At 41.4% G+C, this 288,358-nt stretch overlaps 1 long non-coding RNA gene and 1 pseudogene across 1 annotated transcript; both read left to right on the forward strand.

Annotated features, from left to right (window-relative positions):
- Positions 1 to 100,608: 100,608 nt before the first annotated feature.
- On the forward strand, positions 100,609 to 216,252 carry LOC115032763 (uncharacterized). Its single transcript, XR_003838383.1, has 3 exons — positions 100,609 to 100,698; positions 105,887 to 105,976; positions 215,870 to 216,252. It is a non-coding gene; the product is annotated as an uncharacterized LOC115032763 (long non-coding RNA).
- A 9,837-nt stretch (positions 216,253 to 226,089) lies between these two features.
- Positions 226,090 to 228,579, forward strand: LOC110307041 (zinc finger CCCH domain-containing protein 14-like; annotated as a pseudogene).
- Positions 228,580 to 288,358: the final 59,779 nt, after the last annotated feature.

Raw genomic sequence — 288,358 nt, forward strand, 5'->3', positions numbered from 1 at the left:
TGTTATAGCTGTCTCATATGAGGCTATGCCAGTGCCTGTCAAATACAGAAGTGGATGCTCACAGTCATCTATAGAATGGAACACAGGGCCCCCAATGGAGAAGCTAGAGAAAGTACTCAAGGAGTTGAAGGGGTCTGCAACCCTACAGGTGGAGCAACAATATGAACTAACCAGTACCCTCAGATCTTGTGTCTGTAGCTGCACATGTAGCAGAAGATAGCCTAGTCGGCCATCACTGGGAAGAGAGAGACCACTTGGTTTTGCAAACTTTATATGCCCCAGTACAGGGGAATGCCAGGGCCGAGAATTAGGAGTGGGTGCATAGGGGAGCAGGGTGGGGGGATGGTATAGGGAACTTTCGGGATGGCATTTGAAACGTATATAAAGAAAATATCTAATAAAAAAAATCCAAAAAAAAAAGAAAGAAAGAAAAGTGTGTGTGTGGAAGTGGGGGACAGCGATAACTGGAGTTGGGATCTGACATTTGACAGATTTTTATAAGAGTCAGGAATAGCCCTTAAGAAATATAAACCCTCAGGCTAGACTTTATGTGGGTCTTAATGAAGTGAGACATGGCTTGGCTATTAGGATGAAAGAGCTGGTATAGATAGAACAGAATTTATCAGGTGTCAAGGAATAATAATGGAGATGTGGGTTGTAATGCAAGGATGTCTTGAGATGAGACAGGTCTAGACCTTCAAGGACCACAGCTGTAGCTATTAGAGATGGAATTGTTGGTTTGGTGGGACTGGCAGTGAACAATTCCTATAACTGTGGGAAGATGGGAGACTTTTTACCATGGCAATAATTTGGTCTTAGTTGGTTATTGGACCTCCTTTTGTTGTAAGTAGCCTATGCTCTGTGTAGATGGCAGTGTGGGACCAGAGGATATGAAAGTCGTATTTGAAGTCTTTGTAGATGTGTAGGGATTGTCCTTGTGCCAATTAGAAGGCTTGGGTGAAAGCTATTAGTTTATCCTGTTGATTAGTGGTCAGGAGTGCATGTGCCTCAACCACCTCAGTATCTGACTCTATGGCATAACCAGCTTCTCAGGCTCCCTTATGTACAAAGGAGCTGGCATCTGCATACCAGGTACAGATGGCCTGAGACAATGTGCCCTCATGCATGTGTGAGGGATGGTGCAGTAGTTCCTCTAAGGTTTCAATGCAGGAATGAGATGGGGACTGGTCTGCATTTCATTTTATTTTAAATATCCAGAGTTGGGCTTGGTTGGGAAGTCAGTATAGAGACTTCTACTAGTGCTACCTGGAGAGAAAGAACCCTGGAGGAAGGTAGTGTTTGTACGTCTTTATTAATTAAGAAATGGGATGGGCTGTAGGAGAGAGTGGTAGGTGACCCAAAAGTTGGTATTTTGGATTCCCAAGTGAGGAGCTCGGTGGCTGCTAAAGCTCATATGAAGAGTGTCCATCCCTGGGTGGTGAGATCTAAATTTTTGACAAGTATGTATGCCATGTGTGCAAAGGAAGGCTCCAATTGGTAGCCTAGGACCCCAGGGGCATATCCTTATTTTTTATGTTACATAAAGAAAGAAGGGATGGTTAGGTCTAGGAGGCACTGGGCAGGATATGAAGAAGAGTCTGGTGGAGCTTCTGAAAGGGCTTGGTAATGAATATGAGAAAGGAGTCATGTAAGGAGACAAGAGCTGCATCATATAGAGGGTAGGCAAGAAGGGAAAAGGAGGGTATCCAGGAGCATTAGAAGCCAGCTACTCTTAGGAATAATGAAATCTCCTCTTAGGTAGAGAGATCAGCAAGGAACTGGACTAGCTGTTTTCTATCAAAGCTAAGTTTTGTGGGTTGAGGTCATGGTTAATTCCATGTAGGTGACCTGACTTGAAGGGTGGACAGTTGAGCCTTAGGTGGTGAGACTCTGCAGTCCCAGCTGGACAAGAAATTTAGAAGAGCAAAAGTGTCCATTTGACTAATTTGTAGGAACATACTGCAGAAGAAAAGTCATCTACATACTGTTTAAGTTTAGATTGTGGAGAGACAAAGGAAGCCTGGCCAAATGGGTATGGTCTATCCTAGAATAATACCTGGGGTAGGACAGTCAAGATGAGTTGGGTAGAAAGTGGGTTGTCAGGGTCAATTCAGGTGAAAGTAAAGATGTTTTGTGACTGTGTGTCAAGGGGGATAGAGAAGAAGACATCCTTGAGGTCCAGGACTGAGAAATGAAAGGTCACTGAGGGGACAGTGGAAAGGAATGTGTATGAGTTAGACACAACAGGGTAGTGGAGGACCACTGCAAAATTGAAGAGTTGGAGATCTTGAACTAGGCAGGAGGCCCCATGGGCTTTTTAACTGCAAATATAGGTTGTTAAAGAGGAAAGATGTGGGTGAAGTAGTGTTTTCTTAGGAGGTTAGAGATGATATGCTTAAATCCCCAGAGGCTCTGGAGTGAGAATGGTACTAGGCTTGGGTGATGCATTAGATAGGGTCCTGTAACTGGATGATGATGGAGGAATGGTGTTTAGCAACAGAGATATTTTGGATGTCCCAGATTTGGGAATCCATCTTGGAGGCTGACAAAAGAAATGATGTATTGGAACCAGTAGGTTTGGAGGCTAGGTTAAGGAGGAGAGGGGCTGCTGGTGATCTTAGGTTCCCAATTTAGCTAGAAGATTCCTTCCCAATAAGGGGGCAGGACAAGTTGACACCACCAGAAATGAGTGAGTAGAAGGAATGCCCCTCAAAATGTAACTGAGTAGTGAGGTCTGGTGTGATAGTTTGTATATCCTTGGATCAGGGAGTGGCACCATCTGAAGGTGTGGCCTTGTTGGAATAGGTGTGACCTGGTTGGAATGGGTGTGTCACTGTGGGTGTGGGTATAAGATCCTCACCCTAGTTGCCTGGAAGTCAGTCTTCCACTAGCAACCTTTGGATGAAGACATAGAACTCTCAGCTCCTCCTGTGCCATGCCTGCCTGGATACTGCCATGTTTCCACCTTGATGATAATGGACTGAACCTCTGAACCTGTAAGCCAGCTCCAATTAAATGTTGTTTTTTATAAGACTTGCCTTGGTCATGGTGTCTGTTCACAGCAGTAAAACCCTAACTAAGACAGTTGGTAAGGCTGTTCCCTACCCAAACAATAGGAAACTGAGGAGAGATGGGTCTCTAAAACTCTGTCAGGACTGAGTAAGTAGCCCCAGTGTCCAGGAGGAAGTAGGTGAGTAACTCTGATACCATAATGACTACCCAGGGTTCCCTATTGGAGATGGCAGTGGTTGGACGGAGCCCCTCAGTTGTCCATGTCCAGACTTAAGAGGGGTTAGGGAAAGCCTGGGTCCAGTGACCAGCCTGACCACCTTTGAAACAGGGACTCAGTGGTCCTCCAGGTTCTTAGGAGGCAATGGATCCCAGGCAGTTGCCAGCCAAAACAGGTTGAATGGCCTTGGCCAGCATTTGGTATTTCTATTTCCTGGCTTTTTCATCTCTCTCATAGTACACCTTAATGGCTGGCACCAATTCTTCTGCTGGTGGGGTTAGAGGTCCTCTCCCCAAGTAGTTAAAGTTGGTCATAATGTCAAGGAAACTCTGGGAAAAATATGTCCCGAGGAGTTGTTTACTCTCTGGGTTTTCAGGGTCTGGGTTAGTATTCTGTAAAAGGGCCTTGGTGAGGCAGTCTAGGGACTGAGATGAGTTTCCATGTTTCTCCTGGATGACCTCTTGGAGTTTCTCAAAGTTTGCTGGTCTGAAGGCAAGCCTTAAGGAGAAGAGCCAGGAGCCAAGTTGTAAACTGATCTCTAGCTATAATGCCCCCTGGGGTGGTGTAGTCTCATTGGGAAACCTTGTTGGGATGCCTCAGCCCCAGCCAGATGTGCAGCAGGTGTGCTCTGTCTGCATGTGCTCTAGCTTGCACCCAAATCTCTCCTGTGCTCTTTGGGAAGTAGGCTGATAATTAAAATCATATATATGTTGGGGAAGGTAAGACTATAGGGTTGGGTAATATACTGGAATTTTTAAATGAGATTCAAGGATTTAGAGGTGTAGGGCTCCAGTTTTGTTTTGTTTTTCTTTTTTTTTTTTTCTATTTTCTTTTTCTACTATTTGAAAGAGTTCACTTAAATAAAAAGGGGGATATACATTGACCAGGCCATCCACTCTGGCAACTGCCCACGAAGGGAGAATTTGAGCTGGACTAGATCCAGTGGGAAGACATAGAGGGGGGACCCACTGTGGATTTGGAGTGAGTAGTGGGGGTGGGGGGTACTGAAGGCTGTTGGTGTGGTAAAGTGGGATTGCCTGCTGCCTGAAAGGGAGAAGGAGAGGCAGAAGGTGCTAGAAGAGGAGAGTGAGTCTGTTGCAAGTGGACCAGAGATAAGGGATAGGGGGCCAGCATGGCTTAGACCCCCAAGGGGAAAGCACAGAGGCACTAGGATATCATATTGAGTCTCAGTACCAATGTTAGGATTTCGATGCAGAAGGAAGGGTACCTTGGAGGGTTGGAGCCAAGGAACACCAGAAACATCATGTAACATGCTTCATATGAAAGGTTTATACTACAGACACATATTTAGTATAAAATATATGTATACATATGTATATGTATACATGAATATATGTAAAAATTAAAGATCTTTCTCTAAATTTTAAAAACACTGCCATGTTTTCTCCTAGGAATGTATATTTGGGTTTAGAGTTAAAGTTTTTCCATCTAGAAGGAATTTAATTTGGGATAAATAGTAAAGAACAAAGTGAAAAAGTCCTGCAGCCAACTTGGTTGAGGCTGACAAACGCAAGTTGATTGGATCTAGGAATCACCTGGTTTGCTGTGAGCCTCAGCAGAAACAGCTCGTTGCTGGTGGCATATATTTTTCTGGTTGTTGTTGTTGTTTCCGGGGGAAGGTCCTGTTGAGTATACACAATTACCCCACCAGGTTGCAAACCACTCTTTTTTTTTTTTTTAAGTCAATTTTGACCTATTAATGGCAAGCTATTATTTAAAAAAGTGCACTTGTGTTTTATTTATGTAAACAAGTATGTAGAAATGCAAACAAAATATAAACTCTATTACGATTAAGAAAAATTCTTACTTTTTTATATTTTATTTTTTATTAGATATTTTCTTTATATACATTTCAAATTTCAAATGTTATCCCAAAAGTTCTCCATAGCCCCCCCCCCCCCCCGCCACTCCCCTACCCACCCCCACTTCTTGGCCCTGGCGTTCTCCTGTACTGAGGCATATAAAGTTTGCAAGATCAATGGGCCTCTCTTCCCAGTGATGGCCGACTAGGCCATCTTCTGATACATATGCAGCTAGAGACACGAGCTCCGGGGGGTACTGGTTAGTTCATATTGTTGTTTCTCCTATAGGGTTGTAGATCCCTTTAGCTCCTTGGGTACTTTCTCTAGCTCCTCCATTGGGGACCGTGTGATCCATCCAATAGCTGACTGTGAGCATCCACTTCTGTGTTTGCCAGGCACCGGCATAGCCTCACAAGAGACAGCTATATCTGGGTCCTTTCAGCAAAATCTTGCTGGTGTATGCAATGGTGTCAGCGTTTGGAGGTTGATTATGGAATGCTCCACTATGTTCATAGCAGCCTTATTTATAATAGCAAGAAGCTGGAAAGAACTCAGATGCCCCTCAACAGAGGAATGGATACAGAAAATGTGGTACATTTACACAATGGTGTACTATTCAGCTATTAAAAAGAATGAGTTTATGAAATTCCTAGGCAAATGGATGGACCTGGAGGGCATCATCCTGAGTGAGGTAACCCAATCACAAAAGAACTCACACAATATGTATTCACTGATAAGTGGATATTAGCCCAGAAACTTAGAATACTCAAGATATAAGATACAATTTGCAAAACACATGAAACTCAAGAAGAACCAAGACCAAAGTGTGGATACTGTGCCCCTTCTTAGAATTGGGAACAAAACACCCATGGAAGGAGTTACAGAGACAAAGTTTGGAGCTGAGACAAAAGGATGGACCATCTAGAAACTGCAAACCACTCTTAAGTAGTACTGATCTCCAGGAAGTGAACACAATTTCTTCCTTTGTTACTAGAACCATCTTGCTCTCTGTACCCAGGTTAGATACCCATGCCATGGAATTCCATTCTAGGTTAAGGATGTCCCAATCAGACACGGACCATAGATTATGGCCCATGTGCTATGTCCAAGAAAGGCTGCAGCCCAGCAAGCTGATGTAGCCCCATGTCTTTTGGCCCAGGAGCTTATCTGATGCTTCAGCAGGTGGCTTGCAATAAAGGCTGAGAATAGATGCCCCAGAGCAGGACTCCCTGGCTTGCTCTCCCATGCCTCCACTGTGGAGCAGCAGGGCCCAACTTTAACTTTTTCTGCTTTGGCTTCTCATCTGGAAGGGAGTATATAATACAACGTGGGATTACCTGAATAAATATATACAAAGTTATTTTTTTAAAAATCACTTGGCAGCAGTGCTTAACAAATGCTAATAAAAAGACCTTTGTCCACTTTATATCTTTAATATCAAATTATTCCTCTGTGTCTTCTCCTGAGACTCAACAAGATCATTTATACAAAAATATAAAATGCGATAAAAATTCTAACAGAAGAATTCTGCAAGAACAAAATTCACATTTTAAAGAAGAAACCATAATTGCATGAGCGGTATCACTATTACTTGAATAAGACAGTTGGTTTGAAATGTCACCTTTGTCTCAGACTAAATTTGCATTTAGTCTGGATTCTCTATCATGACTCATGCATATAACTTAATCACATTAACTTTACCATGTTCTTTATTAGCTGGCAGAACTTGCCTAATTGATTAATTCATTATGTTTCATTTGCAAATTTTTTCTGGCCAAAAATTTATATTTATACAAAAATCTTGAACCATTTGTTCCAATTTTTTAAAATTAATATTTTCTTGAGGTTGCAGCAAATTTTCATACTCATCTAGAGAAACTTGACAGTCTTATAAACGTTTTCCTATTCCAGTAAAAGGAAAAGGTCTCTGCTTCCACTTATGCCATTTCTTTCTCTCCTTCCTTCCTTCCTTCCTTCCTTCCTTCCTTCCTTCCTTCCTTCCTTCCTTCCTTCCTTCCTTCCTTCCTTGTCTCAGAAGAGTTCTTGGTATTTTTCTTACTGGTTGTATCTTGGTTTCATTTGTTTGATTTAAGACTGACTCAGGCCAGTCTCCAGCTGTTTATATAACCCAGCTTGGCCCAGAACTTGTATTGAATGTATTCAACCTCCTGGATGTTCTCCTGGATGCTAGAATTCCAGATGTGTATTGCCTGGTTAAAGTTTTCTGAAAGTCTTCCTTATGTAGTTCCTACACAACTCTTAAGTTTACGTCAGCTATTGCCTTTATTTAGTTCTTGTATCTCCTCTCTTTATTCTCCCCTCCTCCTCTTCCTTCTCCTCTTCCTCCTCCTCCTCTCCCTCCTCCTCCTTGTGCTTCTTTGATGAGTGTGGGAAGACTACCAGTTGTCTCATTCGAAGTCTAGCTCCTGTTACTAGATCAGAAAACCACCTCATCTCCTCACCATTGTTGCACTAATACACAGACATTCCATGGTAAAAGGAGATATACTAAATCAAGAGAATATCTGTTTCAAAACAGAGATTCCAGGTAACCAGATAGCTTGTGGAGGTTTAAATGGGAAATGTGCCCCATAGGTTCATATATTTGAACACTTGGTCCCTGGTTGGTGGTGCTGCTTGGGGAAGTCATAGAACCTTTGGGTGGTAGAGCTTTGCTCTGTGTAGGCTTTGAGAGTTGGCAGACTTCCCTCACATCAGTTCTGTCTCTCTACTTTGTATTTGTGCTCTTAGCTTCCTGCCCTGAAGGCTTGTTGCCATTCCTCCTGCCCTTGTGTTCTCTCCCTCTGGATCCACAAGCCAAAATAACCTCTTCTGTAAGTCCCTATCAGTCATGATGTTTAATCACAACAGAAGAGTAATAGTATGGTGGCCTAGGAGGGCAAAAAGAGGTGGGGTGGGAAATTGTAACTTAGAATGTGAGTGTGGTGATTGAGGTAATTCCTCCAAATCAGATTAGGCACAACACCAATGAAAGCAACAGCACATGGTCAAGCTATGCCCAGAATTCAGTGTTGGGCTCCTTCCATGATTCCAAACAATTGAGTTAAAACTAGATAAATGAAGTATTCTGTTCAAGATGTACATGAGAAACCAGACATTATTTGTGAAATTAGACATTAACAGTTTACAGAAATTAATACAAAAACTAGTTTATTGGGGTGGGGGTTTCCAAAACAAGATCTCTAAAATTAAGCTAGTATTTTGTAAAAGGAAAATTAAGCAAAATTGGACAACTAAGATCAATAGAGTATACATAGTTTATGATTATAAAATCCACAGTCTGTGCTAATAAAATAGAAAATAAATTATAAGAAAATGTAAATGAATACAATTGAAGAAAAACATAAAGCTAGTTTATAAACAACAATTGGAGAAATTTACTTGAAGTAATTAAACATTTTTTTCCAATAGGTGTCTAAACTCAGCAATTATGAAAGATTGCTCAAGCCACTAAAGCACAAAGGGCTAGACAGAATAACCTTGATAATAAAGGCAAGAATAAGAGCCAGGAGCCAGACTGCTTGGCTGGGCTCTGTTAGCACTTATTTCGCTGTTGCTGAACGCCAGGAAAGGTCTTGCAGTTTCACAAATATTAATCCACACAATCTTCCCAACACACCACTAAGGAAGGATAACAACTATTCTTATGTTATAGATGAGAATGTGAAAAAGGGAGGGCTGAGAATTTGTTACCTAATGACATACAAGAGGCACCTGGCAGAATAAAGAATTAAATAGAGCCCTAAAGCATGTGCTCAGCTGCAAAGATACTCAAGTTTAAAGTTCTCCTCCAAGTTCCAGTGGTAAGGTCTTGGCAAGATATTTAATCCTCTTATGAGCCAATTTCATTCCTTATTTTTTTTTCATTTGTTTGGTTTTATCGGTTTTTTGAGACAGGGTTTCTCTTCATAATACCACTGGCTGACCTGGGCTTGCTTTGTAGACCAGATTGGCTTTGAACTCACATAGATCTGCCTGCCTCTGCCTCCCATGTGCCAGGATTAAAGGCACACGCCACCAAACCTGGATGACTCAATTTCTTAAATCAGGACAGAGACTACATAAAAAGACATTAGATCAGTGGCTCTCAAGCTTCCTAATTCTGTGAACCTTTCATACACGTCCACATGATGTGGTGATCCCCAACCGTAAAATTATGTTCATTGCTACTTCATAACTATAGTGTTGCTATTATTATGAATCATAATCTAAATATCTGATATGCAGAATACCTGATATGTGACCCTGTGAGAAGGTTGTTTAACTCTCTGAAGGAGTGACAACTCACACACAGGTTGAGAACCACTGTTTTAAATGCTAAACAAAAGTGAAAACTAAGCAGAATAACGTGACAAGGGAATTACTTCCATTGTCCATTGACTCAAACAGGAGAACAATAGGGTTTTAAAATATGTATCACCTTTATATATTTAATACCTACTACGGAAAGTATGCAGTGATCATGACAACATGATTTCTAAGCCCAAACCAGACAAATCTTAGATAGTCAAGAATAGAATATTCATCCTAAACAAGAGAACTATTGTCGTGCTGCTTCCTGCCTCTCCATTGAGGTGCCTGGGTGCTGCCGGCAGGAGGCAGGGCAAGTTCCAAATGTGGAGTGGGGGTGCATCCACAGTCCATGTTCTTCGCTAGACAGGAAGGGGAAACAGCAGAGTCTGGGACGAATGCTGTGGGTCTCTAGGTCTCCTCTCTGGGTACCAGGGTGCCACCAGTGTACCGCTGGGAGTCAGGAACAGGGAGTGGTCTACCTTTCTCTTGGGCATCTCCGTGCTAGGCAGAGAGCAGAGGCAGAGCCCAGGATGAGCTATACTGGAAGGACTAGAGGAGAGAAGGCATTTCTTTGGGGTCTTAGGTATGGCTCTTTAAGACTAAGGCCTTCCCTGAGTTGATCCTTAATAAAACAGCTTTCTAATATCCACTTATCAGTGAGTACATATCATTTGAGTTCTTTTGTGATTGTGTTACCTCACTCAGGATGATGCCCTCCAGGTCCAACCATTTGCCTAGGAATTTCATAAATTCATTCCTTTTAATAGCTGAGTAGTACTCCATTGTGTAAATGTACCACATTTTTGATATGTACTCACTGATAAGTGGATATTAGCCCAGAAACTTAGTATACCCGAGATATAAGATACAATTTGCAAAACACATGAAACTGAAGAAGAATGAAGACCAAAGTGTGGACACTTTGCCCCTTCTTAGAATTGGGAACAAAACACCCATGGAAGGAGTTACAGAGTCAAAGTTTGCAGCTGAGACAAAAGGATGGACCATCTAGAGACTGCCATATCCAGGGATCCATCCCATAATTAGCCTCCAAACGATGACACCATTGCATACACTAGCAAGCTTTTGCTGAAAGGACCCTGATATAGCTATCTCTTGTGAGACTAGGCCAGGGCCTAGCAAACACATAAGTGGATGCTCACAGTCAGCTATTGGATGGATCACAGGGCCCCCAATGGAGGAGCTAGAGAAAGTATCCAAGGAGCTAAAGATATCTGCAACCCTGTAGGTGCAACAACATTGTGAACTAACCAGTACCCTGGAGCTCTTGACTCTAGCTGCATATGTATCAAAAGATGGCCTAGTCGGCCATCACTGGAAAGAGAGGCCCATTGGACTTGCAAACTTTATATGCCCCAGTACAGGGGAACGCCAGGGCCAAAAAAAATGGGAATGGGTGGGTAGGGGAGTTGCGGGGAGGGTATAGGGGACTTTTGGGATAGCATTGGAAATGTAATTGAGGAAAATACGTAATAAAAAATACTAAAAAAAATAAAACAGTTTTCTGAGACGATCCTTGCTTGTTCATACAGGTTTATTTGATGGTGGATGTGAATGCATACACTTTATTTGGGGTGAACCAGGAATTAAATACCTTTTTCAGGAAGGAATACCCAGGAAGGGAAGCACACTGGCAGAAGGCTTGGGGCTATCTAGAAACCTCATTAGCATGGAGAACTCCAGGTGTTTCTGCTACCCTCAGAGTTCCAGAGCAGGTAGAAGCAGGTAGGGGAAGGAAGGCTCTGCTCCTGCTTTCTCAATTCTGAGATTCCTGGGATGTGAGCTCATTCAACATGACCATTTTTTATGCCTGTCTAGTAAAACGGTCTTACATGCCCTATAGATTATGTCTATTAAATAGGCAGTCAAACTAGTATTTCATGGTAAATTACTTGGGTTGGAGTCTTGCTCTGTCTTCTGAGCATGAAAACCACCCCGGGGAAAATGTAAAACTATAAGTGCTTGAGATATACTCCAGCGCAATAAACCAGAGGTGGGGGTGTGGGGTTGAGACTCTAGAGACAAAGTAAGATTATATAGTCTAGACAATCACTGATTAAATTCAAGAACTAACAGGCATCGGGGCGTTTTTTAAAATTACTGTTATTTTGGAAATTCTTGCACACACACCAAAACAGGAAGAGCTAAAAATAGGAGGCCATAAGCTGTCTCTTGGAACCAATGTTAGTGTATACTTGAAAAACACTAGGAGAATAAGCTGAACAAAACTCGGAGGGCTTTTCCAAAAATGTATTCACCATCAAAATTCTTCCAAGGTATCATCAATAGTACAAGTTAGAAAATGAAATAATAAGGATCTTATTTGAATTATTGGTAAACAAAGAAGGTAGAGCTAAGAAAAATGTGTAGAACATAGATAAAGAATATCTTATTTTTGATTAATAGCCCAGGTCTGTAATTTTTCAAACTTTGTTCTCAAGTTCAAATCAAGGGGGACTGGCATGAAGAGACAAATGGGGCAGAATAGGGGGTCACAGGTCTCCTCATGCCTTGCTTTAGCTGAAGCAGGTCTGTTTTTCTTCTTTTCAGTGTTGACTTCTGCACAAGGTTAGCCTTTAAGAAAGGCCTGGGCCACGGCGGTGGTGGCGCACACCTTTAATCCCAGCACTTGGGAGGCAGAGGCAGGTGGATTTTTGAGTTTGAGACTAGCCTGGTCTACAAAGTGAGTTACAGGACAGTCAGGTAAAACATGTCTGTCACCTATGATAATTGTATTCGTTCTTCTAAGTGATATTCAAGCATCCTCACTTTGGCCATTCAAGATTCCTCTAATGAGGCGTCTCTGTTTAGCTCTGTACCCCATTTTAAAAATGGGTTATTTGCTTTGTTAGTGCCTAACTTCTTGTGTTCCTTATATATTTTGGATACTAACCTTCTCTCAGATGTAGGGTTGGTAAAGATCTTTTTCCAATCTGTAGGCTGTAATTTTGTGCTATTGGCAGTGTCCTTTGACTTACAGAAGCTTTTCAGTTTCATGAGGTCCCATTTAATAGTAATTGATCTTAGTGCCTGAGTTATTGCTGCTCTGTTCAGGAAGTTGTCTCCTGTATCCATGCATTCCAGGCTACTTTCTGTTCTATTAGAGTCAGTGTATCTGGCTCTATGTTGAGGTCTTTGATCCACTTGGACTTGAATTTTGCGCAGGATGATAAATATGGATTCATTTTCATTTTTCTACATGCAAACATCAGTTAGACCAGCACCATTTGTTGAAGATACTCTCCCTTTTCCATTGTACGGGTTTAGTTTCTTTGTCAAAAATCAAGCCCTCATAGGTATATGTATTTATTTCTGGGTGATCAATTCAATTCCGTTTATCTATCTGTCTGTTTCTATGCCAATATAGTTTTTTTTTTAATTCCTATTGCTCTGTAGTATAGCTTGAATTCAGAGATGGCGATTCTTCCAGAAGTTCTTTTATTGTTCAGGAGTGTTTTAGCTATCCTGAGTTTTTTGGTTTTTGAGGTTTTTATCTTCCATATGAAGTTGAGAATTTCCCATTCAAGAACTGTAAATAATTGTATTGGAATTTTGATCAGACTTGCATTGAATCTGTAAATTGCTTTTGGTAGAATGGCCATTTTCATCATGTTAGTACTACTGGTCTACGAGCATGGGAAACCTTTCCATCATCTAATATCTTCATCAATTTCTTTCTTCAGGGAATTAAAGTTCTTGTCATATAGGTCTTTCACTTGCTTGATTAGAGCTACACCAAGATATTTTACATTAAATGTGGCTATTGTGAAGGGTGTTGTTTCCCTAGTATCTTTCTCACCTCACCCCATTTATCATTTGTTTAAAGGAAAGTTACTGATTTCTTTGAGTTAATTTTGTGTCTAGTCACTTAGCTCAAGGTGTTTATCAGCTGTAGAATTCTCTGGTAGAATTTTTGGAGTCACTTATGTATACTGCCATAACATCCACAAAAAGCTATACTTTGACTTCTTCCTTTCCAAGGTATGTCCCCTAGATCTTTGTCTTACTTCTCTACCTAGAACTTTAAGTACTATATTGCATAGACAGGGAGATAGTGGGCAGCCTTGTTCCTGATTTTAGTGGAATTGTTTTAAGTTTCTCTCCATTTAATTTGATGTTAGCTATTGAATTATGGTATACTGCCTTTATTATGTTTAGGTATGTGCCTTGTATCGAATATCTCTCCAAGACTTATAATATAAAGGGGTGTTGGATTTGTCAAAGGCTTTTTCAAGAAGTATCTAATGAGATGATCATGTAGCATTTTTCAGTTTGTTTATATGGTGGATTAGATTGATAGATTTTCATGTGTATCCCTGGGATAAAGCCTACTTGATCACAGTGGATGATGTATTTGATGTGTTTTTGGTTTTTTGTTGTTTGGTTTTTTTGTGTGTTTTGTTTTTGTCTTTGTTTTTTGATCCAGTTTGGAAGTATTCTATTGTGTATTTTTGTGTCAATGTTTATGAGGGAGATTGGTCTGAAATCCTCTTTCTTTGTTGAGTCTTTGTGTGGTTTAAGCATCAGGGTGACTGTGGCCTCATAGAATGAGTTTGGCAAAATTCCTTCTATTTCTATTTTGTGGAATAGTTTGAGGAGTATTGGCATTAGCTCTTCTTTGAAAGTCTGGTAGAATTCTGCTCTAAAACCAACTGGTCCTGGGCCTTTTTGGTTGGGAGACGTTCGATGACTGCTTCTATTTCCTTAGAGGTTATAGGACTATTTAGATAGTTTACCTTTTTTGATTTTACTTTGGTAAGTGGTATCTGTCTATAAAATGGTCCGTTTCATTTAGATTTTTCAATTTTGTGAACTACAGGCTTTTGAAAGTAAAACCTAATGATGTTGTCTCCCATTTCATTTTGTTATTTTGGATACTGTTTCTCTGCCTTTTAGTTAGTTTGTCTATATTGTTGATTTTCTCGAAAGAAAGAAAGAAAGAAAGAAAGAAAGAAAGAAAGAAAGAAAGAAAGAAAGAAAGAAAAAGAAAGAAAGAAAGAAACAAAGAAAGAAAGAAAGCAAGCTCTTAGTTTTCTTAATTCTTTGTATTCTTTCTGGTTGATTATTTTCAGCCCTGAGATTGATTATTTCCTGCCTTCCTCCTCTTTGATGCATTTGCTTTTTTTTCTCCAGAGCTTTCAGGTGTACATTTAATTTGTTAGTTGAGAATTCTCCAATTTCTTTATGAAAGCACTTGGTGCTATATACTTTCCTCTTAGCACTGCTTTCATTGTGTCCTGTAGTGTGTGTATGTTATGCCCTCATTTTCATTAGATTCTAGAATGTCTTCCTTTTTTTTTCCTTCTTCCCTGACCCAGTGGTCATTGAATAGTGAGTTGTTCAGTGTTCATAAATTTTTAGGATTTCTATTGTTTCTATTATTGTTGAAATCCAGCTTTAATCCATCATGATCTAATAGGATGCATGGGGTTATTTCAATCTTCTTGTATGTGTTGAGGCTTGCTTTGTGACTTTATGGTCAATTTTGGAGACGGTTTCATGAGGTAATGAGAAGAAAGTATGTTATTTTGTGTCTGGGTAAAATGTTCTATAGATATCTTTTAGGTCTATTTGAGTGATAACCTCTGTAAGTCTCATTAATTCTGTTTAGTTTCTGTGTCAATGACCTATCTACTGGTAAGAGTGGGGTATTGAAGTTTACCACTATTAATGTGTTTGGTTTGATTTGTAATGTTTCTTTTATGAATATGAATATCTTTGTATTTAGGGCATAGATGTTCAGAATTGAGGCATCCTCTTGGTGGATTTTTTCTGTCAATGAGTATGAAGTGTCATTTCCCATCTCTTTTGGTTACTTTTAGTAGAAAGTCTATTTTATTGATATTTATTATTAATGACTATTGCTGTTTGCTTCTTGGGTATGTTTGCTTGGAAAACCTTTGTCCAGCCCTTTATTCTGAGGTAATGTCTAACTTTGCTGCTGAGATGTTCTTCTTGTATACAGCAAAATGATGGATTCTGTTTAGTCATCCATTCTGTTAGCCCATGTTTTTTATTGAGGAATTGAGTCTATTGATGTTGAATGATATTAATGACAAGTGATTGTTAATTTCTGCTATTTTGATGTTGGTGTTGATAGTGGTTATATATGTGGGTGTGCTCATGTTCACACATGTGCAAATTTCTCTTCTATTGGTCTTAATTGTGGGAAATCATTTCTTGTGTTTTCTTAAGTATAGTTAGCCTCATTGGATTGGAGTTTTCCCTTTAGTATCCTCTGTAGGTCCTGGTTCATGGAAAGATAATGTTTAAATTTGGTTTTCTCATGAAATATATTGTTTTCTCCATTTATGATGAATGAAAGTTTTGCTGGGTATAATAGTCTGAGCTGATATTTGTGGTCTCTTAATATCTGCAAGAAATCTGCCCAAGCACTTTTAGGTTTTATAGTATCTGTTGAGAAGTCAGGTGTAACTCTGAGAGGTCTGCTTGTATATGTTACTTGGCCTTTTCCCCTTGTATCTTTTAATATTCCTTCTGTGCTTTGTACATTTAGTGTTTTGATTATTATGTGGTGGAAGGATTTTCTTTTCTGGTCCAATGGTGTTCTATTAACTTCTAGTACATTTATGGCCATTTCTGGGCCTTTGGAGTTAGGAATCATCTTCTATTCCTATTATTCTTTTTTTATCATTTCATTTTTTATTAGATATTTTCTTTATTTATATTTCAAATGCTATCCCAAAAGTCCCCTATACCCTCTTCCTGTCCTGCTCCCCAACCCACCCACTCCTGCTTCCTGGCCCTGGCATTCCCCTGTACTGAGGCATATGATCTTCCCAAGACCAAGGGCCTCTCCTCCCATGGCCGACTAGGCCATCCTCTGCTACATATGCAACTAGAGGCACAGTTCTGGGAGGTACTGGTTAGTTCATATTGTTGATCCTCCTATAGGGTTGCTGAGACCTTTAGATCCTTGTGTATTTTCTCTAGCTCCTTCTTTAGGGGCCCTGTTTTTCCATCCAATAGATGACTGTGAGCATCCACTCCTGTATTTGCCAGGCACTGGCATAGCCTCACAAGAGACAGCTATATCAGGGTCCTGTCAGCAAAATTTTGGGGTGTATGCAATAGTGTCTGGGTTTGGTGGTTGTATATGGGAAAAATCCCTGGGTGGGGCAATCTTTGGATGGTCCTTTCTTCCATCTCAGCTCCAAACTTTGTCTCTATAAGTCCTTCCATGGGTATTTTGTTCCCCCTTCTAAGAAGGATCGAATTATCCACACTTTGGTCTTCCTTCTTCTTGAGTTTCATGTGTTTTGCAAATTATATCTTGGATATTCTAAGTTTCTGAGCTAATATCCACTTATCAGTGAGTGCATATCTAATGGCTCCTTTTGTGATTGGGTTACCTGACTCAGGATGATATCCTCCAGATCCATCCATTTGCCTAAGAATTTCATGAATTCATTGTTTTTAATAGCTGAGTAGTACTCCATTGTGTAAATGTACCACATTTTCTGTATTCATTCCTCTGTTGAGGGACATCTGGGTTCTTTCCAGCTTCTGGCTATTATAAATAAGGCTGCTATGAACATAGTGGAGCAAGTGTCCTTATTACAAGCTGGAAAGTCTTCTGGGTATATGCCCAGGAGAGGTATTGCTGGGTCCTCAGGTAATGCTATGTCTAATTTTCTGAGGAGCCGCCAGACTGATTTCCAGAGTGGTTGTACCAGCTTGCAATCCCACCAACAATGGAGGAGTGTTCCTCTTTCTCCACATCCTCGCCAGCATCTGCTGTCACCTGAATTTTTGATCTTAGCTATTCTGACTGGTGTGAGGTTGTTTTGTGGTTTCATAGTGTTCTAAACTTCCTGGACATTTTGTGTCATGAACTTTTTATATTTTGCATTTTCTTTGACTGCTGTATTGATTTCTTCTATCATATCCTCTATGCCTGAGATTCTTTCTCCCATCTCTTGCATTCTGTTTGTGATGCTTATATATGGAGTTTCTGTTCTCTTTCCTAGGCTTTCCATCTCCAGGATTGCCTCAGTTTGTGTTCTTTATTGCTTCTATATCCATTTTTCAGGTCTTAGACCATTTTATTCATATCCTTCACCTGTATGAATGTATTTTCCAGAATTTCTTTAAGGGATTCATTCATTTTCTCTGTAAAGGCCTCTATCAACTTTATAAGACTGGATTTAAGATCTTTCTTGTGCTTCAGTTTCCTTAGTATATCTAGTGCTTGCTATAGAAGGTTAGCTGGACTCTGGTGATGCCATAGTGCCTTGGTTCTTGTTGATTTTGTTTTTATGCTGTCCTTTAGGCATCTGGTTTTCCTTGGTGTTAGCTGGGTGGTCCCAATGATGGACTTCTCAAGAAGGCAGGGAGAGTCATAGGCCAGACAAAGAAGGTCAGTGAACCGAACTCTGCTGGCTGTGCCTCAGGTGGACCTTACTCTGCCTGCTTTGCTCCACCAGACCAGACTGCTAGAGGAGTGGTGTGGTGGGCTTCCAAGCTGGGTATTTTGGGGGCCCTGAAGATCTCCAGGGGAAAGCAGGACACTTTTGATGTCCTGTAAGTTTCCTTAGAACTGAAGGATGGGCCCAATACTAGCTAATGAAGCTCAGGGAGCCCCGTGTACCTCATCTTTGCCTGCTGAGCTCTAGCAGACCAAACTGCAAGGGGGTTGGTAGGGTGGCTTTTCAAGCTGGGTATTCTTGGACCCTGTAGACCTCTAGGAGGAAGCAGGATGCTCTTGAGTTCCCACAAGACTCCTCTGCAGATTCTTGAATTTCTCTATTAATGACACTAAGAACCCTACAATGGAACCCCAGTTTCTATGGTAACAAGTAGCAACTCTGCCATGATGCCTCCTAATTTCTAGTGACAATAAGCTATAAAATAACTATTATCTTAATAACAAGTCTTCCTATTTTAGACATGTATGAAGTTGACTATACAAAACTGTAAGAACTTATAACTTGAGTGTGAAAAATCAAAGGTGGTCAAATGATTTAGTGTGTTCCAAGCAAAATGACCTAATTTTGAAATTACACATGCCATCAAAGTAGCAGGATCAATCATTTTTCTGTTTAAGATATTGGTTCTTTCTACTCATGAAAAAATACAGCACATACATTTATAAGTTTTGGACTGATAATAGAAGATTATTAGCATTATAATTTATGCAAATGCAAGCCCTATTCATGTGAAAGTAATTTGTATCTCTTAGTCTTGTGCTAATTATCATATAAATAGATTATAAGTAATTCTGAGAGAATTTCATTTTCTAGTTAAAGCTGTACTTGTTTAAAGAACCAGAGGATATTGATAATATGTACATTTCAGTGTTTTAAAATAAAAGACTTTGGTGTTCTAAAATTTTCACTTTTTGGGACTAGAGAGATGGCCTAGTAGTTAAGAGCACTTGATACTTTCCAGAGGCCCTGAGTTCCCTTCCCATTGTCCACACTGAGCAGCTCATAAGTGCCTTACAAAAGGTTTGGTGAACATAAGATAAAGTACAATCTTCAGCTTACCAGAGAAGAATTTTCTGATGTTTAAATGCCAATACAAGTCACCTGCAGAGCTTAACTCCCTTTCTGGGGGTGTCATTGCAGAGTTCCTGAGTTGGTGGTTTCTGGGGGTCTCTCGGGTGATGTTTCTTGGTTGATTCCACCACCATGATTTGAGGAGGAGTACTCCAAGGGATGGCTGTGGAGCTTGCTGTGAGCACAGGAATGACTGACCGCCACTATCTGTGCTCATCTTGTGACAGTGAGTGGGCGTAGATCCACGTAGCATGTGTCCATTGTCCAAAGCTTTGTCATGTGCTCCAAGTATCTTTCCAAGCTGGGGCTTTGTGTTTCTTAGTTCTCTTGTTAGCTTGAATATGATTAGGAGGAGACCTGTGTTTATAAAGCCCAGGGGCATCTCTTGTCCTCAACCCAGAATTTGGTCAAAACAGGTCAGTTTCTTTGCAGACTCCCTTAGCAAGGACACATTTTTTCCCCTAGCTTTCTCTTTTCACTGAAACTGTGTGTCTTCAAAGTCTGCTGCTCTACAAGGCATGCTCATGTTTGTTGGCCTATTCTTTATTGCTTTTCTTCAACTCTCCTTGGATTTCATTGGTTGTTCCTTGTCTCATTTCTCAACATGATCACTCAGCTTGTGGAATTTTTAGTGTCATTTCCTATATAATATACTGAAGTTGGAATTGAAGCTTCACATTTTTACCAAAAAAGAGAGCCTAATGGCTTAGATTTTTTTCTAAGTGGCTATTAATTTCCAAATGCCTTGGTTAGAAAGATCTGAGAACAGGTTCTGGTAGCCAAAGCCACTAGCACTGGACACTGTGGATTTCAGCTTTGCCATAGTGGCTTTTACTCCCTAGCCATTCTTTCTTCTTCTCATCAGCTCAGATTTGCATTTAAAAGCGACTTGCTTTTCTAAATCACTGCTAGTTGCATCATGACAAGATGCTTTTCAGGGTGTTTTCTCATATTATAAGAACTAAATGTCTCCAGACAATATTGTCAGACTATGAGAGAAGAACATGTTAAAGGCTAGAAAGCTCATAGATTAGTGCCTGCCAGAGAGAAGGTTCTACATAAATATTACTGCCATGATAATTTTTGTCATTACATTTATAGTTCCAGGTCCCAATGACTCATTAGGGGCAGTGGCAAGAAATGAAAGACTATAAGAAATACATCCTGCCAGGAAGAGCAGGGATTTAAAAGAAGGATCAGGGCTGCAGAAATGGCTTCGCAGTTACAAATACTTGCCACTCTTGAAGGGGACATGAGTTCATTTCCCAGCACCCACAAGCACCAGATCCAGAGAATCTGATGACCTTCTCTGTCTTTCTCAGGCTCCTGAACACATGTTTTAAAGAGCTTATGCATATACATACCTATAATTAATTTTTAAAAGAGGATGGATTATGAGAATACTAATTGAATATTTTAAAAATATGAGCAGATCCAGAAAAGTAACCCAATTTAGAATGATCATTAGAAGGAGAAACCCTGGGATCAAATTCAGGGCTACCAAAATAGCTGCTGAGTCTTGGCTAGCAGAATTCTGGAGTCCCCCTTCAGCAGAGCAACCTGTCACAGTGGCTGAGACCAGACCCAGAAACAGACCCCAGCAATACATGCTGGAGAGTTCACCCTGGCAGAGTTAGGGAGGGCCAGGCTATGGAAACCAAGCCAGATCCATTGGGAGGCAGTCATCTGGAGCGTCCTGCTGCCTCACAGGTGTGGTGCCTTACACTAAAAATAAAACTGAGAAAGAATGCTTAGTCTAGCTCACTGCTTATTTCCGGCTGCTGTTGCTGAAGCACAAAGCCTTTGGTTTCCTCCAATGAGGCAGGGGAGTAAGATTTCATTAGAGCAACTCCATCTGAACAATCTGATGCCACATATCTAAGTAAGTACTGAGTTGCCAGCAGCAGTGTCTCATGGTTCTTCCTGTTCTGTTTTTCTGGGAATTCTTTTCTACTCTTCCTTCACTTGTACGTTTTCTCTTCTGTCTCATGCTTGACCCCCCTTTTCCACCATCACATTTTCTTCTTCTATCAGATAATATGGGCGCCTTTCTGTACTATCATATCATGCAGCAGATTGCTCCTGGGGTAACCTATGTCTTCAGTTCTGGTTAGACTCAATAATGGAGGATGTACTCAATGGGAGCTAGGCAGGCATCTACCTTTAGAACTGTCAATCATGTTATCAAGACAGTGCCACTGGCAGGTTAGGCCTGTTCTCATCACCATGTGGAAGCTAGTGACATCACAACAAAAAGAAGGACATAACAGCAAAAGAGTCAAGAATGAGGATGCTGAGTTACCTAAGCTACTACATGGACTTGATGGTATCACCTGCTCACAGAAGAGGTCAGGAACCTCCTGGGTTAGGCATGCAGAGCTGGATGCTACCACCCCAGGAGATTCTGAATAGAGCATTATGATTATTTTCTATATCTTGTTCCAGATTAATCAGGAAAAGAGGCCTTGGTCTTCCCTTTCAATGAGAGTCAGAGAAGGCTCAAGAGGAAGCCTGCATGCTCTTTCATGAAGCTTGTACATGGGCTTTGAATCACTTGGGGAAATATGAGTTTTCCTCTTCTCAAAGTAAAGCCTTTTAGAAAGATAACAGATACTCATCAAAACACATCCCCAGACCCTTCATTGTAAGAAATATTCCAAATCCAATGGGATCTTTCTCAGGGCCAGGAAAGAGGTGACAACAGAGATGCATAAAAATGCTTTGGGAGTTCAGGGCCAATTCCAAACAAATACTACTTGAGCATGACAACCTGTCTGTAATTCCAGTCTCAGACAGTAAAAATAAGGGATCCCCAGAGAAATCTGGGTAGAGCTATTCATCATATTGTCAGGCTCTGGGTTTGATTTAGAAACCCAGACAAGGTGGAAATATAGTTAAAGGTGATTCGTTTTATCTATCCATATATCTATCTCATCCAAATCACTATCCCCCCCTACTCACCCCCAACAGAATCCCTACCCTTACACTCCCTCCACTTCTCCTCTGAGAGGGTATGGCATCCCCTGGGTATTTTTCCATTCTAGCATCAAGCCTCTGGCAGGGTTAGGCACATCCTCTCCTATTGAGGTCAGCCAAAGCAGAGCTGCTGGGGAGTGGATACCACAGCCAGACTAGAGCTTTAGGGAGAGTCTCTGCTCTAGTTGTTGGAGGACCCACATGGAGACTGAGCTGCACATCTGCTACATATGTGCTGGGGGCTTCAATCTAACCCGTGTATGCTCTTTGGTTGGTGGCTTAGGCTCTGAGAGCTCCTGAAAGTTCAGATTAATGGACTGTGTTGATCTTCCTGTGGAATTCCTATCTCCTTCAGGGCCTTAAATCCTGTCCCCAGCTCTTCTGTAAGAGTCCCCAACATCTGTCTGATGTTTGTGGGTTTCTGCATCTGTTTCAGTCAGCTGCTGAGTGGAGTCTCTCAGAGGACAGTTATGCTAGGGTCCTGCCTGCAAACATAGCAGAGTATCATTAATAGTGTCAGGGATTTTTGCTTGCCCTTGAGATAGATCTCAAGTTGGTCCAGTTATTGGTTGGCCATGCCTTCATCTTCTGTTCCATCTTTGTCTCTGAATTTCTTTTAGACATGAAAATTTTTCAGTTGGAAGTTTTGTGTGTGGGTTGCTGTCCTTATTGCTTCATTGGAAAACCTGCCTGGCTACAGGAGGTGGCCTTTTTAGGTTCCATATTCCCATTGTTATGAGTCTCAGCTAAGGTCACCCAAACTGAATCTAGGGAGCCTCCCCCATCCAGGTCTCTAGCACTTCCTAGAGATCTTCTCATAATCTCTGCAGCAGCTACAAATTTTCATCCACTCTCCTGGCCCTTTGGCCCTCTCAGCTGTTTCTCCCAACACCTGATCCTGACTCCCATATTCCCTCTTCATCCCTCTCCAACTCAGTTCCCTCCCTCAATCTGACTCCTATGACTACTTTATTCCCAAATCTAAGTGAGATTCAAACTTCCTCACTTGTTTAGCTTCCTTGGTTCTGTGGGGTGTATCATGGGTATCCTGTACTTTATGGCGAAAGTATGTACTCCACTTTTCAGTGAGTACATACTATGCATGTACTTTAGGTCTGGATTCTCTCACTCAGAATGGTATTTTCTAGTTCCATCCATTTGCTTGCAAAATTCATGATGCCTTTGTTTTTAAGATCTGAATAGAACTCCAAAATGAAGCACATTTTCTGGATCTTCAGGTAAAACTATTTCCAATTTTCTGAGAAACCATCAGATTGATTTCCAGAGTGGTTGTACAAGTTTGCACATTGGTGGGAGCCAACAATGGTGGAGCATTCCCCTTGCTTCACAGCCTGGTCATCAAGTACTATCACTTGAGTTTTTGATCTTAGCGATTCTGATGGGGGCAAGGTAGAATCTCAAAGGTTTGATTTGCATTTTCCTAATGATCATGGACGTTGATCATTTCTTTAAGTGCGTCTCAGCCCTTCAAGATTCCTCTGATGAAAATTCTCTGTTTAGCTCTGTACCCCATTTTTTAATTGGGTTATTTGCTTTGTTGGAGTCTATCTTCTTAAGTTCTTTATATATTTTGGAGATTAGCCCTCTGTCAGATATACGGCTGATGAAGATATTTTCTCAATCTGTAGGCTATATTTTTGTCCTATTAATGGTGTCCTTTGCCTTACAGAACTTTTCTCTTTCATAAGGTCCCGTTATTAACTGTTGATTATAGAGTCTGAGCCATTGGTATTCTGTTCATGAATGTATTGTACCTATATTTTTAAGGTCATTTCCCAATTTGATTTCTATGAGATTTAGTGTATCTGGTTTTATGTTGAGGTCTTTGATCCACTTGGACTTGAGTTCTGTACAGGGTGATAAATATAGATCTATTTGCATCCTTCTACATGCAGACATTCAGTTATACCAGCACTATTTGTTGAAGGTGCTCTCCATTTTCCATTGTATGGTTTTGGCTTCTTTGTAAAAAAATCAAATGTCCATAGGTATGTGGGTTTATTCCTAGATCATTGATTTAATTCAATAACCACCATATCTGTTTCTATACCAATACCATGCCGTTTTTATTACTAATGCTCTGTATTACAGTTTGAGATCAGGGTTGGTGATTCCTCCAGAAGTTCTTTTATTATTGAGAATTGTTTTAGCTATCCTGGAATTTGTTTTTGTCTTTCCATATGAAGTTGAGGATTGTTAAGGTCTGTAAAAAAAATTGTGTTGGAATTTTGATGGGAATTGCTTTGAATCTGTAGGTTGCTTTTGGTTAGATGGCCATTTTCACTATGTTAATCCTTCTGATCCATGATCATGAAAGTCATTTCTATCTTCTGATATCTTCTTCAATTTCTTTCTTCAGGGACTTGAAGTCCTTGCCATACAGGTCTTTCACTTGCTTGGTTAGAGTTACACCAACATATTTTATATCATTGGTGGCTATTGTAAAGGGTGTTGTTTCCCTAATTTTTTTCTCGGCCTGTTTATTCTTTATATAAAGGAGAATTAATGATTTCTTTGAGTTAAGTTTGTATCGAGTCACTTTGCTGAAGATGTTTATCAGCTGTAGGAGTTGTCTGGTATAATAATTGGGGTCACTTATGTATAGTATCATATCATCCACAAATAGTTACACATTGACTTCTTCTTTTCTAATTTGTATCCCATTGATCTCCTTTAGTTTTCTTACTGCTCTAGCTAGAACTTCAAGTACTATATTAAATAGAGTGGGTAGCCTTGTCTTGTCTCTGTTTTTAGTGGAATTCCTTTAATTTTCTCTCTAATTAATTTGATATTAGCTTGCTCTATATTGCTTTTATTATATTTAGGTATGCACCTTGTATCCCTTATCTCCCAAGACCTTTAGCATAAAGGTATGTTGGATTTTGTCAAAGGCTTATCAACATCAAATGAGATGATCATGTGATTTTTTTTCTTTCAATTTGTTTATATGGGGGACTGTGTTGATGGATTTTCATATATTGATCCATCCCTGCATCCCTGGGGTGAAGCCTACTTGATCATGGTGAATGAGGTTTTTCATGTGTTCTTGGATTCAGTTTGCAACTATTTTATTGAGTATTTTTATAACAATGTTCATAAGGGAAATTGGTCTGAATTTCTCTTTCTTTGTTGAGTCTTTGTGTAGTTTAGGTATCAGAGTGACAGTGGCTTCATAAAATGAATTGGGCAGTGTTCCTTCTGTTTCTATTTTGTGGAATAGTTGGAGTATTGATATTAGCACTTCTTTGAAAGTCCCGTAGAATTCTGTGCTAAAACCATCTGCCCCCCCCACACACACACACTTTTTTGTTGTGAGACTTCTATTTACTTAAGGGTTATGAGACTGTTTAGAAAATTTACCTGATCTTGATTTAACTTTGGTAAGTGGTATCTGTCTAGAAAATCATCCATTTCATTTAGATTTTTCAGTTTTGAGGAGTACAGGCTTTTGAAGTAAGACCTAATGCTTTCCTGAATTTCTTCAGTTTCTGTTGTTATATCTCCCTTTCCATTTCTGATTTTGTTAATTTGGATACTGTCCCTCTGCGTTTTAGTTAGTTTGGCTTAAGGGTTTGTGTATCTTGTTGATTTTCTCAAAGAAAACACTCTTGTTTTTGGTGATTCTTTATATTGTTCTCATTGTTTTTAACTGGTTTATTTCAGCCCTGAGTTTGACTACTTCTTACCAACTATTCTTCTTGGGTTATTTTGCTTCTTTTTGTTCTAGAGCATTCAGGTGTGTTGTTAATTTGCTAGTATGAGATCTCTCCAATTTCTTTATGAAGACAGTGCTACAAACTTTCCTCTGAACACTGCTTTCATTGTGTCCCATAAGTTTAGGTATGTGGTGCCTTCATTTTCATTGAATTCTAGAAAATCTTTAATTTCCTTCTGTCTTTCTTCCCTGATCAAATGATTGTTGAGTAGTGAGTTGTTCAGTTTCCACAAGTTGTTATTTCTTTTGTTCCTCAAGTCCAGCATTAATCTGTGGTGTTTTGATAGGATGCATGCAGCTATTTCAGTCTTCTTGTATCTGTTGAGGCTTGCTTTATGACTGATTATATGGTCAGTTTTGAAGAAGGTTCTGTGAGGTGTTGTAAAGGAGGTATATTGGTTTGTGGTGAAAAGTTCTATAGATATCTGTTAGATCCATTTGCTTCATAGCATCTGTTAGTTTTATTGTTTTTCCATTTAGTTTCTGTTTTGATGGCCTATCCATTGGGTTTTGATGTGTGATTTGAGCTTTAGTAACTTTTCTTTTATGAATGTGGGTACCCTTGCATTTGGAGCATAGATTGTTAGTATTAAGACTTCCTCTTGGTGGATTTTTCCTTTGATGAATATGAAGTGTCCTTTCCCATCTTGTTTGATAACTTTTGGTTGAAAGCCTATTTTATTACATATTAGAATGACTACTCTAGCTTGCTTGGGTCTTTTTGCTTGGAAAATATTTTTTCAGCCCTTTATTCTGAAGTAGTGTCTATTTTTGTGGCTGAAGTGTGTTTCCTTTATGCAGCAAAATGATGGATCTTGTTTATGTATCTAGTCTGTTAGTTGTTTATGTATCTAGTCTTGCTATGTGTCTAGTCTGGGTTTCTTTTTATTGGTGAATTAAATCCATTGATTTTGAATATTAATGACCAATGATTGTTAGTTCCTGTTCTTTTGATGTTGATAGTGGCACTATGCACGTGCACGTGCACATGCGTGTGTGTGTGTGTGTGTGTGTGTGTGTGTGTGTGTGTGTATCTTGTTTTGGTTTTGCTATGAGATGGCTAATTTCTTGTGTTTTCTTAGGTATAGTTACCTCCTTGTGCTGGAGTTTTCCTTCTAGTATCCTCTGTAGGGCTGGATCACTAGAAAGATAGTGTTGAAATTTGCTTTTGTCATGGAATGTCTTTATTTCTCCATCTGTGGTGATTGAAAGTTTTGCTGGGTATTGTAGATTTTGCTGACATTTGTGGTCTCTTAGGATCTGCAAGACACCTATCCAGGACCTTCTGGCTTTTAGAGTCTCTGTTGAGAAGTTGCTTGTAATTCTGATAGGTCAGTCTTTACACGTTACTTGGTCTTTTTCGTTTACAGCTTTTCCTATTCTCTTTTGGTTCTGTACATTTAATGTTTTGATTATTATGTGGTGAGAGAGTTTTCTTTTCTTGTCCAGTCTGTTTGGTGTTTTGTATGCTTCTTGAATGTTTATAGCCATCTCTTTCTTTAGATTAGGGAAGTTTTTTTCTACAATTTTTAAAAAATATATATTTTCTGGCCCTTTGAACTAGGAATCTTCGCCCTCTTCTATTCCCATTATTCTTAGATTTGGTGTTTTCATAGTATCCCTAATATTCTTGATGTTTTGAGTTAGAAAGTTTTTAGATTTGGCATTTTCTTTGACTTATGTATCAGTTTCTTCTATACCTGAGATTCTCTCTTCCATTTTTTTTTATTCAGTTTATGATGCTATGTCTGTAGTTTCTGTTCATATGTCTGTATAGATGCTATGTCTGTAGGTTTTCTATTTCCACGGTTGTCTCCATTTGTGTTTTTTTTTTTTTAATTGCTTCTATTTCCATTTTTAGGTCTTGAATAGTTTTATTCACTTCCTTCACCTGTTTGATTGTATTTTCCTGTATTTCCTTAAGGATTTTGTTTCCTCTTAAGGGCTTCTACCTGTTTGATTGTATTTTCCTGTACTTCTTTAAGGGATTTATTCATTACCTCTTTAAAGACCTCTCTCATCTTTATAAGATGAAGTTTAAGGTTATAGTCTTGCTCTACAAGTGTGTTAGGATATGCAGGGCTTCTTGCAGTAGGAAAGCTGGGTTCTGATGGTGCCATATTGCACTGGCTTCTGTTGATTTTGTTTTTGTACTTTTTTAGCCATCTGATTGTCTCGGGTGTTGGCTGGCCTGGTAGTCCCTGGGACTGGTTGTCCTGGATGGCAGCAGGTCTCCCAAAAGGCAGGGAGAACTGTAGGCTGGTGTAGAGTGCAGATACTCAATTGCAGGTATAGATGTGTACCAGAAGTTTTAGCTGTTTGTCCTGGGTGGAAGCAGACCTTCTGGGAGTCAGGCAGAGCTGTGGGCTGGGGAGTGGGATGTCAATCTGTGATTGCAGATAGAGCTGTGGACCTGAACAAAAATGGAGCTCCAACAGGATGTGGTAGAGCTCACGGCTGCTGGGCTTGTTAAAGATGATCCTTGAAATCAATATTTGGCCTCTACATTCACAAATATTTGTGCCATTCATATGATATATGTGTGTGTGTGTGTGTGTGTGCAAATCATAAATATACATGTGTAAAATGTAAGAAAAAAAAAGAAAATTCTTTAAGATGCTAGATCTAGCTATGGAGGAGCATTGGTTAGATGTCTTAGTTAGGGTTTTATTGCTGTAAAGAGACACCATGACCTAGGAAAGTTTTATATAGGAGAAAATTTAATTGGGGCTGGCTTACAGTTTCAGATACTTAGTTATCATTATCATCATGCCAGGAAGTATGGCAGCATCCAGGCCAACATGGTACTAGAGAAAAATCTGAGTGTTCTATATCTTGATCTGAAGGCAGCCAGCAGGAGGGTGGATGTGTTTCATATTGGTCATAGCTTGAGGATTTAAGACCTCAAAGCCCACCTCCATGATGACAATGACATACTTCATCTAACAAGGCCAAACTTCCTCCAGTAAGGCCACATCTCCTAATAGTGCCACTTCCTATGGCTAAGGACTCAAGAACATGAGTCTATGGGGACCATACCTATTCAAACCACCACAGTTAGGTGACTTAGGCTTATGGTCCATGTGACTTTAAACATGGAGGCTAAGCCAAGAGATACATTCCTGTGGAATATGGCTGCCTTGTGATGACTTTGTAACCAGCATAGTGTTGCTTTACTCTGACAAGTAAAATAGCTAAGAACTTACCAGGACAAGCACAGCTTCTTGAATACCCCTTTGGGTTTTGGGGGGATTTTTAGGAGTCTGTGATAAGGCATGGGGGAGGTGTTAGTGTCTGGTAATTCTGTTTCAATCTTTTGAGGTCATAGTGGTAGCACATGGGCTTTGTAGCAAGGAAGGAAACAACTAGATGCATCTTATCCAGGATTCTGATCAATGTTGGAAGCAAATAGGAGCTTTCAGATGGAGAGACGTGAACCTTCAAAACATATATAGCCTCCAAAAATGCTGTTCATTAACAGAGCAATAATATTGCAAATTATCTGGATTGTTAAACTATATAGAAGGAAATTAAATTTCCTTTCTGTGAACATTTCACAAGGTGAACCACATATATCACATTTGGTATGTATTGTGACTGCCTCTCACTTGCAAAGTGTTTATTTACTGTGAGATCAGTTCTTCCTGCAAATGACCTCATCTAATTCTTATAAGAAAATGTTATTGCATTGGCTTCAGCTCTCTACATGAGGAAGAAACCAAGAAAAAAAAAGCCAAATAACTTATGCAAATTCACACATGGGTAGTAGATCTGGAATCCTAATCCAGTTATGAACTTACCACCCAAGTTTTAATCTTAATTCTGAAGCACCCTACAGCAGACCTGGCAAGTGGACACTAACATCCACATCTCATAGTGCAGGATGTCTGCGTGTGTCCTGACATAATCTATGTAAAATTGTTGATATCCTACAAAAATGACAGGGTTGAATGCTGTGGTGTGGGTCAGAGGATTCTTGTAAAAAAAAAAAAAGTGCAGGGTACCTTTATAAAGAGAAATGCAAGAGAAGCCTTCAGTTCTTGAGGCAAGATCCCATGATGTTGGAGAAGACTGGGCAGGAAAGGCTTCCAGACTTAAAGGGCAGCGTGAGGAAGATGTTTTAGTTAGGGTTGTACTGCTGTGAACATACACCATGGCCAAGGCAACTCTTATAAGGACAACATTTAATAGGGGCTGGCTTACTGGTTCAGAAGTTTAGTCCATTATCATCAAGGCAGGAGCAGGGCAGGGTCTAGGCAGGCACAGTACAGCAGTACAGGCAGAGCTGAGAGGTCCACATCTTCTTCTGAAGGCTGCTAGCAGAATACTGATTTCTAGGAAGCTGGGAGTGAGGTCTTATAACCCACACCCACAGTGACACACCTACTCCAACAAGACCACACCTCCAAATAGTGCCACTCCCTAGGCAAACCATCACAGAAGGTGCCTTTGGTGGATCTTTGCATAGTTAGGCTTGGCTGGAATACAGACCTTTGAAAGGGGAGTAGGCAAGTTTGCCAGAGTACATAGCAATGTCTGCAAACATTACAGGTGTTTTTGCCTGTTCCATAGCAGTTTTAGTCAAGTACTGCTAGAATGGCAGTCATCCCTGTAACTAGAGGACCCCCCTCCCTTGTTTGCATGCAGAGTGGGCAAAAGGAGGGAGCCTGCCTAGAAGCAGGCAGTGGGACCAGTTAGAATTTCATGCAAGATAGGATTGCAGAGAAGACAGAAAATAAGGATGATTATTATGCTATCACCAGACAGCATTGGGTGAGGCTTGGAAGAGGACTTGTCCAAATCTGAGCTTATACACAGATTCTCAGCCTCCCCAAAGGGTTCTTGATTCAGCAAGGCTCTCCTCCTCCCTGCTACAGCTTGGATCTAGACTGTCTCTCAAAGGCCTATGTGATAGGCTTGGAGCCAGACCATGGCAGAACTGGAAGGAAGTAGAAGATTTAGGAAGCAAGACCTAGTGGATTGAGAAATTCAGTTACTGGGGACATGTCCCTGAAGCCGATATTGAATCTCTGGTCCTTTCCTCTCTCAGTTTCCTTTCTGACCCCCATAAACTAAACAGTTCTTTCCTACCACCATGATGTTTGCATATTGTTTTTGTCTTTTTAGACATAGTCTTATGTAGCCCAGACTGACCTTAAACTCCCCATCCTCCTGCCTCTATCTTTCAGTAAGGAGATTACAGGCATGCTCCACCATTGCATGGTTTATGTGGTGCTGAGAACAGAACCTGGGGCTAGGCAAATACTCTACCAACTGAGCTACATCTCCAACCCTGCCCAGATCTAATGTATTCCCATATGGCTAAACAGTGGGATGGAACACTGTGGATTGAAACTGCAGATACCATGAACAAAAGAAAACACTAAGCCCATGTGATGGCTAGCATGAATATTTATTAATGATTTTTAAAAATTAAAAAACATATATTTTTAAGGTTAATAAAACCTGGTTTTACTAATTTTCTTATTTTTTCCATTGTTACCACCCCCTGGCTCAGGCTGCTATAAACATACAGGTCTTCACAAAAAGTTAACTGACTTGTTAGGTATGTCTGGGGAAGCTTAAGTAATTACTTCTAGATTCTGGATCTCGTTGCTTATTTTCTTTTTTTTTAATATATTTTTTATTAGATATTTTCTTCATTTACATTTCAATGCTATCCCTTTTCCTAGTTTCCTCTCCAAAAATCCCCTATCCCACTCCTCCCCCTGCTCCCCAACCCACCCACTCCTGCTTCCTGGCCCTAGCATTCCCATATACTGGGGCATAGAATCTTTGAAAGACCAAGGGCCTCTCCTCCCATTGATGGCCAACTAGGCCATCCTCTGTTACATATGCAGCCAGAGACATGAGTCCAACCATGTGTTTTCTTTGATTGGTTGTTTAGTTCCAGGGAACTCTGGGGGTACTGGTTAGTTCATATTGTTGCTCCTCCTATAGGGCTGCAGACCCCTTCAGCTCCTTGGGTACTTTCTTATCTCCTTCATTGAGGAGTCCTTATTACCAGTTGGAATATCTTCTGGGTATATGCTCAGGAGTGATATTGCTGGATCTTCCGGTGGTAGTACATCCAATTTTCTGAGGAACCACCAAACTGATTTCCAGAGTGGTTGTACCAGCTTGCAATCCCACCAGCAAAAAAAAAAAAAAAAAAAAAAAGATTTTTAAAAGTTTTTTATATAAACCCAGCCCTTCTGGTTAAGGGGACAAAACCAAATAACAAATTTTGTTAACATTAGCTAGATGGATATATTTAGAATTTTAAAGGGCTTAATGAGAAACATAGCTTTGAATAGCCCTAAATTCTTGGGCAGAGAGGAGGGTTAGGCATCAGAATATAAGCATAGGTTTTTCTGGATGATACTTAATGAACAGAGGGAAAAAAGATGGGGGAGTAGGTGAGGAATAGTGTGGACAGGTCTTCTGGATCTAACATCTGAAAAGGAGACCATGAACTTTTCTGGCAACAGCCTGGACCTTGTGCTGTGCATACCCGATGCTCTACACAGGTTAACACTTGACCCGTGTGAACTGTCCCTGTCTTCCAGGGGTTGTCTGGAGTGTTCCATCCTGCCACAGGAAGTGGCTCAAGGAGTTATGGATGCCTTTGTCCCAGTGGCTGTTGACTTAGTGAAATACAATAAGAGAAGGCATTTTGTATGCAACCAAAGGACAATTCGGAGTATTCCCCTTGAGGTGGCAGGAGTTGAGTGAAGGTCAATCTCTTGAAGGAAGTTGAGCCTACTTCTAAAAGGCAGCACACAGACAAGCAGCCACTCTACCCCTCCCTGTGTCAAGTGAGTTTAATTGATGCTGTTATAGTTTGCTGTTATATATTGCCAGCCAGCAAAGCAGAGTTCTGAATAGCAAGCTGGAAAGGGCGTGAAGCCTATTTAGAACCTGTCCTAGAACTGTCCGCCCTCTTCCCCCTTCAAATAGTCTATATAGAACAATATGGATCTTTCAGAGAACTTGTAAATAGGAAGAAGGGTTTTAAATCAACCCTCCCAAACAGACTAGGGAAGAGGTTTCCAAGGCTGAGAAGACAGATGCATTAATCAATAGTTTTCAAAGACGCAAGGCTCCCAGCAATAATCACGAACAGACATCTGTCACCAATGGTGAACTGTTTGATGGGAGCAGAAAATAACATCAGCTGCCAAATAAAATCATTCCAGAAATCTCTGTTGTTGCAATGTCTCATGGGCCATGTAACTGATGATTTAGAAGTCTATAAAAATGGCACAACTGAACTGCTGTCAGTTTTCAAATTTCAACCCTTCATTGTCTCTGTATGCCCTCCTCTCTCTCTATTTTTGAAATCTATGTTTCCAGAGCTGTGGATATGTTTGTCTCACACACGGGGGACTGGTAGGGGATACCATCTGTGAACACAGTCAAAGCTTGCCTCCATAGGGGACTGAGTGTTTGAGCCATTACTCTAATAAAAGTTGGTGTCAGAACTGAGGGACTTCCCTGGGCTCAGCATTATACTTTGTGTGGTTTCTATGTATATATATAGAGATTTGGTCTCCAGGAGCATGGACCACAATAAAAATGTCAATAAGTTAGAATGCACTGGGGTTTGGTCTTGGCCCTTCATCTCCTGCTGTTGGCCTATTTCTCTAGATCAGAATGTTAGAGAGGGGCCATGCTTCAGAAAGGAGATTCTATTCTTTTAGTGTGAACATAGGGTACCATCATAGTCTCATGGGACCTCTTTCTCTGTAGCCCTGTTATAGGCAGGTAGAGAGAGAGCCTGCACTCGTCTGAAATGCTTCTTTTTCATTGAGAATATGGAATAACAATATCAAGTATAGTGTCAGAGACACTACACATTCACACAGATTCTGTTTCTTGATCTACAGAAGTGGCCAATAGAAACTACTACAGTGTAGTGAATAGAAATTACAGTGTTTTTGTAAGGAATTGCTTCAGGGATTGCACACAAATCTTAGTCAGGGTTACTAATGCTCTGAAGAGACCATGACCTCAGCAACTTTTATGAAGGAAAACATTTTATTGGGGCTAGCTTACAGACTTAAGGGTTTAGTCCACTATCATCATGGCAGTGTGCAGGCAGACATGATGCTGGAGAAGTACCTATGAGTTCTATATCTGGATTGGCAGGAGGCAGGAAGGAAGAGAGCCACTGGGTCTGACTTGGACATTTGAAACCCCACCCCCAATGACACACTTCCTCCAACAAGGCCATATCTCTTCCAACGAAGTCAGAACTCCTAATAGCATGACTCTTTATGGGCACGTAGAAGCCATTTTCATTCAAACCACTGCACCATGGTAGAGATTTAATTTGACACTAAACACTCTGGAACAGAGAAAGCTGATTGTTTTCCAGTTCCACTGCCATCCAACATAAACTGTGCATATGTCCTTTCTGGGCACAGATTTCTTCCCAGAGCCCTCCTTGAAGTCTCATGGAAACAGGATGAGCTGATTGGCCTTACCATTACTTGGTGGGATACTTAAGTATCATTTCTTCCAAAGGATTTGATTTTTCTTCCTCATCCCCTTTCCTGTCTTGCTCTTTATGCTATACCTATAACTGCTCTTGTTGCAAATGGCGTCCTTTATGGCAGGGCAATTAGATGAAATCTGGGCTCCAGTACTATGCTGAACACAGTCCCCAAGCACCCCTAAATGTGGACTTAGAAAAACAAACTGCAATCTTTTCTTTTCAGCTGTTGTGATTTATAAGGCTTGCCTGTCACTCACACTGAACCTAATTCTAACTTATTAACATTTATTATTCTAACTTAAAAGTGACACAGTTCTGTTATACTGAATTCAGTCTTTGACCCAGATGCTGCTGCTTTTAAAAATCAGCCTTGCAGACGTGCACAAGTGTGCACCTCTCCTTTTACTGGCTACCCGTGTTGTTAGTGAGCTCATTGATTTGTGTGCAGTGATCATGGTACCTCTCCTTTCCAATTTCTTCTGATTTTTAGGATCCTGGAAAAACCATCCACCTCAGAAAGTAGATTGAGTCTTTTCACTCCACTCTCAAAGTCACTGTCATCAAATATGAAGCTAGATCAGTTATTTTCCCTACTGGAACTCCTTAATGAAAGTAATTGAGAGCTTTGTCTGACTAAAAGTAGAATTTGATTATAGCATTATGGATTAAAGTAGGAAAACAACAACAGCAACAATGTAGCTTGCAAATATTCTCCACGTATCAGACAGCTGTTTCTGTGACTCCTTGTCGTGTAGTCAGTGGTTGGCTGGCTGTCAGCTAAGTCAATGTGTCACCAAGCCATGTGTGACCTCCAGCAAGCTAGCCTGGGTTTGTTTAAATAGTGGGGGCTTGACTCTGATAGGGAAACACACAAGGTCTCTAGTGGGCTAAGCTAAGAACTGCACACTGCCACTTTGATCATGTGCTGACACAGGATTAGTCTCAAAGCTAAACCAGATTAAGGAGCTGAGGAAAAATATACTCTGTTTCTTGGGGGGAAAAAAAGAGCCAGAAACACTTTGCCTGTGATGTGGCTACCTGGAAGGTCAAACAATTGCAGCCATTTTATTATAAGTCTAACATTCCATATGTAAGACTTGCTTTAAAATGTGTCTGCACATTTGTAGGACAGAACGTTTCCAAGCTGGAGATCAAATTCTCTGTGCACGAGGAGATGGGAGCAGCGAGTTCATAGTTGGCATTGAGATTACAGATTTTTATTCTCAGGTCTCTCTCTCTCTCTCTCTCTCTCTCTCTCTCTCTCTCTCTCTCTCTCTCTCTCTCTCTCTCTCTCTCTCTCTTTCTCTCTCTCTCCTAAGACTTATTTTTATTTACTTGTATGTGTGTGTGTCCATGTGTGTGCCATAGGCATGCTGGTATCCACCAAAGCCAGAAGAGGGCTTCAGACTCCCTGGAGATGGTGTTATAGATGGTTGAGAGCTGCATGAGTACCAAACACGAAACCTGGGGGAGAACAGGAAGTGCCCTTCGCAGCTGACCACCTCTCTAGCCTCTTTCGTAGTTTTAGGCTCGACTTTGTTTATTTCTTCTCTGGTTTTGTTTTGCTTTTCTCCTATTAATTCATGGAATGGCTTGTTCTTGCCTTTCTAGGTCCTTGCCATTCTCTATCAGGTTATTTGAAATCTTTGTGGTTTAGATAGACAGTTATTAGTATATGTCATAAATTTTGGTATATCATATTTCTACTTTTTTTGAGAAATTTAAAGTTTTCTTTTTTGTTTCTTTAGTGACCTCTTGTTCATTCAATACTATGGTGTTGGTTTTTGTGTAATATGTATATTTTCTAAAGTTTTTTAGTAGACTATTTCTAACTTAATGCCAGTGTGACCAGAAAAGATATATGACTTCAGATTATTATTTTTTTATCATGATGGGTTTTGATACTCAGTGTATATTCTTTTCTAAATAATGTTTATATGTTGATAAAAATGTATCTTCTATAGAATTTAGGTAAAATATTCTGTAACTGTGAAGGCCATTTGTTCTTAGTAAAATTTAATTCATGGATTCTTGTTGGTATTTTTTTTTTTTGGATGATTAAAATGGGCTAGTAACATTTTCTACAAATTGTATTTGTCTTTATTACTTTTCTATTGCTATGATAAAATACCATGACCAAAGCATCTTATAAAAGAAAACATTTAATTTTGGTTTATGGTTTCAGAGGGTTAGAGTCCATGATGTCAGAGGAAACACATGGTGGCAGGAACAGCTGACATCTTGATCTACAACAAGAAGGCAGAAAATGACAATGGAAATGGTAAGAACCATCTGAAACCCAAAGCACACTCCAAGAGACACATCTCCTCCAACAAGGCCACACCCCCTAGTCCTTCCCAAATAGTGCTACCACAGTGGCACAGTATATTCAAATTTAGAAGCCTATTCAAACTACCAGAGCACTAGAATCCTTTCCCTTTTAATTCAAGGCTATTTTTCAGTACATCTGATTCTCTACCATTAGGTGCATTATATTATAATGGCTATGTTTCCTTACCTTCATGTATCACTGAAACAAGAGTTGTTTATGTTTTGACAAGTGGCATCTCAAAAGTCTCACTATTCTCTCTTGTGCACTTATTCTCTAGCTCTCTCCCTTATGATTTTGCTACCTGGAATATTTCAGAATACCTGTATTCAAGATAAGATATTATGTTTTCTCTTTAAATTAGACTGTTGTTGAAGGTTTCAGTTTGTTTAAAACTTGTTATTGATTCTTTGTGAATTTCACATCATGCATCCCAGTCACATTTATCTTCCCATCCCCTCAGACGTGACCTTTGGCCTTACAACCTTACCCGCAAATAAACACACATACACACACACACACACACAAACAAAGCATAGAAAACATCTCACTGTGGAAGCTGTACTGTGTCACTGTGTGTGTCCCACGGTATCTCCTTCTGTCTACACATCTTTACTTGCAAATGTTCATTGCAATGAGTCATTGATCTGATCATCATCAATACTGGCTCCTCATCAGGACTCCTCCCAGTTATCCTGTTGTTTCATTGTGTCATGGAGATCCTGAATCTTTGGATCAGCAGGACTGTCCCTTCCCCATGTCCCAACCATTCAACAATGATACAGACTTTGGGTTCAACCAACTCAGAGCCCTAGATCTTGGCCTGGGTGGTAGCTGAGTTCTCTCATGGACAATTCTTCAGACTACCACAGGTGGTGAAGAGGGAGGAGGAGAAGGTGTCACCTCTGAACACCACCTCATGTCAGATAAGTGGTGGGAACTTAACTTTAACTATTTCTGTGTCTCATCCATGACAGCTTGTCCTTTTAATTGGTACTAGTTTTTCTCCAAGATAGGAAACCTATAAAGTCAGAATGGTCAATGTCCTAGATCCTTCAAAACTGAGGAGTATTCAAACACAAAGTATGGGAAATTGAAACAAGCATTTAATTGTGATGTTATTATATATATATATATATATAATATAAATATATATACTTAATATAATATTTATATTATATATTATATATTTATATTTAATATAATAATATATAAATATATATTTATATTTAATATAATATATATAATATATATTGATTCTTCCCTCAGGTCCACAAGACAGCTAAACGTAGAATGAGAGCCTCCTATCTCTGCCTTCATTCTGTGCCCATTGCCTTTGCCTTTGGCTTAGACTCCTACTTAACTCTTCATATCTAGACCATCTTATCTCCTTTCAATACTTATGACACAGAGGTAAATCATTGTTTAAAACCTTCAGTCCCTTTGGATCCAGAAAAAGCAAAACCTCACAGTGCCAACAATCTTTACTCACAACAGGCTACTCCTTTTCACTTTCAAGTCTCCAGTCCCATCTTTCTCATAATGTTCAAGCTGTTCCACTCCTCTTTCTCTCCTACCTATCTAGCACATACTTGCCCATTACAGTGTATGGTGTGTCTATGGCCCACCTGTGCGGTGCATAGGAGGGTAGTTCTGTGGGTGGCACAGTGGTCCACACATCTCTGTTTTCCTCTTCTAGTGATGCATTGCATGGTGGCAGTTGAAGCTCCATGTATCTATGGCCTGCCTGTGTTGTGTGGGGAGGGCAGGTCTGTGGGCATCTTTCCTCACCAGCACCATGGTGGGAACCATAGAACTCTGTCTGTCTTCTTCCCCCTGCCCTGTCCTGTCTAGATTTACTTGATTTTTATGTGTCCTAGGCATTGATTCAGCTTTGGCTACCAAGCCAGGCATCAAGCTCAGATGACAAAGAATTGTCATCTGATCTGCCCCTGATATAAAAACACTACCACCGGCAAGGTGTCTCTTTGCCCCTTGCCAGAGGGGGAGGTTGTTTTTGTTTTGTTGTTAGTTTGTTTGTCTTATGTTGAGTTTTTTATTTCCAAATTTCTACCAGTGCTGAATTTTTCATTCATTTGAGGTCTTATTAGCAGTGATAGTATGTCTTTGGGTTCAGCAGTGGTTCAGTGATTGGGACCTTCTGCAGTGGCAGTGAGAAACACAGAGAACAGAACACATGCCTTAGCTCAGTGGTGATTTGGTCCAATTACATGGCTTACTCTACACTTGATCTTAGCCAAAAGGCCGAGAAGCGATACATGGCTTACTCTAATTAGAACAGCAGCTTAGCCAACTAAGCAGCTTAGATGGATTGATAATTCTTAGTAGTGAGAACTTGGTAACCAAGTAGGAAGGCAGATTACGGACTTGAGATGAGATATCTTTGTGGATGGTTGGTAGACTTTGATGTTATCTTGAATCTTTTGCTGGTCCAATAGTCTTCTCTAAACCTTTTGCTTTTGCCTCTTCCAGAATTTTCCAGACTTGTTCTGGTGTGAACTGGAACAGCAGAATTTATAGTATGAGGCCCTATATCATGAATGTAATACAGATTTGATGAATGTGTTAACTTTGTCCTAGTCCTGGTCAGGGTCATATTGCCCAAAGTAAAGTAGATAACTGTTTTCAAAACGGTTCAAAATATTTACTCTTAGATATATGGTACACATGATACGAACATATGAATTTACTTGGTTAAATCAATTCCCATCAGAGCAAGATATCACAGAAGACAACCTTATGAACTATATAGGCACTTTCCTTGATATCACTTCAAGAATGATAAAGTCTTAAGAGTCTAGAATAATGAGCACTGTTATATCATGTAGTTGTTCAGTATGCAACTGACAGAGGCATAAGCCCATCTGCTGCTTCTCATTCCATTGTGATAGATGCATATTTTCATTCGATGTTGTTTCCCATCTGCACAAAGGCAGATTATTTAACATACCATGTTTCTTACAATATAGATGTGTTGATATTGTACCTTTCAGCCTTGTATGTTTGTAAATATTGATCCTTTGCTGAGTTACATTCCTCAGATACTTATGGAACAACAAATAAAACATGTTAAAAAGCTATAGAAGCCACACAGTTATCAGTTTCCATTAACAGATATGGCCCTAGAGCTGAAGAGAATCTGGGTCATTGCTTTTTCTACCACTGCATACATATGGCAAGTTCAGTGGCTGAGGACTCAGGGCATTCCTTCTGAATGACTCATGTCATGCCTAAGGCCGACTCCATTTTTGTCTGCTGATACTGCCCTAGCAAATTAAAGGCACTGATTTGGCATATTTCCATTCTGAGCAAAATATTTATCATCCAGAAAGGATGTTGGAACCTATTCTTTTCCCAAGATCTTTGGGGACTGCTGCTATAGCAGCAGTTCTCAACCTGTGCACCACAAAGACTCCTTTGGGGGTTGAAAGACCCTTTCACAGTGGTTGCCTAAGACCACTGGAAAACACAGAATTTTATGTTATGATTCATCACTGTAGAAAAATTATAGAGACCTTGGAGGTGAGAGACTCCCAGGACTCACAGGGAGGGACCTTTGATAAAATGCCCGACAGTAGGGAGAGGGAACTTATAGAGCCCACCTCCAGCAGGAAGACAGAACATCAAGTGAGGGATGTGGTTGCCATCCCACAGTCAGTCACACCTCTGACCCATAATTGTTTTTGTCTGAAAGAATTACAGGGATTGAAATGGAGAGGAGCCTGAGGAAAAGAAGGTCCAGTGACAGGCCCAAAGTTGGATCCAGGTCAAGGGGAGGTCCCAAGGCCTGACACTATTACTGAGGCTATGGAGTGCTCACAAAAAGGGACCTATCATGACTGCCCTCTGAAAGACCCAACAAGCAGCTGAAAGAGTCAGATGCAGATATTTGCACCCAACCAATGAACAGAAGCAGATGACCCCTGTTGTTGAATTAGGGAAGGCTGAAAGAATTTTAGGAGAAGGGCGATTCTATAGGAGGACCAGCAGTCTTAATTAATCTGGACCCCCAAAATCTTTCAAACATTGGACCACCAAACAGATGGCACAAACCAGCTAATATGAGGCCCCCAACACACATGCAGTAGAGGACTTCTGGGACTATGTTCATTCAGAGATGATGCACCTAACACTCAAGTGACTGGAGGCCCCAGGGAGTTTAGAGGTCAGATGGGGTGGAGGGTGTGGGCATCCATGTGGAGACAGGGTGTAGTAGGGAGGATGTGTGGGATGTGGAGCAGTTGGAGGGTGGGAGAGGAGGGGCAGGGAATGGAAATGGGTATAAAAAATGAATTACAAATAAAATTAAATTTAAAAGAGAAAGAAAAATTATAAAGTAGCAACAAAAATAGTTATGGCTGGGAGTCACCACAACATGAGGAACTGTATTCAAGGGTTGCAGCATAAGGAAAGTTGAGATCCACTATGTTGTAGAATCTAAACACAAATTAAACGAAGCTCACTATGTCACATGCCATTGTCAATCAGTCATGGAAGCTTACCCCTTAATTATCCTGACAAATGAAGACAAAATCATGTCAACCAACAAATCCACAGTTTTTACTGGTTCTACCAGAGTAGAGGATGACCAGAGTCTTCTGATAGCCACAATTCTTGTTTACTAAGGACCTGACTCAGCTTTGGAGGGGTTCCTGAGAGAAGGGGTGTCTGGGAGTAGCAAACAAAGAACTTAAAGTAATTTTAGGTCCAAGCTGATGGCCTATGTTCTGCTTTCCAGATTACACTCTCCCTCCCCCCTCCCTTCTTGTTAGTTTTCTCTGGAGAGCTCCAGACAGCTCTCTGCCTCTCTGCTTGAGACAGCTTTTATGCAATTTGAAAATCCCTTTAGTTATCTCATCTTTTGCAGATCAAAAACCCAGTTTTTAATTTACATACCAATTTAGTCATTACCCCCAGGTCCCCTTTTGGTTATTCCATTAACCCAAGTTCCTTGATTCTTACCGGAGACATCAAGCACAAGACAATAAGATAGCTGGGTGGGACCCTACCCTGAAATTACCATTCCTACCATACCTGGACCTGGACCTATACTCCCTTTGTTCCAGGCTGACCTTGAACTCCAGAATCTGCCTATCTTTGTATCTGCCTGTCTTTGTATCTTTCTGACAAACTGGCTCATAGTGCAGCTGCCTCTGTTCCTTAAGATTTGTGAAGCTTCTTATATAATTTGTATTGCATCCTTATATTTTGCATAGTTGAGAAAGTATATATTTTCTAACTCATGTTTTTAGGGTTCTTTCCCACAGCCTTAAGGGCTGTCCTGAAGGTCACAGTATTCTACCATTTTTCTGGGACAAACACAACTTCTGGATTCGAGGTGTCTTTGATTAGCATGGAGTCATTAACCTTGGCAGAGATGACATTCCTTGAAGGGGGAACATGTAAATATGTACACTGTTATACAAGGAAGCCTTATACTCACAGCAACTATTAACACTTGTGAAGGCTCATGCCCTGCTGACTCTGTTCCAGGGGCAGGAACTATGTCACACTGTCCTTTACCCAAGGTCTAGAAGAACTCAGCCCTTGCTTTCCAATTAAAACTCAAGCAGGGGTCACTCATATAGCAGAAATAAGTACCCCAAACCTAGTAGTAGACAATCAGAAGTGGAGAATATGCACAAGGGGTGCCTGCTTCACAGACAGAATTCCCATTTCCATATCAGCTTCCTGTTGCTGCTGCATGAATGAGCTCATCATGGCTTTACGGAAGGCATTAGCAAAGATGTGATTCTTCTGAATCCATCAAGGAGAATGTGTTCTTAGCTTCTGGAATTCCATCTGCAATTTTGGGTCAGGGTCTTTTTCTTCCAAACCCAGTCTCAGTGAAATCTCTCTCTTGATATCCCTGTCCTCTCATTCTTCTTCCCTCTCTTGTTTTTAAAGGATCCTGGCAGATACCAAACACTGCAGGGTCATCTTCCATTTGAAACACCTTTCCTTAATCACATCTGTAAATTCCCATTCACCACATTAGGTAGCTAATTATAGGTCCTGGAATTAGGACAGGGACAACTTTGAAAGCCATTCTGCCCACTGCACTTTATAAAAAGAGCCACACTAAATAACCACTGCAAAGCCAAACAAACTACCTCATGGACCCTCAGATTATTGCTTTGCCAAGTGTTAGGGAGGCTCATAATAAATAAGTCTCTAACCCCAAGGAGGTTCAGGCTGGATGGTAAAGACTAATTAATGCACAGAGCATCGAGCACCATGAACCATCAAGAGAAATACTATGGTCACGGGGGGCAGTGATTTTTACCAGGGTCTCTCCATAACCTGCTAGATGCCTCCTCAAATCTGAAAATGTTAGACAGCGAAGAAATCCAAGATATGATTTACTCAGAGAGGAAGGAAACCTTTAAGAAGGAGTAGCTGAGTTAGTGAATAGTGGGACTAAGTTTACAGTCCTGGTCCCCTGATACCCAGCTCAATTCTCTAGCCACTATTGTATAATATTGTATTGCGTAGGTTGTGTGCCACTAATACAGTCTCAATTCTTGCCACTATTCAGGGCTATCCATTATCTGGCCCCCGTCATGTCATCCACTGCCATCCCCTCCCCCATGGCCCAACATGACCTTCTACTTACCAATTTCTCTCCCTGTTATTCCATGAATGCAGCAGAACTTGGCACACTTGCTCATTCATCACTCTGCTTGTCAATCACTGTACACATATTATATGCCCATTGTTGCTAGACTCTGACCCCCACCACAAACACAAGGCTAAATGAGACCCAACTCCCTCTTCATGCACTGGCTGTTCCTCTGTCTGGTAATCCTCTGTCTTCCTCTCTTTCTTCCCTTCTTAAGAGAGAAGATTGGGCTAATAAGGGAGAACATGGACACTCAAGTGATATTCTACATCATTTAAACTTACTTTTTCAAAAAGTTTTTTAATTTATGTGCTTGTGTGAATATGTGTCACATAGACTCAGTTGCCTATGGAGAGCAGAAAATGAGTTAAATGCAGTTGTGCGTTTCCCTGTATCAACGCTGGGAACCAAACTCAGGTCCTCTGGAAGAACAGCAAGTACTCTAATCTCTGGCCATCTCTCCAATTCCCAACTTAAAGTATATTACCTGTCTACACACAGATGTAATAAAGCACATACATGTCTTAGTGTTCCTATTGCTTCCACAAAACACAATGGCCAAAAAGCAAGTTGGGGAGGAAAGGGTTTATATGGCTTACACTTAAACATTGCTATTCATTATTAAAGGAAGTCAGAACAGGAACTCAGACAGGGCAGGAACCTGGAGGCAAGAGCTGATGCAAAGGCCCTAGAGGGTGCTGTTTACTGGCTTGCTTACCACGGTTTGCTCAGTCTGCTTTCTTATAGAACCCAGCACCACCATCCCAGGGATGGCACCACCCACAATGGGCTGGCCTACATCCAATTGATCACTAATTGAGAAATGCTTTACAGCTGAATCTCATGGAGGCATTTCCTCAACTGAGGCGCCCTCTTCTCTGATGACTCTTGTTTGTGTCAAGTTGTCACACAAAACCAGTCAGTGCAGCATTTTCCAACCAGTAAAAAAGTGTTGCCTAAGATAGGCAACAAGGCAAATGGCCTTACCAAATGGCATTAGAAAGGCGCACCTACTGAGATGTGGCAAGCACCTGCATTGGCACCTGGTAGCTCATTGTGTGTCGCTGTCACAGGAGCACTTGAAATGCCAGAATCTTAAAGAAAGATGGTGTACTCTAGAGCCCTAACTGCAGCTGAAACACTGCACTTTGGGTATTCACTCTCTGAAACAGTCAAAGACAGATGTAACCACACTTAGGGGAGCATGTCCCATCCTGCAGAAACAGCATGGGTAAAGGGGAGCAGGGCATGAGTTTGAAGGCTCCTTCTTCCTCTGATGGGCAGGTTAATTAACCCTTTGGTGCACAGTGTTCCTCCACGTGTGAAATGGCTTAAGTGAGGGTTGCATGAATTCACTTGTTGGAAACTGTGTTAGATGGAACAAGGCCAATGAAAGATGCTTAAAAGGAGGAAAAGGGGAGAAGGCTCAACAGCCTTTGCCTGTGAGAAGCATTTAAAGAGAAAGGATGGTGGGAAGGGAAATTGAAGGAGTCACCTGCCTACAGGAAGAGATTTCTATGTTCCAAGGGAGGTGCTGAGAAGAAACCCCAAGCTGCACTCACATGGGCTGCCTCCCAGAGCCACAACCAGAGCCTCAATCTCTCTGACTTACTCAGGTAGCTGTCAGAGGCAGGAAACAGAACCTCACATGGTTGCACAGAGAAAAAATAAATACAGGGAGCATTTTTTTCACTTTTTTATTAGATATTTTCTTTAAATACATTTCAAATTTCAAATGCTATCCTGAAAGTTCCCTATATCCTCCCCCCCCCCACCAACCTGCTCCCCTACCCACTCACTCCTGTTTCTTGGCCCTGGCATTCCCCTGTACTGGGGCATATAAAGTTTCCAATACCAAGGGGCCTCTCTTCCCAGTGATGGCTGACTAGGCCATCTTCTGCTACATATGCAGCTAGAGACACGAGCTCTGGGGGGTACTGGTTAGTTCGTATTGTTGTTCCATCTATAGGGTTGCAGACCCCTTCAGCTCCTTGGGTGCTTTCTCTAGCTTCTCCATTGGGGGCCCTGTGTTCCATCTTATAGATGACGGTGAGTATCCACTTCTGTATTTGTCAGGCACTGGCATAGCCTCATACAAGACAGCTATACCAGGATCCCTTCATCAAAATCTTGCTGGCATATGCAGTCATACAACTGGAGTGCATCTTCAGTCACCCCTGGACTCACCAATAATCTATCTGTTCTGTCTCTGGCCTCCTAGCTTGCCTGCAACATCCTCCCCTCAAGGAGAAGTGCCTTAAAAGTGACACACTCCTCTCCTACAACTAGCTGCTTGACTAAAGAGAGGATGAGTAATGGAGAAGTTGAATGACCCAGACTTAGGACAGAGGGAGCTTCTGTCTTTTTCCACCTGCAGACTGTCGAGTTCTTCAGCTCTCCTCAACAGCCTTGCTTTTGTCCAGTTCCCGAACTCTTCTGTACTTCATCAGCACACTCCACATGTGCCTGGTAGTTCCCTGTCTTTCCACCAATTCCCTTGAACCAGTCTCACAGGAAGTAGAAGCACTAGAGTGAGCCCTACTTAGTGTGGGGGTGGGAGAAGTTGGGGTCTTGCCCAAGTTATTATGTTACCTCCCCACAGAAGTCTGACTTCTCAAGCATTGGGAGGTCAGGATGTTTGCTTGGGAAGACACTGACGTTTCAATCCTGGAGGGTAGGATAGCAGGGGTCGGGTAGGGGTCTCCATTTGCAAGGTGCTCATCAGAGTGCTCCACCTGAACTTTCTGTGAGTCATTTGCAGTACCTTGAAGAGAAAGTCACTCAATTGCTGTTAGGTGTGCTGCTAATTACTGAAAGCTGCACAACAGATCCCAGAGGCAAATTTCTCTACCACAAATGAGCAGCCAGGCAAGGAGAAAGAAATAAAAACAAAACAAACAACAAACCTACAAGGAAGTTCAAAGCGAAATGATAACAAAGCCAACTCTTTAGCTGGCCTCATTCAGGAGATGAAATTAAAAACAGTTTTGAGCCAGCACAGGAAAGCTGAGGCAGAAGGATCATTAGTTAAAGGCCAGTCTGAACTATAAACTGAACCCTGCCTTCTCTCAAGACAGACCCAGAACAAGAAGGTTCAGAGAAGCCACCTAGAAAAGGAAAAGCTATTTGTCCCTGCCCGTTTCTGAGTGAAATGGTGGGTTCGATTTAGATCATTCATTACAATCCCAGAAAGGCACCTCCCAATTTTCACCAGAGATTAGCTCCCTACCTGTATCTCTGAATGTACTCCAGTTGGTGCTATGGTGTTTCTTCTCTAAGCTGCAAGCCCTGGAGCCTTCACTTAGTTTTATGGCCAAGTTGGACATGTAAGAAAACCTGTTCTCAGATGGCAGAGACTGAAAAGTGTGTAACTTGGATAAGGTGAAGCCCCAAAGATCATAACCTGCTTGAGAACCAGAAAGATTACTCCATCCTCATTGTCCTTCCTCCCCAGATCGTTGGTCCTGACTCTGGGTCACCTCAGGCCACTTCCACATTCCCTAGATATCACTTTTCAGTCAGAAACCATGAGGCCTTAGCTGGCATTGGCAGCAATAATCTCTCCATAAGGACAGTTCACTTTCCAGATGGGGGCTTTGTTGTCCCTCAGGATCATAAACTGTTACCTTAAACCTAGAGAGGGTCAGCCATGGTCTCAGCATGACATGAAGAAGACTAGCTTCAGAAGATCCACCTACAGGGGGATGCAGTGTTAAACATGTCTGTGGATTTATAGACTCCTGAGAACAACCTGTTTGTTCCACAGAGCTCTGGTTTCCTGCTTGAGTGAGTTTTGCTAAACCCAACATTGGCATTTTGTCATTCACAGACTCCAAGGGTAGAGTATGAAGCCCAGAAACCCAATGCCCCACTGAACTCTGAGAGGGATGAGGAAAACCCATCCACCCTTTCCCTTCCACAAGTTCCAATCCCAGCATGCAATTTATAGATGCCCACTATGCCTGATGGCTTTGGGGAGCAGAATGGTTAAAAAATAAATGGTTTTGGTCTAACACACGTTCCCTAACATGAAATGGTGGGGAGTATGTCCAGGTCACCTGAGATGTGCTGTGCTACTGGTTAGGGAGGCTCAGACCTCTAATTGGCCCTTGTCACTTAGGGACAGGTGCTGCTGTTGTCAAGTGGTAGCTTTTATATAACTTGAAGGTGTTCTCTAATCACCAGCTGGAACTGTCTTAAGCACCGAAGTCCCGCCAGCAATTAGGCTGCTGCAGAAAGAGTGCTGTTCCAACACTTCACAGGTTGCAAACAATACACTGAAAGCTGGTAGTTCTTGCATCTGCTTAGCCCAGCCTGCTCTTCCGATCAATTAAATGCTCACTTGAATATCTAGTGCCGTCAATCCCACCTCAATTCACCATCCCGGGCCTTTCAAGAGATTTCCCAGAGGCTCCGAGAACAGACCTATCACCTTTCTCCCCGAGGGGAAACCTTCTCAAGTCTCCAAGAATAGTAGCTGTGTGCCCAACTAGCCTGGTTTTTATCCTGGACAAAATGCACAACACCAGTTCTGTTTGTAGTCCCTCCTCTCACCCATTTCATTGTTGTTGTTGTTATAGTCCATGCTAATTGGAGAAAAATAAAGTCAAAACGTGCAGATAAGTAAAAGAAAACTAATTAAGATCCTTAAATTCTGATCATCATAGCTAGAAGGTAGACTGTTTTTCCGGTCATTTCACTTTGTGTCTGCAGTCATTGCTAGCAAGCCAGATACAAATCCCAGGATAAATGACAGTTCAATACAGAACAATAAAGAAGAATGTAATGTGTAATAAAGTTCTGGCTCAGCTAGTTCTCTATTTGGAATATGGCTATAAACACATATAAATATGTGAATTTTCAACTAAATATAGAAAAGCCATTTCGAGCGGATTATATTTTTTCTACATAAAAAATAACAGTGAAGATTTTTTTTTTAAGAGTCTGGAAAGGTTATATATGCTCTAAGAGTGGAAGAGACTTTCAAAGTTACATTTATTTCCTGTGTGTGTGTGTGTCTGTGTGTGTGTCTGTGTATGTGTGTCTGTGTGTGTGTCTGTGTGTGTGTGTGTGTGTGTATCTGTGTGTGTCTGTGTGTGTCTGTGTGTGGGTGTCTGTGTCTGTGTGTCTGTGTGTGTGTCTATCTGTCTGTGTGTGTGTCTGTGTGTGTGTCTGTGTGTGTGTCTGTGTGTGTGTGTGTGTGTATCTGTGTGTGTCTGTGTGTGGGTGTCTGTGTGTCTGTGTGTGTGTCTATCTGTCTGTGTGTGTGTCTGTGTGTGTGTGTCTGTGTGTGTGTGTCTGTGTGTGTGTGTCTGTGTGTGTGTATATGTGTGTGTGTCTGTGTGTGTGTGTGTCTGTGTGTGTGTGTCTGTGTGTGTGTCTGTGTGTCTGTGTGTCTATCTGTGTGCACATGTACCACAGCTATTGTGGGAATGGGTTTTCCCTTTCACCATACAGGTCCCAGGGACTGAACTCAGGTCCTCTGCCTTATTAGAAAGTGCCTTTACCTTCTGAGCCATGTTGCTAGCTTAAGAACTTTCTTTTTTATTATCTTGGTGGGGGGAGTAGTCATACATATGTGGAGGTTCGAGGACCACGTCTGGGAATCAGTTCTTCTGCTCTGGAAGCTGGATATGCAAGTCGGGTCATCCAGCTTGGGCAGCAAGCACTTGTGCCCACTGGGTCATCTTACCGGTCCAGGGACAGACATCTTAAAACTAAGACTAGAAACTATAAAAAGATTATAAAGTTAGATTGATTTTAAAACCAAACCAACCAACCAACCAAATGAACGAACAGACCATGCTGGGAATGGTGGTGCATTCCTTTAGTCCCAGCACTCTGGAGGCAGAGGCAGGAGGATCTCTGTGAGTTCAAGACTAACCTGGTCTACAAAGTGAGTCCAGGACAGCCAAAGGTCTGTTACACAGAGAAACCCTGTCTCAAAAAACCAAAATAATAATAATAATAACAGTAATAATAACAACAACAATAACAGTGAAGTCTAAGGCTAAGTAAATGCAAGAAAAGTACATTAGTAACTCAAGTGAAAAGGTTTATATCAACCAAATGAGCACTTCGATGATCATAAAAGAAATAAATAATTCACAAATACTCAAGTTCACTAGTTGTCAAAGATAAATAAACTTTCTCCACTTCACAATGAGAAAGGCAGAAGACTTTATCACATGCTGTGAGGCTGGGGAGGAGGGACAGGAGACTTGGCTGGCACTCTGTGATGTGCTAAAGTCCTTTGAAAAAGATTCTCAGCACCTACTGGACTCAAAGTACAGGTGACCATTGATTCAACAACTGTGCCCTTGGAAGCCATCCAGCCTGTATAGGGCAGCAGCTTTAGGAATGTGTCTGCAGCATTCCTTACTAACATGCTCATAGGAAAGGAATAAGGAGAAAGGGGATACCTGTCAGTCATGTAGGAGCTTCATAATGTATGGACAGTTTGACACCAAGGAACACATTTTCCATCAATAAAAAATGAACTATGGATAAAGCAGCCTGTGTAGAGGGATTCCCATTGTGCATCATAGGATGAGAACCTGGTGACTAAAAGACACAAGGCAAGTGGCTATTGTGAGGCTCTATGTATAGGAGCTGGACATTTCAGTTGGTGTCCCAAGAAGCCTGGACAAAAGGACAAAGACTATATCAGTACCACTCTGATCTTGGGGACACCTTGATTTTCAGTTCATTCATGTCTTGGACTATGCCTAAAATGAAAAACTAAACAGCAGTCTGTCTGACAAAACTGGGTGGGATCCTGCACTAATCTCATCAAGGCAACCCTTTTATTTATACTGCATACTTACCCAAGTCCTGCTGCTTAAATATTTCCATGCAGGAGAGTAGGCTATGGGTATTGACTAGCTCCCATGGGCATTCCTCACTGGGAACTTGCATTTTCTTCTGATGGGCTCTATTATTATCTAGTCAACCAGTCCCCAGAGTCTTCTCATCTCAAGGTAAAATGGCGGCATACTTGCCTCCCAGCTCTGTGTGTCTTTGTTTTTATCTGGATGTAGCATATAGAGAATGACAAATGGGGGTTTCAAGTGTCCAAAGGAGAACTTGTCCAACTCTGCAGGGCTATCTTAATGAGAATCTGGTTGACAGCGAGGTCTGCCAGTGCATATGCTCAGACCAGTATTCTAGCTGGAGAACAATGTGGAGGAAGAAGAAAAGCCTAAGTTCTGGAAACGGGGTTCCTAACTGTTCCAAGGCAAGCAGTAAATGAAAGCTACTACTGCTTTGGCTCTGTGAATCTGAGGTTCCTAAGAAAAGCAAAACTCTATCATGGTCCACCAAATAAAACACATTATTGCCTTTGGCGAAAATGAGACAAACCAAGTAGACCAGTTGAGTAATTTCCCCAACAATCTTCCTATTGGCCGACAACAAACCAGACTTCTATATTACCCCAAAACATTAAAACTCAGATCTCCCAAGCCAAGCCCACAGCTGGGAAATCAAAAACCTAGATTATAGTCTAATGAAGCTCCATTATTTAATTAAATTTAATTGGTCCAAAACTCAATAATTACTTGCTACCCTGCTATGCAGGGTGTGGCATGCTTAGGGTCGAGAGCCAAAAACTCTAGCCCTACAAATCTCTTTCCTAGATACCACTGATGCTAGTGCCTTGTGCCTGGCTCTCTCCAGAGTATTCCACCGTGGTGTTGATGGCAACCTAAGTCCAGTTCTGTTACTAATGACTTCCTCTTTTACAATCTGGAATCTTGTTTGGCGGAATGGTATTTGGGAAGCCTCTGAACTGCATGTTCCCCCCACTCTAGAAATTTTTTAGCACCCAGGACAAGCTCTGTGCTTTTAGCTCTTGGCTCTCTATTTCCTAAGCTTAGTAGGATCTTGGGATTTTTCTAAGGATTACAGAGCACCAACTTGAATTCCTTTCATCAAAATATGGCAAATCACTATGAGCTTCCAATGTCTTCCTCAAAGGAGCAGAGGAATGTGGATTTAAGAACTCTTGTGAACCTCTGGCAATGGGCATAGACACCTTAGTGTTGGTGTTATTTATACAGCAATCAGGGGCAGAGCAGATGGCCATTCTTTGTTCATCCTCGCTTGATGCCTGGTACTGTGGCCAAAGCTGTCTTATGCCTAGGAGTCATAAAAATCAAATCAAATCAAATCCAAGCAATATAGCATGGGTTTGCAGACTGACATACATACCACCTGCAGACCTGCCCTCCAGCACATAGCACAGAGGGCCATAGGCACCTATTTGCTTCCATGCCAGGCAGGATGAATGGAGGATGTCACTCAGGGGCCAGCCAGCCATGTGGGCAGCCTGCAGTAGGAGCCACCACAATGTGAAAGTATGTGGTGGTCAGATGGAAGAGAAAGAGAAGTGGAGTAACTTGTGACTTATGAAGAGAGATGGAACTGGAGACTCAAGAGTGGAGAGGAATAGCCTGTTGTGATTTGTGAGTAGCCAGCCCTGCCACCTGGGTCCATGGTGTGGTCCTAGCCAGAGCGGCCACTAAGAGCTATGCATGGTTGATATCCATGACTCATTACCACTAGAGAATATGGGCGTATCCCCGGTCAGGGCAGCCATTAGAGACCATGTGGATGTCCAGGGGCTGTGCAGAACTGGTCTTGACCCTCACTGAATGTAGGACTCTGGGGAGCTGAGCCCATCCCTCACCAGCAGCAGCAGAGGGGAATGCAGGGCCCTGCACCCCAGCCAGGCAGCACAGTAAAGCTGGCCCAGGTGATGGAGGTATGGGTGAGTCAGCCTTGAGGGCATGGATGTGGGAATGCTGACCCCTCCCCTTGTCTGCCTATGGGGTGGCAGGGTCACAGAGGTGATTCCCCACCCCCATTTCCAGCATTTGAGAAAGCTGCCCCCACAGGGTCATGAGTTCAGGAGAGTTATCTCTGCACCTCCTCACCATCTGAAGCACTCAGGAGAATGGGCTCTGCACCTCACCTAGACAGCACAGCAGAGATGACCCTGGTGGTAGGTGCTGTAGTTGAGCCATCCCTGAGAGTGAGAGCACAAGAGAGCTGCCCTGGCACTCATCTTCTGTGAGGTGGCATGGGTCTGGGTTGATGCTCTCTCCACTTGCCCCTGTACCATATGCAGCAGTCCGGAAAGCTGGCCCTGCCCCTAGCCGGCTGGAGCACTTGAGAGAGCAGGCCCTGCATCTCACCTGAGCAACATAGTAGGGCTAGCCCTGGCTGAGGGTCTGTGGGTGAGCCATTCTCCTAAGGGAAGAATTCAGGAGAGCTGGCCCGAGTCACTCATGTGACATGAAGTGGGATGGGTGCTCAGGTATTGTCTTCCTTCTCCCCTCTTCAACATCTGCAGGAGCCGGGAGGGCTGGTGCTGCCTCCTCACTGGCTACAGCACTCAGGGGTGTGGGCCCTGAACCTTGCCTTGGCAACAAAGTGGTGCTGGTCCTGATGGTGAAGGCACTGGTGAGGTATCTCCCTGTAAGAGCAGGAGGGCTGTCCCAGCCCTTCATAGGCTACAGCACTTGGGAGAGTAGGCACACCTTGACTGGGAAGCACAATGGAGCTGGCTCTGGAGCTGTGAGTACAGATGAGCCTGAGAGCATAAATGAAGGGAAGCTGACCTTACTTCCTGCCAGATGACAGCACTGGGTGGCCTAGCGGGAGCAGCACTGGAGAGCTTGCCCTAGAGGTGAGGAAAGGGGAGACCCAAAGTGCTGACAAGCTCAACTACTATCTAGGCTCAGATCCAGGGCTTTGAGTTGGTACATCCCAAAATATATATCATCTGTGAATGATTGGGACTTGTGAAAGAACCAGTCCTGTTGATCCAAAGCTGCCAGATCTCCACGACACAGGGAAACAACAGGATAACTGAGAGGAGTTCTGGTGAGGATCCAGTATTGATGTGATAAGATTAAGCAACTCTGACCCAATCCTGAGATGGCTCCAGGAAAGGGTCTTAGACCCCAGGGGAAAGTTTCATGCTCTTAGCCCCAGGACAATTTTCCAGAAATTGACTCTGACAGAACAATTCTCAGAAAAACTGCAGAATGTACTGACCATCACCTATCCTTCTGAAAAGTCCCAGATAGAATTCAAATGCATGTCATAACCTCACTGATGTAACCTGTGCTCCTAAGAAGTATAAAACCTGCTTGTAATAGCCATTTAGGGGTCACCTTCTAGTCCCTCGCCTTGAGGGACTAATTGAAGATTGACCCCAACTCGATTTTGCATCAATCTGAATCCCAGTGCCTCACTCTGAAGCATCTCGAAGTAAGCACCACTGACCAAGGGTCAGGGTCTTACAGATGGTGTCACAGAAGCCAGAAATCTTAAACCAAACCAACGACTTATTGTGATGAATGTTTGTAAGTGAAGATGTGTGGACAGAGGAATATACTGTGACATACTACAGTTTCCATGATAAGATATTTTCTATGCTTTTTGTTTTTGTTGTCTGTTTTTTTTGTTCATGTGTATTTTATTTGGGGGGTGTTTGCAAGAGTGAAGAGCAGATATGAGGGGATGAGGGGGACTGGGATGATGATGTGAAACTGATAAAAAAAATGTTGGAAAAAACATTCTGAACTTGATCGGGACAACTGTACAAATTAATTACAACCTGTAAAAACAGCATGAACAGGAAAGAATCTTGTCAGAGCCAGTATCTGTAAATATTTAGGCAATATATACTATCCCTATAGGCTGAGAGTTTGTCTCTCAGGAAGTTTGGGGAATGATATAAGCAGCTAACACAAATGTCCAAGCATACAATATTCAAGAGTTCCTAGTCTATGTCTGAAGCTATAATTTGTATATGATTTGAAAAGAGATGAGGAAGACAGGAGGGAAGGAGGAGGGGAGGGGAGGGGAAGGGGAGGGGGAGGGGAAGGGGAAGAGGGGGAGAGAGAACTTTAGTGCTTTTGTATAATTAATTGACTTTCAGGTTAAATGACTTTACCCCAGTATTCTAAGTCCTGTCTGAAGGAATATTGTGGCTGCTGAATTCATATATTCCTTTCTTTTTGGGTAAACTATGGTGAACTGTTTGAAAGTGTGCTTAAGCCATACATAACATTTTAGGTGTATGCAATAATGTCAGCTTATGCTTTATTACAGGAAAAGGAAATGATCATTCTCTAAGATGATGCAGAATCCATGTAGGACATACATTTTCCTGTTTCTTGGCACCTTTATCTTTCTAAAGGAAACAGGTTAGAGCTACAGTACTGTAGAGGAACCTCCCCGAATCTCTCTGTACTGGTTGAGGGCAGGGAAAATGCAGAGATGCCCCAGACACTTGGCTAATGGGGCAGACACCCAAGAGCCAGAAGAACCAAGACAGTGCCTTCTAGTTTGTACCCAGGGCACTCAGGATCCAATGGGGTGAGAGCCAGACAGGCAGCTCTTAGCACTCAGTGTGGCCCAAGCCAAGCTAATGCCTATGAGTGTGACACTGTCTAAGAAGTCTGGAGTCTCTGACTTTCTCCTAGCCATGTTCCTTCCTATTCCCTTATCCTTATCACAAACACAGAAATGCCAGCACATTGGGGCTGATTATAAATACAACCATGCATTGCTCACTGGCAGGGGCAAACTTTGAGGAATTTGTTTCTGGGCAATGTTGTTGTTAGGCAAGCACCATAATGTATATTCACACAACAGAGTTGACTAGGTCATCACTAAGAGAAATTGTCCTGAGGGACAGCAATTGTCCATGTGGTCTACTGCAGACCACAATGTCATTGCATCATATATTACCTATTGTCAAGTTCTCTGTTTGATGGTTTGTTTTAGCCTTAGATAATAAATAACCTCTTCACCTCTAATATATGTTCCCTCTGAAAGAAAGAGGAGCCTGCATAGAAACAAAAGGAAAGAGGAGGGAGATAAAGAAGGGAAGGCAAGCAGGAAAAGAAGAAACGTCACCAGGCCCACTTCTTTCACTTCTCCTAACATAGTTCAGTAGCTACCTAACAGAATTGCCTTAGTTATTACTCTATTCCTGTGAAGAGACACCATGACCAAGGCATCTTATAAAAGAAAAGCATTATAATTGGGGGATTGCCTACAGTTTCAGAGGGTTAGTCCATGAACATCATGGTGGGAGAAAGCCTGTCAGCATACAGAGAGGCATGGTGTTGGATCAGTAGGTGAGGGCTTACATTCTGATCCACAGGCAGATAGAGGTGGGGAAGGGAGAGAGACTGGGTCTGGTTTGGGTTTCTGATACCTCAAAGCCCCCTCCCCCAGTGCCATGTCTGCCTCACAAAGCCACACCTCTTAATCCTTCCAAAAACTGCTACATTATCTGGGGACCAAGCATTCAAACATGAGTCTTTGGTGGCAATTCTCATTCAAACTACCACAATAAATTACACTTCTGTAGTCTTTATTATTGGCAGGCTTGTTTCAGGTGCTATATAAATGTTTGCTGTTTTACATAAAACAAAAGCTACCCTGGTAGCAACCCTATGAAACAGACTCTAACAAGATCCTCCATTTCCCAGTTTTCCAGAAGAGCCCAGTTCCTTGGTGGAGTTCAGAAGAGCCAAAGCCCTAGGTATTTGAAGACCAGGAGTATGCTACTAAGTATATAATCTTCTGCCCCTTATTTACAGTATTTTATCTTTTAAATGTTTAACCTAAACATCTTATAACTGTATGAACAATATATTTGTGCTATAGGTTGTTTAGAAAGAAAACAACAAATAATTCCAAGCATCCAGGAACAACCACTGTCTTGTTTTCCCTTAATGTATAATTAGCATGTGCCAGTGTCCCATTTCTTACATGTAATTTCGAAGATATAATTCTAGGTAGTAAAATTGGTAATAATTTTTTATTAGAAATCCTAGTCATTTTTTGTCTTGATTTATTTCTCTTCTTAAAAACATGGCTAATGTTTGTGTGTATTCAGTGATTAATTCTGCAGTTTCAGTGTGTTGTGGACATTCTCCATGCCAGACACTAAAGAAAGGCAAGAATATGCAGATAAGACCTGGTCCCAGCCTCCAGGAGTTTAGTTGACTTATATTGCATAAAGGATCAAAACAAAAATCAACAAAAGGACCTCTTTGTTCACTACTCCAACACACTTAGAATTAGGCACAACATATTTGTGTATACAGTAGTTTTAGACAAAAATGATATCACAATTGATATGGTTACTACTTTAGTTTGTGGAGTGAACCCAGAAGAGTAGAACCCCAAAATGAAGCAGACTAAAGTTTCATTCGATAGCCATGTTTATTCAAGGCATCAGACAATTTGTATCCTGAGGGTTAGTCAAAGTCATGAGTAAAGTTCACTTGAGATCAAGTTGTATACAGTCACAGGGCAAGGTCATGTGAGTTTAGAGTTTAAGTTAAATGTAGTCATGAGGACATATGGTCCTTGGAACAATCATTCTGAATAATAATGGGTAAGATGATAGGTGATCTAAAGTAAACCCACTCCTATTTATTATAACTGAGAGGGACAGGAAGCTCATTCCCAGAACAACCCACATCATGAAGAAACAGGGGTTACAAGACTTTTTGCCTCATTTCCTTGGAGTTATCTCAGAAGACCTCAGAATTCTGCCCACACAGCTTTGTTCATGCATCGTGTCTGACTTTCCATTTGGCTGAGTCTTACTCTGTAGCTCTGGTTATCAGAAACTTACTTTCTAGCTCAGGTACCCTCAAACCTCTGACAGTCCTCTAACCTCAGCTTCACAAGTGCTGAGATGAGAAGCCTAAGCCAGCATACCTAGTATCATTTTCTGTCATTCAGTGTCAGTATGACATTGTATTGCTCAGGGCTGTTGGGTACAATTTTCCATCTGATGCATGAAACATAGTTCAGCCAATGAATAGACCTGCACATGGATTGTTTTCATATCTTCCTACAAATTGATAAGTTGAATTTCCAATTCACAGAAAATGGTAAGTCCTTGATAGCTCTCTACTCATTTCTATTAGTGTATATTAGTTATACATTTGTTATGAGATTTTCGTGTACATATGTAATATACTTTGATCATATTCACCTCCTCCCATTACTTTTGTGTTGTCTCCCATTTTTTTTTTGTCTCCTGCCTCCTGCTGGTCTCACTCCCCTTCACTAGATCCCTCCTCCCTTCTGTGTTCATCACTTTAAAAACCTGCAAACATGTGGTGTATTTATGTGTCTATTTTGCTTAATGTGATGATCTTCAGTCTATTTATTCTCCTGTAGATGACAACACTTCACTCTTCTTTATGCATGAGAAGTACTCCATTGCCTATGTCTTAGGGTTTCTATTGCTGTAAAGCGACACCATAAGCACGGGAACTCTTAATAAGGAAAACATTTCATTGGGGATGGCTCACAGTTTCAGAGGTTTAATCAGTCCATCATCATCATGGTGGGACGAATGGGAACATGCAACATGACAAGGTGTTACAGATCCATCATTCTACATCTCGATTGACAGGCAGCAGGAAGAGAGTGAGCTACTGGGCCTGGCTTGGGCTTCTGAAACCTCAAAGCCCTCCCACAATGACATATTTCCTTCAATAAGGCCACACCTACTCCAACAAGGCCACACATCATAATCCTTTCAAATAATGCCACTCTCTATGGACCTTTGGAGACCATTTTCATTCAAACTATCAAATCTACATATGCAATGTTTTCTTTAGTCATATGAAAATTTAAAATTTACATTTTAAGCAAGCTTGAAGTTTTTTACTCCCACTACATCTTAAATCTTTATTAACAATATTCATTATGCTAAGATAATTCTTTAGTAATGTGTTGTATACTTTCCATTTCATTGTCATGTAGGTGAGGAACTTTTTTTTCATAGGATTACTGATTTATTTCTGTCATTCTGTCTTTTAAATCTTTTCTACTTGTGTCTCTCAATGCTGCTTTATAAAATATTTACTTTATTAAGGATATCATTTTGTTAAAAATTCACAAAATGTTTACCATACTTTTTATACAATGATTTAAACATCTTTATAGCAATAATGATTTTCCCTTTGTACTTTATGATACATGTAGTGGTTTGAATAAGAATGGCCCCAATAGGCTCATAGATTTGAATGCTTAGTCACCAGGTTGGGGCACTATTTGAAAGGATTAGGAGGTGTGGCTTGAGGAAGTGTGTCATTGGGAGTGCACTTTAAAGTTTCAAATGTTCATCCCAAGCCCAGAGTCTCTGTCTCTGTGTCTCTGTCTCTGTCTCTGTCTCTGTCTCTCTCTCTCTCTTTCTTGTAGACCATGATGAAGCAGCTACTGTTTCAGTGCCATGCTCCCTACCATAATGATAATGGACTAATCCTCTGAAACTGTAAGCAAGCCCCCAGTGAAATGTTTCTTTTATAAGAGTTGCCTTGTTCATGGTGTCTCATCACAGCAATGGAACAGTAAGACAATTTATATTTCTGGGGCCATAGTGAGGCAGAGCATCAGGGTGGAAGAACATAATGGAGAAAAGCTGCTCTCATGACAGTTATGAAGCTGCGAAAGAGAGGAGGGTCCATCAGCAGATACACACTTCAGAGGTGAAACCCATGCCCTATTTCCTCCCACTAGGTGTTAGCATTTATCTGTGAACTTACCCATGTGTTATGTCACTGATGGGGTCAGAGCCCTCACTGTCTGTAATAGTCATAGTTCTCTAGGGTCACAGAACTTATGGAATGTCTCTCTACATTGAGGAATTTCTTGTGATGATTTACAGTCTGTAGTCCAACTACCCCAACAATGGTCAGCTGTGGATGGGAAGTCCAAGAATCTAGTAGTTGCTCAGTCCCATGAGGCAAGTTGTTTCAGCTGGTCTTCTGTAGAAGTAGGTTCCAACAGATGTGTTGGCAAGCAAGTGCAAGCAGGTGAAGAACAAATCTTCCTTCTTCCAGCGTCCTTATGTAGGTCTCCAGCAGAATGTGTAGCCCAGATTAAAGGTGTGTACCACCACACCTAGGACTTGCTTTATCCCAGAATGACCTTGAACTCAGAGATCTCCTTGCCTTAGTCTCCTGGGATTAAGGCATGTCCTACCTTGCATGGGCCTAAGCTTTTCATGATCACTATGCCTCAAGATCTCCATGCCAAGATCAAGGTCAGAAACTTGTATCTTACAGCCTTAAGATTTGTATCACAGGTAGGCTATCCAATTCTAGATTGTACTTCATTCCAGATATAGTCAAGTTGACAACCAGGAATAGCCATTACACCATCCAATCATCTGCCAAAGACAGTCTGCTAGCAGTGGTGTGCCTGTCACTTGCCCCTGGGGCATTTTCACATTCAAAGCATAGCAGCACTTAATGTTGTCATCTGCTTTGTAATATCCACTCTAACAGATGTGAGCTGGCCTTTTACTGTGGTTATAATTTGAGATTCCCTGCTGGTTACTGACACTAGGCATCTGTTCACATGTTTGTTGGATATTTGTATGACTTCCTTTGAGAAATGTCAACTTAGAACCTTTCCACATTTTTAAGTTGGGATTTTAGATGGATCTTTTGTTTAGGCTTTTATTCATTGTTTTGCTACTTGTTTTGATTCCTGATTTGTTTAGATATTTGTTTCTTATCAGATGTATGGCTCATAAGTATTTCTTCCATTCTAAGAGTTACCTCTTTGCTCTCTTAATGATTTCTCTGGTTTCATAGTTGACCAGAGTCACATCTGCTCCTTCTGCTGATTTTACCTGTGGTTTGGGGTTTGCACATGAAGTAGCATCAGACTCTTGCCATAGAGCTTTGTTCATATAGTATTTCCTGGTAGTTTTAGGTCACTTTCAGTCTCTTGTCTTGGTCACTGCCATGACTATTGCCATGAAGAGACACCATTAATTGAGGATAGCTCACACAAATTAGAGATTTACTCCATTATTGTCATATTGGGAGAAATGTTGGCAGTATACAGGCAGACATGATGCTGGAGAGGTAGTTGAGAGTTCTACGCCCAGACTGGTAGAAAATCAGAAGTGAGAGTGACATTGGGCCTGGTATGAGCATTTGGAACTTCAAAGCCCAACCCCACTGACAACTCCTCCAATAAGGCCACACTCACTCCAACAAGGCAACACCTCCTAATGGTGCCACTCCCTATGGGCCTATGACTTGGAGCCATATCATAATGTAGAAATGCATTCAGTTCAACTTCAAAACTCATCAAAGTCTACAACAGTCTCAACTGTATTTAAAAGTTCAAAGTGTCTTCTGAGACTCAGGACAATCTCTTAACTTTAAGTCCCCTATAAAATCAAAATTAAAAATCAGATCACATAGTTCCAATATACAATGAAAGAAGATATACACAACCCCTCCAAATGGGAGGAAAGAGAGCATAGTGAGGAAATACTGGATTGAAACAAGACTGAAAACCAGCTGACCAAACTCCAAGCTCTACATCTCTGTGTCTGATGTCAGAGCACTCTTCAGATCTTCAATTCCTTTCAGTTTTCTTGACTGTAACACATTTCTCTCTCTTGAGTTGGTTCCACATGCAGTCAGCAGCTGCTGTTGGTAGCTATCACAAGACTGGAATCTCCGACATTGTGGGATCTGCAAGGCAATCCAGGCTTCACATTTACAGCTTCACGGTCTTAAAGCCCATGCCCACATTGACACACTTCCTCCAATAAGGCCACACCTACTCCAATAAGGTCACTCCTCCAAATAGTGCCACTCCCTGGGCCAAACATATTCAAACCACCACAAATGGTCTTGCTCCATCTGAATAAGGTGGTCAGATAGGACTCTTCAGAGCTTGGAGTCATGGCAGTGGGTAGAGTGGCTGCTCCAAGTGATTAACAGGTAGTAAACTGCATGCCTAGATCAGCATGCACAAATCTATGCCCTGAGTTATTCACCGTTTTCACTTTACTGGAGGCATATGCTTCATTCAGTGGTCTACTCCGGAACTGGAAAAACACATGACTCCATAGGATCCCCAATAAAATATTTGGATTAAAAAGAAGAAGGAAAGTAGGTTTGCCTTCTTGCTTTGGGTGAGCTAGTGTGGCCTTAATTATTTGGGACCCCAGAGGAAAAATATCTTGATTCATTGTTTTTCAAATAGGGCTTATGAGGACAAGCTTGTGAAATAAGCCAGATGGACTGTTTAAAATTGCAAAACCATGCTGATCAGTTCACACCGACCTTGTGGAATGTCAGGCTTTGTTCTAAAGCGTGTTCTGCATATTGGAAATTTATTTCCCATGCCAATCTTAGGAGGAGTGTAATGATAAAATGGAAATAACAATAAAATTTCTACAACCATTTTCTTTCCAAACTCCTCGGAGAAAGAGACTTGGTAGCAGAGAAGTACAGGTGGTCTGGGTTCAGAGCCTGCCTCATCTTGCTTTATCTATGTAGGTAGGTTTCCTAGCCTGCCTGTGCCTGGCTATATAGATGGGGGTTGATGACAGTGCCTGCCTCCATAGGGTTGATGAAAGATTAAGTACATTGGTTTCAAAAGTCCCTGTGGCAGGGTCAGCACATACAGCACCTTATATAATGATAGGGCATTTGCCTAATCTCCCACTCATATAATTAGGGAGAGAATGGGATAAGGAATGATTGGTTGATGGTTCTATCTGTACTTTCTGTAGTGAAATTGAATCTGAGACTATTAATAGTGTTATGAACCTGCAATATCATATTACTGTACAAATGGTTGTAGCATAGCATATTAGCCCAGATGGAGAGGGGGATTACCCAAACTCAGTTCCTACTCTAATACTGTGGAACATGGAGTAAACTACCTAACCCCCCTATACTTCAATTCTACAAGAATAAAACAGCACCAATAATTATAAAATAGCTACCACATTGGGCTATTTTGAGGCTTACAGGTAGAGATCCATATGAAATAGTAACATTGTGGCTTGTGGTACAGTAAGTACTATGTAAATTAGCTATCATAGAGAAAGTTATAGATGTTAATATTTTCCTCTGATATACTTGCTTTTCTTCTTCCCTTCCCCAACACCCTGTCAGTCAGTCCTCAGAGAGCTGTAAGCCTTTCTTCAATGATACTTTAAAAGGTCTGATCAATACTTTTTTTTTGACTCTAGGTCACACTTTGTAGGCTGGCCTTGAACATCTGATCATTCTGCACCAGCCTTCCAGTTGCTCAGAGTCTAGGCATGTGTGACCTTGACTGACTTCAGTTAAACATGTTTAAGACAGTGAGTCACCCAGAGCCACTTGCCTACTTCTGAGACTAGGGTATAAATTATCCCTGAGAGCATAACAAATCCTGTGATGTCACAGACATATGTGACTATGAGCTTCAGACTGTGCACTGCCTCAGCTGTTGTATAAACCCACTTCAGGCAGTAGTGTCTTGTCTTGGTGACTCCATTTTACACAGCAACAGCTGGCTCCATTTTCATTAGAACTGTAGAACCAGGAGGACTCTAACTGTTAGATGTAGGTACTACCATCTGTCCAGCACTACCCATATGGCTCAAACTAATAACGTGTTCCTGAAAGCAAAATGTACACACCCTACACCGTTATCAAAATAAACTAGAAGCATGTGGGCACATGAGTATTTAAAAACCATATCAGAAAAGCCAGAAACAAGAATCCAGGTCTGAGAACTTATGGAATGTGCCAGATCTGTGAAGGGTATAGTATCCTGACCTGGACCTCATGGAGAAGACATAGCATTGAGACAGCTATAGATCTGCTGATCTACCAAACTGTTATTGGAGTAACCAGTTCAACAATCAAAGGATTCAGGTGGAAAACGTCCCATGGAGTTTAGTCCAGCTCCAGTCTCCATTGCTTGATACAAAACTGTCAATCCAGTGTCTCATGTCAAAAGATTCAAAGCTCAGGTGCTCAGCTTGACCCTGTAACTCTGGGGCTCAGCAGCCTTCCATCTGAGTTTGTTAATATCATATCCATTTTTCAAAATTAATTATATTTTTAACTAAAATGTAATTACATTCTTTCTCTTTTCCCTTCCAACTCCTCATCCTCTTTTTTTTAAATATTTTTTATTACATATTTTCCTCAATTACATTTCCAATGTTCTCCCAAAAGTCCCCCATACCCTCCCCCCCACTTCCCTACCCACCCATTCCCATTTTTTGGCCCTGGCATTCCCCTGTACTGGGGCATATAAAGTTTGTGTGTCCAATGGGCCTCTCTTTCCAGTGATGGCCAACTAGGCCATCTTTTGATACATATGCAGCTATAGTCAAGAGCTCCGGGGTACTGGTTAGTTCAGAATGTTGTTCCACCTATAGGGTTGCAGATCCCTTTAGCTCCTTGGGTACTTTCTCTAGCTCCTCCATTGGGAGCCCTGTGATCCATCCAAGAGACTGCCATATCCAGGGATCCACCCCATAATCAGCTTCCAAACGCTGACACCATTGCATACACTAGCAAGATTTTGCTGAAAGGTCCCTCATACTCTTTCCATGCTTTCTCTTACTCATGGCTTCTTTAATTATTATTGATACACATATATGAATAAATCTATAAATACATAAATATAGCCTTCTGAGTTTGTTTAATTTTACTTGAATATATGTAGTTTTTAAGACTGACCACTTTGTATTTGTTAACCAGTAAGGGGTCTCATACCTAGATAAGACTAAGTATTCCTCTCTCAGCATTCATTAATTGCCCATAGCCCTTCAAGTGTGGGTTTTGTGCAAGTTTCCCCATGCATGTTGGCATAGCAACTATTGTTATTGTTCAGGTCTTGCTTAAGCACGCATATTGAGCTCTTTGCACTGTATTATCTCTGCCTCTAGTAAAGCATATTTGAACTTAGCCATCTGTAACACAGACATATGCACATACATGTGCACACTCACATATGCCAGTTCTCAAGAGAAGTAAAGACTACTTCAAAAATTACAACGTACACAATCAACCTAACTTGTAAATCTATTTTCTATTCAATAAATTCTGTCTATGTTTCTGGCACAGTGTGCTCATAGCAATGATAGAGTTTGGGTCTCAAATGTCTCTGAAGGCTCATATGTTAAAGGGTTGGTCTCAGGGTGCTTCTACTTGAAGGTAGTGGAATTGCAAAAGTTGAAGGAAGAGGGAGGTCCTTGGGCCATTGAAAGGTATGTATTTGATAAGGAGTTTTCTAACATATCTGTGTATGGCTTATTTCCACAGTATATCTTTTGAATACATGTACATTATGCATATGTCTGCGTTACAGATGGTTAAGTTCAAATATGCTTTACTAGAGGCAGAGATAATACAGTGCAAAGAGCTCAATATGTGTGCTTAAGCAAGACCTGAACAATAACAATAGTTGCTATGCCAACATTCATACCTTTGCTGGACTTTTTCTAGTTTACTAGGACATAATATAAGTATCATTATACTCTGAAGTTCTAAAATCTTGAAAGCTGAAAAATGTCAGTTGCAGCCATTGACATAGAATTCAATACCTGTCTGCAGATGTGGTTGGTGCTTTGAACCAAGTTGGTCCTATTCCAGTTTATTGAGAAGGTGGGACAGGGATACTTTTGCCTTCATATAGGGAAACTGGCTTGACTTTGGATTTCCCAAAACTCTATACTGAACAAGACTCAATGAAGTTTAGTAAAATCAACAAAGACTTCCATCATCTCAGTGATAGTAAATCATCATCACCTTAACTGGATTTAGAATTACCCAGGAGGCAAAGGCAAGTGAGGGCTTTCCCTGAGAGATTTAACTGAACAAAGGTCTATCCTGGATAAGGTCAACAACGTCCTATGAATAGAGATTGCAGACTAAAGGAAACAAGAAACAAGAGAGAGTCAGCTAAGCACCAGCATTCATCTCTGCTTCCTAACAATAGGTGCAATGATGCCTCGTGATTCGCTGTTTTACCTGCTCTTCCAGGATAGGCTGCATCTCCTCAAACCCATAAGCAAAATGTCCAACCCCTTTCTTTCACTCACTAAGTTACTGTTATCAGGTGTGTTGTCATAGCAGAAGTAACTAATATGATCTTTCTCCCAGTGACCCTCATGATCTATTTCTAGAAGCAGATTCTGACTGTCATAAAGTCACATGACATAGCCTGGATTGGTCTCCAGCTATGCTCCCAGAGGGAACATGCCTGTTTCTCTTGCATTTATTTCTTCAGAGCCCTGCTCTTTCTAAATCAGCATTCTTAATTCTTGTGTTTGGCCAACATTCTTAATCTGAGGGGTCCATAAAGTGTATGTGGGTCCAAGTTATACTTTCCATGAGGGGATACTGCTCTAATGGATTTGGAGAATGTTTGAGTTATTGTCATGTGGTCTCACTGACAGCATGGTAAACTTCTAAATCAGCATGGAGAATTTAATGAGACTGATCTCTGTGGCAAACAGAGAACGCTATTTGAAATAATTTGAGGGTATAGAAAATCGTTCTTTCTCTGAAACACTTCCTTTCTCTAGATAGAATCAATCATGCTTAGAGTGTTGATAAAACGGAATATTATAGAACAGTCCAAGAAGATGGGGATGGCCTTCTCCCTACAGACAGGAAAACAGCCACTGGGGTAGAGCTGCCATTACCTCTTGATAACAGACAATCAGTGTAAAGCATAGTCAGAGATGCATTGACTAGATGACAAACACAGGGACAGATGAAATAGGTACAGCTCATGTTGTAGTCTTTTGTTAACTTCTGTAGTATAAAGGATTCATAGACCTTGAAAAATTGGCATCATGTGGTACTGACATTGTAGCTGGGCCAAGTACTTAATTCTTTAGTATTATTAATCATTTTATTTATTTATATTTCTTTTTTATTAGGTATTTTCTTCATTTACATTTCCAATGCTATCCCAAAAGTCCCCCATAGCCTCCCCTCGCCACTCCTCTACCTACCCACTCCCACTTCTTGGCGCTGGCGTTCCCCTGTACTGAGGCATATAAAGTTTGCACGACCAATGGGCCTCTCTTTCCACTGATGGCCGACTAGGCTATCTTCTGATACATATGCAGCTAGAGACAAGTACTTCATTCTTAAGGAAAAACAACATTCTCTATATATGATGAAAACAGGTCTGAGTCCTCTAGGTTTCCACTATTAATAGTATGTTGTATCCTCTGTAGGGTACCCCTAGTGCACAAGAGTATTTTAAAGATCCTACCAATCTCAAACAGGCAAGGCTACTCAGGGATTAGACTTTTTAGGAAAGGTGATGAGAGTCAGCCTATCAGGAAAAGAGCTGTGACAACTGAAAGTAATGGCTGAGGGCAGAGAGGCATGTGACAGATAACAGAGAAAGTCATGGTCAAAGGTAGCCTTGTTAACAGCAACAATGAGGGTTTCTCCCTATATTTTCTACTTTAAATAGTTTTCTATTTTACTTTTACATTAAAAATATCATTTACTGGTTAACTACATGGCTTTGTTTATTGGATTCAGACTCAGATACAGGCAGGTGAGACGGCTCAAGGGTTAAAGGGGCTTTCTGCCAAGCCTGATGAACTTAGCTCAGGGCTCAGTTCCCACACAATAAAAAACAAGAAACAATTTTCACAAGTTGTTTTCCAACATGTACACGCATGCCACAGGACATGTGCATGCATGCACGCACACACTCACATATGCACACACTCACGCGCGCGCGGGCACACACACACACACACACACAAGGGATAAAAAAGAAAGGAACCGAATATCCAGTGGTAATTGTGCAGAATTAGGAGAGGTATATATCACCTATAGATCTCAGGCTTGAAGCCTAATTCTGTAATGTTGAAACTATACTGTTTACATAAAAGAAAATAAATGTCCTTTCTCAGGCACAGTGGAGAGGAGATAATTTTGAGATCCTTCTTTTTCTTTTTTTTCTTTTCTTTTTTATATATTTTATTAGGTATTTTCCTCATTTACATTTCAAATGCTATCCCAAAACTCCCCCATACCCTCCTCCCCACTCCCCTACCAACCCACTCCCACTTTTTGGCACTGACGTTCCCCTGTACTGGGGAATATAAAGTTTGCATGTCCAATTGGCCTCTCTTTCCAGTGATGGCCGACTAGGCCATCTTCAGATACATATGCAGCTAGAGTCAAGAGCTCTAGGGTACTGGTTAGTTCATATTGTTGTTCCAATTATAGGGTCCCAGATCCCATTAGCTCCTTGGGTACTTTGTCTAGCTCCACCATTGGGGGCCCAGTGATCCATCCAATAGCTGACTGTGAGCATCCACTTCTGTGTTTGCTAGGCCCCAGCAATGTCTCACAAGAGACAGCTATATCAGGGTCCTATCAGCAAACTCTTGCTAGTGTATGCAATGGTGTCAGCGTTTGAGACTGATTATGGGATGGATCCCTGGATGTGGCAGTCTCTAGATGGTCCATGCTTTTGTCTCAGCTCCAAACTTTGTCTCTTTAACTCCTTCCATGGGTGTTTTGTTCCCAATTCTAAGAAGGGACACAGTGTCCACACTTTGGTCTTTGTTCTTGAGTTTCATGTGTTTCACAAATTGTATCTTATATCTTGGGTATTCTAAGTTTCTGGGCTAATATCCACTTATTAGTGAGTACATATCATTTGAGTTCTTTTGTGATTGGGTTACCTCACTCAGGATGATGCCCTCCAGGTCCAACCATTTACCTAGGAATTTCATGAACTCATTCTTTTTAATAGCTGAGTAGTACTCTATTGTGTAAATGTACCACATTTTTTGTATCCATTCCTGTGTTGAGGGGCATCTGGGTTCTTTCCAGCTTCTGGCTATTATAAATAAGGCTGCTATGAACATAGTGGAGCATGTGTTTTACTTACTAGTTGGAACATCTTCTGGATATATGCCCAGGATAGGTATTGCGGGATCCTCCCGTAGTACTATATCCAATTTTCTGAGGAACCGCCAGACTGATTTCCAGAGTGGTTGTACAAGCTTGCAATCCCACCAACAATGGAGGAGTGTTCCTCTTTCTCCACATCCTCGCCAGCATCTGCTTTCACCAGAATTTTGAACTTAGCCATTCTGACTGGTGTGAGATGGAATCTCAGGGTTGTTTTGATCTGCATTTCCTTGATGATTAAGGATGCTGAACATTTTTTCAGGTGCTTCTCAGCCATTCGGTATTCCTCGGGTGAGAAATCTTTGTTTACCTCTGAGCCCCATTTTTTAATGGGGTTATTTGATTTTCTGGAGTCCACCTTCCTGCGTTCTTTATATATATTGGATATTAGTCCCCTATCAGATTTAGGATAGTTAAAGATCCTTTCCCAATCTGTTGGTGGCCTTTTTGTATTATTGACGGTGTCTTTTGCCTTACAGAAGCTTTGCAGTTTTATGAGTTCCCATTTGTCAATTCTCAATCTTACCTCACAAGCCATTGCTGTTCTATTCAGGAACTTTTCCTCTGTGCCCATATTTTCAAGGATTTTCCCCACTTTCTCCTCTGTAAGTTTCACTGTCTCTTGTTTTATGTGGAGTTCCTTGATCCACTTAGATTTGACCTTAGTACAAGGAGATAGGAATGGGTCAATTCGCATTCTTCTACATGATAACCACCAGTTGTGCCAGCATCATTTGTTGAAAATGCTGTCTTTTTTCCACTGGATGTTTTTAGCTCCCTTGTCAAAGATCAAGTGACCATAGGTATGTGGGTTCATTTCTGGGTCTTCAATTCTATTCCATTGGTCTACTTGTCTGTCGCTATACCAGTATCATGCAGTTTTTATCACAATTGCTCTGTAGTACAGCTTTAGGTCAGGCATGGTGATTCCACCAGAGGTTCTTTTATCCTTGAGAAGAGTTTTTGCTATCATAGGTTTTTTGTTATTCCAGATGAATTTGCAGATTGCCCTTTCTAACTCCTTGAAGAATTGAGTTGGAATTATGATGGGGATTGCATTGAATCTGTAGATTGCTTTTGGCGAGATAGGCATTTTTACTATATTGATCCTGCCAATCCATGAGCATGGGAGATCTTTCCATCTTCTGAGATCTTCTTTAATTTCTTTCTTCAGAGACTTGAAGTTCTTATCATACAGATCTTTCACTTCCTTAGTTAGAGTCATGACAACGTATTTTATATTATTTGTGACTATTGAGAAGCGTGTTGTTTCCCTAATTTCTTTCTCGGCCTGTTTATTCTTTGTGTAGAGAAAGGCCATTGACTTGTTTGAGTTAATTTTATACCAGATACTTCACCGAAGCTGTTTATCAGGTTTAGGAGTTCTCTGGTGGAATTTTTAGGGTCACTTATATATACTATCATATCATCTGCAAAAAGTGATATTTTGACTTCTTCTTTTCCAATTTTTATCCCCTTGATCTCCTTTTGTTGTCGAATTGCTCTGGCTAGGACTTCAAGTACAATGTTGAATAGGTATGGAGAAAGTGGGCAGCCTTGTCTAGTCCCAGATTTTAGTGGGATTGCTTCCAGCTTCTTACCATTTAGTTTGATTTTGGCAATTGGTTTGCTGTAGATTGGTTTTATCATGTTTAGGTATGGGCCTTGAATTCCTGACCTTTCCAAGACTTTTATCATGAATGGGTGTTGGATCTTGGTGAATGCTTTTTCCGCATCTAACGAGATGATCATGTGGTTTTTGTCTTTGAGTTTGTTTATATAATGGATTAAGTTGATGATTTCCATATATTAAACTATCCCTGTATCCCTGGAATAAAACCTACATGGTCGGGGTCGATGATTGTTTTAATGTATTCTTGGATTCGGTTAGGGAGAATTTTATTGAGTATTTTTGCATCGATATTCGTAAGGGAAATTGGTCTGATGTTCTCTTTCTTTGTTGGATCTTTCTGTGGTTTAGGTATCAGAGTAATTGTGTCTTCATAGAATGAGTTGGGTAGAGTACCTTCTACTTCTATTTTTTGGAATAGATTGTGCAGAACTGGAATTAGATCTTCTTTGTAGGTCTGATAGAACTCTGCACTAAACCCATCTGGTCCTGGGCTTTTTTTTGTTTGGAGACTATTAATGACTGCTTCTATTTCTTTAGGGGATATGGGACTGTTTATATCGTTAACTTGATCCTGATTTAACTTTGGTACCTTGTATTAGTCTAGAAATTTGTCCATTTCATCCAGGTTCTCCAGTTTTGTTGAGTGTAGCCTTTTGTAGAAGGACCTGATGGTGTTTTGGATTTCTTCGGGATCTGTTGTTATGTCTCCCTTTTCATTTCTGATTTTGTTAATTAGGATGCTGTCCCTGTGCCCTCTAGTGAGTTTTGCTAAGGGTTTATCTATCTTGTTGATTTTCTCAAAGAACCAGTTCCTCGTTTAGTTGATTCTTTGCATAGTTCTTCTTGTTTCCACTTGGTTGATTTCGCCCTTGAGTTTGATTATTCCTGCCATCTACTCGTCTTGGGTGAATTTGCTTCCTTTTTTTTCTAGAGCTTTTAGGTGTGTTGTCAAACTGTTAGTGTGTGCTCTCTCTAGTTGCTTTTTGGAGGCACTCTAGCTATGAGTTTCCCTCTTAGAAATACTTTCATTGTTTCCCATAAGTTTGGGTATGTTGTTGCTTCATTTTCATTAAACTCTAAAAAGCCTTTAATTTCTTTTTTTATTCCTTCCTTGACCAAGGTATCATTGAGAGGAGTGTTGTTAATTTTCCACATGAATGTTGGCTTTCCATTATTTATGTTGTTATTGAAGATCAGCCTTAGTCCATGGTGGTCTGATAGGATGCATGGGACAATTTCAATATTTTTGAATCTGTTGAGGTCTGTTTTCTGACCAATTATATGGTCAGTTTTGGAGAAGGTACCATGAGGTGCTGAGAAGAAGGTATATCCGTTTCTTTTAGGATAAAATGTGCTGTATATATCTGTTAAGACCATTTGTTTCATAACTTCTGTTAGTTTCACTGTATCCCTGTTAAGTTTCTGTTTCCATGATCTGTCTATTGATGAAAGTGGTGTGTTGAAGTCTCCCACTATTATTGTGTGAGGTGAAATGTGTGCTTTGAGCTTTACTAAAGTTTCTTTAGTGAATGTGGCTGCCCTTGCATTTGGAGCATAGATATTCAGAATTGAGAGTTCCTCTTGGAGGATTTTACTTTGGCTTGGAAGTCGATTTTATTAGATATTAGAATGGCTACTCCAGCTTGTTTCTTCAGACTATTTGCTTGGAAAATTGTTTTCCAGCCTTTCATTCTGAGGTAGTTTCTGTCTTTTTTCCCTGAGATGGGTTTCCTGTAAGCAGCAGAATGTTGGGTCCTGTTTGTGTAGCCAGTCTGTTAGTTTATGTCTTTTTATTGGGGCATTGAGTCCATTGATATTAAGAGATATTAAGGAAAAGTAATTGTTGCTTCTTATTATTTTTGTTGTTAGAGTTGGCATTCTGTTCTTGTGGCTGTCTTCTTTTCGGTTTGTTGAGGGATTACTTTCTTGCTTTTTCCAGGGAGTGGTTTCCGTCCTTGTATTGGTTTTTTTCTGTTATTATTCTTTCAAGGGCTTGATTCATGGAAAGATAATGTGTGAATTTGGTTTGTCGTGGAATACTTTGGTTTCCCCATCTATGGTATTGAGAGTTTGGCTGAGTATAGTAGTCTGGGCTGGCATTTGTGTTCTCTTAGTGTCTGTATAACATCTGTCCAGGATCTTCTGGCTTTCATAGTCTCTGGTCAAAAGTCTGGTGTAATTCTGATAGGCCTTCCTTTATATGTTACTTGACCTTTTTTCCTAATATTCTTTTAATATTCTATCTTTATTTAGTGCATTTGTTGTTCTGATTATTATGTGTCGGGAGGAATTTCTTTTCTGGTCCAGTCTATATGGAGTTCTGTAGGCTTCTTGTATGTTCATGGGCATCTCTTTCTTTAGATTTGGGAAGTTTTCTTCTATAATTTTGTTCAAGATATTTGCTGGTCCTTTAAGTTGAAAATCTTCATTCTCATCTACTCCTCTTATCCGTAGGTTTGGTCTTCTCACTGTGTCCTATATTTCCTGGATGTTTTGAGTTAGGATCTTTTTGCATTTTGCATTTTTTTTTATTGTTGTGCCAGTGTTCTCTATGGAATCTTCTGCACCTGAGATTCTCCCTTCCATCTCTTGTATTCAGTTGGTGATGCTCGCATGTATGGATCCAGATTTCTTTCCTAGGGTTTCTATCTCCAGCCTTGCCTCTCACTTTGGGTTTTCTTTATTGTGTCTAGTTCCCTTTTTAGGTCTTGGATGGTTTTATTCAATTCCGTCACCTGTTTGGTCTTTTTTCTTGCAATTCTTTAAGGGATTTTTGTGCTTCCTCTTTAAGGTCTTCTACCTGTTTAGCAATATCCTCTTGCATTTCTTTAAGTGAGTTATTAAAGTCCTTCTTGATGTCCTCTACCATCATCATGAGATATGCTTTTAAATCCGGGTCTAGCTTTTCAGGTGTGTTGGGGTGCCCAGGACTGGGTGGGGTTGGAGTGCTGCATTCTGATGATGGTGAGTGGTCTTGGTTTCTGTTAGTAAGATTCTTACGTTTGCCTTTCGCCATCTAGTAATCTCTGGAGTTAGTTGTTATAGTTGTCTGTGGTTAGAGCTTGTTCCTCAGGTGATTATGTTAGCCTCTATCAGCAGACCTGGGAGACTAGCTCTCTCCTGAGTTTCAGTGTTCAGAGTACTCTCTGCAGGCAAGCTCTCCTCTTGTAGGGAAGGTGCCCAGATATCTGGTGTTCGAACCTGCCTCCTGGCAGAAGTTGTGATCCACTCACCAGAGGTCCTAAGATCCCGTGGAGAGTCCTGTGAGGACCTTGGGGTGTCTGCAGACTCTGCGCCCAAAGTGCCCCACTGCTGGTGTGGACTGGAAGGGACTTGTGACCCTGGTCAGGCCGGGTTTTCTGCTTCCCTAATTAATGCAGTCTCAGGTCCCTTGTGATTGGATTGGAGCAGAAGTTGTGTTCCACTCACCAGAGGTCTTAAGATCCAGTGGAGGGTCCTGTGGGGAACTTGGGAGTGTCCCCCTCATTTTTTCTTAATGGAGATAATCTGGAAGTTTAAATAGATTCTGGTGAATTGTCATTGGCATGTGTTGTGTTTTCCTTATTTGACCACTGTATCTATTTTTGGCCACTTCTCATATGTTAAGTCCAGCCTAACTAAAGGAAAGTATTTTTTCCTCCCTTATCTGGATCCCATTTATTATCTTATATCTGATATCAGACATACCCAAGTAAGACTTCATTTTGGGAAAGAATGACATTAAATATTAATGAGCATATATAAATTGTACTCTGGAATGTCTGAATCGTTGGTAAGACATTATTTCTGGGTGTGTCCATTAAGGTGTCTGGAAGGTTAGTCCTACTTAGTAAACTCCATAAAGATTCCATCCCTACTGTGGGTAAGAATCCTTCAATCTGTTGAAGTCTTAGATACAACCAAAAGGTATGTACACTTCTCTCTTTCTCTCTCTCTCTCTCTCTCTCTCTCTCTCTCTCTCTCTCTCTCTCTCTCTCTCCCTCCCTCCCTCCCTCCCTCCCTCCCTCCCCCTCTCCTTCTCCCTCTCCCCCTCTCCCTCTCCCCCTCTCCCCCCCTCTCTCTCTCCCTCTCCTCGTGTGTGTGTGTGTGTGTGTGTGTGTGTGTGTGTATGTGTGTGTGTGTGTGTCTTATAGTGCTACAGCTTGCAGGTGACAAGTGGTGGACCTTGTTCTCCATAAACACACAGACTTGTTCCTATGATAAACAAATCAGTTCACATGCATATATGCCATGGGCATGCCGATTCACAAACACATTTTGCTCTAATTTTCTTTGAAAGTAAGATGCTCCTATTGTGTAGTAATCCTACCCCCACTACAAATAGTGACATTGTTACCAAGGAGTATAGTCCACCTGACACTGAGGTAGGAAAGAGGAGAGCTCCCGGTTTCAGTAACTAAAATCTGATCACACATTCAGGTTCCATCTTGATATCAATTACCATTGTCTTGTGCATATGATAACCAGCACCTGGATCATGCTGCTCACAAATGACTGTAACTCTAGCTCCATGGTCTCCAATGTCACTGGCATCTGTGGATACCAGCACACATGTTCACATACCCATTCCCAGACCCACAAACATATACATGAATAAAATTATGAAATGTCTTTTAAAAACTATAAGAGAACCCCAAGAACATAGACAATAGTAGAATACAGTAATCAGAAGGTTATATTTTCATTACTTACAACCTTTTGCTATCATTTATTGTATACTTATATAGTCAATTTTCAATAATGGTTGAGTTTAATGACTGGCTCACAAACTCCTAACCAGTAACTTGAATCAGCTCATGTGTTCTAGTACACCACTGCTTCTTCTACTAAGCCCTTTATAATCAAGATTTTTCCATACTGTGGCCAGAAAATCTTTTAAAAGCCCAAACCTGGTAACGGGACCCTCTCCCAATTCTTAGGTTGAAATCTAAGCTCCTGAACATGGCCTTTGAGAATTGTCTAAGTCTAGTGCCACCCGTGTTTCCATTTTTGCTTTCTAAATCTCTCTAGCCACATTAGCTGTCCCATCCTGTGCTCAGACACATAAAAGCATGCCTGGCATCCTTAGAAACTTTGCAAGCTCATTTCTGCCAGAATTAGTTTCCTTTGGAAATTCACGTGGCTTCCTCGCGGCCTTGAAACAGTCTTTCCTGCAGCTACCCGGTTGTACAAGAAAGACAGCCTTTGTTCTTCCTCGGCACATCTATTCCTTCTCATGGTCTACCAGTCTCTGAATGTATTATCTCTTCACTTACATCATCATAGTTGTGAGGATGAAGTGTCATGAGGGCAATAACACTGTGGCTCAAGGCTGGGGTTCAAGAACTACACCTGTCTCTGGAGAGCAGCAGTACCTTCCTACTGCAGAGCCCTGAATGTTCTAATGTACAATGTCTGTATTAAATACTCTCCTTGCTGTTGCTATAACAAAACACCCAGTGAAAGCAATTAAAGGATAGAATGGTTTGTTTTGGCTTATGGTTCCAGTGGATACAATCCACCATAGTCATCAAGGTAGGATGACACCAGCTGAAGCAGCTAGACACATTGTATCCATAGTCAGGAAGCAGAGGTAGGACAGAAAGTAGGGCCTAGGTCATACTTCCTCCAGCAAAGGACTACTGAAGGTTCCAAGCCTTTCCAAGGGTCACCACCAACTGGAGATCAAGTGTTCAGATACATAAGCCTCCTGGGGATAGCTTGTATTCAAACTCCAACAGTGGTCCCCTGTGGAGTGCTGTCCATCTAGGCAAACTAATACACTAAACTGATACACTAATACACTAGGCAAACTAATACTGAACTCCATGTGAATGTGAGCCTTCAGCTGCGAGAAACATCCTGACTTTAACTTGTGTTTTGAGCTCTAACATTTCAAAAAGCCTGCCAACTATCTGCATGTCTTTCCATGTTTGAAACAAAGAGAAAGAATAACAGTTCTTATTTGCATGCATGTATTTAATTGTCTCATAATATTTGAGCACCAGGAATGCTTTCTGCTCCTGACTGAAATCAGACTCTGTGCTATCTGAATGACTCCTTACACTATTTTGAGGCTTTTGGCTTCTCAATTAGTGCTCTTGGCAACAGTGTCATTCATGCACCTTAACTTTAGCCCATCTGTGCCGACTGCTTTTGTGTCTTCATTCTGGTCTGATGTTTTGGGATCCGGTTGTGCCTTGTCACCTGACAGTGTCAGGACTCCTTCTAGAACCTGTGACATGGTTGCAGCTGGTTCTCTTCTCCTCAGTGATCTTTGGTAGGGGTTTTCTTACACCCCTTGGTATCTACCCATCATCACTACTATGGCAGCTATGATTAAATAGAGCAAAATATTTTGGTTAGTTTTGCATTTGATTAAGCTATTGCATCTAGGCCTTGGCCAAAGCAGAACACTGCATGCTAATTGACAACTTTAATGATATTTCTGACTTTGGCCAACTTGATAGAAAATGTAGAGAGAAGACAGGATCTCAGACAAGTCAGAGTTTCTCTAGAGGCATGTATGAACAGGACTATGTAAGACTATAGACACACTGAAAGAATGTTAGAAATTATAATTTGTTTCATTTTTTTAAAATTTCCATATTCACCCATGAGCAAAGCATCTTTATTGACAAAGACTGTGATCGCAAGTGCTTTGAGATTACTGCTACCTAATATTCATTCACCTAATTGTCATTCACTCACACACTATAAATTCCGTTCACCTCAAGTATGTCTGATGTAGTGCTGCTGCTGTCAGATTCTCTCTTCAGCTGGGGAGCTGAACTAGACCCAGCTGAATAAAGTATGGCTGGAGCTGAACAGTGAGGGGTCAGTGCACCTTGCCAACTGTGCGCTTTCTGGAGATACCATTTTTTGGTATCTGGAGATACCAAAATAGAAAAAATGCATCCTATTTTGAAATTAAACATCTGCAGATGTTAAAAATATTAAAATGTTAAAAATGTGTAGGTTTTCCAAATGAAATAATGTGCTATATCCCCAAATCAGTTAAATATGCTTTCTTTGAATCATACCTAAGGCCATGAAGGTATTGTGGGTCTGAAACTTTAGCTCACTTCCATGTACCCAGCATTCATAGCCATAGCTGTTTCTTTTGTATGTTGCCAACTTGGCACTATACCCACCTCTGTGTCACATCTGCCAACTAGAGGGATTTGCATGGCATATGGAAAGAGATATGGAAGAAAAAAGTATTCATTTGCTGGTAATGGCTGCTGGTGGTTGGCAGATGTGTGTGGCAGTCACTGGACAAAGCCTGGGTGCTGTAGGTGCCTGGCAACACCAGTAGCAATTTTCTTGATATTCCTGGGAGTTTCATGACTCCTAGCATTCCTTGCTTCTTTTTTGGACTTACTGAGAGCCAGGAATAATTTTGCTAGATAGTCATCCCTCTCCAAAGCATTGCATAGGTTTCTAATTTACTGGATTAAATTCCTTCGTACTTGAAGTATCTCCAGCAGTTTCTATCTTGCCAGCCAAACCTTTGATTGTTAGACTATCTAGATCCAGGATTTTATTCAAAGGAAAAAAGCAGAAGAGATTTGCAATGCTCTGTGGGTAAAATGGTGTAACACATCACATACCAATTTAGTTTCCAAATTCGTCTGTAATTTCAAATGAAAACCTCCGTGTAGCTTTTTATCTTGAGGGGCTTGGGATAGGAAGAGAAGACAGAATATAAATTGTCTCTGATGTGTATGAGAAAGACCAGAGTGCTAGAAAGGCAAGTGAACAACAGGGAAATCCAAGAAAGATTTACAAGTTTCAGTATAAAAACAGTTGATGAAATGGTAGCTTAAAAATAACATAGTGTTTGCAAGTAGGCTGAAGTGATGAACTGAAAAGCACATTGTACTTACAGTCCTCACACCTGTAAATGACCTCACATTGACATAGAAGACAACCAATGCACCATGGCTCTAGATATCAAAGCATGTGATCAAACTAACACAGAAGGGAGAAGTCGGAGAAGAGTTATTACCTCTGGGTGACAAAGAGGGTTTTTTTATGATTTGATTTTATTTTTAATTAGGGGTGTGTGTATAAAAGTGAGGGCAGGTAGACAAAAGGGGGCATAATATCCCTTGGAGCTGATGATTGTGAGCCACCTAATGTGTGTGCTAGGAACCAAACTGAGGTCCTCTATAAAAGCCGCAAACACTCTCAACTACAAGCCATCCTTACAAGTTTCTTTTTAAATATGTTTTTATTTATTCCTTGGGAATGTCATGCCTGTATACAATGTACTTTGCCCCTGATCACCCTACTGCCCCTTCAGCTTCCCATAAGTTCTCCCCTCGCCCCACCAAACCACAGCCATCTTCCAAAGTTATGTACATCCATTTTAAAACAAAAACCAACCAAAGCATAAAATTTGACAGTTTCAAAATCAGTGTTTAAATATGTGACTGAAGACTATCAAAGACAGACATGAGAGGCTATGTGGGAGAAATTCATTACAATAGGCCAAGCTGATGGGGGCATGAGGTGCTTCTGTACTGCCTACAATAGGAACGCAGAGAAAATTAACATTATAGGCAAAAGTTTGAGCTGGAAAAAGACAAGGCCAAGGAGAAGGGCACACACCACCTACCACTGTACAGAACAGGTATTTTATCTGGTGTCTGAAGTGCTCTGGAGCCTGGTAGTTCCCACAGGTTACAAGGACGGCACTCCTTATGAAATCTGTTCCTTGTATTTTAGCAACATTTCCTGATCCTTGTTGAAATATGGATCTGTGACTACTCAGCTTCTTTGGAGACATCTTGGGGTCAGGTGTAGCCTGTGGCTTTTCATCCTTGCACTCAGAGTTAAAAGATAAGGGACCCTGCACATTCCGTCATTGTCCACAAGGAAGATTAAGGACTGTACTTTCAGTGGGCAACAGACTAAGGAATGTACCTTTAGTGAATGACAGGTTACAGATTACAGCCCAAGAATTTTTTCCCATCTTTAATCCCCAGAAGTGTTCTGATCCTGCCTCAAAAAAATTGTTAAAAATCAGCCAGAAACTTTCAAAAAGAGCAAAAAAAAGTTAGGAACACATCAGAAAAAAATGAACAAAAATTATAAATATATACTATATTTCATTCATGAAAGACTCACCCAAAAGACTTAGGTGTTGGAGTTTTAATTTCACAACTGTGTTCAAAGATAATTGAACAGTCAATGGGTCAACTCACTGGTGAACATACAGACTAGTAGGAGATGGTCTCTCATTGGAGAAAGTAGACCACAGAGGACATACCGTGTTCTTTCTCTGACTCCCCTCTCACCCTAATTCCTTTCCACTTCCTGGCTGCCATGCAACAAGAAGCATCACTCCACCACATTTCTGCCACACTTCTGGGGGCTAATTTATTGTAGAGTAAAATTGTATGTCAATATAGATCATTTTGCTCAGATATTTTGTCACCATGATGAAAAGTGCCCAAGGGCAGGCTGGTCTGTGAAGGGAAGAAACCCAAATGCCAGATGAGAAACAGGAGAATGCAGAAGGGAAATTAGAGGCTTGTGATTCACAATCACCAGGGTGGTGAGCACGGGAAGGCTAAATAAAGCCAAGCATTACCAAGTTTGCACAGAAAAGAGAACCCACAGGCACTAGTGGTAACCTATAAAAATAGTACCCAATTTGGGGATACATTCTGAGAAAATTCTTTCCAGGTCTACTAGGAGACTTTGTGAGGTTGTCCATCTGGGTATCTTGAGGCTACAGGGGACTAGAAACACTCTCTGAAGCAATGAGTTGAACATGGCAGCTATATCCTTTAGGCTCCAGTTAAAAACAATGAGATGCCTGTACATACAGGATCATAGATTAACTTTTGAGACGTTCTAGTCAATTAAAAAGATAAGATTCCTCATAATATATGCACATAGCCATTGAAGAATTAGGATGATAGAGTCTGTAATATACCCCCATGTGTGCAAGTTTGTGCAAATTTGAAACACAGGATTGGTTCAGATTTCCAAGTAAAGTATATCTGGTTGCTTCTTTTGCTTAAAGAATTAACATGTATTTACCACTTGCTGCTAGATTTTTTAACTAACTGTGCCCCTAGTTCCTTACAAAACACAAAGTCTTTAATAATAAGCACCTACTAGGGTCTGATACAACCTGATATACCTCATCCTCATAATATTTAGATATAAAGAAATGACATCCATTATTCTACACAGATGCAGAACTGTTCAGCTGACTGGCCAAATTTCTGAATGTTACCAGAAATGATTGTTGAGACTTGGGCTACTTGAAGGGAACTTTACTTTTTTGTTGAGGAGTTAATCCTCTAGAGTTTAGGAGTTGGCAAATGAAGGGCTGAAGATAGGATCTGGCCTGCTGCCTGTTTTTATACGGCCTTCAAGATAAAAATGTTTTTACATTTTAAAAATATCTGTTATGTAAGTACCTACTCAGTGTCCTCTGTTTTGTTTCTTGGCCTGCAAAGTCTAAACCATGAGCCTTTATAGGGAACCTTACCAGACTTTTTCATACTTCATTACTTCACTGAACATGCAGAGAATAATGTTGTCCCAGCACTGTGCTAGGAGGAGAGAGTCTAAGCTAGTGATCCTTTTCTTATAGCATTTAGGTTCTAGTGGAGGAAGCTGGATGATAAGAATGAAAACTTACAGCACCTTATCTAGGTACTGTGAAGAAAAGGTAAATATGGAAGGTTTGAAGGAGGTGACTTTTGGAAAGTGTTATTATCATTTGGAAACATTATAGTACATTAGTCCCTGCTTGTGTCTATGGCTTGTCCTAAGGCTTTGGTTGATACCTGGACCCTAGATGGTACTGGTGGATCCACACTCTGTAACAACTAGAGATATGGCCGGATAACCTAGATGACTGTCAAATGTCTAAGCAGAAGGGCTGTTCATGCAGCGTGGATACACTGGACAAGGGGATGAGTCTGATGCATGGTCAGAGCTGGGTGGAATGGGACCATGTGAGACTGCATCACACATCTAGGAGCAGGCGTAATTAAAAGCTAGTGAATTATTTGTTTCTGGAATTTTCCATTTATTATTTCAGACTGTGGTTGAGTGCAGATAAAGGGTGAGAGAACACTGTATGTAACTGGGTAAATGTCCTATTCTGTTGGTTGATTCACCATAGGTAGCTGTCTTCTGAATCTTGTCGGGAAGCTCATGCTATCATTCCTGTGCCCCCCAGTAAAGTAAAGGCATTCACATTCCTCATCTTTGCTTGCATGGGCTGAGCCACACCCACTATCACTATAAGACCCCCACTTACCTTTCCTTTTTTCCTTTCCTTTGCTTCCTACTTACAGATAAGCAGAGTCTGCTGTCAGCTTGTCCACAGACCACATTGGGACTATACTGGAATGTTCTTTTTTCTTTCTTGTTTAATAACCACTAAATAACTGACTTATTTTCATTTCTACAGAAAAAAATACTAGAGAAGCTAAATAATGTCTCCAAAGTAGACATTTTGACATCTGAAGATATCACCTGGAAATAGTTTTTATGTGAATAAGTCATGCACTAATTAATGTATAGGATCATAGTTCAGATATGTTACAGCATGCCTTTTTGACTTAACATGTAACATGAATGTCCATAATGATCAATAGACTCTACCACATACTCTCATTGACAGCTGTACTAGAGTCAAAATGTCTTCTGCTGTGTGGCAGTGAGCACAGAGAGAAGAAGTGGAGGTATTTGTCTAATGAGACGATAGATCCAGTGGCAGGCAATTGCAGGCATCTGTCCAGTGACTCAGAGATGTCAAGGCAAGTTCTATGTGTATTTCTTGGCCTTTTACCTTCATCTGAAAGTAGCCACTTCAGTTCCATGAGTTTGACCTGTAGCCTCTTCAGGAAGCTGGAGAAAATGGAACTGGTTTGAATACTGGTTAGTGTAACTTTAATAAAGGTATTTTTCTAATAATGCCTGTCCCAGATGTCTAAGCATTCAAATATATGAGCCTATTCCTATTCAGTCCACCATACAAGCCATTCAGACTCCTCCTTCAGGGAAAGACCTGGGAGAGGTCTCATGATACAGGCTTGGAAGGAAGTAGATCTTAGGGGCAGTCCTGCACTTTTAAGTAACTGAGAGAAGCTAGCCTTTCAGTCTCTTTGGTTCCTGCTAATAATGTGAGCCCCTTTCTCTCCAGAGGCCCAGAATAATCTGGCAATAGGCCACTCAAGGTTGAACTGGAAACTTCAGAACCATGAACTCAAAGAAGCTCTGCTCTTTATGAGTTAACTACCCTGGGACTTCACAGGAGCATGTAGAGTTGAGCAATACAAAGCTGTATGAGTTTCCTGTTGCTGCTATAAGAAATTCCCACAGACTCAGTAGCTCAAAATAATACACATTTATTATTTTACAGTTGTGGATGTCAGACACACAAAATCAATTCGACTGTGGGACAATGAAGATGTTGACAAGACGGTGCCTTAAGGAAACTCTGTAGAAAGCCATTCCTGTCTGGTCAGTTTCTAGGCCTCTTTCCTGTCCCTGCTCAAGGGCCCTTCTTCCATCTTTAAGCTGGTCTCTCACACTAGGTAGTCTGCTTCTGTTTGCATTTCTTTCCCTGACTCTGATATTCCTGCATCATCCCTCCAAAGTCTTCATGATGATGTAAGCCCTCATGGACCACCAAGGATGACCTCATCATCTCAAGGTTCTGAACATTATCTCCTCTGCAAGTGGTTTTTGTTGTTTGTTTTGTTTTGTTTTTGCCATAGAAAGCAACCCACTCACATGTGTCAGAGACCCTACAACATAAATCAACAAAAACAGGGCAGAAATTATGCTTTAAAAAAATGGAAAATTCCCAGCAATTATCTTATCATGTAACACTACATCACTTAGCCCTTTATCAATGACAGCTTACTCTGTCTAACTCTAAGGAACTCTAGAGCTAAAATGGCCTATCAAAATTGTCCTGCATCAGGCCTAAATGACCTAGTCATTCAGGCAGTGGTGTGTGATTCCCAGAAAGGCATAACTCTGAGTGAAGCCATAGTCTGTGACTTCAGCAAACCCTGACATGACTGAGAACTAGAGGCTGGCCATGGATACCTCTCTGAGGACGTTCCCTGAAGGAGGAGTCTGAATGGCTTGTGTGGTGGTTTGAGTAGGAAAAGGCTCAGATATTTGAATGCTTAGTCATCAGGGAGAGGCATTACTTGAGAAAGGATGATTATTAGCACGATTAGGAGGTGTGGTCTTTTTGGAATAAGTGTGGCTATGGTGGAGGAAGTGTGTGTCAGGTGGTGGACTTTGAGGTCTCAAAAGCCTACAATTACATCGACACCACAGACTTTGGCTTAATTATGTTAGTATTTCCTTTTCTTACGAGGCAGAGTTGGGACTGGAGAGATGACTCCAGTGGTTATGAGCACTTGTCCAGGTTCAGTACCTAGCACTTACATCCAGGATATTGGACACCCTCTTCTAAACTCTGTGAGCATCAGGCACACCTACAGTACAAATACACCCATGGAGGCAGCACACTCATACATATAAAACCAAATAAATAAATATATTTTAAATTAGAATATTAAATTTGGGGAAAGCCAGAACTGCATGTATAACACTATGTATGCTTGTTTTACATGTTATTTATCTATGTGTAGAACAAAACTCTAAAGGAATATACAGCAGATTTTCAAAATGAAAGTCTTCTGCAGCCTGGGTCCTGTCTATAGGAACGGCTGCAACAGAGACAGTAGGAACATCATTCCTATCAGCCAGAAGCCTGGTGAGTATTAACTCAGGCCTCCACAAAGTCAGGAAGCAAGTGCACAAAGGTGCTTGCTGTTCTCTCCATATGTCAAAGCGACAATAAACACTTGCCCCCAAGACACCCTGTCACTAACCTGTGCATAAATGTCACAGAGAGGGGAACATTTGTGAAGCCTGACCTTGGCCTCTCTATCCTGTTCTGCCTTAGATGAAGCCATGACAGGTTTCCTCTACCATGTGTTCCATTTTGTATACTGTTGGGCACATTGTAGAAAACAAGAATAACTGACTGTGTTGGACTGAATGAGAAATGTTCCCCCTAAAGTATTCTTTGGAGGGGGTTAGTATTGTACAGCCTTGCTAGCAGAAGTACACCGCTGGGGGAGGGCCTTGAGTGTGGACAGCTTCAGGAAGTACATCACTGGGGGGACAGTCCTTGAGTGTAGACAGCTTCAGGAAGTACACCACTGGGGGCGGGCCTTGAGTGTGGACAGCTTCAGGAAGTACATCACTGGGGGCGGTCCTTGAGTGTGGACAGCTGCACCATTCTTTCAGCTCATGGTTGTAGCTCTAGTCAATCTCTCATCTTCTTGGCTGTTTGCTGCCCTGCCACTTCTGTCATCATAGGACCACCTCTGGATCAAGTCAAAATAAGCTGTTCGATAAACTGCCTTGATCATGTTATTTTATCACAGCAAAAGACACTCAGGTTCAGTTATTTTCATGTTGAAAGTAAACCAGTACAAACCAAAACAAAATGAAAACAATCAGAACAGCCTTAGAGATGTTAGCTACTCAGAGAGACAGTGGAGGAGTGAAAAGAGCCATTTGTCCTAGAGGAAGGAAGCCTGGTGAGCCATATGTTTTTGTTAAGGAGAGAGCCACATGGATTCCATGTGCTTGCATCCTGGGAAGACCTCCTGGCTCTCTCTCAGTCCTTGATGGTGTGACCTGTGGACTCACATGATTTGTACTTCATCCGGTATAAGGCAATGCCATCACAAGGTCACCCTGCTCAGATCACATCTGGTTAATCTGTGAGGAATTACCCTGAAAGCCTTCATGCTCAGCCTCTGGGTTTTGGGACTGTAGACTGTATGCATCTTGAGGACTTTCACATTCTTTTGTTCTTTAACTGACATCAAGTCCCTAAGCAATGCCTTTGAACAAAACAAGCAAATGAAAGTAAGGACACACGGTATGGTTGTCCTGGGGGAGATGGTAAGCCTGTAGCGAGTCAGGTTTCTAGGCTGTTACTGAGCCAGCAATTCCAAGCCCCTCTTTGATACCATTTACCCCCATTTCGTACCATCACTGGGTAGTGAAAGGAGGACTACCTTAAATGGTCTGGAAAATGTTGGCACCATGCTTGGCAGAAATGGGTATTTCAGTTCAACACTTTGACATGGAGGCTGTCTCTGAGGATTGAGCTTCTTGTCTGCATTTCAAAAAGTATATGGGCTTTTGTTCTTTCATTATTTGATGAGTAGACGATGTTTGGCTAAGACACTGATTTCAGTTACATTCCGGTTGCCATGGAAGCAAGGGAGCAGTAACATGTCTTTCCTCACTTTCCAGCTCATCTGTCCCCTATGTACCCAACAAAGGAACAGCCACAGCTTCCGGGGGCTTCTGTTACATGGAATTACACCCAAGAAGAAAGGGGTTTCTATAGAATTCTAAGGAGTTCTAGAAGGAGAAAATAAAGGAAGCTTGGGGACTCATAAGAAACCAGGGAATTGTGATCCGTGTTGAAAATAGGCCTGTCCCTAAGAAGAAGCAGTAGGTCCCACGTTCCCCTCTCACTTGTACAAGCATTTGGATCTGGGTAATTTTGCTGAACGTGGAAAGAGGAGAGTAACCACTACAATGATTGACCTTAATAAAGGCCTTGGAACTGATAAAACTGAATGAGAGAAATGTAAGAAATATGGAAAACCTCAAGTGTGGGATGATGTGCAAAGCAATTCAGCTCCTTGCACCATTGATGGCCTTAATAAAGTCCAGCTTCAGCTGTGTTTGCTTTTGACCAATCATTACTGTTTCTAGGTCCCACAAATTATTAAGATTGAAGATGTTAGCCAGGCATGGTAGCTCATGCTTTTAATCCTAGTACTCACTGGGTGTTCAAGTCTAGCCTGTGCTACAGAGTGAGACCCTGTTTCAAAAACAAAATGAAAGATGTTAATTTACTATTTAAATATTTCAAATTATAGGCTTCTGTATATCCCTGAATGAGGGTATGTGCCCATGCACACAGAGTCCAGAAAAGAGCACCAGATTCCCTGGAGCTTTAACTACAGGTTGTTAGGAGCAACCTGATGTGTGTGCTAGGAACCAACCAGGTTCTCTACAAAAGAGGTACAGGGTAACTCCTTTTGAGAAAATGTGTCTGCCCTTTCTGGACAGGACTGTACTCAACAGTTCTCCTCTTAAGGGCAATTTGGGGTCCCATATTCTCTGGCAGAAGATAGATAAAGCCAGCCAACTTAAACCAGTATTGGGAACAGTTGCAGTGATAGTGAATCTTTGAGGCGGGGTGTCAAGGGAAAACTCTCTTTACCATCTCATGTGTATGCATGATGGGGTGTAGTACATATGCTTAAGATTATGGGATGTATAGCCTGTGACCATGCACATTGTCCAAAGTTTACATAACAACCCATCTGGCCATCCGTGTAAGGATACACCCAACTCCTGTCCCTGAAGATTTATTTACTCCTCTCTTCACCTAAACTCAAGAAAAGGACCTTCAAAATGAAGTCAGAGCACTGAGTAACATTCTTCCGTAGGGAATAGTCTATCCTTTTACTCTCACTTTTAATAAATCAGTATTTCCCCACTACTTCTCCATGTCTTGTGTGATTCATTGTTTGAAAAATAAAGAACCTGGATGCCATGCCTTGGGATACTCCAACATCCTCTCCTGTGATATTTCCAGAGACAAAGCTATGACAAGGCACAGCAGAGGTCTTAGCAGGAGGATGTCACTTGTGATTAAATGTGCTATTATGCATGTTTTACTACAATCAGTACCAGTACCACAGAGTGCTTACTAAAGATAAGATGGAGACTAGAAAACCAATGACTGCAAAGGTTCTTAAGGTTAAGCATGGAATTTAGTGTATAGATCCTAAACTCTGGGGAATGAGATTCCCAAGAAGAGAAATGTCCAAATCTTTTATGGTGAGTACTCTTAGAACCAAATCTGACTAATTAGGAAAGTAGAGACCATGAATATCAGTGATTGAAGGGTGATCCCTGGATTTGTTAAATGTGTCACTTTGGACTGGATGAGGTATTGGTTTCAGTGGGGTACCCACTGCAGTATAGAGGCCTCTGTTGTCTTTTCTTCCTACATCAGGCCAGGCAGTAAGGTCAGGGTCTCCTGCTGGCCTTCCAGTGTACTGTTACTAGCACAGCTAGCATGTAATGTTTGCCGAGGCATTTTAATTCATTAGTACAATTTCCTACAAGTTGTTTCATTTAATTTGAGAAAAGCAAAATACTCATATTCTTCTTTGTTTATAGATAAAATAGTCAACATTATTCAATAACACGGTGTCTTGAAGGCTACCCATGGATGAGGAGCAGGAGTGATCAAATGCATGACTGAACCTTGGGGGTTGTCAGAGGCCTTGGATACATGGTGGATCTGCGCTGAGAACAGAGACAGAAGGCAAAGAGAAGAGCACACAGTATAGAAGTTTCTATATTGAATTATCTGGACATCACTATTCACCTTAGGACCAATATAAATAGCTTTCTTTAAGCAGTTCATTCTTGGCTTCACCCAGAGGTGTGCAGATTCTTTAGCCCAGCAGAGGGTCCAGGAGTCTACATTCCTGATGAAGCCTCAGGGAAAGCATTGAGAACATGTTATGAACGCAGTTCAGCCCAAGCCAAAAACCATGCATGCACCAGGTGTTTCAGATGAAAAGTTACTTAAAGGAAAGTTCTGAGCGGAGAGAGAATGATATTATAAGACAGACTTACAGGATGTGTCTAGAATGTTGGAGTCTAGCCAAAAACCAAAACAACAACAAAAAACTGGTGATTAGAGGGAAATAAAATAACTATTGACTCATTTTCTCTTCCCACATGAATTCTCAGCACTGCACCACGAGACAGACACTGACCTAGACAGGAGGAAACAATGGTTAGAACCATTCAATGTCATAAATATGGGAGAGGTGTGTGCTAATGACACAGTCATGTTACATGGATGAAAACAGCAAGCTGAAGTCCTCAAGAGTAGAAGTATAGAATTTTTCTGAAAATGCATGTGGTAAAGGAGACTTGGTAGACTATTGTGGTAAAATACGCTGGGAGGAGAACCTGGGATGGGGATCTGACATGAGCTCCCTGGTGATCCACCATTGCTAGATGAGGGGTGGTCAGGCAGCAGAAGATGGGGATTGCATATGCAAAGGTCTAAAGAGGGCTTCTCTAGCAGAGAGTTGGGAGAAAGGCCAGTGTGGCTAGCACAATTAGGTGAAAGAGGCAGGTGGCAGAAAAGTCTGGAGAGAGAATCATCCCATCGGTGACCACAGAAGCAAGACACTGACCTGCCTGCTGCCAGCAGCCCCTTTGTCCTTTTCATAGACCTCCACTAAGGTAAAGCCAGATCCTTGGCTTCCCTTCAAAAATAATTTCAGGACAAGTCAATATGAAACAAAGTTGGAGCTTATTAGAAGACATTTTAAATGTAGATCTTAAGTACAAGGGTTAATTGAGAGGCACTCAGGCAAAGAATAAGACAAGCCCAAGTGTGGTTATGGGCTTTTCGGGAGAGAGTCACACTTCATTGTCTTTACAGTAGTCATGTGCGGGATTTTTGATGGTTTCTAGTTATTATCTTCAAATGGTTGCTAAGGAATTTAAATAAAATTACAGTGTGGTTCCTGGGGAGCACCTGAGAGGATTACTGTTCATAAGGTAAAGTCTAGGTCACAGGGATGCAGGCAGATAGGATGCCTTCCCTGTTAACAGTGTAGGTCACAGGGATGCAGGCAGGTAGGATGCCTTCCCTGTTAACAGTGTAGGTCACAGGGATGCAGGCAGATAGGATGCCTTCCCTGTTAACAGTGTAGGTCACAGGGATGCAGGCAGGTAGGATGCCTTCCCTGTTAACAGGGTAGGTCACAGGGATGCAGGCACATAGGATGCCTTCCCTGTTAACAGTGTAGGTCACAGGGATGCAGGCAGATAGGATGCCTTCCCTGTTAACAGTGTAGGTCACAGGGATGCAGGCAGATAAGATGCCTTCCCTGTTAACAGTGTAGGTCACAGGGGTGCAGGCAGGTAGGATGCCTTCCCTGTTAACAGTGTAGGTCACAGGGATGCAGGCACGTAGGATGCCTTCCCTGTTAACAGTGTAGGTCACAGGGATGCAGGCAGATAGGATGCCTTCCCTGTTAACAGGGTAGGTCACAGGGATGCAGGCACGTAGGATGCCTTCCCTGTTAACAGTGTAGGTCACAGGGATGCAGGCAGATAGGATGCCTTCCCTGTTAACAGGGTAGGTCACAGGGATGCAGGCACATAGGATGCCTTCCCTGTTAACAGGGTAGGTCACAGGGATGCAGGCACATAGGATGCCTTCCCTGTTAACAGGGTAGGTCACAGGGATGCAGGCAGATAGGATGCCTTCCCTGTTAACAGTGTAGGTCACAGGGGTGCAGGCAGGTAGGATGCCTTCCCTGTTAACAGTGTAGGTCACAGGGATGCAGGCAGGTAGGATGCCTTCCCTGTTAACAGTGTAGGTCACAGGGATGCAGGCACGTAGGATGCCTTCCCTGTTAACAGTGTAGGTCACAGGGATGCAGGCAGATAGGATGCCTTCCCTGTTAACAGTGTAGGTCACAGGGATGCAGGCAGGGAGAATATCTTCACTGTTAGCAAAGTTAATCATCTTGCTTATGAGGATCTCAGAAAGTATCTGGATGAGGACTGAGACCCTGTTTAAGATCATTTGCATTCATTCCTTATGCTTGAATTATTGCTATTCAATAGTAATAAGCATCCTTATTGGAAAGTGTTTCTATATAGAAGAAATGTTGTCTCTATGTTGGAATTCCTAGCAGCAATGTCAATTGGCCTGGGATCCTTGATTCTCATCTGTTCAGGGATTTTTAACTGGGAGGGGGAAACAGATGGGTATGGGAGAATGAGAGATGTTTTCTAGCCCCAAGTGTGCATTATTCCAGAGACTAGGGAACCAGAACATAAACTGCCACCAAAGCCACCCAGGGCCAGTGGCTTCCCAGTTCTTTATCTCATCAACTTGGAGAATTAATTTTGTGGATGACAGTAGGGTGAGCTTGAATGGGAGTTTTAGTATAGTGTCACAGATAGAAGCCTCAAAGGGGAAAAAAAAGAGGCTATGTACCTCTATATCAGGGGAAGTTCTCAGGGATGGGGTACCACCAATCTGTGACTTTAAGGGGTTTCTATAGAATTCGTAGCAGACATTTGGGTGAGGCATGGGGAGATGATCTAGTAAGTCCTGTAAAAGGAACTTTTATTCATCTGCTGTAATTGTCATCTTGGAGGTTTATTGCCTCTGTCTACTAACCAAGGCCTAGTCCAGGAAGCTTCTAGTCTCTGTACAATCTAATCTAGGCCTAGAATGGTTTCTGCCTCTGAGACTTACTACTGAATAAGCTCACCCTTTTTAGTTCTTTCTGAACTCTGGCTGGCTGGTTCAACTCAGCTGTTGTGGCTCAAACTCCTCTGCAAGCTTATTGATACAATCTGGCTTCTCTCAGTTTCTCATGGAATTACTCTGCTTAACCTCAGTCTTACTCTGGCAATCTACTCTCATCTTCTGGCTCCTTTTCGTTCCCTGGCTCATTCTGTCTACTTGTGTCTAGCTTGTTCTCTTTGCAACCTGTCTGTCAAACTGTCCCTATAATAACTGCCTCTGAACTCCACAAACTGAACTGCCACAAACTCTTCTTCTCTGTCCTGCCTTTCAATTCACTGACTCAACCAGACTATAACCCAGAGATCTGCATGTCTCTGTCTCCTGAGCACTGGGATTGAAGATGGACCACCATGCTTGAACCTAAGATTTGAAACTTGCTCTATACCAGGCTGGCTAGAAATCTTCTTGTCTCTGTCTTCTGGGATTAAAGGCATGTCTTCATTCTGGCCAAAGCAGGAACCAGAATCTGCATCTGGAGTTTCTAGTCTTGGTCATGGCAGAACCAGGGATATCCTGGTGTCTAGCCAAGGAAAATTGAGTTCTTGTCTGTCATTGTACTACCTAACTAGTTTGTAGTACTTACTCTTACCAGGTTCGACCAGAGCCTAGAATAGAGGCTTCCTTTACCTCTCACACCCCAGTACTTTTTCCTGTTTTTCTAACCCATATGAATTTCTTGGGCAGTGATATTGAGTATTAGCCTAAAGGTAAGTGTGTGTGTGTGTGTGTGTGTGTGTGTGTGTGTGTGTGTGATTTACTCATTCTAGTAACAATATGGACAAGTTCTAGAAAGATGCAAATCAGCATTTAGAAAATTTTGCAGTGGAGTAAGATCTTATGGTAACTTGGACAAAGCCAGGGGAGAAGAAATGTGGGATGAAGGAAAACTAGAGAGACTCTGGAGGTTGCTGGTTGGCTGGATGTGGGGAGTAGGTATCACAGAAGATTTCTTGGGTTTGGGTTTGTATAAGTAGATGATTGTTTATATCTGTCATTGAAGTATTAAGTTATAAAAGGCCAGACCCTGGGATAAAGATCCTGAGTTTGTTCTTAGAGATGTTGAGTTTGGGCATCAAAGTAGAATATTAGGTAGTGTGATTATTTGAATTAGAATCCCTTTCTTGAGGTCAGATATTTGAGTACTTTGTTGACAGTTGATAGTGCTATTGATGGGTTAGAAAGTATGTCCTTGATGAATAAAATATGTCACTGGGAGTGGCCTTTGAGAGCTTAAAGGCTCACCCTATTTTCAGCTTGTTCTCTCTGCTTTATGCTTGCAATTGCAAGTGTGAACTCTCAGCTTCCTTTTTCTACCACCATAGCTGCTACTTGCTACCATGTCTTCCACCATGACAGACTCTTATTCCTCTGGAACCATAAGACAAATAAAATCTTCCTTCTATACATTGCTTTGGTTATGGTATTTTACTAAGAATCAGAAAAGGTAAATTACATAGCTGGAGAGTTGTAGAAATGCATCCAAAACTCACTAGGAGAGTTCAATATGAAGATTCAAGCTAGAGGCCTCAATGTCTAGATGACTTTTGAAGCTTCCATTTGAGGTTTATGAAAGTATCACATGAGGAGAGGGGGAGAGGGAAGAGGGAATGGGGAAGGATCTGGGAAAAATCCTTAGGGAAATCCAGTGTCTCAGAAAGAAGATGTCAAGACAGAAATGTCTAAGAAAAGGAAGCCAGAAGAATGAAAAAAAAAATCAAAGATGCATAGCTAACACAAGGGGTTGCAATGTCCTTAATGCTGTGGGAAGAGTGTCAAGAAGGTGTCATCACATTGGGTACCACTGAGGAGGTAAAGCAAGATGATGAGCAGATGTTGTCTGATTTGTGAAAGTAGATGCCACTGCTGAGCCGCATGGGAGATTCTGGTGGAACTGGTGAGACTCAGTGCCTGACGGGAAGTGAGCAAAGATGAGAAAATGGAGTGATTCTATAGATTATTCCTAGGCTTTCTGAAAGTTAAGGGCACTAGTTTTTTTTTACTGTTTCATTTCTCTGTGTGGTAGTTTGAATGGAAATGGCTCCCAAAGGCCTATAGGGAGAGGCATTATTGGAGGCATGGCATTCTTGGAGTAAGTTTGGCTTTGTTGAGGAAGTGTGTCACAGGGGGTGGACTTTGAGGTCTCAGAACCTCAAGCCAGGCCCAATGTCACTCTCCCTGTTGACTTCTGATCCAAAAATAGAACTCTCAGCTACTTCTCCAGGATCACATCTGCCTGCATGCTGCCATGACAAAAACTCTACACCTGTAAATGATAGAGGAATTTTAATCCAGCATGACTACTTTTTCTAAAATACAGACACATCTTTAATACACACCTTTAATCCCCAACAGCATAGGTAAGGTTATTTTATATAAGGAAGTAGCCATATTTGAATGTAATGGCTAATTGTAAGGCAGTTCAGTGAGTGGAATTATGTCAGTTCTGTTTAGTCAGTTGAGTTGAGTTCAGTCGGTTGAGTTGAGTGGACGTGAGTTAAGTGCAGTCAGTTGGGAGTCAGTACAGTGACTGTAGTACAGTGGAGCTGAGTTCATTCCTGAGCTCATGCAGTCCAGTGAGAGTCAGAGTTAGTTTGAGGCCAAGCATAGCAATTCAATCAGAAGCTGAGAGAAGCCAGTTTGAATCAATCAGCTTGGAGAGGTGCTTTGGGCCAGAACAGCTCAGTTGAACTAGCCAGCCAGAGTTCAGAAAGAACTAGAAAGGGTGATCTTATTCAGCAGCAAGCCTTCCAGATGAAAACTACATCAGGCAAATAAAAATTACTTAAACAATAAACCAGCCCCATTTAAATGTTTTCCTTTATAAGAGTTACTGTGGTCATGGTGTGTATTCACACCATGTAATACAACTCTAACTAAAACACTCTGCAATATTAATTGTTTTCCTTTCTCTTGATGCCTCGGTGGCATTCCTTCATTTCTTGCCAGCCACTAATTCCTTTTTTTTTTTTTATAACACCTAACAATGAGTAAAAAAATGTTAAAAACAAACAAACAAACAAGTAACCAACAACCAAAACTCCTGAAATATGAAAGCCAGCTTCCCCTAGGGACTATACACAGGAGTAATAAGAAAAGACAGAAAGAATGAAAATAACTGTGAGGGGATTAGTAATGATAAGAATAACAATATGGCTAGATGCTAAAAACCATGAGGACATCCATACTACTGTGAGGCACCAGATGAGGAATGCTAAATATGATGTGGCTGCTATTATTCCCATCCTTCCAGGGAAGGAAATGGGCCCAAGAGAGAGGAATTGGGTAACTTAATGACATCATCTAGATAAATGGAGATGGTGCTAAAGTGCATGCTCAGACAGCACAAACTAGATGTTCTTGTCCTGGCTAAATAAGCGTGTGCTTTGCAAGCACAGCTATGTTCAGAATAGGAGGAAGTCACAAATAATAGGTGATATTACATGTGCCAAGTGTCACTGAGATGACATGAATGGTGGAAAGAGATGGGAGATGAGCAGATACTCTGAGAGAGGGAGCTCTACCCAGTCCTTCATGTAGGTACCTCCTGCCCTTGTTAGTGAGTCTTTTGGAAACCTCCTGGAGTCCATTAGGAATAAGTGGAAATATTCATCAACTCTCTGAGAAGCCAACAGTGTTTGGACCATTCATGGGAAGGAAGGTGGAACTTGACAGGAGGGTAAGAATTGGCATCTGAGTGAAGCCAGATTGAGCAGTGGCTACTTGTAAATAGTTCTCCAAAGCTCTACCCCTTAATACCATCACAACACGTTATTTCTGGAACATGAAAGAAGTGGCAGATACTCTATAGAGTTTAACACCATCCTTGATATGTTAGTTGTAGGATGAAGGGGGGCTGGGAGTCATTTGACACATTGTCACAGAAGTATTTTTTTCTTTTATTGGACAATACCTAACCTTCAACAAGTAACTATTATAATGTTCCTTATCTAACTTCACAGGTGAGAACAGACTCCTCTGAGGCTGAGTTGACTGGTGTAGCAGATTGCTTGCTGTGCTGGCTAGTTTTACATCAATTTGATCCAAGCTAGAGTTAACAGAGAGGAGGAAGCCTCAGTTGAAAAAAAATGCCTCCCTAAGATCCAGCTGTAAGGCATTTTCTTAATTAGTTATTGATGTGGAAGTACCCAGTGCATTGTGGGTTAGGCCACCTGTGGGATGGTGGTCCCGGGGTCTATGAGAAAGCAGGCTGAGCAAGCTAGTAAGCAGCTCTCCTCCATGGCCTCTGCATCAACTGCCTTCAGGTTCCAAGTTGCCCTTACTGCTTTTAATGATGAACTATTTATTATATGGACCTGTGAGTAATACAAGCCCCTTCTTCCCCAAAGTTACCTTGATCACAGTGTTTCATCACAGCAACAATAACCTTACTTTGGATATGGCTTGAGTTCATCCCCAGGGGCTCATGACTTAAAAGTTTGGATCTCACCGTAGCAATGTTAAGGAGGGTTGGGACCTTTAAAAGGTTGAATGCTGGCAGAGGGTGAGGCTAGCACCCTTCTGCTTCCTGTGATCAATGTCCTCTCATGATGTCACACTGCCAAGTATACTCTGGCAGAGACTGTATCCAAAACTGTGAGATAAATAAACCTCTGTTCTTTGTGGAAGAACCAGACTCCATCATTTCATCATAGTGATAAGAAAATAGAAGAATGGGGAGAAATTTCTGTTTCTGTATCATGTGCAATTTGACATGATCTGAAGAATTATTCTTGGCTACCCTGGCACCCTGTCTTAGGGATTAGATTACGTTCAGATAAAAGTAATAGGATTCATAGTTTGGTCATATTAAAAATGGTGTGGATATTAAGATATCTCACTTGGTAAAAAGAAGACTTGAAAGAAATAGGGTAGCGATCACCAAACGCTTTGCCCCGTGGGAAAGAAAGAAAGAGTAATGTGCAGAAACTCTGAGAAGATGCGCATTACCTCTTAAGTAAGCAAATCCTTAAGAGGATTTCTGAAGTCCTTAAGAAGGATTACTGGTCCTCAAGGCACCAACCAGTAAGCTCCCCTGCTTCAGCACGTGTCTCCAACCTTTCTCCACTCCTCTCACAGAATGTTCATAGTTTAGAGTCTGTAGCTCAGTTGGTAGAGTGTTTGCCTACCATGCACAAAGCCCTGGGTCTGATCCCCAGTACCACATAAAACCAGGCATGGCATCTCACAGCTGTAATGAGCACCTGCGAGGTGTAGGCAGGCTTGCACTACATAAGCTATTACTGTCTCAAACAAATGCCACTAGTCTCCAAAGAAACAAAATATATTCCTTATAGTTCTGAAGGCTTTGGAGGCTAAGACTGAAGCTCAGTGTCTGCTAAGGACCCTCATGTTGCATCGTCCCAGGGCAGCAGGCAGGACAAGCAGGCCTGTGAGACAGAGGAAGGAGTAAACTCTATTAGGGCCTCTTTCCGTGAAAACCAACCCACCCAGAACAGCAGCATTGGTGCGCTCATCAGGACTGTAAGCACTTCTTAAAACTCCAGCCCCTAACAGCATCACAACAGCACTAAAAAGATAACGAATTTCAAAGGAGGTATCCAAACCAGAGCAGTGATATTCAAGCGAAATGAGCACATGATGAGTGATAGGTGCATTGTGGGTAAGCATAGATTCATAAAATGAAGGTTTATTAAGCATAAGAAAACACCTGATAAAGTGGACGCTCAAAATACATTTATTTAAATAGATTAATGGTGGATGGAGCTGGAAATAACCTCCAGGGAACTTCTTGTAATCCTCCAATTCTTGGAAACATGGAGTCATGTCTCAGTTATGTTGATTGCATGTAAATGTGTTTGGATTCCAACCGGGTATTGGCTAAGGGGGCAGATCAGAGCAGAATGAGATAGGTAGGTGCTGAAGTTGGAATGCTAAATGTGTTCCAAAGGCTAATGTGTTAAAGTCTTGGTCTCTGGGGTACTATCGGGAGATGGTGGCATGTTTAGAAAGTGAGGCATAATGGGAGGTCCTCAGGCTATTCAGAGAGTCCTTTTCAGGAACAGTGGAATCCTGGCTGCTTCCTCAGTCTCTCTTGCTTCTTGGCCACAAGGTGAACAGTTTGTCTGCCATCTTCTCTCTACCTCCCATCAGAGGATCAAAGTGATGGGTCTTTCTGATCTTGAACTAGAACTCCAATACTGAGCCAAAAGAAACCTTCTCGATGCATAAGGTACTTGCCTCAGGTATTTTACTGTAGTTTTGGAGCACTGGCTTGCACAGAAGGCATGGTTGTCAAAGGAGTGTGAACTGTAAAGATGAATATAGAAGACCATTCTTCAGAAAAACTACTGGCAATTGTTTCAGCTTAAATTGCCCAGGACTCTTGGTAGCACATATACTATAAGACTATCATTAAAATCCATCTTTATCACAAAATCAAATTATTATTATTATTATTACTATTAGCTATTTTTGTATGTATGTATTTTACCTGAACATTTGCCTATGTACAATGTGCATGCCTGCTGCCTGTAGAGGCCAGAAGAGGACATTCTAGCTCCTGGAACTGGAGTTGCAGATGTTTTTAAGCCTCTATGTGGGTGCTGGGAATCAAACTCAGGTCCTCTGGAAGAGCAGCCAATGCCTATAACTAGTGATCAACCTCTCCAGCACCAAGAAAAATTATTATTAAAGGGCAGAAGACAGGGACACAAGTAAATAGTCACTCAGGGACAGGATATGTATATCCTGCCAACCAAATCATTATTCATGTTAAAGAAGACTAAATGCAATAACTTTGATGTTGGCTTTGGAAGGATGTTTCCCTCTACTGTTTATTATTATTATTATTATTATATTATATTTTCCTTTTATTGAATATTTTCTTTACTTACATTTCGAATGTTATCCCCTTTCCAGTTCTCCTCTCTGAGAACCCCCTATCCCATCTCCCCTCCCCTGCCTCTGTGAGGGTGCTCCTTCACCCATCCACCCACTCCCTGCCTTCCAGCCCTGGCATTCCCCTACACTGGGGCACTAAACAGGGAGTTTAATACTGTACCTAATATCAGCTGTGACTGCAGTTAAATGTGTCCCCACCTTTCCCTTCACCTTCCTCCCCGACTATTTCAGGACTCCATAGGAATTCATAAACTGTGATGTTGATTAAAAGAAGTTCTATAAAAGCTTGTTGATAGAAGGGTGATGGCTACTGGGTAAATAATTGCTATAAACTGTCAAAATGTGCCAGCACAGCCACAGTAATAGCATGTTAGGAGCTGCAGCACCGGTAGGTCAGCTCTCACCATGTTAGATGAGTTCCCTTTTCCCCTGCTGATTCTCATTAACATTACATTGTCATAGTAACAGAATGCCAGCACTGCCAAATGTACTCTCATGGCTGAAAGAAGCATAAACCACATGTGATAAAACAAGCCACGGGTCTAGTTTAACTCCACAGCTGACATTCAGACTTAACAAAGCTGTCTGCTTACAGCCTATATTTTCGGGAAGCTGGCTACAAAATGTGCACACGTACTGGTATTTGGCTTTTGTTTTTTGCAAGATTTTGAGTTAAATGATAGAGGGTTGGGGGAATGCCTTCATAGGTTAAGTGCTTGCTCTGAAAGCTTCAGGATCTGAGTCTGGATCCCCAACACCTACATAAAAGCTATGTGTAAGCCAGGAGGTGGTGGTGCATGTTTTCAATCTCAGCACACAGGAGGCAAAAAATTCCAGGCCCTCTTGGTCTACAGAATAAGTTCCAGAACAGCCAGGGCTACACAGAGAAACCCTGTCTCAAAAAATAAACAAAACAGACAGACATACAGACAAACAAACAGCTAGGTGTATCAGTGCAACCCTATAGTTCTAACTTTAGAAGTTGGAGGCAGAAGGATGGCAGAAGCTCCCAGGCCAGGATATCCAGCCCATCAATGCATTCCAGCGTCAGAGAGACCCCTGTCTCAAAAACAAAAGTGAAGGGCCAGTGAACTGGATTCCAGTACAAACTTGAAGGCCATCCCTGGAACCTAGGCTGGAAGGAGAGAACTGACTTCCCAAAGTTGTCCTTTGATTTCCATATACAATGATACACATACCTCTATATTTGTACACATATTAGAAAACAAATAAAAAATTAAAAGTACATGGTAGGTGTCCTATGTCCACTTCTCACCCCACAAGTACAACTGTGTGTGTATAATTATAACATTATTATATTATATGGAATATATAATTATAATGAAGCTTCATTTAAGGTAAAAAAAAAGTATTCAACAAAAGGTAATTTAAAAATCTGTGATCTTCTTCTCTTTTGTTATTAGTCTGTGACCCTGATCAGGATGCACACAGCTTCTATGCTTCTTGAATTTAACAAGAAACTTAGCTCACCCCTAGTCTTTTCCTAGCAATATCAGCAACTTGTGTCTTCCTCTTCATTATTTTAATAACTATTGTAGATTGCATCTTAGCCCAAAATGTACATTAATCACATTAAATGATAGTATGCAATTATCAAATTCAATGGTCTACAGTTTTCCTAGGAATTCTCTAGGCCATGACTGGGAGTATGGCTCCGTGGTAAAGCACGTGTCTGGCACTAAGGCCTTAGACTCATGTGTCAGCAGGAAAAAGGAGATGAGAAACAGCTGGGTGGGAGGAGGTAAAAATCGTGGAGAGTTGTGGAATTTAATCTGTTTTCAAGGTAGACTAAAATTGCAGGTCATGTATGACATAGTATGATTTTAAATTCTCCATGCTTTTTCTGGCTAACCAGCTTTTTCTGGCTAACTAACTAATGTTAAAAATTGTCTAGATTTAAAATAGTACCTCAGTTATTGACTATGGCAAATAACATTTGCAATTCATCTGGACACACAAACCTATATTGCCAATAATTCCCTGGTAAAACAAGGTGAATTGCAAAAAGTAACATTTCTTTCCAATATCAATTGAAAATTTCAGGCATCTCACTAGTACTACAGATTCTGAATCACATTAAAGGTGTGGACATATTTAAGGTTATTCTAAAATAGGCATATCTCCATTACAGGACTGTCTTGCTAAGGTTAGGGCAGAAGCTTGTATAAGAACTTCAGGTTGCTATGTGTTAGAGGGAGAAGGATAATGATTATTGAAAAGGTGCTTGGACAGTTACTTTGGACATTCAAGTTTTCATGGGAGTAGAGAAGAGTTTATTACACACAATTTACTTGGTCCTAGACTTTCTCACTGCTGTGACCAAACATCTGAGAGAAACTTGAGAGAAATAATTTCTTTTGCTCTGAATTGAAGAAGTTGCTGTCCATCATGGTAGGAGGTATGGCAGATCAGCTCATCTAATGGCAGGCAGGAAGAATGGGCATGATGGGAAAGAGGGTAAAATGTCACCCTAGGACAGGTGGGCCCCACCTTCTACAGTTTCATCGACTCCCTTTACATAGCCTGCTTAGACTTTGACTCCATTAGTGGATTAAACTACTCACTATCTTAGGGCCCTCAAGGTCTAACCAATATAATAATCCTCATGGACACACCCTCTGGTGTGCACACCCTCTGGTGTGCCTCTCTAGTTAATTAATCTTCTAGACATCTCTCAGTTCAATCAAGTTGAAAATTTAACCATCTTTTACTCTGATTCTCCTCTCTACTCCATTGTATGATGTTGACCACTGCTGGCTTTATTATTCCCATACAAAAGAGTTAGTTACTAAGCAAACTAGTCTTTATCCCTGACTTAAGTTGAGACTGTGCAAAAGGACCATGCTCTATCCTCAAAGGCAGAAAGCTCAGCTTCCTTCACATTCTCAACAGAAACTTGCTGAACACACATCAGCATCTACCAAGAAAGGCAGTAGGGGAAGATTCCATTAGGACACACGACTGGGGATGGGAGATTGGTTTTTGTGTTGGCTTTGTATAAATGGGAACATCATGGTCCTGATAACAACTTACCCTCAAAAGAGTTAGGTGACTGGATGTGAATCTGATCCATGAGTAGAAGCTGAGAACAAGGGGACAAGTGGCTGAATGTCAATATCATAGGCCGCGCATTGTGAGACTGGACTTTCCCAGGGAGAAGAAAATGTTGGCCCATGAGTGAAGCACACAGGTATTGTTGGCATGGGGAAAATAAAAGCACAAAGCTAAGATGGAGTACTCAAGAGAATAAGAAAATGAAAAATAATATCTGAGATGGAAGAAGCCTGAACATATATAATCAGATTAAAGCAATTGCTTTAATATTTTTTTGGAAAAGTGTTATATAATGGTATTTAATGGCTGTCTTGTTATCTATCACAGGTTAAAAAATATTAGAAAGTAGTCTTAAAATAGGATTGTACATGATTCAAAAAAAATAAAAAAAATATTTAGAGCTTCCATAGCTTTTAGTGAATGATTGAGATTGTGGGTCACATTATTTCTTCTTCATATGTTTACATATTTCTTGTTATACGTGTATGATACACACATCTTACTAGTTTGTATTTATTTGTTAACAGTTTTTAAGCATGAGAACTTAAAAAAAAAAAGCCTTTCTCAGTGATTCTAAATTGAATCTATGATGCAATTTATAGCCATTAGAAACTGGCCACTCCTGACTTGGGATATTTTTGGTTTAATGATGACAGTTGTTTATAGAACTCCGTGTCCCTGCTCCTCCCAAGTGAGACCTGCTGACTTGGTGCTCAGGAAACTTTAGTCTGTTTGGGTACTAAGAAAGCAAAGCTGGAGAGAAATTTCACATCTCTTTTCTACCGACCTAGGGGAGGCAGAGTGGGCCAGAGGTAGGTATGGTTGTTGACTGTTCTCTGTGTTGTCTCCAGCTCCTACACTGCCCCAGCATAAAATTTCTTGCAGGATGGTATTATTTATTCTTTGACATTTCATGCATCTGTACAATGCATTTTTACCCAATTCTCCACCCCAACTCTTCCTGACACCCCTGTCACAGACCTTCATATCTTCTTCTTTGTGTGTGTAACCTACGTAGTGTTGTTAGTGATGCATACGAGCAGGAATCCTTGTTCTGAAGCTAGACCATGCTCCTCCATCATGCCTCACAGAACAACATTATCAAGGAAATCCAAGAGTGAGAGCATCACAAGTACTTAAACAAAGGACCAACGCTCTCTAACAGTACAGCAAGCCGATGCTATTTTAACCTTGTAATCCTTTGATGACTATCTACAGTGTGCCCATTTTTCCATTTTTTTAAAAGCATTATTATAGTGTATAAATATTTTTCTTTATAGCCATAAGCCTGAGTTACTAATAATATTAGCCAGGTTGTTGAAAACATCCCATTTGTTAGAATACTTATTAAGGTTTTCATATTTGCATTTTCCCCAGCTAACATAATGCAGTTTCTGTTGAAGACTTCACAGGCATGAAATAATTTCTATTGGAAACATATATTTTTTATTGTATCACTTAAGAGTGAACATCTAAGACAGTTTCAATAGCGATAACAAAGGAAAGGAGATCCTGACATAGTTTTCACCTCTCTTTGCTTCGTGTTGTAGTGATGGAGAGAGTGTTAAATTGGGACTGGAGACACAAGACAAAATGAGGTGCTTGTTCATGGCTTTGCTAAGTGAAAAGATCCCTTCACAAACTAGAACACCCAATGGCTAGGATGTTCTTCTTCCCGTTTTTCCTATTCCAGATTTCCTTGTGGAAGTAGACATGATACTAGTAGCAGAGGCTTTACAGGGGTGAGGTGAGGTGAGGTCACAGCTCCTGCCTGTACTTCTCAGCAGTGTGCATTCATCCCAGTCTCCTGTGAAGTTCTGACTTCATCCTCTTCACTGTCTAACTGCCTCCCACTCCTGGCCTCATCCTCCACTTGTTCTCCTGTCCTCTCAGTCCCAAACAAAACATTTTCATGTAACAGACACACACACACACACACACACAGCATAGAGTTTTAGTCACCCCCACCCCACACACACAAGAAACCCACTAAATTGTTTGTTTTCTTGAATGCAACTGAAGATTATCCTACTAAATAAACTAAGTCGGCCTTGGAAAGAAAACTCCATATTTTTCCTCATTTGTGGATTCTAGATTTTATAGACACAGGTCATATAACTATGTCTGACATGAAAGTAGAGGGGAGACTGTGTAAGACAACAAAGAAGAAAATAGGAACGAGAAAAGGCAGGGGAAAGGTGTTCAAATTATGTTTATGTATTCTATAAAGATGTTATCATGAAACCTAGCACTTCCAAAGGACGAAGCACTGTACTGCTCTCAACATTCTTATCTTCCGAACTCCTAGAAACAGAGCACTGAGTCCTGAGCGTCCAATGCCTTTCTAACCCAAAGTTCAAATGCGCCATAATCCTTCCAAAACACAGAGTCAAGTCTACCCCCAAAATAACTCAGGATCCTGGTTCAAATTTCTGTCTTAGTTGGGATTTTTTACTACTGTGATAAAATTCCATAGCCAAAAGCAAGTTGTGAGTGGAAAGGCTTATTTTTCTTATGCCTCTATGTAATCTCCCATCACTGAGGAACTCTGGGACAGGAACCTGGAAGTAGGATCTGATGCAAAGGCCATGGAGGAGTGCTGCTTACTGGCTTGCTCGCTGTGCTGGCTAGTTTGTTGTCAATTGGACAAAAAGCTAGAATCACTAGAGAGAAAATGCCTCCATAAGATCCAGCTATAGACAGACATGTAGAGCATCTTCTTAATTAGTGATTGATGAGAGAGGGCCCAGCCCATTATGAGTGGTGCTGTCCCTAAGCTGGTGGTCTTGGGTGCTATAAAAAAAGCAGGCTGAGAAAGCCATGGGAAGAAAACCAATAGCAACATTCTTCCATGGTCTCTGCATTAGTTCTGTTGTGGATAGCCCTGGGACTAATTATATTTGATGTTAACTCAGTTCTCCTGTGAGTGGCTTCGAACAAGAAATGAGTTAGCACTCAGGTGATTTCCTGTAAACCTGCTTCCCACCTTAATTTGTAAAATTAAGGAGAGTTGATAATTTGGCAGATAAAAGGGGAGGTGGAGTGGAAGGTGGAGAGAGAGAGAAGAAGGAGAAAATGGTAGAGAGTACACATAGGAGGGTGAAGAGGAGAAGCAGGGCAGAAGCACATGGCCTGGAGAAATCACAAGTTCTAAGGGGTCTCATAGATGTGGAAGATGTTAGTGTAGTGGTAGATTTGCCCAATCTAGGTGCACAGCATGTATTCATATTAACTGAGTTATGGTCTCGTTGCTGGGGCATATTTGGGTTGGAGGTTTACCGCAACATAGTTCTCTACCTTCAGGTTCCTTTTTTGTTTGATTTCTTGCCCTGACTTCACTCAGTTTGAAATAAAGTTGCTTTTGGTTCCAGTGTTTCATCACAGCCACAGTAACCCTAAGACAAAGAAGGTGAAGGAGCTCCCAGAGTTAAATTTCTGACACATTGCTTGATAGGTATCTGGCATTTTTGTACCAATCACACTCTCTGCTGGACAATATTAATATGTACTAAAGGAATTGTGGAATGGCTAGTAGATGTGGCAGCAAGGAGACCATAAAACATTAGGTCATGGCCACAAGTCCTTGAGAATTTGTCAGCAAACAAAAGCCAAAATTAAGCAAAGCCCAGGAGATCTATGTGGTGTAAGACAAGGATATTAATTGATCACGGTAAGAACAGTGGGTGGTCATGAATGAATCACCTGATTCAGGTTCCTGCTGATCCTTCATCTTCTGAAGCTACTTTCTTGACCCTGTAGGCTCTGTGAGGACCAGGTGCATAATTTTCAAATCTAGTGAAAAATCAAAATGCACGTTTTCGTACTCCAGCTTAGAAAATTGAGAAAGAAACAGTCTTAACTTGAAGGGGGCCATGTGCCAAGTATGTTCTCCATGGATTTGAGCAGCTGTAGTGGTTGGTATAAAATAATGCCCAGCTGAGTCTTATTCTGTCTTATTTGTTAATAAAATTCTGCCTTTGAATTTGGGTACTTCCAACCTTTTTGTTTTTTATCTTTGAAATGAAATAAGTTTAAAATTTAATGCATTTGACTCAGTTTAATAGTTTGTTGTTATTGAATGTAAAAGAAAGCTGATAACATCATGTGATTCACAATTGCTCATTAACAACTGGACTAGCAGGTCACCTTATCCTGAGCTCACAGACGCAAACATTATGAGGGATAAAACACAGAGGACCCCATTTTGGAATGGTGGCTTCCATGATAATTTAGATGGCTTTAGAATTTAGTGGGCTATGGAGATGACTACAGATAAGACTATCCAGTTCTCAGGCTAATCCCTTGAATAAACCATGTAGAGTAGGGTGTACACCTGACAGGGGAGAACTAGTTACCAGTCTATTGATCACTGAAACTCAGCTTAAAGACATTAATTTCTGTGATTACAAAAAGAGTCTCTGAGGAGCTGGTCTCAGCTGGCAAGGTAGGTATTCTAGATGATATCACATTTACTAAACGTGTGACTTTGGATCTGAAACTGTGCTAAATACTTCACCACTTTTTAATTACTTACTTGAGTCATCACCAAAAGTATTAAGAGGAATTGTGCTGTTCATTGTACAGTAGAAAGAACCAAGATTTGGCTTACATTTACTAAGAAGTAAGTCAGATGATCTTTCCTAAAGGGATGTCATGAGCTTGTGTGTGAGCACATGTGCACACTCTTGAGCACACACACATACATACACAGACACACAGAACACACATACAAATATACACACACACAGACACACATGCACAGACAAAAGCACAGACACATAGACACAGATACACACATACATACACACAGACACATAGACACAGATACACACATACATACACACAGACACACAGACACAAACATAAACACACATACAAACACACAGAGATGCACACACATACTTTTTCAGTCCCCAGAAGAACCCCATGACATACCAAAGTAATGATTATTCCAATGTCTAACTTGGTGAAATATTGAGTTTTTATTTTATTTTTATGTCCCCTCCCTCCAGGATTGCTCCAGAAAGGAGTCCAGAGAATCCTTTAGAACAAAGGGAAATATCTGATTTTGATGTCCTTTCAGGTGATATGGGAAGTTCCACACCAAGGGATTTAGTCTGAGATAGCCTATCTGACAAGAAGAATGGAGAAGCCAGATACTGAGTAGGACCCTAAATTAGAGCTGGGAGCTCCACACACGCACGATGCCTTGTTTTTTTTGGTTTTTTTTGTTTGTTTGTTTTTTGTTTTTTTTTTATTACGTATTTTCCTCAATTACATTTCCAATGCTATCCCAAAAGTCCCCCATACCCACCCCAACTTCCCTACCCACCCATTCCCATTCTTTTGGCCCTGGCATTCCCCTGTATTGGGGCATATAAAGATGCCTTGTTAACACTGTCTCAGATAAAGTGTTAGAGTTGCTTTTGGGCATAGCCCAATTTCTTCAGACTGTGGCACCCGTGGCCAAGCTCTTAAAGAGGCAGGGTGGTGAACTAGCACTCCACCTCCCTATCAACATGGAATCTCACCAAATCTAGAGATTGAACCTAGGCAAAATTATGCCTACTCTTCTTCGAACCCAAGCCACTAATTCAGCTCTGTGGGGATCACTGCTCACCCACAGGTGTTGGTGCCGCATCCTTCCCCATCACCCCTGGTTTCTCCAAGAGAAAAATCCTATGCTAATCTCAGCAGGGTTTCCTAGTATTTGCATCTATAGAAAAGAGTCTATTGGAATAGACAATCTTGAATATTGATTCTCAGCCTTGCCTACAGCAGGAAACCTAACAGAAAAGTCTCACCAGCCACCTGAAAGGAAGCTTCCTCAAGCTTGTGTTTAATTTATGAAATCCATGAGAATTCTGTGTTCTTTCCCATGTCCTGTTTATGTTATGGTTAAAAGAAAATATTGTGTTAAATTGCTTTCCTTACTTTTGATTAGAGCATGAATCAGTGAAATGTTTAATTTTACATTCCCACCCACTCTATATCTTTAAGGCACTCTTGGAACATGGGCTGGATTTATCCTGTAAATTCCTGTCATCGCTGGATCCTCTATGAATCTTGCATCCAAGATACATAAAAGCAGTAAGTTATTTTTAAGTGAAAAATAGAATTTTAGTATGAGAAAGAGGGTTGAAAGGGGAATGTATCTCCTCTTAGAGACTCCAGTCATTCCTCACTGGGCCATTTTCTTGAGAAACCCATCATTCTTCAGAGTGACATAGAGACTCCTGATAAGACTAATGCTGAGATTGTGTGTGCTCTTCAACAGGCATCTGACGTACTCATTAGAGTTGGCATGGCATGCTTAAAAGGACCATAGCCACTGGACATATCCAAAGGAGCAATGTAAACCACCACTCACACTATTGGAACACTAGAGTGCTAGACAACTGACTTTTTTTAAAAGATACTGTTTAATCTTGTATGTGGTAGACTGTAGAAGCCTTCTGAGACACTGTTACTCTAAATTTTACAGGTATGAAAATTGTGGCTCAAAGAGATGAAGTAGTTTGCCCAATAAGGCATGCTAGTAGCTGGTAACGGCTTGGCAACATCGATGGGTTCTATAATGGCCATTCCCTCTTTCCTTGCTAATAATAGAGCCATGATTGATTTAAGTGGGCTGTTTGGGTTCAGACCAGGACAAGGGACTGAGTTACATGTTTTATATATCAAAGTAGAACTGGTCTCCAGGTTCTCCTGGCATCCCTCAGTCCTTACCTGGTATACCCTGCCCCCAAACCTGATCTTCCAGTCCAGGAGCCTGGCTGGTTACCCTCCCCCCAGAGACTCCTTCCTGTATAATCCAGACATTTTGCTTCCTCTTCCTCCTCTTCCTCTCCCTTCCCCTCCCCTGACCCTCCTCCTCCCTCTCTTCTCTCTGCACACACTCTATCTCCCACCACCACCCATGGTGACTCCTCTGGCCTCAATCCTTGGGGCCAGTGAGAAGCTTCCCAATAAACCTGCCTTTAATATAATATAATCTGGCTTGAATTGGCTCACTTCACCAGCAGAGAAATAATTTATCACCCTCAAATTTAGGGAACAGGCAGGGTGGAGAATAGTTGTGGGTTCTGGAAGGTTCTGCTGACCTCTGACCCACTTCTATATCTATAGTTTCCTGGGCCTAAGTGAGTATAGCCTGTCTCAGTAAGGCACTTGCTGATATTCAATGACAAATTAATCTTACAATTTCTTATTATAAACATTTTGGTTTGAAAGACAAATTGAAAACACAGTGAATAAGTACCAGATACCCATCTACGTTTTAAAAATCCACAGCCACCTTGATAGTTTGCTTTCTGTGCTATTGGTGACTTATGACTGGCTGCATTGACAGTGCTAGAGGTGTCTGACAGTAATTCCTTCTCAGCTTTACCGTTGCACGGTGTGCCTTTTAGTTTTATAATACATTTCATTGCTTGGAAGATAATAAATTTATCAAGAATAAATATATCACCTAATTCTATCACTCTGTAATAAATAACTGAGAGTTTTGTCATATCTCCTTCAATGGTGCATGTGTGTGTGTTTATGTGTTTAATGCTCTGTTAGAATGGATTTTATATGCTTTTTATTTAATAAGTCAATGATTGTTTTTCTTTCTTTTAAAGAGATTTTTCCTTGTTTTGAGTGTGTGTGTGTGTGTGTGTGTGTATGTATGTGTGTGTATGTGTGTATATGTATGTATGTGTAGGGGTATGTGTAAATGTGTATGTGTGTGTAGATGTGTGTGTGTGTGTATGTGTGTAGGGGTGTGTGTGTGTGTATGTGTGTGTAAGAGTATGTGTGTAGGTGTGTATATGTATGTGTGTGTATGTGTGTGTGTAGATGTGTATGTGTGTGTGTGTGTGTATGTATGTGTGTGTAGGTGTGTGTATGTGTAGGGGTGTGTGTAAATGTGTATGTGTGTGTAGATGTGTGTGTGTGTGTGTGTAGGGGTGTGTGTGTGTGTATGTGTGTGTGTGTGTGTGTGTGTGTGTGTGTGTGTGTTTGTAGGTGTAGGATATGCACATGAATGCAAGTGCCCACAAAGGTCAGACTCCTGATATGGGTGCTGGGACTCAAACTGAGGTCATCAGGAAGAGTAGTATAATCTCTTGGCCACTGAGTAAGCTCTCCTGCCCAATAGTCAATGATCACAATATTATATGCTTAAATATTTCAAAAGTGTTTGTTAATAGCTATGTGATACTTAACTGCATAAACCTTTTAATTTATCTAGCTCCAAAAAGTTAAATATGAGTAGCATTTCCACTCACGTATAAGTAACCGTGTAACTGTTCTTGCATATGCTTCTGGGCTTTGGCTTTTATTCTGAAATTGTGTTTCTTAGCTTGGTAGATAGAGTGAACAATTCAAGGCTTACTAGCACATATTTTTAAGTAATTTCAGAGAAGAGTGTAACAATCAGCCTGGGGCTGTATCATGGTTGTCAACAGCATGAGGGTCTTTATGGAGTGCAGATGTATTATGAGAAAGGCTCAAAGATGAAAAGAACAAGGTATTCCTGAGTCCCCTGGTTGATTTCTGTGCCACTTCCACTATGAACACTTGATGGGTCTTTATCTTCTCCTGTGAAGAAGCCTCAAGATACACAGTCTGAGAAAATACCCCAAGCTAGGAAAAGCATTGGGTTAAAATCCAAAAGGATGGAATTCTTTCTGGATCTTTTTTATGTCACCCAGTGGTACCAGAACTATATGCAAGAGCTGCCAGTAGATGTGTTGATTTCTTAGGCAGAATCTAAGGAGCCATCCAAGACCTATACATTCTCCAAATTGTATCTTTCTCTGCATTATTTCTAGGACTGTGAATATGGTGAATTCATGTGATACAGCTAGACTTAGAGTGCTTATCTGGACAAGATTTACTTGATTTCACAACCCTTTAAAATTTGACTGTAGAAATTATAGACAGAAGTTAGATTTGAAGTGAAAAGTGGGTTTGATACATTGGATTCTTCATAGCTTTCTTTGAAAATAGATAAGGTCATATGGTCAGGCAGTCTGTAGGAACCTAGAGCAATCCTTGAACACAGAAATCTTAATTCTCCAAGGACAAAGAAGCAAATTTGTCATCGACCTAATGGGAAACAAACTTGGCGAAAGTGATTTGGAAGGACCAACTTTCATCACAAATACATTCCTTTACTGTACCCACAGGGAGGATAGATCTACCTGCACTGGTAAGAGAGCTTCCCCCTACTAGATCAATAGGAAAATAGACTGTTGGTTCTCCCTTTGGACTTCATAATATGCCCTTGAAAATTAATAAGCTCAATAGGAACACTTCTATATCCTGGTAATTTCAAATGAGCTAGCTGTAAACTAAGCCAACATTTTCTATTTTCAGGAGGCAGGTACATGTGGAAAGTTCTTTTATCGTTAAAATATCAAGCTCAGACTCGGATGAAAAGTAGAAATCTGTTCATAAGCACATAGATTTGCAAGGCTAAGCCAAGGGAAGTCAGGGGTTGCAAAACTGACCCTGGCTCCCCCCACATTTTAGAGCATGCATAACTATCTGACATGTTGATTTGACCAGCCTGCATCCTGAATGTGCCCAAGGTGACAGAACACAAATATTAATGAAATGACACAAGCTTGAACCCATTCTACATATCTATGACGAAGAAATACAAGAATAGAGAAATATGTGGTTCTGTATTCTTATAGGGTAACAAAATTAAACTAGAATATATGTATTAATATACATAAATCTCAAAAAAGTGCAGTGAAAAAGAGTATAGAATAACATCATATAACACCATTTATAAAACTTTAAAATGCAAAAGGATACCATATGCTACTTATATACATAAATGTATAGCAAATTTTAAAATGTTCATCAAATTAATAATAACAAAACCAAAATACCGGTTCTCTCAGGAGGGTTTGAAAAGGCATATCGAGAGAGCTTTAAAAGTGCCTATTTCTTCTTCAATTTTTTAAAGATTTATTTTCATTATTTTTAATTATATGCTTGTTGTGAGTGTGGATACCCACAGAGGTCACAAGGGATCAGATGCTTGGCCTATAGTTACAGGCAGTTGTGAACTGCCTGACATGGAACCCAAACTTGGGTTTTATGCAAAAGCAGTTTGCACTTTTAACTACCACTGAGCTGTCTCTTCAGCGTGATATATCTTACTTCTTAAGCTAGGTATTAGGTATTACAATAGTTTACTTTTTAAACTATGTGGTGGGCACTAGGGCATCATTATTTTATTCTTGGTACTTTTGTATGTCTTAATTATATTTCTTAACAAGGTAGAGATTGATAAAAATACTTGTCTTAGGATGAACTAAGTCTTTGCATGCCAGGAAGACAATTTGGGCAATAAAAAGCACATTGAATTCAGAATATAAAGAGTGAAGATCTAGTTCCAGCTCTGCCCCTAATTAGCTCATGAATCATAAATCATGTTTGCTCTCAATGTTGCATTCTCCTCCTCTGAAATCATTGTTATTTTCTTTCAAAATGAAGTCTTTCCAAATGCAGTCTGTATTCCTCAAGAACAAGGGCACATGTTTACCTTATATTTTGAAAGGCTTTGGCACTGTCCAAAGAAGTTTTAAGTAAACTTTAAAACCTTTCTGAGAGGGTGATGCACTAATATACCGGGACTTAATAATAACTCACAACAAAGGCTTTTCTTTGATAGCTCTCCTAATAAAGTATGTCTCTGGTTGCAAGCAAAGCACATATTGTTATCATGTCAATCAAACTCTCCAGCAAGAATTCCAAAAGGATGCTTCCTGATGGTAGCTGGCATCGCTTTCTTAAGGATAGAAGGCTCAAATGCACTGTGTTCCCTCCTCACAGAGCAATGGGGTAGGTACTTTGGATAATGTACACATCTCCTATTCCATGTGACTTTTCACCTATCTCTGAACCCCTCTCTTCCCAAAGTGTGACTTGAGAAATCCTTTGCATGCTACTTTGTTTGGATGGTTTTCTCAGCATTTTCTATTCATTATACTTTTAGAGTTATTATTAACAGGGAGATTTTTTAAAACCAGGAATTGGAATGAACAAAACACTTGCCCTATGATGAGAAAAACAGGGCCAAGTTCTTATCTCGCACCCTGATAAGCAGAAGATGGGGTTTGAACAGGTACATAATTGTGTCTGGCAAAGAAACCATTTTGGGAAAAATTCACAAGTCTCACAGTGGCTATCAGTGTTAGACAATATGGCTGAAAAGGCAGGTTAGCTATGGGGAAATACTCAATACAATACAACCAATGCCAGAAAATGAACTGTCTAATATGTGTCCTTGAACACCAAATACCAAGGACTGTAACTAAGGAAAAGGTTGTTGAAATGATTAACTTTGAACTTTGGTAGTAAGTTGAAATGCTTATGAGGAAAAATCGGGACTAAGAGGCTGCCATGTCTCTTGAGACATGAATGTTTGGGCGCTGCCCTGTGTGGTGGTGAGCGTGTTCTTCGTTCATTTCCTCAGCAGGCCGTCAGGAGGTGAAGCTTGAAAAGGAGACTTTTAGTCCTAGCTTGTATTGTCTCCTTGTCCCTTTGGGCAAATGGTTACTGCTCCTTTGGAGAAAGGCCAGGAGATTTCTCAAGTGGCTGAGTGAGCAAACTGGAGCACAGTCTGTCCAGTGACTTAGATTGAGTTTTGTTTGTGAGACACACAGAAGTCACAGTTCTGTGGGAGCAAAGCCAAGCCCAACTTGGAATCTGGGGAGTGAAAGGCTGTAGAATTTTGCTCTGACTCCCACTTTAACAATAAAAAAAAAAAATGTGTGGAAAAGATTTGGAGCTTAAGTCTTTACATGGACCAAAAACTGGTTGTTATAAACAATGGATAGTTACTAAGCAAATGATCCTAAGTAGCTAAGCGTACCTAGTGAGGGACACACACGAGTCAGGGTCAAGTCAGAAATAAGGTGGGGAGATAATTAAGGAGGTCACCAGAAGGGATGGAAAGTTTGGGAACAAGTGCTATTGGGGTATACATAGTGAATAAAATTAACTTGGGCAAATAATGGTATAAATTTGAGTTTGTACAGAATGCAAGAAGAAATGTCCTTAAAGAATGGTGTGTGATATGGCCTGAAAATGGGCTGGCCACACACATTTTAAATCCCAGAACTTTGAAGGCAGAGGCAGTCAGATATCTGAGTGTTCCAGGCTAGCCTGGTCTACACAGTGAGTTCCAGGATAGCAAGGGTTATACAGAGGAACACTGTCTCATAAAACAAAACAAAACAAAACAAAACAAAACAAAACAAAACAAAACAAAACAAAACAAAACAAAACAAAAAACCGAGCGGGGGTGGGGGGTGGCAAATTGTGTGGTAAACACAGGGCTGTCAGATTGCTTTTCAATAAAGAGAGTCTCCTCTGCCAAGGTCGTACCTGTCCACAGACCCACATCCAGTGAGTACCTAAGTTACCAAATGAGCTGTCATATGATATAGGGTCATGAAAGTATTAAAAGTCACTTTGCACTGCATTCCAGAAGTGTCCAAGGCTTCTACCCTGTTCCAATACACAGTGAGTCTAAGCTGTTCAGAGCTGTGGAGGAGAGTGTGACCAGGCTAGGGAATAGGCTAAGAGCTTGCCCACTTGGAATTTGTAACAGGAAATGAGAACAAGATTTCTCAATAGGGGACTTAGAATAACAAGGCCAAGGGACTCTTTACCACCCAGTCTACCGTTACATTTAATTGATGTATTTGTTCAGTGGCTAGATGTGGTCATTTATTATAATTATTAATTTACCATCAAATAGACTTGAGGAAAGGGACAATGAGTCATGCCAGCCATGTGCCAGCCAGGGTGGCCAGGACATCTGCCCATGAACTTATAGACACATCTAGCAGCTTGCAGTCACACTGTGCACAGCATTCATAAACAGATTTATTTCCACATGTTACAGGCTTTGAGAGAGTATGCCATCATCTTCAACCCTTCTGTACTACTAAGGAATCTGTCTTCTGCCCAGGAAACTTGATGTCTGCTGTCTTCCACTCAAGGCTCAGGGTCCTAAAATACTTGTTTATTAGACGATTATCTTCTATCTCTTCCTGCCCTTCTGGTTAAGATCAAGTGTGGAAGATCATCTTCTGGCAGTGTTCCTCATTCTTGTGTTGTTGCATAAAGTTAATAACAAATTATAAAACCGGTTACTTGAGTGCTGGCAACAACCAACTCCAATCTACAACTGTTCTTCTGTCGTTTTCATTTCTGTGTATTTGTATTTTCATTGTTTTCCCCATCATCATCATCATCATCACCTCCACCACCACCACTACCACCACCACCACCGTATGTTAATTGTTTAAAACAATGGGGTTTGTCATAGCATTTTCATGTATGTGTAGTTTACATTGATCCCATCAGACAAACACGCCCCTCTCTTGTGTCCTCTTCTATCTTGATGGTCCCCTTTCTTTTCCCTAAATACTTTCCTTCCATTTTCACATTTATTTTTCATACAAAAATTTGTTTATTTGTAGTGCTATGGATTGAAGCCAGGGATTTGTGTGCTACAGACAAATGCTCTACACTCCTAATCCTTCTCCCTATTGGTTTGTTTGGTTTTGTTTTTTGTTTTTGTTTTTGTTTTTGTTTGTTTTGTTTTGAAATCTAGAATCTGGGGCTAGGAGATGGCTCATTGGTTAAAGACATTTGGTGATCTTGCACAGTACCCAAGTTCAGATCCCAGATGGTCTCCATGTGTGTGCACGCACACACACACACACACACCCCACAGAAATGAAAATAAAATAATTATTTAAAAATAAGTAAATAAATAAACAACATATGTGTTCTGGATTCTTTTCTATGTATTCTGGATATAAACCTAGTATTAGATAAGTGTCCAGCAAACTTTTCCTCTCATTATGTAAACTATCTCTTCAATTGTTCCCTTTGCAGTACAGTTTTTAATGTGATGTAATTTCATTTATTAATCCTGTTATTGGTCCCTGAGATGTTAGTGACATACTCAGAACTGCTACCTGTGTGTGTGTGTCTTCAGATATTGCTCCTATGTTTTTCTCTAGGTTCAAAGTTGCAGGTCTTTAAGATTTTTTTTTGAACCATTTTGAGTCAATTCTTATACAAGGTGGGAGAAAGAATCTATCCTACATGTGGATACCAGTCTTCCCAACACCTTTTATGTACTAAAGATGATGTCTTTTCTCCAACATACATTTTTGGGGCACTTTCTGAACAAATAGACAGTTATTGCTGTGTGGGTTATCTCTGTATGTTTTGCTCTACCCCACAGTACACACCTGTTTTCTGTCAGTACTGTGCTGGTTTTATTGCTGTGGTTCATGAGCCTAATCTGAAATGAGGAGGTGTGTGGTTTGAATAGGAATGACCCCCTTAAGCTCATGTATTTGAATGCTTGGCACATAGAAAGTGGCAATATTAGGTGGTGTGGCCTTGATGGAGTGGGTGTAGCCTTGATGAGGGAAGTGTGTCATTGTGGAGGCAGGATTTGAAGTCATATATGCTCAAGCTAAGCCCAGTGTGGTACACAGTCTTCTGTTACCTGTGGATCAAGATGTAGAAGTCTTAGCTCCTTCTCTAACACCAGGTCTGCCTACATACCACCAATGTCTCCTGCCATGATGATAATGGACTAAACCTCTCAAACTTTTAGCCAGCCCCAATTAAATATTTTCCTTTATAAGAGTTGCCACGTTCATGGTGTCTCCTCACAGCAATGAAACCCTAACTAAGACAGGCGGTTTGATGATGCAGCCCATTCCCATGGTTCTAGGACTTTCTGTGCTTTAGTATCTCAGCTAAAATAGCTGTTACTATTCCATCCTTAATAATTTTAGGGTTTTCTCAATATTTACTTGTTTATCATGTGTATGTGTGTGCATTTGTGTGCAGGTGTGTATGCATGTATGTGGGTGGTATGGGTGTGTGTGTGCACTCTCATGCCACGGCACACATCTAGAGGTCAGAAGACAGCAGTTTCTCCTTCTGACATGTGGGGTCTTCAGGCTGTCTGGATTGATGGTCAGCAGTTTTACCCATTAAGGTACCTCACAGCCTGTTCCTCTTCTTTACCTAATTTTGTAAAATAATATATTTATTTAAATTTCTACAAGATCTGTTTTCATTTTGTGTGTGTGCACACATGTACACTTGAGTTAAGGTGCCTTAGGGAGGCAGAGGTTTCAGGTCTCCTGAAGTTAGAGTTGCAGGTGCTGTGAACAACGTAAAGTAGGTGCTTGAAACGGAATGTGGATCTTCTGCAAAAGCAGCATATGGTCTTAACCAAAAGCCTTCTCTCCAGCCCCAAGATTCATTTTGATTTTGAATTGTGTATATCTGTCTGTGTCAGGGGTTAGGGTGGGGGTGTGCGGGTTCTTTTTCAGGTCAGAAGAGGGCGCAAGAGCCCCTGGCACTGGAGCTGCAGGACTCAAGTGGATCCTCTAGAATAGCTGCAAATGCTCTCTACCACTCAGACATCACTGTAGGTAGTCCTTCTTTACCTAACTTTATGTGTGTACTTTCCCCCTATTTGGTAGTTAGAGTTCATGTTTTAGCTCTTTTCTTCTTCTCCACGTTCTTTTTCTTTTGTCATCCTTTCTTTATCCCACTTCTTCATTTTACCTTTGTAGTAATCTGGTGTCTCGCTCTTGAAGCTTTTGGCATTCTTTGTTCTGCACTTGGGATGTTTTAACTATAATATGGTATGGAGAGGTTCTTTTCTGGTCACGTCTACCTGGGGTTCTAAAAACAGACAGACAGGCAGGCAGGCAGGCAGACAGGCAGGCAGACAGACAGACAGACAGACAGACATTTCTTTCCCTATAGTTGAGAAAAGTCCCACTGTGGTTATATTGAATGGATTCTCTGAGCCCTTTGTCAATATCTTGACCCCCTCTTTGAGAACCACATATTCAAATTGTGTCTCCTGGCTGTGTTTCAGAACTCTTGACTGTTGAATATCAAGATTTCTTTTTCTCTTTCTTGGCTGTTCTCCAGTCACACTAGTTCCTTACCTCTGTCTTCCATTCCTATAATTCCTTCTTCCACTGTGTCTAACCTATTTGGAAGTCTCTCTGTTGAGTGTTTTCACTTGACTTACTGAGCTCTCTTTCCCAAGAGTTTCATTTCTTTTAATCTGTTTTAATTTCATTTTCGTATTTCTCTGTTGAACTTTTTGTCAAACCTGTTGACTTTTCTTGATCAGGTCTCACATTAACTTCTTTATTTTATTATCTGTTTGTTCCACTCCTCCTTAAGACCACCAATGATTTTAATAAGTAGACTTCTGGATTCTGTGGCACTCTGACCATTCCAATGTCTCTGTGTTCAGTTATTGAACTTTTAAAAAAAACTCCTGCCACCTCACTTTCTCATGCTACTTAACTGTCTGCATTGTCATCTAGACATACGTTGGGATAAGTAGCTGTTCTTGCTTTACATAAGAGCCATTTTAGTGAGCTGCTTTCTTCTAAAAGCTCATCACCCAACACTGCTAAGAGAGGAGAAAACAGAACTTAAGGAAAACCAACAAGACCAAAACCAGATATTAGAACACATGAAAAAATCAATTGGGAACCAACTATACCACCAATAGGGGGAAAGAAGAATCAATGTACGGTAAAACATGCAGTTAAAAATTAAAGGAAGACTACAAAGACAGCAAAAGGAAAAGAGAAAAGCTAGGTATAAGTCAGGTAAAAGAAGAACATGACAAAGAGAAAAGAAATGTGAGAGGAAAAAAAAATGAAAGAGATGAGAGGTGATCATAAACCTTTTAAAATGCAAAGATGGAGTCAGTTATAAAGAGAGGACTAAAAACAAAAGCATGGCTTTTTAAGTAAAAACTACACTCAAAAATGAGGGGGAAAAAGCAGGGGGGTGGCACATGCCTTTATTCCCAGCACTCAGAATGCAGAGACAGTCAGATCTCTGGGAGTTCAAGGTTAGCCTGATATACATAGCAAGTTTCAGGTGAGCTAGGCTACATGTCGAGATCCTACAAAAACCAAAACCAAAACCAGAACAAACAAACTAACAAACCCCACAAGGTTGGGGACGATACTTTCCAGGTTCTCTGATCCTGGAACCCATGATATCACAGGGCGCAATGAGTATAGACAAAACTATAGTTCATCGTTGTTGCCTCTGTGGCTCTGTGGTGTACAGGCAGAGTCTGGCAGGTGGAAAGAGGTCACCGCTGCATTAGCTCTGGAAACTTCTCTCTGCACACCCAGAGCTGGAATTCAGTTGCAATGGACTTTGTAGCTTGTAGGTTGGGCAGGTTTCTACTTGTCCCATCAGCTCTCCAGTTTGTGCTCTAAGACATGGCAAAGAGCCAGGCTAAGAAGTGTCCCTAGATATTGTGGGAGAGTAAGGGAAATGGAACACTGAGTTCTTCACTGGAGGGAGTTACCCTTGGGAACTAATAGTCTCAGCACTTTTAGATCAAGGCCATCAATAGACCGCACTGTGGATGGGGGAGGATACAAAAATTGAATACTCTACTGGCCATGGACCAGAGCTGTCAACTATAATTCACAGATGAGGGGGGCACCAACCATTGCCCCCCCCCATTGCCAAAGTACCTTTTGCCTTAAAGTTTCATTGAGTCTGTCCCTCAACTGCCTCTATATTGTCTCTGTGGCAAACTGTCCCCAGGTTCCTTAGCTGTGATCAAGTCACACAGTGGAGCTTGGTGATAGGACTCTGAGACACAAGGGGAGGGAGAATGAGTAATCCAATGGATATTCTTTCTAGTGCGGACATGCTGCAGAGGAAGAATGAAAGACCAAACTCTAGCATAGATTTCTGGGCTTGCAAGAATTGTGGATTTCTCCTGCAGTGAGGGCCACCAGTCAGTCCATGATTACCAACACTGCCTGCCTTAGCACGTGGTGGAACCTGCTGGTTGGGGATTCAGGTTATTTCCTTCTGTCACCTCTGTCTCTCTGCTTTTTCAATCTCAGTGGCTTTCTTCTCCCCACCCCCCAGCCCCCGAGAATGCAGTCTCCATGCCACTACCCCGACTCTTCTCTCTTCTCATTACAAAGGACATGTCTAATCTGCCATCTACCCAGGAAGCCTGCACGGTTCAGTTCCACACAGCTTCTCTTCTTAGCTTTGCATTGATGGCCTTAAGCACTGAGGTGATATGAAAGGGTGGACAATGTCACACTGGGCCTTTTGTTATTTTTTAATGGTTTTGGAAGAACCCCCTTGTTTTCATTCTGGTCTTCGTAAGCTTTACTTGATTTTGTCAATGTGGGAGAAGGAGGAAGAGAAGAAGGAAGGAAGAGGGGGGAGATAAAGACTTCCCTTCCTTTAACAAGTAGTTCCAAGTTTCAGAATGAGAACAAAGGGAAAACTGAGAGTGAGACTTGTCAAGGTCTGTTTCTGGATCTCCCACTCTGAACACTGAGGAATATAGCATTTTCTCCATCTGGAGGTATAGGTAGACATGATTTGCTTTAGGCCACGAAATATAATTAAAGTCCATGTGTGTTACTTGTGCGTAAAAGCACATATGTATTTCTTTCTCTTCTGCCATGGCAAAGTATCTGAATTAAAATGTAACTCTGTTTACAGTAACTGTGTGTCCAGAGTGGAGCGTGCCACCAATAATCATTCAACTAAGTCTGGTTAAGCCACTAAGGACTCCTGCTTCTCTTGCCCATTGCAGCTAACCTAACTACCCTAGCTAATTATTATAATAATACAGATTGGCCCTAGTGAAGCAGTATATATTAATACAGAGGGGCATATAATGAAAAAGTTGAAAATTTCTGTATTCTCTAACCTTATTTTATGGCTCATTCTTATATAACAAGAGATACCCAAAGGTTATTTAAGTATTTGAAAAATCTTCCAGTCTACAAGTTCAAATACAAAATAAGAGCAAGAGAGCACAAGGGAAAAAATGAAAATTCATAAAGCAGACAAGATAGAAAGATTAGAAATATTACAATACATCAATCTATCTAAGGAAAAATCAGAAAATATGAAAGTGCTCTTAAAAATGAAAGTGTTTAATGGCCAAAATTTCAAACTAATCCAATAAAAGTTTTGAGAGAGAACTCACTGGAATAGTGAAACAATTTAAAAGAACAACAAGAGAAGTGGGCAGAAAGTGTGAAAATGGAAAGTCGCTGTGGGTTGAATTATGTCCCCACATACAGATGTTAAATGAATCCTAATATCTCAGGTGACAGTATGTACACTTGGCAGCTGAGGAGAGAAACCATGAGGAGCCAAGGACATGATCTGTCAATGGTGTTCAGCAGCCTCCTTCCCAGTTCCCTTCCTGTTGGCAGCTATGAGCAGCTGCAACAAGACTGTACAAGGAACTAGAGCTCCCTCAATGTCCCACACCTTAGGTAGGCCTTAGCCCTCTACAGGGACAAGTGTGGTAGTTCTCAGCCTGCAGTCTGAGAACCTTGGCTCAGAAAACTCAATAGCTCTCTGGAACTCTCCTGTCACTCAGGGCCTACAGGTTCTCCTTCCTCTCTGGAGGAAGCTGCTACCACTTGGGAGCCAGGGAAAACAGTTGGATATTCAAGAACTTGGCACCAGGTAGCCCAGAATCACTGGAGCACACTTTCATTCACTAAGGTAATGAGTCAACCAGTGGGTAGAATTCTGAATGCTGACAGGATCCTTGGAGGACGAGAAACACTGACAATGAATTGCACTGCCTCTTGGTTGACAAAAGGGCCTGGTAGCTCCTAATTAAGAAATCAAATCGCCCTATAATGATGCCTTTGCTTATTAACAGAAACAAACATCAGAAGTCCATATAGTATAAACTTAACATGCTTGTCATTAACACTAGCATCAACTTTAGCAGATTTTAACAGTACTACAACAATGCTTTATAAGTCCTCACAGAGAGGTGCACCCCTCTCATCTGTCTTAGATACAGGATCCATAAGATGTAGTAAAGATTATAAGATTTATAAATAAATATTTTTTTAAATTCATGAAAAATAAAAATATTTGTGTGCATATGAGTGGTTTGCTTTCACTATGAAAATACACCATATCTGTGCAGTATTCCTAGAGGTTAGAAGAGGGGGCTCAATCCCTTAGAGCTTCAGTTACATGTGGTTGTTGGAAGTGTTACAGCTCTGAAGGGAAAGGTATCCTGGTAGTGAAGATCCAAGGAATACCACAAAAATCACATGTCAACAAACTTCACAGGACAGACTTATTGGGAAAGACACAAAGAGAAGAGTGGCTGTTTCTGCTCTGGGTGAGACGCAGCAAAGAACTGAGCAGGAAGCAGGCTTTATATAGGGTTCCTTATGGGGAAGGGGGAAGTTTTTCAAGGTGGCCTGGGATTGGTGGGATTTTGTAGTCTGTTCTTTGTCTTTCCTTCCTTCCTTCCTTCCTTCCTTCCTTCCTTCCTTCCTTCCTTCCTTCCTTCCTTCCTTCCTTCCTCCCTCCCTCCCTCCCTCCCTCCCTCCCTCCCTTCCTTTGTTCCTTCCTTTCTTTCTTTCTGAGGGTAGAGCTTGGCTGCCCCTTGGATTGGACCTTTACTGCCCTTAGAGTAGACTGGTGAGTGGTACATGGTACCCGGCTGCTCACACCTTGAGGGGCTTACAGTTGTGAGCTGCTGTGTGGGTGCTGGAAACCAAACCCTGGCCCTCTGCAAGAGTTGAGAGCGATGAATGTTCTGAACTGCTGAACCGTCTCTTCACCTCCAAGATGTAATAAAAGTTAAGTAAAACTGTGCAGGGGGAGCCCTGATCTGAAGGAACGGGTAGCATTAAGAGTCCCCAGTGCTGCCAATCTGCCTCCCTGAGAAAATCCCAAGTAGCAAGAAAGAGACATTCTGAAAGTTCTCAAGAATCGTGTTTGTTTTTGTTTTTGTTTTTTTAATAACACAAAAGGAAAACAATGACCTTCACAACAGTGACACTGAAAGGTGCAAGACATAGCATTTGTAACCTTTGGAGGACTCCTAACCATGTCTCAAAACATACCAGAGCTTCAGCAAACATGTTCTAATATACCTAAGATATAATCTTTATTAATATTATTATTATTAAATTATGTTTTTATTTACATTCCAAATGTTGCCACCCCTTCCCCAGTCCTCCTCCCAGAGTTCCTCACCCCACCCCCTCTTCCCTTTGCCTCTGAGAGGGTGCTCCCCTCCCTACTCCTCACCTCACCCCAGCCTCCACCATCCCCTTTTCCTGGGACATCAAGACTCTACATGATTAGGTACATCCTCTCCCACTGAGACCAGACAAGGCAGCCCTCTATTACATATGTGCCAGGGGCCATGGACCAGTCCTGTATGTTCTTTTGTTGGTGGCTTAGTCTCTGAAAGTTCCCATGGGTTCAGGTTAGTTAATACTGTTGTTCTTCCTATGGGGTTGCCATTCCCTTCAGCTCCTTCGATCCTTCCCCTAACTCTTCTATAGGGGTCCCCAACCTCACTCTAATGGTTTGCTGTAAGTATTTGTATCTGTCTCAGTCAGCCACTGGTAGAGCTCCATCTGGGGGCCCTGTCTATCTACTGGAGGTGGTCTCTTCAGGTTCCATCTCCCCACTGCTAAGGTCATTTCTGCTAAGGTCATACCCATTGAGCATCTCACATCCCAGGTCTCTGGGACTTTCTAGAGACTCCCACTGTCCCCCACCCCTTGCTGCAGCATATTTCCATCCGTTCTCCTGGCCTCTGGGCTTCTCTCCTTTCTCCCCCCTCCCCCATACCTGATCCAGCACTCCTAAGATATAATCTAAGATAATAGCAGTGCTTACATTTAGCTCCAGGGCTCTTTGGAACCACTGAATGGGGTAAACGCTGCCCTGCCCACCACTGCTGGAAAGCTGGGCTTTTGAGCTAGTACATGCACTAATATAGACCTGGACTCTAGCTCAAGCTGGACTCTGTCTGCAGAGCTGCTGTTTCTGGTCACTGTTCCTCCTGCCTTCAGAATAATAGCATTTAACCATGAAATGGCAACCCCAACATAGAAAAAAAAAAGGACATTCTCAGAATAGATAGCAGAGTGTAGGGGAGACACTCAAACTACAATAGTAAAAGAAAGGACTCTCAGAGAAATGGCTAGATGGGAAAAAGTTAGAAAAAGAAGTAGTTTATTGATAAGTTTGGTAGGGAAATAGTGAAACAGAAGAAAATATGAATTGTTATTCAACTTAAGAAACTAAAGTGATCGAATAATCACTGTTTATACCATATTTGAAACTATTTATGTATATACTGTATAAGCTCAATACTCGTTTAACAACAAAAAAAATGTAGAAAATACATTGTAAACTCAACTTTTAACTGTGACAAGGTAAAATGCTAGAGAATTCTCTATCCTCCTGTAAAAGCCATGTGTAACACCACACACACTTGTAGTTTGAGAAGCTAAGGCAGAAAGATGGGGAGACTGAGGGAAAGCTAGTTACCTGGGAAACAACGTGTGTGTGTGTGTGTGTGTGTGTGTGTGTGTGTGTGTGTGTGTGTGTGTGTGTGTTAACAAAATTCAAAGAAAACATTTAAGAACTTTGGACACTATACAAAAGCAAACAAAAGTTCAGGAAGCATTTCTGAAAATCTAATGGCAATTGGCTGAGAACCATGGAATGGGCAGCCTCTCAGCTGGGGATCTCTTGTCCCTCCATCTTATCTGAGCTGGGAAGAAAGTTTAAGTTTTCTGGGTCAGAACCTGCTGTGGAAAGACCAACGTCATAGTCAGAAAGAACTAACCAGATTGCAAACAGAGCAAAACCCCATGACTAGCAATCATTGTATTAGTGGCAAATTAGAAGGAAGCAGACACCATAGCTCTGCTAGACAACGGTATGGTCTTGCTAGGCATGGTAACACACACCCTTAGGCCCAGCATTCTGAAACAGGGGCAAGTAGGTCTCTGTGAGGTTGAGACTAGCCTTGTCTATATAGAAAGTTCCAAAACAGTCAGGGTTACACAGAGAGACTCTCTGTCTGTGCATGTCTAACTGGCTAAGGGTGGTTGTCTGCTCTTAGGAAAGTCAACTGATAAAATCTTCAAATGCCTGACCTGTGGGATTGTGTCTAATCTGGCTCTGCTGACAGAGGGTAGGAGTTTTAGGGATTGAAATGTTCTTTAATTCAGTGTGTTGCACATCGTTGGGAGAAAGATTCTTCTGATTAAGTCTAAGTCAGTTACTAGGATAACAACTTACAGGTAAAAATAAGGAGAATGAATAATTGTTTATGTCTACTTTCAACACAACATTCTAAGACATGGAAGAAAACAATCACTGTGATGTCACAGTCATGGGGCAGCCAGTCACCAGACAGACACTTTGATGTTGGCCTTGGCAGCAAAAGCATCAAAGCTGTGATTATAAATAAATTTAAAGAATTAAATGAGACCATGTTTGAAGAATTAAAAGAAAGGCATGATAGTAATGGCTCACAAGTAGGAACCTCAGTAAAGAAACAGTAAGCACAAAGGAGACCTCAGGGGAAATTCTAGAGCCAGAAATTAGAATCAGCTAGATGAAATTGTCAGTGGATGTCTCAGCAACACATCTGAGTGAAGCAATGGAAGGAATAAGCTACAAACTTGAGGATAGATTAATAGAAATTGTCCAGTCTGAAGAAACATCATACTGAAGAGGGTTTCCAGATAAGATGGTAGATTAAGAACCTCTTCCATGAGACTCAGTAAAAGAAAACAGATGTGTGTGAGCATGTATGCATGTGTGCATGTGTGCATGAGTGTATGTATGTGTGCATGTGTGCATTCAAATCTTCATGTCTCTGTATGTTCACAATTTTGTCTACTCCCACCAGAGACAATAATTGTAAATGAACTTCCCTAGCCTGGTGAGATCTCTCTGGGGAAGCAGACAGGAGCAGCAGTGCCCAGCTACAGGTGGCCCCTGAGCTTGGTACAAATTGCTGAGAATCACTGCCTCTTGCACACACTGGCACTTCAGGAACAGTGAGTTGGACCACCAAGGACTAGTTGTATAATTGTAGGTTACAACCAGCAGCAGAAGACTTTGGAACCAAAGGACCAGCTCAGCCATCAGCAATTAATGGCTGTTGGGGGACAACAGTCCCTTTGTTTTAGGGTGTGGCTGCTGGCAATTTGCCCAGGATAGTAAACAACCCAATACCCCCCAGACATGAAATCAACCCTAATTAAAGTCAGTGAGTTATTTTAAGAAAGGGGGGAGGGGAAGGGAGAGAGGTGTAAGAGTCGGAGAGGAACCTGATGAGAAAAGGAGGATTCCAGAAGGAGTGGATGGAGAATTGGGGGAGGGGGAATAATTACCAAACTATGTTATGTACACGTGTGAAATTGTTAAAGAATAAATTTATTTGAATTTTTTAAAGAAAGTGGATAAAATTTAGAGCCAAACTGACAAAGGCTTTGAATTCCAACTTCGTCACTTTTCTTTTCTTTTTTATTTTTTTTAATTTTTAATATTTTTTATTACATATTTTCCTCAATTACATTTCCCATGATATCCCAAAAGCCCCCCACTTCCCTACCCACCCATTCCCATTCTTTTGGCCCTGGCATTCCCCTATATTGGGGCATATAAAGTTTGCAAGTCCAATGGGCCTCTCTTTCCAGTGATGGCCGACTAGGCCATCTTTCAATACATATGCAGCTAGAGACAAGAGCTCCAGGGTACTGGTTAGTACATCATGTTGTTCCAACGATAGGGTTGCAGATCCCTTTAGCTCCTTGGGTACTTTCTCTAGCTTCTCCATTGGGAGCCCTGTGATACATCCAATAGCTGACTGTGAGCATCCACTCCTGTGTTTGCTAGGCCCCGGCATCGTCTCACAAGAGACAGCTATATTTGGGTCCTTTCAGCAAAATCTTGCTAGTGTATGCAATGGTGTCAGCGTTTAGAAGCTGATTATGGGATGGATCCCTGGATACGGCAGTCTCTAAATGGTCCATCCTTTCATCACAGCTACGAACTTTGTCTCTGTAACTCCTTCCCTGGGTGTTTTGTTCCCAATTCTAAGAAGGGGCACAGTGTCCACACTTTGGTCTTCATTCTTCTTGAGTTTCATGCGTTTAGCAAATTGTATCTTATATCTTGGGTATCCTAAGTTTTGGGCTAATATCCACTTATCAGTGAATACATATTGTGTGAGTTCTTTTGTGATTGTGTTACCTCACTCAAGATGATGCCCTCCAGGTCCATCCATTTGGCTAGGAATTTCATAAATTCATTCTTTTTAATAGCTGAGTAGTACTCCATTGTGTAAATGTACCATAATTTCTGTATCCATTCCTCTGTTGAGGGACATCTGGGTTCTTTCCAGCTTCTGGCTATTATAAATAGGGCTGCTATGAACATAGTGGAGCATGTGTCCTTTTTACCGGTTAGGACATCATCTGGATATATGCCCAGGAGAGGTATTGCTGGATCCTCCGGGAGTACTATGTCCAATTTTCTGAGGAGCCGCCAGACTGATTTCCAGAGTGGTTGTACAAGCTTGCAATCCCACCAACAATGGAGGAGTGTTCCTCTTTCTCCACATCCTAGCCAGCATCTGCAGTCACCTGAATTTTTGATCTTAGCCATTCTGACTGGTGTGAGGTGGAATCTCAGGGTTGTTTTGATTTGCATTTCCCTGATGATTAAGGATGTTGAACATTTTTTCAGGTGCTTCTCTGCCATTCGGTATTCCTCAGGTGAGAATTCTTTGTTCAGTTCTGAGCCCCATTTTTAATGGGGTTATTTGACTTTCTGGAGTCCACCTTCTTGAGTTCTTTATATATATTGGATATTAGTCCCTTATCTGATTTAGAATAGGTGAAGATCCTTTCCCAATCTGTTGGTGGTTTTTTTGTCTTATTGATGGTGTCTTTTGCCTTGCAGAAGCTTTGCAGTTTCATGAGGTCCCACTTGTCAATTCTTGATCTTACAGCACAAGCCATTGCTGTTCTATTCAAGAATTTTTCCCCTGTGCCCATGTCTTCAAGGCTTTTCCCCACTTTCTCCTCTATATGTTTCAGTGTCTCTAGTTTTATGTGAAGTTCCTTGATCCACTTAGACTTGACCTTAGTACAAGGAGATAGGAATGGATCGATTCGCATTCTTCTACATGTTAACAACCAGTTGTGCCAGCACCATTTGTTGAAAATGCTGTCTTTCTTCCACTGGATGTTTTTAGCTCCCTTGTCGAAGATCAAGTGACCGTAGGTGTGTGGGTTCATTTCTGGGTCTTCAATTCTATTCCATTGGTCTATTTGTCTGTCACTATACCAGTACCATGCATTTTTTATCACAATTGCTCTGTAGTAAAACTTTAGGTCCAGCATGGTGATTCCACCAGAGGTTCTTTTATCCTTGAGAAGAGTTTTTGCTATCCTAGGTTTTTTGTTATTCCAGATGAATTTGCAGATTGCACTTTCTAATTCATTGAAGAATTGATTTGGAATTTTGATGGGGATTGCATTGAATCTGTAGATTGCTTTTGGCAAGATAGCCATTTTTACAATGTTGATCCTGCCAATCCATGAGCATGGGAGATCTTTCCATCTTCTGAGATCTTCTATAATTTCTTTCTTTAGAGACTTGAAGTTTTTATTATACAGATCTTTCACTTCCTTAGTTAGAGTCACGCCAAGATATTTTATATTATTTGTGACTATTGAGAAGGGTGTTGTTTCCCTAATTTCTTTCTCAGCCTGTTTATTCTTTGTGTAGAGAAAGGCCATTGATTTGTTTGAGTTAATTTTATATCCAGCTACTTCACCGAAGCTGTTTATCAGGTTTAGGAGGTCTCTGGTGGAATTTTTAGGGTCACTTATATATACTATCATATCATCTGCAAAAAGTGATATTTTGACTTCATCTTTTCCAATTTGTATCCCTTTGATCTCCTTTTGTTGTCAAATTGCTCTGGCTAGGACTTCAAGTACAATGTTGAATAGGTATGGAGAAAGAGGACAGCCTTGTCTAGTCCCTGATTTTAGAGGGACTGCTTCAAGCTTCTCACCATTTACTTTGATGTTGGCTACTGGTTTGCTGTAGATTGCTTTTATCATGTTTAGGTATGGGCCTTGAATTCCTGATCTTTCCAAGACTTTTATCATGAATGGGTGTTGGATCTTGTCAAATGCTTTTTCTGCATCTAACGAGATGACCATGTGGTTTTTGTCTTTGAGTTTGTTTATATACTGGATTACGTTGATGGATTTCCATATATTGAACCATCCCTGCATCCCTGGGATGAAACCTACTTGGTCAGGATGGATGATTGTTTTGATGTGTTCTTGGATTCGGTTAGCAAGAACTTTATTGAGGATTTTTGCATCAATATTCATAGGGGATATTGGTCTGAAGTTTTCTATCTTTGTTGGGTCTTTTGTGGTTTAGGTATCAGAGTAATTGTGGCTTCATTGAATGAGTTGGGTAGAGTACCTTCTGTTTCTGTTTTGTGGAATAGTTTGTGAAGAACTGGGATTAGATCTTCTTTGAAGGTCTGATAGAACTCTGCACTAAACCCATCAGGTCCTGGGCTTTTTTTGGTTGGGAGACTATTAATGACTGCTTCTATTTCTTTGGGGGATATAGGGCTGTTTAGATCATTAACCTGATCTTGATTCAACTTTGGTACCTGGTATCTGTCTAGGAACTTCTCCATTTCATCCAGGTTCTCCAGTTTTGTTGAGTATAGCCTTTGGTAGAAGGATCTAATGGTGTTTTGTATGTCTTCAGGATCTGTTGTTATGTCTCCTTTTTCATTTCTGATTTTGTTAATTAGGATGCTTTCCCTGTGCCCTCTAGTGAGTCTGGCTAAGGGTTTATCTATCTTGTTGATTTTCTCAAAGAACCAGCTCCTTGATTGGTTGATTCTTTGAATAGTTCTTCTTGTTTCCACTTGGTTGATTTCGCCCCTGAGTTTGATTATTTCCTGCCGTCTACTCCTCTTGGGTGAATTTGCTTCCTTTTGTTCTAGTGCTTTTAGGTGTGTTGTCAAGCTGCTAATGTGTGCTCTCTCTAGTTTCCTTTTGGAGGTTTTTTATTTTTTTTAATTAGGTATTTTCGTTTACATTTCAAATGCTATCCCAAAAGTCCCCCAGACCCTCTCCCCCAACTCCCCTATCCACCCACTCCCACTTCTTGACCCTGGTGTTCCCCTGTACTGGGGCATATAAAGTTTGCAAGACCAAGGGGCCTCTCTTCCAAATGATGGCCAACTAGGCCATCTTCTGCTACATGTGCAGCCAGAGACAAGAGCTCCGGGGGTACTGGTTAGTTCATACTGTTGTTCCACCTATAGGGTTGCAGACCCCTTTAGCTCCTTGGGTACTTTCCTTGCTCTTCCATTGGGGGCCCTGTGTTCCATCCAATAGCTCTTCCATTGGGGGCCCTGTGTTCCATCCAATAGCTGTGAGCATCCACTTCTGTGTTTGCCAGGCACCGGCATAGCCTCACAAGGGACAGCTATATCAGGGTCCTTTCAGCAAAATCTTGCTGGTGTATGCAATTGTGTCAGTGTTTGGAGGCTGATTATGGGATGGATCCCCAGGTGTGGCAGTCTCTAGATGGTCCATCCTTTCGTCTCAGCTCCAAACTTTGTCTCTGTAACTCCTTCCATGGGTGTTTTGTTCTCAATTCTAAGAAGGGGCAAAGTGTCCACACTTTTTTGGTCTTCGTTCTTCTTGAGTTTCATGTGTTTTGCAAATTGTATCTTATATCTTGGGTATTCTAAGTTTCTGGGCTAATATCCACTTATCAGTGAGTACATATCATGTGAGTTCCTTTGTGATTGGGTTCCCTCACTCAGGATGATGCCCTCCAGGTCCATCCATTTGCCTAGGAAAACAGTTTCTACATCTTAATTTCTTCTCTGTAAAATGGATTTGTAGGAATTAGGGTAGTGAGGATGAACTAAATCCATACCTTGGAAAATAACTCACCACCATTAATAAGAAAGGTGATGATGACGATGAGGGTGGGGCTTGTATGTACACCACATACCCTCAGAGGTCAGAAGAAGGTATCAGATCCCCTGGAACTGGAATTACAGTTGTAAACCACCATGTGGATGCTGTGAAATGAATCTTTGCAAACACAGCAAGTGCTCTTAACCACTCAATTATCACTTTAGCCCAAGTGGGAGGAAATGAGACATCCAAGAAGCTCAAACCAACCTCCCACCAATGTAGAATAAACACAGAGCTCTGACCCCACATGCTATAGTTGGACTGCTGACAACCAAAGACCCAAAGAGAACCCCTCCTGGCAGCAGTGCGGGGCAAACAAGGCTGTGTAATGGTTCCTCATCACAGGTACATGACTGCAGCAGCAACAGCTCCAAGCCTAACAAGCAGCTAACAATGTGATTTCTGTAACAAGCAAGGGTGACCCTCGGAAAGGAAAGCAAAGTAAAGGCATGCTCAGAAAAATCTCATCATTTCTTTTAACAGTACATGACTACACAAAGTAGGAATGGCAGTGCTGGGTGCCTACTCTTCCTTGGCAGTGTGCAGTGCACCACGGATGCTCTTCAGTAATCTTCGCTCAGACAGTAGAACATGTATTTACATTTCTAGAAAGTCACTGTGACTGTTTATATTATCTCCTGTTCAATGGTAGATGTTGAACTCTAGGTCAATGGCATGCTAAGCTAATACAGTAGTGATACACCCGGTGCTGGTTAGATTTTTGTCAACTTGACAGAAGCCAGGATCATCTGGGAAGAGAGAATTTCAGTTGAGAAAGTGTGTCCACCAGCTTGGCCAGTAGGCAGTCTATGGGTTTTGTTGGTGTTGTTTGTTTTTGTTTTGTTTTGTTTAGTGATTAAGGGCCCAGCCCACTGTGAGAGACTCTAAGCTGTATAAGGAAGCAGTAAGAGAACCATGAAGAGCAAGCCAGAAAGCAGCATTCCTCCATGGTCTCTGCTGTAGTTTCAGCCTTCAGGTTCTGGCCTGAGTTACCGCTTCTGTTTTCCCTCAGTGGTGGACTGCGATTGGGATTTGCCTGCCAAATAAACCCTTCCTCCCCAGGTTGCTTTTGGTCATAGCATTTATCACAACAGGAAGCAAAGTAAGACATAGCCTCCATCCTCATATCTTCCCTTTAGCTCCTGCCTATATCTGTAGTTGCCTTTTGTCCCTGAGAATACAGAGTGTCCATGTGGCTTTTCTTTCACTGTGGGCTCATTTTATTATCTGTGTGCTTTTTGAGTCTGGGGCTATTGATAGAGTCCCTTCCCCTTATCATTGGTCATATTTATAGCTTCTTTGTATTATTAATTTGTTTTTAAATTGAATGTCAGATTGTGAATTTTATGTTACTGAGTGTCAGATTTAATTTATATCTAGAATATCTGGGACATGTTGAAATGCTTAGAATCAGTTGGAGCCATTCTAGGCTTACATCTGGGCTAGTTCAGCAGTGTACTCTGTGTAGACTACTACTCTGTACATTCTCATCTTTACTTGTGGCTTCTCCCACAAACTTTGGGCAGTCTCCTCATATAAATCCATCGGTCAGCACAGAGTCCCAGACTCAAGACAGTTTCTCTACAGGCATAGCTCTTTATCTTCACACATCCTCCCTCAGGTTCTACCAGATACTGTTGGCTTCTCAAATCCATCTGTCTTTCCACCCAGCAAGGTGATAGGGGAGGAGAGGTCCTGCAAGACACATGCAGAGCTTTGACTGTCTTGCTTGAACCTCTGTTTCAGACTCAAAGGCACCTGATGGGCTACTAGGCCTATGGCTGATGGTACAAACCTCTCACATCAAAGGAAAAAAGAGATAACTTATTCTGGGGTCAAATATGAATGACCATGATAAGAACACAGAGGGTTTTTTTGTTTGTTTGTTTTTTGGTTTTTGTTTTTGTTTTTGTTTGTTTTGTTTTTTGTTTTTGTTTTTTGTTTTCAGATTACCCCAAATTCCAAGTTCCAAGGTGGTAATGGTTTTGTGAAGTTTTTAATGATGATACAACAGAAGTCATAAATTGAAGTTCTTTTCAAACACAGTGGTGGAAATGCTAGGTAGGTGAGTTACAGCACAGCAGAGGACACTCAGCTATGGGCCTCAGATGCTGTCTGACAACCTTAGCCATCCAGCTGACTGGAGATTGGGGTCTGACTAGGAAGGGTTAACAGGGATTTACCTGGGAGTCATAAATATGTTAGGTCATATACAGAGGTGGGTGGTGAATGGCTATGAATAAATGACTAAAGATGTCCCAAGATTACTTGGCTATTGATTTGCAACATTTCAACCTCTCCACATCATTAAAATTCTAATCAACCTTTCAGAGGTTCAACAGAAGTTGAGTTTCTTTCCAGGAACTTTTCTTCACATGGGTCATTCTAGTTAAAATATTCTTTGGGGGTGGGGGTGGACCACAGCAATACTGCTAGGAAGTGGAAAGAAACAATGTAAGTAGGAAATATAATGGCCAATTATTTTAGAAATCTCATAGTGGCCTGGATTTTTAAGCTTTGTGTCCTAGCATGAAGATCCACTGGAGGCTTACTGAGTGTATTGAAAAAACGAAATTTGAGTAGAAGTATTGGTCTGGCCTTGAAGGGAGTTGAAGCTGTTGGATGAGTCCAAGTAGCTGCAACAATCCAGGGATGAAGAGATAAGGGCAGGAGACTGAGTGGTGAATAGACCGAGGAGTAGATATGGGGATGGTTTGAGAAGAGCATGTGACACCAGTTAGATGCCAAAGACCATTTGATCAGATTCATTGTAATAGGACCTCCAAGTGGGTCTATTTTGCCAACAGTTGGCAATGTGGGCCAGCTTTAATCGAAGATGGAAGTGAGGCTGTACTTGTTAGATTTTAAAGGGCTGATAAGGCCATTTAATTTAATCTACCCTTCTCAGAACTGCGTGCACAGAAAGCAATTTTTCAGCTTCTAGTGTTTTTCTTTCTGCTCATGGGGTTGGGTAAAAAGTCAACCTTCTGTTCTTTCCTTGTGTTTTTGTTTAACATACTCAGGGAACATTTGGTGCCTGCAGAACCTAAAGCATTTGCAAGAGCTGGGAAAGGATCACAAATTAGCTTCAAATAAGGACAAATGCCCACTCAGCGTGGAGAGGCCCTCTTGAATCCTGTGGCTCCCTGGTTGTCTTTTTGTCCATGGTTTCAGCTTGGCAGGATGCCTGGGGGTCAAGAGGGACTTTCAGGAAGCTCTATTCACTTTTGTTTTCAGCTCAACAGCACACAAGCTAATTTTGAAGAAAGAAAGAAAACGATCCAGAAGGGTTATGGTGAGACAGCACTGAGAGGAAATGGCAATAGAGTTATTAGGGACAAAAGAAGAAAACAAAGGACGGTGAAAATTGGCATGATTAAATACAAAAAGCACCAAACTCCAGTAAACACCACACAGCCTTAGCAGGTCTCTTCTACAGAGAACAGACTTCTCTACTCCCTTGCTCTGACTTGAATCTTACGCTGTCTCAGTAGCTTAAGAAAAGGGTACTTCTTTATTTAGATTCACAATGGCTTTCAACACACACGACAGTTCTGACTACTGGGCAGACTGTCTGGCCTGGATACAGAAACATACAGAGATAGTTTAAGGCCCAGTTTGGATGCATCAGACAAAATGGTGAAAGCAGAGTGGAGTCTACTGTGGCTATGGGGTAATCTCACCTCACCTTGACTGCAGTCCCACATTTCTGTTGCATCCAAGGGTCTTCAAGCAAAGCACCCTCCTGCTTCCAGTTCTTCCTAACCTCCTTCATAACTTACATCTTTTGGGGGAGATTTTGGGGAGGGATTCTGTTAGCCAGGGCCATGCCTTTTTAAAAGCTTCCCTGTTGATTTGCTTTCCTAGAGTCTTGCTCTCCCCATCCTTCTAGCGGACTCTTCTTACAGACCCTAAGTAAAGAGATTCCTCTCTCCTGGCTGCCCATGAATCAGACAGGTAGTCTGCAAGCACCAATCCTGTGACATAGAACCTCTTACTTCCCCCAAAAATATATAAGGAGGGACCCTTGCTCTGCCATGTGGGCATTACCATCTCTCCAATAAAATGCTAACTCCCAAAAGATAACTGACCTTAGTGTTGCCCTTGAACCCTAAACCCAAACACTTGTAGACTTAGGTGATTGATTCATTAGGAGATTGTGTATATTCTACAATAAACTTTACTTCTCAGTCATGACCATCTGAACTCCTTAAGGAATGGTGATGTTTTCCCCTCCTCCAGCTGGGTGATAATGATTCTGATTGGGTCTCAGAGCCAGGATGATCTCAGAGTTGGGGTCAAAGTTGAGGTAGCACTAGGCTTCTGGAAAGGGAAAGGCAACTGAACAACCAGGATGTTTAGGCTTTAAAAAATGTTCCAAAATGCTCCAAAAGGAAGACCCAGGAAAATCCCATGTTCTCTTAGATTCTATGACCTCAGCTCTCTGCATGATGACATTGATAGCAAACAAGTCTAGTGTGGTGAGATACATCAGGCAGATCCTCAGCTGCTGAACAAGGAGCCAGGTCCTGCTCTTGAAGGAAGGTGCAGTGAAGTTGGGTTAGGTGTGCTTAGCTTGGTTCCATTTCCAGGAGAAAGAGAAAGGAAATGCAGAAAGTGAAAGTCAGAAGCATACTGGAAAGAGAAAGGTTGTAACCCCGTGAGAACAGGCGGAGGTTCGTGCTTAGTTATTCCTTGAGGGTGGCAAAATTAGTTCCACTTCCCCTTGCTGGGGAGAACTGAGCTGCTAACACAGCTTGTGCCTGGAGGAAGTAGATCACCTGCTGCTGAGCCAGTGGGATAGAGAACTGTCTTTCACAGGGCTAAAAGGGCAAGCTAACAGCTGCATCTCATCTTACCTTAGGAGGTAATGCAGCCTTTCTGAGTGCTCAGACAGACAGAAGAAGTGCGTTTCCCGCATAAACAATTCTCAGCTCTAGACCATTCACATAGCATTTTTATTGTAAGGCAAATGGTGAGGGCTGTGCCCATCCCAATCTTAAGGTTTACTCTGAACTTCCTCCTGGCTTTGCACCCTCGGATCACTTTCATTTCTGATTATTCATGTTACCTACACTGCTGGCATGACCCAGGACTGTTATAGTATGAGAATGCCCCCCCCCCCCCAAGTTCATGCATTTGAACAGCTGGTCTTTAGCTGGTGACATGGTTTTGGGGGGTACAGAACTGTCAGGAAGTGGAGATTCATCACTTCCTAACACCACTGGGAAATACATCACTGGGGATGAGTTTTGAGGGTTTGTAGCCTCACTGACTTCCCATCCTATCTCTCTGTGTGTGGATAAAATGTGACCTCTCTGCTTCTTGCCCCTGCTCCCATGCTTTCCCCATCATTATAGACTCTAACCTCATGGAACTACAATCCAAAATAAGCCCTGTTTTCCCCACCTTGCTTTCATCAGGGTATTTTAACACAGCAACAGAAAAGTAACTAATAAAAAGACCCAACTTCAGTATTCTCTATCCCAGTTTGCCCAGACACTACATCGGTTCCCTAGTTTGTCTCAATTATAGTCACCATTAATTTCCATATCATTTGTATAATACAGACATCCTTTGGTAGCCTCAGAGAATTAGTTTCCCTCCACCACATGCAGAGATGTGCAAATTCTCAAGTATCAAGCACCTTATATATAAAATGATGTAATTAGTAATATTTTTCTATCACTTAGATATATATGCTCATATACTTTAATTCATCTAGATTGTTAATAATACCTGATACAATAAAAATGCTATGTGAATGGTTTTATGGGCTTTTAAAGGGGAATAATATCAAGAAAACCTAAGCCATGTTCAACAGATGCAATTCTCATACCCCAAGTGTGGACCTCATAAACATGAAAGGACAGCTGTGGTGACTATCCTCCTGATTCTGCACATGTCAACTGGATGCTGTTTTGTGTGAAAGAATAAATTAAAATCAAACCCAGGGTTTAGAATTGGCATGCTGTTAACTGCAGAGGCAGCTAGGTGGACTCAATTACCTTGGCCTTTCCTCCCACCTCTCCCATCTTTTCAGACATTGTGAAAAAGAGTACAAACAAACAACAACAAAAAAAAAACAAACAAAAAAAACCCAAGTAATCATAAAACCTGGAAGAGAAGGAGGCCAGAATTCCAAATTAGAAAGAAAAGTAAAAGAAGCCTGCAGTGTTTCAAAGGCCCTGCATTTCTTTTGAATGTTAAAAGGCAACTGAGGTTTGTTGCTAACCTCAGCCAAGTATGGCCTACTGCAATAAATAGCTGCCCACTCAGAAAGAAGCTTACAGACCACTTTATCCATATATATATATATATATATATATATATATATATATATAGAGAGAGAGAGAGAGAGAGAGAGAGAGAGAGAAAGAGAGAGAAATTAAAAACATGGCTGTCTGGGAGGAGAACACACAAAATAAAACTAACCGTATTTAAGAATAATAGGCCTGGACCAGACCAAGAAAACAAGAAGATTGGCTATAAGGAAAATAAAGAACTCATGGGCATTTGTGGAGTCAGATTAGAATAAAGATATCAAAGTAGAAATTTCAGAAACATACTAGTCCCTAGGTGACTTAATTGGCCTTTTATTTTTAAATGATATATTTATTTTTATTTTGTGTGTGTGTGTTTATTTATTGTTTTGCCTGGATGTATGTGTATATGTAGAATGTGTGTGCTTGGTGTCCACGGAGGCAGAAGAGAGTGTCAGATTTCCTGGAATGGAGTTATAGATGACTGTGACCTACCATGTGGATGCTAAGAGGCATATGTGGACGTACGTCACTCACTCATTTCACCTTACAGAGTGATTACTTGATGCCTAGTTGTTATCTGTTTGCAAAGTTGTCTTATGATTCTATGCAGTGTTTTGGATGCTAATGATAATCTTACCTGATTATTTAACTTTTAGGTCAATTAAACTTTCCATTAAAATTTGAAGAGAAAGTACCCAAGGAGCTAAAGGGATCTGCAACCCTATAGGTGGAACAACATGATGAACTAACCAGTACCCCAGAGCTCTTGACTCTAGCTGCATATGTATCAAAAGATGGCCTAGTATGTCATCACTGGAAAGAGAGGCCCATTGGACATGCAAACTTTATATGCCCCAGTACAGGGGAACGCCAGAGCCAAAAAGTGGGAGTGGGTGAGTAGGGGAGTGGGGGGGAGTGTATTGGGGACTTTTGGGATATCATTGGAAATGTAAATGAGGAAAATACCTAATAAAAAATTAATTCTAAAAAAAAAATTTGAAGACATTATCCAAGCTGTCGCTTTGTAGGATGAAAAGCACACAGAATTATAAGTGCCTGTGACTCTGTTCTTCCTTTTGCCCTGTGAATTCCTATCACACAGTGTGGTTGGTGAGCAGGGAAGAAGGTGTTACATAGTAGCGGGGTATCTCTGCTCTCCTCTGATCGTTTTCACAGCCAGCGCTATGCTAGGGCAGGGTTTGTATTCTCAAAAAGGAATATTGACTTCTTAGTCCTTCCTCTCAGTTTAAAATTGAAATTTCTCATTAGGCCACAAGGTGGCAGATTAATAGCAGGGAAAAATTCAAGCACAAAAGCAATAAAGAAACTTTTTCAACAGAAGAGAAATTGTGAACAAAGAAGGTCCTGTCTCCCCTCTGCTTGTGTGGTCCCTTTCATGATCAAAAGTTCCATTTGCTAAACAAACACATCCCCTTAAATAATATCATCCCTTTGAAGCCAGGGGGAAGAGACTCCTCTACAGACTTGTTAGTAGTGTTTCTAAGCACACAACTTCCTTGAATCTCATTTGAGGATAGCCTGTGTACACCCACTAGAATGTCAAGCTTTCATCCTGTCAATCAATTGAACAATTGCCACGGAAGACTTCCTCTTCATGACCCTATGCACTATCACAGTTGAGCCATGGCCCGTCTTGGTAAACTAACATTCTTTGGGATTTCTGAGACAACTTCAGCTATTCCACACTGTCTCCTGGGTGTCCAGCCTCATCCCTCCCTATCCCCCACTGCTGCCACTGCCACTTCTTTGGATGTCAGAACTGACCGTGACTTCCTACTGAAAAGTCCACACCATTAGCCATGGGATGAAGTATAAAGTCCAAAATGTGGCACACAGGGAACTTTCTAACCTGTCTCATAACCTGTATACATACAGACATACACTTACTAATTCAATAGCACTGGCATTTCTGCTGTGTCAAATATACCTCTTTCCTCATTCGCTGGGTTTTATTCCATCCTTCCCTCTACCTGGACTGCTATTCCTCATCTGTGTCTGGCAAGTATCTAGTCCATGCAATGCCTTGTTCAACATTCTCATGTGAACAGTACCCTGCCTGCCTGACCCTCATGTTCTTGCATGGAATTCATCCTCTTATTGTACACATACCTGTCTTTCACACTAAATGTAAGCTCTTTCATAAAATATTCAAGGACTGGGGTAAGTGTTGGGAAGAATGCTATTTTCCAAGTAAATGCTTAGAAAACACTATGGAAGGATTGTAGCATCTTATCTGACACACAGATAGACACCCATAGGCTCCAAAGACTTAAGTGGAAAACATGGCATCAGGTGGAGAGACCATTGGTGGTATTGATCCCTTCTTCATAAAAGACCTGGAGCCAGGAGGATTGGAATGGCTCCGGGCAACCCTGTAATCCTTGCAACTAGGAATGGTATGGATCCGTTCTCTTCCCAAACATCCATCCCCTTCCCACAAATTACACAATTTTCCCCTGTACCTCTGCTTGCCAAGACACAGTAGATTCCTGTATCTCCAATTTCAGTGAGGTAGGACTCTTTTCCCTTGGAGATACAGAGCAGCTATCATTGTTAGCACTTGAGCTAATTATAGAAATATTCTGTGATGTCTGAAGACAAAAATCTGAAAAATTATACTGAATGATGTTAATATATCATTTAAAACTGAAACATTTCTCCTGGGTTCCCTTGGTACTTTCTTTATTGATTATCAGTGGAGATATATTAATTTCATGCTCACCACTACACTTTAAGATCAGAAATTGAATATCTAACAATCTTTAGATGTAGTAAGTAGACTTAGGATCTGTTTGTGAATCATCTACTTCGTTATCTTTTTCTTTTTGTGCTTCACTTTAACAAAATAAATCTTAAGAATAATGTATTGATTGGAGGTTTCTATTTTCTGGGATAATAAAACATGGCCAAAAGTGTTATGGGGAGTCCACCAAAGATGACCACTCAGAAACAATTTATGGCTTATTGAAAGTCTTCATTTCAATTAGTAAGGCTATACTCAGTTATTCAGGATCTAAGTGTAGTGCCTAGTGTCCTGAGCACAGGGTTTTTGAAGAGAAAACCTATGTCCTGGCATCATGAAGCTAAAATAAGCAGTAGCTAGAAGGAGTAGTTCTGAGCAAGCAAGCAGGTCAACAGAAGCAGAGATAAATTTACTGTGTATTTTGATGTTGGATTCCTAGAATAGAGTTGGGTAATTTTTTCATGGGATTCTCCATCCCTGAGATCAACATCTAGTTAAGCATGAAATGGCCTCAGCAAGACTACAAGATGAGGGAACCTCTGCATGTTCCTGCTGCCTTACATTCCCCAATGGTTCTGTGGGCCTGAGTCAAATTGTTTACTTATCATGTATTAGGAAGGCATAGTTGGTCCTAGGGACCAATAATTTTGTTGGTCATGCAATTGAGGATGCAGAGTCCTACTAATAGCCTGACTAGGATAAGAATCATGGTCCAGCTAATCCTGACAGAGAGATGGTCTGCCATGGGGACCAGGTAAACAGAGTATCTGATCCATCTTTCCTTTCTTTGCAGTTTGGCTGACCATGGCAAGGTTTTCTCTAATTAACACTGATTGGTTGGCATGGGAACAGCATTGTACATCCTGGATTAGTAAACTCTGGTCAGTCTTATCTTTAAGGTGTCCATCTGTCATCATCTTTGGTGTATTTTCCCCCCAAGGAATGACACCAGCTACTTTGACAGCAGCTGGGGTAGTGAGGATGATGGGTAGGAATCTGCCCACCAGGTTCTAGGCTTGGGTATAAATCTTTAGAGTGGGTTTAGATGTTGGAAATAGCAGAGTTTTCTTCACTGTCTGCTCAGAACCTGCAAGGACTTGAGAAAGGAGTGATTGACATTTCTGCCTGGGGAATAGCTCAGAGGTTGGGAAGGGTGGGAGGTATTCTCCCAGACATAGTTTCAAAAGGAGCAATCCCCTTCTTACAATAACATTGGACCCTGAGCAGGAGAGAGCAGAGAAGGAGCTTGGCCCAGTCTTCATCAGTTTCCAGAACCACTTTGGTCAGAATCTTCTTAAGAGCTCTATTCATTCTTTCTACCTCCCCTGAGCTCTATGGCCTGTATGCACAATGTAATTTCCAATTGGTATTTTATACCTGTCAGATTTTGAGAGTTTGGCTCTGAAGATCAAGCCATTTCCAGACCCCAAAGCTAGTAACACTCAAAATTTAGGTATTATTCCATGAAGAACTTTCTTGGTATCTATTAGGGAAGCCTCCATCTACAAACACCAGCAAATATTTGGGCCTAATTTCAGTAAAGTCCAACTCCCGCATTCCCCAGACCAGTTTTCTCAAGCCTGAATCTCTCATAGGACCTTCCTCCCTGCTTTGGGATTTTCCTGAATACAAGTGACATGTCTAAAGGTGGTGTCTTTAATCAGGCTTTTCTAATTTGGAACATAATACCCGGGTCTAAGGAGTTTAACAGGTTCTGTGGTCACTAAGTGGGTGGCTTGGTAAAGATCCAAAGCCAGTTACCTTCCCAGACTCACGGGAAGGATGGGTCTGTTGTCCAGCAGTAGCCAACATCCCTATTTATACTGTCTTGCCAGTTCTTGTTTCTCTGAGTCAATCTTACCCAGGCTATATTCCAGGTAACTGGTAAGCTGGGCTCTGACAGGGCTACCAAGACTTGGTAAGGCACCACTGGTTCTCAGGATACTTCCCAGGCAGTCAAGTCAGCTGCTTTGTTGCTACTGGCTTCTGGGGAATCCCATCTTTGAGTCCTCTGCAGTGGACACTGTTTTGGGTAACCAGATATCTTCTAATAGGTCTAAGGCTTCTTCTCAGATTTTCATCGCTTTTCCTGCTAAGATCAGCAATGTGTAAACCCATGGACATCATGAGTTTTGCAGTATCAGTTCATGTGTATGGTCATAGTCTTGTCCTTCCCTCAGCAGAGTGCCCCAGTCAAAGCTAAAAGCTCAGCTTGTTGATCTGAGGTTTGTCTGCTTAAAGGTCATGCCCAGATAGTTTTATCTTGGGTCACCACCACAGCCTCTGCATACCAGATCCTGTCTTGGATAAAACTGCTCCTATCTGTGAACAATACCTCATCTGGTGTTACCAATGAATGTCAGTCAGGTCAAACCTGGTGACTGGATCTGGTCACTCACCTTAAGACTGTCATGCAGGGGACCCTGAGAGTTATTCTCTAGCAGGAGACTAGCAGGATTGAGGGCTGTCATCTGTGGAACCAAATGTGGGGTTGAACTAGAAGGAGGTCTTGGTATTGGGTCTCTGGAAGTTAGACATCCATCTCTCAGGTACTCCCCTCCAGAGGGACTCAGTATAGTGTGGGGCTGTCAGGAAAAGTTTATACCCTACAATTAATTTGTCAGATTAATTTGCCAGTAGAACAGTGACAGTTATGCACCATGGGGCTGTACCATGTCAAGTCTCTTTCTTGGACAGATATGCCATCAGTCTTTCCCAGACTCCTAGGGTATGCATGAGAATCCTTTAGGTAATGCCTCTTGCATTATCCAAATACAAATGGGATAGCCTAGGGATGGGGTATAGGGGTGAGAGGTGGTGGGGGTGGGATAGGGAAAGCACTTGGGCAGACAGGAGGGCCCTTTTCTCAGTTTCAGTCCATTCCAAAGACTGTTGTACTCCTGGCATAGAGGGCACCACCAGCCATCTCAGCAAACACCACCATCAATAGCAGCAGTACCAATGACCACCAGGAGTTCCCACACTTATGTTTTTGATGTCAGTGCAGGGGTTTGTAGAATGGTTGAAACATGGTCATAGAAAAGTGTTTTCATTTCTCTAGGTTTAGCCTAGGCATGTGACCTGAGGGAAGTACAACTGAGCCTTCAGCTGATATTCTGTACCCTAGGGGTTAGGAGTCCTCTAAAAGGCCTTCTGTTGTCTGTCCACATTTCACTTTAGTCGTCAACAAGCTATGAGGAAGCCACATACCCAGGGAGCAGGGTGTTTGTGAATATTTTGGTCTAAATTCTAGCAAATCTGCACTCGGGGCCCCATCTGATGATGCTGGAAAGCCCATGAACCCCTTTTCCTGGTCTGTGTCCTCCATTTCCTCTCCTGTCTCAAGAACAGTGATCACTGCACAGGAGATGTCTTTTCTTGTCTGTCTTCAGCTGAATCTTGGTATTTTAAAACTTTTGGTGCAATATCCAAAAGTCAAGACTTACTTATCCCTTTAAGTTCTCTAATTTCTAGAGCCTTCTACTGTGCCTGGAGGAGGCTGTTTGACAAAGGCAATATTAGTGCCTGACTGGTTCTCGGGAGCATCTAGGACTATGGGGTCAATACCCAGTATGTCTCATGGAGCCTTTCCAGAAACTGAACAAGTCCTTGAATAATCTGACTAAGTTATCAGGCTGCTTCTTTTAATCCATATAATAATATTTGTTGAAAATAAATGGGTCACTGTCTTCTTACCTTAAAACAGTTTACAGTAGGCTGGTAAGGGCCTGCAGCTGGAGGGTTCAGGGTCTTCCAATTATGCAAGTTTATCTTCCCCAGCATATGACTTTGAGAATTGCTTCCTCTTTCCCCAGGCTCAGCAAGCTACTCAGAGCAGGTCAAGGAGGGGACAGGGAGTCAACTGCTTCCTCTCCCTGCTGTCGCCTGAGAATGACAGGAGAAAGTTTTTAATTTCTCTAGGTGAGCTGGTTGAGCCTAAAAGATTTCTCAATAAAAGGGTACATGTCTTTTTTTTAATTAGGTATTTTCTTCATTTACATTTCCAGTGCTATTCCAAAAGTCATCCATACCCTCCCACCCCCCACTCCCCTATCCACCCACTCCCACTTCTTGGCCCTGGCGTTCCACTGTACTGAGGCATATAAAGTTTGTATGACCAAGGGGCCTCTCTTTCCACTGATGGCTGACTAGGCCATCTTCTGCTACATATGCAGCTAAAGACACTAGCTCTGGGGGGTACTGGGTAGTTCATATAGTTGTTCCACCTATAGGGTTGCAGATCCCTTTAGCTCTTTGGTTACTTTCTCTAGCTCCTCCATTGGGGGCCCTGTGATCCATCCAATAGCTGACTGTGAGCATCCACTTATGTGTTGACTAGGACCCAGCATAGTCTCACAAGAGACAGCTATATCAGGATGCTTTCAGCAAAATCTTGCTAATGTATGTAATGGTGTCAGCGTTTGGAGACTGATTATGGGATGGATCCCCTGATATGGCAGTCTCTAGATGGTCCATCCTTTCGTCTCAGCTCCAAACTTGGTCTCTGTAACTCCTTCCATGGGTGTTTTGTTCCCAATTCTAAGAAGGGGCAAAGTGTCCACATGTTGGTCTTCATTGTTCTTGAGTTTCATGTGTTTCGCAAATTGTATCTTATATCTTGGGTATTCTAAGTTTCTGGGCTAATATCCACTTATCAGTGAGTATATATCATGTGAGTTCTTTTGTGATTGGGTTACCTCACTCAGGATGATGCCCTTCAGGTCCATCCATTTGCCTAGGAATTTCATAAATTCATTCTTTTTAATAGCTAAGTAGTACTCCATTGTGTAAATGTACCACATTTTCTGTATCCATTCCTCTGTTGTGGGGCATCTGAGTTATTTCCAGCTTCCGGTTATTATAAATAAGGCTGCTATCAACATAGTGGAGCATGTGTCCTTCTTACCGATTGGGACATCTTCTGGATATATGCCCAGGAGAAGTACTGTGGGATCCTCCAGTAGTACTCTGTCCAATTTTCTGAGGAACTGCCAAACTGATTTCCAGAGTGGTTGTACAAGCTTGCAATCCCACCAACAATGGAGGAGTGTTCCTCTTTCTCCACATCCTCACCAGCATCTGCTGTCACCTAAAATTTTGATCTTAGCCATTCTGACTGGTGTGAGGTGGAATCTCAGGGTTGTTTTGATTTGCATTTCCCTGATGATTAATGATGCTGAACATTTTTTCAGGTGCTTCTCAGTCATTCGGTATTCCTCAGGTGAGAATTCTTTGTTTAGCTCTGAGCTCCATTTTTAATGGGGTTATTTGATTTTCTGGAGTCAACCTTCTTGAGTTCTTTATATATATTGGATATTAGTCCCCTATCTGATTTAGGATAGGTAAAGATCCTTTCCCACTCTTTTGGTGGTCTTTTTGTCTTATTGATGGTGTCGTTTGCCTTACAGAAGCTTTGTAATTTTATGAGGTCCCATTTGCTATTCTCGATCTTACAGCACAAGCCATTGCTGTTCTATTCAGGAATTTGTCCCCTGTGCCCATATCTTTGAGGCCTTTCCCCACTTTCTCCTCTATAAGTTTCACTGTCTCTGGTTTTATATGGAGTTCCTTGATCCACTTAGATTTGACCTTAGTACAAGGAAATGGGAATGGATCAATTCACATTCTTCTACATGTTAACTGCCAGTTGTGCCAGCAACATTTGTTGAAAATGCTGTCTTTTTTCCACTGGGTGGTTTTAGCTCCCTTGTCAAAGATCAAGTGACCATAGATGTGTCGGTTCCTTTCTGGGTCTTCAATTCTATTCCATTGGTCTACTTGGCTGTCACTATACCAGTACCATGCAGTTTTTATCACAATTGCTCTGTAGTACAGCTGTAGGTCAGGCATGGTGATTCCACCAGAGGTTCTTTTATCCTTGAGAAGAGTTTTTGCTATCCTAGGTTTTTTGTTATTCCAGATGAATTTTCAGATTGCCCTTTCTAATTCATTGAAAAAATGAATGGGAATTTTGATGGGGATTGCATTGAATCTGTTGACTGCTTTTGGCATGATAGCGAATTTTACTATATTGATCCTGCCAATCCATGAGCATGGGAGATCTTTCCATCTTCTGAGATCTTCTTTAATTTCTTTCTTCAGAGACATGAAGTTCTTATCATACAGATCTTTCACTTCCTTAGTTAGAGTCACGCTAAGGTATTTTATATTCTTTGTGACTATTGAGAAGGGTGTTGTTTCACTAATTTCTTTCTCAGCCTGTTTATCCTTTGTGTACAGAAAGGCTATTGACTTGTTTGAGTTAATTTTATATGCAGATACTTCACCAAAGCTGTTTATCAGGCTTAGGAGTTCTCCGGTGGAAATTTTAGGGTCACTTATATATACTATCATATTGTCTGCAAAAACTGATATTTTGACTTCTTCCTTTCCAATTTGTATCCCCTTGATCTCCTTTTGTTGTCAAATTGCTCTGGCTAGGACTTCAAGTACTATGTTAAATAGGTAGGGAAAAATTGGGCAGCCTTGTCTAGTCCCTGGTTTTAGTGGGAATGCTTCCAGCTTCTCACCATTTACTTTGATGTTGGCTACTGGTTTGCTGTAGGTTGCTTTTATCATGTTTAGGTATGGGCCTTGAATTCCTGATCTTTCCAAGACTTTTTATCGTGAATGGGTGTTGGATTTTTTCAAATGATTTCTTCACGTCTAATGAGATGATCCTGTTGTTTTTTGTCTTCGAGTTTGTTTATATACTGGATTACGTTGATGGATTTCCATATATTAAACCATCCCTGCATCCCTGGAATGAAACCTACTTGGTCAGGATGGATGATTGTTTTGATGTGTTCTTGGATTCGGTTAGCAAGAACTTTATTGAGGATTTTTGCATCGATATTCATAAGGGAAATTGGTCTGAAATTCTCTCTCTTCGTTGGGTCTTTCTGTGGTTTAGGTATCAGAGTGATTGTGGCTTCATAGAATGAATTGGGTAGAGTACCTTCTGCTTCTATTTTGTGGAATAGTTTGTGCAGAACTGGAATTAGATCATCTTTGAAGGTCTGATAGAACTCTGCACTAAACCCATCTGGTCCTGGGCTTTTTTTGGTTGGGAGACTATTAATGACTGCTTCTATATCTTTAGGGGATATAGGACTGTTTAGGACATTAACCTTATCCTGATTTAACTTTGGTACCTGGTATCTGTCTAGAAATTTGTCCATTTCGTCCTGGTTTTCCAGTTTTGTTGAGTATAGCCCTTTGTAGAAGGATCTGATGGTGTTTTGGATTTCTTCAGGATCTGTTCTTATGTCTCCCTTTTCATTTCTGATTTTGTTAATTAGGATGCTGTCCCTGTGCCCTCTAGTGAGTCTGGCTAAGAGTTTATCTATCCTGTTGATTTTTCTCAAAGAACCAGCTCCTTGTTTGTTTGATTCTTTGGATAGTTCTTCTTGTTTCCACTTGGTTGATTTCGCCCCTGAGTTTGATTATTTCCTGCCTTCTACTCCTCTTAGGTGAATTTGCTTCCTTTTGTTCTAGAGCTTTTAGGTGTGTTGTCAAGCTGCTAGTGTGTGCTCTCTCTACTTTCTTTTTGGAGGCACTCAGAGCTATGAGTTTTCCTCTTAGAAATACTTTCATTGTGTCCCATGAGTTTGGGTATGTTGTGGCTTCATTTTCATTGAACTCTAAAAAGTCCTTAATTTCTTTCTTTATTCCATCCTTGACCAAGGTATCATTGAGAAGAGTGTTGTTCAGTTTCCACGTTAATGTTGGCTTTCTATTATTTATGTTGTTATTGAAGATCAGCCATGGTAGTCTATGCCTTTTTATTGGGGAATTGATTCCATTGATATTAAGAGATATTAAGGAAAAGTAATTGTTGCTTCCTATTATTTTTGTTGTTAGAGTTGACATTCTGTTCTTGTGGATGTCTTCTTTTTGTTTTGTTGAGGGATTACTTTCTTGCTTTTTCTAGGGTGTGATTTCTGTCCTTGTATTGGTTTTTTCCTGTTATTATCCTTTGAAGGGCTGTATTCGTGGAAAGATAATGTGTGAAGCTGGTTTTTTCATGAAATACTTTGGTTTCTCCATCTATGGTAATTGAAAATTTGGCTGGGTATAGTAGCCTGGGCTGACCTTTGTGTTCTCTTAGTGTCTGTATAACATCTGTCCAGGATCTTCTGGCTTTCATAGTCTCTGGTGAAAAATCTGGTGTAATTCTGATAGGCCTGCCTTTATATGTTACTTGATCTTTTTCCCTACTGCTCTTAATATTCTATCTTTATTTAGTGCATTTGTTGTTCTGATTATTATGTGTCGGGAGGAATTTCTTTTCTGGTCCAGTCTATTTGGAGTTCTGTAGGCTTCTTGTATGTTCATGGGCATCTCTTTCTTTAGGTTTGGGAAGTGTTCTTCTATAATTTTGTTGAAGATATTTGCTGGCCCTTTAAGTTGAAAGTCTTCATTCTCATCTACTCCTATTATCCGTAGGTTTGGTCTTCTCATTGTGTCCTGGATTTCCTGGATGTTTTGAGTTAGGACCTTTTTGCATTTTGCATTTTCTTTGATTGTTGTGCCAATGTTCTCTATGGAAACTTCTGCACCTGAGATTCTCTCTTCCATCTCTTGCATTCTGTTGCTAATGCTGGCATCTATGGTTCCAGACTTCTTTCCTAGGGTTTCTATCTCCAGCGTTGCCTCACTTTGGGTTTTCTTTATTGTATCTACTTCCCTTTTTAGGTCTAGTATGGTTTTGTTCATTTCCATCACCTGTTTGGATGTGCTTCCCTGTTTTTCTTTAAGGACTTCTACCTGTTTGGTTGTGTTTTCCTGTTTTTCTTTAAGGACTTGTAACTCTTTAGCAGTGTTCTCCTGTATTTCTTTAAATGAGTTATTAAAGTCCTTCTTGATATCCTCTACCATCATCATGAGATATGCTTTTAAAGAGCGGATATATAGCTCCTGTGCCTGTTCTTGGGACTTTTTTTTTTCTGTTGGGTTTCTATGTCCAATTGCTATATGGTAGGGTTTTTTTTTTTCCTTCATCATATTATATTTTATTTTGTCATGTTTCGCTGTTATCTCTTAGAAGGCTGTCCTTTTCTAATAAAAGACAGAAAGGGAGTCAATCTAGAGGGCAAGGAAGATGGGTGGGAACTGGGAAGAGTAGAGGAAGGGGGAAATGTAATCAAAATATATTGTATTAATAAAAGAAGTTATGTCCAATAAAAGGAAAAAATTAAAAAAGAAAATGAATGGAGAAAAGTATTGGGCAAGAATTGAAGAAGAAGGAGAAATAAGACTCTGAGTTGAACACTCATGGCTTAGAGCCTCAGAGTGGTTTCTCCATATGTAAACATATAAAAGTAACTACTCAGGATATTGCTGTGAGGACTAAATCAATCAGTAAATGTCAGTTATTTACAATAGTGGTATTTTACTGTGATATGGTCTTTCCTGTTTTGTGACATAGAGCTTCAAGAATTCAAAGCAGTAATATTGTCTTATAAGCTGAGAAGATGCCAAGTGCTCAGGTGCTACAGATGGGGCTAGTCACAAGACATCACACATGGAAGGCCTTAAAGGGTGACTTGTTAGAACAGGGCTCCTTCCCATAAGCTTGCCCAGAGTCTTTCCTCTTCTGTATCTATGTGGTTTGACTAAGAACAGCACCCATAGGCTCATATACTTGGATTCTTAATTCCCAGTTGGGAAGCTGTTTGAGAAGGATTAAGAGGAGTGGTTTGTTAGAAGTCTGTCACTGGATATGGGTTTTGATATTTTAAAAGTCTAGCATAGTGGTAGCACATGCCTTTAATCTTTCAGCACTCGAGGCAGGGGGCAGAGGGCAGGGGGCAGGGTCCAGGGGACAGGGGGCAGAGGGCAAGGAGCAGGGGACAGAGGGCAGAGGCAGGAGGATCTCAACATTGGAGACCAGCCTGGCCTACAGAGCAAGTTCCAGAACAGCCAGGGATAGATAAAGAAACTCTGTATTGAAAAGCTAAAAATAAAAATCAAATAAAGATGGTGGCGCATGCCTTTAATCCTAGCACTTGGGAGGCAGAGACAGGCAGACTTCTGAGTTCAAGGCCAGCCTGGTCTACAGAGTGAGTTCCAGGACAGCCAGGGCTATACAGAGAAGCCCTGTCTTGAAAAACAAATCAAAACAAAACAAAAAAAATCAAATAAATAACATCCCTCCAAACCCCACCACAAACAACAAAAGTTAAAAGTCCATCTATTCCTAATTAGCTTTGTCTGTTTCATGACTGTGGATAAAGATGAAAGCTCTCAGCTATTGGCTCTAGTGCCATGTCTGCTTGCTTGCTGCCATACTCCCTGTTGTGATGGTCAAAAAGTCAAAACCTCTAAAATTTGTAAGGCCCAAATTAAAGGCTTTCTTTTGTTTAAAAAAATAAGTATGTATATGTATTCATATATGTGTGTATAGAAATATGTATATATGTGCACATGTGTATATGTAAATGTATATATACATGTATATATGTATATATACATATGTGTGAGTGTGTGTGTGCATGTGTGTGTGTGTGTGTGTGTGTATGTATGTGTGTTTTGCCTGTGTGTAAGGCTATGAAATATGTTCATGCAGCACCCACAGCATCCAGAAGAGGGCATTAGATCTTCTGGAACTAGGGTTACAAATGGCTGTGAGCTGCTATGAAGACACTTGGAACTGAAGCTGGATTCTCTTAAGAGTAGCAAAAGTCCTTAACTTGACCATTAGACTACTTTATGGCTTCCCAATGATGCCACACTTAATAAACCACCCTTTTTTCTCACCCTTACTTATCTCTCTTTTTTAATTACTTAATTCATTTTTTTGAAAATAGATTCTTCTCTCCTACAAGTTGTCCCAACTACACTTTTTCCTTCCAGATCCCCCCACCTCCTCTCTTCCTCAGATCCACTCCCTCTCTGTTTCCTCTTCAGAAAAGAGCAGGCTTCCAAGAGACAATAGCAAGCGGAGGAAACAGTATGACAAAGTAAATGCCATCATTTTGAGGCTGGACAAGATAACCTATTAGGAGGAAAACCATCCCAAGAGCAGGTATTAGAGTCAGGGGTACATCTGCTCCCCCCAAAACACCAACCTAACAGCCACAGTGTATGCAAAGGACTTGGTGCAGACCCATGCAGGTCCCTTGCTTGCTACTTCAGGTTCTGTGAGCCCATGTGAGCACTGCTTAGTAGACTCATTAGGTCATACTCTCCTGGTGTCCTTTATCCCCTCTGACTCCTACAATCTTCCCAACCTTTCTCCTGTGGGTGTTTCCTGATGTGTTTCCCCTTCCCAGGGAAATCTATGCTTCCCCCTTAAAGCCCTCCTCATTAACCTAACTCCGATGGATCTGTGGATTGTAGCTTTATTTGACAGCTAATATCCACTTAGAAGTGAATTCATACCATATGTGGTTTTCTGGGTCTGAGTTACCTGACTCAGGATGATTTTTCTAGTTCAATCCATTTGCCATATACATGATGTTATTTTTAAAAAGCAGCTAAGTAATTATATATTGTGTAAATGTACCATAGTTTCTTTATCTATTCTTCAGTTGAGAAACATTTAGGTTGTTTCCAGTTTCTGGCTTTTATGAATAAAGCCACAAGGAACATAGTTGAGCAAGTGTCCCTGTGGTAGGATGGAATGTCTTTGGGTATATATCCATATCTACTGAAGAGTAATATAGCCAAGTCTTGAAGTAGATTGATACCCAATTTTCTGAGGAACTGCCATATTGATTGCCTTAGTGACTATACAAATTTGCATGCCCACCAGCAATGGAGGAGTGTTCCTTTTGTTCCACATCTTTGCCAGCATGAGCTGTCACTTATGTTGTTTATCTTAGTCATTTGGACAGGTGAAAAATGGAATCACAACCTAGTTTATATTTGTATTTCCCTGATGGCTAAGGATGTTGAACATTTCTTTAGATGTTTTTCAGCCATTTGAGATTCCTTTATTGAGAACTCTGTTTAGATCTGTTTCCCATAAATTACTGTTGCTGTTGCTGTTGCTGTTGCTGTTGCTGTTGCTGTTGTTGTTGTTGTTGTTGTTGTTGTTTAACTATCTAGTTTCTTGAGTTCTTTATATATTTTGGATATTAGCCTTCTATTGAACAGGGAGTTGGTAAGCTGTAGAAAATACCAGAAAATGGCAAGATCTCCCATGCTTATAAATCAGTAGGATTAACATAGTAAAGATGTCCAACCTACCAAAACAATCTACCGATTCAACATAATCATCATCAACATTCCAACACAGTTTTTTACAGACTTTAGGAGGACAATTCTCAACTTCATATAGAGAGACAAAAATCCAGGATAGCTAAAACAATCCTGAGCAATAAAACTGGAGGCATCATCATTTCTGATTTCAAGCTGTACTACATAGCTATCGTAGTAAAAACTGCATTGTTTTGGCATAAAAACAGACAGGTTGATCAATGGAAACAAATAGAAGACCCAGACAAAATAACAGGAATTAACAATCATTGTTCATGGATATCTGTTAATATCAATGGTTTGGATTCCCTAATTAAAAGAACAGATTAACAGTGGATTTGAAAACAGGATTCATCATTCTGCTGCATACAAGAAACATAGCGAAACATTATAAGTAGATATTACCTCAGGGTAAAGGGCTAGAAAAAGATATCCCAAGAAAATGGTCTAATAAGCAGACTGGTATAGTCATTTTAATATCTAACAAAATAGACTTCAAACTAAAATTAGTCAAAAAGATATGGGAATGGATATTACATATTCATCAAAGAAAAATCCACCAAGATGAAAGTTCAATTCTTAACATCTATGCTCCAAACACAATGTAACCCACTTTTGTAAGAGAAACATTACTACAGCTTAAATCACATATTGACCCTCACATGCTGATAGTGAGAGGCTTCACTACCCACCTCTCACCATGAACAGGTCATCCAGACAAATAGTAAACAGAGAAATGCTGGGGCTAACTTATAAACCAAATGACCCTAACAGATTTTCAGAACTTTTCACCCAAACAAAAAATAATATACATTCTTTCAGCATCTCAAGGAACCTTCTCTAAAACTGACCACATACCAGGATGCAAAACAATTCTCAACTGATACTAGAAAATTGAAATAACTCCCTGCCTGCCATCAGACTGCTACAGATTGATGCTGGATTTCAACAATAGAAACAACAGAAATCTTATCAACTCATGGAAACTGAACAACTCTCTACTTTATGAAAAATGAGACCGTACAAAAATGAAATTAAAGACTTTCTAGAATCTAGTGAAAATTAGTACACATCATATCAAACGTATGGGACACAAGGGAAGCAATTCATAACACTAAGTGCCTTCATAACCCAAACTGGAGATCTCATACTAGAAACTTAATGGCACACCCAAAAGCTGGAGAACAAAAAGTAAGCCTACTCAAGGGGAGCAGAGGGCAGAAAATATCAAACTGGGGACTGAAATCAATAAGATAGAAACAAAGAGAACAATACAAAGAGTCAATGAAGCAAAGAGTTGTTGTTTGAGAAAATCAATAAGATAGACAAGCTCTTAGCCAAACTAAAAGACACAGAGAGAATATCCAAATTGATAAAACCAGAAACAAAAAGGGGGAAGTAACAACAGACACTGAGGAAATCCAGAGAATCATAAGGACATAATTGTAACTTTAAATGCTTTAACCTTCCTTGTAATCTACCACCCACCAGAGGTAGTGGGAAAGAAAAATGATGGCGGAAGTGAAACTGTTTAGAAAGGTTCTTTGGAGCAACTGTCTCTGTTGTCTGGAAATCAACAGTTCAGTTCACACGTTAGTAGGCAGTGGCAGCTCGATCCACTTGAAAACACTTCACAGATATACCAGCAGTCCAATTTGGTAGAGGTGAGTTATGACACAACCTAGCAGAGACAGCCAGACCTCAGCCTTGGCTCAAATAAGCAGGAAGGACCAACAGGAACACCAGGAGAAGTTCTTGGCTGTGCCTCTCCCAGGGAAGTGAAGATGAGAGACCCACAAGTGCTGTAACAGCTAGCTGTACCAGCAAGCCAAATTCTGTCTCTGTCACTCTGTGGAGTCCTATTTATACCCTCCAAACATTATGTGTCCTCCATGTGACTTACCTCAGCATGTGCATCCAATCAGCCCAAGTCGGCCGAAGTAGCAAGAAACTGCAGCACACCACCAGAAGTTTTGTTTTTTGTTGTTGTTTTGTTTTTGGTTTTTGGTTTGGTTTTGTTGTGCTTCTCTCTATGGAGTCTCAACAAATGTAGCTCAACTACACAATGTAAGGTGGAACAACATGTATGTTGTTAGCAAAGGTCATCACGTGTCCTTTTACATGCTTGTTTTAGCAGAACATCCTCTCTCCTGTGTCTGCTTCATCGAAACATTCCTTCACGACTCTGCCTTAGTCTTCCACACCTGTGTCCACTTTAACAAAAAGTTCATTCACATGTTTGCCCCAGCAAAACACCATCCAACCAACTTTCCAAAGAACCCTTAAGTTTCCATTTCACATAATTTAAAAACTTATATATTGAAATTACATAATTTAAAAATTGACATATTGAGATGGGAATGGAGAGGGCCTAATCCTAGTCAGAATCTGGAATTTTTACCTTAAAAACTTTGTTTACAACTTTGATGAGCAGACCCAGGAGAAAAGAGGCCTTTTCTGTGTGTCAGCCATTTGTGCAAGTTGTCTCCAGATAGAGGAAATAGATGAAATGGCCTCTGTCTGCTACTGGAATCAGGGATTTTTGTCTTTCCCCTTCTGAGGGCACCACTTTGGTGAAGCAGGGATGCATGTGTTTGAATTTTATAGGCTCTACTCCCGAGTAAGATCCCACTGTAGCTCAGCAGCCTGAGACCACACATTTGGGAAACTCAGACCAAGCATGGTGGTACTACGCACCGAAGCCTGACAAGTGAAACACTGGGAGAAAACGACAAGGAAACTGTGAAGTCGTATTCAGTGGATTGAAAAGCTGGTGAGAACCAGTTCCACTGGAACCTCTACACTGACTTCATAGCTGGTAGGATGTTAGCCAGAGCTAGCAGGGATAGAGCCAGCAGTCTCAACTGGAGACCAGAAGGAGTTTGCAGGGGTGTAACTGAACCAGAGACTCACTTTGAAGCATTACAAATGGTCCTGGAATCAAAAAGCCAACTCATGGGACGCAATGGGACAGCCTATTCACAGAAGACCTCCCAGTCCCAGGGAAAGAGCTCGAGAGAGACCAAATGAAAGTCAATAGTCAGGCCAGTGAGTTTTCATACACCCAGACTTCCCTCATTCTGTATATGTGTCACCTGTGTTTAATACACAAGGTTATTTTATCAGACCTTCTTTACCATGCTGTGTGCTTGAATTTACTTTTCATCTCCTATCCTTTTCCTTATATTACTTTGGCTTTTTCCTCTTCCAAATAGCACAGTGTAGCCTGGTTTGCAGGGATCCCTGTGCCTCAGCCTCCTGACACATTGGACTTTTCTGGCACCTCATAACATATCTTTACCTCTTTCTCTTCAGGCTACTTTTAGCTAAAATCCCCTTATCCCACCCTCCTCCCACACACATACACACACACTGGTTTTGTTCCCTGGAGTTCCCCCTCTAATTTACATCCCCCCTCCTATATTCTGTCTATCAGTCCATTACTACCCACCCATCATACTGTGTTTTCTATCTCCCTTCTTCCTGTTACACCTTCTATATATTGAAGGCTCCACCTATACCTAATACATTGTTCACAGTGTACTGTCAATGCCCTCTACCATGTAAAATGATTACCACTTAAGGGGAGATTGTTATGTAATTAATTATTACTTATTTTGTGGGGAATCTACATTGTGGGTAATAACTCTTTCAGGGGAAAGCTATGGATACAGACTGGTGCCTGAATACTAGTCTTACAGAGGGAAAAAAAAACCCACCACCAATTAAAAGAAACCTCAGCCCTACTATACTCTAGTCCCTCCTGAGCATTGCAAACACCCAACTGAAAGAAGAAATGTGACCTGATAATATTGATATTTCAGAATGGGACAACCCTGGTACATGAACATAATTGAGTGAACTTAGCAGACTCTAAGAACATTGCCTGCAAACCCTACAGATTCATGCTCTTCTAAGAAGCCCATTAACAGACTCTAAAATCGACTATATATATTCTGACACAAAGCAACTCTTACCAAATACAGGAAAACTGAACTAATGTTCTATACTCTATCTGACTAAAGCTGATGAATGCTTTCGGTAAAGAGGCATGATACAAAATTAACATACAAAACAAGTAGCCTCTCTATATCCTAAGGATAAACAGCTAAGAAAGAAACCAAGGAAACAACCCCATTCAAGATAGCCTCAAATAACTTTTATTAAATCCGAACAAGGAAGTAGAAACTGTCTACAGTATAAACCTTAATGCACCAAAGAAGGAAATTGAGGAAAACACTAGAAAATAGAACAACCTCCACATTCATGGATTGAAATTAGTTTTTGAAAATGACTATCTACCAAGAACAATACACAGATTCAATGCAGTCCCCATTGAAACTCCAACACAGTGCTTTACAGAAAGAGGGGGGCCAAACCCTTTGAATTCTTATGAAAGACCCAGACAGCCAAAGTAATCTGAACAATTAAAGACCCTGCTGTAGGTGTCAGCATCCTTGATTTTGAATTATAGTAAAAAATCCATAGTAATAAACCAGCACGGCACCAGCACAGAAACAGATGTATTATTAATAGAATCAAATAGAAGAACCATATGTAAGCTCACACAGTGACAGCCACCTGATCATTGACAAAAATTCACAAAGAAAAAGAAAGCCTCTTTAACAAATGGTGCTGGGAAAACAGAGTCCTACATATATGAGAATGAAACAAGATTGAAGTATCTTACCTTGTACAAGACACACATGTGAGCACACACACACACACACACACACACACACACACACATAAAACCTTCAAGACTGAAATAAAAATTTCTGGTAAAGTGATATAACTGGAAAATATACTGAGTAAATTACTCAGGTCCAGAAAGATAAACATCACATATTATCTTTCATGTGTGACACCTGTGAACTCTAGTTTCAAGTTTTCAAATTTGATTGATTACCTTGTAGTATTGATAGACTCAGGAAAGCTATAAAGGGGTCAGGGGCCTAAATAGAGGGGGATGGTATATATGATATGAAAATAGATATGAGGAATACAGGGTGTGTGTCTTAGTTATTTTTTCTACTGCCATGATAAAACACCATGACCAAGGCAACTTATGTGGGTCTCCATTCTCCCCAGGGTTGTTGCCCACCAGGTCGAAGGGAGCAGAGTCAATGAACAGAAATGATGACACATTCCAGGATCAGCTTCAGGGAGACAACTCAACTTTACTCAGAGTGAATGTAGTTTGGGGGAGTAGGTAGACATATTCAGGATGGGCAAACGTCATTGGCTAAAGCCTAAAATACTGGGATGCTTAATTAGCATGGGGAGGCATTCCTGGGATCTCAGGTGCTTGCTGAATGGGTTCTTATCAAGAGAAAGGAACCTGAACTTAGAAGCTAACCAAGGCTACTTGACATTCTGGAGCAAGAGGCTATAGAGGTTTCAGGTTCCCCAGACATGGTCAGAGAAGAAGAAGCTCTGCTGGTAAAGGGAGTCTACCATTTTGCACCAAGCTCAGGGCTTTCCAGTAACAGCAGACTTTGACTTTAACAGCAGACTTTGACTTTAACAGGGTTTCCCTTATATAACAGAGTTTTAAAAGAAGCAGGGTTTCTTATGAAAGAAAGCATTTAATTGGTATATGGTTTCAGAGGGTTAAAGACCATGCTGAAAGGGCAAAGACATGACAGCAAGGACAGCTGAGAGACTACATCTTAATCTACAAGTAGAAGGAAGAAGGAACACTGGGAAATCTCAAAGCCCATCACTGACACACCTCCTCCAATGAGGCCACACCTTCTAATGCTTCTCAAACAGTTCTATCAGCTAGGTCCAAGTATTCAAGCACATGAGCCTATGTAAAATATTATCATTCAAACCACCACATTGTGAAAGATTTAAGTGGGTATGGAGGCTGGGGGCTGAGGGAGAAGATGGGAGTTGTGTGGAAATGTATTATTTTGTAAACTAATTTTTTTTGACATGTCCAATACCAATTTTATTTTGACAAAGGACCTTCCCTTTAAATCCAGAGGGCTCCTCACCAAAAATGCACTTTGTGCTAAAACAGGCAGTTTATCAGCTAAGTCTCTTTAGGAGTACATGCAGACTCGTGTTGAAATGTTTCCTTACTACAACACCAACACTGCTTGTTTGATGAAGCACAGGTTTCTGAGTACATCTTTTTTTTTTTTTTTTGAGTCTTTTTTTTTTTTTTAGGTAATTTCCTCAATTACATTTCCAATGCTATCCAAAAAGTCCCCAATACACTCCCCCCCAGTCCCCCACCCACCCACCCCCACCCCTTGGCCCTGGCATTTCCCTGTACTGGGGCATATAAAGTTGGCCAGTCCAATGGGCCTCTCTTTCCAGTGATGGCCTACTAGGCCATCTTTTGATACAAATGCAGCTAGAGACAAGAGCTCTGGGGTACTGGTTAGTTCATAATAATGATCCACCTATGGGGTTGCAGTTCCCTTTAGCTCCTTGGGTACTTTCTCTAGCTCCTCCATTGGGGGCCCTGTGATCCATCCAATAGCTGACTGTGAGCATCCACTTCTGTGTTTGCTAGGCCCCGGCATTGTCTCACAAGAGACAGCTATATCTGGGTCCTTTCAGCAAAATCTTGCTAGTGTATGCAATGGTGGCAGTCTTTAGATGGTCCATCCTTTCTTCACCACATTGTGAAAGATTTAAGTGGGTATGGAGGCTGGGGGCTGAGGGAGAAGATGGGAGTTGTGTGGAAATGTACTATTTTGTAAACTAATTTTTAAAAAGTGTTTGGTCCACACTATGCCGGAGCCTAGCAAACACAGAAGTGGATGCTCACAGTCAGCTATTGGATGGATCACAGGGCCCCCAATGGAGGAGCTAGAGAAAGTACCCAAGGAGCTAAAGGGATCTGCAACCCTATAGGTGGAACAACATTATGAACTAACCAGTACCCCAGAGCTCTTGATTCTAGCTGCATATGTATCAAAAGATGGCCTAGTCGGCCATCACTGGAAAGAGAGGCCCATTGGACTTGCAAACTTTATATGCCCCAGTACAGGGGAACGCCAGGGCCAAAAAGTGGGAGTGGGTGGGTGGGAGGGTATGGGGGACTTTTGGGATAGCATTGGAAATGTAAATGAGGAAAATACCTAATAATAATATATATATATATATATACATAAAGTGTTTTGAAGTGGAGTACCCTGATGGCTTCTAGGGTATGCCTGCTACCAGAAATCCACAGGTTATTAAAGAAAAATCTGAGTGCTAAGTGTGGGATAACTCCTATGAATTATTGAGCAAGAAGGTCCCAGAGGTACCCAAAACCATATAGACTATTGTCATTTTGCTTTAGAGTGGTACATCTGTTTTCATACTTAACCATTTCTGTCTCAGCCATAACAGCTTACCCCTCTGATGGGTACTATATTTCCTCCAGGATAGGAAATCTATAAAGTCAGATTGATCAATGCCCTAGATCCTTCAAATCGGAGGGATGTTCAAACACAATGGGGGGAACTGAAATAAACTCTTAGCTGTGCTGTTGTCTAAAAACGACTGCTTCTTCCCTTAGGTCCACAAGACAGCTAAAGGAGAATGGGGGCCTCCTATCTCTGCCTTCATTCTGTGCCTGTTGCCTGTCTTTGGCTCAGACTCTTGCTTAACTAATTCTGCATACCTAACCTATTTCATCTCTGTTCAAGGCTGATGACACAGATAAAGTCCTTGTTGAAAACCTTCAGTCCCCTTGGATTCCAGGAAGAACAAAACCTCCCAGGACAAACAATGCCCATTAAATGAGGATGGTACTTAACCTCCCAGGACAAACAATGCCCATTAGATGAGGATGGTACTTAACCTCCCAGGACAAACAATGCCCATTAGATGAGGATGGTACTTAACCCTAGACCCTAAATAATCATGTTGCAAGAACCTGATTGTTTCCCTCAGGTAATGACAACAATTGATAAATTAACAACTTATCAGACCAGACCAGAGAGAAGGATGGATCAGGAATGGTCTGGACCACATCTTGAATAGAACTGCTCACTTATGCATACCTCTTGCCCTCTATTTAAACCCAGACCTAAAGTCAGGGCCCTGACGGATGGGCAGTATCACTGGACCACTTTAGTGTTCCTCTTCCCAGAGAAGTATTAGATAAATGTCAACTTCCAGCTTCCCATCATCAATTGTCTCTGAATTGGCACACTGGGATGGATGGCTATGTCTAGCCTAGTGAGCTGATGGAGCCTGGGCATTTGCCCTGAAAACCCTGGTTCTATCACCACTATGAAGGGACAGAAACATAAGAATGACTGGAATCCCATTAGTGGCAAAAGACTGAAATTACTCTTCCCCTCTGAGACATTAGAATTGTCCACATCTGCTCTTTAGTCTGTTGTGTGTATCCCATAAAGAAGCCAAAGACAAATTTAACCACAGGGAGCAGGAAGACTGCTGTGTTATCTAAGACCAACTGCAGTAGAAAAACACATCTAACTGTTCTTGCTAACAGCAGTGAGCCACACTGCCGTCTTCTCGGGCTGCCTCTGCCAGCTCTATGTCTCGCAAGTCCTAAAACTGTACTTCTGTTCTGTAGAAAGTCCCTTAGGCGTTTGTTTGTTCACTGCTGCCAGGTACTGCATGTTCTGCCTGGCATTCTGAGTAGCTCTGTGAACTCGCATGGGAAGCTTTTCTCCTGAGAGCAGCCTGCAGTTGGGACAGAACTAAAGGTGACCTGGATCAGGGCATGTTGGGACGGAGCGTTCACAGCTGGCTCTCTCCCACCAGAAGGCAACTGTTTAGGAGCTCAGGGGACCTTGAGACCGCCCTGTCTACTGCCCCTCAGCCATGACACAGAGGGCAAGGCCAGTTTCCCTGACTTCAGACGTTTGCAGAATTCTGCTGACTCATCTTGTCATGGTGGCCTTCTTAGTTCTCAGAACAGCCAGGCGTGGTAGAGCACCGGGCAAGGCTCCAGGTTTGGGACTCACCAGTGTTTAAGTCCAAAGCAACCCCCCCAAATGACAGTGTTCAGGACAATGTCCTAAACAGAAGGACCCTGGTCAGATAAAAAGAATTGTTACTGGGGAAACAGAAATGTAAAGGGAAGTTTCTGTTTACCAGAAAAGTGCATCTCCTAAGACAGGTTTCTGTTTACAAGGAGTCTTCCTTAATCTACACCAAAGGTCAGCTACCTCAGGCAAGGGGGTCTAGTTCCTGGTCAGTCTGAACAGCCTGTTCTCAGCTCAAAGACCCCACCCTGATAGTCATATAAAATCTACTTAGGTCTGCTTTCCCACCATTTTGCTATATCTCCAAACTTATTGCCAAGAGATAGCCTTCGTTGTTGGATTCCAAATAAGCCTTTCTTCCTACCCATGGAAAGGTTCAGTTTGGTGGGTTTACTGTGCTCTGGCTTGCAGCCAGGAGCTCATGTTGTGCATGCCTCCTTGACTCTACCTTACAACAGCCACAGGAGCTCGGAAACGTTTAGTAAGACTGAGACATGAAGGATTCGAGCTCCACTAAACTTGTTACATTGTGCTGTTACCCTATCCTTGTTAAACATATTTTATCTGACATATTATTTACAATACAATACACACAATAACATTTTTTAATTTTATGATTACTTCAGGGACAGAGGGATCCTAGTGCGTGAAATAGACCTTTAGTTTCCAGCTCTAAGGCAAAAGTAGTAGCCAGCTATTCAAAGGGAAGAGTGGCCAGTTCGCATCCACCCGCAAACAGCCAGTTTCCTGCAGGATTTCTAACATCAGATGCTGTTCCTCCAGAGAAGTCTGGCATGGAGAGGGAGGGGATCTCCATGTATGCAGCACAACAGATGTGCTGGTGCTGCAGGCTGTGTTGCTTGGTTATGTATTTCTTTAAGAGACCTGATATCAGGGCTAGGGTAAAGCACTTTTTATAAAGCAGGTGTGAGACCTTGTACTTAATCCCTAGTACTGCAAAGGGAGGGAGGGAGGGAGGGAGGGAGGGAGGGAGGGAGGGAGGGAGGGAGGGAAGAGGGGGAGGGGGAAGGAGGGGGAAAGGGAGTCCAGGAGGGAGGGAAAGAAAAAAGCCTTGTGCTCCAGGCACGAAGCAGCATGAGCTAACAGGTAGACACCAACCTTCCTGCATGGGTCTTTGGCCCCCAGGGTTCCTATCCCATGACTTTCACCACTGACCAGCCTTTAGTTCTCTCCTACACTGCCACTTTCCTGGACTGCAGTCAGCAAGGAAAGAGCCCCTGATGAACACGTACATCTCAGTCTCTAACAGGACAAACATAAAACATGCATTTGTTGAATATGCAAAGGAGTGAATGAATGGATGGATTCATGGATGGATTCTTAACCACTGTCTGTTGTGATTTTCCATTTCCTCATTTTTCCCCCTAAATTTAACTGAACACACTATTAGGGTTGGAACTGTATCTGCCTTATGAACCAGTATGGTGTGTCATACCAAGGGTAGTGCTGGTCCAGTGAGTAAGTGTAGGACAGAAGAAGAAAAGCACACTCTTAATATCATAGAATCTGTCATCTAGTGGGAGAGGTCAAGTTAACTCAGGTGAAGTAACTGGAGAATGATAAGCAGCTGAATCAGTAGCTGTTACAATCAAGACGTCCAGAGAGGGTGAGGTGGTATGCATTGGAGATGGACTCTCTGGAGACTAGGAGACCACAAAGCATTTTCTAGGAAAGACTAGCTTGTGGGGGAGGCTGTGGCAACTGTGAGGGTAGAATTTAGTGGAGATGATATGGGAAGTCTGGAGGTTTCTGAGAAGAAAGGTGATGCCAGCTAATGGGTTGTTGGGTTTAGATTATATGTGGTAGTCAAAGCATGGGGAATTGGACCTCAAAGACAAACCTACCTTAGGGAGGCAAGACAAGCACTCCAACACCTGTTCTGGTGAGCTCACTTCTAGATGGCCAACCTTTGACATAAAGATTTGCTTCCATTTAGGAACTTTACTATGAATTAGCAAGTATCCATAGGAGACCAGGTCTAGGAGCCTCTTGGACACCAAAATGCATACATGCTCCCTTATATAAAATGATGTATTGTTTACATAAAACCTACACATATCTTTCTTTCTTTGTGCTATAAACCATCTCTGGATGCCTGTAAAGTTCAATTCAATGTGAATGGTATATAAATAATTGTCATATCGAACCAGTTAAGAAATTGTGACAAGGGAATCCCTATATGTTCAGTACATGTGAAAATTTTCCCCAAAAACACTTCTATTCTAGAGTTGGTTGAATCCATGTGTTACCAAACTCAGGGTCACAATACCTCCAAGAAGTCAAGTTCAGCCCCCTCAAGAAGCCAATTGAGACAGGTCAATTAATAGTAAGCAGCTAAAAAGTGAGATTTATTCAATGTGGCTACTGGGAAGAGAGAGAAAGAAATCCAGTGACTTCCTCCAGTTAATCTTCAGGATCCTGAACTGAGATTAATGTTTAAATAGAGGACCAAGAATATGCACAGACAAGCAGTTTTGGTCAAGGTGTGGCCCTGCCCACCATTAGACCTCTCATCGTCTGGTCTGACAAGTGGTTAGAACTGTGTGGAATCTTCTTCCCAAAGCAAGCCCCACTGTCCCCCTCCACCCCTACCTATCCCCCAGTGCTCAGGCCTTTTTCCTTCTGCCAACATGAGATTCTCAGAGAAATTCCCATTTCTTTGGAGTCCACAGTTTCAATAGTCAGAGTCAAGAGGACCTACACAGTGCCTCTTCACATACTCTACTTATCTGCCATGTCAGCTACACATGGATCCAGAAGCCATGCATATATAATGGGAAATTTTATTTCTTATTCCATCTTGCCATGCATACTGAACTCCACTTCTTCCTGCACAGTTTTGCATGGAAAATGAAGAGGTACATGGTCACATCCTTTGAGAGATGACTCTAGTTAAAATAATCTCAGATACCAACTCCCTCCAAGTGTTTATTTCTGATCAGGTTTCTTCAGATAATAATTAACTGGCCAGGAACTTAAATTATAACCAATGTGTTTCTCCGTACATTACATAGCATCTATATTGAAATATTTAAAAATAAATCATAGACAGGGAACTCAGAGAATTTAGACATTTTGCTGGTTTAGGAAGATTGGATGTGATTGTACATCTGTGGATGTGGTCCTCATGCACAGTGAGGAGGGATGGGTATCTGAGAATAAAGAAACTGTAACCAGCTTATAAAACTCCAAAATCTTCCCTGGAGTCCCTACCCCTCATCTTTCTTTGCTCCTGCCTTTTTATTCTTTGAGCTGAACTCTTGGCTAAAAATAAATAAATAACAATAACAAACAAACCATCAACTTTCAGCCAATCTCCTAGCATTCTCATCACTATCCCAGAAGTAAGGCCACTCTAACTGTTGTCTTCTGTGTATTCTTAAAAACACAACTTGACATAGAACCTCTTAGTTACATGGTTTACATCTACATCAAGTTTGTCCCCTGCCCCGCGCACTGTCTCCATAAATTACTCCCAGTGATTTCTGTAGTCATGAGTCCTAGCTTGCTATCTGTACCTCCTCTGACATCTACCTTTGCTATTGAGACATGAGTCAGGCTGGAGCATTTATGGTTATGATAGTGTCTGTCTATCTTCTTTGTTCTTTAGTGTTTCCGGGTCAGGTGTTCTTTCTTTTACAAACACATGGACTCCGCCCACGTGAGCACTCCTTCCTTATCCAGTAATACTCAGTCCTGGCATTCTGCCCTTTGGGGAGTCTCTGCAGCTGCCCCTAGAGGGTAAATGTCTTCTTGTGCTGATTTTATCACAGCACTGACAAGACACATTTCCTTCACTCACATGTCTTTAAAGCTTGAAAGCATAATAATAAAGACAAAAAAAGTGGGGGAGGTCTTTGTGAGGGCATCCTGAGAACAAAGTTTATAGTAGGCAACCATGTTGTCATTATTCTTGGAATCAACAAAAAGACTTTACACTTGAGATCAAAGGAGATGTGTGTCCTTATCTGCCAGTATTCTGTGTTCATTCTATAAGTAAGATCTGAATATCCCCCGCTGAACTCTGCTTTGCTGTCTATATCAATAAACTAGAGGAGGACGGCAGTGAAGGAGAGAGTAAAAAACAAGTAAAAACCAGGTAACAAAATGACTTATTGCAGTTCAGTGGAGTTGTAAAATGTGCTACACATTAATAGATGCTAAAAAGGGATAAAGACTCATGGAAAAGGTTTTGTTTTTCTCTTCTAGGTTGTGTTATCATTAACATACAATGGTTGCACAAGTATGCAGTTTTCTTAAACTTTAACCTAATATGAAGATAGTGAATATACTAACCACACAGGAAGTTTCCTATTATGTGGATAGACCAGAGATGATACACTGAATTGTAGGTGATGGGCTGTATTCGGTATATGACTGTTACAATAAAGCTACTTCAAACATTCATGCGTGTCTTTGCATGGAATAAACTCTCCTTAAATAAATAAATAGCTATGAATAGAAAAGCTGGATCATACTGTACATATGCATACATATACACTAACATAAACACACATGTATCCATAGGCATTTCTACATCCCTTAAAAATAAAGCATATGTATTCATTGTCAAGCTATTTTCCAAAGTAGTCCCAGCCCTGAACATCCCTGCAGCAATGTCTCAGCTCTCCACTAAGTCATGTCCCCAAAATACAGCTATAGAGCTGTGCCGTCGTCACGTTTTATAAATATTTCCCCCATTTTTGGATTATCTCTTTGTTTATTTGTAGATAATGTGATTGTATGTAGAAAATTGCAAGACATCTACTAATAAACTAATAAGTGAACTTTCAGAGATCTCAGGAGGTGACAGTAATATTCAAATGTCAACTTTGCATCTACTTATAAGCAATGAATGATTGAAAATTGCATTTTAGGGGGCTGGTGAGATGGCTCAGTGGGTAAGAGCACCCTACTGCTCTTCCAAAGGTCCAGAGTTCAAATCCCAGCAACCACATGGTGGCTAACAACCATCCGTAACAAGATCTGGCGCCCTCTTCTGGAGTGTCTGAAGACAGCTACAGTGTACTTACATATAATAAATAAATAAATCTTTTAAAAAATTGCATTTTAAAATGCAATTATATATGTATATATACATATGTATCTATATGCATATAGGTACAAAATGTGTGTGTGTATATATATATGCCTATATACATATATACACATATGTCTATATATATACACATATGCCTATATATATATATACATATATATATGTATATATATATATATATATATACATATATATATATATGTATATATATATATATATATATACATATGCATATATACACACATACACACACAAACACACACATACAATCTCTTCACTGGCTTTCTGTCTAGGCTGTTACTTTTTGAGGATGGAAGGTTGAAATTGTCACAGAAACCTTCTATGTCCCTCTTTCTCCACTGTGAGTCTGTAGTCAGCCATGGCATGGCATAAGTGAGTCTGTAGTCAGCCATGGCATGGCATAAGTGAGCCTATAGTCAGCAATGGCATGGCATAAATTGCTTCCTTGGCCTTTACAGTCAGCAGAAGCATGGATCATGGACTTCCTTGCGGTTTCTGATGACAGCTTGGACCATGGGCATCCACATGAGCATGTGCCACTGGCCTTAACATGGTCTCCTGTGGCACTACAGAGTACTCATGTCAACATGGCTCTCAGCAGCCACATAGCCCACAGACATCAACATGGTGGTAACATGGGCACAGAGGCCCCATCTGCATTAGGATCATGGAGCCAGACATAGACCTGACAGAGACCATCTGAGGCAACATGGGCCCAGATACCACCACGGTATCTGGTGCTGCATAGGTCACTCACATCACTATGGCCTCCAGTGGCTGCTATGGCCCTCAGACATCAACAAGGCTTCAGGCTGCAGCACAGACTACAGATGTCCAACTTGGCCATTAGTGGTAACACAGGCCATGGACGTAAACACAAGCCCTGGCTATAGTAGAAAGATGGACCCCAACATGAGCCTCTGAGTTAACACAGACATGGATATCACCCTGGCTTCAGGTGGCTGCACAGGCCAGTCACAACAACATGACCCCAGATGGAAGCACGGGCCATGGGCATCAGGAGGACCTCAGGTGGTGGCCCTCACCGAGGATATCCATATAGCTTCATTAGTAACTCAGGCCAAGGACATCAACAAGGCTCCCTGCTACTGTAGAACTACAGGCATCCACATGAAGACATCTAGCTTCAACACAGCCTGGGGCAGAGGACCACAGATACCAAAGTGGCCTCCAGGAGCAGCATGGACCATAGTGGTCTTTTGAGGAGGTCTAATCCAGAAAAAAAAAAGAACTGTTCTTCATCTTGGACACCCTGTAGTTGCTCGGAACCAGGGAAATCCTGCAGTTTGGCAGTGTGTTTGAGGGCTGAGTCAGAGTGCTAGCTCTAGGCTACTGCATACTACCCTGTTACTCCTACTCAGCAAAAATGTACCCTAGTGCTCTCACACCTATCTCTCACACCTATCACAGCTGTCCTGTCTCAAGTTCCACCTCTCTCCACCACTTATTCACAGCTCCCATCTCTCCATTAAATATGTGTAGTGGCAATGGAGACTGCAGTGTGTCACGTAGTATCTTTTTACCCCTCTCTCCCCTACCAGACAGCTTTGAATGCATTGCAACAAGTCTGTCTGGTTAAGGTTTTTGGTTTCTGAAGCACCGTAAATACTGGACCACGGCTGAGACTCATCTCAGATATCCTTCTGTTGCACACAGTCAGGGTGATGTCACACCTAGGGAGGACTTCTGGGGGGTAGGATCTGTGTGAACACCTAGTTGCTGCACACTTCCCTGCCCTCAAATGAGGCTCACCAGGCTCAACTTTCATGCTTGTATCCTGGGTACTCTGTCTTCCAACAGGACCAGAGGCATGGCTGCAGCTACAATGACTCCATGGGCCACCAGGCATAGGGCCAGTACCACTCAGCAATGACCTGTTTCTACAGCAGCTCCACAGGGCCACACATCTCCCAGGTGTGCCAGCAGCCCCACTGCTTGTCAGGAACAACTTTTGTGCTTGCAACCTGCTGTCTAAGACTTGGCATCAAAGGGTATAGATTCATCATTTTCTGCTGTCTTCCCTTCCGATTTCATGAGTCCACATTTAAAAAACATCTTCCCATAAGGTATGCCTCCACCCACAGTGGTTGTTTTGGAGCTATTGTGGGCCCTTCAGACTCCTTCTTTGCTACTACATCACCCCTCAGCATCTATGGGTCTCGCAGATTCTTCAGAGCACTGCAGTGGGTATGGATGGCTGCTGCCATCTTTCTCCCTCATTCAGTTAAATTGTCTTAATAATAAACCAAGAGTTCAATGAAGTAGAATAGGTCTCCACATGCACAGCCAGTTGATTTTTAGCAGGTGAGACAAGGTAGTTCAATGGTGAAGAAATAATCTTATATTTAATAATTCTGAAACAATTGGTTATCCATATGCTCAGTTCTATGTTCATTTTAGTTGTTTCATTTGAGACCATCAAAACCTGAAAAGCAAATGAACTTCAATCAATAAACCAGTGGATGGATGAACAAACTGGAATGTTACTCTGATAAGAGGAAACTAATATACATGCACAACCAGATATACAATAAACAAAAAAACAAACAAAAAAAAGTCAGTTCTGGAGATGGACATGTGTCAGCGTCAACAAAGGTTCCCTTTGTGAAATAGATTCCATGTCTACAGTGAAAACTTCAGGATAAGCTTGAGATACTTGGGGATCTCTCAGTTCTTGGAAGCTTCCTGAATAATACTGATGCTTCCAGGTCCTTCTTAGAAAGCAGAGAAAGGTTATCTTCCCCTCCCTACTCCCTGTGGCAAGCCTGTCTTTGATGATCCAGTCACTCCACTATAAGGCACAGGAACAGAGGGGACTCCTGAACTCCAGGGTATGTCTGCTTCCTCTTGATGCACAGTGTTTAGGATCAGAAAAATTAACGAGAGAGGGTTGAGTTTGAGGGTCTTATATTCTAAGGTCAGGAAGTATAATTGCTCAAATCCCTCTCCCTCTCCCTCTCCCTCTCCCCCTCCCCCTCCCCCTCCCTCTATCTCTCACTCACACACACACACACACACACACACACACACACACACACACACACACACAGTTTTTGCATTGAACATTTTGAACACTTACAAATGTAAACAGAACAGTTTGATCAAAATAGATGTAAATATCACTCAACTCATGAAACTGTAAATTCAAGAACTATCAGACACTCTCCTTCCCTTTTTTCCAACAGTACTTCTGCCAACTCTTTGCCTTTCATTGTTTTAAAACAAACATCAGACCTCAATCATTTTTCTTAAAATAATTCAATATGTATCTTGAAGTTCCAATATTATAATATAAAAATAAATTCTATTATATATCAAAATATGGTAAGTTCAAATTTTAATTGTTTCAATGAGTACAATTTTAATTAATTAATTTACTTATCTACTTTACATCCCAACCTCAGTTTCCCCTCCCTCCTCTCCTCCCAGTTCCCCACCACCACCACCACCTCTTTCCCATTCACTTCTCTCTTTCTCTTCAGAAAAAGGGAGAACTCCCATGGATATCAACAAGCCTTGGCATACCAAGTTGTAGTAAGACTATGTGCATCTTCTCCTATTGTGGCTAGACAAGGCACCCCAGTAAGGGGAAAGGATCCCAAAGGTAGGCAACACAACCAGAGGCAGTCCCTGCTCATGTTGTTGGAGTCCTGCAAGCAGAACAAGCTGCAAAATTTTTGTATATGCGTAGAGGACCTAGGTCAATCTAGTATAGACTCCTTGGTTGGCAGTCCAGTCTCTGTGAGCCCCTATGAGCCAAGATTAGTTGATTCTGTAGCTTTTCTTGTGGTATCATTGACATTTCTGGCTCCTACAATGCCCCCACCCCTTCCACAGGATTCCACAAGCTCTGCCTAATGTTTGGCTGTGGGTCTCTGCAATCTGATTTCATCAGTTGCTGGATAGAGCCTCTCTGGTGATGGTTGTTAGGCTCCTTTCCACAAGTAGAGCAGAATATTATTGACAGTGTCAAGGGTGGGCACCCTCTCATGGCATGGGTCTCAAACTGGACCAGTTTTATTGGTTGGTCATTCCCTCAATTTCTGCTCCATCTTTGCCCCTGCATGTTCTATAGTTAGGACAAATTGTAGGTTGGAGATTTTGTAGCTGGGTTGGTGTCCTAATCCCACCATTGGAATTCTTGTCTGTTTACAGGAGATAGCCTGTTCAGGCTCCATATCCCACAATGCTAGGAGTCCTAGCTAGAGTTACCCTCATAGATTCCTGATGTTTCCATTGGCTTAGGTTTCTAGCTCATCTCAGAGATGCACCACCCACCCAACCCCACCATTCCAGTTGTCTCCCCAAGCACTTTCTCCCTCCATACTCCACTGACCTGATCTCCCCACCACAGCGCTCCCCCATTTTCATCCCCACTTCACCACTGTCCAGGCCTTCCCCTACCCACCCACTATGTCTATTATATTTCCCTTCTCAGTGAGATTCATGCATTCCATCCTTTGAGCCCCACCCCCCTTACTTAGCTTCTTTGATTTCTGGATTGTAGCATGGCTATCATTTACTTTACAACTAATATCTGCTTATAAGTAAGTATAAGTGAGTATATATGATGTTTGCCTTTTTAGTCTGGGTTACTTCACTCAGGGTGATCTTTTCTAGTTCCATCCATTTGCCTTCACAGAATGGTGTCCTTGTTTTATAACAGTTGGGTAATACTCCATTGTGTAAATGTACTACATTCTTTTAAAAAAAATCCATTCTTTGGTTGAGTAAAATAAAGGTTGTTTCTGGGTATTATGAATAAAGCTGCTATGAACATAGTAGAGCACGTGTCCTTGTGGGATGGTGGAGTGTCATTTTGGTATATGCCCAGGAGTGGTATAACTGGGTCTTAAGAGAAAACTATTCCATATTTTTTGAGAAACTGGCAAATTGATTTCCAAAGTGGTTGCACAAGTTTGCACTCTCACCAACACTGGAGGGGTATTCCCCTTTCTTGACATCTTCACTAGCATGAGCTGGCACTTGAGGTTTTGATCTTAGTTATTCTGATGGATGTAAGGTGGAATCTCAGGGTCATTTTGATTTGCATTTCCCTGATGACTAAAGATGGTGAACATTTCTTTAAGTTCTTTAAGTACTTCCTAGCCTTTAGAGATTCCTCTGTCTAGAATTCTGTTTAGATTTTTGCCACATATTTTAATGTTGTTTGGTTTGGTGATGTCTACTTTCTTGAGTTCTTTATATATTTTGGATATCAGCCCTCCCTCTGTTGGATGTGTGGTTAGTGAGGGTCATTTCCCAATCTCTAGGCTGCCATTTTGTCCAATTGAAGGTGTCCTTTGCCTTACAAAAACTTTTCTGTTTCATAAAGTCCCATTTATTAATTATTGATCTTAGTACCTACACTATTGGTGTTTTATTTAAAAAGTTGTCTCCTGTGCCAATGCATTCAGGATATTCCCCACTTTTTCTTCTACCAGGTTTAGTGTATCTGGTTTTATTTGATGTCTTTGATCCATTTGAACTTGAGTTTTGTGCAGGGTGATAGATTTGGATCTATTTGTATTCTTCTACATCCAGTTAGACCAGTACCATTTGTCAAAGATGCATTCTGTTTTCCAATGTATAATTTTGGCTTCTTTGTCAAAACAAAACAAAATAAAAAAACAAGTGTACATCAGTGTTTATGTTTATTCCTGGGTCTTTGATTTGAATCCACTGATCAACTTGTCTGTTTTGTGCTAATACCATATGGGATTTTTTTTATTACTATTGATCTGTGGTGCAGCTTGAAATAAAGGATGGTGATACCTCTAGAAGTATCTTTTATTGTACAGGATAGTTTTGGCTATCCTGGGTTTTGTGTTTTTCTATATGAACTTGAGTATTGTCCTTTCAGTCTGTAAAAGTGTGTTGGTATTTTGATGGAAATTGCATTGAATTTGTAGATTGCTTTTGGTAAGATGACCATTTTTACTATGTTAATCCTACTGATCCATGAACCTGGAAAGGTTTCCATCTTCTAATATCATCTACAGTTTCTTTCTTCAAAGACTTGAGGTTCTTTCCATACTTGGTCTTTAATTTGCTTGGTTAGTTATACCAAAATATTTTACATTATTTGTGGCAATTGTGAAAGGTGTTGTCTCCTTAATTTCATTCTCAAGCTGATTATTCTTTGTATATGGGAGGTCTACTTTTTTGTTGTTTGGTTTTGTTTTTGTTTTTTAATTAATGCTGTATCCAGCTGCTTCACTGAAGGTGCTTTTCAGTCATAGGAAATCCCTGGTAGAATTTTTGGAGTCATTTATGTATTTTATCATATCATCTGTAAATAACAATACTTTGACTTCTTTCTTTCCAGTTTGTATCCCCCTTGATGTCCTTTTGTTGTCTTATTGCTCTAGCTAAAACCTAAAGAATTATATTGAATAGATAAGGAGAGAGAGTGGACAGCCTTGTCTTGTCCCTGATTTTACTGGAATTGCTTTAAGTTTCCCTCCATTTAATTTGATGTTGGCTATTGGCTTGCTGGGTTTTTGTTTTGTTTTGTTTTTGTTTTTGTTTTGTTTTGTTTTTTGCCTTTATTGTATTTAGGTATGGGCCTTTAACCATGATCTCTCCAGGACTTTAATCATGAAGGGATGTTAGATTTTGTCAAAGACATTGTCAGCATCCAATAAGATGCTCATGGTTTTCTTTCTCTCAATTTGTTTCTATGGTGGATTACACTAACAGATTGTCAGATGTCGGACCATGCCTGCTTCGATGGGATGAACCCTGCTTTGACTGTGCCGGGTCATCTTTTTCATGTGCTCTTGCATTGTTTGCAAGTATTTTACTGAGTATTTTTGCATCAATGTTTATGAGGAAAACTGGTTGGAAATTATCTTTCAGTGTTGAGTCTTTGTGTAATTTAGGTATCAAGGCAACTGTGGCCTCATAAAATAAATTTAGCGGGTTCCGGGACTCGCCTAACTTAGGAACTTAGTCTGCACAGGTGAGAGTGTGCACCACAGAAGCTGACAGCTTCTGGGACAGGTGGGAGCCACAGAGCCTCTGAGGCAGCACCCTTTTTAGGCCCAAGACATCCGGCCACCCTCCAGGCCAGAGGACAGGTGTCCGCTGGGCTCAGGAGCCCTTTGCCTCAGGAGCAGCGGGAGCCATCTTGGTTCCAGGACTCCACCAAACTTAGGAAAGTAATCTGCACAGGTGAGAGTGTGCACCACAGAAGCTGACAGCTTCTGTGAACTGCCAAAGCAACACAGCTTCTGGGAAAGATCCTGTTTTGGGCCTTCATCTTCAGCCAGTAGGAGGTCCAAATGCCAGATATCTGTGCACCTTCCCTGTAAGAGGAGAGCTTGCCAACAGAGATTGCTCTGACCACTGTAACACAGAGGAGAGAGCGTGTCTCCCAGGTCTGCTGATAGACGGTAACAGATTCACCAGAAGGACAATCTCTAAACAGAGACAACTATAACAACTAACTCCAGAGATTACCAGATGGTGAAAGGTAAATGTAAGAATCTTACTAACAGAAACCAAGACCACTCATCATCATCAGAACCCAACACTCCCACTTTGCCCAGTCCAGGGCACCCCAACACACCCGAAAAGCTAGACCCGGATTTAAAAGCATATCTCATGATGATGGTAGAGGACATCAAGAAGGACTTTAATAACTCACTTAAAGAAATACAGGCAATCACGCGGGACCTGAGACTGCTTTGGTTGGGGAGGCAGAAATCTGGCCTGAGTAGGGCCACAAGCCTCTTCCGGTCAGAACAGCACCGGGGTAGCTAGGGCGCAGGGTCTGCTGACACCTGCCACCTACCCACGACACCCGCCACAGGATTTTGAGACTTCTGGTGAGTGGAACACAGCTTCTGCTCCAATCTTTAAACAGTTACAACGACAACAACTAACCCCAGAGATTACCAGATGGCGAAAGGTAAACGTAATAATCTTACTAACAGAAACCAAGACCACTCACCATCATCAGAACCCAGCACTCCCACTTCGCCCAGTCCAGGGAACCCCAACACACTGGAAAAGCTAGACATGGATCTAAAAGCATATCTCATGATGATGGTAGAGGACATCAAGAAGGACTTTAATAACACACTTAAAGAAATACAAAGGAACACTGGTAAACAGGTAGAAGACATTAAAGAGGAAGCACAAAAATCCCTTAAAGAATTGCAGGAGAACACTGCTAAAGAGTTACAAATCCTTAAAGAAAAACAGGATAACACAATCAAACAGGTAGAAGTCCTTAAAGAAAAACAGGAAAACATATCCAAACAGATGATGAAAATGAACAAAACCATACTAGACCTAAAAAGGGAAGTAGACACAATAAAGAAAACCCAAAATGAGGCAACACTGGAGATAGAAAACCTAGGAAAGAAATCTGGAACCATAGATACGAGCATCAGCAACAGAATACAAGAGATGGAAGAGAGAATCTCAGGTACAGAAGATTCCATAGAGAACATCGGCACAACAATCAAGGAAAATGTAAAACGCAAAAAGATCCTAACTCAAAACATCCAAGAAATACAGGACACAATGAGAAGACCAAACCTACGGATAATAGGAGTGGATGAGAATGAAGATTTTCAACTCAAAGGACCAGCAAACATCTTCAATAAAATTATAGAAGAAAACTTCCCAAATCTAAAGAAAGATATGCCCATGAACATACAAGAAGCCTACAGAATTCCAAATAGACTGGACCAGTAAAGAAATACCTCCCAACACATAATAATCAGAACAACAAATGCTCTAAATAAAGATAGAATACTAAAAGCAGTAAGAGAAAAAGGCCAAGTAACATATAAAGACAAGCCTATCAGAATTACACCAGGGTTTTCACCAGAGACTATGAAAGCTAGAAGATCCTGGACAGATGTTATATAGACACTAAAAGAACACAAATTCCAGCCCAGGCTACTATACCCAGCCAAACTCTCAATTAACATAGATGGAGAAACCAAAGTATTCCACGACAAAACCAAATCCACACATTATCTCGCCACGAATCCAGCCCTTCAAAGGATAATAACAGAAAAAAACCAATACAAGGACAGGAACCACGCCCTAGAAACAACAAGAAGGTAATTCCTCAACAAACCTAAAAGAAGACAGCCACAAGAACAGAATGCCAACTTTAACAACAAAAATAACAGGAAACAACAATTACTTTTCCTTAATATCTCTTAATATCAATGGACTCAACTCCCCGATAAAAAGACATAGACTAACAAACTGGCTACACAAACAAGACCCAACATTTTGCTGCTTACAGGAAACTCATCTCAGAGAAAAAGATAGACACTACCTCAGAATGAAAGGCTGGAAAACAATTTTCCAAAGCAAATGGTAGGAAGAAACAAGCTGGAGTAGCCATTCTAATATCTGATAATATTGACTTTCAACCCAAAGTCATCAAAAAAGACAGGGAGGGGCACTTCATACTCATCAAAGGTAAAATCCTCCAAGAGGAACTATCAATCCTGAATATCTATGCTCCAAATACAAAGGCAGCCACATTCATTAAAGAAACTTTAGTAAATCTCAAAGCACACATTGCACCTCATACAATAATAGTGGGAGACTTCAACACACCACTTTCACCAATGGACAGATCATGGAAACAGAAACTAAACAGGGACACAGTGAAACTAACAGAAGTTATGAATCAAATGGATCTGGCAGATATCTACAGAACATTCTATCCTAAAACAAAAGGATATACCTTCTTCTCAGCACCTCATGGTACCTTCTCCAAAATTGACCACATAATTGGTCACAAAACAGGCCTCAACAGATACAAAAATATTGAAATTGTCCCATGCATCCTATCAGATCACCATGGACTAAGGCTGATCTTCAATAACAAAATAAATAATAGAAAGCCAACATTCACGTGGAAACTGAACAACACTCTTCTCAATGATACCTTAGTCAAGGAAGGAATAAAGAAAGAAATTAAGGACTTTTTAGAGTACAATGAAAATGAAGCCACAACATACCCAAACTTATGGGACGCAATGAAAGAATTTCTAAGAGGAAAACTCATAGCTCTGAGTGCCTCCAAAAGGAAACTAGAGAGAGCACACATTAGCAGCTTGCCAACATACCTAAAAGAACTAGAACAAAAGGAAGCAAATTCACCCAAGAGGAGTAGACGGCAGGAAATAATCAAACTCAGGGGCGAAATCAACCAAGTGGAAACAAGAAGAACTATTCAAAGAATCAACCAATCAAGGAGCTGGTTCTTTGAGAAAATCAACAAGATAGATAAACCCTTAGCCAGACTCACTAGAGGGCACAGGGAAAGCATCCTAATTAACAAAATCAGAAATGAAAAAGGAGACATAACAACAGATCCTGAAGACATCCAAAACACCATCAGATCCTTCTACCAAAGGCTATACTCAACAAAACTGGAGAACCTGGATGAAATGGAGAAGTTCCTAGACAGATACCAGGTACCAAAGTTGAATCAAGATCAGGTTAATGATCTAAACAGCCCTATATCCCCCAAAGAAATAGAAGCAGTCATTAATAGTCTCCCAACTAAAAAAAGCCCAGGACCAGATGGGTTTAGTGCAGAGTTCTATCAGACCTTCAAAGAAGATCTAATCCCAGTTCTTCACAAACTATTCCACAAAATAGAAACAGAAGGTACTCTACCCAACTCATTCTATGAAGCCACAATTACTCTGATACCTAAACCACAAAAAGACCCAACAAAGATAGAAAACTTCAGACCAATATCCCTTATGAATATTGATGCAAAATCCTCAATATAGTTCTTGTTAACCAAATCCAAGAACACATCAAAACAATCATCCATCCTGACCAAGTAGGTTTCATTCCAGGGATGCAGGGATGGTTCAATATACGGAAATCCATCAATGTAATCCAGTATATAAACAAACTCAAAGACAAAAACCACATGGTCATCTCGTTAGATGGGGAAAAAGCATTTGACAAGATCCAACACCCATTCATGATAAAAGTCTTGGAAACATCAGGAATTTAAGGCCCATACCTAAACATGATAAAAGCAATCTACAGCAAACCAGTAGCCAACATCAAAGTAAATGGTGAAAAGCTTGAAGCAATCCCTCTAAAATCAGGGACTAGACAAGGCTGTCAATTTCTCCATACCTATTCAACATTGTACTTGAAGTCCTAGCCAGAGCAATTCGACAACAAAAGGAGATCAAAGGGATACAAATTGGAAAAGATGAAGTCAAAATATCACTTTTTGCAGATGATATAATTGTATATATAAGTGACCCTAAAAATTCTACCAGAGAACTCCTAAACCTGATAAAGAGCTTCGGTGAAGTAGCTGGATATAAAATTAACTCAAACAAATCAATGGCCTTTCTCTACACAAAGAATAAACAGGCTGAGAAAGAAATTAGGGAAACAACACCCTTCTCAATAGTCACAAATAATATAAAATATCTTGGCGTGACTCTAACTAAGGAAGTGAAAGATCTGTATAATAAAAACTTCAAGTCTCTGAAGAAAGAAATTATAGAAGATCTCAGAAGATGGAAAGATCTCCCATGCTCATGGATTGGCAGGATCAACATTGTAAAAATGGCTATCTTGCCCAAAGCAATCTACAGATTCAATGCAATCCCCATCAAAATACCAACTCAATTCTTCAACGAATTAGAAAGTGCAATCTGCAAATTCATCTGGAATAACAAAAAACCTAGGATAGCAAAAACTCTTCTCAAGGATAAAAGAACCTCTGGTGGAATCACCATGCCGGACCTAAAGCTTTACTACAGAGCAATTGTGATAAAAACTGCATGGTACTGGTATAATGACAGACAAATAGACCAATGGAATAGAATTGAAGACCCAGAAATGAAACCACACACTTACGGTCACTTGATCTTCAACAAGGGAGCTAAAACCATCCAGTGGAAGAAAGACAGCATTTTCAACAAATGGTGCTGGCACAGCTGGTTGTTAACATGTAGAAGAATGCGAATCGATCGTTTCCTATCTCCTTGTACTAAGGTCAAGTCTAAGTGGATCAAGGAACTTCACATAAAACCAGAGACACTGAAACTTATAGAGGAGAAAGTGGGGAAAAGCCTTGAAGATATGGGCACAGGGGAAAAATTCTTGAATAGAACAGGAATGGCTTGTGCTGTAAGATCAAGAATTGATAAGTGGGACCTCATGAAACTGCAAAGCTTCTGCAAGGCAAAAGACACCATCAATAAGACAAAAAAACCACCAACAGATTGGGAAAGGATCTTCACCTATCCTAAATCAGATAAGGGACTAATATCCAATATATATAAAGAACTCAAGAAGGTGGACTCCAGAAAGTCAAATAACCCCATTAAAAAATGGGGCTCAGAACTGAACAAAGAATTCTCACCTGAGGAATACCGAATGGCAGAGAAGCACCTGAAAAAATGTTCAACATCCTTAATCATCAGGGAAATGCAAATCAAAATAACCCTGAGATTCCACCTCACACCAGTCAGAATGGCTAAGATAAAAAATTCAGGTGACAGCAGATGCTGGCAAGGATGTGGAGAAAGAGGAACACCCCTCCATTGTTGGTGGGATTGCATCTTGTACAACCACTCTGGAAATCAGTCTGGCGGTTCCTCAGAAAATTGGACATAGTACTACCGGAGGATCCAGCAATACCTCTCCTGGGCATATATCCAGAAGATGTCCCAACCGGTAAAAAGGACACATGCTCCACTATGTTCATAGCAGCCCTATTTATAATAGCCAGAAGCTGGAAAGAACCCAGATGTCCCTCAACAGAGGAATGGATACAGAAATTATGGTACATTTACACAATGGAGTACTACTCAGCTATTAAAAAGAATGAATTTATGAAATTCCTAGCCAAATGGATGGACCTGGAGGGCATCATCTTGAGTGAGGTAACACAATCACAAAAGAACTCACACAATATGTATTCACTGATAAGTGGATACTAGCCCAAAACTTAGGATACCCAAAATATAAGATACAATTTGCTAAACGCATGAAACTCAAGAAGAATGAAGACCAAAGTGTGGACACTGTGCCCCTTCTTAGAATTGGGAACAAAACACCCAGGGAAGGAGTTACAGAGACAAAGTTCGTAACTGTGATGAAAGGATGGACCATTTAGAGACTGCCGTATCCAGGGATCCATCCCATAATCAGCTTCTAAACGCTGACACCATTGCATACACTAGCAAGATTTTGCTGAAAGGACCCAAATATAGCTGTCTCTTGTGAGACTATGCCGGGGCCTAGCAAACACAGGAGTGGATGCTCACAGTCAGCTATTGGATGTATCACAGGGCTCCCAATGGAGAAGCTAGAGAAAGTACCCAAGGAGCTAAAGGGATCTGCAACCCTATTGTTGGAACAACATGATGTACTAACCAGTACCCCGGAGCTCTTGTCTCTAGCTGGATATGTATCAAAAGATGGCCTAGTCGGCCATCACTGGAAAGAGAGGCCCATTGGACTTGCAAACTTTATATTCCCCAATATAGGGGAATGCCAGGGCCAAAAGAATGGGAATGGGTGGGTAGGGAAGTGGGGGGCGCTATGGGGGACTTTTGGGATAGCATTGGAAATGTAATTGAGGAAAATATGTAATAAAAAATATTTAAAAAAAAAAGATTAAAAAAAAAAAAAAGGAAATACAGGAGAACACTGCTAAACAGGTAGAAGACCTTAAAGAAAAACAGGAAAACACAACCAAACAGGTAGAAGTCCTTAAAGAAAAACAGGAAAACACATCCAAATAAGTGATGGAAATGAACGAAACCATACTAGACCTAAAAAGGGAAGTAGACACAATAAAGAAAACCCAAAGTGAGGCAACGCTGCAGATAGAAACCCTAGGAAAGAAATCTGGAACCATAGACCCGAGCATCAGCAACAGAATACAAGAGATGGAAGAGAGAATCTAAGGTGCAGAAGATTCCATAGAGAACATCGGCACAACAATAAAAAAAAATACAAAATGCAAAAAGACCTAACTCAAAACATCCAGGAAATCCAGGACACAATGAGAAGACCAAACCTACGGATAATAGGAATAGATGAGAATGAAGATTTTCAACTCAAAGGACCAGCAAATATCTTCAACAAAATTATAGAAGAAAACTTCCCAAATCTAAAGAAAGAGATGCCTATGAACATACAAGAAGCCTACAGAATTCCAAATAGACTGGACCAGAAAAGAAACACATAATAATCAGAACAACAAATGCACTAAATAAAGATAGAATACTAAAAGCAGTAAGGGAAAAAGGTCAAGTAACATATAAAGGCAAGCCTATAAGAATTACACCAGATTTCCACCAGAGACAATGAAAGCCAGAAGAGCCTGGACAGATGTTATATAGAGACACTAAGAGAACACAAATTCCAGCCCAGGCTACTATACCCAGCCAAACTCTCAATTACCATAGATGGAGAAACCAAAGTATTCCACGATAAAACCAAATTCACACATTATCTTTCCATGAATCCAGGCCTTCAAAGGATAATAACAGAAAAAAACCAATACAAGGATGGGAACCACGCCCTAGAAAAAAAAAGAAGGTGATCCCTGCCGGGCAGTGGTGGCACACGCCTTTAATCCCAGCACTTGGGAGGCAGAGGCAGGCAGATTTCTGAGTTTGAGGCCAGCCTGGTCTACAAAGTGAGTTCCAGGACAGCCAGGGCTATACAGAGAAACCCTGTCTCGAAAAACCAAAAAAAAAAAAAAAAACCAAACCTAAAAGAAGACATCCACAAGAACAAAATGCCAACTTTAACAACAAAAATAACAGGAAGCAACAATTACTTTTCCTTAATATCTCTTAATATCAATGGACTCAACTCCCCGATAAAAAGACATAGACTAACAAACTGGCTACACAAACAAGACCCAACATTTTGCTGCTTACAGGAAACTCATCTCAGAGAAAAGGATAGACACTACCTCAGAATGAAAGGCTAGAAAACAATTTTCCAAGCAAATGGTCTGACGAAACAAGCTGGAGTAGCCATTCGAATATCTAATAAGATTGACTTCCAACCCAAAGTCATCAAAAAAGACAAGGGGGGGCACTTCATACTCATCAAAGGTAAAATCCTCCAAGAGGAACTATCAATTCCGAATATGTATGCTCCAAATACAAGGGCAGCCATATTCATTAAACAAAACTTTAGTAAAGCTCAAAGCACATATTGCACCTCACACAATAATAGTGGGAGACTTCAACACACCACTTTCACCAATGGACAGATCATGGAAGCAGAAACTAAACAGGGACACAGTGAAACTAACAGAAGTTATGAAACAAATGGATCTGACAGATATCTACAGAACATTTTATCCTAAAACAAAAGGATATACCTTCTTCTCAGCACCTCATGGTAACTTCTCCAAAATTGACCACATAATTGGTCACAAAACAAGCCTCAACATATACAAAAATATTGAAATTGTCCCATGCATCCTATCAGATAACCATGGACTAAGGCTGATATTCAATAACAAAATAAATAATAGAAAGCCAACATTCATGTGGAAACTGAACAACACTCTTCTCAATGATACCTTGGTCAAGGAAAAAATACAGAAAGAAATTAAAAACTTTTTAGAGTACAATGAAAATGAAGCCACAACATACCCAAACTCATGGGACACAATGAAAGCATTTTTAAGAGGAAAACTCATAGCTCTGAGTGCCTCCAAAAGGAAACTAGAGAGAGCACACATTAGCAGCTGGACAACACACCTAAACGCTCTAGAACAAAAGGAAGCAAATTCACCCAAGAGGAGTAGACAGTAGGAAATAATGAATCTCAGGGGCGAAATCAACCAAGTGGAAACAAGAAGAACTATTCAATGAATCAACCAAATGAGGAGCTGGTTCTTTGAGAAAATCAACAAGATAGATAAACCCTTAGCCAGACTCACTAGAGGGCACAGGGAAAGTATTCTAATTAACAAAATCAGAAATGAAAAGGGAGACATAACAACAGATCCTGAAAATGTCCAAAACACCATCAGATCTGTCTACAAAAGGCTATACTCAACAAAACTGGAGAACCTGGATGTAATGGAGAAGTTTCTAGACAGATACCAGGTACCAAAGTTGAATCAAGATTAGGTTAATGATCTAAACAGCCCTATATCCCCCAAAAAAATAGAAGCAGTCATTAATAGTCTCCCAACCAAAAAAAGCCCAGGACCAGATGGGTTTAGTGCAGAGTTCTATCAGACCTTCAAAGAAGATCTAATCCCAGTTCTTCACAAACTATTCCACAAAATAGAAACAGAAGGTACTCTACCCAACTTATTCTATGAAGCCACAATTACTCTGATACCTAAACCACAGAAAGACCCAACAAAGATAGAGTACTTCAGACCAATATCCCTCATGAATATTGATGCAAAAATCCTCAATATAGTTCTTGCTAACCAAATCCAAGAACACATCAAAACAATCATCCATCCTGACCAAGTAGGTTTCATTCCAGGGATGCAGGGATGGTTCAATATACGGAAATCCATCAATGTAATCCAGTATATAAAAAAACTCAAAGACAAAAACCACATGATCATCCTGTTAGATGCTGAGAAAGCCTTTGGCAAAAATCCAACACCCATTCATGATAAAAGTCTTGGAAAGATCAGGAATTCAAAGCCCATACATAAACATGATAAAAGCAATCTACAGCAAACCAGTAGCCAACATCAAAGTAAATGGTGAAAATCTGGAAGCTATCCCACTAAAATCAGGGACTAGACAAGGCTGTCCACTCTCTCCCTACCTATTCGATATTGTACTTGAAGTCCTAGCCAGAGCAATTAGACAACAAAGGAGTTCGATGGGATACAAATTGGAAAGGAAGAAATCAAATTATCACTTTTTGCAGATGATATGATAATATATATAAGTGACCCTAAAAATTCCACCAGATAACCCCTAAGCCTGATAAACAGCTTCAGTGAAATAGCTGGATATAAAATTAACTCAAACAAGTCAATGGCATTTCTGTACACAAAGGATAAACAGGCTGAGAAAGAAATTAGGGAAACAACACCCTTCCCAATATAGTCACAAATAATATAAAATACCTTGGCTTGACTCTAACTAAGGAAGTAAAAGACCTGTATAATAAGAACTTCATGTCTCTGAACAAAGAAATTAAAGAAGATCTCAGAAGATGGAAAGATCTCCCATACTCATGGATTAGCAGGATCAATATGGTAAAAATGGCTATCTTGCCAAAAGCTATCTACAGATTCAATGCAATCCCCATCAAAATTCCAACTCAAATCTTCAACGAATTGGAAAGGGCAATCAGCAGATTCATCTGGAATAACAAAAAATGTAGGATAGCAAAAACTCTTCTCAAGGATAAAAGAACCTCTGGTGGAATCACCATGCCCGACCTAAAGATGTACTACAGAGCAATTGTGATAAAAACTGCATGGTACTGGTATAGCGACAGACAAGTAGACCAATGGAATAGAATTGAAGACCCAGAGATAAACTCACACAGCTATGGTCACTTGATCTTTGACAAGGGAGCTAAAACCATCCAGTGGAAAAAAGACAGCATTTTCAACAAATGGTGCTGGCACAACTGGCTGTTATCATGTAGAAGATTGTGAATTGATCCATTTCTATCTCCTTGTACTAAGGTCAAATCTAAGTGGATTAAGGAACTCCACATAAAACCAGAGACACTGAAACTTATAGAGGAGAAAGTAGGGAAAAACCTCGAAGATATGGGTACAGGGGAAAGATTCCTGAATAGAACAGCAATGGCTTGTGCTGTAAGATCGAGAATCGATAAATGGGACCTCATAAACTTGCAAAGCTTCGGCAAGGCCAAAGACAAGATCAATAAGACAAAAAGACCATCAACAGATTCGGAAAGGATCTTTACCTATCCCAAATCAGATAGGGGACTAATATCCAATATATAAAAAGAACTCAAGAAGGTGGACTCCAGAAAATCAAATAATCCCATTAAAAATGGGGCTCAGAACTGAACATAGAATTCTCACCTGAGGAATACCGAATGGCAGAGAAGCACCTGAAAAAATGTTCAACATCCTTAATCATCAGGGAAATGCAAATCAAAACAACCCTGAGATTCTACCTCATACCAGTCAGAATGGCTAAGATCAAAAATTCAGGTGACAGCAGATGCTGGTGAGGATGTGGAGAAAGAGGAACACTCCTCCATTGTTGGTGGGATTGCAAGCTTGTACAACCACTCTGGAAATCAGTCTGGCAGTTCCTCACAAAATTGGACATAGTACTACCAGAGGATCCAGCAACACCTCTCCTGGGCATATATCCAGAAGATGTCCCAACCAGTAAGAAGGACACATGCCACTATGTTCATAGCAGCCTTATTTATAATAGCCAGAAGCTGGAAAGAACCCAGATGCCCCTCAACAGAGGAATGGATACAGAAAATGTGGTACATTTACACAATGGAGTACTACTCAGCTATTAAAAAGAATGAATTTATGAAATTCCTAGGCAAATGGATCGACCTGGAGGGCATCATCCTGAGTGAGGTAACCCAATCACAAAGGAACTCACACAATATGTACTCACTGATAAGTGGATATTAGCCCAGAAACTTAGGATACCCAAGATATAAGATACAATTTGCTAAATGCATGAAACTCAAGAAGAACGAAGACCAAAGTGTGGACACTTTGCCCCTTCTTAGAATTGGGAACAAAACACCCATGGAAGGAGTTACAGAGACAAAATTTGGAGCTGTGAGGAAAGGATGGATCATCTAGTGATTGCCATATCCCGGGATCCATCCCATAATCAGCTTCCAAATGCTGACACCATTACACACACTAGCAAGATTTTGCTGCAAGGACACAGATAGAGCTGTGTCTTGTGAGACTATGCTAGGGCCTAGCAAACACAGAAGTGGATGCTCACAGTCAGCTATTGAATGGATCACAGGGCCCCCAATGGAGGAGCTAGAGAAAACACCCAAGGAACTATAGGGAACTGCAACCCTATAGGTGGAACAACAATATGAACTAACCAGTACCCCGGAGCTCTCGTCTCTAGCTGCATTTGTATCAAAAGATGGCCTAGTAGGCCATCACTGGAAAGAGAGGCCCATTGGACTTGCAAATTTTATATGTCCCAGTACAGGGGAAAGCCAGGGCCAAAAAGGGGGAGAGGGTGGGTAAGGGAGTGGGGGGTGGGTATGGGGGACTTTTGGGATAGCATTGGAAATGTAAATGAGGAAAATACCTAATTAAAAATGAAAAAATAAATTTAGCAATATTTTGTAAATGATGAGGAGTATTTTTTGGTATTTCCTCCTGTTTGAAAGTCTGGTAGAATTCTGTGCTAAAACCATCGGGCTCTGGGCTTTTTTTTTTTTTTTTTTGAGGGAGGAGTTGGGAGACTTTTAATTTAATGACTGCTTCTATTTCCTTAAGGGTCATAGAACTATTTAAATTGTTTATCTGATCTTGACTTATTTTTGGTAAATGGTAGATAAGTGGTATCTATCAAGAAAATTGTCCATTTCTTTTAGACTTTTCAGTTTTGTGGACAACAGATTTTTGAAGTAAAACCTAATGAGTCTTTGGATTTCCTCAATGTCTGTTGTTATGCCACCTTTTCATTTCTCATTTTGTTAATTTGGATATTCTCTCTCTGCTCTTTAGTTTGCTTGGATAATGGCTTGTCTATCTTGTGGATTTTCTCAAAGAACCAATTCTTGTTTCATTGATTCTTTGTATTGTTTTCTTTGTTTCTATTTTGATTTCAGCCCTGAGTTTGTTGATTTCCTGCTGTCTATTCCTCTTGGGTATGTTTGCTTATTTTTTTTCTAGAGCAGTAATATGAGATGTTGAGTCACTAGTATAAGCCCTCACTAATTTTGTTATCAAGGCACTTAGTGCTATGGGCATTCCTCTTAGCCCTGCTGTTATTGTGCCCCATATAAGTTTGGGTATGCTGTGCATTCATTTTCATTGAAATCTAGAAAGCTTTTAATTTCTGTCTTTCTTCCATGACCCAATGGTCATTGAGTGGAGAGTTGTTCAATCTCCACGATTTTGTAGACTTTTTGTTGTTTCTGTTGTTGGTGAAGTCCAGCTTTAATCCATGGTGGTTTGATAAGATACAGAGGGTTTTATTTCAGTGTTCTTGTATCTGTTGAGACTTGCTTTGTTATTGAGTATATGATCAATTTTGGAGAAGGTTCTGTGAGTTGATGAGAAGGTATATTATTTTGTGTTTGGATGAAATGTTCTGTAGGTATCTGTTTGGTCCATTTGAGACATAACATCTGTTACTTCCATTATTTCTCTAATTAGTTTCTGTCTTGTGGATGGCCTGTCCAATGGATCACCTGTCCATTGGTGAGAGTGGGTGTTAAGATCTCCCATTATGAATGTGTGGGGTGTGACTTAAGTTTTAGTAATGTTTATTTTATAAATGTGTGCACCCTTGCATTTGGGGAATATGTATGCACAATTGAGACCTCATCTTGATGGATTTTTTCCTTTGATAAGTATAGAGTGTCCTTCCCCATCTCTTTTTGTTGATTTTGGTTGAAAGTCTATTTTGTTAGATATTAGAATGGCTACACCAACTTGGTTTCTTGGGTTTATTTGCTTGGAAAATCTTTTCCTAGCCCTTTACTCTGAGGTAATGTCTGTCTTTGATGTTGATGTGTGTGGTGGCTTTTTTTTTTTTATGCAGCAAAATGATGGATCCCTTTTTTTCCCTTTGCATTCATTCTGTTAGCCTATTGGAAAATTGAGTCCATTGATAATAAGAGATAGAACAAGCAATGATTCTTAATTCCTGTTATTTTGATGTTGGTGGTGATTTTGTGTGTGTGTGTGTGTGTGTGTTCATGTGAGTGCTGTTGTTGATTATCTTCTTTTGATTATCTTCTTGTGTTGGCCTCTAGTCATCTGAGTTTGGGGTTTTTATAGGTTTATGTGCTGATTTCTGAGTTTATCTTTGTTAGATTATGGGTTTTGTAGATTTTCCCCCCTGACTTCTGGCCTTATTGTCCTGGGGTTCTGGTGACCAGTAAGTCTCCAAGTCCATTAAGGGGCCAGGGAGTGTTGTGACTCATGTGACCTCTGGGCTTTTAGGTGCCAAGATTACCTTTGCAGTCACTAGAACCAGGGAAGGGCTCTGGGAATGCAGAGGTCATCTGTCAAAGATGTGGTCTTGTGCAGACACAGGCACAGCCTTCCTCTCCATTGTCTGGTTCTCACATTCTTTCTACACCCTGTTCTATGATGCTTTCTGAGTCCTGGAACAAATAATAAAAATGTCCCCTGTTTAGGAATGGCTGTAAAAGTTATGTATTCTCAGCCATGAGTCTCTGAAATCTGTTTTTCTGAACTATGTCTTTTGCCCATTTCTTCAGTGAAGAATGTGATCCCTTGTTACAGAATGTTTTAGCAAATATTAAACACTAGAAATATAAGTCATGAAACACAAGTTCCCCAATGAAGGAGCTAGAGAAAGTACCCAGGGAGCTGAAGGGGTCTGAAGCCCCATAGGAGGAACATCAATATGAACTAACCAGTACCCTCAGAGCTCCTTGGAACTATACCACCAATCAAAGAATACACATGGTGAAACTTGTGGCTCTAGCTGTATATGTAGCAGAGGATGGCCTAGTCGGTCATCAATGGGAGGAGAGGTCCTTGGTCCTGTGAAGGCTCTATGCCCCAGTATAGGGGAATGCCAGGACCAGGAATGGGAGTGGGTTGGGGAGCAGGGGGAGGGGGAGGGGATTTTCAGAGGGGAAACTAGGAAATGGGATAACATTTGAAATGTAAATGAAGAAAATATCTAATAAAAATAAATAACTAAATACTATTTTTCAAAAAAAAGAAATATCAGTCATTTCCATATGTTATGTTTAGTAAGTTCTTTCTTTAGAAGTATGTATATATTTAAATCACATATATTTATATTTAAATCATTTTCATCCATATAAAATCACTTATTTTAAAAAATAAATATACAAAAATATGTTCTGTGAGAACAAAAAGGAAAAGAAAATGTTTGGTAGGCTGCAGAGAGAACAAAAGACATTTTATTTTAGCTCTTGGCAGCATCTCTTTTGACCTTTATAATTTGATACCTGTCCTTTTTCTTAGGAATCCCCACCAAGTCACCAGTGAATGGCCTGGTCTAAGCAACTGAAGGTCATCCTGGCCTCCTGCTTTGTCCTTGTATGTTTGGCACATGTGCCTGTGTGGGTCACTGGATCCAGGAAATAAATGACGAGTTACATGCACTACTAATTTTCTCTCCTTGTGGCCTCCCCGTGATCCAGCAAAAATTGGAAGAATGATGCACCCAGAGGCATGACCAGTCTTCCCTTCTAAATATAAATGCAGAGACACTAAAAATAAGCAGTGTTAAAGGTGAGTTTCATTGGTTCCTGAAATGCCAGTAGACTAAGGGTAGAAACAGATCTTACAAAGAGCTGGGAAGGAACAGGTGCCTGCCTGTGTCTAACTGGGCTTTACAAAGTGCAGAGAAACTGTCTTGGGACTGCTGAATACTTGGGAGATATTTATTTTCAGAAGTTGAGCTCAAGGAGGACAGTATGGAACTAGGTCTCTCATTGTCTAATATGCATGCACTGAGGTGCTTAAGTTTTAGTGAGCCCACCTTAGGAAACCAGGGTTGAGAGATGAAGAAATGAATATAAGTAATTAATCTCCCAACCACTAGGTAATCAGTGATATGTCTGAAGCTAAGTGTAGCAGCATCTGCCTGTCATCAGCACTTGAAAATTAAGGCAAAATCAGGAGATGCTGAAGGACAGACTGAGCTCATATGAGAATATGAGCAAAACATGTAACAGCTCAGAGTTCACAGTCAATCAGAGGTCTGTGTTCAGCCCACCGGGCCACTATATGTTTGGACAAATGAATGAGAAGTTATTTCCCTGTTCTTAAGGTGAAGGGTGGTGGTAATGGTGTAGGAATCTAGGTGAGAAAAGAAGAAACAGCAGCAAGCTCTTAAACAGAGTCTCAGGGGTAGATGGAACCAGGAGTACAGCCAATAGGTTGAGACTTAGGCCAGGATCATGTCAACACCTAACTTCACAAGCTGCATCGTGTGTCAATACCAACAGATAGTCAAGCTCAGACTGTATACAAACAAGCCTGGAGTGGCTGGATTCAAAATGTCCACAGATGACAGAGAAGAAAGCTTGCCTAATTCAGGCACTAGCAGATCCTGGAAAACTCAAGTGATGTAACCAGTTACCAGGCAGAGGCAATGCAAAGAATAGAGACATAATAAATATCTGACCTTGATATTAAGTCACTTCCTTCCTCTCCACCTCTCAAACAAATACAGCCCCCATGCCCAACTGCAGACTTCCTCTGAATAGTTAATGTGCTCTTTCTCTTGTGATTTTCTTTGTATTATCCACTTTACCTTTAGTACCATTAATTCTCTCATTATTTAAAAACAAAGCTTTTGACTTGTTTAACAATTAAAACATTTTTATTTTTAGGGCTGATAAATTCAGTAGTTTCTGTTCCAGGGACTGTGTTAGGTGTTGTGGATACAGTATTCAAATGTCTGTGAACAAAACAAACAGGGCCCCTGCTCTTGTAGGAGACACACAAAAAGTAAATAGTAATAAATAGTTATGTTCACACTGTGCTAAGTGCTAAGAAGGAAATGATGGCAGCATGAGAGAAAATAGCAGAAGAGCCTAGACTATATCAAGGATGTTAGGGAATGGGTCTCTGCTATCTGCCCTGGGAGCTGCTTCCTGGGTAAGTCATGGGTCTGGCCGATGGAAGCAATCACTTCCCTGTGTGCTTCAAAGACAGACCTTCCAGGTTTGATTTGACACAAGTCTTCCAGAATTCATTGTTTACATATCCAGGCCTCTGTTCATGAGACTATTGGATCCTTCAGGTGGAGCAAGACAAAGAAAATGCACGTGGAATCTGGGGTTAGACCATCTGACGAGTCTCAGTATTCTATTTCAAACCTAGTATGTTTAGCAAATAATCTGGTCTCATGAGTTTGGCTTGGGTTCTCTGGAAGTAGAGTCTGAGGAATGAAGGCTATGTGTAGGTTATTCATATGGGAAGACCTCCCCAGGACTAGGAGTACGGAAGAGAAGTGAATGGGGGCAGAAGAATAATAGTCATGCAAATATACACTAGTGAGCTAGCTGTCACTACAAGGCAACAGATTATTGGGCCTTGGAGGAAACATGCTAAAAGGGTCTCAGATGACTGTGGGACACACTATCTGTTAGCCCATTTCTAAATCATGTGATATGTGAGGTTTCAGTGGATACTATAAATTCTCATATAACATATGATAGACATCCCAGGACAGGAAGTAGGAGTATAGGACCAGAGCCTGGAACATTAAATTGTCCCTAAATGAAGCTCATCAAACCTGTGTGGAACAACATGATGATACAGTGACTGAAACAAGAAGAGGGATTGGAAAGACTCAAAACTGAGATATTCTGATGTCCTCATCTGCAAAACAGTGACTATAGCAATGCTGGCTGTTGTCATGATTTCAATATGAAATTATGCCCCCTCCCAATACTTACATTAATGTTTGCCCCTCAAGCTCATGGTTCTGTTGAGAGGTGAGTAGATCCTGAAGTTGCCAACTTCATCAGTGGTGATCCACTGATGAGTGCATAGCTCGATAGGCTATTGGGAGGTGGAGCCTGGGTAGAGTAAATAGGTCACTGGGATGGGCCATTGAAAGACTGTCTTGTCCCCTGTCATTTTTGGCTCTCTTTCTCTGCTGCCTGGCCACAAGTGGTTTCTTCTGCTGCACATTTTTGACATGATGGACTGTTTCACCATGGTGTAGAAGCATACAGTCAGGAGCTATGGACCAGAACTTCTGAATCTACCATGAATTGTCCTCCTGTAAGGAGCTATGATGGCTACTTTTGGTTGTCAACTTGACTATATCTAGAATTAAGTAAAATCTAAGCAGTTAGGTATACCTATGGAAGATTTTTCTTAATTAAATCATTTGAAGTGGGAAGACCCACCTTTTGTCTAGATCTTTATGAGGTGGGAAGATCCAGCTTTAATCTGGGCCACACCTTTTACTGTGAACATCCATAAAGGACATGGAAAAAGGAAGCTTGCTCTCTTTGCCTGCTTGCTCTCACTGGCAAAGTCATTCTTTCACTGGCACAAGAGCCTACTTCATGAGTGTACTGGCTGGTTTTGTGTGTCAACTTGACACATGTTGGAGTTATCACAGAGAAAGGAGCTTCAGTTGGGAAAGTGCCTCCATGAGATCCAGCTGTGGGGCATTTTCTCAAATAGTGATCAAGGGGGAGAGGCCCCTTGTGAATGGGACCATCTCTGGGCTGCTAGTCTTGGATTCTATAAGAGAGCAGGCTGAGCAAGCCAGGGGAATCAAGCCAGTAAAAAACATTCCTCCATGGCCTCTGCATCAGCTCCTGTTTCCTAACCTGCTTGAATTCCAGTCCTGACTTCCTTTGGTGATGAACAACAGTATGGAAGTGTAAGCTGAATAAACCCTTTCCTCCCCAACTTGTTTCTTGGTCATGATGTTTGTGCAGTAATAGAAAACCTGACTAAGACAATGAGGATTCCGGCATATACTAAAGACCAGCTGAGACATCCAACCTCGTGGACTGAACAACTACTGGATTCTTGGACCTTCCGATGGTAGACAGCCATTTTTAGACTACCTGATCCACAGCCTGTAAACCATCTAATAAATTTCAGGAAGAAAAAAAAAGACATCAAAAAATCTAATAACTGGTATAAATCTTTGTTCTGCTTGTTCCCTTGTTAACTACTGTACTTATGGACATGGCTTGATCATTAATCCTTTGATTCATAGCCTCACCAAAGGACCCTTGCTTGCTTAACTGCCAACTTAGCTATGTAAAACAGGGAATAAATTCTCATAAACTACTAACACTAAGAAGATAATATAACTCCCTGCCCTGAAATGAATCCTCAATCTGTTTCTCTAAGAGAACCCTGACTAATACAGATGCTTATCTCAGGCATGTTGTTCCAGCAATGGAAAGAGATTAATCTCTTAGGCTTTGTTGTGGGGTATCTACCAGAGATGACTACTCAGACATAGGTTCAAGCCAATAGAAAGTCTATGATCTAGCCAGAAACTGTACTGGGTGTTCAGAATCCCAGTTTAGCCCAAGCCTTTCTCAGGGTAAGCTTGTAAACACAAAACACTACCCTGGGTTGACACATCTCAGTTAGCAAGAACAGTTAACCAGAAACAGAATTGCAGAAGCCAGAGAGCAAGGTCAGTACATTTAGCGACTTTCTCGGAACTCTGGACTTTGTTGGATTAAGTCTTTGTTTTCCTGTTGGCAGGTGGTGCTGTCTGCATGCTGGGTTCATGGCCTGTGTGTCAGTTGTACTAAAATCTGGGAGGACACTAAGGTCTGGGACCTGTCATGTTCCTCACTGGTTCTATGGGCATGAATCAAATTGTGGACTCATCTAGAGGCAGGGGATTATATTGTCTTCTTAGTATTAGTAGTTTCACACAATTTATTTTCTGTTTTACACAGCTAAGTAGGCAGCTGAGTGAGTAATCAGGGCTCAATCCTACAATGAGGGCTAGGAGTCAAAGGAGTATTGGCCCAGCCATGTCCGTAAGTAGAATAGTTAACCAGGAGGACCAGGAAAAAACAAAGATTGGTACTGGTTATTAAATCTCACATATCTCTTTTTTTCTTTCCTGAAGGTTTTTTCTGATCATGGCTAAACTTTCTCTAATTACCCTTCATTCATTGGCATAGAGGCAACAAGTTTATCCTAGTGCTACAGAGAGACTTCCTTGTGCCGTACAGTTGTTGAAGAACAACCTCAGCTAAGGAATCTAACTAGGGCCTCTAGTGAAGGAGCTAGAGAAAGTACCCAAGGAGCTAAAGGGGTCTGCAACCCTATAGTTGGAACAACAATATTAACTAACCAGTACCTCCCAGAGGTGTGTCTCTAGTTGCATATGTAGCAGAAGATGGCCTAGACGGCCATCAATGGGAGGAGAGGCCCTTGGTATTGCAAAGATCATATGCCCCAGTACAGGGGAATGCTAGGGCCAGGAATCAGGAGTGGGTGGGTTAGGGAGCAGGGCAGGGGGAGGTTATAGGGGGCTTTGGAGATAGCATTTGAAATGTAAATTAAGAAAATATTAAATAAAAAAAAGAAAAGAAAAAATGAAAAAAAAAAGGGGGGGAATCCAACTAGGCTTCCAGACAGGAAGCAGAATTTTCTTGATGGTCCAGATCTCTATCTATTTGAGCACTAAGTTCCTTAAAGTTTTTATCACTTATAACTAGGGCTAAAGTTTCAACTATAGCAAAGCCCATATACCTACCATCACCAACAGAGGAATGCAAATGGGGATGGATTGTCATGCAGGGGCATTAGCACTCCAACACAAACACACACACACACACACACACACACACACACACAGAGAGAGAGAGAGAGAGAGAGAGAGAGAGAGAGAGAGAGAGAGAGAGAGAGAGAGAGAATGAATAAGCTATGGAAAAATCAAAGCAAGACAAATTACATCCTGTCATAAATAATAAAACACACACTGTGTTGACAGTGTCAACAGTCACCTATAACAGAGATTAATTAAAGCCTAGCACTACCATCCCAAGAACAGTTCATTGCTTACAACCTGTCTCATTTCAACAAGCACTTATACCTGATGGTAGGGAGACTGAGCCTGAGCTGGGCAGTAGGGCTTAAGGGGTCATGAGAATGACAAAGGATAATGTTCACCATAAGACAACAGCTATTGAAGTCATCAAGAGGTACACAAAAGGGTTCCTGGAGTACAGAAAGTGGAGACAAATGAAGATATTGAGTTAGCCTGTAGAGTAAGGAAGAGGCAATTTCTCCAGAGATGCCTCCCTAAGGGCCTGGCGTTCCAGGCAGCATGATTTGATGAAAAGGAAGCTGTCATAGTAGACTCTGGAGTGAAACCCCAAAGAGCCCTGGTAGTGGATGAATGGACTGGTTGAAGTCCCAGGAGGATGTTGAGTGCTAAGACAGTACTCTTCGTTTAGAGCAGTGGTTCCCCAACCTTCCTAATGCTGCAGCACTTTAATACAGTTCCTCATGTTGTGGTGACCCCAACCATAAAATTATTTTCATTTGCTACTTCAGAATTGTAATTTTGCTACTGCTATGAATCATAATGTAAATATCTGATATGCAGGATATCTAATATGTAATCCATGTGAAAGGGTTGTCTGTGTTACACCCCATTGGTTGGGAACCACTGGTTTAGAAGGAATGTTCTTATTGTGGAGTGAGAGAGCAGCAGATCAAGTGGAGTTGAAGCAGTGCAAGACTAGATTTGAAACTGTAAAGGTCAATCCAGACATAGATGCTAATGACCTTGACAGTGCAGTCAGAATGGAGGTGAGGTGATGGATTTCCAAGAGAAAACCAACCTGTTGGTGCAATTTGTTTGAATGTAGAAGGTGAGGGAGGCAGATAACAGGAATGTCGATTTCTGCCTTAGGTGACCAGATGTTTGGCTATGCCATTTGCTAAGGAAAGGAAGGAGCGTCTCTGGGGAAAGTTAGCCAAGTTGGAAGGAGAATAGAAACATATTTGTGGAGACATCTGCTTGGAATAACATATTTTCCTATTGATTTTTGTAACAAGATTCCTCACATAAGAAGAAATATTATCCTCAGGGCTCTGAGAGCTGCCAACAGAAAATACAAACCTTGCCCTGCAAAGTGACCCCTGGTCCAGAAAGAATGAACCCATTTTCCTCAGGGGGTTCCCAAAATACTGTCCACACCTCTGCAGTTGGAGCCTTCTTTACCCTGTCCTCAGTACTCAGTGTGAGTGTGCCCTGTTTCATGTCAGAAGCAGAACTATCATAGGGCAGTATCCCAGCCCAGCATTAAGCTCCATCCTCACCCACGGAACTCTGTCTGCCATGGGGATATCCATTCATTTTCAATTCTCATGATGGTGCTAAGCAGAGAGAGACTTTAGATTCTTGAACTTGAGCATCCTTCATCTATTCAGAAAATTCAGCCTCTTTAGTCTAACACAGAGGTTGGGCTAGAAGGGATGAAAATGTGAAGGAGGTACCACAGAGAGTAAGCCCTGAAGAGATGCCCCAGAACCAGCAGTATAAATAGCTATCTGCAGAATAGTCACACTGGGACAGAGGGATAGATGATAGCCTTGACTCTATTGAGATGGGCTTCCCTGTCCCTTAACCATCCCTTTTCCTGCTTTTGGATCCACATCTCTCCTTCCTTTCAGTCATATGTAACTCTTCATTTTCATTAGCCCAAGAATTAAGTCCACTAGGATATCTTCCTTCATATCTCGAGATATTAACAAGATATTATGAAAGCCACTGAGTCCCCTGTGCTACAGAAGTAGGAAGGTACTTGTTTTTAAGTGTGCATATCTACCTATCCAAATCTAGTCTGTTCCTTTAGTCACTTTTTTATTCACTCAGCAAACATGTGTCAAGTGCTGGGGTGTAATAATTTTTCCTTTTCCTAAAGCAAGAGGGATAAAACATGTAGGGGATGCCCAGGTAGAGGCACCAGAGTGACAGTGTGCAGGGAGAAGAGAGCTGAGGTGGGGCCTGCAGCCAGCCTGCCCCAGCTAAGCTCTCTTGGGCAAGCCATACTCTCAACTCATAGTCACACATATTTTGCAAACTGGGGTCAGTAGCTCCACATGTTCCTGATGTTGGCTACAAGTATGAAAGCCTTTGGTCATGGCAAGCATGAAACAAATGTCAGAGGGGACACAGAGCCTGTAAGCTTGCTCCCTAGTACCAGTCTAGTCTTCCATCAAAACCTGTGTCCTGTCCTTCCCTGGCCCTCTTTGGCAGTATGGAGCTGTACTCACTTGGAGTTGCTGAGCTGTGGGGAACTGTCAAGAGGACCTCTGGCATCTCCAATTTACCACTTGAATATGTGAAACCTTCATGACAATAAGTTACTTCCAAGCAGCATATAGGAAATCAAGTTTTTAATGATCATTGCAGTTCCCCTCCCCCTCCTCCCTGGGGAAATTTTAAGGACCAAACTCTCTCACTGATTGAGCAGGTTAATACAGAACAAGGGCAATGACATGCTGTCCATGTTGACATGCAGCCTATGGTGACATGCTGCTCATGGTGACATGCTGCCCCTGCCTGTCCATCTCTCACAAAGGACATCTAACACTGGAGTGAGCATCAAGGGTTCACCTCTTTTGTGGAACTTTAAATGATTTATTCAATCATGCCTTTGATTCCTGCATCAGATGGTGGGATATCTCCTTAACCTCTTCCTCATCCCACAGAGATGAAACGAGACTGGCTGAGTGCAGCCCACAGAAGTTCGCTTTCCAAATCTTTTCTTCCTTTGACTCACCTGTACATGGGCCTGCCTTTTGAATTCTCTCCTGGTCATCTTTTTTTTTTTTTTTTTTTTTTACTTTTTTGTTCATGAATTTTTCCAGTTATTAATTCATTACCTTGTTTCTGATGTTGGAGCTGAAGCTAGCTGTGTCTCCTTTCTCTTCTGACAAGACATAGATGGGAGCATGGGAATGCTGGGTTACTTGTGGGGAACCTTCTGTAAGTCCACATTTCCAAGTGATAAACCCACATAAGAAGAACAGGATTAAGGCACTAAGTGTCATGGCCCAGGATCAGGGTAGAGGAGGGGCAGCTGTGATGGAACCTGAGAAATGGCATAATGTCTATCATTCTGATGTCTTCCCCTAGTCCTCATCAACTTGTGCTTAAATGATGAGCTGAAGATGTTAGAATAAACAAGTATAGTGAAAACAGTGTGTCACTAGAAAATCCCCAGACTGCAGAAGATATCAGCCCCAGAAGCCAGACCAGAATTGACATCCTTGCAGCTTTGGCATAGGGCAGTGGTGGACACAAGCATGAGATCACACTTTCATAGGGATGCTTTGGTTGTCAGTAGCAACGCCAACACCTGCTCTGTAAGAAGCAGGTGGGGAAGAAGCTACAGACACCACACTCAGAAGCCATAGCAGCAGCCAGCAGTGTGAAGTCTGGTGTTCGCTCCTTTGTTGATCTCTCTGGAGAACCCTGAGTTTCAGGGATGAAGTTTCTGTTCAAAGCTGTGTGGTTGGAGCTGCCAGCCAATCTTCTGGTAAATCCAGAGAATGCTGGTTTGTGTTTTTCACAAAGATCTTGTCTCATGCAGGCAGCTGTTTTGGGGACACAGCCTTTACTTAGGCCTCCAAATCTAATATAATTCCAAAAGGAATTTACAAAAGCTTTTTATAAAAGCCTCCACTAGAATAGAGCCACATTTTTAAAAGGAGAGAGAGAAGAGAAAGAGGGAGATGAAGTAAATGAACCACAAACAAAGTCTAAAGCCTTGAGAGCAGATAAAATGAGCTATGTTAGAAAACACATTCAAGCAACTGTGCATGCTTGGTCAGAAACCCCATCTCTTTGGAACCTTAGAGTACAAGCTGCTTGCTCAAGAGCTGAATAAAGTCCAGCTATTAAATGATATTTCCCAGTGTATTACTGCACTACAAGAACGGTACATAGGTTCTAGGTTAGAAGGTTACAAAATGTCATCAACCTTAACCTAAATGTTCTGTTGGAATGTTCTGCTTGTTGGTTCTTTGTCCTAATTGCCATGGGCAACTCTGAAAGGCAGCAGGCTAGGTCCCAGGCTGAGGATCAGGCACACAGCTGAGGGAGACGGGAATGGCCTCTGTTAAAGACCAATTCCCATTTCAACCTCACACCAATGTACAGATATGGGCATTCAGGTGAGGACACTGAGTCAGGGAGTGACTGTAATCCACATGAATGTAAGCAGCAGGTATGTGGAATGGAGGTCCTTTGTCCTAACTCCTTTCTCTCTGCACAGAAGATAAGGACTTCATCCAGGTTTCCACATGGCTTGGTGTAACATTTAAATGGGTTGGTCCTCTCATGCTACACAAACCCAATACATACTGATCATCTGGTAGCTAAATGAGAATGAAAAGTCCTCTGAATGAAAAGCGTACAGCTCGACAGTGAACCTATGAAAATATCAAAAAATGGTTCTTTCTTTTAAAATCCCCTCTTGTTTTCATAAGCCCAAACTAAGCAGCCAAGAGACAGACTGGAACTAGATAGATTTCACTGACAGGTGCTGCCAGAGTTAGACTGCCTGAAGACTGGGGTCCAGGCTAGTCTGAGAGAGCAAGATGCCTCCCATATCCTCATACAATGCCCTAACCATTTCCTGTGTGGGCAGTCCTCCTGGGCCCTTTACAAGTTCAACTGCTGTAATTAAACATCTCCACAAATTACCAAAGTACTCTAGAGGGTTGGAACCAGAATTGTTGTGAGGGGAAACAGAGCTACCTAGGAAAGCAAGATGTAACAGGGTGTTTAGGTAAAACAGTAACAAAGGTTTAGGGGGAGGGTCAGAGGTCAGAATATGCCTTTGTGAGACTTGAAAGAGAAATAGGCTGCGGGAAAGAGAAGACCATGAAGTACCTCAGTGTGCTGAGCTGATGGGTGCCTTCACACACAGTGGTGCTCCACATGGGAGGATTAATCCCAGGATCCCTGCAGATAACAAAACCTTGAGATGCTCACATCCCCAATAGCAAAGACCCAAAGACCATGTACCTCCCACAGCCTTTAAATCATCTCAGATTCCTTTTCATTTTTCCCTTATACAATGCAAATGCTGTGAAAACTGTTGTAATCTATATTGTTTAGAAATAATGGTAGGAAAGTCTTAAAAGACCATCCTCAGTCAGGGCAGTTTTCAATTAAAACAGGAAAAACAAAAACAACAGCCAAAACCCTTTTTGATCGTTGGTAGGTTGGAACAGTAATGCAGAATCAATAGACACAGGGCCAAACTGAATTATGTATTTCATTCTATAAAAACATCCTAGCGACATATCTTAGTTCTGTTTTACAGGGAAAGAAACTGAGGCTAATGTGGAAAGAAACTTGGCTAATTTACCCAAGGTGACTTGGACAGTAAGAACAGGGTTGAAACATAAACCCTGGAAAGTAGCAACATCCATGACCATCCTGTTCCATACATGTGCATGAGTACCTGTAGGCATTTTAAGATTTTACTTTATTTTTAATTTATGCTTGTGTGTGTGTGTGCACATGAGCATACACATACAATAAGTACAGTGCCAACTGAGGCCAGAAGAGCAGATTCTCTGGAGCTTGAATCCCAATTGTGAGCCACCTGACACAGGTGCTGGGAATCGAACTCTACAAGAGTGGCAGGTCCTCTTAACCCCTGAGCCACCTCGAAGCTCCAGCTCCAGCCCCCTTTGTTAAGATTTCTTAACAAAGGCATCTAGAAATTTCTAGGTTCCATTCTCAGTATTTTGCAGGTATTAACTCATTTAGTATTCATATCAACCCTGGAATAGTGGTAGTATTATTGGTATTACAAGATGAAAAACTGGACAGACAGATACTGCCCAAGGTCACACATCTGGTTGCAGAGCCGCCTACTTAAGTAAGAGCCAACTCTTCCCATCATCCCTCTATTAACAGGTCAATTACTAAATACTAATTCCATGCCAGAAACTGCTGGTACTTTTTACAGTACTTTGAGTTTACTCATTCAGCTCATGAAGTCTGGGGAAGGGGAGGAGCTGGACATGCCAGTAATGTAATAAGGTGGCTGACATCCAAGTGTGGGCTCTAAGCCAAGCCCTAGTTTACCAGTTGCGTGACCTTGGGTAAGTCATCGAGCCGAGAATCATGACCATTTTCTCATCTGTAGAAAGAAAGCTATAATTGCTCTGCTGGGTCAGGGGAGCTTGTGATAAAGGCTCCTCTGCCTGACTGATGCATGAAATGCCTTCTTGGCAAGTGATACTTTTTTATGGTATATGTTGGGATGGGCTTCACTTTCGGAGCAAGGAATATGGGTATGGCCTAGTGGCATTCTGGAGCAGGCTCCCTGCACATCTTATAGTGGGCTTTAATTTCTCAGGACCTCTACTGGCTCCAGTTCTGGCTGCGTGTAGAGAGCAGCCACTTGGCCAGTTGGGCCTCCTAAAGGTGCTGTCTGGTCATTGCCCCGTTAAGGTGTTGAGATGGTTGGCCCTCACTGAAGAAATGAAGGAAGAAATAACTAGACTGCAAGATGCCAGAAGAAAACACTGTCCACATGTGCTCAGAAGGCTCATTTTTCATCAGAACCTCGCCATCTGTAAATCAGAGTCTCAACTGCTTGGCAACTCATCTACAGTTCAAGGCTACTGGACATGGCAAGAAATAATAAATGGCTCCATAGTATCAGCATGACCGCAAAGCCACAAGGCCAAGAGTGGTGCCTGAGAGGTTCTCTCCGGTCATTTGGAGGGAGAAGACCAATGAGGAGGAAGCTGGTAAACTGTGGGCTGGTGCACCAAGGTCATGACCTAAGTCTTATGCTTGCTCTCCACACTCCCTCTGTGGTGGTTTGGCATTATTGGGAAGGTGTGGCCTTGTTTGAGTGGGTGTGGCCTTGATGGAACAAGAGTGTCACTGGATTGGGCTCAGAGGTTTCAGGAACTCAAGTCAGGCCCGTTGTTCTTCTTTCTTTCTATTGCCTGAGGATCCAGATGTAGAACTCTCTGCTCCTTCTCCAGCACCATCTTGGCCTATATACCGCCAGGCTTCCCCACCAGGATGATAATAGACTAGACTGTAAGCCAGTCCCAGTTAAATGCTTTGTAAGAGTCGCCATGGTCTTGGTGTCTCTTCACAATAACACTACCCTCCCTAAGCCATCCTCCACAGGAACAAGCAGCTGGCAGCTTGAATTGCTGCCACTGTTGCCTACTGGGAGACACTGAGCCCTGGCCCAGGACTGGGCCTTCTCTTAGGCTTGTCAAGGAAGACAAAACTGTTGCTAAGAATTTTCCAGATGTGGTTAGAAATAGATCGCAGCAGTTGAAACCATGTGAACAAGAGCGGTGTGATCAGCAACCATATGCCTGGATGAATGGCTGCTACAGCAAAGAATGGCAGAAGCTGAAGACAAGGTTGAGGAATGGCATGACAGTCTCTGTGATGGTTTGTATATGCTCGGCCCAGGAAGTGGCACTGTTAGAAGGTGTGGCCCCATTGAAGTAGCTGTGTCACTGTGGGGGTGAGCTATAAAACCCTCATCCTAGCTGCCTGGAAGTCAGTATTCTGCTAGCAGCCTTTAGATAAAGATGTAGAACTCTCAGCTCCTCCTGCACCTTGCCTGCCTGGATGCTGCCATGTTCCTGCCTTGATGACAATGGACTGAAGCCAGCCCCAATTAAATGTCCTTATAGGAAGTTGCCTTAGTCATGGTGTTAGCAGTAAAATCCTAACAAAGACAGCTTCCAACCTCTCTTCCTTAGCTCCCCCATTCTCTCATACCCATGCCTGAGCAGGCCTTTGTATACATTATCTCCTCTGTTCTTAAATGTCATTCTTCCTGTCAGAGTACACAAGCAAACAAACAAACTGTGGCTCAGGGATGTCAACAGAGTCACTCAGGTTGATGTAGCAAGGAAATCACTGGGAAAAGGTGGCTGAAAAGGTGTGCTAGAAGTCTTAGGGAGGCATGTTTTGTCTGTATCAATGAATAAGGGGAGCTGAAGGGCTTAGGCATGTCCAGCTTGCCCTGGGCGGGTTTATTCTGGCTCCTGATTGGAGAACGGAATGAAGGGAGGATTTGAATCCAATGGTGTGGACCTACTGAGAGAAGGAGGTCATAGACTGAGAGAAGTGGAGGCCATAAATATTTTTAAAAGAGAAGTCTGATCTCATGTAAAGGGGCTCTGACAAACAGTGCATCTTCCTTTCATCAAGTTTTCCAGGGCTAAGAGACAGGGAAAAGGCCCAGTCTTAACAATGATGAAAGAGTAAACTGTGCCAGTCTTGGGATTCTCAGGAAAGGCTCAGTATTTTATTTGAAATTTTTCAAAAGTTCAGTCAAGTTGCATCAAGCAACTAAGACAACTGAGCCACCTGAAAGCCTTGCACAGGCACAAGCGCAGAAGCTCCGAGAACTTCAACAGCTTCCAGATCTGTCCTGTGTCCAGAATTCTTATAGCAGAGCACCAGGGGCCTTGAACACAGAAACTATAAATCCGTGGACAGCAATGCCCATCCCTTCCCCAGTCTGTAAAGTCTAGTCTCTGAACCCCTCGGGTTACCAGCATTTAACCAAGTAGGTCAAAGTTAACTGAGCTGACAGCAATCATGGATTTCTGAGGAAAGAGTGAGAACATTAAATGGAGAGCATGACTGAGGGTCCAGGGAGTGAGCAAACTGGCAGTCAGCCAGCACCAGGCGTGGACGCACATACACCAAGCCCTTCTTGGAAGGCAGGGAGGAAAATGTTTAGCAACTGAGCCAAAGAGAGGGAGAGATGTTTCCCCCAATGACAGATTAACCAGATGGATGCCCACCGGCATGTTTAGTACAAAGCTAGGGAAGCTGCAAGGTGAGTCCACTTAATGTCAGCTGAATGCTTGATCGCATCCAATGCATCCTGCCCCAGGAACACTGCTTTCTGTTCTTTCACCAGGAAGGCTGGGCTCCCAGTCAGATCTCAGGAACTCTGCAATAGATCACCTGACTTCATTTTCCATAAAGCATTTGTCACTCTCAAGAACAGTACTTGTATGCTCAGCTTATTTGTTATGGATCTCGTGTCCTGAGAGCAGCTGTTTTTATGTGTGTGAAGCAATATCCCACAGCCTGTCACAGTGCCATCCTGGCAGGCACTCAGTTTCTCTGAATGAACCTCAGAAGTCAGTAAGTAAATTAGGAGGCAGAAGTAATGGAAATGTGATACTCAAATCGAAATGTAGAAGATGGGACATTCGGGCACAGGTCATTCAGTGCTCATGGTTTGAACCAATAGATCATTCAACTTGTCTTGTTGTTAATGTCAATTACCTTAGAATTCCAGGGACTAAAGCACATGAGTGTTTATACACCAAATATAAGAAACAATGTGGTAGGACCACAGGCCTCATCCGGCTGGATCAGCGCCAGGGTAGCGGGAGCGCAGGGTTGCCTGACACCCGCCAGCTACCCACGACCCCCGCCGCAGGATTTTGGGACTGCTGGTGAGTGGAACACAGCTTCTGCTCCAATCCAATTGCGCGGGACCTGAGACTGCATTAGTTAGGGAAGCAGAAACCGGCCTGAGTAGGGCCACAGGCCTCACCCGGCCGGATCAGCGCCAGGGTAGCGGGAGCGCAGGGTTGCCTGACACCCGCCAGCTACCCACGACCCCCGCCGCAGGATTTTGGGACTGCTGGTGAGTGGAACACAGCTTCTGCTCCAGTCCAATCACGCGGGACCTGAGACTGCTCTGGTTGGGGAGAGAGAAATCCGGCCCACACAGGGCCACAAGCCTCTTCCGGTCAGAAAAGCATCTGAGCAGCTGGGGCGCAGGGTCTGCTGACACTCGCCAACTGCCCACAACACCCGCCACAGGATCTTAAGACTTCTGGTGAGGGGAGCACAGCTTCTGCTCCAATCCAATTGCGCGGGACCTGAGACTGCATTAGTTAGGGAAGCAGAAACCAGCCTGAGTAGGGCCACAGGCCTCACCCGGCCGGATCAGCGCCAGGGTAGCGGGAGCGCAGGGTTGCCTGACACCCGCCAGCTACCCACGACCCCCGCCGCAGGATTTTGGGACTGCTGGTGAGTGGAACACAGCTTCTGCTCCAATCTTTAAATAGTGACAACGATAACAACTAACCCCAGAGATTAACAGATGGCGAAAGGTAAACGTAATAATCTTACTAACAGAAACCAAGACCACTCACCATCATCAGAACCCAGCACCCCCACTTCACCCAGTCCAGGGCACCCCAACACACCGGAAAAGCTAGACACGGATTTAAAAGCATATCTCCTGATGATGATAGAGGACTTCAAGAAGGACGTTAATAACACACTTAAAGAAATGCAGGAGAACACTGCTAAAAAAGGAAGAAGACAATAAAGAGGAAGCACAAAAATCCCTTAAAGAATTGCAGGAGAACACTGCTAAAGAGTTACAAATCCTTAAAGAAAAACAGGATAACATAATCAAACAGGTAGAAGTCCTTACAGAAAAACAGGAAAACACATCCAAACAGATGATGGAAATGAACAAAACCATACTAGACCTAAAAAGGGAAGTAGACACAATAAAGAAAACCCAAAATGAGGCAACACTGGAGATAGAAACCCTAGGAAAGAAATCTGGAACCATAGATGCAAGCATCAGCAACAGAATACAAGAGATGGAAGAGAGAATCTCAGGTGCAGAAGATTCCATAGAGAACATCGGCACAACAATCAAGGAAAATGTAAAATGCAAAAAGATCCTAACTCAAAACATCCAAGAAATCCAGGACGCAATGAGAAGACCAAACCTACGGATAATAGGAGTGGATGAGAATGAAGATTTTCAACTCAAAGGACCAGCGAACATCTTCAACAAAATTATAGAAGAAAACTTCCCAAATCTAAAGAAAGAGATGCCCATGAACATACAAGAAGCCTACAGAACTCCAAATAGACTGGATCAGAAAAGAAATACCTCCCGACACATAATAATCAGAGCAACAAATGCTCTAAATAAAGATAGAATACTAAAAGCAGTAAGAGAAAAAGGCCAAGTAACATATAAAGGCAAGCCTATCAGAATTACACCAGATTTTTCACCAGAGACTATGAAAGCCAGAAGATCCTGGACAGATGTTATACAGACACTAAAAGAACACAAATTCCAGCCCAGGCTACTATACCCAGCCAAACTCTCAATTAACATAGATGGAGAAACCAAAGTATTCCACGACAAAACCAAATTCACACATTATCTCTCCACGAATCCAGCCCTTCAAAGGATAATAACAGAAAAAAACCAATACAAGGACAGGAACCACGCCCTAGAAACAACAAGAAGGTAATCCCTCAACAAACCTAAAAGAAGACAGCCACAAGAACAAAATGCCAACTTTAACATCAAAAATAACAGGAATCACCAATTTCTTTTCCTTAATATCTCTTAATATCAATGGACTCAACTCCCCGATAAAAAGACATAGACTAACAAACTGGCTACACAAACAAGACCCAACATTTTGCTGCTTACAGGAAACTCATCTCAGAGAAAAGGATAGACACTACCTCAGAATGAAAGGCTGGAAAACAATTCTCCAAGCAAATGGCATGAAGAAACAAGCTGGAGTAGCCATTCTAATATCTGATAAGATTGACTTCCAACCCAAAGTCATTAAAAAAGACAGGGAGGGACATTTCATACTCATCAAAGGTAAAATCCTCCAAGAGGAACTATCAATCCTGAATATCTATGCTCCAAATACAAAGGCAGCCACATTCATTAAAGAAACTTTAGTAAATCTCAAAGCACACATTGCACCTCATACAATAATAGTGGGAGACTTCAACACACCACTTTCACCAATGGACAGATCATGGAAACAGAAACTAAACAGGGACACAGTGAAACTAAGAGAAATTATGAATCAAATGGATCTGGCAGATATCTACAGAACATTCTATCCTAAAACAAAAGGATATACCTTCTTCTCAGCACCTCATGGTACCTTCTCCAAAATTGACCACATAATTGGTCACAAAACAGGCCTCAACAGATATAAAAATATTGAAATTGTCCCATGCATCCTATCAGATCACCATGGACTAAGGCTGATCTTCAATAACAAAATAAATAATAGAAAGCCCACCTTCACGTGGAAACTGAACAACACTCTTCTCAATGATACCTTGGTCAAGGAAGGAATAAAGAAAGAAATTAAGGACTTTTTAGAGTTCAATGAAAATGAAGCCACAACATACCCAAACTTATGGGACGCAATGAAAGCATTTTTAAGAGGAAAACTCATAGCTCTGAGTGCCTCCAAAAGGAAACTAGAGAGAGCACACATTAGCAGCTTGACAACACACCTAAAAGCACTAGAACAAAAGGAAGCAAATTCACCCAAGAGGAGTAGACGGCAGGAAATAATCAAACTCAGGGGTGAAATCAACCAAGTGGAAACAAGAAAAACTATTCAAAGAATCAACCAATCAAGGAGCTGGTTCTTTGAGAAAATCAACAAGATAGATAAACCCTTAGCCAGACTCACTAGAGGGCACAGGGAAAGCATCCTAATTAACAAAATCAGAAATGAAAAAGGAGACATAACAACAGATCCTGAAGACATCCAAAACACCATCAGATCCTTCTACCAAAGGCTATACTCAACAAAACTGGAGAACCTGGATGAAATGGAGAAGTTCCTAGACAGATACCAGGTACCAAAGTTGAATCAAGATCAGGTTAATGATCTAAACAGCCCTATATCCCCCAAAGAAATAGAAGCAGTCATTAATAGTCTCCCAACTAAAAAAAGCCCAGGACCAGATGGGTTTAGTGCAGAGTTCTATCAGACCTTCAAAGAAGATCTAATCCCAGTTCTTCACAAACTATTCCACAAAATAGAAACAGAAGGTACTCTACCCAACTCATTCTATGAAGCCACAATTACTCTGATACCTAAACCACAAAAAGACCCAACAAAGATAGAAAACTTCAGACCAATATCCCTTATGAATATTGATGCAAAAATCCTCAATAAAGTTCTTGCTAACCGAATCCAAGAACACATCAAAACAATCATCCATCCTGACCAAGTAGGTTTCATCCCAGGGATGCAGGGATGGTTCAATATACGGAAATCCATCAACGTAATCCAGTATATAATCAAACTCAAAGATAAAAACCACATGGTCATCTCCTTAGATGCGGAAAAAGCATTTGACAAGATCCAACACCCATTCATGATAAAAGTCTTGGAAAGATCAGGAATTCAAGGCCCATACCTAAACATGATAAAAGCAATCTACAGCAAACCAGTAGCCAACATCAAAGTAAATGGTGAGAAGCTTGAAGCAATCCCTCTAAAATCAGGGACTAGACAAGGCTGTCCACTTTCTCCATACCTATTCAACATTGTACTTGAAGTCCTAGCCAGAGCAATTCGACAACAAAAGGAGATCAAAGGGATACAAATTGGAAAAGAGGAAGTCAAAATATCACTTTTTGCAGATGATATGATAGTATATATAAGTGACCCTAAAAATTCCACCAGAGAACTCCTAAGCCTGATAAACAGCTTCGGTGAAGTAGCTGGATATAAAATTAACTCAAACAAATCAATGGCCTTTCTCTACACAAAGAATAAACAGGCTGAGAAAGAAATTAGGGAAACAACACCCTTCTCAATAGTCACAAATAATATAAAATATCTTGGCGTGACTCTAACTAAGGAAGTGAAAGATCTGTATAATAAAAACTTCAAGTCTCTGAAGAAAGAAATTATAGAAGATCTCAGAAGATGGAAAGATCTCCCATGCTCATGGATTGGCAGGATCAACATTGTAAAAATGGCTATCTTGCCAAAAGCAATCTACAGATTCAATGCAATCCCCATCAAAATTCCAAATCAATTCTTCAACGAATTAGAAAGTGCAATCTGCAAATTCATCTGGAATAACAAAAAACCTAGGATAGCAAAAACTCTTCTCAAGGATAAAAGAACCTCTGGTGGAATCACCATGCCGGACCTAAAGCTCTACTACAGAGCAATTGTGATAAAAACTGCATGGTACTGGTATAGTGACAGACAAATAGACCAATGGAATAGAATTGAAGACCCAGAAATGAACCCACACACCTATGGTCACTTGATCTTCGACAAGGGAGCTAAAAACATCCAGTGGAAGAAAGACAGCATTTTCAACAAATGGTGCTGGCACAACTGGTTGTTAACATGTAGAAGAATGCGAATCGATCCATTCCTATCTCCTTGTACTAAGGTCAAGTCTAAGTGGATCAAGGAACTTCACATAAAACCAGAGACACTGAAACTTATAGAGGAGAAAGTGGGGAAAAGCCTTGAAGATATGGGCACAGGGGAAAAATTCCTGAATAGAACAGTAATGGCTTGTGCTGTAAGATCGAGAATTGACAAGTGGGACCTCATGAAACTACAAAGCTTCTGCAAGGCTAAAGACACCATCAATAAGACAAAAAAACCACCAACAGATTGGGAAAGGATCTTCACCTATCCTAAATCAGATAAGGGACTAATATCCAATATATATAAAGAACTCAAGAAGGTGGACTCCAGAAAGTCAAATAACCCCATTAAAAAATGGGGCTCAGAACTGAACAAAGAATTCTCACCTGAGGAATACCGAATGGCAGAGAAGCACCTGAAAAAATGTTCAACATCCTTAATCATCAGGGAAATGCAAATCAAAACAACCCTGAGATTCCACCTCACACCAGTCAGAATGGCTAAGATCAAAAATTCAGGTGACAGCAGATGCTGGCGAGGATGTGGAGAAAGAGGAACACTCCTCCATTGTTGGTGGGATTGCAAGCTTGTACAACCACTCTGGAAATCAGTCTGGCGGTTCCTCAGAAAATTGGACATAGTACTACCGGAGGATCCAGCAATACCTCTCCTGGGCATATATCCAGAAGATGTCCCAACCGGTAAAAAGGACACATGCTCCACTATGTTCATAGCAGCCCTATTTATAATAGCCAGAAGCTGGAAAGAACCCAGATGTCCCTCAACAGAGGAATGGATACAGAAATTATGGTACATTTACACAATGGAGTACTACTCAGCTATTAAAAAGAATGAATTTATGAAATTCCTAGCCAAATGGATGGACCTGGAGGGCATCATCTTGAGTGAAGTAACACAATCACAAAAGAACTCACACAATATGTATTCATTGATAAGTGGATATTAGCCCAAAACTTAGGATACCCAAGATATAAGATACAATTTGCTAAACGCATGAAACTCAAGAAGAATGAAGACCAAAGTGTGGACACTGTGCACCTTCTTAGAATTGGGAACAAAACACCCAGGGAAGGAGCTACAGAGACAAAGTTCGTAGCTGTGATGAAAGGATGGACCATTTAGAGACTGCTGTATCCAGGGATCCGTCCCATAATCAGCTTCTAAACGCTGACACCATTGCATACACTAGCAAGATCTTGCTGAAAGGACCCAAATATAGCTGTCTCTTGTGAGACGATGCCGGGGCCTAGCAAACACAGGAGTGGATGTTCACAGTCAGCTATTGGATGTATCACAGGGCTCCCAATGGAGAAGCTAGAGAAAGTACCCAAGGAGCTAAAGGGATCTGCAACCCTATTGTTGGAACAACATGATGTACTAACCGGAACCCTGGAGCTCTTGTCTCTAGCTGCATATGTATCGAAAGATGGCCTAGTCGGCCATCAATGGAAAGAGAGGCCCATTGGACTTGCAAACTTTATATGCCCCAATATAGGGGAATGCCAGGGCCAAAAGAATGGGAATGGGTGGGTAGGGAAGTGGGGGGCGCTATGGGGGACTTTTGGGATAGTATTGGAAATGTAATTGAGGAAATTATGTAATAAAAATATTAAAAAAAAAAAAAAAAAGAAAAAAAAAAAAAGAAACAATGTGTTAGCACCGATGAAGCAATGTGTGCACTTAGGGTCACTGACAACATTAGTTATCACAGAACACTTTCTCAGTGATATCGCAAATAATATTTCTAAAATAAATATCTAACCAAAAGTGTGACACAACAAATGATTGCTTGCTACTTCATTTTTAGGAACAGAAACTTCTGTTCCTGCTGGCCTTTCTAACTTCCCAAACAACTGGAAATCTGTGGCAATCTGAATGATTTATAAAGACAGTTGTTTGGGGTTTTGGTTGCTGTTTGCTTTAGTTTAGGTTGCACAAGCGCCATGAGGTGTCAGGTATGGCTGAGATTCAGATCCAAAGAAAGCCAGGGTGGAAGCATTCCGATCAAGTTACACCCAGAGAGTGAGCCGGGTAGCTAAACTTATGAAAAAGAGTTTAAGCTTCAGAATGCCTTGGGTCCTTCTCTCCACCGTGTTCATGGGTTTTGTGTTGCACTACATACATAGCAATGCTGGAGACCAAAATCACCTTGTGATTAGGATCGATGTGAGTTGGACCTCATCTAAATTGTCCCCAGCCAAGGTCCAAATGTATGCAGTGTTCATTCAATGCTGTCAGACAGAGATGCTGGGGGGAATAAATGGTGCTTTGTGTTGGTCAACCTATAATCCAGTCAAGAATGACCTACCAGGAGGAGCCTGGCAAAATGATGGCTCAGCAAAACTCATCCCCCAGTCCCTTCAGCTTCTCTGAAGTGTTTGTCAGGGAACACATCTGCTAAAGTGTGTTTGCATTTCAGTGTGCTAATCTGTGTTTCCTAAATTCCTCATAAGCAGTTTGCTCTTAGCCTGAGGCAAATCCAGATATAACTAGAAATTCAAAGGGGCAGACACTCATGGCCACCATGGTCTTGAAGTACTGTTCCCTTCCAGTCAAAGTCCAGAAATTGCCTCACAAACCACAAGAACACCAATCTCAGACAGACAGGGAGAGTTTATTGAGCATATGCCCAGGACTGATCGATCAGGGCCATAGTCCAGATTTGGGAACTGAATCATGACCCCAAGTTAAGGTCCTGCAGAGCATCTGTAAGGTCTTGTACAAACATCTGTGTCAAGTTATTCCACCAATCAGGATTTAGAAATAGGGGAGTTTCCTTAGGAACATGTTTTTGTTATGTTTATCTCACTCCCATTGGCTGGGGTATTCAACTGTGGCAAGGAAAGTTCGTTTATCTAATATTCATGTGTTAACTTGTCCACCAGAAGGGGACTTGTCTAACATTCATGTCTTAACTTGCCAACCAGGATGTCGGTTACCAGGGAGGTCTTGGGAACTTGAACTTTACTAGACCACTACTCAAAATGGAAGTCTTATTCCAAATAGTTCCCTATATTGATGCAGGTGTCTCTCTTATGTTGGCGTCCATCCCAGGGACAAATACCATAAAAGGCAAATACCTTAAAAGCCTACGCACAGGTGCAGGAAGTGATGCTGGGGGATTGGGTCAGGATCTACTGACTTCTATTGTGATTGGTTTCCAAGGGAACGGATTATAACAAAATATGTAACCACCTTGGGCATGAGAAAGTTTCCTGGTAACAGCAGAAACAACATATGAGAAAGTTTCCTTATAATAATAATAATATAATAATAATAATAATAACAATAGCACAAAATGGCAGGCTAGCCAGGTAACAGTTACCTGAGCCTTAACACTTCCTTTGCCTCTGCACCAGGTCTAGAAATGGACAAAAGAGAGCTGAGTTTGTTTTTCTGTTCTTGTGGGGCAAAGCAGTTTCTTCAAACTGTCAAAGGGTCTTCAGATGAGAGTCTGCCCCATTCTTGGTCTTCGTGTTGTGTTGGAGCAGATATTACCTGGTGGGCCAGCCCATCCTTGGGTACTTATTCTCTTCATATCATGAAATGTGGCTCCAAAGTAGAGTAGAAGTAATCAGAGCTAAGCAAACCTCAGTTAACTTCACTAACCTAACCTACAGAATAACCACTCCTGAATAACATCCATCCATTCTACTCATCACAGAATGTCCTACAAGATTAACTCGGATGTAGTCTCCAAGAAACTGCTGACAGATTTTGACACAAAGTGAATTAAACCACAGATAATAAGCAAGATACTTGCAGAAGCCTCAAGTATTTAGAAATGAAACAACATTCTCATAAATATCCTGAAGATTAAAAACAAGTAAGCTTTCAAGAAAAGTTAGGAAAACCTTTTTAAATAAATCACACAATATACCAAACAATGTGATAGATAACTAAAGGTATGGCCTGAGGGAAATTCATAGTTCTTAATACTTCTTATCAGGAAAGAGTATAGGTTTATAGAAATAACCTAAGCTTCCACCCTGAGAAGGCTAAATTAAGTTCAAAGTAAAAGAAATTAAAAATAATAAAACAGAAAAGGTTTGGGGGGATTTAATTACAAGCTCTGTGTGTGTATGCACACGTGTGTGCACATGTGTGCAGATGTCTGTGCCTGTGCACGCACATGGGGAGGCCTGAGCTAATGCCCCATTCTTCCTCAATTGCTTTCCACCTTGTTTTTCAAGACAGGGTCTCTCACTTGAACCTGAAGCTCAACAATTATCTAGATTGTGTGTCCAGGGAGCCTGATGTCTGTGCCTCCCTGTGCTGGGTTCACAGGCACTTGCCACTATCCTTGCTGGGCATCTTCATGTCTGCACAGGGAATGCTTTACCCTTTACCCACTGAGCTACCTTGACAGCTTCCAAACCCCAAAGCACACTCACTTCCTAGTCCTTCCAGGCCACACTCACCTCCACCATGATAATGGAGCCTCCCTGCCCTTCCCGCCCCCTCAAAAAAAAAAAAAAAAAAAAAGAATCAAGTGAAATTTCTATTGCTCATAAACTCACTGGAGCATGGTCAAACTCTTGGCAGCCACCCGATAAACACAATTGAGTCCTTCCCAACCATACTCCCACCAGAAGCCATCAGTTGTGGGGAGCTACACTTCAGCATCCCTATCACAATTTTTAACAGTTCTCTTCGTGTTTTTCTGTTTAGGATATTACTTTGGGGCGGGGCAGAGGGTGTAAGTGTCACAGAACCCTTCTGTGTCCTTCTTTCTCAACGGTGAGTTGCAATCATCAATATCACTGCAAAGGTAGCTGTCTTGCCCTTTACAGACAGCAGGAGCATGGATCATGGTTTTTGGCAAGACCACATGCATCTGTATGGTCCCTGGCATCAGCATGCATCACTGACCTCAGCATGGTCTCCTATGGCCATACAGACCACAGACATCAGCATGGCTCTCTGCCACTGCACGGCTCAGACACCATCACAAGTCTCGGTGGCAGCATGGCCCACAGACACCAACGTGGCTTCAGGCTGCACCACAGACTATGGACATCCGCACCGCCCTTGGTGGTAACACAGGCCACCACAGACTCCAGCTGTAGTAGGACCATAAACCCAGACACGGCCCCTGGAGGAAGCATGGCCCACAAATATCAGGATGGCCTCAGGTGGCAACCAAGAATATCCATATGGCCTTTGATGGTAACTTAGGCCAGAGACATCAACACTGTCCTGGCTGCTGTAGGAGCATGAGCACTAACCTCCAGCTTTAACACAGCCTGGGGCAGAGGACCATGGGTACCAAAGCAGACTCCAGGCACTGGCCATAGTAATCTTTCTAAGAGGTCCAATCCAGAAAAATGAACAGTTACTCACCTTGGACATACTGTAGATGCTCAGAACCTGGCTAAATGTGGGGCTGGGTAGCATTTTCTGGGTCTGAGGTGAGCACAAGTTCCAGACTGCCACACACCACCCTGTCTATCACAGGCTTCTTTCTGCCACACCTCTCGCCACTGTGGAGTCTCTAGTCTCTACTTCTACATCCCTCCATTGCTCACTAAGGTCTCCATTCCTCTATCTTTCCCATCTCACCATTGACTATTCATCTGTTATAATGGCATTGGGAAGTATAATTTATCATATATTCCCCCCCATTCAGCTTTGCATGCAAATAATCAGTGTAATGAGTCATGGGTCTCGTTCAAGGTTTCTGGTTTCTGACACACCATAATTACTGAACCATCACTGAAACTCATCTCAGATTTCCTGCCCAGGGTTAGTGAGATGGTACAGCTAGGCGTGCTTTTGGAGGCAGGTTCTATGAGAGCTCCTGGCTGTTGCCCACCTCCCTGCCTTCCACCCCAAGGCTCACTAGTTTCAGACCTTTGTGCTTTAGCCTGCAAGCACTGCACTTCCAGTCCAGCAAAGCAAGCAGCATGGGCCACAGCTGCAGCACCTCTATGTCAGTGCTGGCTATTGTTAGAGGTGGAATTATGTTTGCATGGTTATCTTCTTTTCGGTCTGTTGAAAGAAGATTATTTTCTTGCTATTTCTAGAGCGTAATTTCCTTCCTTGTGTTGGAGTTTTCCATTTATTATCCTTTGAAGGGCTGGATTTGTGGAAAGATATTTTGTACATTTGTTTTTGTCATGGAATACCTTGGTTTCTCCACCAATGATAATTGAGAGTTTTGCTGGGTATAGTAGCCTGGGCTGGCATTTGTGTTCTCTTAGGGTCTGTATGAGATCTGCTTTCAAAGTTTCTGGTGAGAAGTTTTGTGTAATTCTAATAGGTCTGCCTTTACATGTTTCTTGATCTTTTAACTTTTGGTATTCTTTCTTTGTTTTGTGCATTTGGTATTTTGGCTATTATGTGAATGGGAGGAATTTCTTTTCTGGTCCAATCTATTTGGAATTCCATAGGCTTCTTGTATGTTTATGGGCATCACTTTCTTTAAGTTAGGGAAGTTTTCTTCTATAATTTTTGGAAGATATTTACTGACCCTTTAAGTTGGGAATTGTCACTCTCTTCTATACCTATTATCCTTAGGTTTGGTCTTCTCATTGTGTCCTGGATTTCCTGGATGTGTTCACACATGTATGCACCTGTATTGTGAAGGCCAGAGGTCCATGTCTGGTGTCTTCCATCAATATGTACCTTATTTTTCTATTGGAACTGGGGTCTCTCATTGAGTCTGGAGCTTATCAATTGTCTACACTAGCTCAATAGTAAATCTCCCTGGCTCTTGGATTGCTGATATGCACTGCAATGCCTGGTTGTGTGTGAATGCTAAGGATGTGAACTCAGGTCCTAACACTTGCAAGGCAAGCACTTTACTCACTAAGCAATCTTTCCAGCCCCCAATAATAGAAAACTTAAAAAAAAAAAAAAACACCAAATAGCACATACGTAAACAGTAAGAGACATGCATGTTTAAGCTTAAACATGTGTTACAGAACTTTTCTGGAAGCTATGTGAGTGTTATTATCACATGTCCTTTCTTCAGATAGAGTAACACAAATTCAGAAGCCCTCATGAATGGATAGTTGTGGGAAGCCACATACGCCATTACAAGATGTACTCACTGATAAGTGGATATTAGCCCAGAAACTTAGGATACCCAAGATATAAGATACAACTTGCTAAACGCATTAAACTCAAGAGAACGAAGACCAAAGTGTGGACACTTTGCCCCTTCTTAGAATTGGGAACAAAACACCCATGGAAGGAGTTACAGAGACAAAATTTGGAGCTGTGACGAAAGGATAGACCATCTAGTGATTGCCATATCCAGAGATCCATCCCATGATCAGCTTCCAAACGCTGATACCATTGCATACACTAGCAAGATTTTGCTGCAAGGACCCAGATATAGCTGTCTCTTGTGAGACTATGCTGGGGCCTAGCAAACACAGAAGTGGATGCTCACAGTCAGCTATTGGATGGATCACAGGGCCCCCAATGGAGGAGCTAGAGAAAGCACCCAAGGAACTAAAGGGAACTGCAACCCTATAGGTGGAACAACAATATGAACTAACCAGTACCCCGGAGCTCTTGACTCTAGCTGCATATGTATCAAAAGATGACCTAATAGGCCATCACTTGAAAGAGAGGCCCATTGGACTTGCAAACTTTATATGCCCCAGTACAGGGGAATGCCAGGGACAAAAAGGAGGAGTGGGTGGGTAGGGGAGTGGGGGGGTGGGTATGGGGGACTTGTGGTATAGCATTAGAAATGTAAATGAGCTAAATACCTAATAAAAAAATGGAAAAAAAAAACCAAGGTGGTGCTGGCTACTGCTGGCCACTGCCCGTAAGTTTGGGTAAACAACCAATGTGCGCATGTGCATAAGGGTTTCGCGCCAAGTCACAGCCCATCCCAGGGAATGTAAATGAGGTACTGAAACACAACCAATCAGGAATAGACACGCCACTCCTAGGCCTATATAAGCAGTGACAGTTCGGGGTCTTTCACCTTCGCTATCAAGCTCTCCCAATAAATGTGTGCAGAAGAATTCTGTTGTGGCGTCTTCCTTGCTGGCGAGTTGGACGTCCACAGATAGTGACTCATACAGTGTCCACCCACATCTCAGACATGGAATACATAGAAAATGGGAGGGCAGCCCATTCTCTGCTGCATCTCCTATGGCTGTAGTGGGATAGCAGCACCATAAATGGTACGTGAGAGGTGACATGACTGTGCTTCGTTGTCAATCTATAAAATACGGATTGGTTGGATAGGATCATGTGCCATCATTTTGATGATGTGGGGACCTAGAGTAACTAATAGGAGATGCAGAACTGTGAACTATGCAGTATTGAGAGAAAGCTCAGATTATTGCTCTAATACCAGTTTACAAACTAGTGCATAGATTTCTTCTTCTAGCTAATAGTGCTCACTTCCTGCTGAATCCATTAAAGGCCACATTCTTGCTAATGTTCCTACATATATATTGGTGAGGCAGAACCTTTGTGAAGTTATATCACAGTAGTTATCACACCTTGTCTTAGGGTAGAGCAACACAAATTTAGAATCCTTCTTAAATGGCTAGTGACTCGCACAGTGGCCGTTCACATCTCACACATGCAATACGTGTGGAATGGGATGGCTGATACAATCAGTAGCTACTGCCAGCTATGATCCTTTGCTATATGGCTTTCAGTTTCACATGGGCACATTCTGCTCTGATCATCTAGCAAGGAAGGAAACAGGGAAGCTCTCTAGAGCCAGTGCACACTGTGACACACACCCCTTCCATAACACATGTCCATTCTGAGAAACACGTCCTTTCTGTGACACACACACTTTCTGTGACACACATCCTTTTTGTGGCACAAGTCTTTTCTGTGACACACATTTAATCTGAGACACAAGTACCTTCTGTCCAAATGGTATCGGCCAAACTTGATTGACTAAGGAAACCAAACCTTAATATAAGAGAATGTGGGAGAGGTGGTGGATGATCCCAGAAGGAAGAGAACGGCCTTGGCTATGACCACATACACATTTAACTCTGCAATCTAAGAATGTGTTTTAATGAGATGTTCCGTTCAGAGTTATGCCAACTAGCCCTTCCAAATTGTTCTTCCTTTCTTCCTTTTTTTTTTAATTTTTGATATTTTTATTACATATTTTCCTCAATTACATTTCCAATGCTATCCCAAAAGTCCCCCATAGCGCCCCCCACTTCACAATATGTATTCACTGATAAGTGGATATTAGCCCAAAACTTAGGATACCCAAGATATAAAATACAATTTGCTAAACGCATGAAACTCAAGAAGAATGAAGACCAAAGTGTGGACACTGTGCACCTTTCTTCCTTAATGACAGAAGCATACAGTTTTGCTGGTGTATGGCCATTCAGAACAAAGATTTTCTCAGAACTTCTTATAAACAAGAGTATCATATGACTAATTTATGACTAATAAGATGTATAGGATTGTCTCCAGGAAATTTTTCCTAAACAATATCTTATGCACACGCTTATTTCTCCAATCTTCTTTCGGCCTTCTTTCTGAAGTGTGAGGTAAAGCTGGAGCATTGGCTGTCATTTTCACCCACAGCCTAGAGACAGGAAAGTGCAGAGCTCAGTGAAGCCAGGTGTCTCTGTAGCATTTGAAGGGCAGAGGATGCAGCTCAGCTCTGGAATGCCCACTTAAAAACTTGTGAGCAAGAGAAAATAGGCTTTCTTTGGGTTTCAGACTGGTCTATCATCCACAGACAATCGAATCCCAATTTAGGCAGGGCTATGCCTTTCTTCCAAAGTTCTAATCTTTTGCTTTTCTTCTTTTTATTTATAGTGTGATTCTGATTTGTTGAGGATGTATTCACAAGAACTCATGGGAAGATACTATTTTGGAGCAAAATGGAGGATGAAAATGGGAAGTGTATTCTAAGAAAAGGTACATGCTCTGTCTTAAAGGCGAAGCCTTCCACCTCCAGTTCAGCTTTGTGGAAGACCGCTACTTGTTAGTTTTGTGTGTTTTAAAGGTGATGTAAATAAAGAAAATATCTAATAAAATAAATAAATAAAGACTTTACAGAACAAGAGAGACTTTCTAACATGTAAAAATATTTTATCTTCTTCATAGATGTTGCTTATATTTGTTACGCAGTATCTACTGTAGCACTTGAAATACCTACTAATTATTGTCTATAAACTATACAACCATCATCTATTAAAAACTTACAATGAATATTAAAAAGGTCACATTCTTATTTATATTTTGTTTGTTTATTCATTTATCGTGGGGGAGACACACACATGCCACAGTGTACATGTGGAGGTCAGAGGACAACTTGTGAGAGTGCTTCTCTTCTTCCACCATGCACATCACAAGGATTGAACTCAGGTCACGAGGTCTGGCAGCAGGGACCTCTGAGCCACCTCACTTATCTACTACTTATGCTTTGTTTTTGTTGTTTTTCTTTAAATAAAATAGTATTTTCCAGACCATTACATCAGAGGACACTGGCCATTGATTTCTGCCCAAGGAAGGATCTGGACAGGGAATTAGATGTGTAAATTTCCATAGCAAGAAAGAAGATCCAGGCATCAGTAGGCTCACAGCTAACCCATTAAGACACAAGGGTTTTCCAACCACACATGTGGCTCCACTCCATTCCTGTACAACCCCTGACTCCTTTCCCTATGAGTTGTCTAACAAAGCCCACACCCTGGCAATCCTTCCAACCTGCCCATCTTCATTCTTTGTGCCACACCCTACAACCCTTTCTGTGATCTGTTTTTGACAGGGTCTCCCCTGGCCCGGGCACTTACTATGTAGCCTATGATGACTTTGAACTCACAAGAATCCTTTTGCATAATCCTGACAAATGTTGGGATTGCTAAAGTGGAAAGTTAAGGGTTCCTTGAAAAGTCAGTTGTATTGGATGGTATTTTGCTAAAGCAAACACATGAAGGAGTGTTTTCATGAAGTGGATATAGGTGAAAGGCTAAGGCAGACGCATGAAGGACCATTTAGCTGAAGCAGACATAGGTGAATGGAAGTTCTGCTAAAGCAAACATGTGAAAGGACATGATGAAGGATTCTTTGCTAATGACGCACATGTATCAGTTCGCCTTACATTGTGCGGTTCAGTTGCATTTGTTGGAACTTCATAGAGAAAAATGCACCAAAAAACTTCTGGTGGTGTGCTACAGCTTCTTGCTGCTTCTGTGGACTCAGGCTGGTTGTCAGAGTGATGTCAGCTGAGACAGATACACGTGCTGAGGCAAGACCTGTGGAAGACACATAATGTTCGGAAAGAAAATAAAAAGGACTTGATGGACAGTGACAGAGGCTGATCGTGGATTGTTTATAGAGCTAGCTATGCAATGCTTGTGTGTCTTGTGTCTTCGCTGATCTTCACCTTCCCTGAGAGAGGCACAGCCAAGAACTCCTGGCATTTCTCTGAGTCCCTCATGCTGACTCATGCCAAGGCCTGGCTGTTTCTGCTAGGTAATGCCACTGCTAGTGATTTGTGTTTGCTATCCTGACTCTACCAAACTGGACTGCTGGTGCATCCATGATGTGTTTGTGAGTGGATCGAGCTGCTGCTGCTAGCCTGTGAACTGAACTGCTCATTTCCAGACAATATAGATGGGAATTGCTCCAAAGAACCTTTCTAAACAGACCCACTTCCCCAGAATCCTTCTTTTCCCACTACCTCTGGTGGGTGGTGGGCTAAATGGGAGGGTAAAGCATTTAAGAACTATCATTAAAAACAGGTTTTAAAAAAATTAAAGTTATAGATTGTAGATATGAGCCACCACAGCCTACTTCCCACAGTAATTTTGTTTTCTATGATACTATGGTTCAAGTGGCCCTGGAACTCACTTTGTAATTCCACATGACCCCAATCTCATGGCAGTCCTCCTGCCTCAGCCTCCTGGGTACTGGGATTATAGGCATGAGCCTCCATGCCTAGCCCTACAAGACTTCACAATGTTTCCATTTTTGGCCACACATGATCTCATTTACAAACATAAGCAACAACCTCCTACCAGACTTCTGCCCACCCTCACAACAATCCAGTTAAGACCTGTTCTGTTCCTTTCATCCAGGGCACCAGCTTGTACTTTAAAAGTCTGAAATAGTACAAGAGAAAATTCTTGAGAGGGGGGGAATCATATTGTCTATCAAAGAGCCAAGGTAAGAAGAAAACCTTGGTGGCACCTGTTTGAATTCTTAAATTGATAGGGCTGTGCCGTGTTTCCTAATCACCCTTATATTGAGTTACAATTAATGTCCTACTCACAGGCAAGGCAAATCGATATTGCAGAAATGGTTCCAAGCTTTAAATCTCAGTCTCCTTGTGTTTTGTGCCAGCCCTGTAGAGGTTACTGCTTTCCCTCGTTTCCGCTTAAGGCGCCCCCCCCCCCCCATCCTCAAATTATAAGGAACGCAGCACAGAGACTGTTGTCAGCTTATCTACAGGATCGATTGCCGTTCCCACCGGCCAGTCTCTATAATAAAACTGTCATTGCAGCTATGTTCATCACGTCAGCTTCCAGGAGGTTTCTATCTGTGTGAAATTCTGCATATCCATTCTCCCGAGAATCCATGAGGAAAATGAAGCCCGCTGAACTTCTCTTGTGGTATGAGACCATCTTAAAAGTAAAATAGAAGACCCCAAAAGCACCAAACCCTGACAGTATTACAGATGTTATATTGTGCTTGCAGACAGGAGCCTAGCATGGCTGTCCTCTGAGAGACTCTGCCAGTGGCTGACTGAGACAGATGCAGATACTCACAGCCAACCATTGGACTGAGGTAATGACCCCTATGGAAGAGTTAGGGGAAGGATTGAAGGAGCCCCCTAGGAAGAACAACAGTATCAACTAACCAGACCCCTCAGAGCTCCCAGAGACTAAACCACCAACCTGGGGTCCCAGATCCCCAGCCCTTATATAGCAGAGAACTACCTTCTCTGGCCTCAGTGGGAGAGGGTGTGCCTAATCCTCTAGAGACTTGATGCCTCAGGGAAGAGGGATAGGGGGAAGGGAAGAACCCTCTCAGAGGCTATGGGGAGGGGGAATAGGGTAAAGCACTCTGGGAGGGGGACCATGAGGGGACAACATTTGGGATGTAAATAAATAAAATAATTCTTAAAAAAAAAAAAAAAAGACCTGGAAAGCCATTGCCTCTTTCCTGCTCTGCGAGTCATTTCCTTCAGCCCACCAGGCTGTCATCTCCTGTCTAACTTCTCAGACCTCAGGCATGAAGCAGGTTTACTCCACTTGCCTCTCCAGCTGCAGTCTTAGAGCTCTGCATCTGCCTTTGGACACACTGTGAATCAGCTCCTGCCTCTAGGCTTGTGGTGCAGTCTGCTGCTGTAAGCAGCACAGGCCAGAGAAGGCTGCTTCCTCCTTTACCTGTTCCCTTCTGGTTGGCTGTCATCTGGAATTTGGTTATATCTCAGGGTTTTGGTTGGCTTTTTTGTTTTGGTTTGGTTTGGCTTGGTTTTTTGGGTTTTTCGGTGGGGGTAGGGTGGGCTCTAAAACTCTTTAGAGCCATTACTTACAAGAAGTTGGGTGAGTGTAGCTACTAGCTATTATTTTGGTTGCTGACTTCTAATTTCTTGGAGAAACCCTCAATGTTTCTTGGAGGGCTGGAGAGTTCATTGGTGGAGCACTTGCTGACCATCTGCCAGATTGACTCCAGCTCCACCATGTAAGTATGGAAACACTGGCTCCCTTAACCACCTCACAGCTTGTCCAAGGACTCTCCTGCCTTGGCTGGGTCCTCATTTTCTTTCACATCTGTGTCCCTCCGCCCTGCCCCCATGATTACCTTAAGGATACCTGGTCTTCCGCTCCTTGAACATGATGCATCTCTCTGTCCAGGACTTCCTCTATTGCCTTTGCAGCAACTTGTAGTTCTCAAATTATTATCTTCATTCTTAAAGTTTGATACTTTTGATACTTGTATGATCCTTTTGATGGTTGGTTTTTGTCAACTTGACACAAACCAGAGTCACCTGGAGGAGGAATCTCAATTGAAGAAATGCTTCCATCAGTTTGGCCTGTGGGTATGTCTCTGGGGCATTTACTTGATTCTGGATTGATGGGCGAAGGCCCAGCCCACTGAAGGCAGTGCCCACCTCCCGAAGGTGGACCTAGAAGTATAAGAAAGAAAGGAAGCTGAACGTGAACCTGGAAGCAAACCAGTAAACACTCCCTCATAGCTTCTGCTCCTGTTCCTGCTTCCAGGTTCCTGCCTCCAGCTCCTGCCCACGTTTCCTCAAAGATGGACTATAAACTGCAAACTAAAAACCAACTGCTTTTTATCAATGTTTTCTCACAGCCATAAAAAGTAAGCTGATTAAATACTATGGTAAGTGGAATTTTGAAATTTCATTTTCTCATTGGTCATTGCTAGAATGAAGAAATATATATCTTGTGTCCTAAATGATTTTGTTAAGCTTAATGGTTAATTATTAGAACTTGGTAGGTTCCTTAGAATTCTCACTCTATATTTTCATATCATCTGCAAACACTAAGGTATTTCTTTTTAATATGTGTGTTTGATTTCTTGGTTTTTTGTTTTGGTCTGGTTTTTTGTTTGTTTTGTTTTGTTTTTCGAGACAGGGTTTCTCTGTATAGCTCTGGCTGTCCTGGAACTCACTCTGTAGACCAGGCTGGCCTCGAACTCAGAAATCCGCCTGCCTCTGCCTCTGGGATTAAAGGTGTGCGCCACCACGCCCCGCTGTGTGTTTTATTTCTTTTCTGGCACTGTTGCATGGACTGAAACCTCCAGTTTTATGTTGAATGCAAATGCAACACTGGATATATCATCTTCTCAATGGTTTTAAGCAGAAAACAGTAAGATGTTCAATGCTGGATATAAATTTAAATGCGACTTCAAAGCTTAACTCTTGGATTTTGGTCTTCGTAGTTATTCCTAATCAGGTTGAGAAATTTCATTCCAGAATAAATAAGAAGGGTTTTTAAATAAATAAATAAATAAATAGTAAATAATAAGACTTATTTATTAGTAGTCCATCCTGTGGTCTATTTGGTTAGGCTTATGCGTGAACTTGAATATCCTAATTTTTCCACTGTGTATACACTTCTCAGTAAATACCATTTAACTCAGGAGAGTTGGTAGTGTGTTCAGGCCTCTGCTATGAAAACCCACATATGGCTGTGAAATTCATCTTTTCTCCTTTCAGTCTGTCAACTTGTGTTTCCTATATTTGGAAGCTCTTACTGTATGTATTCGCAGTTGCAATTATTTTTTGCCCCTAAAGAACTGAAAATTTCATCATTCTAAATTACCTCTCATTATATCTGGTAACTCTTGTAACACAAAAATCTCTTTTATCTGATAACAGTGTAACTACTATTTCCTTATCTTCAGCCAACTTGGGGCTTTATGTTTATAACGTACATTTTACAGACAGGATATAGTTGGTTCATAGATTTTTTTTAACTCATTCTGACAATTTCTAGCTCATGGTTGGATTGTTTAGTCCTTTATCATTTTACACAATTATTAATTGAGTTAGATTTGAGTCTATTGTTTAGAGTTGTCCTATTTTACCTCTAGTCCCTCTCCTCTTCCTCCTTGCTGCCTTTTTTCCAATACGGCACATTAGTTTTAATTTTTATACTGACATTTTACCACACCTCTCTGCATTACTTCTTGTTTCCAATATGAGGGATTGAGCCAAGGGCCCTGTGCATCTCGTTGCCACTGAGATACATCTACTGTCCTTAGACTTCTGGCTCCCTATGTTTTTAGGGTCTCTCTGTGTAGCGCAGGCTAACCTCAAGCCTTCCTTCCTCAACTTCTCAAGTGTTGGAATGATGTGTGTTATCACAGCTGGCTATATATCATATTTTAATGACTTTTCTAGATATTACAATACTTAATTTCTTCACCATTCATAGTTTATGAAAATACTATACCACTCAGTGTGATACATAGACAAATTGTGAAATCCTGCAGCCCCTCCCTCTGCTCTTTCTTTTATGACACATAATGTTCTATATTACATCTGCATGCTTGAAACTCTACAACACTTTTTTCTCTTTTAGTATCATGTATAATAAAAAAAACTTTAGAAGAAGCTAGACCTTTGCCTTTCTCACACAGCTGGACTGCTGTTTCCCAGGTCTCCATTTCTTCCGTGGGATCTGAGATTTTATCTGACATCAGCCCTGGAGCCCAAAGTTCTTCCTTTGGCATTTCCGGGAAATATATGTGCTTACAAACTTTTTCTCATTTGGGCTTTTATTTGAAAATCCTTTGCCTGCTATTTGAAAGGATGTTTTTAAGAAATGTAGAATTCTGTGTTTATAGGGAAGAGAGAGACAGAGACGATGAGGGTGTTTTACTCTCTTTTCCTTCCATCTTCCCAAGATGTTCCATGCACTGGTCTCCATCATGTCTCATGTGTACCCGTCTGAAAACGTTCACAGGTGCCTACTTTCTTCTGTACAAATCTAACGTCTATCGCTCTCATTTTTATGGAAAAACTCTTTGGCTTCGTCGGGCATCTTTTACCAAATTTAGCAGAGATATGAAGAAAGGCTGTAGTTCTTTTCATATTCCTCTGAAAAATGAAGGACTTAGAACAAGGGCAAAGATTACTATTAAGCCCCAAGTTTCCAGCTTGACCTTGGACTGAGAATTGATACCTCTAGGGGTGTGGAAGAACATCACTCTCTGACCCAGGATGGGTGTCCTCTGAGTGACTCTTTGGGTCTGAGATCAGTGGGAAATGTTATCTCTGATGGAAAGGGTTTTTTTAATCCTGAGTATACTGAAAAGCCAGGGTTATGTCCAGTCAAACCAGAGCTGGAATTAAGCCTTTAATTATCTAGAATCAAACTTCAAGGAGCTAAGAGCTACCTCCGGAAGCATTCTGTTCTACCCAGATGAATAGAGAGAGAGAGGGGGGCAGCACACCCAAGATCTAAGTGGTCTGGGTAAACAGGAGGAGGCGATGAATGAACTTCAGAGAAAACAAAGCACAGGGAAGGAGGCAAAGCAAGCTGTGGCTCTGCCCTTTGAAAGGAATCTCTCCAGGTGCCTGCCCTGCAGATGCAGTGCCTGGGATCGCCTGCATTTGTCCCTGATCTTCTCTAGCAGGCCTTTGAAGTGAACTTTCCTGTTCCAGCATGCAGCTGTGCTTTGGGGAATTAGGTGCCTACAAAAGCATATGTTCCTTTCCCAACGTGTGAGCTGGCTTGGAGGGTCTTGGAGGAAGGTGGAGGCCTCAGAATCTGGGCCCAGATGACCCTGATCTCCAATCCATGCGATGTCCCTAACAGCTGTGAGACCCTGACCCGCATGCCTTACATGCTCTGCCTTGGGCCTTTTTGAAAGGAAAGAGACAACCAATAATAAATATTTACCCTTTTGCCAGCCTGCCAGCATTCAGCTTTCCTCTCCTTTTAGACACATGACTATGTTTGTTTCCAACCCACCTTTGAGTCTGAATGGGTGGGTGAGTACCTGGAGACAAGTTCTACCCAGGATGATACGGTTACACATGATCCGGCATCATAAGCAGGCCGAATTAATCCCCTTGTTCACTAGCTTCTCCATTCCCAGCCTAAAGATGGTACCAGAACAGCCATCCAACCTAATGCATCCACACTGGACGTCTGTCTGGACAATAAATCTGTGCTAGATTCCAGGTTTTGGGGCTGCTTTGAACCCCCTCTTCTAAGAAGTCAGAGGCAGCAGCACCTCTTGGTTGAATTACAGAAAACATTAAATGAAATGAAGTAGGTGAATCCCCTGTGGATTTGGCTCCCACATCATTCTGTTCTTTCAGGCAGAAAGAACATCTCCTTCCCTTTCTCGAAAGGGAAACACAAAGCTACATGATAGTTTTCTAAGTTGCTGAGCAAATTAAATTGTCTACTCTTCTTCAGGACCGATCCTTCCAGGAGGCAGCTTTGTAACCTGAATGCTTCTAATTCAGACATTCATTCCATCACCTCTTCCCAAGTCTTTTGACTACCTGTTTACCACCTTCATTCCAGTCCTTTGGTTGTTAAAAAGCTTCACATTTGTAAATGCAGCACAAACATTCGAGCCAAGGAGATTCAAGCCCTGTCCATACCGCTGGGTATCTATGTCTGTAGGTTGAGAGCCAGCAAGCCAATTCTATCTTGTGAGTAGGTGAAAACACCAGCTGGCTGCATCCTTTGGACATTTTTCTAAGTCCCAGGCATCCTTCAGGGTTACTACTATGTCTGAAAAAAGAAGATCCCAGACCTACATTTTTTTGATCCCTAAGGCTGTGACCAGCATAAAGCTCTCTAATTTTAGGATATATCCAGAGAAAGAAAAACATGCCTATCTTTCCCTAAAGACTGTGAAACAGGAAGGGTCCTAGGAAGCAGGTTGCAAAATTGGAAAACATAAACCATCTCTCACGATGGACAACCCCAGATATTAACATAAGGTAGAGACTTTGTCTAAGGAAATTATTTTCTCTCTTTTAAGTATTTGACAACCCAAATTTCTTTGATCCTATGAATTGAGTATTGTATGTGGTTATCAAAAAAGTAGATAGCTATTTTCCGTGTTTACACTGCAGTGTGGTGGAAGTATTGTAGAAGCCATCAATTGACAACAGATAAAGAGAGAGTTTTAGATAGTAAAAGGTTGTAGGTTGGGCTAGAGAGATGGCTCAGCAGTTAAGAGCACTAACTGCTCTTTTAGAGGTCCTGAGTTCAAATCCCAGCAACCATATGGTGGCTCACAACCATCTGTAATGGGATCTGATGCCCTCTTCTGGTGTGTCTGAAGAGAGCAATGCTGTACTCATATACATAAAATAAATAAATAAATCTTTTTTTAAAAAAAAAAAAAAGGCTGTAGGCCAAGAAAATACACAGAGGAAAATTCTCTGTGATGCCAAGTGGAAACCACTTGTCAAAGCAGAACACAGAAGTCAAGTATAGCATCCTATAGGGTGACAGAACATATAGAAATCCTCCCCACCCCCATCTTCTAGCCCAGGTGAGAATGGAAGCTGATGGTACACACTTAGAGATGTCACAGTTAAACCCACATGACTGGACAAAAGTTTCAGGCAAGCACTTCTAGCACAGTGGAGTACTGAGCTGACAAGAACCTCTGCTGGAAAGCCCTCCTGGTGTCGATGGTGGGATCCCATCCCCCGGAAGCTACATGAATCCTTCAGAGAGAAATCCATTGTCAGCCACATACTCTACCCGCTTTGGCTTTGTAGTCAAGCCTAGGAAGATGATGTAATTAGGGGATAGGGATCCAAGCATAAGTTGGAAAGCCTTTACCTCTGCCCACTGTTTTTCCTCTGGCCTGGGACTAACTTGCCAGCTACCCAGAGGCCTTCAGAGGGTTGACTTATGACTGTACGATTCCAAGTCTGAAGTAGAACTGCTACTGAGGGGACATTGTGTCCCTTTGCTGCCCTCAAGTACTGGGAAATTCTTTTTATTTTCCACTTTTAACTTCCTCTCAGTCCCTGACTTTTTTCTGTTCAGGCTAGTTTTATGTCAGCTTGATGCAAGCTAGACAAAAAGGAACTTCAATTGCTACAATGCCTCCATAAGAGAGGGCTATAGGCAAGTCTGTAGAATATCTCCTTAGTTGGTGATTATGGGGGGAGGCTGGGGCCTTCCATTGTGGATGGTGCTGTCCCTGGGAAGGTGATCCTGTTTGTTATAAGAAAGCAGGCTGAGCAAGCCCTGAGCGGGAAGTCAGTAAGCTGTGCCTCCCTCTCCATGCCTCTACCTCAGCTCCTGCCTCCATGTTCATCTACTGCTTGAATTCCCACCTTGGCTTCTTTCAATAAACTGTGATTAAGATATGTAAGCTGAATAAACCCTTTCCTCTCTACTGCTCTAGTTGGCAGCATGAACCTGAGATGGGAGGTCTTAAAAATTAGGTGGGCTAGGGGGCGCCAGCAGGGGCAGGGACCCCTGTGCCCCCCCCCACCCCCTCCCCGCATTGGGCTCCAGGTAACCGAGGCGCTGCGCAGTGCTGAGCCGGCCGCCTGCCACCGAGCCATGGAAATAAGCACCGAGATCAGCCGCAAGATCCGGAGTGCCATTAAGGGGAAATTACAAGAATTAGAAGCTTACGTGGGCTCCATGGTGTAGTAGATAAACTGCGCTCTGTCACAACTGAGCCCTCTAGTCTAAAGTCTCCTGATACCAGCATCTTTGATAGTAACCCGTGCCTTCAAACAAGATCAGTTTTCATCGGGGAGATGAGAGAAGGCACGAAGCTGCCGTCCCTCCCCTTGTTGTTTCTAGTTCTAGACCTGAAAAAAGGGATTCCAGAGTTTCTACAAGTTCACAGGAGCAGAAATCCACTAATGTCAGACATTCATATGATGATGGAGCTTCCACCTGGCTAATGTCAACAGTGAAACCTCTGAGGGAACCAGCACCCTCTGAAGATGTGATTGATATCAAACCAGAACCAGATGATCTCATTGATGAAGACCTCAATTTTGTGCAGGAGAATCCCTTATCTCAGAAAAAAACCTACAGTGACACTTACATACGGTTCTTCTCGCCCTTCTATTGAAATTTATCGACCACCTGCAAGTAGAAATGCAAACACTGGGACTCACTTAAACAGGCTGCAACTTCTTACGCAGCAAAGCAGTGCTCGGCTGCCAAGTAGCTGGATGTACAGAGCAGCCAGGTATACAAAGCAGGATTGCTGTGTGAGCCACCAATGCTTAGCAGTGTGGAAGACACTTATAGCCCCTTCTTCAGAAACAACTTGGATAAAATGAGTATTGAGGACGAAAACTTTCGAAAGAGAAAATTGCCTGTGGTAAGTTTGGTTGTTAAAGTTAAAAGATTTAGCCATAATGGAGAAGAGGAGGAAGAAGATGAGGATTATGGGATAGGAAGCTTGTCCAGCATCGTGTCAGTACCAGCAAAGCCTGAGAGGAGACCTTCTCTTCCACCTTCTAAACAAGCTAACAAGAATCTAATTTTGAAGGCTATCTGTCTTAGTCAGGGTTTCTATTCCTGCACAAACATCATGACCAAGAAGCAAATTGGGGAGGAAACGGTTTATTCGGCTTACACTTCCATACTGCTGTTCATCACCAAAGGAAGTCAGGACTGGAACTCAAGCAGGTCAGAAAGCAGGAGCTGATGCAGAGGCCATGGAGGGATGTTCTTTACTGGCTTGCTTCCCCTGGCTTGCTCAGCCTGCTCTCTTATAGAACCCAAGACTACCAGCCCAGGGATGGCACCACCCACAAGGGGCCCTTCCCCCTTGATCACTAATTGAGAAAATGCTGCACAGCTGGATCTCATGGAGGCATTTCCTCAACTGAAGGTCCTTTCTCTGTGATAACTCCAGCCTGTGTCAAGTTGACACACAAAACCAGCCAGTACACTATCTCTGGAGCTCAAGAGTCTGTAACAAAAACAACTAACTCTTCTGCCATTCCACAGAAACAGACACTTCCAGTGGCTCCCAGAACTCGAACTTCTCAAGAAGAATTGCTAGCAGAAATGGTCCAGGGGCAAAACAGGGCCCCCAGAATAAGTCCCCCTGTTAAAGAAGAGGAAGCAAAAGGAGATAATACAGAAAAAATTCAAGGCACTCAACAGAGGCAATTGTTATTCCGTCTGCAAATTGATCCAGTAATGGTAGAAACAATGGAGATGAGTCAAGATCACTATGACATGGAATCCATGGTCCATGCAGACACAAGGTCATTTATTCTGAAGAAGCCAAAGCTGTCTGAGGAAATAGTAGTGACACCAAACCAGGATTCGGGGATGAAGACTGCAGATGCCCTTTGGGTCCTTTCAGAACACCTTATGCAGACACGAGATCTTGTACAACCAGATAAACCTGCAAGTCCCAAGTTTATAGTGACTCTGGATGGTGTCCCCAGCCTGCCCCCCCCCGGATACATGTCAGATTAAGAGGAGGAGATGTGCTTTGAAGGAATGAAACCCATAAACCAAACTTCAGCCTCAAACAAGGAACTCAGAGGTCTCCTCCACCCACAGCAGTTGCAGCTTGAGGACCCAGATGGTAGCTTTTCCAACACCGAGATGGCTGACCTGAGTGTGGCACAGAAACCAGAAAGACTTTTGGAGCGCTGCAAGTACTGGCCTGCTTGTAAAAATGGGGATGACCGTGTATACCATCATCCCATTTCACCTTGCAAAGCCTTTCCCAACTGTAAATTTGCTGAGAAATGTTTGTTTGTGCCTCCAAATTGTAAATATGACACAAACTGTACTAAAGCAGATTGTCCCTTCACTCACATGAGTAGAAGAGCCCCGATACTGACTCCAAAACCAGTGTCGTCACCAGCACTGTCTTCTAATGGCCAGTGCTGCTGTTACTTCCCTGCTTGTAAGAAAATGGAATGTCCCTTCTACCACCCAAAACATTGCAGGTTTATTACTCAGTGTACAGACCTGACTGCACATTTTATCATCCCACCATTACTGTGCCACCAAGACATGCCCTGAAATGGATTCGACCTCAAACCAGTGAATGATGCCCTAGTCCTACCCAGCAGAAGATCATGCAGTTTGAAAGCTTCCATCTTCTGATGGATGAGAGATGTTCTACAGAACTTGTCACATCTTTGAAATTTAGAATATATTGCTTTCATAATATAAAATTTATAATATTTACTGCCCTACTGAAGTGTCTAATTTATCAAGTTTGTAAGTTTATTAAGTGGTTTCAACATTTTTTGTTTGTTCGTTTTGACTATGAAAAAGACAGTTTAAAGAAAAGCCAAATTCTATTAAAACATTTGCAGCATGTTTGTACATTGCTGTTTAATATCATTTTTGGTACTGGTCCTTTCAGCTTAGGGCTGTAGTGCTGTGGGAAGGCCAGTGTCCTCAGAGCTGAAGCACTTTTTAGCTTTCCCCAAAGGTAATGCAGTGTCTGTAACCCAGCGTGGTAACAGTGGCCAGGCTTTGAAACTGAGGCAGCTTTGGAACAACTAGTTTAAATTTCTTTGTTTAATGTCTAAATGACTTTCCTCTGAGAAGCGTAATGCAGACTTTATTTTGAGTGCTACTTTGGTGGAGTGGACCAAGGTCCCGTGCCTTTCTGAAAGTGAGCAGAGACATGGTCATAAAGGGTGAGCAGAGTTGGAATGACGATGTAGAAATATATGGACAGTTCTTCGAAATGCTCCCATTTACTATAAACTTATCATTTTTAAGTAATTTTGGAGGGACTACGTTATCACAAAATTATACAAAAATTTTTACAGGCATATGTACAGAAAGTATCAGAAAACAGACTTTGAACTCCCAAGAATATAAATATATGTATATATTGCCATATTCTGAAAAATATCATCAGAAATAACTCCACAGAAAATATACTTACGTTGTTACTAAAGATCATTCTTGAAATGTAGAAGTTGAGATTTAAGTGGTATATTTTAAATAACAGAACTATATTGCAGCGATAGGAAGGGTAAACTTGACAATAGGATGAAACTTGGCCTACTGTACTATGGAGTTTTATGTGTGGTTTTTGAAACTGTTAAGGCAAGATGCGTCATATGTTTTAGAATTAAATAACAGACAACTGATTTCAAAAACTTGTTGTTTTAAAAATTAAAGTGTAAAAGGTGGTTAGCAAAGGGGATAATAAAAGCTCAAACATTTTGAGGACCAAATTTTTAACTGTTAAGATACAATAAAGTCACATCTATAAAGAAAAAAATTAGGTGGACTAAAGTCTCATGGAATAACTAACTTTATTCAGAGCATCAGATAATTTGTATGCTGGGGATGGTTAAAAAGGGTCGCCTGAGTGTAGTTCTCATGAATTCAAGCTGCAGACACTCACAAGGACAAGCTATATGTGGTAAAACATATTTTTCCATAGAGGCATATGAATGGCAACAGCTGAAGTAAACACCCCTATTTGCAACACCTGGGAGGAACATGAAACCACACCCCAAGAACAATTCTGTGTTCTGAAAGAACTCATCACAGGACTCTTCTTTTCTTGGATTTTTCTCACAAGCACTCAGAAGTCTCCTCACACAAAGCCCATTCTTGGACTGTGTTCTGAAACGAAACCTCCCCAAGTTTCTTTGGGTCTTGGTATTTTAATCACAGCAATAGTGATCCCAACTAAACAACAAACACACCCCTTTTTCCTTGTAATTGTCAAGCCAGGGAGGGGGCCTTTGATGGGTGAGCCTCTAGCTATTATGATTTAGTTGCTGAAAGATTCCTTAAGAATTAATAGGCAACTATTTAAAAATGAAAACAAGGGAAACGGAGAGCTAGCTGAGTCAGTAAAGTGCTTGCTGTGTGAGCCTGAGGACCTGCGCTCAGATCCCCAGCAACCACTTGAGCTGGGTCAGCAGCATGTACCTGTATTCCCAGTGCTTGGGAGCAGAAGTGTCTTAGTAAAGGTATCTATCGCTATGAAGAGACCATGACCACAGTAACACTTATAAAGGAAAATACTTAATTGGGCTGGCTTATAGTTTCAGACAGTTTGGTCCATTATCATCTTGGCAGGAAACACGCTGGCCTGCAGCATGCTAGAGAAGGAGGTGAAAGTTCTACCTCTTGATCCACAGGCAGCAGAATAGGAGAAATACTTCTTCCAACAAGGCAACACCTACTCTAAAACGGCTTCACCTTCTAATAGTGCCACTCCCTATAGGCCTACGGGTATGTTTTTATTTAAACTACCACAGGGAGAGAGGTGAGTTTCAGGTGCCAGCTAACCCTATCTAATCAAGGAGATCTGAGTTTGGTGAGAGGCCCTTTTTTTTCCCCTCAAGGAATTAGGTAGGAGTAATTGAGGGACACACTTGACATCAATCTCTGGCCTCTATGGGCATGTGCATGCATGTGCAATGCACACTCAACCACTGGAACGTGTCCATAGACCACTTAATTAATTAAAAAATAGAAGCAAAGAAGTGGTGCACTTCTAATCGTGAACTGATGGACAGACAGACAGACAAACAGATGAATTTAGCAGTACTGAAGATTCCAGCCAGGCTCCCTCCCATACCATGCTCATCCCCACAGAGTAACATCCTCAACTGCATAAGTTTATTCTCCTTCTTTCTTAAGTTGACAGGGTGGGGTGGCTTCTCTGGTTCAACTCTACCAGGCTTTATCTTACGTTAAACTCTGTTTCTCAACCTAAGGCACTTGGAGCTTGGTGTAGGTACCATTTGCTTTCTGGCATCAGCTTCAAAGATTCTTTCTCCAGTCTTGGACTTTTAGATCCTAGTTGGCCCTGGCCTGTCTTATCTCAAAGGACAGGCAGTAGATCTCCTCTCCCCCCACCCCCACCCCCACCCCTTCCTCAGTCCCCTTCTGAGAGCTCAGACTACTGTCCTAAAATATGTAGCCAACCTTTGCAACAAAATTTTAGTGCATTCCCAGTCTCATTGCTAAGGTTTAAAGTTAAATTTATTAATGATTTATTTGGAATTATGTTGTTTTGTTTTCTATCATAACTGCACATAATACAAAATTCACTCACAGAAGGACTTGTAATAAAAGTCCTTCCTAGTCCTCCCTCTAAAAATGGGATTTTTCTCTCCAGAGGAGGGAAAAACAAAAAAACAACTCTTAACTTTAAGTGTGTGTGTGTGTGTGTGTGTGTGTATGTGTGTGTGTGTGTGTGTGTATGTGTGTGTGTGTGTGTGTATGTGTGTGTGTGTGTGTGTGGTATGTGTGCTCCCACACACATGCATACGTTATTTAAATTGGTTTTTTTTCTTATCTATGCAATATATAAACATTATTTCCTTTTACCATTGAAGCCAACAAGGTACGCTTGGTCTCATTTGACCTCCTCTCCAATCTGGTCTGTTTCCAAGAGCAACCAGACAGCAAACTAATAGTGACTTAGAACGAACCCTTCTAGAATGTTTTTTTTTTTTTTACACCTACTGCAGATATAAACAGAACATATGAAAAGCTGATTTCCTAGGAAAGATACATTATGAGAATCTTTCTGCAGCTACCACCCTGCCATTAGGTCAAATCAGTGTCTCCAACTCTGATGGTAGCTCTTCGTTCTCTATCGTAGCTGGCTCAAGCTTAGGGGGGAGCCTTGGTTTTCTCCAGATCTCAGGCTCTTGCTTCTCTGCCATGGTTTTACTCACACGTTTCTTTCTTTTCTTTCTTTCCTTTTTTTTCTGATAAACTGTCATGGGAGCTGGGCTGACAAACAGAGAGACAGTGTCGGGGATTTCATTCTGGGATAAAACTCACATGGCCACAGGCAAGAAGATTGTCCTCTCATCTGGCCATGAGCTAGGGAGTGCAAACACATGGCAGAGTTCATTGTTGTACACAGATACCTAAAAGCTCCAAGGATCAGGGACACTGTACATTCAAGACCTCCTACTACATCACCAGGCAGCTGGACCATTCTCTTATTTGTTTTAGTGAAACATTGACTCCTACTCTTGGAGAGGGAGGTAGATGAGGGAGATGCTTTTCCTATGAGCCATAAGGGCAGGAGCTCCAGTCAGCCACAGGGACATGGTCTAAAGAAAAAAAGGCAAGTGCTAGCACATCTATGTAGCCAGATTCCATGAAAAGTCACTGTGACAGGACCGGCTGTGGTGTTTAGACCTTGTAGTGGTTGTGCCTCACATTGATGGTCAGTGCCTGGGAGGGAAGATGCTACTCCTGAGGGGAAGAAATCCTTGCTAAGGAATCACATGACCCTAAGACGAGCACTGCACACAGACACCCAAAAGCTTCAGAGTCACATCACTCTGCATTCAAAGCCACCCACTGCACTGTCACTGTTTGTCCTGTTTGTTTTGTTTGTTTGTTTTGTTTGTTTGTTTAAACATTGGGTTCTACTCTGACCTTTAGAACAACATGAAATATGGTTAACCCCTTATGTAGTAAGAACTGATTACATACACAAAAAAAGTCAGTTATATCTGAGGGAGCTAGGACCTGTCTTAGGACATGACCAGACTGCCAAGGCACTTTAATTTTATCTAAGTACTGTCTCTCTGGATCTTAAGATGTCAATGTTTCTTCCTCGTTAGTAAAGTTCTTAAAAATGCTGCTGCTACTGTTTATTATGCTAGCCTCTGAGATACCACTTTTAAGATTAAATCACCTTTCCCTTTGTATTTCTATGGTGAAGGGGGATCAAGGCACTTCTTTGGTCATATTTGCCAAAGCCAACTTCCAAGAAATGGCCAGTGGTGACCCAGCTCTTGCTTTCCTACCACATTCAAGGTCACCATTACTTATGATTTTAATTATGGGCCTCTCATTGGCTGTGCTGTCGGTTTGTTATGAAATATGAGCCTATGTTCTCTTGACAGGGCAGCTATCCCTATAGTCAAAGGATTGTATACCCCATGGCCACACCTCACCTATGGCATGCTTATCTGTTCTGTGCCTATAATAGGCTTGCTATACTCTGTACTTAGCATATAAACTGAAGAACATATTTTCCTAAGCAAGCCAAACACCCTTTGAATGCAATGCTCATTTCTCTTTAAGAGGCAGAAATTTTCAATCGGAAATTTGAATAAATGTCATGTTTTATTAAAGATGTCATCTGGCTGACTTCAGGGTGCTGAGAGACTCATTTAAGATGATGTGTTGGCTTTTTTTTGCCATGTGACTTTCACACAATTGTGTAAATCAGGAGAATCATCTGATTTACCCGCTCACTCCAGGCTGCCTCTGCCAGGGTTTTATTTCTCTTAGCAACAAACAGTTCTGGCAGCCTGCTCTGCTTCACTCGTGCTGACTGGCTAAGTCAAGGTGGGCCCACTGCCAGCTTGGGGTAGTGCTTGTTAAAATGCAGCCTAGGAAGGGCCGGACAAGAACTATTTCCTTCCACCTTCTGTGTCCTCCCTCTGCTCCTTTGCAGCCAAGCCCCTCCCTTCCTCCCCCACAACAGTTGATGTTATCAATTGCCTGTTCTATTTTCTGTGACTTCAATTCTGTCAGATTGTGGTCAGTGAAATGGAGATTTTATCCATTTTGTTCTTTCTGAAAGAAAGACCAAGACAGACTTCAGAGGGTTACAAGCTAGAATATGGGTGTTGGTTTAGTTTGTGCCTTTACTTCAAGGCTATCTAAAAGTTTGTGTCTGGGCTCCTATTTCTTCCTCTTATATGTGCTGACAATTTGGAAGAGTGTTTAGGAAAGTCTTCTGCAAAACACAAGGCCTGGGAGGGAAGCCTTCTCCCTACTCCTACCTATAATGTCTTATAGTCTCCCTTCAAGCAGCACAGTAGTGCAGAGCCCTCTTTGAGAGCCTTATTGCAATTCTTTTGTATAAATACTCAGGATATTAAGGAAAGTATATAACCATGTACAAGATACTTAAATTAGATTTTTAAACCATACACTAAACTCAAAACGGACTGAAGTCTTAAATGTACAATGCTTGGAGGGACATAGAAAAAAAAAACCTGCATGAATTAGCTATAATAATGATTTCATAGCTATAGCACCAAAAGACTCAAGCCACAGATGAGGGAAAGCCTGGATCAGGCACCCAGCTGTTTTTGGTTGTGCCTCAACCAGCTTGAAGCTTTGGAAGATTCCCTCATCTTCAAAGTCCTGCCTGGGTCCAGTCCTGCCTGAGTTCTGTCCTCCCAGCTTGTCTGCCTTTACTTCCCTGGATCTCTTCTTCATGACGAATCCCTTGTGTGACAGGTACAACCATTTGTCCACTCCATCTTCCTTGCCCTGACACTGAGATGTTAAGCCCCATGCTCAAACCTCCCCAGCTTTGCTCATGTGCATTGTCAGTGTTGAAGACAGAGAGACTTCCCAATGCCCACGACTGGAGCATGGCCATGGTGTGCTGAGCACCTCGTGTTTGGGGTTCAGGGACTTCTTCAGGGTTCACCTGTGGGTCACGCTATGGGAGTCACCACCCCTGCCTACTTGGAACATTCTTCTCCTCGAAAAAAAAATCAGGCCACCTAGGTCTCCTAGCTGTGGATGACTATCCCAGACCTTTGAAGGAGGATCTGAGGATTAAAGCTGTGGATGCGCAGACGAAGCTGTTTTCCCCAAGCTGATTTCCTGGCTCTTCCAACGGAGTGATTTATCTAGTATTACTCTCTAAAAGCTCCTCTGTGCATCAGCCCACTGTGCAGCTACCCCCTGAACCTATTATGTAATTCTTTTCCAATTTAGTATAAACTGACCTATTGATTAAAACATTTATGATTGTTGATGTATCTACATTTTAAAGTTCAGAAGGGCCACAACTATCTTTCTCTCTCTCTCTCTCTCTCTCTCTCTCTCTCTCTCTCTCTCTCTCTCTCTCTCTCTCTCCCTCTCCTTATGGTGATAGTACCATGGACAACCTTTTTTTCTGGGAATGCCTTTACCCCCCACCCCCCAGAGGACATTTGTGTTTAGGATTGGTTTGGGAACAGTGGCTCTGGCAAAGCTGCAGAAATGGGGGGAGGCATGTTCACTTCTCAGCATTTGCATTTTAATGGCCCAGGAAATAAACCCACATTTTTAAAGGAAAAAAACTATTTACCATCTGTGGTGCATGCCTGTCTGCAGCAGGGAAGTCTGCGTTTGTACACATTTGAGATGAGGTTGGCAGGTCCTGGAAGACCTTGCTAGCAGTGAGAGAAAACAACCTGCATTTGAAAGCTGCTTGCTACAGCGCAGTAAACCTGCTACACGGTGTATGTTTGCAGCACAACTTTTGAATATCATTATTTTTGTGGCAAAAAATGTAAATGTAGCAAAATGTGGTTGAGCCTCTACTTATAGAAAAATATTAAATTTCTTAACAACAGTATCTCCTTAAGATTGCCTTGTGGGAGTCTCGGCCTGCTGCTGGAAGAGCTATCACAGTCCTAGGTGGAAGAACCAATAATGTGCCAGGCATGGTGGGAAGGCAGAGGCAGGCAGGCCTCTCTGAGTTCCAGGCCAGCCTTGGCTACATAACAAGCTCCAGGCTAACCAGGGCTGTATCAGAGTCCTTGTCTTGAAAAAAGAGAAACTAACAAATATATTCATCAGTTGTCCAGGTGATTCAAGTAGGGCCAAGCCATAGTCCACAGAACCCCATGTGTCAGGGATGGTACAATGTGTGCAGAGAACAAGACAGAGAAAGAATGTGATCTAGAAACAACCCCTCATAAAATAGGGAGAGTCTGGAGACAGACACAAAGAGAGAAAGAAGAAATGTCTGCACTACCATGAGTTAGAAAGCCTCCTGGTAGGCCAGAATATAAGGTACTGTCTTCTAGATTTTATGAGTCAGAGGATCAGGGTGTCTGTTATAAGATAATGTCTTCTGTATGTGACAAGGAATTATACGCATGAAATCTTGACAATAAGGTTGCCTAAACAGGACCTGCACAATACCAGTCAGCACCCAACCTGGCTGTGGGAAAATCTCACAAGATCCCAGCCCCATCCTTGAATGAAGAGCTACAGGCAGTTAATGGTTACCGAGAGAGGAATAATCGGGCTTCTCCAGAGACGAGCCCCTAATGGGTCATGCAACCCAAGTACTGCTAACTACATGTACATACTAAGTGGAGTCAGCAGTGTGTGTGTGTTTGTGTTTGTGTGTGTGTGTGTGTGTGTGTGTGTGAGAGAGAGAGAGAGAGAGAGAGAGAGAGAGAGAGAGAGAGAGAATAATTAAGATGAGACCAGAAGGATGAGGTGGAGTTGGGAGTAGAGATGGGCAGGGAGTCACTGCAGTGGGAGAAGGTGGAGTAAAAATGATATCAATATGGTGTGCATGTAAGAAATTCTTTTAAAAAACAATAGTAGACTTTGCTAAAATCCTCTCAAGGATGGGAATGGGATAAGAAAAAGAAGTGCAAACGATTGCTGCACCAGCCTTCCAAGGAATCGTGCCATAAATATTGACATTAATTTTCAGGTTTCGGAGTTTGATGGATGTTTCTTTAAACAAACACACACACATGCATAGTAAGCAGCAGTAGGATTGGCTGATGACCTCATCTATTGCATTATACGCAAGGGTGATGGCTGTGTCGTGAATATTCATTATGCCTGGGCACTGGGCCAGTATAGTGGATACGACACAACCAATCAGACTAACTATCAGCTATGAAAGCACTTGTACCACTGTGCTAGATGATATTTGTCTCCGGGACACAAACATCTATCATGAGAAAAAGAACCTCAACTGAAGAGGGGTTGCCACCCACCATGGCCTGGGGTATGTCTGTAGGACATTCTCTCTCTCTCTCTCTCTCTCTCTCTCTCTCTCTCTCTCTCTCTCTCTCTCTCTCTCCTTGTGTGTGTGTGTGTGTGTGTGTGTGTGTGTGTGTGTATGTGTGTGTGTGTGTTGCACAGAGTCTCACTGTGTAATCTTAGTTGGGTGGCCTGAAACTCACTACATAGATCTGCCTCCCAAGTGCTGGGATTAAAGGCATACCGTAACTGTATTTCCTCAGTTAATACTCATGTAAGAGGGCACATCCCACTATGGGTAGTGCCACCCTTGGGCAAATGGTCCTGGGTTATATATGCAAAAGCAAGCTGAGAAAGCAGTAAGCAGCAGTGCCCCATGGTCTTCCCTTCAGTTCCTACCTCAAAATTCCTGGGTGAGTACCTGTCCTGCCTTCCCTTGTTGATAGGCTATACTGTGGAGATGTTGCTGCGTAAAACAAAAAAGAAAGGAAGGAAGGAAGGAAGGAAGGAAGGAAGGAAGGAAGGAAGGAAGGAAGGAAGAAAGAAAGAAAGAAAGAAAGAAAGAAAGAAAGAAAGAAAGAAAGAAAGAAAGAAAGAAAGAAAGAAAGAAAGAAAGAAAGAAAGAAAGAAAGAAAGAAAGAAAGAAAGAAAGAAAGAAAGAAAGAAAGAAAGAAAGAAAGAAAGAAAGAAAAAAACTCCCCTAAGCTGCTTTTTGTCATGGTTATTTTATGACAGCAATAGAGAAGTAAATGAAGGCAGCCACTGATGTGTTTCTCTCTGTGTCATATCTGGCTATGCTTACTGATTACCAGAGCAAGCTGAAGGTGATCTGTTGTGATGTGTAAGCATGGCAGAGCTGTGTGAAGGCAAGTATCCTCCCGTAATACTTCTACTGAATGCTCATGAGCAACTGTAGGCTAGAGGGGAGAGTAGAGCCCAGGGAAGAAGCCTTGGGTAGTCAGAAACTACATGTGCATTATTACATAGTATTATGGTATTTCTTCATAGTATTAGTACCTGAATAATGCCTGCTAGCCACCAAACATGAGGACAAGAGGAAGGAATCTTGCTCCCAGAATGGTAGTGTAATATAATAACAAAACAGGCTCTAAGTGAGAGTTCTTGAGGTTGGAGACGTGGACCACTGGTTAAGAGTGCTAAGTGCACAACCACGAGGACTTGAGTTCAGATCCCAGTACACACATAGCAGGCAGGTATAGCCCTGCACACATCTATCACTACCACTGCAGCAGGCAGAGGCAGGAGCATCACTACTGTTGGCTTCTAGCCTAGCCAAAAGAAACTGTGAGATTCCGTTTTTGACAAGAGACCCTGCTTCTAAGGAACAAGGCAAACAGTGATAGAGAAGGACACCTGAAACTCTCCCCTGGCCTTTGCGTGCATGTGTATACACACACACATGCACACACACACATATACACATATACAGCACATTCATGTGCTCATATTCAATACATGTCACACGTCATGAGAGAGAAACCTTCTGTTCTAAGTTTCCATAGCAATGGAGACTTATCCTGACCAGAAGTTTGTTCTTTATGGATACTGTGTGACAAAAGCTGGAGGCATTTCCATAGCACTGTCTTCATTGGAAATCAGTGAAGACGGATATCAGAGACTAAGATATTGTGGCTCCATGTGTTATAGTAACAAGACTGTTTCTAACTATTTCTTGGAAGATGGAGTGTCATTGCAGCTTGTCAGCAGTTCTGGAGGAAGTTGTTGGAAAACAGGAAAATACGAGCTGGGCGTTACGAGTCTAGATGTCCCTAATCTAAAATGCTTCCAACTGAGAGCGCCAGCACAGTGACACAAGGGAGACATTCCATACCTGACTCCAAGAGATGAGTTGCATATATAAAACACACGAATACTAAAAATGCTCTATAAGATTCCTTTTAGGGGGTTAGGGATATGGCTTTCAGTGGATAAAGCACTTGCCTCTCAAGTGTAAAGAGCAGAACTCACATCCCCAGAACTGCAATAGAAAACTGGACAGGCATGCAGCCCACTTATAATCCCAGTATTAACAGGCAGAGACAGGAGATGCCTGGGGCAAGGTGGCTAACCAGCCAAATAAGTGGGTTCTTGGCCCAATGACAGATAATAAATAGAGAGGGGGAGAGGAAGACAACCAATGTCAACTTCAGCACCTCACCACACATACCAACACACATGCAAACAGGCTTACACACACACACAGACACACACACACACAGACACACACACTTGCATTCAACTCATTGCATAAGGTATATATGAAACAACAACGAATTTCATATTTAGACTTAGATCCAGTCCTCGGGTATAATGGTTAATCTTCATTGTTAGCATAACTGGATTCGGCTTCTGGATTCATCTGTGAAGTCATCTCCAGAGAGATTTAACTGAGGAGGAAGATCTCCCCTGTGTATGGCTAGCACTATCCCAGGACCTATGTTCCCAGACTGAAGGAGATAAGAAGGAACCTGCAATGTGAGCACCAATATTCCCCTCTCCCTCTCTGCTTCCTGGATGCCAAAGCCATGTGACTAGCCTTACACTCCAGTCACCATGCCTTTTGTGACACAGTGTTTTTTTCCCTCCCCAAACTATGACCCAGGAAAGAAGAAAAAATAAAGCTTGTTAGGTATTTTATTACAACTGTGACAAAGGTAACAAGGTCACCAAGATGGTTAGTTCTGGACATGGAAATATTCCAAAGTATATGGAGCTTTTGAATCCGAAACACTCTGGCCCCCAAGCATTTTAAACAAGGAATCGTTATTATATAACCCAGAGCTTGAATCAGCTGCCCTAAGTTACAGGAAAGAGAGGAACTCAGAACCTGCAGGCAAGGATAAAGAGGGATGCGGGGTCTTACAGCATCCACTGGATCCTCTGAACAGGCTAGAAAGATGCTGAGCCTGCTTCTGATCAGAATGGGAGAACTGAAGACTCTATAGGGTGCCTTTGCTGTCACATTGAGGAAAAATAGCTTTCTTTTGTTTATAAAATCAGTTATTTAATGTACTAAATCATAAATATTATTCATTTATATATGTGCCTCAGTGTATGTATGTGTGCCATGTATGGGTCAGTGACTGCAGAGGCCAGAAGAGGGAGCCTGATGCCCTGGAATTGGAATTACAGAAGTTATGAGCTGCCCAAAGTGGGAACCAAACCCAGATACTCTGCAAAAGCAGCCAAGTACCACTCAACTACTGATGTTCCAGCCACTAAATCGTATTTTCTTGTTGAACCCATAAAAAAACGGGCCTGTGAAACAATCAAGTCAACTGGATTTCAAAGCATGCCTTTCTCCTAGGAGAGATGGGATGGAACACTTAGGTTGTTTCACCAATTGAGATGTGCTAAAAGTTGTATAAATGTTTACAGGCACAGTACAGGTTAGCATAACAGTTATTAAAGACACCCCAGGATCCTCAACTGCTGATGGAATTAGTATACTGTCAAGAGTTTTGCCATGGGGTTTGACCAAAAAATCAAGCTCTCCTGACAGCAAAGCACGCAGAAAGATCCCAGGTTTACAAAAGCCACACCCATGTGCACAAGGAGAGGAAAACAAACTAAAATCACCACTGCTCACCTCACCTTTAAAGTCCTGTTACAAATACTCAACAGGAAGCATTGTCCAGACTTACTCATTCCCTAGTGTCTTTAGATTTAGTCTTTCTTGGGTTCCTTTCTATGTGCACTTTACTGGTAGCAAATATCTGTATGTGTCCAATCATGCAGGAACAGAAGCATGCTCACTTTAGTGTTGGCTCTAAAGATTTGTATATACATTTTAAAGTTTCAAGCTTGAAGAGATCCATTTCATGGCTTGAGCTGTTTGGGTGAGTCTAAGCTCTGCATCACGTGTAAGGATTGTACCGAAGCTTCTTAGGTTTGGTATACAACGTGGGATCCTTCCATTGTTGAAGGAACAATACAGCGTCATGGGATTGTTTCTCTGTTGAAGGAGTAATGTAGCAAGCTGCTCCCAGGCCTTTTGTTCTCTAAGCCTCCACTTGGCTTGGTTGAATTCAAGAAGCCTGAGAAGCAGCAGAGGCACGGGGATGACCGCACTGCCTTCCACGGGCCAGATGCAGCGTAGACAGTATTTTAGTCCAGTTACTTATTCGCTTTACTAAAACTACAATCTCATTATAGTGATTTTAGACTGAAAGAAAGCCATTATCTCATCACCTGGTTGCATAACCACTAGAAAAACTGGGCTATATATTGTTCTACACTTTTCTTGCTTGTGAATTAATATATTTCCTATGCTGGTATTGTAGATTACATGTATTTTGAGACTTTTTCAAATTTCTCAACCTTGGCTCACTGCCGTCTCTCATAATACTGCCGTTGTGTTTTCTGTAATGAGGATGGCCAAAATGCATAATGGAATTCTGTGCACCAGCACATTCCAAAACATACCCAATCTAGGAAACCAGGTAGAGGCAACTATCACATAGCTAGGTTGTGAATCTTGTGCTGTAAACCTCTTAAAAATCAGAGCAGGAAACAGCTTTCTAAGCATTTTCTTTTGCTATCTTTAAACATTTAGTCATAGACTACAGAGTACAACTTCAAGATATAAACTAGGAAAACACACAGTCAGAAACCTATATCTTTAGAGCCTTTTAAAAAGTAGGTCACTATAAACTATGGACTATTTCAGGCACAATGGTCTCAAAGGCTCCTCTGAAAAAAACGTTTCAGAAAGTATAAACAGCTCAACTGGAAGAAAATTGATGCTTGAAAACTTGAAAAATCAATAGAGTATTTTTTTAAATGTGTTTAGATTTTCAAACCCTGGGAGACAGTCAAGTCTTTGGAATGAGAGTAGGGTCCACTTTCCCTGGGAATAGTAAGTTGGCATCCACTAGATTCTCAGTTTCTTCGACATAAAATCACTCTGCATGAATCACAGTGACAATACTCCTAGGCCACAGACAGACCCATGACTGTCTGTGGGTGGGCAGTCATTTAACATCTCTGGGCAGCAGGCAGCAGCCTGACAATCCAGTAGTACTGAATGACCTCGATCCTGAAGGGCATAGCCGCTTTGCTTATTTTAAAAACAAAATCCATTATGAGAGAGAAAGCACTTTTCAAAGGAACACCCACAGCATTCTTAACAAGAGAGGGAGATGTTTCCCCCATAAATTACAAGCAACAAAGACTCCTTGTGTTTATATACTTGTGTTTCTGAAAATGTCTTTGAAGGTCAAGTACCTGAAAGTCAAACTGTAGGCACATTTAGAGGCTTGTACTTCCCATGAGCTCAAAACCACTATAGAATCCATAAACATTACTAAGGAATGATTTGTTGCTTAAACATATGATATATATAGATGGATAGATGGATATAGATGGACAGAGATAGATATAGCTATCATATCATATATATAATCATATATAGATATAAATATCATATACAATCATATATATGTTATTTAATTTATTAAAAACAATGACAAGTAATAAAAATGTGTATATTAAAATAAGTTTGTATTTCTATTGCCAATCATCCAACTGGACAAGGAACTCTCCTGTAAAGGTGGGGAAGGACTGGCTCATAGCAATTGTATTTGATGATGTATTTGATGTTAATTTTTCTTGAAGTTACTCTCAAAAGAAAGTTGCATGCCACCATCTTCTCCTCAAAGGGCTCTGTGAGATGGTGGACCTTCACAGTCTTATCCATAGCTCCTTGTATTTGGATCACTGCTACTCCCCAATTTCTACTTCTGCGAGATTCTGTTCCCTCTATTAACTCACTTGCTGCTGGTGGTATTTCCACATGTTCCTCAGAGTCTCTGCCTGGGTCTTTTGTTTCCTGCAACTCAAGGGCAAGAGTGTGGTGTCTTTGGAGCATACAGCCAGAGGTAACTTAGGTGCACCCGACCAATTTATCTGCAGAATTGGCATTTCTGTTTTTCTGTTTTCTATTCTTTTTTTTTTTTTAACCAAACAAGAGTGAGCCATCATAGAAATTGGATAGCAACATATGAATGATTATTGCCAAAAGTAGAACCTTGGGAAGCAGGCAGAAAAACATGAAGTGCTTGTTTGTTGGCAAGAGACCATATATTCTGGTCAGTAGAGTTCAGGAGATTGATTATATAGTAATGGTGGGACCATGTAAGGTCATGGCGTATCCAGATCTCTGAGGATTAACTACTTCTGTCTTTAAACATTGTTGGATTAGCTCTGGGGAACAATGCTTAAATAAAGTTAGTTTTTCAAAGAACTTGCCAAGTATTCTTTCTTTCCTAATAAGTGTAGAGTTGGAATCAGCCTAGGTTGCAGAAGTATAGATGTAATAAAAGGAAGGGGAAAGAAGAAATAAGATAGACAATTGTCTACTCTGGAGAACCCTAACTTCTAGATGCAGATGGTCCTCTTAGCAGAGCTGTTTTTCATTCATAGAATGGCCAGAAAGAGTTCTGAGTGGGGTGGTGGAGGGAAACATAAAATTGGATGGAATGGGTCAAGTAGGACTTGGATTCACCCTATCTCCTTCTCTATGGCTTCTTGAAATACAAGCACTCAAATACTTTCTCTATGTGCTGGTGACCCATGGTCTTAGTACAAGACCTGGATTCTAACCTATGGAAATAAGAGAAGTATTATTTTAGGAAAATAATTGGCTGCCAGTAAGAAGAGAATCAGAAGTGGATCTGTCAGATTTAGCAGCACTTGTCTTTGTTGCTGTAAATGCCTCTGCCATACTGATAAGAATCCTGGAAGTCAGAGAGTATTCATAAGCTGTGAATTAAAGTCTAATTTGCTAATAAGATTTCTGCAAAGAACCAAGGTGAACATTAAAGGTTTTCACTGGGTTCTGAGTTATGATACCAGAACCTACCACCTAGGGTAGAGCAGAGCAAGGAGGGAAAGGAAGGACATGTGTAAACCCAAGTCCCTCTCACCACCCACACTCACACCTTTCACCAGCAGAGGGTTCTGAGCCCCAGTTGCAAGCCAAGTTCCAGAAGTTCTAAACCCATCCCTCTAAATTCTCTCCCAGTTGGTGTTCACATGCCCTGAGTCTCTCTGTATCCTAAATCTTTAGGTCTGTGGTGGTATGTGGAATCCATTGCTTCCCTGTCCATCCCATTAGGGCAGATGAGTGATCTGGCCTTATCTACTGAGCAGCCAGAATTCCCTTTGAGGCCCATATTTCAGATAAGAAGAGTTAGGGTATCCCTTAACTCATATAAAACAAAGGTCAAGCTCAGAATATTAGATGTCTTAGTTATGGTTCTACTGCTGTGAACAGACACCATGGCCAAGGCAACTCTTATAAAGACAACATTTAATTGGGGATGGCTTACAAGTTCAAAGGTTCAGTCCATTATCATCAAGGTGGGAACATGATGTAGGCGGATCTGAGAGTTCTACATCTTCATCTGAAGGCTACTATGAGAAGACTGGCTTCCAGGTATCTAGAAGGCAAGTTTCTCAAAGCCCACCCCCCACAGTGACACACCTACTCCAACAAGGCTACACCTATTCCAACAGGGCCAGCCTCCTAATAGTGCCACTGCCTGGGCCAAGCTTGTTCAAACCACCACGCTAGTCTACTGGCAGTTTGGTACTTGAACCGTTCATGTGGTTCCATTGGTCAAATCTAACCCATTTGTCTTTAAGTAGGCTCATTTGCCTACAGTACTTCTTCAAGTACAAGTACCTGAGGAATCTCAGAGGTGTGTAAGCCCTTTCTGTCACTAGCACCTAAGGCCACCCACAGCCTCTGAAGGATTCACCCCCATTATCTGGCAATACAGCTCTAGGGTGAACATACTTACATTCCCAAAAGATTTTTAAACCATTACTTAGCATAGTAATAAGCCCACCTCAATGAAGGCCTCTCTGGCCTCCAGTTTATAACATGGCCACATAATGGGCCAGTCTCTCTGAAATATACAAAAGGTAGTGATTCCCTGCATTGGTTCATAGAACTTCTTAGGTTGCTTTGCCCATGGCTCACTGACTTGTGTTTCACTGGTCTCATATGGAAGGGCAGAGTGTTGCCAACACTGAAAAAGATCACATTCTTGGAATGTAGTGGCTATGGCCTAGAATGCAGGAGAATTTGTACAAGACATATTTTTCTAAATTTATGTTACAAAATTGTGAACAGTACATTTAGCATGACCAGAAAGGAAGTCATTTTTTTCTTCACCTTAAGATTAAGATTATCATTGTTTGCTGAGACTCAGTGAAGCATAGCGAGAACCACTGGGAGCCAGGCGTGGAGCAATTCTGTGATGTAACTGATATTGTGTTCATGGTAAATAGAGCCCAGTGGATCATATTGCTTCAGTCTAAGTAGGTTCCTAACAAACAGGGCCCAGCTTTGTGGGTAATAGCAGTCACACTACCTCTCACAGAGGAGGGTGTGAAATCAGACAAAAAGGGCATGATCCTGGAACAGATCAGGAAGTGGCAGTTCCTGGAAACAATGAAGGATCATCAGTGTGTTATGGGGAAAGATACATTGCCTTATTCATTATTTAAGTCTTAATGAATACATACTACACTAGCCATGGACCTGTGTATCTTCTGAATGTTTTTAGAAAAACAAAATGTTTCTCGAGGTAGGAGACATGGTAACATATTTGCCTGTAGCTCACATGTTGGAGAAGGATCTCTAGAGCAGTGACTGCACCTTCCTCATGCCATGATCCTTTACCGTTCCTCACGTGGTGGTGACCTCCAACCATTAAATATTTCATTGTCATTTCATAACTGTAAATTTGCTACTGTTGTGAACCATAATGCAAATGTTTAATATATGGGATATCTGATATGTGACCCCTGTGAAAAGATTGTTCTACCTCCAAAGGGGTCATGAATCACAGGTTGAAAACCACTGCTCTAGGGCTTCCAGACAGCTAGAAGGAAAGTTTCTCAAAACCCACCTGTACAGTGACACACCTACTCCAACAAGACCACATCTACTCCAACAGGGCCACACCTCCTAATAGTGCAACTCTTGTGAACCATAACATAAATGTTTGATATGTGGGATATCTGATAAATGACCTCTGTTAAAAGATAATTCTACCTCCAAAGGGGTCGTGACCCACAGGTTGAGAAACACTGCTTTAGGGCTAGAGGGTGTTATGGGACTTTGCTGACCCAGTTTTCTCCCTTCCCACTATCAGTGAACAACCTCATCACCAATAACCTCTTCAGAACAGCAGTAACAATCTTGCTATGCCCCAGTATCATCACCATAGCGACTCGGGAATCCTCATCATCCCAATTTACACAGACAACACTGCTCTGCATGTTCCCTGGTCTGGCCTTGTGTCATACACAGTTTCAACTCTCAAACCTGTGTCTTCTGGTCCAGATCTGCTATGATTAGCATAAGTATTCTTGGATACAGGATCCTTCCAGTTTCTGTCTGTGCTGAGAGCTGATCCTGTGCCATGATGCCCAGAACTGATCCCGTACCAAAACTCTCCATATTTAAATACCACCAGTAGAGAACTGATTTCCAAGGAGTGCCAACACACCTGTGAGCACAGTAGGGACAAGCTATAGTCAGAGACAGCAAGACCAGTCAGAGGGAGCAAGACCAGCTTACACCAGAGATAACCAGATGGCAAGAGGCAAAGGCAAGGACATATAAGCAACAGAAACGAAGACTACTTGGCATCATCAGAACCCAGTTCTCCCACAATAGCAAGCCCTGGATACGCCAAAACACCAGGAAAGCAAAACTCTGATTTAAAATCACAGCTCATAAGGATTATAGAGGACTTTAAGAATGTCACAAATAACTCCCTTAAAGAAATACAGGAGAACACAGGTAAACAGGTAGAAGCCCTTAAAGAATAAACACAAAAATTCCTTCAAAATTACAGGAAAACTCTATCAAACAGGTGATGGAACTGAACAAAACCATCCAGGATCTAAAAATGGAAAGAAAACAGTAAAGAAATCATAAAGGGAGACAACCCTGGAAATAGAAAACCTAGGAAAGAAATCAAGAGTCATAGATGCAAGCATCAACAACAGAATATAAGAGATAGAATAAAGAATCTCAGGTGAAGAAGATACTATAGAAAACATTGACACAACAGTCAAAGAAAATGCAAAATGCAAAAAGCTTCTAACCCAAAACATCCAGGAAATCCAGGACACAATGAGAAGACCAAATCAAAGGATAATATGTATAGAAGAGAGAGAAGATTCCCAACTTAAAGGGCTAGTAAATATCTTCAACAAAATTATAGGAGAAAACTTTCCTAACCTAAAGAAAGTGATGCCGATAAGCATACAAGAAGCCTATGGAATTGCAAATAGGTTAGACCAGAAAACAAATAAATCCCTCCCATCACATAATAGCCAAAATACCAAATGCACAAAACAAAGAATATCAAAAGTAGTAAGGAAAAAGGGTCAAGTAACATATAAAGGCAGACCTATCAGAATCACACCAGACTTCTCACCAGAGACTATGAAAGCTAGAAGATCCTGGGCAGATCTTATGCAGACCCTAAGAGTCTGAGTCTACAGACCCTAAATGCCAGCCCAAGCATGGTACTCTACCTAGCAAAACTCTTAGTTACCATAGATGGATAAAGCAAGATATTTCATGACAAAAACAAATTTACACAATATCTTTCCACAAATCCAGGCCCACAAAGATTAATATGGAAATGCCAACAAAAAGAGGGAAACTATACCCTAGAAAATGCAAGAAAGTAATCTTCTTTCAACAAACCCAAAAGAAGATAGCCACACAAACATAAAAATAACATCACAAATAACAAGAAGCAACAATCACTATTCCTTAATATCTCTTAACATCAATGGACTCAACTTCCCAATAAAAAGACATAGGCAAATAGACTGGATACATAACAGGGCCCAGCATATTGTTGCATACAGGAAACACATGTCAGTGTCAAAGAAAGACTCACAGTAAAGGGGTGGAAAACAAATTTCCAAGCAAATGGTTCCAAGAAACAAGGTAGAGAAGCCATTCTAATATCGAATAAAATCAACTTTCAACCTAAAGTTATCAAAAAGGATGAGGAAGGACACTTTCATACTCATCAAAGAAAAAATCTACCAATATTATCGATATTCTTCAAATTATTTCACAAAATAGAAAAAGAAGGAACACTACCAAATTTGTTCTATGAAGCCATAGTTAGGCTGATACCAAAACCACATAATGACACAAGAAAAAAAGAGAACTTTCAGACCAATTTCCCTTATGAATATCAATGCAAAAATACTCAAAATTCTCACAAGTCAAATACAAGAACACATCGAAATGATCATTCACCAAAATCAAGTAGACTTCATCCAGAGATGCAGGGATAGCTCAATATACAGAAATCCATCAATGTATACTACTTAAAAATAACTCCAAAAAACGGCATAATCATTTCACTAGATGCTGAAAACTGCATTTGACAAAATACAGCATAGCTTCATGTTAAAAGTCTTGGAAAGTTCAGGAATTCAAGGCCCATACCTAAACATAATAAAAGCAATATACAGCAAACCAGTAGCCAACATGAAACTAAATGGGGAGAAACTTGAAGCAATCCCACAAAAGTCAGAGACTATACAAGGCTGCCCACTTTCTCTCTACCTATTCAATTTACTACTTGAAGTTCTAGCTAGAGCAATTAGACAAAAAGGAGGTCAAATGAATATAAATTGGAAAGGAAGTCAAAATATCGCTATTTGCAGATGATAGTATATTTAAGTGATCCACAAAACTCCACCAGAGAATTCTGACAGCTGATAAGCAAAGTAGCTGGATATAAAATTAACTCAAACAAATCAGTAGCCTCTACTCAAAAGATAAACAGACTGAAAAAGAAATTAGGGAAATGACACCCTTCACAATCGTCCCAAACAATATAAAATATCTTGGTGGGACTCTAACCAAACAAGTGAAAATTTTGTATGATAAGAACTTCAAGTCTCTGAAGAAAGAAATCAAAGAAGACCTCAGAAAATGGAAAGATCTCCTGTGCTCTTGGATTGTCAGGATTAATACAGTAAAATGGCCATTGTGATGAAAGCAATTTATAGATTCAATGCATTTCCCATCAAAATTCCAACTCGATTTTTCAATGGCTTAGAAAGAGCAATTCTCAAATTCATTTAAAATAACAACAACAACAAAAAAAAAAACAAGGATAGAGAAAACTATTCTCAACAATAAAAGAACTTCTGGGGGAATCACCATCCCTGACATCAAGATGTACTATAGAACAATAGTGATAAAAATGGCATGGTATTGGTACAGTGACAGGCAGGTACATCAATGGAATAAAATTGAAGACCTAGAAATGAACCCACACACCTATGGTCACTTGATTTTTGACAAAGGAGATAAAACCATGCAGTGGGGAAAAAAGACAGCATTTTCAACAAATGATGCTGATTCAACTGGCAGTTAGCATGTAGAAGAATGCAAATTGAGCCACTCTTATTTCCCAGTACAAAGCCCAAGTCCATGTGGATCAAGGAACTCCACATAAAACTGGTACACTAAAACTAATAGAAAAGAAAGTGGGGACAAGCCTCTTCCAGTCTGAAAAGCACCTGGGTAGCTAGAGCGCAGGGTCTGCTGACACCCACCAGCTACCCAGGACACCCACCACAGGATTTTGAGACTTCTGGTGAGTGGAACACAGATTCTGCTCCAGTCCAATCATGCGGGACCTGAGACTGCTTTGGTTGGGGAGGCAGAAATCCAGCCTGAGTAGGGCCACAAGCCTCTTCAGGTCAGACCAGCATCGGGGTAGCTAGGGCGCAGGGTCTGTTGACACTTGCCAGCTACCCACAACACCCGCCACAGGATCTTAAGACTTCTGGTGAGTGGAACACAGCTTCTGCCCCAATCCAATTGCGCGCGGGACCTGAGACTGCATTAGTTAGGGAAGCAGAAAACCGGCCTGAGTAGGGCCACAAGCCTCTTCGGGTTTGACCAGCACCTGGGTAGCTAGAGCTCAGGGTCGGCTGACACCCTCCAGCTACCCACAACACCCGCCACAGGATTTTGAGACTTCTGGTGAGTGGAACACAGCTTCTGCTCCAGTCCAATCACACGGGACATGAGACTGCTTTGGTTGGGGAGGCAGAAATCCGGCCTGAGTAGGGCCACAAGCCTCTTCCGGTCTGAACAGCACCTGGGTAGCTAGAGCGCAGGGTCTGCTGACACCTGCCAGCTACCCACGACACCCGCCACAGGATTTTGAGACTTCTGGTGAGTGGAACACAGAGTCAGCTCCAATCTTTAAACAGTGACAACTATAACAACTGTACTGGCTATTTTTGTGTCAACTTGACACAGCTGGAGTTATCACAGAGAAAGGAGCTTCAGTTGAGGAAATGCCTCCATGAGATCCAACTGTAAGGCATTTTCTCAATTAGTGATCAAGGGGGAAAGGCTCCTTGTGGGTGGGACCATCCCTGGGCTGGTAGTCTTGGGTTCTATAAGAGAGTAGGCTGAGCAAGCCAGGGGAGCCAAGCCAGTAAAGAACATCCCTCCATGGCCTCTGTATCAGCTCCTGCTCCCTGACCTGTCTGAGTTCCAGTCCTGACTTCCTTTGGTGATGAACAGCAGCATGGAAGTGTAAGCCGAATAAACCCTTTCCTCCCCAACTTGCTTCTTGGTCATGATGTTTGTGCAGGAATAGAAACCCTGACTAAGACAAATTGGTACCAGCAGAGTGGGGTATTCCTGTGACAACCTGACCATGTTTTGGGGAGGACTGTGGAAGGACTTTGGAACTTTGGGCTTGAAGATCCATTCATTGTTAAGAGCTCTGTCAGATGTTGTATAGGAGCTTGGAAGATAATGCTGAGAACAGTGCAGAAGATGGAGGCCTGGTTTGTGAAATTTCAGAGGGAAAATTAAAGACTCTCTTCAGGGCCATTGCTGTTTTTATTGTGAAGATTTTGTAGTTCTGGTTAGCTGGGGCTGAAGAATCAGCTGTGATTAACAAGATACTAGAACTACTAAAGCAAAAACTTTGCATTACTGGGACTATTGATGCTGGTTAGCTGGAGCTAAGAAATTAGCGGTGTTTAAGAAGAGACCAGCATCGTTGAGGTGACATCTTCTGGGAAGTGTTTTCTGAAAGCACAAAGAGGCTGTGTTCCAGAGATAGGCAAGGTTGTACTCCTTCTGCAGTGGGACTTGGTAATGTGTAAGGGTCACCCAGGTGGTACTGGTTTTGAAGGCATGAAGGGGTCACACAGCAGCTCAGGCTCAGCACTGTGAGAGGCCATGGAAGGCCATTGGTGAAGGTGCAGCCCCAGTTGTAATTGAAGGCCCAGGACTGAAGGGGTCACGCAGTGATTTGGAGATGCCAGTACCATGAGATGACCACCAAGAGCAGCAGCAGCAGTGGAGTACAGGCATCTGGAGCCCAGAGGACGATGTGTGTGCTACAAAGGGCATGGCTGGAGAAGTGACCCAAGCCCTTGGAGGAGCCCAGAAGATCGTGAGTTGGATCCCAGACGTTGGACGGTTGGAGATTGATTTTTGCTTTGATTGTGACTGTGCCCTGATATTTTCCCTCTTGAAGGAAGAAACTGTTTTAGTGGAGCCCACAGTTAAGAGACTTTTAACTGTAAAAAGACTTTGGATTTTAAAAGAGATGGATATTTTAAAGAGATTGAAAATTTAAGAATATGTAAAGACTGTGGGACGTTTAAAGTTATTTAGACCTTGGGGATGAATAAGAATGTAAGGGTTGAGGCTTACTAGTGATGTGTTTGTGTGTCAGGTTGACAAGGGGTCAATTGTACTGGCTATTTTTGTGTCAACTTGACACAGCTGGAGTTATCACAGAGAAAGGAGCTTCAGTTGAGGAAATGCCTCCATGAGATCCAACTGTAAGGCATTTTCTCAATTAGTGATCAAGGGGGAAAGGCTCCTTGTGGGTGGGACCATCCCTGGGCTGGTAGTCTTGGGTTCTATAAGAGAGTAGGCTGAGCAAGCCAGGGGAGCCAAGCCAGTAAAGAACATCCCTCCATGGCCTCTGTATCAGCTCCTGCTCCCTGACCTGTCTGAGTTCCAGTCCTGACTTCCTTTGGTGATGAACAGCAGCATGGAAGTGTAAGCCGAATAAACCCTTTCCTCCCCAACTTGCTTCTTGGTCATGATGTTTGTGCAGGAATAGAAACCCTGACTAAGACAACAACTAATCCCAGAGATTACCAGATGGCGAAAGGTAAACGTAAGAATCTTACTAACAGAAACCAAGACCACTCACCATCATCAGAACCCAGCACTCCAACTTCACCCAGTCCAGGGCACCCCAACACACCGGAAAAGCTAGACCAGGTTCTAAAAGCATATCTCATGATGATGGTAGAGGACATCAAGAAGGACTTTAATAACACACTTAAAGAAATACAAAAGAACACTGGTAAACAGGTAGAAGACATTAAAAAGGAAGCACAAAAATCCCTTAAAGAATTGCAGGAGAACATTGCTAAACAGGTAGAAGACATTAAAGAGGAAGTACAAAAATCCCTTAAAGAATTGCAGGAGAACACTGCTAAACAGGTAGAAGACATTAAAGAGGAAGCACAAAAATCCCTTAAAGAATTGCAGGAGAACACTGCTAAACAGGTAGAAGACATTAAAGAGGAAGCACAAAAACCCATTAAAGAATTGCAGGAAAACCAGACCAAACAGGTGATGGAATTGAATAAAACCATTGAAGACCTAAAAAGGGAAGTAGAAACAATGAAGAAAACCCAAATTGAGGCAAAACTGGAGATAGAAACACTAGGAAAGAAATCTGGAACCATAGATACAAGCATCAGCAACAGAATACAAGAGATGGAAGAGAGAATCTCAGGTGCAGAGACTCCATAGAGAACATCGGGATGACAATCAAAGGAAATACAAAATCCAAAACGATCCTAACTCAAAATATCCAGGAAATCCAGGACAAAATGAGAAGACCAAACCTATGGATAATAGGAGTAGATGAGAATGAAGATTTTCAACTCAAAGGACCAGCAAATATATTCAACAAAATTATAGAAGAAAACTTCCCAAACCTAAAGAAAGAGATGCCCATGAACATACAAGAAGCTTACAGAACTCCAAATAGACTGGACCAGAAAAGAAATTCCTTCCGACACATAATAATCAGAACAACAAATGCACTAAATAAAGATAGAATACTAAAAGCAGTAAAGGAAAAAGGTCAAGTAACATATAAAGGCAAGCCTATCAGAATTACACCGGATTTTTCACCAGAGACTATGAAAGCCAGAAGGGCCTGGACAGATGTTATACAGAAACTAAGAGAACACAATTTCCAGCCCAGGCTACTATACCCAGCCAAACTCTCAATTACCATAGATGGAGAAACCAAAGTATTCCACGACAAAACCAAATTCACACATTATCTTTCCACGAATCCAGCACTTCAAAGGATAATAACAGAAAAAAACCAATACAAGGACGGAAACCACTTCATAGAAAAAGCAAGAAGGTAAACCCTCAACAAACCTAAAAGAAGACAGCCACAAAAACAGAACACCAACTCTAACAACAAAAATAAAAAGAAGCAACAATTACTTCTCCCTAATATCTCTTAATATCAATTACTCAACTCCCCAATAAAAAGGCATAGACTAACAGGCTGGCTACAGAAACAGGACCCAACATTTTGCTGCTTACAGGAAACTCATCTCAGAGAAAAAGATAGACACTACCTCAGAATGAAAGGCGGGAAAACAATTTTCCAAGCAAATGGTAGGAAGAAACAAGCTGGAGTAGCCATTCTAATATCTGATAAGATTGACTTCCAACCCAAAGTCATCAAAAATAGTGGGAGACTTCAACACACCACTTTCACCAATGGACAGATCATGGAAACAGAAACTAAACAGGGACACAGTGAAACTAACAGAGGTTATGAAACAAATGGATCTGACAGATATCTACAGAACATTTTATCCTAAAACGAAAGGATATACCTTCTTCTCAACACCTCACGGTACTTTCTCCAAAATTGACCACATAATTGGTCACAAAACAAGCCTCAATATATACAAAAATATTGAAATTGTCCCATGCACCCTATCAGATCACCATGGACTAAGACTGATCTTCAATAACAAAATAAATAATAGAAAGCCAACACACACGTGGAAACTAAACAACACTCTTCTCAATGATACCTTGGTCAAGGAAGGAATAAAGAAAGAAATTAAGGACTTTCTGGAGTTTAATGAAAATGAAGCCACAACATACCCAAACTTATGGGACACACTGAAAGCATTTCTAAGAGGAAAACTCATAGCTCTGAGTGCCTCCAAAAAGAAACTAGAGAGAGCACACATTAGCAGCTTGACAACACACCTAAAAGCTCTAGAACGAAAGGAAGCAAATTCACCCAAGAGGAGTAGACGGCAAGAAATAATCAAACTCAGGGGTGAAATCAACCAAGTGGAAACAAGAAGAACAATTCAAAGAATCAACCAATCGAGGAGCTGGTTCTTTGAGAAAATCAACAAGATAGATAAACCCTTAGCCAGACTCACTAGAGGGCATAGGGAAAGTACTCTAATTAACAAAATCAGAAATGAAAAGGGAGACATAACAACAAACCCTGAAGAAATCCAAAACACCATCAGATCCTTCTACAAAAGGCTATACTCAACAAAACTGGAGATCCTGGATGAAATGGACAAGTTTCTAGACAGATACCAGGTACCAAAGTTAAATCAAGATCAGGTTAATGATCTAAACAGTCCAATATCCCCTAAAGATATAGAAGCAGTCATTAATAGTCTCCCAACCAAGAAAAGCCCAGGACCAGATGGGTTAAGTGCAGAGTTCTATCAAACCTTCAAAGAAGAACTAATCCCAGTTCTTCACAAACTATTCCACAAAATAGAATCAGAAGGTACTCTACCCAACTTATTCTATGAAGCCACAATTACTCTGATACCTAAACCACATAAAGACCCAACAAAAATAGAGAACTTCAGACCAATTTCCCTTATGAATATTGATGCAAAAATCCTCAATAAAGTTCTGGCTAACCGAATTCAAGAACACATCAAAACAATCATCCATCCTGACCAAGTAGGTTTCATCCCAGGGATGCAAGGATGGTTCAATATACGAAAATCCATCAATGTAATCCATTCTATAAACAAACTCAAAGACAAAAACCACATGATCATTTCCTTAGAATCTGAAAAAGCATTTGACAAAATCCAATACCCATTCATGATAAAAGTCTTGGAAAGATCAGGAATTCAAGGCCCATATCTAACCATGATAAAAGCAATATACAGCAAACCAGTAGCCAACATCAAAGTAAATGGTGAGAAGCAGGAAGCAATCCCACTAAAATCAGGGACTAGACAAGGCTGCCCACTCTCTCCCTACCTATTCAACATTGTACTTGAAGTCCTAGCCAGAGCAATTCGACAACAAAAGGAGATCAAGGGGATACAAATCGGAAAAAAAGAAGTCAAAATATCGCTTTTTGCAGATGATATGATAGTATACATAAGTGACCCTAAAAATTCCACCAGAGAACTCCTAAGCCTGATAAATAGCTTCGGTGAAGTAGCTGGATATAAAATTAACTCAAGCAAGTCAATGGCCTTTCTGTACACAAAGGATAAACAAGCAGAGAAGGAAATTAGGGAAACAACACCCTTCTCAATAGTCACAAACAATATAAAATACCTTGGTGTGACTCTAACTAAGGAAGTGAAAGATCTGTATGACAAGAACTTCAAGTCCCTGAAGAAAGAAATTAAAGAAGATCTCAGACGATGGAAAAACCTCCCATGCTCATGGATTGGCAGGATCAACATTGTAAAAATGGCTATCTTGCCAAAAGCAATCTACAGATTCAATGCAATCCCCATCAAAATTCCAACTCAATTCTTCAACGAATTGGAAAGGGCAATCTGCAAATTCATCTGGAACAACAAAAAACCTAGGATAGCAAAAACTCTTCTCAAGGATAAAAGAACCTCTGGAGGAATCACCATGCCTGACCTAAAGCTGTACTACAGAGCAATTGTGATAAAAACTGCATGGTACTGGTATAACGACAGACAAGTAGACCAATGGAACAGAATTGAAGACCCTGAGATCAACCCACATACCTATGGTCACTTGATCTTTGACAAGGGAGCAAAAACCATCCAGTGGAAAAAAGACAGCATTTTCAACAAATGGTGCTGGCACAACTGGCGGTTATCATGTAGAAGAATGCGAATTGATCCATTCCTATCTCCTTGTAACAAGGTCAAATCTAAGTGGATTAAGGAACTCCACATAAAACCAGAGACACTGAAACTTATAGAGGAGAAAGTAGGGAAAAGCCTTGAAGATATGGTACAGGGGAAAAATTCCTGAACAGAACAGCAGAGGCTTGCGCTGTAAGATCGAGAATCGATAAATGGGACCTCATAAAGTTGCAAAGCTTCTGCAAGGCAAAAGACACCGTCAATAAGACAAAAGACCACCAACAGATTGGGAAAGGATCTTTACCTATCCTAAATCAGATAGGGGACTAATATCCAATATATATAAGGAACTCAAGAAGGTGAACTCCAGTAAATCAAATAACCCCGTTAAAAAATGGGGCTCAGAACTGAACAAAGAATTCTCACCTGAGGAATACCGAATGGCAGAGAAGCACCTGAAAAAATGTTCAACATCCTTAATCATCAGGGAAATGCAAATCAAAACAACCCTGAGATTCCACCTCACACCAGTCAGAATGGCTAAGATCAAAAATTCAGGTGACAGCAGATGCTGGCGAGGATGTGGAGAAAGAGGAACACTCCTCCATTGTTGGTGGGATTGCAAGCTGGTACAACCACTCTGGAAATCAGTTTGGCAGTTCCTCAGAAAATTGGACATAATACTACCAGAGGATCCAGAAATACCTCTCTTGGGCATATATCCTGAAGATGTCCAAACCGGTAAGAAGGACACATGCTCCACTATGTTCATAGCAGCCTTATTTATAATAGCCAGAAGTTGGAAAGAACCCAGATGCCCCTCAACAGAGGAATGGATACAGAAAATGTGGTACATTTACACAATGGAGTACTATTCAGCTATTAAAAGGAATGAATTTATGAAATTCCTAGGCAAATGGATGGATCTGGAGGGCATCATTCTGAGTGAGGTAACATATTCACAAAGGAACTCACACAATATGTACTCACTGATAAGTGGATATTAGCCCAAAAACTTAGGATACCCAAGATATAAGATACAATTTGTTAAACGCATGAAACTCAAGAAGAACGAAGACCAAAGTGTGGACACTGTGCCCCTTCTTGGAATTGGGAACAAAACACCCATGGAAAGAGTTACAGAGATAAAGTTTGAAGCTGTGAAGAAAGGATGGACCATCTAAAGACTGCCATATCCAGGGATCCATCCCATAATCAGCTTCCAAACGCTGACACCATTGCATACACTAGCAAGATTTTGCTGAAAGGACCCTGATATAGCTGTCTCTTGTGAGACAATGCCGGGGCCTAGCAAACACAGAAGTGGATACTCACAGTCAGCTATTGGATGGATCACAGGGCCCCCAATGGAGGAGCTAGAGAAAGTACCCAAGGAGCTAAAGGGAACTGCAACCCCATAGGTGGATCATTATTATGAACTAACCAGTACCCCAGAGCTCTTGTCTCTAGCTGCATTTGTATCAAAAGATGGCCTAGTAGGCCATCACTGGAAAGAGAGGCCCATTGGACTTGCCAACTTTATATGCCCCAGTACAGGGGAATGCCAGGGCCAAGGGGTGGGGGTGGGTGGGTGGGGGACTGGGTGGGGGGAGTCTATTGGAGACTTTTTGGATAGCATTGGAAATGTAATTGAGGAAATTACCTAATTAAAAAAAAAAGAAAAAAAAAAAGAAAAAAAAGTGGGGAAGAGCTCGAGCACATGGGCACAGAGGAAAGTTTCCTGAACCAATGGCTTGTACTATAAGATCAAGAATTAACAAATGGGATCTCATAAAATTCATAAAATCTCATAAAATTTCAAAGCTTCCTTCTGTAAGGCAAAGACACTGTCAATAAGACAAAAAGGCCACCAACAGATTGGGAAAAGATCTTTACCAACTCTACATCTGATGAGGGCTAATATCCAGTATACAAAGAACTTAAGAAGAACCAAGTAACCCTATTAAAAAATGGGCTACAGAGCTAAACAGAGAATTCTCAACTGAGAAAATTTGAATGGCCAAGAAGCACATAAAGTAATGTTCAACATCCTTAGTCATCAGGGAAATGCAAATCAAGACAACCCTGAGATTCTACCTCACACCAGTCTGAATGGCTAAGATAAAAAACTCAGGTGACAGCAGATGCTGGTGAGGATGTGGAGAAAGAGAAACACTCCTCCATTGCTGGTGGGATTGCAAGCTGGAACAACCACTCTAGATATCAGTCTGGTGGTTCCTCAGAAAATTGGACATAGTACTACCTGAGGACCCAGCAATAGCACTCCTGGGCACATACCCAGAAGATGTTCCAACATGTAATAAGGACACGTGTTCCACTATGTTCATAGCAGCCATATTTATAATAACCAGGAGCTGGAAAGAACCCAAATGTCCTTCAACAGAGGAATAGATACAGAAATTGTGGAACATTTACACAATGCAATACTACCCAGCTATTAAAAACAATGACTTCATGAAATTCACAGGCAAATGGAGAGAACTAGAAAATATCACTCTGAGTGAGGTAACACAATCACAAAAGAACACACTCACTGATAAGTGGATATTAGGCAATAAGCTTGGAATACCCAAGATTCAACTCACAGACCATATGTAATGCAGAGGAAGGGAGACTAAACTGTAGATGCTTCCGTGCTTCTTATGAGGGGGAACAAAATACTCACAAGAGGAAATATGAAGACAACATATGGAACAGAGACCAAAGGAAAGACCATCCAGAGACTTTCCCATCTGGGGATCCACCCTATATACAGTCACCAAACCTAGATACTATTGTGGATGCAGGGAAGTGCTTTCTGACAGAAGCCTGATATGGCTGTCTCCTGAGAGGCTTTTCCATAACCTGACAAATACAGAGGCAAATGCTTGTAGCCAACCATTGGACTGGGAGTAGGGTCCCCGATGGAGGAGTTGGAGAAAGGACTGAAGGAGCTGAGGGGTTTACAGCCCCATGAAGGGAGCAACAGTGTAAACTGGCCAGACCTCCTGGAGCTCCCTGGGACTGGATCACCAATCAAAGAGTACACATGGAGGGACCCATGGCTCTGTCCTCATATGTGGCAGAGGATAGCTTTGTTGTACATCAGTGGGAGGAAAGGCCCTTGGGCCTGAGATTGTTCAATGCCCTTGTGAAGGGGAATGCCAGGGCAGGAAGATGGGAGTGGGTAGGTGGGTGGGGAGCACCCTCATAGAAGCAGGAGGATGGGGATGGGATAGGGTGTTTCTGAAGGGGAAACCTGGACAGGGGAAAGCATTTGAAATGTAAATAAAGAAAATATCCAAGAAAAAAATTTAAAGAAGCATAAGTATTCTTCAGAAGCCCATGTACAGAAAATGATTGGTTCCTAGAGAGATACTGTTGTGAGGTAGTGGTAGAGCCTAATGAGAGGAATTTAGGTCATTGGGAGGATGCCCTTAATGAGACTATGGGGCTCCAGTCTTTTCTTGGCATGAAGAAAACAGTTTTACTCTTCCACATACTCAATACCATTACTATCTGGCACCCCTCTTAGAAGATTAAAAGCAATGGGTCAGCCTAATTACAACTTGCTCCTTTGAAATTGTAAGCAGACTTTTCCCTTTTTAAATTGAATACTTTATGTCTTTTCTAATTTTATGCAAATATAATCTACTTTAAACATATTCCCACTCATTCCCTTATGCTTCCTTTTCTCCCTAGACAATGTTGCTTCTACTTTCATGACATCTGTATATATATAATTTCATGTATCTACATAAGCTCTAACCACAAATGAAAGGAAATGTGTGATATTTATGTTTCTTTCTGAGACTGACTTAATTTGCCTAGTGTGATTATCTCCAGCTGCATCCATTTTTCTGCAAATGACATGTTTCCTCTTTATGGCTGAAAAATATTCTACTGTGTATATATACCACACTTTACTGGTTGGTGAATAACTTAGGTATTGAGAATAATGTAAAAGAGACTGCAAAAATCTCTGATATATATTAACTTGGAGTCATTCAAATAAATGCCTAAGAGTGGTAGCATTTGGTTACATGACAGAGCTAGTCCAGACTGGTTTTCATAGTTGCTACACCAGCATGTTAACATATCAGCAATATGTTAATGTACAAAATACCCAACAAACAGGAGATAGAACCTGTAGGTACCATATCCAGTGGGTAGGCACAACCCCCAGTTGAGGGATGGGGCCACCCACCCACCTCAAATTATTAATCCAGAATTCTTCCTGTGAAAAGAAAAGGCAGGGACAAAGAGTGGAACAGAGACTGAAGGAAAGGCCATCTAGAAACTGCCCCACCTTGAGATCCATCCCATCTGCAGACACTAAAACCCAGGCACTATTGCTGATGCCAAGAAGCACTTGTTGACATGAGCTTAGTAAAGCTGTCCCCTTAGAGGCTGTGACAGAACCTGACCAATACAGATGCAGATGCTTGGATGCTCGCAGCCAAACATTGGACTGAGCTTGGTGACCCCGATGGAGAAGTTAGTGCAAGGACTGAAGGAGATAAAGGGATTTGCAACCCCATAGGAAGAACAACAATATCAACAGAGCTCCCAGGGACTAAACCACCAACCAAAGAGTACACATCGGGGGACACATGGCTCCAACTGGATATGTCGCACAAGATTGCCTTATGCGGCATCACTGAGAGGGGAGCCCCTTGGTTCTGTGGAGGCTCCCAGGGTAGGGGGATGCTAGGGTGGTAAGGCAGAAGTGAGTGGGCAGGTAAGGGAGCACCCTCATAGAGGCAGAAGGATAGGAAAGAGGGTTTGTGGAGGGGAAACTGGGAAAGGGAATAACATTTGAAATATAAATAAACAAACAAAAATTTTTTAAAAAGCTGTCATCTGACTGGCATATAGTGAGGATGAACATTTGCCCATGCTTAGTGGCTCATCATTTTGGAACAACAGCTCATTTATAGACTGGGTTGTCCGGTGTCCTATTTCTTTTTGTAGTTCTTTGTATCACTTAGGTATTAATCCTCAGAAATATAACTTGGAAAGAGTCTTTCCCACCTTGGAGGCTGTCCCTTCACCCTTGTAGGCTATTTTTCATCTATCCGTTTCAGAGTTTCAGGCCTTGCACTAAGATCTTTGATCCATTTGGAGTTAATTTTCACAGGAAGACAATGATGTGTGTCTAGCTTCCTTCTTCCTCATGTAAATATCCATTCTTGACAGCACCATTTTTTTGAAGATACTCATTTGTCTCCAGTGTTTTGTTGTCATGTTTCCTTTTAGTGTTTCTGTCCAAAATCAGGTAGCTGCAACTGTGTGGATTTATATCTGTGTCCCTCATATTGTTTTGTTGACCTATTTTTGTGCCAATGTTATGGTGGTTTTTGGTCACTATGGCTGTGTAGAATAACTTGCAGTCAGATATGATGGTATCTCTCCCACTGTTCTCTTTGCTCAGGATTGCACTGGCTATCCAGGGTCTTTTGTACTTCCATATAAATTTTGAGATAATTTTACTCTACTTCTGTGAACAATGAAGTTGAAATTTTAATGGAGTTTTATTTCACAATATTAATTCTTCCAGCTGAAGGCATTCCCATCTTCTAATATCTTCTTCAGTTTTTTCTTTGATGTTTTAGTTTTTATTATAGAAGTCTTTCACTCCTTGGTTAAATGTATTAGGGGGCGGAGCTATTATTGTTTTTTGTTTGTGGAGGCAATCATGATGAACTTGTTTTTCTAATTTCTTTCTCTGCATGCATGCCATTGGTATTTTGCGAGGCTACTGATTTTATAGTGTGTGTGTGTGTGTGTGTGTGTGTGTGTGTGTGTGTGTGTGTATTATCTATAAACAAGGATAATTTTACTTCTTCCTTTTCTTGTGTGTTCTTTTTATTTCCTAGTCTTGCTATATTAAATGAGGGTGGAGAAAATGGAAACCTTTGACTTGTTCCTGACTTTAGTGGAAATGATTTCAACATTCCCTATTTAGCATAATGTTGTCTATAGGTGTGCTGCATATAACCTTTATAAGATGAGGTATGTTTTTTTCTATGCATATGTTCTTTCTATTTCTATTCCTTCAACTTTTTATAATCCTGATATGTTAAATTTTGTAAAAAAAATTTACTGCATCTCTGAAAATATTCAAGATTTCTGTCAAATCCATTTATTTATAATATCACATTTATTGACTTGTATTATGTTGAGACATCCCTGAATTTCTGGACTGAAGCCAACTGTTATCAAATATTTGTTTGTTTGTTTGTTTACTTTATATCCCAATATCAACCTCCCTCTCCTCCCAGTACCCCTATCCCAGATCCTTCCTCCATTCACCCCTCTTTCCTTTGAGGAGGGGGAGCCCTCTGGATATCACCCCAAATGCCCATCTCAGCTCACCTTATCCTCCCCCTGCCCGACTCCAGCACATCAGTCACTGAAGGACTAGGCACATCCTCTCTCACTGAGGCCAGACAAGGCAGCCCAGTTAAGGGAATGAGATCCACAGGCAGGCAACAAATTCAGGGATAGCCCTCACTCTAGTTGTTAGAGGACCCACATGAAGACCAAGCTACACATCTGGTACATATATGCAAGGGTACTTAGGTCCAGTCCAAGCTCATGCTTTGGTTGGTAGTTCAGCCTCTGGGAGTCCCCAAGGGTCCAGGTTAGTTGACTCTTTTGGTCTTCCTGTGCTGTCCCTATCTTATTCAGGTCCCTCAATTCTTCCCCCACTCTTCCACAAGATTATTGAGCTCCATCTAATTAAGTTGTGCGTCTCTGCACCTGTTTCCATTGGCTGCTGGGCAGAGCCACTCAGAGGACAGTTATGTTGGGTTCCAGTCTGCAAGCATGACAGAGTATCATTAATACTATCAGGGAATGGTTCTTGCCCATGGTTTGGGTCCCAATTTGGACCAATCATTGGTTGGTCATTCCCTCTGTCTCTGTATATCTTTGTTCCTACACATCTTGTAGGCAGGACATGTTTTATGTTGAATACTTTGTGGGTGGGTTGCTGTCCTTATCCTTCAATATTCCTGGGAATCCTACCTGGCTCTAGGAAGTAGCCATTTTGGGATTCATATACCCCACTACTAGGAGTTTCAGCTACTGTGTTCCCCATAGCCACCCTGGGAACTCCCCCATCTCAGGTCTCTGGCACATCCTAGAGATGCCCCCCACCTGCCCTGCTCAACACCAATTTCCTTTCCTAAGCTCTCCCCTGCTTTCCTACACCTGACACTCCCGCATGCTCCTCTCCCCTTCCCCCTCCCTCCTTGTTCCCTCCCTCCATACACCTCCAATATTTATTTTATTTTCCCTTCTGAAAAAGGTTCAACCAGCCTCCCTTGGACCCTCCTTGTTATTGTGTTCTTTGAGTTTGTGGATTGTAGCATAGTTATCCTATATTTTATAACCAAAATCCATTTATAAGTGAGTACATATCATACATGACCTCTTGGGTCTGGGTTACTTCACTCAGGATGATATTTTCTCCTTCTGTTCATTTTCCTGTGAAATTCATGGTGTTCTTGTTTTTAATATTTCCATGTGTAAATGAACCATATTCACTCATTATTCAGTTGAGGGACATCTAGCTTGTTTCTAGTTTCTGACTATTATTAATAAAGCTGCTATGAACATAGTTGAGCAAGTGTCCTTTTGGTGTGGTGCAGCATATTTTGGAAATATGCCCAAGAGTGGTATAGCTGGGTCTTGAAGTAGAACTATTCTAAATTTTCTGAGAAACCACCACATTTATTTCCTAAGAGATTGAACAGGTTTGCACTTCCAGCAGCAATGGAGGAGTGTTCCTCTTGCTCCACATCCTCGTCAGCATGAGCTGTCACTTGAGTTTTTGATCTTAGTCATTCTGATGGGTGTGAGGCAGAATCTCAGAGTTGTTTTGATTTGCATTTCCCTGATGACTAAGGACTTTGAACATTTCTTTAGGTGCTTCTTGGCCATTTGAGATTATTCTGTTGAAAATTTTCTGACTAGCTCTGTACCCCCAGATAATTAGGTTATTTGGGTTATTAGTGTCTAACTTCTTAAGTTCTTTATATATTTTAGATATTAGCCCTCTATCAGGTTTAGGGTGAGTAAAGACCTTTTCCCAATCTGTAGGCTGCAGTTTTGCCCTATGGACAGTATACTTTGACTTACAGAAGCTTTTCAGTTTCATGAAGTCCCTGTTAATCTTAGTATCTGAGCATTGGTGTTCTATTCAGGAAGTTGGCTCCTGCACTAATAAGTTGAAGGTTCTATTCTGTTCATTGATCCATTTGGACTTGAGCTTTGTGCAGGGTGATAAATATGGATGTATTTGCATTCTTCTACATGCAGACATCCATTTAGACTAGCACCATTTGTTGAAGATGCTCTCTCATTTTCATTGTATGGTTTTTGGCATCTTTGTCAAAAAGCAAGTGTCCATAGATGTGTGGGATTATTTCTGGGCCTTTGATTCTATTCCATTGATCAACCTGTCTATTTCTATACTAGTGACACAGTTTTTTATTACTACTGTTCTGTAGCACAACTTGAAGTCAGGAGTAGGGATATCTCCAGAAGTTCTTTTATTGTACATGATTGTTTTAGCTATCCTAGGTTTATTGTCTTTCCATACAAAGTTGAGAATTATTCTTTCAAGGTCTGTAAAGAACTGTGTTGGAATTTTGGTGGGAACTGCATTTACTCTATAGATTGCTTTTCGTAGGATGGGCCATTTTTACTATGTTAATCCTACCTATCCATGATCATGGAAGATCTTTCCATCTTCTAATATCTTCCTCAATTTTTTTCTTCAGTGACTTAAAGTTCTTGTCATACAGGTCTTTCACTTGCTTAGTTAGAGTTATGCCAAGATATTTTATATTATTTGTGCCTATTGTAAAGTATTTTATTTCCCTAATTTCCTTATCAGCTCATTTATCATTTGTATAAAGGAGGGCTACAGATTTCTTTGAATTAATTTTGTATACAGCTACTTTGCTGAAGGTGTGTATCAGCTGTAGGAATTCTCTGGTAGAACAATTGGGGTCACTTATGTATACTATTATGTATATATCATCTGCAAATAGTGATACTTTGATGTGCTTTCCAACTTATATTCTCTTAATCTCCTTTAGTTGTCTTACTGCTCTAGCTAGGACTTCAAGTACTAGGTAAAAAAAGATGTGGAGAGAGTGGACAACCTTGTCTTTTCTCCAATTTTAGTGGAATTGTTTTAAATTCCTCTTCATTTAATTTGATGTTAGCTATTGGCTTGTTGTATGTTGCCTTTACTGTGTTTACATGTGAAACTTGTATCCCTGATGGCTCCATGACGTTTAACATGTAGGGGAGTTGGATTTTGTCAAAGGCTTTTCTAGCATCTAATGAAATGATCATGTGGTGATCATTTTTTTTCTTTCAGTTTATTTTTAATATGGTGAATTACATTGTTGGATTTTCATATATTGAACTATACCTGCATCTCTAGAATGAGGCCTACTTGATCATGGTGAATGATGTCTTTAATGTATTCTTGGATTCAGTTTGTTAGAATTTTATTGAGTATTTTTGCATTAATGTTCATAAGGGAAAATGGCCTGAAATTCATTCTTCGTTGAGTCTTTAAGTATCAGGCTAATGTTGTTCTCATATAATGAGTTTCACAAATTTCTTTCTTTTTCTATTTTGTGGAATAGTTTGTGGAGTATTGGTATTAGCTTTTCTTTGAAAGTCTGGTAGAATTCTACACTAAAACCATCTGGCCCTGTGCTTTTTTTGGTTGGAAAACTTTTAATGATCCTTTTTATGACCCTTTTTTAAGGGTTATAGTACTGTTTAGATAGTTTATCTGATCTTGATTTAGCTTTGGTAATTGGTATCTGTCTAGAAAATCATCCATTTCATTTAGCTTTTCTAATTTTGTGAAGTACAGGCATGTCAAGTAAGACCTTGTGATTCTTTGTATTCTCCTTGTTCTGAATTTGTTAATTTGGATAGTCTCTCTGCCTTTTAATTAGTTTGGTTAAGGTTTTATCTATCTTGTTGATTCTCTCCAAGAACTAACTCTTGAACTCTTTATTTCATTGAGTCTTTGTGTTCTCTTTGTTTCTATTTTATTGATTTCAGCTCTGAGTTTGACCATTTCTTGTTGAGTATATTGGCTTTTTGTTTTAGAGCTTTTAGGTGTACTGTTAAGTCTCTGAAGAAAGAAATTATAGAACATCTCAGAAGATGGAAAGATCTCCCATGCTCATGGATTGGCAGGATCAACATTGTAAAAATGGCTATCTTGCCAAAAGTAATCTACAGATTCAATGCAATCCCCATCAAAATTCCAGCTCAATTCTTCAATGAATTAGAAAGTGCAATCCGCAAATTCATCTGGAATAACAAAAAACCTAGGATAGCAAAAACTCTTCTCAAGGATAAAAGAACCTCTGGTGGAATCACCATGCCGGACCTAAAGTTTTACTACAGAGCAATTGTGATAAAAACTGCATGGTATTGGTATAGTGACAGACAAGTAGACCAATGGAATAGAATTGAAGACCCAGAAATGAACCCACACACCTATGGACACTTGATCTTTGACAAGGTAGCTAAAACCATCCAGTGGAAGAAAGACGGCATCTTCAACAAATGGTGCTGGCACAACTGGTTGTTAACATGTAGAAGAATGCGAATCGATCCATTCCTATCTCCTTGTACTAAGGTCAAGTCTAAGTGGATCAAGGAACTTCACATAAAACCAGAGACACTGAAACTTATAGAGGAGAAAGTGGGGAAAAGCCTTGAAGATATGGGCACAGGGGAAAAATTCTTGAATAGAACAGCAATGGCTTGTGCTGTAAGATCGAGAATTGACAAGTGGGACCTCATGAAACTGCAAAGCTTCTGCAAGGCAAAAGACACCATCAATAAGACAAAAAAACCACCAACAGATTGGGAAAGGATCTTTACCTATCCTAAATCAGATAAGGGACTAATATCCAATATATATAAAGAACTCAAGAAGGTGGACTCCAGAAAATCAAATAACCCCATTAAAAAATGGGGCTCAGAACTGAACAAAGAATTCTCACCTGAGGAATACCAAATGGCAGAGAAGCACCTGAAAAAATGTTCAACATCCTTAATCATCAGGGAAATGCAAATCAAAACAACCCTGAGATTCCACCTCACACCAGTCAGAATGGCTAAGATCAAAAATTCAGGTGACAGCAGATGCTGGCGAGGATATGGAGAAAGAGGAACACTCCTCCATTGTTGGTGGGATTGCAAGCTTGTACAACCACTCTGGAAATCAGTCTGGCGGTTCCTCAGATAATTGGACATAGTACTACCGGAGGATCCAGCAATACCTCTCCTGGGCATATATCCAGAAGATGTCCCAACCGGTAAAAAGGACACATGCTCCACTATGTTCATAGCAGCCCTATTTATAACAGCCAGAAGCTGGAAAGAACCCAGATGTCCCTCAACAGAGGAATGGATACAGAAATTATGGTACATTTACACAATGGAGTACTACTCAGCTATTAAAAAGAATGAATTTATGAAATTCCTAGCCAAATGGATGGACCTGGAGGGCATCATCTTGAGTGAGGTAACACAATCACAAAGGAACTCACACAATATGTATTCACTGATAAGTAGATATTAGCCCAAAACTTAGGATACCCAAGATATAAGATACAATTTGCTAAACGCATGAAACTCAAGAAGAATGAAGACCAAAGTGTGGACACTATGTCCCTTCTTAGAATTGGGAGCAAAACACCCATGGAAGGAGTTACAGAGACAAAGTTTGGAGCTGTGATGAAAGGATGGACCATCTAGAGACTGCCATATCCAGGGATCCATCCCATAATCAGCTTCCAAACACTGACACCATTGCATACACTAGTAAGATTTTGCTGAAATGACCCAGATAGAGCTGTCTCTTGTGAGACTATGCCGGGGCCTAGCAAACACAGAAATGGATGCTCACAGTCAGCTATTGGATGAATCACAGGGCTCCCAATGGAGAAGCTAGAGAAAGTACCCAAGGAGTTAAAGGGATCTGCAACCCTATATTTGGAACAACATGATGAACTAACCAGTATCCCGGAGCTCTTGTCTCTAGCTGCATATGTATCGAAAGATGGCCTAGTCGGCCATCACTGGAAAGAGAGGCCCATTGGACTTGCAAACTTTATATGCCCCAATACAGGGGAATGCCAGGGTCAAAAGAATGGGAATGGGTGGGTAGGGAAGTGGGGGGGGGGGTATGGGGGACTTTTGGGATACCATTGGAAATGTAATTGAGGAAAATACGTAATAAAAAAATATTAAAAATTTAAAATGGTCACTTGTTTGAGGACTAATTTCTTTATGAAGGCAATTAATCCTATCAGTATTCCTCTTAGTACTGTGTTCCATTAAAAAAGAAAAAGAAATTAAAGACTTTCTAGAATCGATCAACATGAAGGCACTTATTGTGTCCCATAAGTTTTGGGTATATTTTGCCTTCATTTTAATTGAATTCTAGAAAGTCTTTAATTTCTTTATTTATTTTTTTCCCTGACCCAGTAATAATTGGGTAAAGAGTTGTTCTGTTTCCATGAGTATGTAAGCTATCTGTTGTTTTTGTTGTAGGTGAAGTCCAGCTTTAATCCATGGTAGGATACAAGAGGCAATTTCAATTTTCTTGTCCCTGTTGCTTTGTGACTGAGTATATGCTCAATTTTGTATATAGTTTTATGAGGTTCTGAGAAGAAGATATAATCTGTGTTTGGGTAGAAGGTTCTATAGATTTGTTAGGTCCATTTGATTCATGAGCTCTGTTAGTTTCATTATTTCTCTGTTTAGTTTCTTTCTCAATGACCGTCAGTGAGAGTAGGGTGTTGATATCTCCCAACATAATGTGTGGGGCTCAATGTGTGACTTAAGCTTTAAAAATGTTTCTGTTATGAATGTGGGTGCCTTTGCATTTGCAGCATACATGTTCAGAACTGAGATATCCTCCTGGTGGATTTTTTTCCTTTGAGTATGAAATATCCTTCTGTATCTCTTTTGATTACATTTTGTTGAAATTCTATTTTATTTGGTATTAGAATGGCTACTCAAACTTGTTTCTTGGGTCCATTTGCTTGAAAATTCTTTTTCCAGACCTTTATTCTAAGGTAATGTCTATCTTTGTTGCTGAGGTGTGTTTCTTGAATGGAGCAGAATGCTGGATCCTGTTTATACATTCACTCTATTAGTCTGTGTCTTTTGATTGGGGAATTCAGAGCATTGATGTTGAGAGCTATTAATGACCAATGAATGTTAGTTCCTATTATTTTGATATGGTGCTGGTAGTGTGTGTGTGTGTGTGTTTCTCTTATATTGGATTTGATACTGTGGAATTAATCATTTCCTGTGTTTTGTTGGGTATAGTTACACTCCTTGTGTTGCAGTTTTATTTACAGTATTCTCTGTAGTGCTAAATTTTAGAAAGATATTCCTTAAATTTGGTTTTGTCATGGAATATCTTATTGTATCCATCTATGGTAATTGAAAGTTTTGCTGTGTATAGAGGTCTGAGCTGGCATCTGTAATCTATTAGGGATTATAAGACATCTACACAGGCTTTTCTGATCTTTAAAGTATCTATTGAGAAGTCTGCTGGAATTCTAATACGTCTGCCTTTATGTGTTACTTGGCCTTTATCCCTTGTGGCTTTTGATATTCTTTTTTGTTGTTGTTGTTTTGTTTTGTTTTGTTTTGTACACTTAGTGTTTTGACTATGATGTGGTGGGAGGAGTTTCCTTCATTCACTCTATTTGATGTTACAGAAACTTCTTATATTTTTATAGGCATGGCATTCCTTAGGTTAGGGAACTTTTCTTCTATAATTTTGTGGAAGACATTTTCTGGGCCTTTGAGTTGGAAGTCTTCTCCTTCTATTCCTATTATTCTTAGGTTTAGTCTTTTCATAGTGTTCCAAATTTCCTGGATGTTTTGTGTTAGAAACTTTTTAGCTTTAGAGTTTTCTGTCACTGGATTTCTTCTATTGTATCTTTCACTCCTGAGATTCTTCCTTCCACCTCTTGTATTCTGTTGGTGATGTGTATGTCCATAGTTCCTATTCTCTTTCTTGGCTTTCTGTCTTCAGGATTGACTCAGTTTGTGTTTTCTTTATTACTTCTATTTCCATTTTCAGTCTTGAACAATTTTATTCATTTCTTTAACTTCTTTGATGCATTTCCCTGTATTTCTTTATATTTATTCATCCCCTCTTTAAGGGCCTCTACCGATTAATTGTATTTTCCTGTATTTCTTTAAGGAATTAATTTACTTCCTATTTAAAGGCCTCTATCATCATTATAAAATTAAATTTAAATTCATTTTTTTTGCTTTATTTCCTTTTTTTCTTTTTTTTAATTTTTAATATTTTTATTACATATTTTCCTCAATTACATTTCCAATGCTATCCCAAAAGTCCCCCATAGCGCCCCCCACTTCCCTACCCACCCATTCCCATTCTTTTGGCCCTGGCATTCCCCTATATTGGGGCATATAAAGTTTGCAAGTCCAATGGGCCTCTCTTTCCAGTGATGGCCGACTAGGCCATCTTTCCATACATATGCAGCTAGAGACAAGAGCTCCGGGGTTCTGGTTAGTACATCATGTTGTTCCAACAATAGGGTTGCAGATCCCTTTAGCTCCTTGGGTACTTTCTCTAGCTTCTCCATTGGGAGCCCTGTGATCCATCCAATAGCTGACTGTGAGCATCCACTCCAGTGTTTGCTAGGCCCCAGCATCGTCTCACAAGAGACAGCTATATTTGGGTCCTTTCAGCAAAATCTTGCTAGTGTATGCAATGGTGTCAGCGTTTAGAAGCTAATTATGGGATGGATCCCTGGATACGGCAGTCTCTAAATGGTCCATCCTTTCATCACAGCTCCAAACTTTGTCTCTGTAACTCCTTCCCTGGGTGTTTTGTTCCCAATTCTAAGAAGGGGCACAGTGTCCACACTTTGGTCTTCATTCTTCTTGAGTTTCATGCGTTTAGCAAATTGTATCTTATATCTTGGGTATCCTGAGTTTTGGGCTAATATCCACTTATCAGTGAATACATATTGTGTGAGTTCTTTTGTGATTGTGTTACTTCACTCAAGATGATGCCCTCCAGGTCCATCCATTTGGCTAGAAATTTCATAAATTCATTCTTTTTAATAGCTGAGTAGTACTCCATTGTGTAAATGTACCATAATTTCTGTATCCATTCCTCTGTTGAGGGACATCTGGGTTCTTTCCAGCTTCTGGCTGTTATAAATAGGGCTGCTATGAACATAGTGGAGCATGTGTCCTTTTTACCGGTTGGGACATCTTCTGGATATATGCCCAGGAAAGGTATTGCTGGATCCTCCGGTAGTACTATGTCCAATTTTCTGAGGAACCGCCAGACTGATTTCCAGAGTGGTTGTACAAGCTTGCAATCCCACCAACAATGGAGGAGTGTTCCTCTTTCTCCACATCCTTGCCAGCATCTGCTGTCACCTGAATTTTTGATCTTAGCCATTCTGACTGGTGTGAGGTGGAATCTCAGGGTTGTTTTGATTTGCATTTCCCTGATGATTAAGGATGTTGAACATTTTTTCAGGTGCTTCTCTGCCATTCGGTATTCCTCAGGTGAGAATTCTTTGTTCAGTTCTGAGCCCCATTTTTTAATGGGGTTATTTGATTTTCTGGAGTCCACCTTCTTGAGTTCTTTATATATATTGGATATTAGTCCCTTATCTGATTTAGGATAGGTAAAGATCCTTTCCCAATCTGTTGGTGGTTTTTTTGTCTTATTGATGGTGTCTTTTGCCTTGCAGAAGCTTTGCAGTTTCATGAGGTCCCACTTGTCAATTCTCGATCATACAGCACAAGCCATTGCTGTTCTATTCAAGAATCTTTCCCCTGTGCCCATATCTTCAAGGCTTTCCGCACTTTCTCCTCTATAAGTTTCAGTGTCTCTGGTTTTATGTGAAGTTCCTTGATCCACTTAGACTTGACCTTAGTACAAGGAGATAGGAATGGATCTATTCGCATTCTTCTACATGTTAACAACCAGTTGTGCCAGCACCATTTGTTGAAGATGCTGTCTTTCTTCCACTGGATGTTTTTAGCTCCCTTGTCGAAGATCAAGTGACCTTAGGTGTGTGGGTTCATTTCTGGGTCTTCAATTCTATTGCATTTGTCTACTTGTTTGTCACTATACCAGTACCATGCAGTTTTTATCACAATTGCTCTGTAGTAAAGCTTTAAGAACGGCATGGTGATTCCACCAGAGGTTCTTTTATCCTTGAGAAGAGTTTTTGCTATCCTAGGTTTTTTGTTATTCCAGATGAATTTGCAGATTGCACTTTCTAATTCGTTGAAGAATTGAGTTGGAATTTTGATGGGGATTGCATTGAATATGTAGATTGCTTTTGGCAAGATAGCCATTTTTACAATGTTGATCCTGCCAATCCATGAGCATGGGAGATCTTTCCATCTTCTGAGATCTTCTATAATTTCTTTCTTCAGAGACTTGAAGTTTTTATTATACAGATCTTTCACTTCCTTAGTTAGAGTCACGCCAAGATATTTTATATTATTTGTGACTATTGAGAAGGGTGTTGTTTCCCTAATTTCTTTCTCAGCCTGTTTATTCTTTGTGTAGAGAAAGGCCATTGATTTGTTTGAGTTAATTTTATATCCAGCTACTTCACTGAAGCTGTTTATCAGGTTTAGGAGTTCTCTGGTGGAATTTTTAGGGTCACTTATATATACTATATATCATCTGCAAAAAGTGATATTTTGACTTCATCTTTTCCAATTTGTATCCCTTTGATCTCCTTTTGTTGTCGAATTGCTCTGGCTAGGACTTCAAGTACAATGTTGAATAGGTATGGAGAAAGTGGACAGCCTTGTCTAGTCCCTGATTTTAGAGGGATTGCTTCAAGCTTCTCACCATTTACTCTGATGTTGGCTACTGGTTTGCTGTAGATTGCTTTTATCATGTTTACGTATGGGCCTTGAATTCCTGATCTTTCCAAGACGTTTATCATGAATGGGTGTTGGATCTTGTCAAATGCTTTTTCCGCATCTAACGAGATGACCATGTGGTTTTTGTCTTTGAGTTTGTTTATATACTGGATTACGTTGATGGATTTCCGTATATTGAACCATCCCTGCATCCCTGGGATGAAACCTACTTGGTCAGGATGGATGATTGTTTTGATGTGTTCTTGGATTCGGTTAGCAAGAACTTTATTGAGGATTTTTGCATCAATATTCATAAGGGATATTGGTCTGAAGTTTTCTATCTTTGTTGGGTCTTTTTGTGGTTTAGGTATCTGAGTAATTGTGGCTTCATAGAATGAGTTGGGTAGAGTACCTTCTGTTTCTATTTTGTGGAATAGTTTGTGAAGAACTGGGATTAGATCTTCTTTGAAGGTCTGATAGAACTCTGCACTAAACCCATCTGGTCCTGGGCTTTTTTTAGTTGGGAGACTATTAATGACTGCTTCTATTTCTTTGGGGGATATAGGGCTGTTTAGATCATTAACCTGATCTTGATTCAACTTTGGTACCTGGTATCTGTCTAGGAACTTCTCCATTTCATCCAGGTTCTCCAGTTTTGTTGAGTATAGCCTTTGGTAGAAGGATCTGATGGTGTTTTGGATGTCTTCAGGATCTGTTGTTATGTCTCCTTTTTCATTTCTGATTTTGTTAATTAGGATGCTTTCCCTGTGCCCTCTAGTGAGTCTGGCTAAGGGTTTATCTATCTTGTTGATTTTCTCAAAGAACCAGCTCCTTGATTGGTTGATTCTTTGAATAGTTTTTCTTGTTTCCACTTGGTTGATTTCGCCCCTGAGTTTGATTTTTTCCTGCCGTCTACTCCTCTTGGGTGAATTTGCTTCCTTTTGTTCTAGTGCTTTTAGGTATGTTGTCAAGCTGCTAATGTGTGCTCTCTCTAGTTTCCTTTTGGAGGCACTCAGAGCACTCTTAGAAATGCTTTCATTGCGTCCCATAAGTTTGGGTATGTTGTGGCTTCATTTTCATTGAACTCTAAAAAGTCCTTAATTTCTTTCTTTATTCCTTCCTTGACCAAGGTATCATTGAGAAGAGTGTTGTTCAGTTTCCACGAGAAGGTTGGCTTTCTATTATTTATTTTGTTATTGAAGATCAGCCTTAGTCCATAGTGATCTGATAGGATGCATGGGACAATTTCAATATTTTTGTATCTGTTGAGGCCTGTTTTGTGATCAATTATGTGGTCAATTTTGGAGAAGGTACCATGAGGTGCTGAGAAGAAGGTATATCCTTTTGTTTTAGGATAGAATGTTCTGTAGATATCTACCAGATCCATTTGATTCATAATTTCTCTTAGTTTCTCTGTGTCCCTGTTTAGTTTCTGTTTCCATGATCTGTCCATTGGTGAAAGTGGTGTGTTGAAGTCTCCCACTATTATTGTATGAGGTGCAATATGTGCTTTGAGATTTACTAAAGTTTCTTTAATGAATGTGGCTGCCTTTGTATTTGGAGCATAGATATTCAGGATTGATATTTCCTCTTGGAGGATTTTACCTTTGATGAGTATGAAGTGTCCCTCCCTGTCTTTTTTAATGACTTTGGGTTGGAAGTCAATCTTATCAGATATTAGAATGGCTACTCCAGCTTGTTTCTTCATACCATTTGCTTGGAAAATTGTTTTCCAGCCTTTCATTCTGAGGTAGTGTCTATCTTTTTCTCTGAGATGAGTTTCCTGTAAGCAGCAAAATGTTGGGTCTTGTTTGTGTAGCCAGTTTGTTAGTCTATGTCTTTTTATCGGGGAGTTGAGTCCATTGATATTAAGAGATATTAAGGAAAAGTAATTGTTGTTTCCTGTTATTTTTGTTGTTAAAGTTGGCATTCTGTTCTTGTGGCTGTCTTCTTTTAGATTTGTTGAGGAATTATCTTCTTGTTGTTTCTAGGGCGTGGTTCCTGTCCTTGTATTGGATTTTTTCTGTTATTATCCTTTGAAGGGCTGGATTCGTGGAGAGATAATGTGTGAATTTGGTTTTGTCGTGGAATACTTTGGTTTCTCCATCTATGTTAATTGAGAGTTTGGCTGGGTATAGTAGCCTGGGCTGGAGTTTGTGTTCTTTCAGTGTCTGTATAACATCCGTCCAGGATCTTCTGGCTTTCATAGTCTCTGGTGAAAAATCTGGTGTAATTCTGATAGGCTTGCCTTTATATGTCACTTGGCCTTTTTCTCTTACTGCTTTTAGTATTCTATCTTTATTTAGAGCATTTGTTGTTCTGATTATTATGTGTCGGGAGGTATTTCTTTTCTGGTCCAGTCTATTTGGAGTTCTGTAGGCTTCTTGTATGTTCATGGGCATCTCTTTCTTTAGATTTGGGAAGTTTTCTTCTATAATTTTGTTGAAGATGTTTGCTGGTCCTTTGAGTTGAAAATCTTCATTCTCATCCACTCCTATTATCCGTAGGTTTGGTCTTCTCATTGTGTCCTGTATTTCTTGGATGTTTTGAGTTAGGATCTTTTTGCATTTTACATTTTCCTTGATTGTTGTGCCGATGTTCTCTATGGAATCTTCTGCACCTGAGATTCTCTCTTCCATCTCTTGTATTCTGTTGCTGATGCTGGTATCTATGGTTCCAGATTTCTTTCCTAGGGTTTCTATCTCCAGTGTTGCCTTATTTTGGGTTTTCTTTATTGTGTCTACTTCCCTTTTTAGGTCTAGTATGGTTTTGTTCATTTCCATCATCTGTTTGGATGTGTTTTCCTGTTTTTCTGTAAGGACTTCTACCTGTTTGATTAGGTTATCCTGTTTTTCTTTAAGGATTTGTAACTCTTTAGCAGTGTTCTCCTGCAATTCTTTAAGGGATTTTTGTGCTTCCTCTTTAGTGTCTTCTGCCTGTTTACCAGTGTTCCTTTGTATTTCTTTAAGTGTGTTATTAAAGTCCTTCTTGAAGTCCTCTACCATCATCATGAGATATGCTTTTAGATCCGTGTCTAGCTTTTCCAGTGTGTTGGGGTGCCCTGGACTGGGCGAAGTGGGAGTGCTGGGTTCTGATGATGGTGAGTTAGTAAGATTTCTGTTAGTAAGATTATTACGTTTACCTTTCGCCATCTGGTAATCTCTGGGGTTAGTTGTTGTCATTGTCAGTGTTTAAAGATTATAGGAGAAGCTGTGTCCACTCACCAGAAGTCTCAAAATCCTGTGGCTGGGGTCGTGGATAGCTGGCGGGTGTCAGCCGACCCTGCGCTCTAGCTACCCAGGTGCTGTTCAGGCCGGAAGACGCCTGTGGCCCTACTCAGGCCGGTTTTCTGCTTCCCTAATTAATTCAGTCTCAGGTCCCGTGCGCAATTGGATTGCAGCAGAAGCTGTGTTCCACTCACCAGAAGTCTTAAGATCCTGTAGCGGGTGTTGTGGGTAGCTGGCGAGTGTCAGCCGACCCTGCGCCCTAGCTACCCTGGTGCTTTTCTGACTGGAAGAGGCTTGTGGCCCTACTCAGGCCGGATTTCTGCCTCCCCAACCAAAGAAGTCTCAGGTCCCGTGTGATTGGACTGGAGCAGAAGCTGTGTTCCACTCACCAGCAGTCTCAAAATCCTGTGGCGGGGGTCGTGGGTAGCTGGCGGGTGTCAGCCGACCCTGCGCTCTAGCTACCCTGGTGCTGGTCCGGCCGGAAGAGCTTAAGTTCATTTTCTTGTGACCCAGGTGTGTTAGGATATTCAGAGATTGGTGGAGTAGGATAGCTGGGTTCTGGTGGTGCCATATTTCCCTGGCTTTTGTTGTTTGTGTCCTTCTGCTGGCCTTAAGCTATCTGGTTGTCTCTAGTGTTTGCAGGTCTGGTAGTCTCTGATGGGGGTAGGCCTCTGGGGATGCATTTAGAGCTGGTAGTCCTTGATGTCAGCAGACCTCTGGGACTGTAGCAGGCTTCCAGGGATATAGTAGAGCTGGTAAACCCTAATAGCTTCAGGCTACTGATTTTTCCAATAGGGGCATGCCTCCAGTGATTCAGGTAGAGCTTGTGGTCCCCACCTGTGGCAGGCCTCTCTTTGTCCTGGGCATCATCAGGCTTCCAGGGATGTAGGTAGAGTTGTAGCCTGAGAAATGGAGTCCAAAATGGTCAGGGTGGAGTTTACCACTGCTGTATTTGCACAGAGGAGCCATCAGACAGGTGATGGGGGAAGAAGGTCTCACCTGGTGGTCACTGATGACTTTGGGTGTCTGGGGATGTGTTTAGAGGTCTGGAACCAGAAGGAGGAGTGTAAATGTGTTAGAGCAGACATCAGGACTGCGAGGCTTGCTGGGGACCCAGCAGGCAAAAGTTTGGGGTTTGAAGAACTTACCTGGTTGGCCCTGTCAGCAGAAGACCTCCAGGGATACCAGCAGAACTGTGGCCAAGGATATAAAATGAAGAAGAGGCCAGTTTGTAAATATTTTGTTGAGAGTGTTTGCTCCATGCTTATCAGTGGTGTTTGTCTATAATTTTCTCTTTTGTTGTTCTGTCTTTTTCTCATCTGGGAGGTTTCAATTTGAAGTCTAATTTGTCAAATATAACAGTCAACCACTGCTTTTTCTCTGGTTCTATTTTTCATTCTTTTACCTTAAGATTACATTTATCTTTAATGATAATGTGTGTTTCTTGGCGACAACAAATAAATGGATCCTTTTAACCATTTTTGATCAATTAAAATATATTTACATCATTATCCCCTTCACTTTTCTTATCCCACTTACCCCCAGCCTCACCCCCACCCCTGTACTCTCTCTCAAATTCATAGCCTTATTTTTTCTTTTGTTGCGACTATTACACACACACACACACACACACAATTTGTTCAGTCCACTTAGTGTTACTTGTTTGTATATGATTTCAGAGCTTGCTAATTGGTATTGGATCGCCAACTAGGGGTTCATCCCTAGGGAAGACTATTTTTCCCACTCCCAGAATTCATTAGTTGCCTGTAGTTTTCTGTCTAGAGTTGGGGCTCTATGAGATTTCTCCCTTCCACGTTAGCACATCCTTTGTCAAATGTTCTTTAGGCAGCCATATTGCTGAGGTGTCATGGGTGAAGCTTCCCTGTCATTTATAGGAGATATAATCTCTTAGCAGAATCCCTCTAACAGTCTTCCTGTTCTCTGTTCTGTATGAGCCTTAGGTGCAGGAGTTGTGATGCAGATGTAACCACTGGGGTTAGACAGCATATGATTAGTTAGTTGTTCTCTGAATTCTGATCTCTGTCTGCTGCCAAAAAAAGGTTTTTTTGATGAGAAGTAAGAGCTGCACTTATCTAATCTTGTGGTCTGTGTGTTTGGATTGGAGAATTTAATCCTTTAATATTTATTCAAAGTTACTGTTGAAGGATATATATTAATTCCTATCATTCTATTGATTTTGTGTTTACTCTTTCTATTCCTCTTCCATTTGATTACTCGTCTAAAATGCTTTCTTCTTTCCCGTAGCATTATGAATATGTTCATCTTTCTCTTCTATCTAAATAATTGACTCAAGGGATCCTTCTGTAGGGTTAGTGTTCATGATTCTCTCCATACGCTTTTATCATAGGAAGTCCTTTCTCCTTCAATTATAACAATTTTGCTTAGTACACCTGTGTGCATTGGCAATTATTTTCTTTGAATGCTTGGAATATATCATTCCGTTTGCCTGCACTTGTGACTTCATGATTTTCTCTTGCAACTTTCATCAGTCACAGTGTTAGAAAGATTGTGAATCACTGGTGTGTATCATCCCCAGAGGAGTTTAGACCTGCTATTTTACTATGGACTGAGTTCCTGACATAGTTAGGCTCTCAGCTCCCTCCACATCAGCAGTACTAGTGTGTGGTAAAGGAGAGAATGGGAGCCCATGCTGTAGGTCCCTGTTGATATGAGGGGCAGGGAGTCTGTCTCAGCCCTGCAACATCACATGTCAGCCTTGACCTCCACAGTCAGGACTGATCCATGGACGTATATCAGACCATTGATCCAATGTGGGCTTTGGGCTGTTGCACGGTAGTGATGAGTGGGTCTTATGCTTGGGGATTTTTGTTGTTTGTTTATATTGTTGTATTACAGCAATATACTTCCTCTCATTAAGAAAACTCTTCTTTTTCTTGCACTAATCCAGAAGTTCTCTTTCCATTTGCCTTCCTGCAGTCTTCCACAAATCTATTGACTCTACATTCAACAAACATAAACATATGTAACCCATCTGCATCTCCCTTTTCCTCAAGGCCGTTTCCAGACCCAGCTCCCGGCTATCCTACACACAGCATCCTTATTTCTCCCCACCCCTTCACTTTGCTTTATTTTCCTCCTAATACCAAGCCCATAGGAGATGTTATTTACTACTTACTTGCTTGTTGTTTGGGATGCAATCTGCCCCTGACAAGAATAAAAGCTCCTTAACAGCAGGTACTGGCTGTGTCTGGCATCTCTGATCTCCAGTGTCTAGAATCATGCAGCTTCACAGAAGAAGCTCTGTAATGTTTGCTGAAAACTCATTTTTACTAACAGTCCACATTAACAGAACAAATTGCTTACAAAATTTTGTTACAGGGCCCATCTTTATCTAAAATATAAATATATGGAAAACCACATTTCAGATCGTTTTAGAAAGTAAAAGAGCAAGTCTGGCTGAAGGAGATAATAAAAGCTCATATACTGTGTCTATCATTAGTCACTTGAGAAATAAAGGAATTTTTAGTGAAATTGCATGAGTTATTTATTTATTATCTATATGTATAGATATCTTACATCTGCAGATAGTAGATCTTCCATGCAGAGCTCACTCTTTTATTGTGTACAATATAAGCTGGAATTTACCATAGTTTTCTTAATTGCCCTGTCTCTGCAGCAGGTGTTTACAGTAAGCCTGAGCTAAATCAAATGAGGTCTCACAAGTTTCAGGTCCAAATCTAATCAAAACCACATTCCTTTCCCAGATCCATTCTGTCTTTATCACCTACTACAGGATGTTCCACTCATTGCTGTATCCTGAAAGCCATTTTTCTCTGCTGCCCAACCCCTGGCCACTGCCGTTTCCCCTCCCTAGAATTCTCTTTGCCCTCTACTGATTGTCCACATCTACCTCCTTAGCTCTTCTCCTCTCATACTTTACCTTCACTTTAAGGTGGTCCTGATGCCTACATCTATGTTTTTCTTTATGCATCTCAAAGGATCCTGTACTGCTTTCAAAGGAACCACTGCACCACACAGTTCCTGTCTTCCTGTCTTTCTCCATGAGGTTATTTTATAAGGGTAAAGCTCAAGTCTTACTTAGGTACAGTTGTGGACTCCAACCTTGCCCTGTGCCTCACAGACAACAGATAAATGATGACAAATTATAAAATGAGGCACAGTATGAATCTCTGGTCAGTGAAGAGGGAGATGGGAAAAACTGAGGGTCTGCCGTCTTTTTCTGAATGCTGTGGTTACTCCACGTGGCTTACGAGGATCGAATAACTAAGAAGAGCATGTTCTGTAGAAGCTGTATGGGGTGGCTTGTATACATCCATGTAAGTCTCAAGTTCCGTGATCTGGCTTTTGTTCATACTTAGGCATGGGAGGTGGCATCAGCAGAGTGAGCACACTACACTACAAGTGTGAGTTTACACCTGTGTTTAACGCTGGAAGCATGAGTTTGCACCCGTGTTTCATGATGGGCGTGTGAGTGCAAACCCATGTTTCCTGAGTGTTCTTTCGGAATATCCAGGTGCCCACATTGGCTTAAGCTCTGTTCCTTTTGCTGGGCTCCAGACCTGGCAGGCCTGAGAGCCTGTCCTCTCACTGTCCCTCTGAGATGGCTGTATGTGAGGGAGCAGAGACTAATGCAAGCACATATGTCCTAGGTCACACCCCTGAATACTGTAGGACCCAAGCCTTGTTGTCAGCTTCTTTTCACATTTGTTTTTCCTCTGAACCCCATCTCGAGCATTGTGGCATGTACAGCTTTATTTCTGTAGGATGATTTTCTTTTAATGAATAGATAAAAACAAAGGACCATTCGCTTCGGATAGAATGCCAATAACAGACGAAGAAACAATTATACCCAAGCCTAGCTTAACAATCCAATGAATTTATTAGGGTTACTTATAGAGCATTCATGGGGTCTTCCTACTAGAAAATGGGACCTCAAAGCTGCATCACTAACTTGATAACTCATTAAAGCTCCATCCCACCACTAGAGCTCCCTGACTAATTTTCCTGTCTCCAGCAAGTAGTGTCTGCGTCCTCGACCCCCACCAAGAAGGAATGTTTCAATTCAGAGGAAATGGCCTACACAATTCTTTGTTTAATTGACTAGATCCCTAATCAGTATTTTTAGATAATTCATTTGATTAAGATACTGCCTTTCACATTAGGAATGAGCCTACCACAAGTTGTGGCCTTTTGTTCCAGTAACTCCTGTATTGCCTTTCCTCTTGCCCAGATGATAGCAACACACTCTACAGAGCAAGATTGTGAGAAGAGATGCTAAGGGGATGATCTAATCATTACTTGAAGAAAATTGCTTAGAGATTAAATCTCTAAACATGAGAGACTAGAGACAATTTTAGCTCAGGTTTGTGTGACAGCTTGTCTCTATCTGATGTACCATATATATAACACTGGAGCTGTTTTTATTCTGTGAGCCTTGGGGACTAACACAGGACACATGACATTAGAGTGAAGGGGGGGGTGCTCAGTCCCTTTGCTCAACACAGCTTTCCTAAAGTAGGAGAAGCATCCAGTGTGAGCTAGCATGCCCTTCTGCCCTCGCAGATAACAGTCTGACAGTCATTCCCTTACACATTAGGCCAAGAGAAAACATAGCCCTTAAACCTAGAAGAGTTCCCCAACTCCAGTCACAACAGTAGACACATAAATATAGGACTCTCAAAGGTGGTAGAGAATGTAAGGTTGTAGCGGCTCTTTACCATCTCTTTGCCTGATGCCCCTACTTGGACTCTGTCCAATACCCCCTGTCATAGAAACTGTGTTGTGATCAGCTGGGTCTATAGTACTTCCAATAGCATAGAGAAACCCAAGCTTTCATGGGTAACAAGGAATTGTAACTCTGACAGTCAAAACTGGCACTGGAATTGAGGAGTTTTGAAGTTCACAAGGGAAACCTCTCTATGTGTAACCACCACTAGGCCCACCCCAATTCAGCTCTCAGTTTACCTTACCGGATCTAGGGCCTGCATTCTCTCCACTAGAGACAGGGAGAAAATGGTCTGTAGTCACCTACTCTTCTTTCAGCCTTGCCTATCTGTCTTATAAGTCCTGTGTAGATTCCCAAAACCCTTTAGTTTCTGTTGCCATGGGGCACGACCCAATAAAATCAATAGCTGGATATCTTACCACATAGAGGCTAGTCTCATCTTAGACAATCATGCAAGAAGGAAAACATGAGTCCATTTTCTAAGTCCAGAATATTAGAGTCAAGCTCCAAAAGAGCCCATCCAGACATCCCGCCTGGCATTCCTTCCACCAGCCTAGAGGAAGACAGACCTACAGTGCCCCATACCACCCCCATGAACATCCAGTTTCCACTCCAGTCTAAACAATCACAGTCTTATCCTTTCTTAAAGATGAAACATTTTCCTATTGAAAACATTGGCCATGCCGGCATGAGGAAAACAACTGTTTTGAGATCGTACCTAACAGTGGAACCCCCTGGGAAGTCAGGCTTTGAATTTCTGCCTTTCAGGATGTTTGTCTTTCTTTTAAGAACCAAATATCAATTGTGGTATCTTCCCCCCAAACAAAGGAATTTACCCCAGAGGATAATATTTGTCCTGTTGGTGGATTATAACATCAAACAGGACGAAGTTTCAAAGTTAAGATCTCTCTTTTTGTTTCTCTCAAGATTTCAAAGATATTAAGACAAATTCCTTGTTGGCCACCAAGATCAAAGAGTTCCAGATTTCTTCTCCCCATGAAAGTCCCACAAGAAGAATGTTTCCTGACTGTTGTGTTTTATTAGCAGGATTCCCTAGATTAATTGAGGGAGAGGTTTAGGAAGCTCTTGTGGTCCATCAGTTGTCATCCTAGTTGCAGCAGGGTCTTGGTACAAAAGCAAGCTCTGTGGTATAAGGTGGGGGTACCAATTCCAGACCCACCTTCCTGGATGTTCTAGAAAACTGCCATTCCTCCCCAGACCCCACTTCCTTTTCAGTCAGACCCTGGAGCAGAGGGACCCAATCAGTGTGGTTGACTATGTCACCACACTTAGCTTTATAATTCAGGTGAGACATGTCCTATAACACCCCTTCTCTACAGAGCATCTAACCTTCTGGGGAATCCCACAGAAGGAACCGTACAATTGTTCTGATCTGACCTTGTCCATCCTTCATATAAAGAACTGGAGATATTCCCATGGTGTACAGGCCACTTTGCTGGCTTATCCTAGAGTTGGGACAAATCAACAAGCCTTCTCTGGCTTTGGTATGGATTTGTTCGACGTGGCAAAGCAATATGGTTAAGAGGAAGTCCTAGCAGCTTTCATAGTGAGGAAACAATTCCTGAATGATTCTGATATCCCAGGCATTGTACCAGGAGCTGAGAACCATATGGCTCTCAGCCCTGAGAGATCTCACAGTGCAGCTTTTGAAACAGATGATGACCAATGCTATGAAAGGAAGTATGCACACTCCAGGGGCACAATGCCAATTCAGTTCCCATTGAGAACCACACTCTCATTCTCCGCTAACTAGCTAGCTAGCTCTCTGGGATGAATAACTTGCTTTAGGAACATTTAAATATTGCATGCTAATGTAAGAGAGGTGGAAGAAAGTGGCTGGAAATGGGGATACAGGGCTCCTGCAGTCCCAAGTCCCTGGAGCACAGAGTCAGTGTATGCCCCAGCATCCCCAGGGAAAGGACTAGGTGTGCCAATCTTGCAATTCAGGCACTGTGCCCAAGCTGAGGATAAGCCTTCTGGTGGCCCTTTATGCAAAGAACCAGTTTGTGCAGTACTGGTGGGGCAGTGTCTCAAATTAACAGCAGCTAGCCAGTATTTAGTGAGGTGACATTGCATTTTTCAAGGCCCAGGCTTGGCTCTAGTAATCAGGCAGGTAAGAACAGCCTGGGTGTTTATGAGAAGGGAGGGCCCAGGACTCTCCATACAGATTCCCAAGGAATCGCTCATACAGCTTGGAGACCTAAGCAGGAGAGGCCCACAGAATAGGTCAAACCATTAATGCTAATGCCACCTGCAGAAGGGACTTCACCCTCCTCAACACAAACCCAGTCAGCCAACCTTAAAACCATTTGACCTCCCAAGAAGCTCTTGGCCCTTGATAATAACTCAGAGAGCTCCCTTGCCTACACATCACCTCTGAAATGGGATCTGGAATGAAGGCCAGCTGGCGAAAAGGATACATAAACACATCATAGTGTTGGTAAGAACATGGCAGTTAAAAACTCAGGCTCTGAAGCCAGATTGCCTAGACTCAAACCCTGGTTCTACTCTGTGCAAACTGATGAGAATCCAGCCTGCATGCTTCTGGAAAGTAGAGATAATTAGAAGCAATGGACTCATAGTATTGTTAGATTAAGTGGACACATACAACCCAGGTTCATGGTCTACAATTAACTATTATTACAGATAAGACATAGTCCTTGATTACTAAATTCCTTACAACTTAATGAGAGGTACAAAGAAATCCCATGTGATGCAGCAGCAAAAGTGGGAGACAGTGTGTAATTCAGTCCCACACCATGTTGTCCTGATTCTAGATCAGTGAGACTCACACAGAAACCAGTTTGCCTGAGGCCCATCTGTAAGATGAGGGTTGGCCTGGGAGCATAGCCATGGAGTGAGTACTCAGGAGAAGAAGCCAAGGTGTCACATGGTACAATGTTTGAATTGGACTTTGCTAATCACCAGCCGTGATGATTTGCATCTTGGTGCACATGCTGAGATGGTTAAATGTTTGATGTTCAGCTCAATGAAATGAAACGTCCCATTTCAGGTCAAAGCACAGATACTTGATTGGTTATTATTCTGGCTATCTGAGAGTGCGTATGGGTAAAGTGAAATTGGTCAAAAGAGGAAAGGCAGTCATTGCCCTAATATAGTTAGGCCTTATCCAGTCATTTGAAGGCCTGAATGGTATTTTAAAGTGGCTAAGGAAGAATTTTTGCCTCTGCTTGACTGGGTTCTATCTGAAACATTGCCTTCTTAAGTTGAATCATTAGCTCCCTCTAAGACTCAAGACTGCTGGCCTTCAGCTTCAAACTGCTTCTCTGGCTTCCTAATCCTCAAGCCTCACACCCACACTGGAACAAAAGCTACCGACTTTACAGCTTGCCAGCTCAGTGTAAAGATCTCAGGCCTGCCTAACCTCCATAATCACATGAACCAATTCCCATCTGTCTATCTCTCCTCACCCTTTGTCTTAGTTAGGATTTTACTGCTGTGAACAGACACCGTGACCAAGGCAAGTCTTATAAAGGACAACATTTAATTGGGGCTGCCTACAGGTTCAGAGGTTCAGCCCATCATCATCAAGGTGGGAGCATGGCAGCATCCAGGCAGGCATGGTGCACAAAGAGCTGAGAATTCTGCATCTTCATCTGAAGGATGCTAGTGGAAGGCTAACTTCCATGCAGCTAGGATGAAGGTCTAAATCCCACACCCACAGTAACACACTTACTCCAACAAGGCCACACCTTCTAATAGTGCTACTCCCTGGGCTGAACATACACAAACCATCACACCCTTACACACACACACACACACACACACACACACATCTATATGCACACAGTTGGTTCTGTTTTGCTGAGGAACCTTGACTAAAGTAGGCACTAACATTTCTAAGGCCCAGTCTTCCTCACCTACAGAACAGGGAGCAACTGTACTTATTCACAGGACTTCTACCAAGACTCAATGAATTCTTGTACATGAGCATTGCTCTGGTACCTAACACATTATGATGTTCACAAATATGAGTTGTGAAGGAGTGCCAATGTCCTCAGTCAAGGACCACAAAGAGCACACCCATAGCACCACAAGTCAGATGCATTACTCAGTACAGGAGTGGAATGTACTTCCAAAAGTCGTATGGGATTTGAGTTTGTTTTCAGTGCTATAAAGAGTCTTTAATGGTATTATTTGTTCTGGATTGCATGTTATAAGAGAGCTGGGATAACTCTGTAGCTAGTTATCTTTAGTAAGGTGAATGGGTACTCACAAGTCCTAACACCCAGAACCTGTGAATGCGTCTTACATGTAGATAGCATCTCTGTGGATCCAGGTGAAGGAAGGTTTAGATGAGTTCCTGCTGCATGTGTTGGATGGAGCCTAAATCGACTGGCAAGAGTCCATGTGAGAAGAGAGGGAGCAGTAGAAGCAGAAGACGGAGGCAGAGACTGGAATGCTGTTCTACCAGCCAAGACACGGAAACCTAGAAGAGACCTGGCACAGATGTTTTGCAGTCTTCCAGGAAGATCCAGAACCTGGAAAAGACACCTAGGGCCAATCTTTCCTGATGTTCCAGAAAGGTCCAGTCCCGATGAGCCTTTCATTTAAAATTTCTGGCTAATTGTATTATGAGACAACAAATTTATATTGCTTCAATGACTTTTTGAGATCATTTCTAAAGGTAGTGCTAGGGTGCTAACACCAAGTCCCTGCCATGCAGAGAGAAGGCAAGAGTAAAGCTCTAGCTGATAAAGAAACAAAGTGGTTCCTAGTAGCCACCAGAAGAGCTGTTTGGTATTGTGCAGCTTAGATAATGTTCATAATTTGTGTTCACATATGTTATCAATAGCCTGGCTTCTATCCTGCTATGTCACAATTATGAACTGGTCTTGTCTGATGGTAACCTACCAAACAGTCCACATTCAACAAAGCACTAAAACCAATAAGGAGTTCCAGACCAGCTCCTGGGTATCAGGGACTACCTTTGTCTTTCTGAAAGAAATCACCCAAGGGTCCTTAGCACTTCGATTGCCGTTCTGTGAGTGATAAGGGGCTAATATTCCATTCTAGCCTTTTCTGTATATTAAGAAGTTGTTATGTGTCAGATTCTAAAATGCACGTTTTCTCATTCCAAGAAATAAACGACTTGGCTCAGAACATACCTGTAACACATTTATCTTGTGACAAATAAAGCTCACTTAATTCTAAGTGTGGAGAGTTTTGTTTGGAGCTTGGGATTTGGCTTTTCTGTTTCATTTTGTTTTCATTTTTTCCTTCATCACTCTTAGAGTTGTCAAAGGATCTGATGACAGTTTGTGTCTGAGACATAAGCCAGGCTAGTGATGCATGTCCAAGAGGCCTGTGGCATGTGACAAACACTGAGATAAGTCAGCTGGAAAACGGCAGCTTTCTCTGCCCTGCAAAGGTTTCCTTTACTCTTTGCTGAATGAGCTGTGGTAAAGATATATGTGCACGGAGCTGGCACATCTAGGTTCTGCAGTGATGGAGACTTACCTTCTTCATCTTGTTGCACATTTGCCAAAGCTCTCCACACGTGCTGCGTGCGGCAACCTTCTGAAGGGTCTCAGGCCTTTCGCACACTCTGTGCTTCCTTATGAGCTGATGAGACTTGAGGAAATGATACCTAACAATAACTGTTCTGCTTGTGACTCCCTGAACTTGAGACTCTCCATTGAGATAAGCACAGGGGATCCTGAGGATATTCCTCAGCATCTGTAATTGGTGTGACCTACCCCTGGGGTAGGTCACAGCCTGGTGCATGGGTTTATAGACATACATATGCCACATTGCCTCCTCAATTCCAAGCAAAGGTGGCTTGTTGTCCTCTAGTGTGCAGTCGTCTGAAATGTGTTATTTTCAATTATTGTATCAGGATGTTGTCAGCTGTAGTGACAAAAACTACAGCTAAACATGGCATAAACAAGGAGAGAAAACATTTTTTTTAACATACCAAGAA

This window comes from Mus caroli, unplaced genomic scaffold (genome assembly GCF_978045245.1).
Source record: "Mus caroli unplaced genomic scaffold, Mus_caroli_1 scaffold_14, whole genome shotgun sequence".
In the NCBI taxonomy this organism is placed as follows: Eukaryota; Metazoa; Chordata; class Mammalia; order Rodentia; family Muridae; genus Mus; species Mus caroli.